The 288,358-nt window shown below is 40.6% G+C and overlaps 1 protein-coding gene across 1 annotated transcript; it reads left to right on the top strand.

The window, feature by feature from the left end:
• The first annotated feature begins 57,023 nt into the window (after window positions 1-57,023).
• On the top strand, window positions 57,024-231,105 carry F13A1 (coagulation factor XIII A chain). The gene is made up of 15 exons (XM_036446533.2): window positions 57,024-57,255; window positions 59,183-59,329; window positions 74,878-75,066; window positions 113,879-114,130; window positions 129,893-130,011; window positions 132,600-132,707; window positions 163,476-163,650; window positions 166,542-166,680; window positions 187,691-187,794; window positions 189,306-189,394; window positions 194,924-195,077; window positions 204,400-204,687; window positions 210,549-210,709; window positions 223,362-223,498; window positions 229,272-231,105. Exons 2-15 carry the CDS (start codon window positions 59,200-59,202, stop codon window positions 229,417-229,419), a joined length of 2,193 nt encoding a protein of 730 aa, XP_036302426.1. The 5' UTR covers window positions 57,024-57,255; window positions 59,183-59,199; the 3' UTR covers window positions 229,420-231,105.
• Window positions 231,106-288,358: the final 57,253 nt, after the last annotated feature.

The raw sequence follows: 288,358 nt of genomic DNA, 5'->3' as shown, positions 1-288,358 counted from the left end.
GCCAAGGACAGAGTCTATGGGACACAGCCTAGAATTGTACTCCATCCACCTGGTCTTACAAAAACATCAGCACCTTCACTAAAGACTGTGAGAGGCAACTGAGTCTTACTAAAACCTGAAACCTGGTGTTTCGGGGAAGCAAAACCATATACAGTGCCATATCCTAGGCAATTCAGCTGCACAAGGCCTGAGACTCATCTGTTTTGTTCAGCACTAGAGTCCTGGAGTCAATTGGTTCCTGGCAAGTCACAGGTATTCAGTAAGTGTTAGGTAAATCCTTTCTAATAAAAGAGTAATATGCAAACTGACCATCACTCCAAGAAACAAGATGGCTGCCCCATGTTGTCAAAGATGGCTGCCTCCACGTGGACACAAGGTGGCCATCACAAAATGGCTGGCAGGGGAGAACAATTGTGGGCAGTTAAAGGATACCAGGCCAGCAAAGGAGGGCATTGAGGGGGGGGGGGGACCCAGGCCTGCAGAGGAAGGCAGTTGGGGGAACCAGGCCTGTAGGGGAGGGCAGCTGGGGGAGACTATATCTTCAGGGGAGGGCAGTTGTGGGCGATCAGGCCAGCAGGTAGGGCAATTAGGGGTGACCAGGCCAGCAGAGGAGTGCAGTTGGTGGGGAACAGGTCTGCAGGGGAGGGCAGTTTGGGGGTACCAGGCCTGCAGTGAGGGCAGTTGTGAGGGGACCAGACCTATAGGAGAGCGCAGCAAAGTAGAGCTGTATTTCCACAGAGGGCAGTTGTAGGGGACCCAGGCCTGCAGGGGAGACAATTGTGGGGGACCAGGTCTGCAGGATAGGGCAGTTGGGAGGACCAGATCTGCAGGGGAGGGTAGCTGGGGGAGATCAGGCTTGCCGGGGGGGGGGGGGGGGGGGAAGGGGGCAGTTGGGGACAACCAGGCTGGCTAGAGAGGGAAGTTGGGGGGACCAGGCCAGCAGGAAGGTCAGATGGGGAGACCAGGCCAGCAGTAGAGAGCAACTAGGGATAACCAAGCCTGCAGGGGAGGACAATTGGGGGCAACCAGGCTGGCAAGGGAGGGCAGTTAGGGGTCATTATGCCAGCAGAGGAGGGCAGTTAGGGGTGACAGGCCAGCAGGGGAGGGCAGTTAGGGTCAATTGGGCTGGCAGGGGAGCAGTTAGGCATTGATCAAGCTGGAAATGGATTGGGTAGGAGGTGGTCAGGATGGCAGGAAGAAGCAGTTAAGGGCAATCAGGCAGGCAGGCAGGTAGGCAAGCGGTTGGGTGCCAGAAGTCCAAGGTGCAGGCTGGGCTTAGGGACACTCCCCCTTGCGTGAATTTTGTGACCAGGCCTCTAGTATACCATAAAATTCAACCAAAAGTAAAATTTGTTTTAAGTGTGCCTTGCATCTAGATCAGTGCTTTTTTCTTCCCCCTTAATATATCTTTATTTTTGAGCCCCACAAACACATCTAAGAATTTTATCTTTGTAGTATGGCATTTAGGAAATAAAAACATACTCTTGTTAATGTTTAAGAATCACTATGCTTAGGAAGTTAGAAAACATTTGACATCATTATTTGTATTTTGGCTCAAAATGTATAAAACTTAAGAAGTTACCTCTCCAAAGGCATTTATTTCTATCTAGAGGCCCAATGCATAAAATTCGTGCACTCGGAGGGATGGGGTGGGGAGGGCAGTCCCTCAGCATGGCCTTCGCTCTCTCACAGTTTGGGAACCCTATGATCCATCACCCTATAAAGGGAGGCCCCGCCCACCTGCCGCAGCACCCTTGGCTGGTTAGCCTGGGCCTCCCTCTGAAAGGGCAATTGTGGGGCAATGGCGGGACACCCCTGACCAATTGCACTGCACCCACCTTGGCTGGCCTGGTGCCAGTGCGTGTCATAGTGTGGTCTTCCAGATGGTCGTCTGGATGGTCATTCTACTGTTCGGTCATTTGGTCGATTTGCATATTATGCTTTTATTATTATAGATTATGGAGTGAAACATTCATTGCCCCACTTTGTCAGAGGCACTACTGACTAAATAGGTTTTGAGGGTTTGAGGAACTCTGCCCTTGCCCTGAAGTCATGCTGTCCTGAAGGACTGTCTAAGGTCAAACCCATTTAACCTGTTGCTGATATTTAGAAAGTGTTGAGTGGAAAGGACTGGCTGCCCTCCATGAGCTTTCTTAACAGCTTCTTTCACTCAGACTTCCACAGGGGACACTTTCCCACCACCTCTCTGCCTGGATCACTTGTGTTTAAAGTTAGGTTAGATGCCATCTCTTTAGAAAGGTTTTTGGGAGCCCAATCCCCAAATAGGATTAGCAGCCTGGCCCATGGGTTCTGCCCACTTATTACCACTTATCTGCCTAGGTCCTCACTGTACTTTAAGTTCTTTGTTGGTGGGGCACATGGATCCCCAGAGTACAGCCCTGCTGCAGAAGCTGCCAGACCATCAGCACAGGCGTGTGGGTGGGGGGGAGGGGGGGGCTGTGGAGAAAGCACTGGGATGCCCTGTGCACACGGATGAGGCGCAGGACACTGGTGCCCAGCAGGATGGTATGGAAGGGAAACCTAGATATCTATTTGTTTAATTGTTTGAGAACACCTGTGCACAATGTCAGATGTGATGAGCATTTCTAGACAGCATCTGAAAAGTCGCTAACATCGACACTGACTATAAAATCAGCTGAGCTAGAAGAAAAAAAATGTCCTATTTATTCGACAGTGCAATTAAAGTCATTTGTTTATGAGAACTGACCATTCTGAAGTTCTATGCAGTATTACAACAATCATATATATCCCTTTGCATTCCGAACCATTCTGGACATTGGCTACCAGCTACTTGACGCTACTTTGCAGCGGAAACGTGCATTGAATTAACTCAATCCCCCGTAATCACGAATAAACTGCAATGTCCCCTGAAAGGAGACATCCAAGTGATATGCTAGAATTCCAATGTCCCCTGAGAGGGGACAGCGGAGTGCAAAGGGATATATATATTATTGATTTTTTTACAGAGAGGAAGGAAGAGGGATAGAGAGAAACATCAATGAGAGAGAAGCATCGATCAGCTGCCTCCTGCACACCCCCTACTGGGGATGTGCCCACAACCAAGTACATACCCCTGACTGGGATCCTTGAGTCCACAGGCTGACACTCTATTCACTGAGCAAAACCGGTTTCAGCTACAATCATATATATTATTAGATGTTTTACACTGTTGTAAATTTGGAATTAATGGCAGTAGAATATCCTATGCAAGTCCTTTGTTCTTGTTTGCTCCCAGAAGACATTTATCTATTTGCAACTCAGAAAAATGGACTATGCTAAGGACACAGGAGTGTTTTCATGATTCTCAGGGCCCAGAACTGAAACCATCTCAACCCAAATGGGGTGTAGCAGATTGGGGGAGATTCCTGGAGATGTCTGAACTCTGTTTTAGTGCATAAGGATATATATAGGGGCCCCCAAAAATGTATTCACACACTCTGAATAATTATACAAGCAGTGTATATGAAAAAATATTTCATTTTCAAAATTCAAATGTATGTGTCAGAGGATCTGAAGACATCCAACCTCACAGAATACTCTATGACTACATGTCTTAAGATTGGCGTGATCTCTCTAGGCACAGGAGGGTATATGGAAGGTATGTGTATGGCGGGGTTAGGGGGTGTTGGGGAATTAAATTGATGAAATATTGTTTTGCCTAAATTGGTATAACCTCAGAGGAGCTTGATTAGACTTATAATAATTTAGGTATGACTGTAGCTCAGGAAAATATCCTTCTAGATTTAATGGGCTCCCTTTAAAGGAAATTTATATTCCCTTTCTTGATATTATAAAATGGATAGAAAATGTAATCCCTTTACTATTCCCAAGAACTAGAAAAGGTAACCAGAGTTGTCAGTTCCTAATGCTAGCTGTGCTCCAGAGCCAGTTCCCAAAATATCTGTGCTACCTAAAGCAAGTCCCCACATTTCGCTGGCTTCACTTCTTCATCTATGAAATGGATGGTTGCACAAATGGTCGCTCAGCTCAGACTTTCTAGCTCAAACACTCTACCTTCTAGCTCAAACACTCTGTAGTTCAGTTACTATCCATCTTCTGTGACAGTAAAATTTTACTCCCAGAAGACATTCGGCAAGCCTGGAAATATTTTTGGTTGTCACAACGTGGGGGCAGGGTGTTGCTGTGGGCATCTAGGGGCAGAAGCTAGGGATGCTGCTAAACAGCCTTTGGTGCCCAGGACAGCCTGGCCATTAAAAATTATCCAATTCCAGCCAAAACCGGTTTGGCTCAGTGGATAGAGCATCGGCCTGTGGACTGAAGGGTCCCAGGTTTGATTCCCGTCAAGGGCATGTATCTGGGTTGCAAGCACATCCCCAGTACGGGGTATGCAAGAGGCAGCTGATAGATGTCTCTTTCATCCATGTTTCTAGCTCTCTATCCCTCTCTCTTCCTCTGTGTAAAAAATCAATAAAATATTTTTTTAAATAAATAAATAAAAATTATCCAATTCCAAATGTCAAATGTGGTGAGGTTGTGAAACCCCCTTAAAGGAGGAGAAACTGATGCTCATGAGAGGAAATGACATGGTCTTTTTCTCTGTAAGTGGAGCTGGGAAAGCTGTGCCATGAGCTATGAGGAATCACATGTCATATCAGGGATAACATGTAGATAGGCTTTCCCCCTTGTGGAGTGTACACTATTAAGATGAACTATCATTTCTCAATAGCTTTCATTTAAAGATGCTGAAAGAAACTCAAATTGAATGCACCATCTGGGAACATTGAACTTCATGGCAAAAACAGTGGGCTCAATTCACAGCATCCTTCACACCCACGTGGGGTACGTGTGAGTGTGAAATTCCTATGTACTCCATAGTTATCATGCTTTGCATTTTGAAACACTTTTCTTTAAAGCTCAGAGTGCTACATTTAACTTGATGACACTACTCCTCTGCTTATCTTAGTGTGGTGCATCACATTTTAAGAGAAATTGGAGTATACTTGGTAATGTTCAGTCTATATCTCAAGAGCAGTGGTGGACTTGGGATCACAAGTTGACTCTCTGGTTCTCAGCATTAGGTTCAACCCATTAGCATATTTTGCCCATTGCCAATGTTTCTGCCATATGTAGGTGTTCTGTGTAAGCTGTGACTCTACAGGAGAAGCTACTGTAAGTCCTACTTGTGAGAATTAAATGAGACAATGTATAAGAAAGTATCTCATGTAAAGCAGATGCTCTGAAAATGTTGTATTCGTTGAACGGGCCAAGCTAATGCTGAGTGGCAGCAGTGGGAATATCTAAAAATTAAATGTCACCTCCATGCTGCTCCTTCTCCTCAGCCCATTGAAGCAGGTGGTGATGGAAACTCAAATAGGTCTGTTCTGACCCAGTCTGGATGTGCTCCTTGTTTGGATAATGGGGGAGTAACACAAGTGGCACAAAAACTGCCTGTTTCAATACTGTGACCACAAGGACTAATTGCTGTACTAAAAAGAACATAATTTATTCAGACTCCCAGGGTCAATGGACACATTCAGTTTTCTCACACACAGTTTAGTTCTCTTCCTCCCTCTGGGTGAGCATTCAAACAGGCACTGGTTAGAGAAAGCTCCAAATGACTGCAAGTTCTCCCTCCTCAGCTTGGGATACTCCTTCTGTGAGGGAGGGCCCCACAGGCTGCTTCCAGCAAGTCACCTTGTCTAATCACCTCTAGCCTATCTTCTATATCCCTATACCAATACAGTGTGTTTTTGTTTGTTTTGTTTTGTTTTTCAAATTCAAAGTATGTATACTATAAGTAGAAAAAATCCTAAGAGGCTATGTGAAAATCCACTTCTGTTAGTTCTGGATAACTGAAGGAAACAAGATTTCCAAGGGGTTAGAAAGAAAGAGAAGAGAAAGCAACTAGCATACAATTTAAAAGCAGACATTGTTTTTTCCTATAAGGATGGACCTCAGTTTGGTCCCGGATGGACGATTCAGCTGTTCTGCTGGCAGCATTTTTGCAGGAAAGACTTGTGTGATTGGATTTATTTAGGGAAGAACACTCAGTGTTTCAGAGAGTAAAGCTGTTTCTAAAGTGCCTATGGCATTGCCCCTCTTAAAGACAGACTTTAATGGATTGCTCTAATACTAACACCAACTCAGTGTCAATGTATACTCTTCTATAAAACTTTTACTACCATGTAGCTATGGCCTGTGTGGCTTAATTGGTTGGAGCATTGTCCCATACACCAAAAGGTCCTGGGTTCAATTCCCAGTCAGGGAACACACCCAGTTTTAGGTTTTGATTCTTGGACTGATGTTTCTCTCTCACATTGATAGTTTTTTCTCTCTCCCTCTCTCTCCCTCTCTCTTTACAGTGTAATCAAGTAAAAACTAACAAACATATCCTTGGATGAGGATTTTAAAAAAAATTTTTTTAATCTACCATATAATGCTAGCCACCTACTAAGGTGCTAGTATAAGTAAAAGTTCTTAAAGGACTTGACCTGAACAGCCTTCAGGGTGTGGCAGGGAGACTAGACTGAGTTTAAGGAATGTTTATACTGCACTCAGACATGACTGAATGTGTTTGGGAGTCCGGTGGATTGTGGTCTACAGTGATCTACTTAAATAAAGGGGACATTGATCTGGATTATTTGTTTTGGTTGTAAATTTGAGAAATTAAATTTTTTAAAGGGGATGGGAAGAGAATGTGATGACTGTTACAATTATTATGAGCTTAGGCTTGACTGGATCAACTGCTCAAACAATGCCAGCAGGAATTTCCATGTCTTAACTGAGGGTTGTCTGTTGGCTTCATTCTTTGACACCAAGTTGATGGCAAGGTGGCTATCAGTCATGTTCACAATTCTACCAGCTTTATACCTTGTGGAAAGAAATGGAAGAAGAACTCACTTTTCACCCATCAATTGAACTAGTTTTGGGGTTGGATTTCTTTTGTTTGGTTCTCATCTCTCTCATTTTATTCCCTTGAAACTATTCTCAAAATCACCAGACTAGGATAACCATACAGCTCAGTTTTCCTGAGTTGCTTCATATTTATATTTGTTGTCTGGGCACAAATATTAATAACACTCTGTTGTTGTCATCCTCTAGGATGGCCCCCAATTATTCTGGCCTTCAGTTGTTCACACCCTCTCCCCCTCATCCTCTAGGATGGCCCCCAATTATCCTGGCCTTCAGTTGTTCACACCCTCTCCCCTGAGTAGAGCTGGCATGTATAACCATTTCAGCATGCTGTGAGGGAAGTGCTGAGGCTTCCATCAACAACAAGCCATGAGGTGAGCCACCTGAGAAGCAGAGCTTATAGTCCCAGTCAAGCCTCCGGTGACTGTGGTCCTTGCTGATATTTGACTGCCATCTCATGAGAGGTCCTGAACCAGCACTGTCCTGCAGAGCCATTCTCAAATTTTAGTCCCACATAAACTGTATGAGATAAAGAACGTCTGTTGCTATGTTAAATCATTAAGTTTGGGGGTAATTTCTTATATAGTAATAGGTACTAATACACATCTCTTTCATTCTCAAAAATTTGGAAAATAAAGCATTCATTCTATCAATAACCTTCATATTTTCAGCCAATCCTTAGACTCATCTTACTCAATGTGTCCACAGAATTTGGTGCAATTGATCTCTCCCTCTTCTTTGATATGATTTCCTCACTGGGTCTTCAGGGTATCACTCCCACTGGCTGCTTCTGCTCAACCTCTTGCCATACTTTCATCCTTTCCTTGGTTCTGAATGTTTCAGGTCGCCAGGATCCTTTAGAAAAGGTCCTCAGATCTTTTATTTACTAACTAGAGACCTGGTGGATGGATTCATGCACCAGTGGGGTCCGTGAGCCTGGCCTGTGGGGAATCCAGCCAAAACAGGCTCTTTGATATCCCCTGAGGGGGTCCCAGATTGCAAGAGGGTGGTTCTTAGGTGACACACCCCAGAATCAGGCTCCCTCCTCTCTGGTTCTGGGTACTTCACCCAGGAACTGCAGCTGCCAAGTCACCTCAGCTTGGCAGTTCCTGTGTTGAGCATCTGCCGCCTGATGGTCATTGCACATCATAGCTACTGGTCAAATGGTTGGACAGTCACTAAGGCATATAGATATAGATATAGATATAGATATAGATATAGATATAGATATAGATATATAGATATAGATGTTTAGTACCTAGTTGATCTCCTTTAGTCCCATTGATTTATATAATGAAGATCTCTCATTTTAAATCACCAGTTCAGACTCTTTTTTGCACTCTAATCTAATAGAATCAGCTGCCTCATCATACTCTTCACCAAATGGGTATCTTGAAATCAACACATTCATGGTTTTGATTTTACCCCACCAACCTGATTCCCCCTTGGACTTTTCCACCCCAATTAAAGACAACTAACTCTATTCCTCATTTTACTGAGATAAATAAAAAAAGAAAAACACAACCTGGAGTAATTCTTTCTTCTCTTCCCTTCCACTTCATATCCAATATGACAGCAATTCTCAGCCCAGAACATTCTTCAAACCCACTGCTGTTATCCTCATCCCAGTTATCATCTTTCACATGTATTGTTTCAATAGCCCTAAAATCATCTCCCTACTTTCCTTCTTGGCTCTCCTCAGTCTATTCCTTTGCATCCAAACCAGAGTGTGCTAATTCTGAAACCTGAAGCAGATTGTGTCACTCATCTACTTGATCCTCACAATGCCTTCTTATCCAACTCAGAAGAAAATACAAAGTCCTTTCCTAGACCTGTAAAGCTCTATGTGAAAAGAGAACTCTATGGGATCTGACTCCTCTGCTCCCTGGTCTCATTTCCACCTCATTCACTGCTGTAATCACACCTGCTTCCTTTTGGGTTGCTGGAGATGTTGGCTGCAATCCTGTTATCTCAAGGCTTTCCCACTTGTTGGCCCCTTTGCCTGGGGTGCTCTGCACATGGCCACCTTCTTCTGTCTCAGCTCAAAGGTCACATTGCCAGAGTGGCCCTTGCTGACCACTCTTTATAAAGCAGTATTCCCAACATTACTATCTGTCTGTTTATATTATTTTGTTTTTACTCTAAACACTGGTTACCATCACCTGATAGAGTTATAAAATATCAAAAACATGGGTGAGGGCAACTTCTGCCACAGTGGGACATAATGCCCTGGCTTCAGCATCCTCAGCCCATGCAGACCTCGGTGTGCTGCCAGCCTTGGGGCAGTTTACAACTCAGAAGCTAGAGGTACTAGCCAGACTATTGGTTGCTCTCAGCCTTAAAATTTTACTTTATTCATTTATCTGCTGTTGCCATTCCTGGTCTTGATGTCAATAGAAATAGGACTGTCCCACATTCTTTCTTTAAACACTGAAGTTTTCTGGTGTCCCCTGGGTTACTTGTTAACTCATGCTACAGGAAATCTGGAAACTGAAGATATGACCAAATAATTAAGTCCCAACGCTCTCAAATAAGCCCCTTCCCTTTTACCTTATTTCCTTCTAACTCTTTATTATCTACCATGTGCCAAGCACTATGTGGTTCACTGGGACCAGAGTGATAAAATATATCAAATTTGTTTAACTTTTTGAATTGTTGTTAACCTCACTGTAAGATATTTTTTCGTTAACTTTTTTTTTTTTTAAGCAAGAGTGGAAAGGATTGGGGGGAGAAGGGGGTGAGAGAAACATTGATGTTAGACACACTGATTGGTTGTCTTCCAGATGTGTCCCAACTAGGGCTGGGGTGGAACTTGAAACCCAGGCACATGCCCTAGACCAGGAATTAAACCCTTAACATAGGGACAGATACTCTAATCACCGAGCAACAATTGCCAGAGTGTTTAGCATTTTTTTAAATAAGAATTGACAAAAGGTGAACAATGATCCTTAAAAAAATACAAATTACTATTTCAGTTTAGACTCTGAAAATTTCTTGCTTTTATCCTATATATTGAAGGCTGGGTCTTGTGATTAAGGAAGATATATGAATGTCTAGGGAATAAGGTTTTTAAAGGGCTTGCCATCCAGATGTTAGATAAAAGAGACTATGACTCCTTCAACCAGGAAGCTGGACTTTTTTAGGCCCATCCAAGTCATAGTGCCTTTGAGGTTTGTTTGTTAGCATTCAAAACTTGGTATGTGTCATTGCATGTAAATATTATGCAACTATTTGAAAATGAACACCAGATTGAAAGACATAATAACAGTGTATTATACACTGGTCTCCGCCTTATGAGTAGAGGTTACCAGAGACCACACTGAGTGAACGACAGCCCATGGACCAGACTGTACATATGACTGTGCTAAATTCTGCTGCTATTTTCAGAATTTGCTGCTTTTCAAAAACATTCCTTGAGGCCAACCAGGCAGCCATACTTTCCTAATCTATTTTCTGCAGTTGTTCATTTACTGTTCTTTTCTCTTTACTGGCTGTTGCTTGATGTGGTATTTCTGTGCATCCTTATTAAGGCTTTCTGTGCCCACATTTTCTACTCTAAATCTGCATGTTTGGAGACCATTTTATATAACTTACATGCTTTTGATATTTTCTGGGTTCACTACAGACTCAGTAAATAATATTCAGTGACTTTAAGCCAATGTGTTTTCAATGAATTTCTAAGCTTCCTGCTTAGAACATCCTCACTCTGCTTACAAATATTTTTTTAATTTCTGGTCTATTTGCAGATGCAGATGCAGTTCTATACAAAGATGTAAGAGCATGCTAAGTTTAGGACTTTTTAAAATAAAGTCCCATCACTGCTGCATTCAAAAGAGGTATGGAAATATATAGGTAAAACAACATATGTTGACATAAATTGGGTAAAAAATACAAACTCTTCAGCAACCTGATTTTTTTTTCTTCTCTCTCTCAGAAACACAATTTGGATACATAGAGCTCTACTTTCCCCATTTTAATAATTGCATGGCTTTCCACTGTATGAGTGTGCTATAATTTATTTTAATAAGAGCCCATTAACTGACATTTGAGTTGTTTTCTCTTTTTTATAATTTACTAGAGGCCTGGTGCATGAAATTTGTGCATGGGGGTGTGGGTCCTTCAGCCCAGACTGTACCCTCTTCAATCTGGGACACCTCTAGGGATGTCTGACTGACCAGGTAGGATCAGGCCTAAACAGGCAGTCGATATCCCTTTCACAATCCAGGGCTGATATCCCTTTCACAATCCAGGGCTGCTGGCTTCCAACTGCTCACCTGCCTGCCTTCATGATTGCCTTTTATTGCTTCTGCCTGCCAGCCTGATCATCCACTAACCACTCCCCTGACAGCCTGATTGATGCTTAACTGCTCCCCTGTCAGCCTTATTGCCCCTAAATGCCCTCCACTGCATGCCTGGTCACCCCTAACTGCCCTCCTCTGCCAGCCTGGTCACCCTTAACTACCCTCCCCTGCAGGCTTGATTGCTCCCAACTGCCCTCCCTTGCAGGCCTGCTCCCTCCCAACTTCCCTACCCTGCTGGCTATCTTGTGATGGCCATTTTTTAAAAAAAATATATATATATTTTATATATATATATATATATATATATATATATATATATATATATATATATATATATATTTACAGAGAGGAAGGGAGAGGGATAGAGAGTTAGAAACATCAATGAGAGAGAAACATCAATCAGCTGCCTCCTGAGCACCCCCTACTGGGGATGTTCTTGCAATCAAGGTACATTCCCTTGACCAGAATGGAACCTGGGACCTTTTAGTCCACAGATCAACTCTCTATCCTCTGAGAAAAACTCATTTTGGCACGTGGCAGCCATCATGTGTCTACATGGGGGTAGTCACCTTTGACCACATGGGAGCAACCATCTTGTGTGTTGAATGATGGTCAATTTGCTTATTATTCTTTTATTAGATAGGATAGAGGCCTGGTGCACAGGTGGAGGCCAGATATTGTAGTTTGTCCTGAAGGGTGTCCCAGATCAGGGTGGGAGTTCCCTTGGGGAATAGGGCAGCCTGAGTGAGGAGCCTGTGGTGGTTTGCAGGCTGGCCATGACCCCAGTGACCCAAGTGGAGGCCCTGATATCTGGGATTTATTTATCTTCTATAATTGAAACTTTGTAGCCTTAAGCAGAGGCCAAGGCGGGCCAGGGCTGTAAGAGCTTGGCTTCCTTCATCACTGGGGACAACTCAAACCTTCTGCTCTCTCCAGCTCCATGGCTGCTGCCATTTTTGTTGGGATTTATTTGTCTTCTATAATTGAAACTTTGTAATCTTAAGTGGAGGCCAAGGCAGACCATGGAAGGTGGAAAGCTTGGCTTCTTCCTCCATTGCCAGGGAAACCCAAGCCATACTGTCTCTCCGAGGTTGCAGTCATCTTGGTTGGGTTAATTTGCATACTCACTTCTGATTGGCTGGTGGGCATGGCTTATGGGTATAAAGTAAAATAGAAGACAGAGAGGTTTGTTTGTTAGCATTCAAAACTTGGTATGTGTCATTATACAGAGGTATGGCCAATTTGCATATTAATATTTTATTAGATAGGATAGATAATGATACAAGTAACATCCTGATCCTGAGACATCTTTGCATACCTGAACAGATATGCCTATAAAATAAATTCCTAGCAGGGTAATTTTGGGCTCAAAGGCAACATACATTAAAGCTGATATTGCTAGAAATAATTCCTTTCTGTATTCTTACCAACTCTGGGTATTAGCATTTTTGAAATTAATATTTTACTTATAGTTCAAATTATATTTGTCTCAGGTACAAAATATAGTGATTAGATATTTATATACCTTATGAAGCGATCACCACAATAAGTCTAGTACTCATTTGACACCATACAGAATTATTATATTATTGGCTATATCCTACTCTATTCTTAGGTATCAGCATTTTTATCTCTTTCAATTTTATGTGCCAAAAACCATATCAATGTTTAAACGTGCATTTATTTGATTCTTAAAGAGTCTGAATATCTTGTATACTAAATAGCATAATTTACTCGCCATTTTTCTTTCATTTAAAAACTGCCTATTCATGAGCTTTGCTCCTCTTCTCATTCACTTATTTGAGTTCCTTATATATTATAGTATAGAGAGAAACTCTACTTTGCCTCATGGTTGCAACTGTTTTCATATTGATCAATTTTTTTTATAGTGAAGTATTTTTCTATTTTACTTTATTATTATAATCATCCTTAATTGGCTTTCTGAGAAACCCTGTAAATTTTGTAATAAAATTATGGTAAAGACATTTATTTTAATCTATAATAATAAAAGCCTAATATGCTAATTAGATCAAATGAACTTTTGGATAACCTTCCAGATGACCTTCTGGACGACCAAGCTATGACACCCTCTGGTGTCAGGCCAGCCAATGTACTTGCGATGCAATTGGTCAGTGTCCAGCCATCACCCCATGATTGCCCTGCAGAGAGAGGCCCAGGCCACTCACCAGTGGGCTGCGGCTGCTGGGCCGGGCCTCTTTCTATGAGGGAAGCCTGGGTCCTGGGTGCCAGAGGGAAGCTGGTGCTGGCAGCTGGGGGAAGAAAGGCCTACCCTTGCATGAATTTCATGCATCTTAATGCATTGGGCCTTTAGTATTATTATAAAGACAAGCAGGAACCATTGTTTAAATTTGCAAAGGCTATGGAAATGCCTGTAAGAATAAAACTTTACATATTCCCAGAAGATTCTGGAAGCCTGGAAATTCTCCAAGGCCAAGAGTCCTGCACTTTTAATGGACATTTCAGAAATAGAGAGAGACCTGTCTGCCTCACTCAGAATGTGCCATCATCAGCTCCAGCAAGACTGGGATCATAGAAAGAACCTGGGCATTCAGTCATTCTGGCTCATTCATCAATCATGTGGCCTGGTCTTCCAGAGCCACTTTTTCATCTACCAAGTGCACATGATTGTACCTGGGGTGTAGTATAAGCCTACTGTGATTATTAAATTAGATACAACATGCAAAGTACCTATGCAGAGTGGATGCTCCAGAAATATTCATGTTCCCAACACCAGGAGTTAAAGAAAAATTAAACCTGTAATTTCTCAGCTGTGATAGGAACATTTAAAATGTAAGATCACCAACAAGTCAAATGTAGAGGTGCAGCATATTTGAAAAAACAACAACAACCTGCCAGATTCCTTTTCAATTGCCAAAACTTCTCACACACACATATATCAAGATCTACTTGATTTTCTGGAATGAGGTCGAAGTGATATTCAGGGGTCCTCAAACTTTTTAAAGTGGGGGCCAGATCACGGTCCCTCAGAGAGCTGGAGGGCCGGACTATATGAACTACTAATTCCTACTGTAACACCTCGGCTGCGCTCACTGCCCAAAAAACCTGGCAGGCCGGATCAGACTCCTCTGCGGGCTGCATGTGGCCCGCGGGCCGTAGTTTGAAGACACCTGTGTGGTAACGTGCCTCTGTGCATCGTAACTAGTTAGTGCTGTTGCAGACAGTGCTGTGGACTAGGAAAAGCACATGCGGCACAGTGATTAGGGTCCATACACCATGTGAGTGAAAAAAGTCCAGGAAGTGGGTCAGTGGATCCGATAGGTCCTTTGTAGGTTCACTTTTTCCATAAGTCTCTTCTTTTTTCGGCAACAGTCTAAGGGGGAAGGAAAGCAGTCCCTGTTATGTTGATAGTATGTCTTGATAGCATATGGTCAAGATGGCACTTCTACCTGTGGTTTTCCTCCCTCAAAAGCATATCTCTTGTCTAATCCATGACAAAAGCATCAGGCAAATCCCAACTTAAATCTATAGCTGTCTGGTCAGTGCTCCTCAAACTGTCAAGATCACCAAACTAAGGAAAGTCTGAGAAATGCCGTAGCCAGAGGAGCATCAGGAGACAGGAGGACTAAAGGTACATGGAGTCCTGGATGGGATCCTAGGACAAAAAAAAAAAATAGATCTTAGGAAAAAACCAAGAAAGTTCAAATAAAATATGAACTTTAATGAATAACAGTGTATCAATACTGATTCATTAATTGTAGCATGTGTATCATACTAATGTAAAATGTTCATAATAGGGGAACCAAGTATATGGGAATTCTCTGTATTGCTTTCACAATTTTTCTGTAGATATAAAGTTGTTCTAAAATAATAAGTTTATTTTTTAAAAGACTCCCTAGATTACCATTTATTCTATTTAGACATAGTACCCTAAAAAACAAAAATAAAACTTATCCAAAATGCCAAAAAGTTTAAATTCCCAGTTCACACATCAACATTTAATTTTCTCCAAATGTGCCTCAGTACTCTCTCCATCTGGATTATCCACTGCTTTTTTGGGATACTGTTAATGGGGGACACCAGGATATTCAACAAACACTGATACAATGCGGTGAATAAGTCTTCATTAGTGAATTCTGAAGAAACTAGAGTTCTTGCCATCAAATAAATCTATCCTGCAAGAAGCCAGCCTCTGGACAGCGATGGGGACAACCCAGATGGCCAGCCTGCACGTGTGCGTGCGGTCAGCTCTACTCAGATTCCCCTTCACACATGGCAAAAAATCAGTCCAGGACATAGACTGCAAGATTCAAAAATCACAGTTGTGTTTTAAAAATGGACATCACAACCCTACTCTCCTTGTCTGAAAATTTGTTTGGGTATTAAATATAACCAATGAGTTCAGGCAGAAATAACTGAACATTTTAAAACAAGCAAGCAGACAAACAAAAGCACATTATCTCCCAGTCTCTCAGCTAAATAGAGTGCTAGGAATTTGCCAGCATTTTATTTAAATTAATGAACCAAATGATTTATCTGACTGAGTAAATGATGAATATAAATTTACATATTCACATGAATGCATATTCCCAGCCAATTTGGCATGTTATCCACCTATACACCCCAGAGTACTGTACAGTTTGCAAGGCATGTGGAATATAGAAGAATATCAAGTTCATGCCTCATGAGAGTGTGTGCATGCTGGTGGATGTATGGATGTGTTGGTGTGATGTTGGTTAATAAGGTTGAGCCAGACGAAGGAAGGGACAGGAATACCTTGTATTTAGTGGTCTTTCCAAATCAATTTTAAATGAAATTGTTGCTTAGTGTTTTCTTTACTGTAAATAGTGAAAATAGTGGGGGTGATGGTGGAGTGCTGACTGTTCAGGTCCTGAGGATAGTAACAGAAGGAGCCCAGCAGGCCTGCCCACTCCTGTAGTTAATTAAAGTATTTTCACATTCTCCAGGGTGTAATGCACTCTGGGCACCAAGAGTCATGTGCAGTCTAATGATCACACATTCAAATAAAGACAGTGGGGGGCCACCAGGGAACAGATCGCTTCCCCCACCTCATTAAGGCTGCAATGCTTTGCAAATGTTTGAGATGCTCCATTTCTTATGAATAATAAATATTAGCCAGGCTCCCCATTGCTTAGTGGCTCAAGGTACCAAGACCCTGACCTGCTCAGCTGAGACCTGCAGGAGGCAGGAAGTGGGGCTGACATTTGCAGCTCAGAGCTGTCTCCATTGCATTCTCTAAGTGATTCCTGCCAAGGCAGATTGCCCCGACTTACTACACCTACTACATCCCTGTGCCCAAACTGCACTTGATTCTTATTTGTTGGCCCTAACAAGTCTGCAGATGAAAGGTGAAGAGCTTCACAAAGCTCACTGTGAGTTGTCAGGAAATGTGTCCTGAGGATCTCAAAGCCTCAGGGAAAAAATACATCTTAAATACTGAGCAGCCTTTCAAATGGTTAAATTGCATATAAGTCTTCCTAATACTTATAATTTCAGTTGAAAGAAAGCAGGGGCAATTTTACTTTATGGAGATATATAATTTAAAAAAATCAATGTAGGAACCAGATAACAAAAATAATGCCAAAATTTTGACACTTTTGGGTGTTTTATCAATAGGAGAGTTTACTCCTATTTCAGTTAGGATAAAACAAACAAAAACATAAATTAAGAAAATAACAATTTATATTTTATTGTGTTGTGAACAAAAGGGACCACATGCTAACCTGACAAGCTCAGAGGAGGCCTGCATGGTGGTCTTACAAACTCAGAGACCTAAAGTAACCACAAATGATGGTATAAAATTAAACTTTAAAAGCAGTTATGGTGGGCACTTAGTCCTGGGCTGGTATCTTCACTGACAAGGTCAACCTTTACCTTAACTGAGCCAATCTGTCTTTTTGCATCTATAATAACATACCCTTAAAATGTCTGAGTAACTTGTAACTTCCCCTTTTCTGGACCCCCTGGAGCGCAACTTAATGTGCTGGACTCCAGGACAGATACCACAAATTCCTTCATTATCATGTTAATTGTTCCTGCACCCACCTAAGTATGTGTACATCATTTTACTTTTTATCCAATCCCAGGGGTTTCCCCACTTTGCTTTCTCTCACCTCTCTATCACAAATTGATTTCATGTAACCCACCTACGTCGCTTCTGTCCCTTCCTTTGATTGCAATGTATAACTACAGATGTAATCAGCCATTCTCCGGAGTTTTATCTCAATCTGCTGAAGTTCTGCTTCCCAGCATTGTAGACAGTTTGGCTCAAATAAAATCACAAAAATTATTTACAGGTTTGAATGTTTTTATGTTAACATTACATTTCCCAAAGTGCTATTATGTATGTAAACCCCATTTAATCCTCACAACATCCTATAATCATAGACGGTTATTAGTTCTAATTGCATTGTGGATGAAAGAGTTCATATATTACACCTACAAGTGCAGGGGAGGCCTGCATGGCGGGCACTACAAACAAAGACTGAAAGTAACCAATAGGATGGTCTCAACATAAAAATTCCTAACTAAAAGCCTATTACTGCAGCTAGTCACCTTCTTAAGCCTGTAGCTTCCCTGACAAAGGTCAAGCATTTCCTCAAATGAGCTTGTTTATTGTTTTATGGCATCTAAAATAACGTAACTTTGAGATGTCAGAGTAATCCCCTTTCCAGACCCCGAAGGCCACAACCGCTGCACCAGGGGACAAGCCCAGAGAACCACCTCAATCTTATCTTGTTCTGAGCACACTGTCTCTATGTGCTACAAACGTTCATTATTATCTACCCTGTACTCACTGATGTAAAAGAAGGATGTGTCCCTCTTTTATTCTTTCTCCAATCCCAGAGATTTCCCTGTGTTGCTTTCTGCTGCCTCCCTAATCTACCACCTGTGGCTTTCATGTAATCCCCTTACAGCTCCTCCTTTGATTATTATATACAAAATAAATTGTAAAGATGCCTTTCTTGAGAACATTTTCTCAATTTATTGGGATTTTGCTTCCTGGAAATTGTTGTCATTTTGGCATAAAAAAACCTCATAATACAAACTGGTGCAGCCACTGTGGAGAAAAGTATGGGGTTTCCTCAAAAAACTCTAAATGGAGCTCCCATTTTACCAGTGACTCCACTTCTAAGAATATATTCCAAGAGACCAGAACACCAATCAGAAAGGATATATGCACCCCTATGTTCATAGCGGCACAATTCACCATAGCTAAGATTTGGAAACAGCCTAAGTGCACATCAGCTGATGAGTGGATTAAAAAACTGTGGTACATCTACACAATGGAATACTAGGCTGAGGCAGGCGGGGGGGGGGGGGGGGGGGGGGGCGGAGGAAGAAAAGAAATTCTTACCATTTGCAACAGCATGGATGGAACTGGAGAGCACTGTGCAAAGCAAAATAAGCCAGTCAAAGTGAGATAAATATCACATGATCTCACTTATTTATGGAATATAATGAACAACATAAACTAGTGAACAAAAACAGATCTAGAGACAGAGAAGCATTGATCAGACTGTCAAAATTCAGAGAGAAGGTAGGGGGAGGATGGGGATAATGAGGAGAGATCAACCAAAGGACTTGTGTGCATGCATATAAGCCCAACAAATGGACACAGAAACCAGGGAGGTGAGGGCTTGAGTGGGGGCGCGGTGGGGATGGGGAGGGTGAATGGGGGTATAAGGACACATATGTAATACCTTAATCTAAAAAAAACACAAAAAACACATTGAAATTCATTCACTAAAAATAAATTAGACATCTCTAAAAAAACAACTCATAAAAATTTTCCACAGATTTGGAGGTTTTATTAGGTCGACAGTATAAACAATAAAATTGAGGCTCAGAAGGTTAAAGAACTGGCCCCAAGTCACAGAGTTTATGCAGGTTACCCTCAAATTCAGATCTTCTGACTCTAAGAATGTTTGACATGATAACTGTGCTTCACGCTGGGTAGAGAGTTGCATGTTTCAGCCTTTCGCTTCAGTGAATATCCACCCTCCATGTAGCGAGGGCAGGGATGCACTGAGGTCACTGCCCTACCAACGAACAAGTACAATATTTTTTGCATCTGCTTTGCCCAGATGAGTATTACACCGTATATGTAAATAACTGTCTTCTACCTGTGGTATGTAAAAGCATAACTTTTTTTTTTTCTCACACATATTGTAAACTGCCCCTTGTGAAATAGCTTGGCAGCTCTCAGCTAAAAGTTTAAGTTAGCAAAATACCAAATTTTGCTGAGCCATTCACTTACCAATAGCTTCAATTGAATTAATTAATAAAGTTGAGGTGTCATAGTGATATTACAATCCTTAATATATGGAAGATACATCAGATATTCACAATCAAGAAAATGTAAATCGGTGGGAGAGGAAAAAAGATTCTTATATTCTAGCTCCTCCCCAAACTGGTTTGGTTGATTATTGTGATCACTATATTTTGTATTTGTAAAATTTTGTTGTGAGTGCAAAAAATAACTTTTATGGTTGGCAATGTCATTTAAGCTTCACAAAAACAATAATGAGTAGGAGATAATATCCTCAATTAAGGATGAAGAAGCTGGGTCATAGTTCACACTTAAAAAAAATCTCTCTTTCTCCCTTCCTTGTACGTGAACTGCTGTGTCCAGGGGCACACACAGTGGCAGAGGAATGGCTTTTAATTCAGCACTTCTGACTCCCAGTCTCACCCATTTTTACCAACACAATCTTCTCATTCATGGCTGGGCAGAGACTCCCCCAAATAGCTTCCCACCCTAATTGCACAAAACATTAGTTTATAATACTCATTTGGACAAAGCAGATGAAAAAATGATGTACTTGTTCATTGGTAGGGCAGTAACCTCAGTGCATCCCTGCTCTCACTACCCCTTGTTTGAGTTGCCATAGAAAATATAGAATGCCCAGCTAAATCTAAATAAGTTTTTATGTATAAGTATGCCCCATGCCATATTTGGGATATACTTACACAAAACAATTATTTGTTGTTTATCTGAATTTTATTTTTATTTATTTATTTATTTTTTAGAGAGAGGGAAAGACAGAAATATTGATGTGAGAGAAACACTTTGATTGATTGCCTCCTGCATGCTCCCTGGTCAAGGCCTGGGCCAGGGAGGAGCCTGAAACTACAGTATATGTCCTTGACTGGAATTGAACCCAGAACCTTTTCGGTCTGCAGGCTGATGCTCTATCCACTGAGCCAAACTGGCTAGGGCAGTGGCTGGCAAACTGTGGCTTGTAAGCCACATGTGGCTCATGAGCCTCCGTTTGTGGCTCTGTTGTCTAATGAGTTTGAAGACCACTGGGCTAGGGTGTTTATATGAATTTCAAATTTAACTGGCTTTCCTATACTTTCATTTGCCAAATTGGGCAATCCTACTCCATGGGGGCCTGGGCTCTGCCTGCCCCCTGGGCTACTTGGGACACTGGTGTCCATTCTCCTTATATCTTTCAGGAAAATGGTGGGCAGGACATCACAGGACAATGCCTCTTCTGGGGTCTGTCACAGGCACCATGTGAATGAAGAAAGGGATTTCAGCACAGGCCACCTAATTCCGACATTGGCATTTTGCTTCATGAGGCCTCCTCAGGGAAGCAAGGTGGTGAGGGCACTGGCACTGAACTCCTGTCTCCAGTTTCAAAATCTTATTCTACTCAGATCATAATGTCCTTAAGACACTGTTTAAACAACTGCTATTGCTATGGAAAAATACTTTAACCCTTGGGTATCTGATTGCCTTCTGTATTCAAATAATGACTTCCTCCAAACAATGTTAAGGCATAAACAGCTTCAATGTAGAACTTAATACATGAGTAGAATTTCCTAAAAATGAGAATAAAATAAAAGCAGGTAAAAATAACACAAAAGGTCAGTGATGATCAGTAATAACCAGTTAACAATAAGATTACTAAGTTGAAGGTCTAGTGTTTCATAATAGGCAATTAAAGACACACTTACACTTATAATAGATTTTTTGTCCTTTGCACAATTTTAAACTAGATTTAGACTATCTTTTTATTGGAGGTAAATATGTAAACAGCTTAAATGAAAACCTTGCAAAAGCAGATTTCCTTACTGTTAGCACTCTTTAGTATGAATTGTACCACAGCTAGCATTTGTTGCCAGTGCTAACAAATTTATCATCTATAACTCCTTATACAATGCCTAAGACTTTGTAAAACTGAATTTGAATGGTCAGAAGGTATGGATGAATATAACCCCAAATCACTTTAGAGAGTTTGTAGCCTGGAAAAATACCCATGTAAAAATGTGAATACTACCTAGCCGCTCAACGAGGTGAGATTAAATCCTCCTCACAGGTCCATTTCCAGTGAGAGCCAGGAGAGAGGGTGAGCACACACGCTGGGGGAGCCGAACCGGAACACAAAGGCTGTGCAGTCAGAGGGCCTGCTGGGCACAGCTCCACTGCATGCTGCTCGGCTGACCTTGATCCTGTTGCCTGACCTGCCATCTCCAGGTTCCTCCTCTAAGTGGAGATAAGAAACACATTTGCAGTTTTGAAGTTATTGTGAAGAAGAAATGAATTATCATTTACAAAGGGCTTAAGAGTGTCTTGCACATATAACTGATATGCAAATGTACCTAAAGATTGGTATATATGTATTTGTTAATTAAATAAAGATGTACATATATATGTGTCTATATTTTTTTCAAATTAATGTTTTTTAATGAAACCTGGTTGCATTAAAAGCCAAGGTCCTGTTTATAAGCACTAGGGGTGATCTCAGAGCAACCAGGACTCATAATCAGAGTTTTGCTGGGAGATGTACAAGCGATTGCTCTGACTCCTGCAAAACCCAGGCACCAGCACCAATACCTGCCTACCCACAGCGGGAATCAGCAGCTTGAGGTTGTCCTAAATGTAGGTAGATGGCTTTCTCTGCAAACCTCTTATCAATGATGGCAGAACAGTGCTAACAGTTCCCTCCCACATGCGTAGCTGACTTCTTTAAAGTGAGCTTCGGGGGATGGTTTTGAATCTGTCAGTTAGCCAGACCGAGCACTTAGCATTTAGGTATCAACGCGCCTCTGGTTAGCTGCTTGCCCTCAGCTGGTGGGCTGAAGTTCTAGGCAGGGCTGAGGAAGCCCTACACTGCACCAGGTGTCCTGGATTCTCACACCTCCAGCCTCTGCCCACTGTACAGGCCTCTGCCTCTGTCCCCCTGCCTCTCTGCCTCTCTTGAGCATGAGTGGGCTTTGGTGTACTCCTCATTTCCCCTTCTCTCCCAGGTGGATGGCCTACCCTCTTCCCCCTTGCTGTTCCCAACCCTGCACCTGCTCCCCTGTGAGAACAACTTCAGGAATTTGCTTTGCAGGATTTCACTTTCTTGTTAGGGACTTGATTGTGCTCCTCTGCCAGGGAAATGCTTGCTGACAGCATTTGGGGAAATCCCCTGGGTTACAGCCACCTCTGCACCCATTTTCTTAGGACAGATGGTATTTTGTGACAGCTGACAGATTTACCAAGACCTTCTGATTCTAGAAAAAAAGATTCAAGTGAAGACAGAAAGCTTCCTAGGGAGGGGAACATCACAGGTTTCAGTTCTCCCTTCATTCAACTGCAGATTGCCTGTGCTCACTGCTAGCCGCCCCTCCCGGGCCCCATCCGCTTTTGCACACATGCCCTGGGGGAAAGGTCTGTGCAAAAAGGTCAATGGCGTTATTTTATTGGCAGTAATTTTCTATCATCATGGTTACTGTACACTTCCACTTCGGCCACCTGATTTGCTGCTTTCAAGATGGATCCCAGCAGTTTTTACCTTGTGGAAATGAGTGGCCCACTTCGTCTCCATTTTAGTGTGTGTGTGTGTGTGTGTGGTGTGTGTGTGTGTGTGTGTATGTGTGTGTGTGTGTGTGTGTGTGTGTGTGTTGTGTGTTTTGCCCCCAAGGGACAAGATATTTAGATATTTGCCCCAAATAGCTTTCAGTTTTCAGCCTATCTAAAGCAGTATATTAGCGATCACAGTCATCTCTTATCTATTCTTCCAGGATAATCTGACTGTAACCCTATTATTACAGGGTTCAGGGACCAGGTTACATTGCCTCTTCTCTCTTAAGCCCTATATAATTAGACCAGAGGTGGACTGTCCTAAGGTGTTTTTATGCATGCCATAGAGAACTTCAGTCCTGTCACAAACGTCTGAGTGGGACCAAGCAGATGGGCCTGGGGTATCAGGAGCACTGGCAACAGCAGGGCCTGCCAGGTAATGTGCCCTTGGGGCCTGGGAATGCGGTTTGGAAGCATGTGTGGAGCAGATCAGTGGAGAAAACTGCTGAGACGGGAACAGAGGAAAACATAGGTGAAAGAGAGCATGTGGCCCTGAGAGACCATGGAGGGAAGAGGTCAGTCTCTGATGTTTCCCTTCCAGGCAGCATGAGGCCTGGGCATAGTGTCATTCCCATCTATGCGATCCTCTGATAGAGCCTTAACATAAGTGTTCCTTTTATGTGAGCAGATGTCTTTTTACAATTAATGTTCCCAGGACCATGTTCTCTATGACTAACAGCACTAGTTTATTCTACTATCTACCCTCTCCCTGTTCTTGTGTAATAGAACCCTGATTCTTAACTAGCCCACTGATACTTAGCATATAGACTGACTTTCCCATTTTCCCTTGTAGCTACCAGTGGTCAGGTGATTCTGCACTGGAAAAACAAAGGCATCTTCTATAATAAAAGCCTAATATGCAAATCTATCAACAGCAGAACAACAGTTGCTATGATGTGCACTAACCACCAGGGGGCAGACACTCAATGCAGGAGCTGCCCCCTGATGGTCAGTGTGCTCCCACAGGGGAAGCACCAATCAGCCTGAAGCCGGGCTCACAATTGGCAAGTGCAGCACTGGTGGTGGGAACCTCTCCTGCCTCTGCAGCAGCATTAAGGAACCCGGGGAGTGGGCCTAAGCCTGCAGGCAGACATCCCCCAAGGGTCCTGGTCTGAGAGACAGCACAGGCCAGGCTGAGGGATACCCCCCCCGCCCCGCCCAGTGCATGAATGTCATGCACCAGACCTCTAGTTCTATTACATAACCACACCACAGTGCAAATCCTAAAATCTGGAAACTAATATTAATACAATTCTATCATCTAATGTACAAACCTTATTGCACTTCTGCCAATTGTCTCAATAACATGTTTTACAACAAAAGAAAATCCAGAATTAATCATTATATACAAGTCTGTCCGGTTAGTCTCCACTGTTATTATAATTATTATTAGTAGTAGTAGTAGTACTTTAGTCTGGAATGCTTGTCCTCAGGCTTTGTTTGATTTTTGTGACACATTTTTACAGATGGGGCCAGGTGCTTTATAGAATGTCTTTCCATTTGAGTATGTGTTTGTTTGATGTTTCCTCACTGTGAGGTCCAGGCTGTGCATTTTGGCAGCAATACTTTTAAAGTGCTGTTGTGTTCTGGCACCACCTATCAGGAGGCATAGGGTTTGGATTTACTTCATTACTGGACTTATGGGCTCTTGGTTAAGGAGGTGTCTGCCAGATGTCTCCACTATAAAGTCACTATTTGTCCATGTTTGTTGTGTTAGAGCTGCTGCGCATGGGGGGCTTGTCTGTGCAGCTGTCCCTTGTTTGATGACCGACAGATAATAACGAAATGGACATGCAAGGATAGTTTGCTCCCTAAGGCTCAGTAAGATCATTTTGATGAGATGGTTGAGCAAACATTTAAAGACCTTGCTACCTTGTGAAATATACCTTCTTAATGCAATGCTGGCAAGAAATAAAATAAGAAAAAGCCAACAGACTCTCACTAAACAGTAATTTATTTTTACAGAAACTACTATGAGATAACTGTATACTAAATGAATGCAACATACACATGCCAAAATAGAAGAGAAGCAATTATGAGAGGATGCTTCAATAATCCACAAGATCAAAATTACTAATATGGACTATACGCACTTTTTTAGTTTACAGGGTTTTTCAACCATCCAGGCGGCACTTGATGGGAATTTACTTGGAGTACATGTGGCAGCAGAAATACTTGAGAATTAGTACTATGTTCAGTAATGAATTATTACTTTTAAAGTTTTGAGCCTATCGCATCTGATCCTTTAAAGACCCAAATCCCATAAGGATGAAAAAAACCCATATTTATTAAACTCTTGATTCCTAAAAAAATGAGTAACTTTTGTGTTTAAAACAAGCAGCACCCAGCCATAGATGGGAGGGTGGACAGAGTGTCTGCCTATAGACTGAAGGATCCTGGGTTCGATTCCTGCAAGGGTGTGTACCTCGGTTGTGGCTCGATCTCATGTGAGAGAAATACATGAATGTTTTCCTCTCTGTCTCTCCCTCTCTCTTCTACTCTCTCTAAAAAAAAAGAAATGGAAAAAATATCCTCAGGTGAGGATTAAGAAAAAATAAAAATGAAAAAATAAAGATCAGCAGCCATGTAGAAAGCAATGTCCAGAGGTATTTTGAAGTCTTTATGTAAGTCAAGCAGAGATAGAATCCAATGAGAGATATTACTCCACCCATAATCCATCTGGTTTGAGTCCTGTGGTAGAGCATGAGGTGCAATAATGACAGCATCTGGCAATCCTGTCCAGCAGGCCTCCTCCAGCATTGCACTGCACAGCACCGTTAGTCGTGGGCATCAATGTTTACAGTAGCCAGTTACTGGGAGATGAGAAGTTAACTGTTCAGTAAATATGAAATTCACAAATTTCATAAACCTAACTGATGCAAATGCAAAAAAGTGCATCGTTAGAAACAATGAAGTGGTGTAACCCCAATGTAGCAATAACTGGGCAAGAACAGTGACTGTTTGCACACACTTTGGGTTAGAATGAAGTAAGTTTTGAGCCATTTTGAAAATATATTTATCTACCACCATCAAAAATGTATTTCCTTGGAGTGATTTTACCAAGTTAATATAGACTCTTGGTCAGTATCTTTGGAAAAATATGCTACGCTGTCCAATGTATTCTTTATTCCTTTACAGTCCTTTCAACCTCAGAACCATTTTTTAACTTACCACTCTCCAAACAGGGCCAGGGATCAAGTTGTAACCGAGATATGCGCCCTTGACCGGAAACAAATCCAGGACCTTTCAGTCTGCCAGCCGATGCTTATCCACTGAACAATTATTTTTTATAGTTATTGAATGGAAAATGCAGCCTAAGGCTTAATTAGATACTCTCATACACTGCTGATCAAGGTCAGATTTATTACAAACATTTTTAGATGACTACTTAAAAATATGAAATAATAGCTTTCAAAATTTTCATGTTTATTGATGCTACATTACTCAAACTCTGTTCTAAGAAAAGGATTCTAATCATTATTGCTACTATTCAACATTGTTCTGGAAATACAATACAAAAAAAATGAGTTTTAAATACTTGGAAAAAGAGAACTTTGGGTTTTTTTTTGTTTGTTTGTTTGTTTGTTCTTTTGGCAGATGGTAAGGCAGTATATTTTTGAAATATAAGAAAACTAATTGAAAAATAATTTGAACTAATGAAAGGACTAGCAGAGTGATCACTTATTAGAACAATTTCCAAAGAAATAATATATTTTTATAACCAATAACCAATTGACCTTATAAAGAGAAATAATAATTTATGATAAGAATAAAGACTATGAAACCTGAGAAATAAAGTTTATAAGAAATTAAAACAGAAAGATAGATCATTTTTATTTAAGGGAAGACTCAGTATTTTAAATATAGCTATTATTTCAAAATCAATATATAAACAATGCAATTTCAATTAACATAACACCAGGACATTGCGTGGAAATTGGTGTTATCTGGGAGAATTATCTGGGAGAGTAAAAGGGCAAAAATAGCTATGATGATTTTAAAAGAATAGAGCAAGTGCAATGAGAACTCTGTGTGTGTGTGTGTGTGTGTGTGTGTGTGTGGTGTATACTAGTATATACAGTATTCTATAGTAATTGAACTGCAGTTGTGTCATGAGATGATATTAATAGATCAATGGAAAAGAACATTGGATAGAGTCACAGTCTTGTGTCTATATGGAAATTTGATGTATGAGAACAGTGTCACTTTAAATCAGCAGGCTGAGAACAAATTCAACAAATTATATTAAAATACTTGGCTATCCATTTGATAAAAAATAAAAATAAAAATTCTATCTCACAACATATCCAAAGTAAACTTCAGATTCAAATTCCTAAATGTTAAAAACAATATTATAAATTTTTAGAGGATTTTTTTGTTGGTAATTGAAGTAGAGGTCTTTAAAAGAAAACATGAATGATTTGCAGACATGAACTCATAAAAATTAATATCTCGTCTATTAAAAAGACATTTAACAGTTAACGACAAATTAGAATTACATTAAAATATTTGCAACATTAAAGAAATGAATAACTACAATAAATAAAGAGTTTCACTAATTCATAAGTAAAACAAAAATAACCAATAATACAAGGACAAAAAATATAAAAATATAATTCACAGAGATCCAATTCTTTAATTAAACACATTAAAATTTGCTTAGCTTCATTAGTGTTAAGGGAAATTAAAACAATGAGATTTGATTTTTTATAAAAGTAAATATGATTAAAAATCAAGTTACATTTGATAATATGTTCTGATGAAACTGGGGAAACCCATATCCTCTTACAACGTGGGATGCAATGTAAACCAGTGTGGCTATTTTCATGGAAATTTTGGCAATATCTATTAAAATGTGAAATATCCATTTTCTGTGTCCCTGCAGTTTCTTTTTTTAGTATCTCTACCAGAAAAATTTTACTTTGTGAGGTAATTTTAATCACTCAACAATTGTTGTTTATGTAGGGAGATTCATTCTAGTTTTAGAAACATGAGTGTACAAAAACAAACTTCTCTATTACAAAGCTCCTGAGCCCTTAATTTCTATAAATGCAATAAAACAATACAGTTGATTTAAATTTAGCTGGAGGGTAAACAAATTGAAGTGGAGCTCAGGTGAAGGGAAAAAAGTGGGAGAGGTCAGGCCAGCTGATCTCTCTGGTCTGAGGAGGAAGGACTTGTTTCCCACCGCTGGTTTTGCTTTTTGCATCCTTCTTTCTCTTTCTGCAGGAAAGGTAAGCTTCAGAACCAAGGCCAGGCATAGTTTGGGAGAGAGGGGATAAGGAGCAGACTACTTCCAGTTTATGCTTTAGGATGATGCGTAAACAAAACCTTTGCCAGGTTTTGAGGCTCAGTTGTTAATTTGCTTTGTTCCCTAAGATAAAAATATACAATAGGGATTAGGAACCCAAGTCTCAGCTACACAGAATATGTGTGTTTTCATAGATTATTATGGCATGATGACTGACTAAACCCTGGAATATTTGGTACTGACTATTCTTGTGCAGAGGTGTGAAAGCCAACAAGCCAACAGGCTCAGTCAGATGTTCAAGCAAATGTCTACTTTAAACCTTAGTTTTCAGGTCTAGGAGTAATAGGGGCTTAACTACATGATCTGTGAAGTCTTCAATTCTAAATATTACAAATCCAGTTTTTACATGAAACAGATAAGAACACAGTAGATAAACTGATACATTCAGTGGTTTAAATTTTATCAATTTCTGGAATGGTTCTTTCTACAGTTATAAATTCCCTACCTTAAGATTCAGCTTTATTCTTCACAAGGATGAGTAGAAACTTCTATATAAAGAAGCCAACCCACCGAAACCGGTTTGGCTCAGTGGATGGAGCATCGGTCTGCGAACTGAAAGGTCCCAGGTTCGATTCCGGTCAAGGGCATGTACATTGGTTGCGGGCACATCCCCAGTAGGGAATGTGCAAGAGGCAGCTGGTCAAAGTTTCTCTTTCATCGATGTTTATTTCTCTATCCCACTCCCTTCCTCTCTGTAAAAATCAATAAAATATATTTTTTTAAAAAGAAGTCAACCTACTTAAATTCAAGGAAAATTAATTTTGTGTTAATTACAATTCTTGAAGACTTTTGCCAGTGCCCCGCTGCCCCCCAAAGGAAAACCAATAAAACGCTTATGAAGTAATTTGTGAGCTGCTATTGTCTGATGTAACATTGTTGCCTATTGAAACCCTATAGCTGGAGACAACTGGTTATACCTTTAGTTATGGTCATCTATTTCTGACCATTAAAGTATGTTATGCCAGACTTTTAAATACTGTGAATAATGAAATTTCATGATCCCTTCTGAAGATGGTCTTTTTTTTTTTTTTTTTTTTTTTTTTTTTTTTGCAAAAATGCTTTATCCTTAAACCTCTAAACAGCATATCAGTGAAATCATGTGAAGCACAAGCATGAGTTAGTCATGTCTAAGCTGGTCTACAGCTAACTCAGAACATACATTTCCTTTTTCTGTTAAGTCCATTTCAAGTAGCCATCCGCGCTGAGTTAAAGAGGATGATTTCATTAAATACTACTATTTTGTTTTTATATGAACTGTATAATAATAAAATATGTAATTTTATTAACTGAAGACTTTTCTTGGAGCTCAAATTTGATTCATCCAAGAAGTGCAAGTCACCTAAGTCATCTAAGAAATCTTTCACATGTCAATCTGATTTGTATGACTCACATATCTGCATAATAGCTGACAGAGTTGTAAAGGCTCATGCTTTTGTGATCAAATTAATTTATCAATGTCCTTAGTTTTAGAAAACATAGAGCTATGAGAGATTATTATGATTATTATATTATTATTTTTTTAGTTTTTAACTTGTTTTAGTTGGGGGGGGGGGGTCCCTATAAACTCAGGATTCCCGTAAACTTCCGCTCAGACTCTATTTATTTTGCTTTAGGATGTAATAATATTGTTTCAGCTTATAAATTCTAAAGAAGTGAGTAAGTGACTGATTAATATTAGATTCTTTACATAATTCAAAGAAGTCGTTTAAAGCAAAAGGTTAAGGAATTCCTCTTTTCATAATAAACAAAGAGTTTATGTAGATTAATTAATTCTTCCTCAAAATATAAAATAACTCCCTGAAGTTCCTGAAGAATGACTACACTCAGAAACCAAAGGAGAGGCCATGCTTGGAAAAAGGAAATAGCAGGGGGTCAGTTTCCTGTTTTTTTCAACTAAGGGCAGGTCATAGTGACCTGCAAGGCAACCCACACAGATAGGAACCAGCCATTTTGTGATTGAGAAATCAGAACACAGACTTTGGTTCCACCACAGCAACTGGAGCATGATGGGAAGAATCTTGGAAAGGAGTGAGAACATTAGAGGGAAGTTCCAATTTCTGCAAACAAAATTTACTCAAATCTTTGGCTGGCTCATGAAGCATACATGCATGGGGTAGATTCCTATCAGCTACTCTAAAGCTAAAATAAAGAAACAGAGATTTCAGCCACTGCCCACCTCGAGGAGACAGAATTTGGACTTCGAGTTCAGTCAAGTTAACTGATCGCTAAGACAGACAGACAAATCAAGACTATTTGCAAGAACATAACACAAGTCATGGACTCTACAATATATTATTTCTAATGTAATGGTGCAATCCAGGGTTACTACAAATAAAAAGAAACAGGAAAACATTGCCCATATTCCAAGGAAAGAAATTACTGGAGATTAACTTTGAAACAATCTAGATATTGAAATTACCAGACAAGTATTCTTTAGTAGTTATTATAAGCATGCTCAAAACTGTTAAAAAAAAAAAAAAAAAAGTATAGTGATAATGAATAAACATATAGCAAAATTCTATTGATATATAAGGACATATAAGAAAGTTTAATTGAGAAAAAAAGCTATAAAAACAATTTACTTGGTCTCTCTCTCTCTCTCTCTCTCTCTCCCTCTCTCTCTCTATTTCTCTCTTCTTTTCTCTCTCTCCCTCCCTCTTTAAAATCTATAAAAACCATATCCTTGGGTAAAGGTTAAACATAAATAAATAAATAAATAAATAAATAAATAAATAAATAAATTACTAGCTTAAGTCCAAATATCTTTAAAAACACATTACAGAGTAAAGAAATTAACTAGGAAAGTTTGGTTTGTTAGTGAAATTCTATAATATCTAAAGTAGCCTCAGAATTTGAAAAATGGAAGGGACTTTTAAAGTCTGAAGCCAGTGAGGATGTTGAGATCAGTGATGGTTTTATACCCAATAAATACCCAATTCTTTTTCCCAGTTATATAGTCTTGAAAGTTAATCTCTTATCATTTGGAAAACAGGTTTTTAAGAGCACCAAATGAGGAATTTGGGCACTTATCACAGTATTTGGCTCAACTGTCCACAAAGTTAATACCCATCCCTAGTGATCTGATCAAGGGCATATAGCCAGTTAGATATGGATCTACCTCCAATTGATCTTGGACTCTACTCTTCAGTGTTTTTTCTCTCCACGTTTTTCACTCTTAAAAATGATTTTGTTCTTGAGGTCTGGGAACATACTGCATCCAGAAAACTCAAAGTAGACACCACTTCAATTTCTTTGGAATCCAGAAATGGCTTCTTGAAGAAACTACTCTCCAACTTGAGACTACATTTTAATTATAATTTTGATTTAATTAGGATATCCTTCATTGTATCTCATCTAACTGTTTGAAAATATGTTTGTAAGATCAACAGGAGGCATTAAATGGAAGTTACATCAAGGTACAGAAAAGAGTACTAAAGAACTATAGTGTCATCTCTTCCCACCTGTGTGTTCCAGTAATACAACTTTATTTTTCTGGCCTAGATTTTCTCACCAGAAAAAAAACGTATGAGTCCCTATTTCTCTATTTTATAGAATTCATGTGAAAGATAAGTGGAATAATCAATGTAATAGGGCTCTGTATATAATAAAGTACTATTTAAGTGAGATTTTATATTACACATTTATCAAAATTTTTCAAAAATTTACAGCACAAATCAGAGACTGTTTAGTATTGGAACTACATTTGTTAGCAATGTGCTTCTTCCATGTGAGCACTCTCAGCATCTTTGGTTTATGTAACGATCAATCATAAATGTGGCACCAGATGTTCCTTGGTCCCTGAGTTCTGGGAATCATGTCAGAAAATGTCCGAGGTAACCACTGAGAGGCATACAGAGTGACCCAATAAAGCTCTTGGATCTAAAACTCATAGCAACTAAGACAGATGGTTTTAACTGTTTAGTGTTTAATTTATAAGTCAGTTGATATTTAACCCAATGTGCTTATTTACAAAAGTTTCAATTAAGACATAATACTCTACAAATAAGTATAAAAAAAGCCTAAATGGTAATTATCTAAACTTACATCAACAAAAATAACATGTGGTATTAATTTAATTGAGATTTGTTCTATACTGTCCTCTTTTTCCTTTGAAAAGTATAGTTGAATATAGAATAAACTAATTTCCTTATTTGTTTGCAAAGTACAGATGAGGCTCTATGCTACAATAATTTTACAAGTTATGTAATGTCCAAAGGAGAAGCAAAATAAGGGTTGATGACTAAGGACAGATGTGACATTATATTTATCATTACTGAAAAAAAATTTCAGTTTGTCAAAACACTTATCTCCTGTACAACTCAAAATTGCTTCAAGATAGAGCTAATTTCAAAATTGACACTATTGTCTCAAAGCTTTATTATGTTGTAAGTTATATGTTCTTTCCAGTTAGCCATCCTCAAATGAAATTCAGGATGGCTATCTTTCTTTACTGACCCACTGAAATAGGACACACCTTTAATTTTTCCTCCCACCAAGGGTGAAGGTTTGCTGTAAGTCCCCATATCTCATTCTCAGCCCTCCCTTTGATGTGACATGGCTGGGAAAGACATGGGCAATAGCCTGGAACTATGGAATAGAAGTTCTTATGCTACATCATTTTTAAAAATTAATTTTTCTTATGTTAATAAAAATGTGGTTAAATATATATGCCTGCCTATGTCAGTAAGTGGAAGGAGAACAATATGCTCAACACATGATTGACTGCTCTCTGCATTGGGCAAACAGATCAGGAATGTGCCATCAATCTATTTGGAGTCACAGACTTTCCAGAAAAATGCACAAATATGCAAGATTTTTCATTCCATTTATGAATCCACCAGATAACAATTGACCTCAGAGTAAGAAACCTTAAAGTGCAAGAAAGGAAATAGCTTTTCTTGTTGTTGTTTTTTTTTTTAAAGGTCCTTTATGTTCTCCTCTGAGTAAAGGATCAATTTTGCATTAGTGTCTGATGGATGGGTGCTTGTCCAGAAGCAGTGGGTCCCAAATGCTATTCAAGGAGGATATCATTTTCCATATTCCTCAATGCATGAGGAAAAATGAGCAAAGACAGAGGGTGTATGTGTGGTAGAGTAGGATTTTTCACTCCCTCATCTTTCTTTAAAAAAAAAAAAAAATATATATATATATATTATTGATTTTTTACAGAGAGTAAGGGAGAAAGATAGTTAGAAACATCAATGAGAGATAACATCGATCATCTGCCTCCTGCACCCCCCCTCCCCACTGGGATGTGCCTGCAATCAAGGTACATGCCCTTGACCGGAATGGAACCTGGGACCCTTCAGTCCACTGGCTGACGCTCTATCCATTGAGTCAAACTGGTTAGGGTTCTCTCTTTCTTTACTTCTTTTTCCTTTGGGGAAGGCAGTGTTTTATTATTAAAGTAATACCCAAAGCTGTTCCATAAAATGTGGTTAATATTAGCAAAAAGGGCTGATTTTGATATGTTTTGCCTGTAGATGCTCCACTTGGAGGAATCTCAAAGACCTCAGGCCCCCTTCCTCAAGCACAGTAAAGACAGGACTTCCTGTATCTTGGTTGGAGCCAGGAGCAATGCTCAGAACCTCGGGGACCTAGTGAAGCTCACATAGAATAGAGCTGGGACCCTGAGAGTGAACAGAAGATGGGAAATGCTGAAAGGTGTGGGGGAGGATGAGGCAAGAGTGAAGGGGAAATTACATCAGAGAGAGAGAAGGAAACACAAAGAGAATTCTTTCTGGGCTGATTAGTAACTTGAAAGGAATAGCAAGAATAAGTTTTGCACCATTATAATGACTCTCTGTATATGTGATTATCGTACAGTAAGAGATTTATTTTAGGTAATGAACTGAAATAACACGCCATTCCAAACACTGCATTGTTGGCGAAACACTGGAAATTCATTGCTTGAGAAAACTGACCTTTATTCAAATAGATTCATGCTTCCTTCATTGCAAAAGTGTTTTTATGAAAAAAAAAACACCAAATACAAAAACAAACAAACAAACAAAAAAAAACAACAGGCAGCTGACCTACACAGTACAAACAATTTGTAACTGGTCCCTGGACCACAATTTGAGTAACTCTGAGCTGGAAAACATCTAAAGTAGTTGAAATTACAAATAGAGGATTTGGGCTCTGAAATCAGGCAAGTCTAGATTTGAATCATGAGTATGCTCCAGAGCAAGTTACTTAATTTCTCACTCATTTGATCAGTGGGATCTGATTGGGCTGTGAACATTCAGAAGGTCACTTTCCATAGTGTGTTTTGGCAAGTTATAAGACCTCAATAAATGTTAGCTGTCAATATTATTTTATCTTATTAATTAATTACACATTATTAAGTTGCCTACTTTCTACTGGGTCCTTGTAAGTATTAGGGGTGCAAAGATGAATGAAATGCAGTTTTTCCACTTAACAATCATAGCTCATGTTCTTTCCACTTCGAGATTCTAGACCAAGTGACTATTGCAGGTGTATCACTTTTATTGCTTCCTTCACAGCCTGCTGAGTGAGTGCAGAGGAAAGATTAGCATGAATGAGTACTTCAAGTACAAGGAAATAAAAACTTCAAAAATTTTTGTATGCAAGAAGCAGAAGAACCAACTCCAACTGGCTGAAACAATAAGAAATGTGTTGGCTTATCTAACTGCAAGTCCAGAGTAGGGTCAGCTTCAGAGCTGACTTAATCCTATGGTTCTGGATCCATTTCCCCCCAAAAGTTCTTCGACTCAGCCTTTCTCAAAATGCTGGTTTCACATCTAGAGTGGTAGAGAGAGTGATAACATTTCAGATTCTACATCCTGTACCGTCCCAGTCTAGAGAAAGAGAATAGTTCACTCAAAAAATATTCCAAGAATCCTTCCAATTCACTATTCACAACCTGAGTTGCAGTCCCATTTCCAAACTAATCACAAACAAAACTGGTTTCTCCTAAGGAATTCCGTTAAGGAATTCTTAAAGAAATGAATAGCTGCACATAAACATAATAAAGGTAAGATTGTAAAAATCAGTTAAAAATAATCTATTGAAATTTTTCTATCTATAGAAAAGGAACTCAACACAAGAAATAAATTAAGTAAATTGTCCAAGGTAGCTAAGCCAAAGTTGGTAGAGTTGTGATTCTAACTTGGGCATTGTTATTTAAAATATAATATATTGTATTTTCAACACCAGCCTATTTTCTTTATCTTACCTAATAAAAACAAAAACAAAGCACATAATTCTGATTGTTTTTCCATCCCTTAGGGATTCTAGCAGCTGGTGAGAACCATAGCTCATACTGAGGAGAAAGGTAAATGCAGTTTCTGTGATATAACTTGTTTACAATACCCTTTAGTTTCTTTTGAGAATATAGATTACCTTTCAACATTCTGGTCTTGTGTAGTTATTTTGTCCTATATCAGTAAAATTTTTAAAGGGCATCCAGTGCTCAGAAAAGAACTATCGTACTTGGGAGCCAAGTTGTATTAATTTGTGATGACTGTTGTTATGTATCGTAGCCTGTATCTTATCGAGCCAAGCTTTTTTGTGGATAGCTTCCTGAGGTTTCATTGTTTACTTGTGCATACTTTCAAAATTATTAGGGAGACATTTCTTATTTGGAGCTATTGCATTATTGCTTAATGCATTATTTCATTGTATTTAGAGTGGGTCCCAGAATAACTTTTACATATTGAAGGCCTTATACTTAATTATTCTAAAAATTAACCACATCACTACAGTGAACATTTATTGGCTCATGTATCTGAAAAAGTTTTGGGGGAGGAAGAGATTAGTTTGGGAAGCCTCACTGGTATTCTGTTTTAGGCCAGCAACTGAACCATTAATGTAAATCTTTAATGTCAAATCCTTAATATAAAAAATCAGTCACTGAGTCATCAAATCAGGCACTTTCATGTGGCCTGTGATCACTCCATTTCTTCTGTTCTGTAATAGGTTTAAGGGGGATTTTAGTGTTACCATACACAGACATATGTGAAACTGCTAATACCTTTTGATATTGGGTCTTGATTGTTTCTCAAATCCCACTAAGAGGTCTTGTTTTCATAGAAAAATCATTCTGATATTTTAATAAAGTGTATAGCTTGTGCATATTTAAACCATATAACCTAAATTTATTATCTTTTTGTTTTTTTTCCCAATGAGTATTGTACCATTTCTAAATATTTAATGAAGGCAATAAAGTACATTAGCCCTCCACACTACAGTGACCCATGGATTTACTCCCAGTTGGAAGCACTTCTGTTTGAGGACTATTAAAATCAGTGACCTTTTGGATGTCAATTTGTTTCTCCAGCTATCCCACAGGAAGATGTGAGAAATTGCACTGGTGCTATTAAGCCATGCTTTCCTACTTTTGAGTGAAAATATGTGTATTCCTATATTGAGCTTCTTTGGCAACTTCTCATGCATGTTCTCTCTCTTCACTTGAGTGAAGATAGCTCACAAGTGAGAAGTGTGAGGATGAAGCCTAAGGTCTGTGATTCATTCCAGCTTCTCTTTTGAGTGTATGGTTTCTCAGAGTCTCTTCTAATGTTCTAGTCTCTTTACTATCTCAAATGAGACTAGCTAAATTTTTTCTAGATAGGTAATGTCAATTTGGGTATAATGTTATGACTTATTTAAAAATGTGATTTATTTCTCTGAATTGTCATCAGTTTTGTCATATGGGGAGTTAGACCAGGATAGCCTGTATTAATGACAGTCTATAAAATAATGTTGTATACTTACTTGTCAATAATTAGAGATTAAAAGGAACAGAAGTATTCCTAATAATTTCCAAGATTATATCACCTATTTCATTAAAGGGCATTTGAACCAAGTGGGTCATTAATTCTGGGCTTTGTTGTAAGTCGTTATTTTATGAATTATTTTTGAGTTTTGTATCTTTGAATGGGTAGAAGGGAAGAATGACTACCAAAGTATCAGTCGGAATTGGCTGCATATTTTAAAAATACATTTTATTGATTTTTTTTTTACAGAGAGGAAGGGAGAGGAATAAAGAGTTAAAACATCTATGGGAGAAAAACATTGATCAGCTGCCTCCTGCACACCTTCTACTGGGGATGTGCCCGAAACCAAGGTACACACTCTTGACCTGAATCGAATCTGGGATCCTTCAGTTTTCAGGCTGACGCTCTATCCACTGAGCCAAACCAGTTAGGGCATTGTCTGTGTATTATCCTTCCTGAACTTAACACTAATTTTGGTACATAACACACAAAACATCCATTTTATATTGTTTTACTTTAAGTATTTTAAAAGTATGCTTCTTGTTCTGGTTATTTCTTGTCATATGCTTCAAAGACTAATGATTTGTCACCTTATATACCTTAAATTTACACAATGTTTTATGTCAACTATGTCTCAGGAAAGATGGAAAGAAAAAAAAAGAAAAAAAGAAAAAAAAAGACTGATAGCTTACTCTTTGGACCAGAAACCCTAGTTCTGAAAATTTGGTACCTCCTGGTTCTAACCCATGTGTATACTTTCTTCCTTTCTCTGTCTAGTACTTGAGTTTGAGTATCTCATCTGGGTCACTCCCTTAGCCTCCACATCTCATGTCAAGCTCAAAAGATAACCTTTCTAAATTCTATCTCCTGATCCTCCTGAGGTATTTTAGGTTCTATAAAGCATCATTCATACAGAAATTGTGTTGACCCATCTTGTCTTCTTTCCCTTCATTATGATTTCTTTGAAGCCTGGGATCATGTCTTGCCCTAAGAATGGAATCTATTGTACTATAACTCAGTGCATACAATAGTGGCTCAGGCATTGGACCAGCTCAAAGACGTGCTTTATTTGACTTCAGGCATGTTTTATTTTTTTTTAATATATTTTTATTGATTTCAGAGAAAAAGGGAGAGGGAGAGGCAGAGAAAGACACATCAATGATGAAATAGAATGATTGATTGGCTCCTGCGTGCCCCATACTGGGGATCAAGCCTGCAACCCGGGCATATGCCCTTGACTGGAATTGAGCCCTGTCCACTGAACCAAACTGGCTAGGGCCACAAGGCATGTTTTAGAAAAACCTGCGTGCATCCAGGCAGGGAATGGATTCTCGAGCTTTGAGCATGATTCCTGACACTCCAGTAGTCTTAAATTGTGCTCCATTTACATTACCTGCTTGTCCCTGAAGGACTAGAGATTGATATTGTGAAGCTTGGATTTTTACCAGGCTTCTTTCAAGAAAAATTATCCTTCCATCTTTTCTAACTTGAGGCTTTCCTGGTTATATGATATCAACTCTGCTTATATAGTTGATATGGCATTACTTTATTCTTGGTGCTAACACAAAGGCAAACAAACATCAGTGGCTGGATGTAACAACCCCTGTGTCATCCTGTGTATATTATCAGCTCTAATTCACTAATGTCTGTGCATGAAGAATTACTATTTGTGACTCCAGGCTGATTTTAGGTGACAAAGGCAACAGCAGTCCTGTGTGGCATCAATGCTCTTCCCAACCTTTAAGATCAATGTTATTGCCTGTTCTTTGGTTATTTTGTTGTGTGTGTTAGGAATATACCTGGTTGCAAGTGATAAAAAAAATAATAGTGCTTTAAACCAGACACCTGTTTATTTAACTTTCACCTAAGGACTGGCATAGGAGCGCCACAGCCATCAGGAGCCCAGGCGCTTTCTAAGTTAGTGCCATTCTTTTTTTTTTTTTTTTTTAATATATTTTATTGATTTTTACAGAGAGAAAGGGAGAGAGATAGAGAGTTAGAAACATCGATGAGAGAGAGTCATCGATCAGCTGCCTCTTGCACACCCCCTACTGGGTATGTGCCCCCAACCAAGGTACATGCCCTTGACCGGAATCGAACCCGGGACCCTTCAGTCCCCAAGCCGACACTCTATCCATTGAGCCAAACCGGTCCCGGCAGATAGTGCCATTCTTAAGGCTCAGAAAGGCTGTTCAGGTCCAGCCCTCAGTGCACATTCCAGGCAGCTGGAAGGAAAGTGCAGCAAGAAAGAGCACACCCCCACTCTTACCAGAAATTTCACATACATCTTCATTTGTTCCTCATGGTCCAGAGTTCTGTCACCTGGACACAAGTAGCTACCAGAGAAGTTGTGAAATAAGATTCCTCTGCCAGAAAAGTGCTCAGCTAAAAAATTGAGGGTTCAATTACTATAGAAAAAAAAAGGAAAAATAAATATTGAGGTGTAGCTAAGAATCTATACATCAATATACATGTCAGAATGATTATTTTTATTTATTGTGCAACAAACACAGATATATTGTCCCCCCCCTAGAAAATATACATATATCCAAACATATTCAACATCTCTGAAATCAAAGCTGAAAAAGGCCTAGACTCCAGATGTATTATTTATTTCCTATGAACTGTTTAAATGCTAAAATATTTTACAATACATTAAGTACCTATGGCCATTTTAGTTTACTGGATCAATGTAATATGTGATCAAGTTACTTGTTGAATTTTTCCATGAGAAATAAATTTAAGTGCAATAAACAAACAATTCAGTAAAAAAGAGAAAGGAAGCCCTAACACATGAGCTTCATTTAGAGAATTTAATTCACTAGACTTCCTGGAAACCACAGCAGGAGGAGTTTCAGAGAGCAAACAAAAATGAGGCAAACAGGAGCTGGTCTAGAAACCTGAAGGAAGGACATCTCTGCTGGAAGATTGGCAGCCTAACTCTGTGGCCGAAGGTATTCCTGCAAAGCCTCCGCATCCTGTCTAGGGAGCACTGCTGCGGAGCCTTTGTAAGTGCTTGCCAGGAAAAGAGAGGACCTCGCTCAGTTGCTTGGAGCCTGTAGGCCTGTAGGAAGTTAGCTTTGCAATAGGACCCCTCCGGCAGAGTTTCCATTTCCCTCTATCAGCAGAGGTACCGGGCTGTAGCTGTATCATCCAACAAGAATCCACAGGACTCCCTTCTATCCGGGGACTTGGGAGCTTCTGCAGAGATCACTTAGTTAAGTTGTCCTTTCACGTGAGGTTGGGAGAAAAGTGACCCTTAGTCCTTGTGGGCTCCCTAGCAGCTCTGACATCTCTGCAGGAATCCAAGACTTGGCTTATACATTGTCAGTAGCAATGCAGCCCAAGAACTGGGCTTTATTTAGGGGCCACTGGGCCAATGTCTTCTCCAGGAGTTTACTCTTTATCGATCTGAGGGATTATAGAACAAACAGAACGTAGAAGGGGATCAGGAGTTCTCAGAAAAAAAGAAAGGGACACTCACAAAGTCACCCATTAAGTGGACTGAGGCTATAAGCCCCAGAAAAAATAAAATAAATGGACTGTCAAGAGTAAAAAATATATATTAAAAATAATAAAATAAAAGGAGAGATGACATCAGGACAAGCTCAAAAAACCCTACATTATCCACCTCTTTCTAAAACAAAAATGAAAGACTGAATGTGCAAAATGGACAATGGTCAGACCTTATATAAAAATGGCTCTGTAGCAACCTGCTTGGGAAAGCAGCCCTTATCCACAATAACCAGTCCAGGAAGCCTCCTGCTCTAAGCCGGAACTTCCAGGAGGCCAAAACTGCTATCTCAAGTAACAATCCAGAAAGCCAAACAGGGACTGCTATAACCACTGGGTCCCACAAGTCAGGAAGCATCTCTAATTTTTGTTACCAGTTCCAATTTAGGACTAACCAGAGAAAGCAGAATATATACCCCTAACCAACTGCATGGTGTGCCTACATCTAGTTGGCCCGCGTACAGCCCCCTCATGCCAACAGCCTCCAGTCAGGCAGCCTGAAGCCATTCCTTTTTGTTACTATAAAACTTTCCTGTTCCTGTCTCCCAGTGAGTCTGCCAGAACACAAGTGCTGGCAGCTGACTCCCTTGCCCGAGCAGGTCAAAATAAATGTGCTTTACCTGATCTCATTTGATCACATCACCATTTATTTCCACAGAAACTATGTACCCTGAACACCAATCATCAGCTCTCAGGACAAACTCCACATTGAGTCACCATCTTTACTATCATGAAATCCCCATTTATAGTCCTCTTCCAGAAAGCCTTTCCCTCTCTTCTCACCCATCCCATATCAAAGCCCTGCCTCCTCCAGAGCCCAGCCCAGGCTAGTGGTAACTACAGTGACCCTTGAACAACTAGGTTAAGGGCACCGACCTCGGTATAACTATTGATTATTGATTCCCCCAAAACTTAATTACTAATAGGTTACTGTTGACCAGAAGCCTTACCAATTACATGTTATACACTGAGAGGCCAGATTATTATGATCTCTGAACACATAAAAATCTGGCCACTCAGTATATATATATGGTTCGGTGTATGAATTCGTGCATGGGTGGGGGTCCGGCTAGCCTGGCCACGGGGAGAGAACACGAGCAGTTGGCTATGGCCAGGGGGAGAGAACATGGCCTGCCTGCTGGTCGAACTCCTGTTCCAGGGGAAAATTTGCATATTAGCCTTTATTATATAGGATATACACTGAGTGGCCAGATTATTATGCATTCAGAGATCATAATAATCTGGCCACTCAGTATATGTATTACATATTGTATTCTACAGTAAAGTAAGCTAGGGAAAAAGAAATATTAAGAAAGCCATAAGGAAAATATCATGCATTTACAATACTGTATGTATTTATTTATTTTAAATCTGAAAATAAATGGATTCATTCAGTTCAAACCTGTGTTGTTTAAGGGTGAATTGTAGTCTGATAGATACCTTTGGCCCACTGATCACCTCCTGCAGGACCTGTCATTCGATATCTCCACTGTGCACCTGGGGACTCGGGTTATTTGGTCCTGTGTTATTGGTTGTCTTAATCTCTAATTTAAATGTGTTTGACTGTCTTTCCCAGAAACCCCTGCAAATTCCTAAGGGATCTCCCACAGCAGTGCTATTCAAAGGGGGTCCACAGACAGCAACCCCTTGGAACTTTTTAAAAATACAAATTGATTGGACCATGGCCCAGACCTTTGTGAACCGAACTCTCTGGGTGATTCCATGCCCAGCACAGCGACAAGACACTGCCCCGTGGCCTCTGGCACTGTTCTCGGGCTGGAGGGAGGAAGCGTTCAATGAGCTCTTGCAGAATTAAATTGATTGCTCCTCTTTGAATGAAGCAAAGCTTCAAGTAAAAGCACTGCCTTCTGCCTTCGAGGACTGAACAAATGTGATTGAACAATACGTCTTTGCTCTGAGAACACAAGGGAAAACGTTAAAAGGCAGCTCCTCCCCGCACATTCTGTCTTCACACACTTGAGAGACTTCAAGGAGCAGAGGCTTTTATAGTCTGTGACGAGTGAGTTAAATACTAGCCAATTCAGACTTCACAACAGTGCCAATGCTGACTACTGACTACGAGATGGAAAGTCTTACAGAAGAAAGGAGGCTAATGACCATGGAGAGTCCTGATTCTTAACCAGGGCTGGATCAAAAGCCTGACACTCAAGTGAATGAAGTCCCCATTCCTTCTAGCTGTCACTGCACCAGAGGGAGTGTCATCAAGCCAAAGCTGCCAAAAATGAAGTCTTTTCCCCCAAACATAGTGACTTCTGCAAAATCTAGACTCTGTAAACAGTTGAAACCAGCTGGAGAAATCTAGAAAGTGAGCTTGTGTTTGGGGGATGGGGGGTCTTGCCCTCCTTCTGCACGGGTGTGTAGCTGCAATCACTACTGAGGAAATGAGCTGCAGTAGGCAGATCCTATGCACCACTGTCAGCTTCACTTTAAGGAAGTAAGGCCAAAAGAACAGATTTTTTTTTCTTTCTTTCTTATTTTTTAGAAAGCATATGAGGTTGGCAAGAAAAAGAACATCTGAAACTAGAAGGGTTGTAGCCTTGGTCTTGTGTGTGGAGTCCTGGCGACCAGCCCCTCCAGGCCCTGTCATTTTTATATCACACTTTTCTAAGTTGTCTGTGGGGTTCTTTGGTAATGGGGGCTACAAAGGGGGCCCAGGGACAGGCTATAAGAGCCACCTGCTGCCCACAAGAGGATGCTCCTTGGACCCACAGGCCCCGTGTCACACCAAAGCAGGGAAACATGCCTCATAGGAAGAGCAGGCTTCTGCTTAGACAGGGCTGACTTCGGCTGTGAATGAGAGAATAGAGTCGGGGGGGGGGGGTGTTATTGGCAGTGCTCTGTATGCTGTGCCACCAGCGTGAAAAACTAATAATAAAAAGCAAATATATAAATAGGTCAATAATTCCTCCATCTACATCATAAAGGAAAAATATGATTAAAATGCCCAGGGAAGACAAGAGCCTGCCTGCAGATGGGAAGGCTGCTAAGTACATCAAAGCCACCTTACAATGTGGTTATCATGGAACCGTCTGAGCAATTAGACATGACAGTGCAGAATAAAGAACTAAAAGCCAATTACAGGTCCCCTGGAGAGAGTTCATAAAAATTTTATACCAGGTAAATCAGAAATCATCTACACTGCAGCTGGCAAACTCATGTGATGCGCTTTAACCACCAAGGCCCAGCACCAAAGAGTCTTTTCTGTTATCCTCTGTTAGACTGGAGAGTTCTTCTGTCGTATTTCTTGCCTGTGTTTAAAGGCATTTTTGGATTAAAGAAGTAGTGGGAAGTGAGGGATGGAGTGACCGTGGTCATTGGCTGGTATATTCAGAATAACTGGGTGGTTTTCACCTGCTCTGGGTAACCAAGGAGCCCACAATACAATGAGCAAAATTCCTTAAATCCAAGCCATCAGCAATTTCCTTAAGGGGTGGGAGTATCAGGATGGATGTGTTCAGGACAATAATATATGTTGCTCTTTCTCTTCACAGATAAGCTTAAGGATAACCTCTCTTGCTCCCTGCTGAACGTCCTGCAGCACCTGACCCATGCAACTGACCAGGAGTGCAGTGAACCAATGGCGAGCAGCCTGGCAGAGAGAGGCCCCTGGGGACCAGCAGGTCACTCCCTGCCTTTGGCTTCTGAGTGTGATCCTGATGGGCGAATGGTACTGGGCACAGCCCTGCCTTATAGAGTTTGCTATTGGCTCCTTCTGAGCTTCAAGTTCAATGGGAAATTCCCACAATCAATCATCATCAATCTCCTACAGCACCTAGCAGAATCCCTAGCTCAGATTCTCTGAGCAGTGACATAGGAGCAGTGCTCCTTTTATGTGGCTCTCAGATTTGGAAAACAAAGTTTACAGTGAGTGGCTGACCGTTCAAGGCAAGAAAAAATAAAATAAAATTCAGCTCTCCATACATAAAGACTTTCACTGAAAGTCTTTACTTCCTATTTTTGTCAGCAACTGACATTACTTTCATTGATCAGAGGTAGTCTATTGACTTTAATTTATTAATTATTCAACATATATTTTGAACATAGATGTCAGATTATTTCCTTATAAAAGATATCTATCTGGTAGCAATAAAAAAATACTTTGGAATTTTATGAAATTACTCAAACAGACTTATGATTAAATTTCACAAAGGCTAACTTTTAATATAGTTTTCCCCTCTGGACTGTATGCTTTAAAGATAAATATAATTTCTTATTTATTGCTCAGTTCTCCAATAATAGGTATTTGATAAATATTTGTTGGATTAATGTGTCTCAGTTATTTTTTGCTGTATAGCAAACTATCCCAAAGCTTAATGGATTAAAATAACAGCCATTTTATTTAATTGTTCAAAATTTTATGACTTTGGCAGGACTCAAGTGGGCAGTTTGTCTCTGCTCCATGTGGCATGAGCTGGAGCATCTTGACAGGGCGGGGCATCCACTTCCAGGTGGCTCAATCACATGGGCAGCAAGTTGGCATGAACAGGCAAAGTCTGGGCTCAGGATGCTGGAACAGCTGGGCTCCTCTCTCCACGTAGTCAGGGTGTCTCCACGTGATCCCTCCACAAGGTAGCTGACCTCCATGAGGAGAGCTAGACTTTTTGATGCTGGTATATGTCCCAAAAGCACAAAGTGGAAGCCGTTAGGACTGCCTAAGGGTTAGGCTGAGCACTGGCACAGTGTCACTTGCACTGCACTCCGTTGATGAAAGCCCAGTTCACTCTGAGAGGGGACTGCACAAGGGCAGGAATACTCAGAGACATGGTAATTGAGGCCATACTTGCAACCTAGCTATTTCAAAAATAAATGGATAAATAAACACAATCCTTAAAGAATACTTCAGGTTTGAGAGAGGGAATGTTTTAGAACAAGTGGAAGAAAGTTCCACATAAAACCATATATATCTAAATATATATATATTAGAGATATTAGAGGCCCAGTGCATGAAATTGTGCAAGACCCAGAATCCTGCTGCTGCCACAGGACCCATCAATGCACCTCTTGGTGACTGGTTGTTTGGTCATTCCAATGTTATGGCATTATGGCAAATATATATATCATAATGCAATGGTTCCTTAGAAAGCTGCATACAAAATGAAAATATAATAGAGAAATGCATTGGTGCATTGACACATTTTAGACCAAGTCAATTTCTATAAAGTGTAATGTTACTTATACAACATTATTGGTTCTATTTCCCCCTCTGAAAATCTTATTAATGGGCTCCAAGGGGAATACTTTGTAAAGTATATGATTGTGTAACCACTATGTTGTACACCTGAAACTAATACAAAATAATATTAAGTATAAATTATGATAGAAAAAAATTAATAAAATTGTTTGAATAATCGAGGATAATGTCCTATAATAAGCTATGGCTATTAGAGAAGTTCTTTGTGGAATTAATGCTAGACTATTATCACACATAGAATATAGGAAATGGGGGGCTCATAATCAGCATTTATTGTCCAAGTTTTCAAGACCCCTAATATTCTAAAATATCTGGATTCAAGGCCCCTAATATTCTAAAATATCTGGATTTATTAAACATGAACTGGGAAGTGTGTGTGTGTGTGTGTGTGTGTGTGTGTGTGTGTGTGAACTGTTTTTATTTAAGTTGTGGGAACTATTCTCAGTGGATCACGACATATGTCCAAACCATATAGCTAATATTTCCAGTGCTACTTTAGCAGCTTACAGTGCCCACTGTGACAGGAAACATGCACTAACAAGAGCACATGCTCAGGAAGGGCTCTGACATATTTCTCGGCAAACCTTCCACAAAAATTGCCAAGTGAGCATCAAAGAAAAGAGAACTTGACCTTTCTTTGACTACATTTTAGTGACCATACATTTGATTATGCAATGGCCTTGGCTTGCTTTGGAAGTTCAAAGGCCATAATCTAAGAAGGCCTGCAGAACACCCAGTCCTTCCATTTCCAGACTGGCTGCACTAGAAGTTTTTTTTCCTGTTTCTAGGTTTTGTGTCTTGTCTCTGCTCTTGCTCCCCTTCAGAACAGTCCTGCAGGCCTGGTTCGAGGGCTTTTCCTCACCAGCAGGAAGGTGCTGTGCAACCCCCAGAGGGAGCAGCTGGTGACTGCCATAAACTGGGGTGACCTACCAAGGCATCCTGGGCCTCGCTGGAAGAGACGGTGAGATGCCAGGCAGGCTGCCCTTTTACCCACCTGGACGTGGGCTTCCAAAGAGAGCCTGGGACCATACAAAACCTGATCTGTTCACTAGACATATGTCATTTAAAATGTTTTGGATCCACTCCCCTGATAGTTTCTTTGTGTTAGAATGTTTTTCATTGGCTTCTGTTCGAAAGAGATGCATAGGTATCCTCACGTATATAGGCGCAACCAGCCAGTTATAGATCTAATTCTACATCCACAAGAGTGAATGGCAGATGAAATCACTGAAGAGCTTCTGGACTGAAAACTAGGACAATAAGTGCTGATTATGAGCCCCCCAAATATATGAAATTATTAGCAAGTTACACGTTCGCTTCCCAGATAGTGAGAAAGTATGAATAGTATCAATCCTCCTGAACGAGCTGAGGTTGCTCAGTTTAACTTCCCACTATTGGTAATGTTTAGTATTAGCTTTGCACACTGTGTTGTTTAATATTCTCTTCTTTGCTCTTCATAACCTGTGTGGCCCACTCTGCAGGTCAGGAAACTGGGGTGCAGAGACATTAAGTGATTTGCTCAAGGTCACTTAGGCAGCACGTGAGGAAGCTGCCATATTACCCTTGGGGACACTGCAAGCTCCTACTGAAGTTACACCTGCACATGCACACACAAGTGCACACCTGAACACACATGTGCATACCTGCACACACACAGGTGGTTGGCAGTCTTGCAACTTGAATGAAGTAAGCATTGCTTGTAGTGCATCTTTAGAAGATGCACATGTTATATGCAATTCTTTCGTGGGCATAGACATTCAGTTTTGCAAGATCAAGAAATGCTGGAGCCTTGGGGGAGTTTTCACCAAGTCTGGAAATCACATGTAAAGGTCCAAGAAGGATTTATAAAGCACCAGCAATGGTTTCCCATTGCTACTATTTTTTCCAGTTAGGAAATCTGTGGCATTACTTTTAGGTTTCACTTCTTAGATCATTTTGTTCATAGGCATTGCTATGTTACCATTTTAATTGCTTTCCCCCTCATATTGCTTTGTTATCACTGATTGCTTTTTCTTCTGAAAAATGAGATAAGTGGGATAGGTGGATGTGATACTCACTCAGTAGAGTCTGGGCCACAGCAGAGTAAGAAATGAAATCAAATAAACCCAGCAGGCCTTGCCACGCTTCTGTGCTGCAAGACCTCATGGGGCTGCTTAGAGCGTCAAAAGGACATATCTCCCCCTTTGGATATCTTTAATCAACTCACATTTTATAAGAAATTTACTTTAAACTTAAAAGTCTTCATCACTAAGAGGACCATTTCTAGTGGACCTTTGTCATTTTATGAAGTCTTTAAAACCAGTCCAGCCAGACTCAGGAAGTGCTTGAAGCCCATGGAGAGTGTTTTCTGGAGCTAAACCTTGTGGCTGAGATGCCAAGATGAGATGTCCCCTTGTGAGTTCTTCAAGCCTTCCTACTTCCCTGCAAACACACTCACCTCACACACTCGGGCACACAGAAGGGCACACACTCATGTATAGATACACACTCATAAATACAATCAGATATACATAATCACATGCACAATGTACCCCATACAGGCACACACTCACTAATACTCATAGACACATACTCCAGAGACAAACACACTCACAAATACAGCCAGACCTACACACTCATATAGACAACGTTCTTCCATGGAGGTGTACACACTTAAATTCTCTTACACATTCACACATATGCAGGTGTTTAGTGGGCATAGACCAGGCGTCCTCAAACTTTTTAAAGTGGGGGCCAGATCACGGTCCCTCAGAGAGCTGGAGGGCCGGACTATATGAACTACTAATTCCTACTGTAACACCTCGGCTGCGCTCACTGCCCAAAAAACCTGGCGGGCCGGATCAGACTCCTCTGCGGGCCGCATGTGGCCCACCGGCCGTAGTTTGAAGACGCCTGGCATAGACTTTCAGTTTTGCAAGATCAAGAAATGCTAGAGAGCTTGCACAAGTGTGTGTGTGTATTTAACACTACTGAATTGACACTTAAACATGGTTAAGATGGTAAATGTATATTAAGTGCATTTTACCACAATCACAAAAAAACAATATTAATGGTGATATTCACTATAAGCATGCGAGTGCATCAGTTAAATCACTCACATTGAGGAGAAAACAGCCTTCCTGCACCTGTCCTTTTGGAGGACCGGCATGAGGCGAGACAGCCAGCAATGCTGCTTCTCCAGAAGGAGAGGGGTGATGGCAGGTGATGGCAGGGCACTGGCAAGAGGCAGCCATGCCCGGGGAGCTGAAACAAGCAGAGGCGCCTGCCATCTGGAGCTGTCACTAGCACGGATTACATCTCTCCTAACAGGAGAAGATGGAGGAAAGGCCCTCTTCTAGACCCCCAGTTTCATTGCATGGCGGCGGTCCTGGTGCTTTATAAATTCCTTCCTGGGCTTTGTGTGTCATTGCCAGACTTCGTGAGAACTCCCCTGAGGCTTTTCTGAAGATGTGAAGGAGGCAGAGGGCCACCGTCCTTCACCAGCTGCTCTCTTCTGCAGCCGGAATGTGATGATAAACATTGTGCCCGGCTCTCTCCCATCCTCAACCTACCCCACCTCCTTCTGGAGTGGAAAGTTTTCCCCAAAGTCCTAAGGCTCAAGGGTGAGGAGGAGAAGGGCTTCGCAAGAGATGTACTTTGGTCATTTATGTTGGAGGGTTTGGTACCTGCGTGCCAGGCCAATTGTTATTTATATCCACTCAACCTCCTTCTGCATCTACATCCACAACCAACAAAACCTTGGTGGAAAAACACAGCAGGAGCCAGACACAACTGAGGTTTTGTTTGTTTTCTTTTTTTGTTGTTGTTTGGGATGTGAAATTTTGCATGTAAATCAAATAGTTTGCTGGAAAAGTCATCCTCTGCGCAAATACCGTCTGCTTCCTGAATATTGGCAGGAAGGAGACAGTGCTTTGTCTAGAAGAGGACCCATACCTTAGCACTAACAGCTCACAATTAAAGTCAGAGTAAAGCAACTTAGGTTCCTCTTCCTACGTGCTTTCTGTCACATATTACTCCTAAAGGTTGCTAGGCGATTCTGACAGGAGCCAGGCCTCCTGAGTGCTGCTTAGCCATTCTTGCCCTGACCCTGAGCAGGCGATGATGTGTAAATTGCTGCTTTCTTCAAGTTTCAATCCACAGGACATTGGGATTATTGCCCCGCTGGTTGCAGAAAAGTGAGAAGGTGAGCAAGGGCTATGCACTCAGAGAGAACACACATCTCCTCAGAGGTTCCATGCTGGGTCTGTGAGGCAGAGAAAGTGAGGGAAGGAGCTGCATGAAGCCAGGGACCTTCCACTGAAGTGTCCTTTTGTTCCTGGACATTGCTGTGGCCCAAAAGCATGTCTGGAAGGGAGTGTGAAGGACTGGCAGGACTATGAGGAAAGATCCATTGTTTGAGGCGCCAGACCTGGAGTGCTTGCTCTGCTCTACTGTCAGGGGTCGGGGTGAGGAGAGTGTGCAGAAAGGAGTCAGCCCAGCAGGCATGGCCCTGCTCCCCTCCTTGCAAGGCTGACTCTTGGCTGGTATCTGGGAACCTGGGTTTCAGGAGTCGTCCCTCTGATCCCTAACTGATAGCATGGCTCACTGCACCTACCCTGTTTCCCCGAAAATAAGACAGTGTCTTATAATAATTTTTGCTCCCAAAGATGCGCTAGGTCTTATTTTCAGGGAATGTCTTATTTTTCCATGAAGAAGAATACAGTACACAATTATTGTTAAATGGAAATAAAGGAAATTTATTACCTGTATATGGTACGGTAGTACAGTAGTTGTCAACACAAACCAGACAAACTGTGAATACTACAGTATCAAGAATTGACTCATTTATTCAATGACAATCATATCATCATCTTCTGGAACATCATCATAACAATCCAATTTCCTGGTGAATTTCTTGTGACTTCATTTCTTTCAGAATCAGTGGACCAAATCTCTCATGTTTAGCCCGGGGAGGGCCTTATTTTCAGGGGGATGCCTTATATTTCACTTGGAAGGAAACCTGTAAGTATCGATAGGTCTTTTTTTTGGAGGATGTCTTCTTTTTGGGGAAACACGGTACACAGTTTGCACAGACAGTGTGGCTTATGGTGAACACTGGCCACCTGCTTCTCTCCAGAGAGTGTGGTGTTTGGCATGTGCTTGTGATACCAACCTCAAATGAAATCCTAGGCTCTGTGTCTCTAACGATTTCCCTGGTAAACAACATTTCACACATGTCACACCTCCTTGCTGGGGCAGTTAAGCATGTCCTGTGTGATTCCAACGGGAAAGGACTCTTGAAAACGTGTGCCTGGCTTCCTCCTGTCTGTCCCTTGTGCTTTTTCCCTTTGCTGACTTTGATTTGTATCTTTTCACTGTAATAAATCACAGCTGAAAGGATGACAGCCTGTTGGATCCCCCTTGTGAATCTTGAATGTGGGGGTGGGTTAGGGACACCCCCCTCCAACATAGGTGTGGTGGTGCCAGCTGTGCAGGCTGTGTTTCCCAACTCCATTGTCAGCTGACCTCAGACAAGCATAGCAAATGCAAGACAGTGGAGGGGGAGACAAGCGGGATCATTCTTCCCTCCTTTTGACCTCAGACAGTGATTCATGCACTAACTGAATCTCAGATGATCCCATCCTTGCCACATAACCCTAGCCCCATGCTGTGATGACACTGAATACCCTGTGCTGCTGCTGATGGCTGAGCTGACTCAGCTTCCTTTGTTTGGCTTGTCTCTTCATCACCCATGTAACCAAACTCCTGTGTGAAATTCCTCTTTCCTCAGAAAGATACCTAAAATGTTTTTTATTTTCCTGGTAGGACCCCATCTGCTATATTTCTTAAATACCTACATTGTGCCACCTCTGTGCCAGGCAAGGGATGTTCAGAGATAAAAGATACTACAGACCTTAGTGCTTCTGCAAAAGTATTTCCTGGCTCAGCCCAAGGTTCATCGTACGGTCAGCAAATTTTGTTCTGATTTCTAAGTCACAGGACTGTGAAGAAGGTTTCTGTAATGGCAGGTGGTCTTCAAGCACATGCTAGGGCTTAGCACACTCAGACTCTGACTGACACTATTTGTTAGGCACAGGAAAGCCTTTGCACTTTTAAGGCTCCTGGGTTGGTAGTTTGGAAGAGTTAGGAAGTTAACCAGCATGTGTCACAATAATCTGTAAGTCTTGGGCCAAAAGTGACACTAAGGTGGAGGCTATGAGGGTGACAAGCCACAATGCTCAACATGGCCAAGAATCCCAGGGGGACCTGGCAGCTGAGCAACCTAATCTGGAGGGTGTGAGGCTGACCGCCCTTCCCAACCCCATGTGGACCAGAGTAGGCAGGATCCAGCACGTACAAGCTGACATTTGCCAGAACTACCAAGTGTGGTGATACTTTCCCCGGGGCCTTTTTCTTCTACACTGCAAAGAATATGGGAAGGATGGGCTCTAGGTAACGGAATGGCCTGCAGTATCTCCTTGGGGCACTTTGGTTGGATTCTCTACTCTCTAGCCTAGTGCAGGGGCAGCCCAGGAAACAAAAAATGCCCCTGCATGTGAGGAGCACATTGCCAGGCAAGCTGTTTGCAGGGCAGCTGAGCAATTTAAGTTGAGGTCTGGAGGATGAATAAAAAAAACAGTGTCCTAGTGAGAGGAGGAGAGGGAAGAGGGCACAAGGTAAGTGCATTGCAGCTGGAGCATAGAATCGGGTGAACACAAAGATCATACACCATGACCAAGTAGGATTTATTCCAGGAATACAAGGATGGTACAATATCAGCAAATCAATAAATGTGATACATCATAAACAAATTGAAAGATAAAAATCATATAGTCATATCAATTGATGCAGAAAAAGCATTTGATAAAATCCAACACCCTTTCCTGATAAAAACTCTTAACAAGGTGGGAGTACAAGGATCATACCTCAACATAATAAAAGCTATATATGGTAAACCCACAGCCAACATTATACTCAATGGGCAAAAACTAAAACCATTCCCTCTAAGAACAGGAACAAGACAAGGATGCCCACTCTCACCCCTCCTGTTTGACATAGTACTGGAAGTACTAGCCATTGCAATTAGACAAGAGGAGGAAATAAAAGGCATCTAAATTGGAAAAGAAGAAGTAAAGTTATCCTTACTTGCAGATGACATGATATTGTACATAAAAAACCCAAAAGACTCCATTAAAAAACTAATTGACTTAATAAATGAATTTGGCAATGTAGCAGGATACAAAATTAACGCCAAGAAATCCATGGCATTTCTATACACTAACAATGAAACTACAGAAACAGACTAAAACAGCAATTCCATTTACCATCGCACCAAAAAAATTAAGATACCTAGGAATAAATTTAACTAAGGAAGTAAAGGACCTATATGCGGAAAACTACACGACACTGAAAAAGAGATAGAGGAAGATGTAAAGAGATGGAAGAACATACCATGTTCATGGATTGGTAGAATCAACATCATCAAAATGTCCATACTTCCTAAAGCAATCTATAGATTCAATGCACTCCCCATTAAAATACCAACGGCATATTTCACTGACCTAGAAAGAGCTCTCCAAAAGTTCATTTGGAACAATAAAAGACCCCGAATAGCCACAGCAATCCTGAGAAAGAAGAGTAAAGTAGGAGGGATCTCAATACCAGACTTCAAACTGTATTACAAAGCCACTGTTCTCAAAACAGCCTGGTACTGGCACAAGAACAGACATATAGATCAATGGAATCGAATTGAGAACCCAGATATCAACCCAAATCACTATGCTCAATTAATATTTGACAAAGGAGGCACGAATATACAATGGAGTCAAGACAGTTTCTTCAATAAATGGTGTTGGGAAAATTAGACAGACACATGCAAAAGAATGAAACTAGATCACCAACTTACATCATAAACAAACTCAAAATGGATACAGGACTTAAACATCAGACGGGAAACCATAAAAATGCTAGAAGCATCCACAGGCAGCAAAATCTCAGAGGTATGCCAAAAGAACTTCTTCACTGATACTGCCCTAGGGCAATGGAAGCTAAAGAGAAAATAAACAAATGGAACTACATCAAAATAAAAAGCTTTTTTACAGCAAAAGAAACCATCAACAAAACAACAAGAAAGCCCACGGTGTGGGAGAACATATTTGCAAATAATACCACTGATAAAGGTTTAATCTCCAACATCTACAGACAGCTTATACAACTAAATAAAAGGAAGATGAATGATCCAATTAAGAAATGGGCAATGGACCTAAACAGAATATTTTCAAAAGAAGACAGAAGGAAGGCCAAAGGCACATGAAAACATGCTCAAAGTCACTAATTATCCAAGAGATGCAAATCAAAACAACAATGCGGTACCATCTCACACCTGTCAGAATGGCCAACATCAACAAATCAACAAATGACAAGTGTTGGCAAGGTTGTGGAGAAAAAGGAACCCTCGTGCACTGCTGGTGGGAATGCAGACTGGTGCAACTACTGTGGAGAACAGTGTGGAGTTTCCTCAAAAAACTGAAAATGGAACTCCCATTTGACCCAATAATCCCACTCCTAGGAATATATCCCAAGAAACTAGAAACACCAATCAGAAAGGATATATGCACCCTTATGTTCATAGCAGCACAATCTACAACAGCCAGAATTTGGAAACAGCCTAGGTGCCCGTCAGCAGATGATTGGATCCAAAAACAATGGTACATCTACACAATGGAATACTATGCTGCCATAAAAAAGAAGGAATTCTCATCATTTGCAGCAACCTGGATGGAATTGGAGAACATCATGCTGAGTGAAATAAGCCAATCAATGAAAGAGAAACACCACATGACCTCCCTCATTTATGAATAATAAAGAACATTATAAACTGATAAACCAAAAGATAGATACAGAGACAGTAAAGCAACAAGCAGACTGTCAAATTACAGTGGGGAGGGGGGGGGAAATCTGGGGGAGATAATAGATCAACCGAAGGACTTGTATACATGCATATAAGTACAACCAATGGACATAAAACTCTGGGGAGGGAGGGTATGTATGGGAGGGAAGGAGGGGGGTAAAAAAAATCAATAAAATATATTAAAATTAAAAAATATAATAAAATTTAAAAAAAAGAAAAAAAATCGGGTGAACAGAGTGCAGGTGGGGATGGGGGGGAGGGGTGCCAGAGAGAGAGAGAGAGAGATGGGGCTGAAGAATAAAGCAAGGTCTAGACTGTGTGGGACTTGTCAGCTGATGCTTGGGATTTTTAGTAAAAGTAAAGAGAAATAGCAACAGAAAGGCTTTGTTCAAAGTACTTGATTTCAGATTTGAGTTCCACAAAGCTCATTCTGACTGCCTAGTGGCAAATTGATTGTAAGGGGTGAATGGATATATTCAAGAGATGTTTAAGAAGTAGAGTAGGAAATATTTGTTGACGGTTTGGAGTTGGGTGTTGATTGGGCAAGAAGGGAGTGTCAACAATGATGCTACGTGTTTGGCTGGGCAAATGGCTGCAGGTGGTGGCATCCACTGAGATAGGGGACTCCTGGGATGAGCCAGGTTTGCAGAGAAATGACATCTCATTTTAGATATGATGAATGTGAGTTATCACTGTGACATGCCAAGTAAAGATGGCTGGTGGGCAGTTTGGCATTTTGTAAAAAAAAATAAAAAAAATAAATAAAAAAAAATCATGGCTAAAGACCTAGATTTAGGTGTCAGGATACAGAAGGAAATTGAAGACATGGGAGTTGCTGAGAGGACCAGGGAGCTTGCGCAGCGCTGAGGACACCCCAGGGAGTGCAGCGTCTCTGACAAGGGAGAAGACCGACAAGGCGAGAGTGGGCAGCAGAGTTCAGTGCTCTTGAAGGTTAAGGAAATGATAGCGACTCCTGTCCTTTGGACTTAGTGGAGGCCATTGGTGATCTTTAACTACAGCTTCAGTAGAATGATGGGGCAGGAGCAGGGACAGAAGCTTACTATGAAGAGGAGGAGAGAGGAGCAGTGATAGCTGGGTGGATGTGGATGAAGAAGGGTTTCAAAAATACAGTAGTCTTGACATGAAGCTGTGTATGTGGTGCGGGGAAGCAGCTGCTGGAGGGCAGGAGCGAACGCTGCAGGAGGGAGAATGGCTGTACAGGACAGTAAGGCCTGGGGAGGAGGGGGCCTGGAGCACAGGCTAGGAAGCAAGCACACCTGGCCATGGAAAAGGGCATGGGAATCTATCCCACTTTAATAACAAGAAAGAGGGGAGCTGAAACCGGTTTGGCTCAGTGGATAGAGCAGAGCGTTGGCCTGCGGACTGAAGGGTCCCGGGTTCGATTCTGGTCAAGGGCATGTACCTGGGTTGTGGGTACATCCCCAGTGGGGGGCATGCAAGAGGCAGCTGATCAATGATTCTCTCTCATCGATGTTTCTAACTCTCTATCCCTCTCTCTTCCTCTCTGTAAAAAAATCAATAAAATATATTTAAAAAGAAAAAAAAAAAAGAAAGAGGGGAAATATGTATGAAGTTGCAGGTAAGCTCATAGATTTGGCAGCAGAAAATTGAGAGAATGCCTAACCAATGGCAACTTTTCTTTTCTCTCTCTATGAAAGTAGACTAAGGTCAGGGGATAAAAATTTGGAAGCAGTATAAAGGAGGTTAGAAATAACCATGACGTAAAATAGGAATATTTAGAGATACAAAGACTCAGAAAAAAATATGGAAAATTTTAAGAGAAAATTTATTTTTCCCCCAATTATTTGAAGATAAATCAAAGTGGTTTTCAAAAAAAAATGTTATTTTTAATTTTTGTGGTGTTCTTAAAAGTATTTGCTCACTTTCCCTCTGGCTGGGCATGCCCTCCCCTCAGGAAGTGTGTGGTTTGGTGGTGGCTGTGTCTCCGTGGATGGTGCAAGAATACAGGCCGTGTCCCTCAGCTTTATTTACACAAGAAGGGCCTGGGCTCTTGCTTTATGCATGGTCACAGCTGTGTGTGACCTGTCTACTGAACTGCAGACCCTCCTGTCTGCCAAGCCCCAACTGCCTGGATGGCAAAATCCAGACCCTTCTCTAAGGCTGACCTCAGGGAAGGGGGCGGGGTCATCCTGGCACTGCAGGGTCATTAGCTGGTCCTCCTGGCCACCAAGTGAGGAGGGGGAGGCACACCTGGAGGTGGGCATGGTGGGCAGAAGCGGGCTGGGAAACTGGGAGGAAGGGGGTTATGGGAGGGAGAAGGGGTGCCTGCAGGAACAGAGCAGAATAGCAGAGTAAATAGAAAGTTCTGAAGCCTGCTCACTTGCTCCAGCTGTCAAGAAGGGGAGGAGAAACCCTGTGGGACTGGGGAGAAGGGAGGGAGCTGTTAGGAAGTTATTTAAGAGCCAACTTTCTTGTTTCTTCCTGCGTCCTTTTGAGGAAGTACCCTAGAGACCCAAAGAGCCAGCCTGTGCTAGGACACCTCAGGAGGGGACCACAGGTAAGCAGCCAGCCTTCTGGCCAGCATAGGCTTAACCCCACACCCAGAGCCTCCCCAGGGCCCACTGTGTCCACCCCCTGAAGCTGGGTTCCTCAGGGGACTGCTGGGACTGCCAGGGGCTGGGGTCAGAGGCAGCCCCACTTGAGCCATTGCCCGTCCTTGGCCCCTAGCTCCACACCTACCTGGCCTCTCTTCTGAGCAGGACTTCTCTCAGGTACCCCATGAAGCTTTCTTGAAGGCATTGCTTGCTAAGAAGGCCACCCAATGGTAATGGGGGGGTTGGGGTCCTCCTCAGGGGAGCAGACTAAGAAGAAGGGACACAAGGGTTGGAGGGAGAGGAAGGAGGGCTGCATCGCCTTGTGGGAGTTGAACTTGAACACCTTCCCCTCCCCCAGACCCGGGAGAAGGGGTGCCTGTGACCACCTGCACAGGCGCTCAGGTCTCTGCTTTAAGGGTGCTCTCTCAGCTGGTAACCGCATAGTTGCATAGTTCTGTGCTGTGCTCCCCTAAACCCCCTCCCTCAGGGGCCCACAGCCTCCCTTTGCTATTTCCCACCTGAGGTCTGCTGTTTCCTGCCTTCTCTCCCCTTCCTTCCTTGTCTCCCTCCTTCACTAGAAACTGCCTGTAAATATGCCTGCAGATGTTTGTGGGCGCCTGTGCCCACCTTATACTTCCAAACAGTCCTGTCTCCTTCCAAGACCAAGCACCTTAGAAGTGATTCTCTTGTTTTCAACTGTGTTGCCTTTGCTCAACAGGTTCTGGAAAGGTCTCCTCTAGCTGCCTCTATAACAGTGGCTCCTCGTCTTTTAAGGGCGTGCCTGTTTTTTCAAAATAGCCAAATCACCAGGAGTCGTGACTGGGTAATCCAGGTGATCCAGGGACGCTTCACTGGCGCCAGAAACAAGGTCCCCCTTCATTTGCTCAGTTGATCAACAAGTACTTTTTGGGCACTGACAGTAAGGTGTGGCATTCACCCTGGCTCCCTGCCTGCCCATATTCCAACGGAAAGGAAGCAGGTTGGAGCGAGGGCAGTGCCCGCACCACTGAGTATACTAGAGAATGGGCCATTTATAGCCCTATCTAAGATTGCAATGTGCCTAGCTCTCTCTTGCCCAAACTCTCCATCCCCCATATTCTATTCCTTGTGATCCTGGAGCTAAAGCAGGTACCACCTTCTCGCACCCTGCCCATCCATCAGAGGTCTGCTGTTTTTGCAGGAAATAGCAACTGGAGTTTGTTAGCCCCCGAGGGAAGGGGGCTTGGGGGAGCACAGCACAGATCTATGCAGCTATGCAGTGACCAGAGGAGAGAGAACCCCTAAAGCAGAGACCTTACTTCCAAATTTTTTGTGCTGGACCCTAACTGCCACTAGACCAAAAGCTTCCCAAGGCAAGAATATTTCTGTCTTATTCTGAGATATCCCAAGTGCCCAGACTACAGGGGCCCTCAGTAAATATGGATTGAATTAAATTGCAAACATGAATGCTTGGGAAGATGCCACTTACTTGCACACAGTTGTCTGAATTTATTCTTCATAGACTATATGAAGGCAGGCACGTGTACATGCACAAGACAGTAAACATTTCTTACAAACATTTCTTACATTTCTTACAAAATATGGCTTTAGGGGCAAGAGGAAAAACCCTTGCTCCCCAAGTCTGTTACATTTTTTTTTTCTTTCTTCACATCAGTTCCCTTGCTTCTGCTTTCCATATGCTTTGACAAATCTCCCCAAGATCCTCGGGGAACTCTACTCCATCGTTAGACTACCCATCACTGCCACTTCTCAGTTTTTATTTATGTGAAACCCAAAATGTGCTGCTCAAGTGCTATCACACAGTTATGTGTCTGCGTCTCTATTTTTAATCCTTGTGTCAAATGTAACTGGCTTCGCAATCCTTTCCCATGTGTCCTTTTCCCCACCAAGGACTCAAGAAACTGAAGATGACGGAGACCCCCAGGCCCGCCTTTGGAGGCAGGAGAGCTATCCCCCTCAACAACTCCAACGCTGAAGAGAACAACCCCCCCACTGTGGAGCTGCAGGGCCTGGTGCCCCGAGGCGTCAACCTGAAAGGTACAGGCCCCTCTGGCCCAGGCACAGCCGCTGGCCCTCCCCGCATAGGCACTGGCTCAGCCTCTGTCTCCCACAGAGCATCTGTTTAAAAAAAAAAAAAAAAAAAAAAAAAGGCCTCCAAAATTCTCCTTTACATGGTCAAATCAATGAAAACATAATTCTTGCCCCAATTCTGCCACTTAATAGCTTTGTAAGCTCAGGGTCTGGGAAGCAAGGGCACTGGCTTAGTAGTGGTCTCTTCCAGCCCCACCACTCTGTGTTTAAGAATGTTCTCTGGCTGGAAGTTTCCACTCCAAATATTGTTGCTGTTTTGATTATCTGGCTTGCACCACCTTCCTTCTCCTCCTCCCTCCTCCCTCCTCCAGCCACTGCTGTGAATTTCAGAGCTGGTGAGAGAGCCAGCCTGACAGTAATGGAGATGGAAGCCCTCTATTTCTCTGCAGAGCAGCCTGAAGGGCAGGCGAGGCAAGCTGCCTTCCCTGCTCTGGCCCCACTGATCCTCAGGGACCTGCTCTGGGAGCAGCAGCCAGCAGCTGACCTCCCCTCAGCCCTGTCAGCTGTGACAGGGCCCAGGTGCCACTGGGGGCTTGGTGGTACAGACATCATTCTCTTGGGCCAGGCAGGGACATTCAGACTCTTGTTACTGAATGGCATCTGGCAGGGAGCACTTTTTGTCAGTAGCACACATGTACCAAGACTCACTATTGCTCCTGAGGGTTCCACCTGAAGCGTAAGCACCCACTTGCTGGGGTAGGCACCATGGCCACCCGTGCCTGTGTGGTTAAGCCGCCTCCTCAGAAAAAGCCCAGTGGTTGAAAGCAAAGGAAAGCACAGTGGTCATTCCCACAGTTCTGAAGGTCAGACACCACCGGATGGGTAGAGGGCTCTGTCTGCGCCACCCTCAAGTCCAGACGATTTGATATCCAACCATGAAAACAGAGAGATATTCAGTACCATCCTTCCTTTTCTTTCTTTCTTTCTTTCTTTCTTTCTTTCTTTCTTTCTTTCTTTCTTTCTTTCTTTCTTTAATGCAAATAAGTTGGGAAATGTGCTGATGTCAAATTATCAAGCAGGTTACCTTGATGGATACAGTTTTCTAGCAAAATTCCCTTCTGGCAGAGAAGCCCGTGGGCCACAGGGCAGGGTGCTGGAGGAAGTGGCAGAGAACTTGGGGGTGGGGGGGCTCAGACCCATCGCTGAGGACTGTGAGCCTGCACAGAGGCAGTAAGGGAGGTTCCTGTTCCACAGCTGCCCTCACTGCCCTGGGACTCAGGACAAAGTCAGGTAGGTGCCCAACCCATGTTCCCATCAGCAAATGGAAGCAACTTCACAGTTGTCTTGAGGATCAAATGTCCATTCCCTGTGGGAGTCCCTGGCCCACCGCACTTGCCCAATAAGTGCTCACTGATTTGGAATGTCAGTCATTACACCCTGCACGGTTCCTAGGGGGGATATGTACAGTCTACTCTCCTGTATATCTGAAATCTGAACACTATGCTGTTGTCAGTGAGAAATCAAAACTGCCAGAGAACTTGAGTGCAGAGGTCAATTTTAAAAGAACCTGGTTTTATTGTTTTTTATTTATTTATTTTCATAGGCAGATGTGAGAATTATTTTGAACTAAATTATTTTGAAAAACAAACAAACATGTCCTTATTTGCTTGGTAGTCATATGTCCACAATCAAGTGACATTCTGGGATAGTTTTACAGACCCTGGCATAGGAGTGTGAGTTCCCAACGACTGTTTGTAAAATGAACAGTCCATGGCTTGAGAATTGAATGACTCATCAACCCTGGAGTCATTATGACCCTATTATTAGTAACAACTTCCAGATTTCATAAACATGCACCCATTTACTATTTTTCACACAGAGCAGCTAAGTGCTACATGCTATGAGTATAGTGTCTTTGAACCCACAAAACAGAATACTAAGTCCCAGATAAATAAGACAGAAAAAAAATAACAGCAGGTAACTGACCAGGTAACTCTATCTCGTAGGTTATCTTTTGCATATTTCTGCTTAACTATGCTAAAAGGGTTTTCTGGCACTAGATTTATCCATTTCTCCCCATGTGTCTAAATGCCTTGTGTTAAAATGCCATCTCCTTGCAGTTCACCCAGTGGCCACTAGTGGCTCCAAGAGGACTTGTATCTCCCTGACTCCCTGTATGACCATGACTTTGGCTCCAGGCACACAAAGCCCTAAATCAGACTCTCTCTCCTCATTTATTTCAATGGAAACTTTTCTCTAAAGTGTCCCTTCAGCAAGCTGCTCTTGTATAATTGACTGAGAAAGGCAGACAAGCAAGAGGAGAAAGGGCGGGGTGGGGGAGGGGAGAGGAGATGGCAGATTTTTTAATAATCCTATGGCAGTCAATGTATAAAATATATACTGAGTGGGTATAATATCTTTAATTCACAGCTTGCATAATTATTTGGCTAAGAATTATTTTAGCCTAAAACTCAAATGTATAAACTTGAGTAAGGCTCCTCCCATACAATAGCACAATATTTACGAAAAATTGAAATATTTGAGGTGACAATGGAACCTTGGAACTGGGATCAGCCAGGGTGTTTGATGTCCTTTGTGTTTCTAAGGCTCCTTAATGCCCCCCTTTGAACTCAGTTATAGCTGAGAAAAGTATGTGAAAATCTCCTTAGATTGTTGGAATTTGCATCTATTCCTAATAGACTGATCTGTATGCACTGCTGGTGTTTCTGAAAAACCACTTCATAACCTTCTTGTCTCAAAGGTTATTTTAGCAGGAGATATAATGTTCAGGATCACAACCTTATATGCTTGGGCTGGTTTGACTCTGTATTATTAACAATAGGTGATCATTTGCAGGAGTAAACATAACACTAATTTGGCAGGTTTAATGCACTGAATTCAAACTGGAAAGCAAGTCTAGATCTATTTTTAAAAATCAAATGCAGGCAGAATCTAAGTATTTATTAGCTTAATGAGGTCTTGCGTCTTTCTGAGCATTTCTTCCCTCCCCACCACTTCAAGCCAGAACTAAATCAACTAGTTAACTGGTTAATTATCAATCTGCCCTTTGTGCAGAGTAAACCTCTCTGGATTCAGGGTTACTGAAAGAACAAGAAAGGCACTCACAGTATGATTAAGAAATGATGCATAGAAGCAGTTCATCCTTTCATTTGTTTGAGAAAAACCACGTAGTGATGACCACTTCTGTGTCAGGAGCTAAGCCACACTCTCTGGGGAGACAAAGATGAGTAAAACAGTCCCTATTCTCAAGCATCTCTCCACCTAGTAGATGGAGCAAATTAAAAGAATGACTACTAGTGTCAGTGGAGAGGAAAAGAGTGTGAGAGAGATGAATAGGAGTGTTCTAGGTAGACAAGTGCATGGCATCCTATTTATAGCAGAGGGAACAATATTTGTCAAGTAATGAGGACAAGAGAGGGAAGATGAGCCCAGGACAAATAGGCAGGCATCACACCGTGACGGGCTTGGAAGCCCTTATTTTCCTCCTGCTTGCAAAGATTCCAAACAGCAGAATGGCATAATCAGAATTATGTTGTATAAAGGGAAATCTCATGGTGAGGAGAAACTAGACAGGGGATACATTTAGAAGCTGTTGAGATACTTTGGGGCACAAAGAAATTGACTAGAGGGCTCTTAGCCCTGGAGAAGATGTTGTCCTCATTTCTCTTATTCTGGCTTCCTCTAAGCAGCTGAGCATTTCTTATACATTCTAGGTACAGGACATTTTTAATAGCAACAGTTAAAAAGTTGATTACGAAAATGTTTTAAATCAGTCTGGTTAATGATACTTCAATGACTATCCAAAAGAAATATGAGAGAGAAAAAAAACAACACCCTTTGTTCTGTAGTTTTCACAATAAACAGGCCATCTTCCTCATGCATAGTATATATGCCTATCATTTGGTAATAATATTAAAAAGATTGCATGGAGAATTCAAATCACTAGGGAATTCAGAGGATATGAACCTAAACATTTAACTTATTTCAAGATTCCATCTGTGACAGGTATAATCATTTTTGGAAGAATGTTTGTATAACCAAAGCACAATATAATCCACTTTTTACATATTAGGGAAAGAAAAGGAAGGGGACAAGGAGGCAGCTAGCTCATGGGGAGAGGTTATTTTTTAACAAACCATTTTCTGATGTGTTTAAAATTAGGCTAAATTGTGGTAGGTAGACTTTTTGAAAGCTGTCACTTTGAAAGAGTGAGCTGCCAAGTTTCCAGCTATAATATTTCTCTAAAAAACAAAAAGTGACTTAGCAATGAGTTGCCCCATTTTGCCAGGGACTTGGCTTGGACAGGGAGAAGCAAATTAATTTCCTGTTTGTGGCAAATGGAGCTTGGATGAAGAGATGGCTTTTTTTTTTTTTTGGTTTAAACTACATTTTGTTAAGCAATAAACAAAGCAGAAATCAATATGTCAGCTTAACAAATGTATATCAAGTACCTTCTCCATGGGAAGGGGCAATACTAAGAAAAATGAACAATAGGGAAAAGAAAAAAAAAGAAAACTATGATATTTGCAAACCTGTGCTTGACTTGATCCCTAGATGATTCTCCTGACTCTGGAGTCCAGAGCAATGAAAGAAGTGTTTGACCAGTGGTATTGGGACTTCAGCTCATTCCCCACCATTGGGGCAAACTCTAGGAAGTCTATACCTCTTAGGTCAGGAGATGACTCTGGAAACCTGGCTCCATGTTCTTCTCCTTCTAGAAAATAAACCGTGTGTCATATAAGTCCCACTACAGGCTAGAACATTGTTTCTTTAAACTCTAGACTTAGTGTAGCTTTTAAGCTTTCATAATTTAGTCTTTTATTTCTAAATAAAATGTTTTTCTTAGCTTAAATGATAATAATTTTAAGAGATTATATAGAGAAATTTTATTTACCTGCATTTGATTTTTCCCCCTATTTAAAGTACCAATGTGATTTCCTATGATTTTTTTCCTTTCTTCCTGAAGGTATTGAAAGGAGAAAATTATTTCACTACCTATAGAGAAAAGGAAGTCTGAGTGCTCAGAAAATATTATCTTCTCATTTAGTCCCCACACTACCACTATTCAGATGAGAAAACCGAGACACAAGAAATTTATATAACTTGTTCAAAATCATGAAGATAGTAAATGTCCAGGAAGTCTGGCTCCAGAATCCACACTGTTACCCACTATGCTATTCTGTCTACTAATAATAAAGTAACTACATGATAAAAATTGTTGGTAACTTACTTGTTGCCAAACACTGTGTTAGAGCACTTTACAATATGTTTTTAACTTGATAATTTTTTTATTGTTGACAATATTACAAATGTCCCCCATTTTCCCACTTTGCCCCCCTCCACCCACCAACCCTATGAGATAATTTGTTGCCTTTTTAAATATAAGAAAACTGGGCTCAAAAACATTAAATAACTTTTTTGAGGTTGCACAATTAGTAAATAGTGAAGCATCTCCCAAAACCATGCAAAATACTCCACAAAGTAGTTTCCATAGTTATTTAGATTTGGAAAACATGGTACTTGTAGGACATTTGCAATGTACATTAGTGTGTTAAAATCTTGCAAAAACCCCACAAGAATCCAGCATTTCCCAAACTGCTTTAACAACCATGAACTCTTAATTACCCCAATACCTATCAATATCCCATAGAACTAGCCCTTTCCTGCACTACCGCAGGGATGGACTGAGGCACTAGACATTAACACTAGACATTAACATTCACTAGACTTGGGTGCAGAGCTGGTAAGTCAGGTTTCTGCCTGCAATGAGAACTAGAATCAGTGAGAAGTAGACACCAAAAATATATTTGAATTTTTCTCTCCAGCTTTATGTTTCCATGTAGGCAGAGCTGCCTGAGAAGCCAAGGCAGTAAGCTAACCTGCTCATTCCTCAGGGGTATTTGACCATGGGGATGGGCATGGGAAGAAGTGAGGCAAATCCTGGCAGTACTCCAGGACAGAATAGTACTCTACAGGCAGACTAGACTTGCCCATCCCTCACCTGGAATGCTGCAACAGTCTCCCAGCTGACCTCTGCCTCCAACCTGTCATCATCCAATTCATTTTCCAGTCAGCCACCAGAAGTACTTTAAATGTGTATAATCATGACAGTTTGAAACTTCACATTCTTCCCTGGATCACAATATAATTAAAGTGCAAACCCCTAACGAAGTCTATGAGGCTTGTGGGAGCAGCTCCTGCCTCCTTTGCCATTGTGATCCCACTACCACGCTTCAGACAACCAAGCATCTTTCAAATTGTTAAGTAAACCAAGTGCCCTCTTGTTTCAGTCTTCACTCATTCTCCTCTCTCCCCACCTCTTCCTACCTGCATAACTTGCTCATCTTTCTGACCACTGCTTATACCTCACTTCTTTCAGAAAGCTTCCTTAACCCCCTCTAACCTGGGTTAGCGGCTCTCCTATACATCCTAGAATACACACTCACCCAATATTCTGTACTTGCTTTATCAGAGTATTCATGACATGTATCAGAGCTATCCGTTTACTTTTTAGTGTCTACCACTGTGCTTGTATTATTTAGGTCATGACTTTATATTTGTGTCTTAAATGCCAATATAAAATAGCACACTTATAACACTCCTGAAGGACAGGAAGTTAGAAAGGATATTAAATACATTGAATATATACTTAGGGTCTCATACAATTTTTAAAAAAATATATTTTATTGATTTTTTACAGAGAGGAAGGGAGAGAGATAGAGAGCTAGAAACGTCGATGAGAGAGAAACATTGACCAGCTGCCTCTTGCACACCCCCTACCGGGGATGTGCTTGCAACCAAAGTACATGCCCCTGACCGGAATCGAACCTGGGACCTTTCAGTCTGCAGACCGACGCTCTACCACTGAGCCACACTGGTTTCAGCTCAAATGATTTTTAAAGACTTGGAAGAATTAACCAAATTTAATAGAATGAAATTTAATATTAGTGCATGTAAGGCCTTAAAAGTGTACTAAAAGAGAGGAAACAATTGCAAAAATAGATGTGGCTAAATAGCAATGTATTAAGTAACTTGTAAGAGTCTGAGATGAATTTTAATGCACTACTGGTAAAAATTACATCATAATGTCCTTTTAAGACTTTTGCTTTACCAAATGCTTAATGTTAATTAGCAATATAAGAGTATTCAAAAAACTAGCTTGGCCTGAACTAATAAAAACATACTAATTCTTCTGACATATATAGTAGCCTCACTGTTTTTTATTTAGAAAACTAGAGCTAGAGTAATGTATTATTCAATTTTTAAATGTAATTAAATTTCATTTTTTCCATTATCACTTATGCCCTTTATACCTCTTCCACCTTCCCCCTTCCCCCGCACAATCACCACACTGTTGTTGGTGTCCATGAGTGAAATAAGCAAGTCAGAGAAAGAAAGTACCATATAATTTCACTCATATGTGGAATCTAATGAACAAACTGAACTAATAAGTGAAATAGAGACAGACTCATGGAGAAAGGCTGACAGCTCTGGGGGTAGGGGAAGGCAAGGGTGAGGAGGGATTAAACAATAAAGAAAAAATAGAATATATTTAATTCTAGGGAAAATACCAAAAGAGATAAATTCATAAAATGGGATATATATTCCAGTCAGAGTAATGAGTAAAATATATGGAAATAATTTATAATTTATTAAGGAATAAAGATATGAAGAATGCTCTACTTAGAGGAAACTTTATAGTGGTCTTTAAACTTGGAGTGCCAGATGAAATGAATAAAACATATTCTATATTTATCCAGAAGTCAGAACCAGGATCCATGGTTAAAAACATATAGGGAAGCAAATGTCAGTTCATCCTAAGAGGATTTATCAGATAATTATATTTTTTAAAAAATGAACTGGGGATAGCTATAATATTTTCAACAATAAAGATATTTTTAATGAATTTTTTTCTATGTGAGATGGTAAGTTCCCTGTTCAGATGGAGACTAAAAGCCTAATTATTAGGGCTTTCATGGAGATATTTTATGTAGTATATAGCAGGTTTGCCAGATGGTCTAAAAAGTCCTTTTGCTCTCTGAGATTCTGTGAGGCTAACATATCAATATATTCTTCCCATTGTTGCTGAAGAATAAAGAGCTAATTAAACTCCACTTCTGAGGAATTAGGATATTAAGACTCTTTGAAAAAGAAACATTACTAAAAACACAGTCCAAAAAACAGAGAGCCACGCAAGTTGATTACTAAAGTCCTTTTAAACTGGGACATTTACTTTATCTTAATTAAAGTATAGTTGACATACAATATTATATTAGTTTCAAGATAGTGATTTGACATTTGATATCTTACAAAGTGATCATCACCATAAGTCTAGTAACAATCTAGACTTATAGTCATTATAACATTAATGACTAAATTCTCTATGTATGTTATATCCCCATGACTTATTTATTTTATAACTGGAACTTTGTACCTCTTAATGCCATTCACCTTTTCACAAATACCCACACTTCCCTCTCTGGCAACATCAGTTTGTCTTTGTGACTGTGAGGTTGTTTCTATTTTGCTTTGTTTGTTCATTTGTTTTGGTTTTTTCACTTCACATGTAAGTGAAATTACATTTATATTTACCTTTCTGTCTGACTTATACCAATCACCATAATACCCTCTAGGTCCATTGATGTTGTTACAAATGGCATTATTTTATACTTTTTATGTCTGAGTGATATTCCATTTTATATATTATCACATCTTTATCCACTCATCTATAGATAGACACTTAGGTTGCTCCCATATCTTGGCTATTGTAAATAATTCTGAAATGAACACAGGAGTACATCTACCTTTTCAAATTAGTATTTTTATTTTCTTTGGATAATTGTCAGAAGTGGAATTGCTGGATCATTTTGTAGTTCTATTTTAATTTTTTTGAGGAAACTCCATACTTTTTTCCCTAGTGAATGCACCAGTTTATAATCTCACCAACAGTGTATGTGGGTTCCCTTTTCTTCACATCATCACCATCACTTGCTCCTTGTTGTCTTTTTTATAATAGCCATTCTGACTGTGGGAGGTGATAGCTTATTGTGGTTTGGATTTGCATTTCCCTGATGGTTAGTGATGTCAAGTATCTTTTCTACATATGTCTGTTGGCCATCTGAATGTCTTCTTTGGAAAATTTTTAATTAGATTATTGTTGTTGTTTTATTTTGAGTTGAGTTTTTAAATATATTTTGATACTACCCCCTTATAGAATATATTATTTGTGCATATCTTCTTCCATATATTTATTATTATTATTATTATTATTATTATTATTATTTTAAAGAATGGTTTATTGATTTTTAGAGAGAGAAAGCAAGAGAGAGGGGGAGAGATAGAAACATCTCTGTGAAAGTGAAACCTCAATCTGCTGCCTCCCACAAATCCCCTACCAGGAACGGAGCCGCAATTCTAGCCTCTGCCCTAACTGGGAAGCTGGCAACCTCCTGGTGCAAGGGACCACAACCATCTGAGCCACACCAGCTAGGGTGGTTGTCTTTTTGTTTTGTTGATGTTTCCTTTGATGTGCATAAGTTTTTTAGTTTGATGGAGTCCCTTTTATTTATTTTTGCTTCTGTTGCCCTTGCTTGGGGAGACATATCCTAAAAAAATTATTGCTAAGACTGATGTCAGAGTTGATTGCCTATATTTTCTTCTAGGAATATGGTTTTACATTTAAATCTATAATCCATCTTGTGTTTATTTTTTAATATAATGTAGGAAAATGGTTTGTTGAGCATTTTGGCGTCTATGTTCATGAAGGATATTGGCCTGTAATTCTTTTTCATTGTGTTGTCTTTATCTGGTTTTGGTATTAGGGTGATGCTGGCTTCATAGAAGGAGCTTGGAAGTGTTCCTTCCTCTTAATTTTTTTTTTTTTTTGAATAGTCTGAGGAGGATAATTTTTAGTTCTTTCCTGAATGTTTGGTAAAAGCCCCCGGTGAAGCCATCTGGCTCCGAGCTTTGTTTACTGGAAGCTTTTGATGACTGCTTCAATTTCTCATACTTATTGGCTTGTTGAGATGTTTAGATTCTTCCTGACTGAGTTTTGGAAGGTTGTTTTTTTCTAGTAATATGTCCATTTCCTCCAGGTTGTCCAGTTTGTTGGAATAGAGTTGTTCATAATATTTTTAACAATCCTTTGTATTTCTGTGGAGTCTATTTTTTGGAATATTTCAGAAAACTTTGAGAATACTAACTTGTTAGTAGTTATTAATCTGTTCAGTTTTTCTGTTTCCTCTTGATTCATACTAGGAAGACTGTATATTGATAGAAATTTATCTATTTCTTTTTGGGTTGTTCAGTTTATTGGTGTAAAATTGATCATAGTATCTCTTATGATCTTTTTATTTTCCATTACTGTATTACTACCAATATCTCCCTTTATATTTGTTAATGTTTGCTGTATGTATTTTTGTGTGCATATGTTGGATGCATAGATGTTCACAAGTATTATATTCTCTTGTTGGATTGATCTCTTTATCATTATGTAATGCTCTTTTATGTCTCTTGTTACAATCTTTGTTTTAAAGTCCATTTTGTGTAATGTAAATGTTGCTACCCAAGTTTGCTTTGCATTCCCATGTGCATTAAACATCTTTTTGCATCCCTTCATTGAAAGTTTGTGTCTTTAGATCTGAAATGAATATTTTGAAGGCAGCATGTGTATGAATCTTATTTTTTATCCATTCAGACACTTTATGGTTTTTGATTTGCACATCTTATCCATTGACACTTAAAATACTTATTGATAAGAATATACTTATTGCCATTTTGTTGTTTCCTGCTTCTTTTTGTAGTTCTCCATTCCTTCTTGCTCTCTTCTCTTGTGACTTGATTATATTTTTAGTGTTATGCTTTATTCCACTTTTCTATTTTTGTGTGTCTTTTATAGTTTTTGTTTGTGGTTACCATAATATTTATACATAACAGGTTATATATATAGCTGTCTCTATTAAGTTGATGGTTGCTTGTGTTTAAGTGCATTCTAAAAGTACTACCTTCCTCTCCCCTCCTCCCCCCACAACCTGTCAATTTTATTTTATATTTTTCTTCTTTATTGATTAAGGTATTACCCTTATTAAGGTATGTGCCCTTATCCTCCCATTGCTCTCCCAAGCCCCGCACTCATACCCTCATCACCCTGTTATCTGTGACCATTGGTTAGGCTTATATTCATGCATACAAGTCCTTTGGTGGAGTTCTCCCCTCATTTTTTAATATCACAGTTTGCATCTTTATGTAATGTATTTCTTTTTTTAATTTCTTTATTGATTAAGGTATTACATATGTGTACTCATCCTTCCATTAACTCCCCAACCCCTGTATATGTATTTCTTAATTATTTATTATAGATATAAATGATTTTTGTTGTAACCATTATACTACTAGCTTTATAAGTGATTGTTCCACTACCTTTATATTTTATGTTTTCCTTCACTAGTGAGATTTTTTTCTTTCATATATTTTCTTTTAGTTTTGGCCTTTCTTTTCCAATTAGAAAAGTCACTTTAACATTTCCTGCAATGCCAATTTAGTGGTGATGAACTCCCTTAGCTTTTGCCTATCTGGGAAACTCTCCTTCAATTCTGAATAATAACTTTGCTGATTAGAGTATTTTTGTTTGTAGATTTTCTCCCTTTAATTGCTTTGAATATAATGCCACTTCCTTGTGACCTGAAAATTTTCTGCTTGAAATATCAGCTAATAGTTTCATGGATGTGCCCTTATAGTTAACTAGTTGTTTTATTCTTGCTACTTTTAGGATTCTCTTTTTTTCTTTAACTTCTTACATGTTTAATTATTATGTGTTTGATATCAGTCTCTTTGGATTATATTGTTTAAGACTCTGTGATTCCTGAATTGGATGTCTGTTTCCTTCTCTAAGTTAGGGAAGTTTCCAGCCATTATTTCTTCAAATAGGGTTTCTTTCCCTTTCACTCTCTCTTCGCCTCTGGGATTCCTATAAAGTGAATGTTAGTATGCTTGATGTTGTCCCAGAAGGCCCTTAAACTAGTCACATTTTTTAATATTTTTGTTGTTCAGATTGGGTGATTACCACTACCTTGTATTCCAGATTGCAGATTTGTTCTCTTACATCATCTAATTGCTATTTGATTCCCTCTAGATTATTATTTTTTTATTTCAGTTATTGTATTCCTCAGTTCTAATTAAATTTTCTATATCTTTGTTGAAGTTCTCACTGTGTTAATTCATTCTTCTTCTGTATTTGGTATTTTTAAGATTATTATTTTGAACTCTTTATCTGCCATACAGTATATATCCATCATCATTTAGTTCTTTTTGGAGGGGATTTTGTCATGTGCTTGTTCTTTTGGAACATATTCTTCTGTCTTCTCACTTTGCCCAACTTTCTGTGTTGTTTCTATGTATTTGAAAGATCAGTTATGTCCCTTGCTATTGAAAGAGTGGGCTTTCTAGTATTTAAAAATTATACTCTGGGCTCAGTTGTGCAATACTTCCTGTTCACCAGACCCAAGGTCATTCCCTGTGTCAGTTGGATATACCAGTTTTGATTGAGCCAAAGATGCTGAAGGCATGTTGGTAGGCAGGTACTACTAGTATGTCCCCCAAGCCAAATGCTGTGGAACCCTGTCACAATTGTTTCAGGTATACTGGTGGATGGGATTGGTTGTAGGCCCAGCTGTCAATGAAGCCTAGGCATGACTATTCTGGCTGCCCTGAAGGGCAGGCCTACTCCCTGGCCTGGCTGGCGGTGAGGCCAGGCAATCTCTGTTGTTGTACTAGTGTACAGGTAGACCCCCTACATGGCTAGCCACAATGTCAGCCTCAAATGTATGGACATGTTGATGTGTGGGGGCTAATCATGTGGAGTGAGAGTCACTTTGTAGAGACACTAGTCCTAGATAAAGCTGCCCACAAGATGCTCTGGAATGATGCTAGGTGGCATGGGAAGATTGGGTGGGATAGAATCTCAGGGAAACACTAGAGCAGGGTGAGTAACATTAGGAAAGTTAATGAAGAGTATTGGAAATGGTGCCTGCCAGCTCTAGGCCAGATAAGAGTGTAAAAAAATAAATGGTGTTTATCAGGGCTTTTATCCCCAGAGGAAACTTGAACAGATTACTGCCCCTTCATCACTTGCCCTAAAATTAGTCAACACATCTCCTTCATGTATAATCTAGGAGGTTCTTGAACTGCTGCCTTAGTGCTGGAACTCCGAGAGAGTTTGTGCACAAGCCCTTTAAAAGCAGAATCTTGGTTTCCTAAAGCTCTCCTGGACATAACCCCACTGTTTTCATAGCCAGATGTCATGAGGACTTCTCTTTCTGGTTTAGGTTCCCCCAGGCTGGGGAGCTCAATGTGAGGCTTAGCACCATCACTCAGGGGGGATCTCTATGTTGGTGAAATCCCTGCGATTTGTGGGAAACCACACTGGGGATGTGGGTCATGACTAGATCCTCCTGTCCTTTTTCAATGTGTCTTTTTCTCTAAATCCTTAGTTATAGAAAATCTATTCTGCTGGTTTTAGGTCATTCTCAAAGATGTTTGTTCTACACATAGTTTAGTTTTGGTGTGTCCATGGGAGTAGATGAGATCAAGATTTTCCCACCCCACGATCTTGAACCCCTCCTCTTCAGCTCTTTCTGAAGCTGGATTAACACTGGGGATTGTGACTTTCATAAGGTCAGAGAATTTAGGGGAAAGGCAGCTTGCAGGAGAGAGAATTAAACATCTTTATCTCACAACATAATGGAAATAAATATCTTTCAGGGCCCATGTAGTGTGGCAGGGTTCTGAGGTGAGGTAAAAATAAAACTGCATCTTACACTTTCTGTTTGCTGTAATGTTGCAGTCAGAATAGCCCATTGAGCACCACCCCATGCAAAATGTAAATTAGCTTCATCAGAGCTCATATTCAGTGAGACACAAGTAAGTCTATGACCCCACTATGTGCCAGGCATAGTTCCAGATACATTGCATCATGGTGTCATTGGATCTGCACAGAAATTCTCAAGGTATTAAGATCCCCATTTTAAAGTTGAGAAAAATTCTGCTTCTGAGAGACAATGTTCCTGAACTGTTATTATGATAGCTGAGATTCAAAATTAGGATTGTCTGAATTTTGAATTAATTAGGTTTCAGAAACTCCTTTTGAACTGGAGAGTATCTTAATGAGCCCAGTTTCTTGGTTTCTCCAATGAGAAAAAAAGTGAGAGTGGAGAAAACCAGGTGCCCTAGAGAGGTTCCTATATAAAGGCAAAGGAGGTCATTGGAGTCTTCCAGAGTGATGCCCCAGCACACGCTCAGCAGCTGTGCATTCCGTGCACACACGATGTTCACGACTGTGAGCACAAACCATGCAGCTGGCCGGGTGAGGGGAAGGGAAGGAGGCAAGAGGCCATTGCCTTCCCCACCCAGCCTTAGCTCCCCGGGGCCCCATTAGAACTGCAAATGCATAGACAAAAGTCCAGTCTCTAGACTAGACTTTCTAAACTACAGTTGTAGTTAGCTTCACATTCAGTGATCATTTACAGAGGGAATATCTAATCTTTATCCAGTGCTATCATGTCTCAGATGAAAGGTATTACTGACAGTTATACTCTCAACACTAAGAAATCTGTAGATTTTTGGCATCAGACCAGGGTTTGCTTCCAGATTAGTTGATTAGTAGCTAGGGAAATGTGAGCCTTCTTTCTGAATGTGCAAAGTGGAAGCAATTATAAGCATTTATAAAGTGGAAGCATTTTTTATAGAAATGTTAGTATCTTTTCTCCACACCTGTTGCCTTTGTTTTCTGACTCTGAGGGACAAGATCTACTTTAAGAATTACAAAAGGAGGGCCATTTGACCTTCTTGAAGTAAGAGAAGAATTTGGGGTTAATATTCAACTTTGTCTTTAGAACATTTTTACAGGATTTGTCAGATTAGATTCCTCCCCTTTTAAAGATAAGAAAATTGAGGTAGCTACTCCCTCCTTATCTCTAATTAGTGGCACAGTGTGGCAGTAGTCACCATGAGAAGCTACCTGGTATAAGGAAAACCAGGCAATGTGAAGACTTGGACTTTAATACTAGTTTCTCTGTATCTAGACCTATACAATAGGCACTGTCAACACTGATCTATTATATCTGTTTCAAAGCCAATGCTATATTGTCTGGAATGAGATCAGAGTGTAAAAAAGCTTCTTTATTTTTAAAAATATATTTCATTGATTTTTTTACATAGAGGAAGGAAGAGAGTTAGAGAGTTAGAAACATTGATGAGAGAAACATGCCCTTGACTAAAATCAAACCTGGGGTAATTCAGTCCGCAAGCCAACACTCTATCCACTGAGCCAAACTGGTTAGTGCTGAAAAGCTTTTTAAAAATCCTCTTTGAAAGCAAAAATATCACAAGACATTGACTCTCAAACCTACCAGCCCTCTGTATAGAGTTTTATCCAACAGATCTTCCTGCTTCAATCAAAATGTTCTTGTTCTTGAGGTTTACATCTAAACGAAGTAACAAAATGGTTTCTCTTGTTGTTGTTGTTTTGTTATGCATAGACTACCTTCATGTTACGACTGTTCACCTGTTCAAGGAGAGTTGGGACACCAACAAAGTGGATCACCACACTGACAAGTATAATAACAACAAGCTAATTGTGCGCAGAGGACAATCTTTCTTCATAGAGATCGAATTCAATCGTCCATACGATCCCAGAAAAGATCTCTTCAGGGTGGAATACGTCATTGGTGAGTGCCACGTGCAAACCGTAATCATAATAGTCCATCTGCATTATCATGTCACGATAGTTATGACATTATGAGTCACAAAATATAGGGTGGGAACAGGTTCAGTTGCATTTCTTTTTAGACTCCTACTTTAATAGGTGGCTGAAGTTGAAAGTGTATTCAGCCCCTATGTACCCTATGCTTTAAGATGGGCCTGTACAATACCAAACATCAGTAGTTAGGGCATACTCAGACAAAACTCTGGGTATAAGTAAAAGTAAGTATAATTGGCATAAATGTTAGTTAAATTAATTTTTCCCAAATGATTTTGGCATACTATACTTGCGACTTTTAATTTATGCTCTGCCCTTATGATTTAACTGATCTCATATTCTGAAAATATTTGCAAACCTTAGCATAGAATCTCCATTTAAGCATTTCCCAAAAGTTTGTTCTGCTTAACATAGTGCCATGAAATGGTCCATTAAATGTGGATGGTCAAATAAAGTTCACTAAACACTTTATATCCCAATCTCTTCTTGTAAGTTGCAATACACATTAGCTGTAAAGACTCTGAGAAGTACCATTTAACTCTGTTTGATTTAGTGTTTCTCTAATTAATTTGATCATGAAACCCTTTATTAAATCATAACTGTTAACATTTGACACATTTGATAAATATTTCTCTAGGAATGTAAAAGAGTAGCAAGTAAACACATGCACAGAAAAGCAAGGATGGCTCAATATCAGAAAATCTGTCTATATAATCCTATACAGAAATCAATAAAAAGAAAAATCAGGCAATCAAATAGTCAGTAAAAAAATAAATTATTAAATTCAACAATATTTCTTTAAATCTTTAAATATAACAAAATAGAAGAAATATCCTCAATTATACTAAAGATTATTTACCCAAAACCAACACTTTTGGTATCTTAAGTTAAAACTTAATAATTTTAATAATGATCAGAAATTAGAGTTGCTATCATAATTCCTTTTTTAAAAAGCATTGTTCTAAAGGTGTTGGCTAATGAAGAATATATAAGAAATATCTATTGTACACCCTAGAAAATAAGGAAAAAGTGTGTATTTTATCAATGCAATGTTTGTACATATAGAAAACCAACAGATTAAAGGAAAAAGCACAGAACTAATAAAACTTTGAAATATGTCTAGATAGAAGTCAGTAGCTTTTCTCTATCACTAAAGACCTAGAAATTAAAAAAAAACACAATATTCCATGTATACTAGTAAAAATAAAGTTATGCAATGTAGAAAAAATGTAAAATAAAACCTAAGTAAAGCATCTATAAAATCTTAATAAAAGACACAAGAAACCAATAAAAAGGCAAATATGTTCTTGGATGTGAAGTCTTAGTATATTTTCTTAAATGGTCTCCTAAGATTAAAATATAAATTTAATTCATTTCCAATTAGAGTCCCAATGGAAGGGTATTTTTTAAAATATTTTTTTTCCTGATTTCAGAGAGGAAGGGAGATATATGATATAAACATCAGTGTTGAGGGAGAATCATTGATTGGTTCCTTCTGTAATGCCCCACACTGGGGATCAAGCCCGCAACTTGGGCATGTGCCCAAGTGAGAATTGAACTGTAACCTCCTGGTTCATAGGTCAATGCTCAACCATGATTCATGCTGGCTGGGCTGGAAGGATGGTTTTTTTTTTGTTGTTGTTTGTTTTGGGCTGGATAAAATGACAGTTACTTTGAAAGAATAATTACCTTACAAAAACCAAGGAAATTACATAAAGAAATAATAAGAAAATAGTATTTTCTATCAGATGCAGCTATAAGGGCATATAATAAAAAATTATTTAGTAGAACAGAGAATCCAGAAATAGACTTCAGTATATAAGATTACTAAATATATTTGTTTAAGGGAGTAAGAAAAGTATGTGCATATTTTGTCTTTTTGTTTATTGTTCTTTTAATAAATTAACTGATGAAGAAAGAACTAGTATTTTGTATTTTGACATTTTGGTATACATATGAATGTGTATTTAATATATTAGTATGTAACATATAATATATATGTATATGTGTATTTATTAAATACATACCCTAATACCACAAGTGACCATATATGTAACCAAAATATAAATACATGACCATAAATACCAAAAATAAGGTCAATGGAACAGAAATTTAGAAGAATATTCAAAACATAAATTAGAGATAAAGGATAACATAGATACCAAAAAGCTCTTATAAATTGGCAATATAAAGACAAGCAATAGAAAAATATGTAAAATATATGAAGATGCATTTCACACACACACAAAAAAAAAAAATCCAAATGGCCTATAATCATATTAAAATGTGTTCAAATTCATTAGTACAGAGGGAAAGCAAATCAAAGAACTATCTATCAAACTGGCAACATTTTAGAAAAGGGTATAATATCTGTAATACCTGCTGGTATCTATGAAGAGAAAAGCATACATTACCAATGTAATGTACAATTTCATAACCTTTTAGAAAACAATTTTCCATATATATTAAGACTAATATATATGCCCTTTAACTCAGTAATTCCAGTTTGAGGAACCTATATCAGACATATTAAAAATGCAGTTTATAAAGGTAGGCATTATTTACTGACACATTGTTTATAGTGACAAAAAAACATAAAAATAAATGTCTCAATAAGTAAATGGTTAAAAATATTGTGATGTATTCAAGTAATGGATCGCCATTTTTAAAAAGGAACAAATGAGATCTATGCCTGATAACTCTGAGAGAGATAGTGAGTGAGAAAACAAAATATGGAAGAGTGAGCATAAGATCTGCATGTGTGGCTAACTGTGTGAGTAACTAGATCTGTATAGTATTGAGTGCAGAAACGAATATGAAACACACACTTGAGTTGGACTGGGTTCCTTGGTGGAGGTGTAGCCAAAACAGAGGAAGCAAAATAAAGGGGGTGGGGGGGGGGGGAAGGAAGCCAAGCAAGAAAGTGATAAAAAGAAGCAAGAATGCAATAATTATTTTAAGGCGTCTGTGGAAAATTATTGATCTGTGTGGGAGTATATCTAAAGAAATGAAAATAATTCAATTAAAACTGAAAACCCATTCTTAGAAAAAAAAAATGTGACCTTTACTACCTGAGTGATGTGGTTTTGCTTATTTGCGTTTCCAGTGCAAATGTGTGTTATTAATGTGGGAAAATTGGTTGAAGCCGGAGTAGAAGTGGGAAAGGATAAATGAGACTCCTGAGTCCAAATGAGCAGCATCCGGGTGCTGCTTCGGTTCTGCACAGAATTGCTCATCATCCCAGTGGCGGAGGAAGAGAGGGAAAACTAAATTCCTGTTCCTGTGTCAGGGAAATTGAAATAACTATAATGTAATTACACTTAGGGGACAGACCATTATTGTTATTATTTTTTACAATGGGTACTTTAGTTGATAAAGGAGTTCACAGCTAGTATTTTAAACCAAAAAAAAAAATCTGATAGAAGTTTATTTTTATTTCTTAAGTTTATTTATCTGTCTTTTTTGTGTGTTTGTGCACATGGTTGTTTGGACTAGCTTTGATTAAAATGACCTTGACACATTTATAATGGGATGATCATTTCATAAATGTGAAGAAATACCCAATTGTAATTCTGTCTACAGTTTTGCTCCTACTTCACTGTAATTTTTAATCTCTGTCTTTAGCCCAATTAGGGCAATGAGAACAGGGCAGGAAGCTTTGCCCCTGCATTGGCCTTGTCTGAGGCCTGAGACCTGAAACCTTCTCTCACTGAGCATTCAGACAAGAGGTATAATAGTGGAAGTCTTAAGAAGACTGAGAAGCCTAGGGTCTCAGTTTGGGATCTCAGTAAATGAACCCTCAGAAGGTAGTTTGTGTGGAGAAAGTTTATGGTGAGTGCTCTCAGGATCGGCATCTCTGAGGAAGTCATTGTGGGCCAGAGGGAGGATTTAACTCCATCAACAGAGGCATCCATGGACTGCATGCTGAGTCGTAGGCCTGGGCTGGATCTCCAGCAATGTCCTGTCTTGAGGCAAAGATGTGGGCCTTTCTACTCCAGTATGGAGTGGACATTGGCCACAAGCTACCCACAGAAAGAGGATCATGACCCTCATTGGCTATCTGTGGCTGAGGGCAAACCTCGAAAGCAGCTCCGTGAGAGCTGTGAGCCACCAACTCTCAGCACCAGGGCCATGATGTCTCCCTCCAGCACGGGAGGCAGGGCCTGCACTGCAGCACCCACCACAGGCGCATCCGAAGCCCTCTTTCTACAAGCTATTGCTTTTGCTCCTTTAGTAAAATATGGGGGAAGGGAAACGTAGCAAATTTGTCTTTGAGATAAGAATTTATTTATATATTTAAAAACCCAACATGTGTTTTAAACCCTTTAAACCATAAAATGTACTTTCAGAGGTAAGTTATAGTCTAATATGGATAGCCAATTACAGGCATTATTATTGTAAGTCTCACTGAACGTTGTCTATATATTCTTGGAAATTACCATTTTAAGCAAAATGATGTGTAATGAAACCAAATTTTACCACAGGATAATTGATATCAACAAGAGTTAAGTTCCTATGGCATATTTCTAGTCATAAAAAAAATCACCAAACTTCTAAATAAAGACCCAAAGGACTTATAATATTAAACATTGAAATAAATGTAAACTGTACATACATTTAAGAAAGATGAATAAAAACATGTTATATCATTATTTTCCAACCCACTGATTCCAGTTCAGGGTCATGGTTGTCCAAAGCCTATCCTGGCAGCGCAGAGCATGAGGTGGGGCCAGGGCATGAGGTGGGGCCACCCTGGACAGACACACACACACACACACACACACACACACACACACACACATGCGCTCAGACTAGGACAACATAGACTCACCCATCTATTTGCAGGAAAACCAGAGTCCTTAGAGAAAACCCACACAGATATAAGGGGAACGTGCACCCTCCATAGACAGTGGCTTTTGCTGGGAATTGATTTTTCTCTTTGATGTTATAACAAAATGATATTATCTGAGGACCTGCTATGTACTTGGGAATTTATTTCCAAACTTATTATGGAAACAAGAAAGGAAAATGACAAAATTCCACCTTCTACTATTTAGTGGATGAGAATCAAGCACATTCCTAAAGGCCTTAAGGACAAGTGTGGGAGGTTTTATTCCAATCAGTCTTTTCCACATCTCACATCATTCAGCGGCAGCTCAGCCCAGGCTTCTCGCTTCCACAGGGCTAAGCCCCAAAGAGAACAGTGTTGGACACTCCCTGGGGCTCAGAAGTAATTCTCCTAAAATGCAGAACTTATTTCAGTAGGACTGAATAAAGCCATGGAAACTCAATTTTAAAAGTTACTGTTGTAATGAGAAGAGACAAGCATCGAATATGAACTAAAAATGAAATTAACTGTAAACCTTTTTATACGCAGGAATGCCTCAATTTCAGGAAACCTAGAATGTGAAAACAGTGACTTCAAACAAACAGAAAAGATAATACTGTACAAAAAAATAAGAGAATCTCTTCAATATTTCTATTAGAGTTTACATAGCAAGATTAAATGTATCAACAAAGATCAATATAGGCACTACTCTTAAAATAGCTATGCCATAGAGCAATTCATTATTATATTAAAAATAAAGAATAAATAACTTTACACTTAGTTGTTTTCAGTTCACAATCAGTTTGTTGTTATTGTATTTTTCTCTTTCCCTGTGACTTTAGGTTAGAAGAGTTGGCATGAGTTAGTGCACTGAGGTTTCTCTATGTAGCTGTCCTCAGAACCAAAGTCATGGGATTTATTTATAAGGGACTCTGCCTTCAAATCAAGTTTCTTTCTCTGCTTTTAATTGCTTCATTGCCCCTCTCAGATGGTCCCAGATTAACCCACTGCATGCTGGGTTCTCTGATCAAGAAAGGTGGGCAGGGAGCACGTGCTGCGGATGGCCTGGGGCTTTGAGAACTGCATTCATTAGTTGCTGGCAGAGCCAGCCATCTGTGTGAGGTAGATGAGAGCTGTTAATGAGTTTGAAGAGGTAGGTGTGGATGAAAAATATGCTAGTAGTCTGTGGGGTCTTTTGTCTCTCCAGTTCTGAGCCTGCAGCCCTCACAAATTGTGAAAGGCATGGAGCAGAGCTGTTAATTATAGGTTTTGTTGACCTGTACGTGGAGCTGTGAAAATTTAGGAACAGCTAGTGGTGTTAATTGCTATTACTTTAACATGGCTTCCTATTTCTTTTGATACCCTGTTGAGAGAGGGTCATTGTGAAGAAAAAATGCTCAACTGTATTTCTTCCTAGCTCTCCCCTCAAAATAGTGGATGCCACCCTATCTAGTGAGCCCTCTAACATTAAAGACACAGTCCATGAGCAAGTTTCTTTTGCCGTGGAGTCTAATCACAAGATCCCAAGGGAGTCAAGGCCAGCACGTAGGAGGCTTTCTTTACCTACAACTGCAGGCTTTATATTTTTGTCATGGCAAAAAGAAGAAGGGAAGGATGACATCAACAAAGCCTGCTCCTCTTGTCAGAGCAGAAGCGTTCCCAGAAGCTCTCAGCACGCCATTCATGTCTCATTTGCTACCTTATTTGTAAGAGAAGCATTTCATTTTTCCAGTCTCTTAAGAGAAGAGGGACAGGCAGACCATGGATGCCAGCAGACACCAGTGGTGTGTGCCAGGATGTCTTCCAGCTTTGCCATCCTGTGAGTCAAAAAGTGCAGCCCTTACATATTTGCATTCTGAGGAATGCTGTTCATGAGGGCAGTTGTCATGTGTCCAAGCACTTACAGGACTGTGTCAATCGCACGTGTCCTGCATTATTTACCTCTTAGGCATTGAAATATCCTCAACACTTCAATGTTTTTATTTCCCTTATTACTTGAATAATATTTATCGAAAACTGGGTAGGGAAGTGGATTCTGATAGGTCTTAGGACGGGAGTGACTTGACCATTCTTAGGAAGAGTTCAAGACTGAAGAGGATGTGCTAAAAGGAGTGAGGAAAAGAGCTTGGATGAGGGCAGTAGTACTAGAGTTGGGGAGGATGGGCTGGATATGAGAAATATTTAGGAGGTACAGGGTTGTAGTCTGCATTGAGTGAGAGGAAAGAAAGAGTGGCTGGTTTTTGTGTGACCATGACAATAGTTGCTAGCACTTCCATATGAAAGAAAGATTATAGAGAATTTGGAAGAAAAAAAAAAATGAATGTGAGGAAACATGGCTCCCATTGATAACTTACTCATTGACCCTGTGGACTCCTTTAATTCTTTAACACACCCCTTCCCCACAGGACTCTCGTTATCTCCCTTTTTATCAAATGAGATTAGGGTTGAAGTGGTTAAGTACTTTACCCAAAGTTACACCTAGAAAGTACTGAAGCTGCCATTTGAACTCAGGCATTCTCACCTAATCACAATGCATATGACCTCCACTAATAAAACAGTGGAATGTACAAACTGAAATTTGAGAGACTTGAGGGATTTCCAGGTAAGTTTGTCCAATAGATGGTTGCATAGATAGTAAGTCTGAAGCTGAGGAAAGAGGTTTGGGTTGGATGTGTGAAATGTGAATATCATACACAGAATGGTGGGCAAGATCAAGTAAGAAACAGGCTCAGGCACTGACAGTAGCAGCTGGGTTCAATGCCAGCCTCTTAGGAAAAAATTTTTAAAGGGCCAGTCGAGGAGCCTGAGCCCGTGAAAGAAACAAAAACCACGATCAGATAAATGGAAGAGAAATGAGGGGAGGGCAGTATCACTAAATCCAAAGAGTGAGCAGTTTCATGTAATACTTAAGGAGATCCAGTGAGGAGCTTTCCACTGGATTCAACAGTCAGGGAGACACTGGCTACTTGAGAAGAAGCAAAATTTTAATCGTCTGAAAATAAATGAGATGTGAACAAATGGACATAGCAAACGTGGGTTAATCTTTTTAGAGGACATGAAAAAAGGGAGGGGTGTTTTAGTTTGAGTGCTTGTTTTAGGATTGGGGTACCTGAACATGTAGGTAGTCAGAGAAAAAGGAGCCAGGAGAGGAAGAATCCTGAAGGTTCAGGAGAAACATTGAGTAGCTGAGGAGAATGCTGGAGGAAGTAGAAGCACAGAGTGAGGTGGCAGAAATGTCCTAAGAGGTATTGGGAAAGACTAGGGGGCAGTGTGGCTATGTCAGGTAAAGAGCTAGGAAACTGATCATCATGCCTGATGGCCTCAAGTTTCTCAAAGATATAGGAGGTGAGCAGATGCTGCAAGAGCTTACAAGGTGAAAGAACCATTTCCTATACCCAAGGGCGTCACCCAAGTCCTTTAAGAGTATATGTCCCTATGGATTTTTGGTTCAGAAAGTCCAGTTAAAATTGCCATTTAAGGACATAGTACATTTTTCTGCAGAAAAGTTTCTTGCCCCAAATCATGCAGCTGGTAAGATACGAGGAAACATTTAGCCTATGCTTGTTCCACTATATTATGCTGTGGTTTGATGAGAATAGACTACCTGTGTCATTATTTTGAAGCAACATTTATACAGGCTGTCTTTTAAATGTTTGCTTCTGTGTGTTTTGGCAGTGGGCTCATGTTTAAGTGCCGCTTGAAGTGACTAATAATAGCATCTGAGAAACTAGGGCAGTGTTTCCTACAGTTAAGAGCATGTTATCTGTGAACATCTGAGATGTGAGATGCTCCTTAAAACAAGTTCAGTGGACAAACATTATTGGATATTGCTGTGTTTCATGCCCCTTCACAGAGTCCCAAACTCAATACACATTAGTGTATTAAAATCTCAGAGGAGGCAGAAAGTTAAAAATATATATTCTTTAGCTTAACATTTTCCCACATCACTTTATTATAAACACTACTCTATCATATTTCTATTTTATAACACCCTTTAGTAAAATGCAGAACTCACCCTAGAAAATGCTTAACTACAGTTGCAAATTACCTTTATTCTGTAGAATATGAAGGAGAGTGGGTGACAGAGCCTAAATGGGTTTGTAGTCTATAAGTTATGGTAACTTAATATAATATCCATTTCTTCTTTTTGACAATTAAGATTTTGTGCCAACAGTAAAATAACTCTATAAATCTGGCATTCATATCAAGTAAATTTTATTTTTTAAAAATGATTACTTTACTTTTTTTATATGTATATACTTACTAGACTCCTTATGCATGAAATTCGTGTGCTCGGTTAGGTGGTGGGGGTGGGTGGAGTTGTCCCTCAGCCTGGCCTGTGCCTTCTCACAATTTGGGATCTCTACGACCCATTGCCACAAGGAGGTAGGCCCTGCCCACCTGGTCAGGGCTCCGTAATGGATCACCCTCACAAATGGAGGCCCAGGCTACCCTCTGCAGTGCCGCCACCAGGTAGCCTGGGCCTCCTTCTGATTGATCAAGTGCCCTGCCAGCTGGTGGCCTGGGCCTCCCTCTGCAGGACAATTATGAAGCAATGGCTGGGCCTCCCACCAGTCACATTGCACCCACCTTGGCTTGTCTGGCGCCAGTGGATGTCAGAGCATAGTTGTTGGAAAGGTCATCTGGACCATTGTTCTACTGTTCAGTCAGTCAGTCAGTCAGTATTTGCATAGTACACTTTTATTATTATATATTTTCTAGGTTTTTATTTGGCTTATTTTATGATAGAGCCAATTTATTTTCCTCCTGATATGTTATTGAACACTTTTTATGTGCATAGCACTGTACTGGGATTATAGTAGGAATATATAAATGTTTATCCTCTGCCCTCAAAGAGTCTGGACAGTTCAGCCTGACAGTAGCAGTTGGGTTCAATGCCAGCCTCTTAGAAAAAATACTTGATAAGCACCTTGGAGAAAGACATTGTGAAGCTAGTTTGAGGAGTCTCTATGTACTGGGTCTCAAAGGATGGGTATTTTTCCCAACTGAATAAGAAAAATACATATTCTAGAAAAAAGTGAATTTCAGTGGAGAAAAGGCACTTGGAAACCTATTGATGGTCTTGTACTCCCAGATAAGACATAGATTTTAGACTACTTTATGGAGAAGTTTTAAGTGAAGTCTTTAAAAGATCTATGTTTTTACTCTTTAGATTATTGTTCTATTGTTCAGTGTTTTAATTTGTAAATTCTGTCTAATGTCCTTGTCTGTCATCTGTAAGTGGAAACTTTTGCTGAGGCATCAGCCTAACCTGACTCTGGATACATGTGACTCTTCAAGCAGTTTTCTATGGGATCAACTTCTCCATTATTAAGTATCCACTCAGTAATGCCCACCTCACTCTGGGTCTGAAACCATGGGGGTGAGAGAGAAGATTCCCATCCCTCCCCCTATGGTGACCCCTTAGACTTTATAGTCCACACCAGTGGTGCTGGATAAAGTTCTCCAATGAAAAACTAGCACTAAGTGAGAAAACACTGTCAAAAAGGCAATTAGGAGGCCATTGCTTTCTGTTTCCTCTTTCTGGTCCCAAGCAAAGACAACAATCACCAAACCTCCAAACAAAAATATCCAGTGTCTTCATGCTGACAGCTAAATCAGTCAACTCTGACAACACACAGGCCAAGTTCTGCCAACAATTCTTTGCCCACAGTTCTAGCTAAAGTGGCAGAGATGTTTTTAGTGTCAATGTAGGAGGGATTGGCATCCCTATTCTAGTGCCAGAGACTTACAGGGAGCCCCCTCGGCCCTGCCTTGTGACCCACATCTCATCCTGCTGAGCTTGAGTTTCTAAGCAAAGCTCAGTGTCCTTAGGGTAATAGAGTGGCCAATATGTTTAATAACATCAAGTGCAGTGCATGGAGCACTTGTAAAGGACCATGGAGAATTCCCACACTGATACATGAATTTCCCCTTTTTGCCCCCCTCCATAATTTGCCTTTATCTTCACTCCTCTCTCTGCTTCTATTTTCCTGCTTGTGTCTTATGAGAATTCATAACCATGGCTAATTAGCACCCACATAATTGAAACTGTCCCTCTACTGTACACTCATGGTCTGAACTTAGGGATTAAACAATGTAGGCATTCCCTTCCCTTTCCATATAAGTTCTAAGAAATTCTTGCAGGATGTGAAGTTAGGGGTAGGAAAAGTGGGGGGAAACTTTAATGAAAACTAATGTCACCATTGTTATATCTTGCTCTAAGTCTCCAATCTGTGAAAAGAGAGATGGTGTCCAAATGAAATTAAAACCCACTGAAGAAAGAATAAAAGTGGACTACTTATTCATAATCCATGCCCTCTCATTATGCCATGAGTGTGCTGTGAGGATTGCTGAAGCACTAACTGGAAAGCTCTTGGAACTCCTGGTGATAGTTGCTTGCTGATAAGTTGACCCAATTATTAGTCTTATTTTGAATATTACAACTGTATAGGAAAGCTAAATCCTTATAGTATTCCTTAAGGAGGAATAACCTTCATTACAGCAGTCAGAGCCAGACAGGTACTAGAGGAGCATAAAATAAGCTATAAATAGCTCTACCTCTCTTTTGCTATCCCTTTCTTCTCAACATCTCAGACTTTCTGCTCTTTTCTACCCTTTTTTATAATTTTCTTGTTCTCCATCTCTATTTCTCTCCTGCTCTCATTCTCTCCTGTTCTCTCTATTGTACACAATAAACACTGTCCTATGCATTAATGTTTTATTATTTACCCATTAGTTAGGGAATTTACAGGTGCTTCCTTCAGGATGTGGGTGTAGAAACTTTTGTATCTATTCGCAAGTGTTTCCTCAGTTTTCAGGAGGCTTAGCTAGATGAGCTAAAGGTGCTGGGTTTGGGGCAGCACTCACTCTCAAGGCTCCAGAGCTTTGAGGAACTTGCAGTGATATGGGGGACCCATTCTGACAGGCCCATCCGAGAGGTACTAACTTATAGAATCAGTCTCCAATGGGTGTTTGCTGTGTGACTGCACTTTGGGACAGTGAAATCGGGAGCTCATTGTTTTCTACTTGTGTAGAGATGAGCTGTGGCATCTGGTGTTTCCACATGGCAGAATTGTTCTTCCTAAACCTTCCATTTCCTCATATCTGATTAAAACATGGACCCTAAGAAACTATCCTTTATCAGAAATTGGAATCTCATTAACATGATCAAATGCAATGAAGTTACCATTACTTTTCACATTTTAAAAGGGGATCGATAAATGGTATAGGTCTTTGTGCACATGGGAGTAAAGAGAGACATGAATGATATCTACCCCTTTACTTATTCACCTTCTTTACTTACATGCCTATGGAAGAGTAGAGAGGGGACATATATATAATCTATACTTTTCTGATAATCTGGAGATGATTAGATTCCCATACTTTAGATTGTGAAAGCAAGTATATATTTTAAAAATTAAATGTTTCTGGGGGAGGAATGTGTAGAGTAACAATAAGATGAGTTATAATAAAAAGATTTATTTTCAATCTCATTCATTCATTTACACACCTAGGTTCACCAATCATATATTGATGAACATAAGATTGCCACCTGCCAGATCTGTAGAAGATGGAGAAACAGGGAAGGTGTTTCAGCAACAGCATGTTGAATTCCTTGATTGTAGTTACTCCTTTAAATTAATACATACTTCTGAACCTCCCTTTACAAAGTGAAAATGCTTTGTAAGAATAGATACTATATAGCTGTCTGCTATTTTGAAATTTTCAGAAATTGGCTTTGCATGATAACTAGTTGACATTCTGCAGAGAGCAGTGTCCTAAGAAAATAAGATATTTTAAGAGTCTGTTTTGAGAAAAGATAAAGAACATGGGCAGTCAGGCATGGAAAGATGAAAGAGAGTAAGGTACCATGAGTTAAAAGGGAGTGGAATGAGGCTGCTGAGGGCTGAGTTTGTATTCAAGGAAGAAACAGGAAGCTAAAAGAGGAGAACTGCCTGGGTATAATTGTCCACTGAGTAATTAGGATTGGTTGCTCCCAAAAAATCATGCCTCACTAGATGTTTTAGTGTATGAATGTGCTCTCTGTTAAAGATAAAGCAATCCAAAGCTTGGTGTGTTTCATAGAATCACAGTATCAGAAATGTTTGGGCTAGAAGTAATCACAGCAATCCCTTTTACCACCCATTTTGTTTACAGGTCTGGAAAGTATCCATGCCCAGTAAAATGCTCAAATATATTCATGCACAAGGTCAGCCAAGGGATGGATGAAGATCAGTTGGTCACAGCCAGTGTAATGCTGTAATTTATCCTCCAAACCAGGACACTTTTTGAGAGAAAATAAAGTGCTAATATGTGTCTCTGCTTGCTGGCACACATTTCCTGTGTCCTATATGGACAGCTGTTCCTATTGTTAGTACCATGCCATAGCTCCCTTTTGGCCTCTACATTCCTCTAGCTTTCTAGTAGCTTCCTCTTCAGCTTTGATTTGACAACCATATATGCAAGGTTAGCTAAGTCCTGCATATGCCTTTTTTTTTTCTAGCATCCCATCTATTGTAATGTAAATATCTGTGTTTTCCAATGGTCTTAGGTTCACTAGCAGGGTCGCCTAAGACCGTTGGAAAACACAGATATTTACATTACAACTCATAACAGTAGCAAAATTACAGTTATGAGGTAGCAACAAAAATAATTTTATGGTTCCCACTACATGAAGAACTGTATTAAAGGATTACAGCATTAGAAAGTTTGAGAATCACTGTTCTAGAGGGAACTGGTTTCAGCCAACAGATAGTGGCAAATTCTAGTGTATCCATTCTTACTAACATTTTAATTGATAAGACTAATTGCACTCCTTCCATCTCCATATTTACTCTTTATGAAATTAATTTCCTAACATCTTAAATGGGTAAACTGTCATAGTTGAATTCCATTAATCACATAAGATTTGGAGAAGGATGGGTTCCTGTCTTCACTTCCCATTCAGGGGACTCCATATTTTTCCAAGACCTTTCCAGATGCCTGCCCAGCATCAGGTCACGAATACTAGGAATAACCAATAATCTGGATCTTAATTGTATTGATTCCTCCTTGAGGAGAGAGTTTAAGAATAAAAACTTGGTTAAGCCGAAACCGGTTTGGCTCAGTGGTAGAGCGTTGGTCTGCGGACTCAAAAGTCCCAGGTTCGATTCTGGTCAGGGGCATGTACATTGGTTGCCGGCACATCCCCGGTAGGGGGTGTGCAAGAGGCAGCTGGTCAATGTTTCTCTCTCATCGACGTTTCTAGCTCTCTATCCCTCTCTCCTCCTCTCTGTAAAAAATCAATAAAATATATTTTTTTAAAAAATAAATAAATAAAAATAAAAACTTAGTTAAGGTACTATGTGAGCAGGACAACCTGAAGACCGTGGTAAAAGACAGAGGATGAGGAAGGGAGATGAGAAATTGCTGTGAAGTGAATGTTTGTGTTCCTTCCTCTTCCCATCAAAGTCATATGTTGAAGCTCTACCCTTCAATGTGATGGTATTTAGAGGTGGGGATTTTGGAAGTAATTAGGTTTAGATTGAGTCAAGGGAGTAGTGCCCCATTGAGGGATTCATATACTTTTAAGAAGAAAAAGAGAAACCAGAGAGGACATAGAAAAAAATGGGTCGGCTATTCTTTAGAGCATTATCTCAATCCATTGAGGTTCTGCTTCCCGACATATGTGGACAGTTTAGGTAAAATAAACTCACAAAAAATTCTTAAAAAAAAAAAAAAAAAAAAAAGAAAGAAAGAAAGAAAGAAAGAAAGGAAGGAAGAAGGAAAAGAAAAAAGAAAAGAAAAGAAAAGAAAAGAAAAGAAAAGAAAAGAAAAGAAAAGAAAAGAAAAGAAAAGAAAAGGGTCATCTGAAAGCCAGGAAGAGAAATCTCACCAGGAATCAAGTCTGCCAGTACCTAGTACCTTGATCTTGGACTTCCCAGCCTCCAAAATGAAGAGATGTAAATGTCTGCTATTTAAACAACCCAGTCTATGGCATTTGTTTTAGCAGCATCATACTTCCTGATGTCCAGAGCTAAATGAAGTGTGTGAAGCACTCAACACTGTAATGTTACCTGAGAGAAATATGTGGGCAGGATTTTTTTTTTTAATAAATCAGACATCAACATAATGCTATCAACTCTTCCAAGTATCAAGCTTTCCATTTAAAAATATAACCCAAGAATTAACATTATTTCTAGTCCTATTTCCTTAACTAGGAAAATACAAAGGCAAAATACCTTTTCCTCTCATTCCATAACTGGCTCCCAAAGAGAGAGGCCACATTACCGTGTTTCCCCGAAAATAAGACATCCCCTGAAAATAAGACCTAGCGCATCTTTGGGAGCAAGAATTAATATAAGACACTGTCTTATTTTCTGGGAAACAGGGTAGATGTTCAACATCTCAAAATTAGGTTGACATGTATGTTGTAAATACCCTGGAAAACTAGTGTACCAAATAGACAAGAGCCTTTATTATTTTGAAGCAATTACTTTCACAAAAAGAGACAAAATTTATGATTCTATGACTAAAATGATGGACATGAAGTAGTGAAGACAGCTAGGGTGGTGTTTTTCATGAAACAACTTTTTTATTTGTATAACAAATTTCTAAGTGATGGAAAATGACACACTGTCTCCATTACTTCATTTCCATCATTTCAATCTTTTCTAACTTTCACGTTTGTGAAACAAATTGCTTTAAACATGTGAAAGTCACTTGAGTAGAGTGTTAGTCAGATTTTAAAAATAAAAATGATTCATAAAGACAGCACTTGTGTTTATAACTATCAAGATAAATTAAAAAAAAATCACAGTCTGGATTATTTAGGGCACCTGTACTGGTATAAGATAATCATCTTCAGAAAGTAGAAAGAAGTTTGCTCTCTGCCTTCTTTCCCATAGATTTATCAGGTATGGTAAAGCTGATCTTGTGGGTGCTAAATCATCCCTGTTTCAATGATTTACTAAGTCCCCCTAAAGCATGTCGATTTCTTCTGCCTTGGATTTTGGATTGCATTTGCATTATTATACAATAGGTCCTACTTCTCACCAGTTAGTTCTATATTCTTTTAGTGCTGATGCTTCTTGAGAGGGAGAGCCCTTTTTTGAGATAGGAGGTTCCCCAATACAGGGTAACTGAAGATACCTTTAGGCACATACTTTTGAAGAATTAGTATTGGTGTTCCAATGAGAAAAAGCTCAAAATATATTGCTCATCTTAGGAAATTTGGTTAAGGTACTGTATGGGCAGGACAATGGGAAGGCCCTCGTTAGAGACAGAGGATGAAGAAGAGAGATGAGACATTGCTGTGAACTGAATGATTGTGTCCCTCCCACCTCCCAGCAAAGACCTACATTACTAATAGTTAAAAAAAAAAAAAAAAGAAAAAAAAAGAAAAAAGGAGAACATGAAAAAACAAGATAACTTTACAATCAGTGGCTACACATGTTATTCTGTTGTTGATGTTATCGTTGGAAAGATTTTAAATTTTGAAACAAACTCGACTTTACAGAAAATTCACAAGAGTGCAAATAACTTGTTTTTCTCCCCCCGCCAGAATCATTAGAGAGGGGTCAATGTCCCATCATCCCTGAATACTTTAGTGCAAAGACATTCTTCTATATAACCATCAGAATCAGGATATTAACATTTATATGTTACTAGAAACCTGGTACATGGATTTGTGGGCCTGGGGGCATTGTGCCAAAACCAGCAATCCAATGCTGCCTGCTGCTCCTGCCTGCCTCTCCTGTTCATCATGGCCCCACTGTGCCTGCCCCTGTCTCGAGCCCAGTCAGTCCTGATCGGGAGAGGCTCATGCCACCACAGTGGTGCCCATCAGCTATGAGTCCTGCATCTGCCACCCATCAGTCAGCTCAGCTGAGTGACACTCCTGAATTGTGGAAGTGCACTAACCACCTGGGGGCAGCTCCTGCATTGAGCACTGCCCCCTGGTGGTCAGTGAGCATCATAGGAACCAGTCATTCAGTTGCTTGGGCATAGATATATCTCCAGATCGCATTTGAGTTTCAAAAGTTCTTCCAATATTGTCCTTGATAGCAAGAGAATCCCATGAATCCAGCATCCAGGCGGCATTTTGTTATTATGTCTCATCTTTTTTTTTTTTTCTTTTTTCTTTTTTTTTTGTGTGTGTGTGTGTGTGTTTTCAGTGTGGAGAGTTTAATAGTCTTTTATTTTGGCTTTCATTATTTGACACATGAGAAGTTTATAAGGCAGAATGCCCCTCAGTTTGGGTTTTTCTGTTTCCTCATGATTATAATCAGGTTATGGATCTTCAGCAATAATAACGCAGAAGTGATGATGTGTTCTTCTCATTGAATCATATCTGTTTACACACAATTTTTTACATATTTCATTACTGCTGATGTTAACTTTGATCATTTGATCAAGCAGTGTTACAGGTTGGTGTCTTATTCTCTTTGGGCTGCTATAACAGAATATAATATACTAGGTGCCTTGTAAACAAAAGCACTTCTTTCTCACAGTTCTGTAGGCTCGAAAGTCTAAGATCAAGGTGAGAGCCTATTTTCAGGTTGATAGATGACATAGATATCTGTCTTCTTATTATGTCTGCACATGGCAGAAGGAGTAAGGGAGCAATCTGGAGTCTGTTTTGTTGTAAGGCACTAACTCATTCAAGACCTAATCACATTCCAAAGGCACCACCTCAAAATGCCATTATATTGGAGGGTTATATGAATATAGCAATTGGGATCCCCAGGAAATAAGCTTTGAAATTAGCATGCAAGATGATTAGGGCTAAAACCAGTTTGGCTCAGTGGATAGAGCATCAGCCTGCATACTGGAGGGTCCCGGGTTCAATTCCAGTCAAGGGCATATACCTTGGTTGTGGGCACATCCCCAATGGGAGGTGTGCAGGAGGCAGCTGATCGATATTTCTAATTCTCTATCTCAATTCCTCTCTGTAAAAAATCAATAAAATATATTTTTTTTAAAAGATGATTAGGGATTGCCCTTTGGATAAACCCCTATTGACGAAAGCAAAAGTGACAAGGGGAGAGAGAAGTTGAGCTATGATGAAGTCCCAACAAAGACCACAGAAGGGGCTATGGAGCAGGATTTTCCTGTGTGGGAGCTAAAGGACTGACTTTTGTATTCCCTTGGTGTTCATCCATTGGATGGGAGATGCCCCTAGAAGGTGGAGTCTTGGATGAAGCAGTTTACCTTAGCTAAGGCAATTCCCAAAGCGGGCTGACCCACTAAGGACCATATTCTGACATCACTGCCAGCATCTTGGTGTAAGTTTGTCTTTCTTCCAGGAGGCCTTGTAGCACATCACAGAACCCAACACAGTGATATCTGTCAGGATTCTGCACTGAAGAATTACTCTGTTCCCTTTGTAATTGACAAGTGATTTATTAGAAAGTACCTTGATACTATGAGATTATGTTATTCATCATCAAATTTTTATGATAGGATAATATTGAGTAGATTGATATAAGCATGAATTTGTAATTTTTTCTTTAATTGAATGGCTTACTTAAATCTATTACTATAATTAATTTGATGTTCAAATTGTCCTAGATTTTGCCAGTTGGAAACTCTTCCAATTGGCTTCAGTATATTTATTTCCTTATTTTTCTGGAACAATAAGGTGTTTCAGGCTCATTTTATGTTTTTTCTCACCCCAGTCCTGAAAATGGATTCTCCAAGGAGCTCTGCTCCTTTTTAATAGAAAGTGACATTTAGAAATCAATATCTGGGCTCGAGGTATAGTCATTGCTATTTTTACCTCCTTTCAGTATTGCCAAATCTAATGTAGGTTTATTTTCCTTACCATTGTTTTTGCACCTTCATTTGCCTGTGATGACCCCTGACCAAGACCCCTGAACTTCATAACATTTTTCATCCTTGAAGTTTTTCTTAATTCATACCTGAGGAGATTTGAATGAGTATGAGTATAAGATCTATAGTAACAGCATTCATAAAATAACTTGTAGGAAGTCTTCACAACATGCCAAAATGTGCCTTCTCTTTGGGTTAGTTTTCTATTGCTACAGTAACAAATGATCATAATCTTAATGGCTTAAAACAACAAATATTCATTATTTTGATATTAGACATAATGACAATGACTAGTACAAATATAATGATACCTTAACTGAGCTCCTCATACCTAATCTCCTCCCTCAAGTAGGATCAGTGGAATTCAAATCCTCATTACTAGTATTCCTGGCCTGACACCTTCCCTGGAGTCTGGAAAGGTTTTGGAAGGATATAGGGTCTACTGAATGGGAACCCATATCCCTCTCCAAATTGTATGTGATGAATGGATTTAAACTATAGTAGTCATTCATTTAATGTTAAGGAATTCTTTTTTATAGGGGGTAAATATGGATGTGAGAGAAAGTATAGTTCATCTTATCAGATATTAAAATTTTAGCAATCATGGATTTACTGGATTCTTGTCATTAGCTGCTAATTGAGACTAGTTCCCTTAAAATTAGTTGCCAAATGGCTGTTTTTATGGGTGCAGTGTGGAGATATTGGGTGACCAGAAGCTTCCGGGGAAGGCAGGCCTACAGGAAGTCTCAAAGTAAGGATTATTTGGCCATTCAGAAGGAATGTGAAACTTCAGAGTACATATTTCAAGTCTAGAGTTAAACTTTGGAGTTTAAGAGCAGTGACAGAAGTTTCAGACAAAATTCTCTGTGTCATTTTCCAGAAGATTGGACTTGGGGGTCATTAATGGAAGGAAGAATTAGACCCCTTCAGTCTATAAATAAAGTATTCAGCAATGACCTTTATTAAAAAAAAGATAAAAGAAAAAGAAAGAAAGAAATCAGTAGGTAACAAGTAACTGAAGGGAACAAGGGACGATTGAAATATAAGCCAAGGCCTTGGGGAGATATGATGAACAGTCACCTTCTCCTACAAGATGTCCCTACTCGGGATTCACGGTCCAGCCTAGGATGTGGTCCCTTTATATCCTTATGTTTAAACAAGTTCTTCATATTCACTTATGAAATTGAGGTATGTCACTTATGGAAACCAGGTTTGAATATAGTTCTTTTCACGATGCTTTCAAATCAGGTCATGAAGCAACTATGAACATCCCATAAAATAAAAGGCTAAAATGCAAATCCATTGAATGGCAGAACGACTACTCACTATGACGTATACTGACCACCAGGGGACAGACGCTCAATGCAGGAGCTGCCCTCTAGTGGTCAGTGTGCTCCCACAGGGCGAGTGCCACTCAGCCAGAAGCCAGGCTCACGGCTGGCAAGCACAGCAGTGGTGGCAGGAGCCTCTTTTGCCTCCACAGCAGAGCCTTCACAGTCCACCAGAGCTCCTGGACTGTGAGAGGGTGCAGGCTGGGCTGAGGGACCGCCCCCCCCCAAAGTGCATGAATATTTTTGTATCAGTCCTCTCATCTATAATAAGCAAATTAACATCAATATGTGTATATATATATATATATATATATATATATATATATATATGCTTATAAAATACAATATACATGTCCTTCTTTCTGCCCATCATTCAGATTCTATCTTTGTTATATCTTAGTAAAGTTGTTCTTTTTTCCCTTGAAATATATTTTATAGATTTCATAAAAGAAGGGAGAGGGAGATAACCTTTGTACTTCAAGTGGCCACATTTTTATACCATCCCCTGTGAGCAAGTTTCCCTATTCACAATGTCCAGTTCTCTCCCACTTGCTAACACCAGCTTTTAGAAAAGGTTTCATATCACAGAGTAACAAATTTAAGCAAACATATTTCCTTTTCCAGGGATAAAAGCATTTTTAGCATTATCTCTAATTTGTTCTCTATTGGAGGGATTTTCATGACCAACCATCAAAATGGGAATATTATGGAAATTCAAGAGATATTTATAGCAATCAAATTGCTCTTCTACAGTCTTCAAACAGCAATCAAAGTGGTTTTTAAAATAACTTAATGTAGTTCATGCCTCTTTTCTGGTAATACTTTAATCAATCAGAATAAATTCCAAAATCCTGATAGCTGCCTACAAGGCCTGACTTGATATCCTGGTTCTCCTTGACCTTATCCTTTATTGGTCTCCTTTTAGTTCCCTCTGCTCAGGCACATAGATCTCCTTGAGTATGCCAAGTATTGCCTTCCTCAGGACCTTTGCACTTACTGCAGTGCTCTCCCCTCATCCTCCACCCCCTGTTTACAGGGCTCATTTTCTCACTTCCCTTACATCACTGCTCAAATGTCACTTTAACAGAGTATCCTGCTCTGGCCACTCTCTCACCATGAGCACACCCATCCTCATCAATCTCTGTCCCCTTAAGCTACTTTATTTTTTCATAACACTCAACTCCATTTTGCACAGTATATATGTATTTGCTTAGTAACTGTTTACCTCCACAGAGGTAAACAGATAATATCAGCTCACATTTATGCTCTATGAACATACTGTGCTCTGTGAACATATCTGTGTTGACATTGCTGTGTTCTCAGTATCTAGAACTGTGGCTGGCAGCTACATGTTGCTCAATAATTTTTTTTGTTTCTGTTTTGGGTTACCTTTCTATTTATTTATGTTTTATTAAATTTTTTTTAATGTTGACACTATTGCAGATGACCGCTCTCCTACTGCCCCCTCATGATCCCCTCCACCCAGGTCCCACTTCCCCCTCCCTTGGCCTTCACCACACTATTGTTTGTGTTCATTGGGTATGCAAATATGTTCTTTGGCTAATCCCTTCACTGCCATTATTCAGTCACCACCATCCCCTCCTCTCTGGTACCCACTAGTCTGTTCTGTGTTTCCATATGTCTGGTTCTATCTTGCTCATCAGTTTATTTTGTTTATTAGATTCCACATAAATATCTCTTTCTGACTGGCTTATTTCACTCAGCATAATATTCTCCCAGGTTTATCCATGTTTTCACAAAGGGTAAAAGATCCTTCTTTTTTGCAGCAGCATAATATTCCATTGTGTAAATGTATCACAACTATTTTATCCACTCAGCTGCTATTAGGCACTTGGGCTCTTTCCAGGTCTTGGCTATTCTAAATAATACTGCTATGAACACAAGGGTGCATATATTCTTTATGATTGGTGTTTCTGGCATTTTCGGTGATATTCCCAGCAGTTGCATTTTTTTTTTATTTTTTGAAGAAACTCCATACTGCTTCCCATAGTGGCTGCATCAGTCTGAATTCCCACCAAGGGTATATTAGGGTTCCATTTTCTCTACATCCTAGCCAGCACTCGTTTGTTAATTTATTAATAGTAGCAATTCTAACAGATATGAGGTGATACTTCATTGTAGTTTTAATTTGCATCTCTCTGATGATTAGTGACCTTGAGCATTTTTTCATGTCTATTGGCTATCTGTATGTCCTTTTTGGAGAAGTGTCTATTTAGGTCCTTTGCTCATTCTTTAGTTGTTTGAGTTGTGTAAGTTATTTATATATTTTGGAAGTCAACCCCTTACCAGATATATCATTGTCAAATATGTTCACCCATACAGTGGGTTTTATTTTCCTTTTGTTGATGGTTTCTTTTGTTGTGCAGAAACTTTTTAGTTTGTAATGATCCCATTTGTTTATCTTTTACTAAATTTCCTTTGCCTTTGGAGATATCAGCAAAAATATTGCTTTGAGAAATGTCTGAAATTTTACTGTTTGTGTTTTCTTCTAGAATTTTTGTGGTTGCATGACTTACATTAAGTATTTTATCCATTTTGAGTCTTTCTTGTATATGGTGTAAATTAGTGATCTAGCTTCATTTTTTTGCATGTACCTGTGCAATTTTCCCATCGCCATTCATTGAGTCAGTCTTTACTCCATTGTATGCCATTGCCTTCTTTGTCAAATATTAATTGACCATAAAAGCGTGGATTGATTTTTGGGCTTTCTGTTCTATTCCATTAGTCTATATGCCTATCTTTATGCCAGTTTTGATTATAATTGCACTGTAGTATAATTTGGTATCTGGTATTGTGATCCTTCCAACTTTGCTCTTCTTTCTCATTACTGCAACTATTCAGGGTTTTTTGTTTGTTTATTGTTGTTGTTTCACATAAATTTTTGGAATTTTTTTCTAAATCTCTGAAAGATGCATTGGTATGTTAATAGGAATTGTGTTGAATCTATAGCTTGCTATGGGTAGTATGGACATTTTAATTATGTTGATTCTTCAAATCCATAAACATGGTATGTGCTTCCACTTAATTGTATTTTCCTTAATTTATTTCTTCATGGTCCTATAGTTTACCTCCTTGAATAAAATTTATTCCTAGGTTCTTTATTTTGTTGTTGTTGTAAGAGTAAATAAGGTTGTATTCTTAGTTTCTCTTTCTGAGAGTTCATTATTAGTGGATAAGAATGCCATCAAATTCTGGATATTGATTTTTCTATCCCACAAGTTTGCTGAATTCATTTATTAGGTCTAGGAGGTTTTTTGGTAGAGTCTTTAGCTTTTCTATGTACAATGTCATGTCATCTGACATGATATTGACAGTTTTACATCCTCCTTCCCAATTTGGATGCCTTTATTTATTCTTCTTATCTGCCCACTATTGCTAGAACTTCCAGTACCATGTTGAATAAGAGTGGTGAAAGAGAACATCCATCTTATATCTGATCTTAAGGAAAATGCTTTTAGTTCTTGCCCATTGAATATGATGTTGGCTGTAGATTTGTCATATGATCCCACTATACCCACTTTGCTGAGATTTTTTTTATTATAAATGGGTGCTGGATTTTGTCAAATGCTTTTTCTGATTCTATTGATATGATCATATGATTGTTATCTTTCATTTTGCTTATGTGGTAAATTACGTTTATTAATTTTCAAATATTGAACCATCCTTGCAACCCTAGAATAAATCCCACTTGGTCATGATATATGAATTTTTTTAATGTATTGCTGGATCCTATTTGCTAATATTACATTGAAGATTTTAGCATCTATATGCACCAGGAATATTGGCCTGTACTTCTCTTTATTGATCTTTTGTTTGTTTGTGTCTTTTTTTAGTTTTTATGTCATTTATTTCCACTCTGATCTTCATTATTCCCTTCCTTTTACTTATTCTGGGATTTTCTTGTCTTCTTTCTATTATTTTAGTTGTAAGATTAGGTAGTTTTTAAGAGGTTTTTTTGTTTGTTTGGTTGGTTGGGTTTTTTTTGTGGGGGTGTTGTGTTTTGTTTTTTGTTGGTTGTTTTTTTGTTTGTTTGTTTGTTTTTTGTGGACCTATAATGCCATGAACTTTCTTCTCAGGACTGCTTTCACTGTGCCCCATAGATCTGGGTTGTTGTGTGTTCCTTTTTGTTTGTCTCCTCTAGGTAATTTTTTATTTCTTCCTTGATCTCATATATTTTTACTTTCTAATAACATGTTATTATCCTTTATGTGTTTGAATATCTTTGATCTTTTTATCTTGGTTGATTCCTATGCCATTGGGATCTGAGAAAATGCTTGATATGATTTCAATTTTCTTCAGTTTGTTAAGTCTTATTTTGTGTCCTAATTTGTGGTCTATCTTTTATAATATTCCATCTGCACTTGAGAAGAATGTGTATTCTGCTGCTTTAGGAAGAAATGTTCTATAAATGCCAATTAAATAATCTGATCTAATGTGTTGTTAAAGGTTGCTGCTTTTTTGTTGATTTTTTCATTTGAAGAGTTATCCTTTAATGGCAATGGGGTGTTAAAATCCCCTACTATTACTATTATACATTTCTGTCAATCTCTCTCATAGTGTCCACCAAGAGATTTTTACATATTTAGGTGCTCCTATATTAGGTACATATATGTTAAACATGGTATATCCTCTTGTTGGAATGATCCCTTTAGAATTATGTAGTGAGCTTCTGTGCCTTCTATTATAACCATTGTTTTGAAGTCTATTTTGTCAGATTGCTACCTCCACCCTTTATTTTTTTCGTTTGTTTCCATTTGCATGAAAAACTTTTTTATCCCTTCACTTTCATCCTGTGTGAGTCTTTTGCTCTGAGATGGGTCTCTTGTAGACAGCATATATATTTGTCATATTTTATTATCCATTCATCTACCTATATCTTTTGATAGGAGCATTTAATCCATTTACATGTAAGGTTATTATTGCAATGTATTTTCTTTATGCCTATGCTCCTCTTTGTCTGTCTGTCTCTCTCTTTCTTTATTCTTATTTTATAGCCGTCACTTTAGCAATTATTACAATGATGCTCTGGTGTTAATGAACTTATTTATTCTTCTTTTGTCTGGGAAGCACTTTATTTTGCCTTATATTTTATTTTATTTATTTATTTATTTATTTATTTATTTATTTATTTTTTACAGAGAGGAAGAGAGAGGGATAGAGAGTTAGAAACATCGATGAGAGAGAATCATCGATCGGCTGCCTCTTGCACACCCCCTACTGGGGATGTGCCCACAACCAAGGTACATGCCCTTGACCGGAATCGAACTGGGGACCTTTCAGTCCGCAGGCCGACGCTCTATCCACTGAGCCAAACCAGTTTTGACTTGCCTTATATTTTAAATGATAGCCTTCCTGGATAGATCAGTCTTGGTTGCAGGTACTTGCTTTTCATTACTTTGAATACTTCATGCCATTCTCTTCTGGCCTGAAGTGTTTCTGTTGAGAAATCAGGTGACAACCTTATGGGAACTCCCTTGTAAGCAAGTGACTGTTTTTATCTTGCTTCCTTTAGATTCTTTCTTTGTCTTTAATCTTGACCATTTTCATTATGATGTGTCTTGAGTGGGTTTCTTTGGGTTTAAGACTCTCTGTGCTTCCTGAACTTGTGTGACTTTTCCTTCACCAAGCTAGGCAAGTTATTTGTAATTTCTCAAACAGGTTCTCTTGCTTGTTTTCTTCTCTTTCTGGAACCCCTATGATGATTATATTGTTGTGTTTCATATTGTCTTTAAACTATCCTCCTTTGCTTGTTTTTAATTTTTAATTGATTTTAGAGAAAGAGGAAGGAACAGGGATAGGTAGCCAGAAATATTAATGAGAGAGAAACCTAGATAGGCTGTCTTCTGCATGCCCCCTACTGGGGGTTGAGCCTGCAACCTGGGCATGTGGCCTGGCTGGGAATCAATCTCATGACCTCTTGGTTCATGGGTTGATGCTTAACCCTAGCCCTAACCTTAACTCTCCCATGAACACACAAGTTTAGCAGACATAGACACAAACAGTGAACAGAGTGGTAACTATACACAGACAGTCCAAGACCAGTTACAAATAACATCAGCTATTTTTAGCTTAGAGCTGGGGGGAGATCTGTGGTTGGATTGAGGCTCCCTGAAGTCTGCTCCCACCTATAATCTAGCCCACCTCACCCTGAATCTTCCTCCTAGGCCTTCCAAAGATCTTTAGGATAAACTAAGGCTAGCTTAGCTCTTCCCAGTGGGCCCCCTGCTTAGAGATTACAAAGATACTCACTCAGGGGAAATTAGTCTCTGCTTCAGAGCCAAACTCCTCAGTCTCTACCAGAGACTCTAACTCTACTTCTTCTTCAGGGGACTTGCTGTAAGTTCAGGTTGGGTACAGCCTGCAGTCTCCTCTGCAGGAGCAGGTTCAACTGCCCTGTGCTCAAGGAGATAGATTAAAAGAGTCTCTGATTCAGAATGTTGCCTGCCCAATCTGCAGGAGGGGTAAACACTTCCTCCTGGTTCCAGACAAAAGCCTCTGAGAGTCTCATACTTTGAATGTCCTGGTCTGAGTTCCTGTCTAATCCTGCACAGAACTGCACCCAGTGGGGGTATTTAGGACTTCACAGAGCTGAACCAGTTTCATGTTGTGGATGATGTTTACAGCCTGCAGGAGGTGGGGACTGGTTTTACTTCTTCCAGAGGCTTCCTGGCTGAACACACAGGAAGCTCAGAACAGCCTTCCTGCGGAACAGCCACAGAGTTGCCTTTTGGGGGACAAAATCCAAATATCGCAACTCTGAGTGATATCAGTGCTCTCTTGCCACCAAACCAAGCAGGAGACGGTAGAAAATCAGCCCCTTATAGGACTCTGATCTCTCTCCTCAGCTGGTCTCAGCAAAGTGAGACCAAAATTCCCTGCTCCACCTGGGCCCTGTACTCTTCAGGGTAGTCCAAAAATTCCAGGGCAGATTGAGCAGCTCCACAGGTGGGGGGAGGGATTCCGACCTTGTGTTCCAGGTGGGACAGTCCTTTCTCCTTTCCCCAAGCCAAACAGTTTAATCACTAACTAGGGCTCTGCACATTGCCTTTCAAGAAAGTAGAAGGTCCCTCAATGTCACTGCTAGGTGTGACTGCAGACCATTTCCCTAAGCTCAAACATGACAGTGCAGTCTCTCTAGCAGTTGAAGCCCAGAGCAAACTTACTAAGCTGGGACTGCTAACATCAGGAGTGCTCCTTCACTGGGAAGGTGCAATCCAAGGCTCTCAGGCAGATAGAATCCCCCTGGTTCTGCCCGATGCGGGCTTTCCTTCCCGTCTCTGCAGTTCTGGGTTTGGGATCCCTGCAAGAGGTTGAGAGCTTACACTCCCAGGAAGGAGGGAGGTTTGCAGCATGATATCCGCCAGCCTCTTAACCATCGCACCTGCTCAAGTAGGGCTCTTTCTTTCCTTGACTGCACTCCTCTGACCAGTCCCTATGTGGATTCTTCAGTGCTCCTTACATATTACATTTCTGATAGGCTACACTTCAGCTGGTTTTTAAGTAGATTGCTCTGTAGTTGAGAAGTAAATCCCCCCATGGCTGGGAGCACCTGCATACAGGTGCTCTGCAGCCATCTTCGATTTGGGTTTGGTGCTCAATAATTGCCTGTAGCGCAAACCCAGTCCCTTCTTTACTACTCACGTAGTCATGCTCAGAAATAAAAACAAAATAGGTGTAGTAAGTCTTCTTTGCTGTTGTAACCACAGACAACATATAAAAATGAGAGTAATAATAATTTGTTCAGTTCAGTTCATGACATAGCCTTCAAATATATTATTATTTAATTCTCACCTTTTATAATTGCCATATTACATATGGAAAATAGACTGTTTCATTCGTGTCCCTAATCATGACTGCTGGCCGGAACAGGCTTGGGTTCAAATCATTGTTTGGCAACTTGAGAGCTAAGTAACCTGGAGCCAGTTACTAACTTCTTTGAATCCCAGTGTCCCCAGATATAAAATAAATAAAACTTTTAAAGCCAAAATAGAGTGTTAGTACAATATATGACACGTTGCAGGGTCCAGACAATAACATAAAAAAATTCCTCTAGTTTTATAATCAACAGAAGTTTATTCGAAGGAATTGTTTATGCTGGTGAAAGAACAACTAAGAAGTGACACAGTGTAGCAACCCAGAAATTAGTAACAGAAAAAAACTGCCACCTCACCTGGAATGGGAGGCACATGGAGGAGGAGGGCCCACCAAAACCCAGAAGCCAGCTAAGAGCTGGAGCCACAGCAGCGGTGCACCGAGGAGACCTGGATTTTTTAGGAAGCAGAGAGAGAAGAGGACTCACCTTGGTGTCTCCCCCTACCCCGGCCTCCAAAGCCCATCACTGGCTAAACTAAGTGAAAGCCAGAGAGTAAAGGAGCCTGGGAATGGCGCTTCTTATGGAACTAAAAAGAAGGTTCTGGAAGGTGTGGGCATTGGGCCAGAGAGCAACCAGGCAGTCAGTTGGCACAGTAGACAAACATAGACAGTATAGTTACCAGTCCACAGTGTACAATCTGTAACTCAAGTTAAAATCCTCTAACTCCTGTTCCTCCTTTTCCCTAGAAATTGGATCAGTACAATGAACAAATTCACAATGTAGTGTTATGTTTATAACCAACTTTGTCTAAATGGTAGAGATTTTACATTAATTATTTTTTCTTGAAGACTAAAGATATTCTGTCTTCTCTCAAATGAGGTTACACACACATGTGGTTAAGGGAATTTCCAGAATACCAGCTTCACTGAGTAAATTCGCATAGTGGTTAACCACATCAGTCCCTAATTTTTGCAGCAAACTCTTTAAAACAGCATGCTCATCCAGTCTTTCAGCTTACTAGTAGTCCTGACTCCTAAGGTTAGAAGAGCTTGCTTTTTCTCATGGCTGTATGCCCGACATCTAAAACTGTGCCTGGCAGCTCGTCAGCACACACAACCTCTTTAGTGAAGAATGAACCAAACCTAAGGTTATCTTTGGCTCAGCTCCTCTCACTCAGAGCCAGCATCTCATTTCTGACCCAGCTCTCTGCTTCTACCCTGTATGCCTCCACTTACCGCCCACCAGAGTTAATCATTATCCTTCTGGGGACACTGCATGACTCGCCTGAAAACTTCAGGAGCCTCTGACTGGTTTCCTGACTCTGCTCTTGCCCCCTTCTGATCTCTCTCCTTCCTGCAGCCAGAATGATCTTCTGACGTAAGTGTACATCTCATAGGCCACTGAGAGCGTCTCAGTGGCTCCTGCCTCATTTCCAGCCCCTCCTGGGATGCAGCCGAAGCACTTCTGCACAGCATCAAAGGTCCTGTGGGCTTTCCTGTCCAAGTCAGCTGCTTCTCTTGCCACAAGTGTCCTGAGGGTCTCCTCGCTCCCTTAGGCTCCAGGCTTGCGTTATTCCCTCCGTTAGGAAGGCTCCTCCTCACCTTGTTCACCTTTAAGATCATATTTCAAAGCCACATTCCCTGAGGGGTCTTTCTGACTTTTGTAGGCAGTTTCTGGGTTTCTACTACATCCACCAGTTGAGACAATTTATGTTTCAGAAGCCCCCACCACACCTTACTCCTCTGGCCAATAATCCCAGCTATAGCCTGACATACTGTGAGCACATTTCAAATGTGAGCCAAATTTGTCAGAGGAGCACTACAGTTTTATTTCATAGATGAAGAAACTCTCTTATCTCAGCGCTATTAAAATTGTTATCTCCTGTCCTTTCCTTCCTCTCCATGTTGTTGGCAGCCACCTGAGCTAGGGTCTCGTCTCTTCATACCCAGATTATGGCCTTGGTTGGCCATGTGCTTTTCATGAGGATGGTCAGCATGAAGCAGTCACCTTATGCTTTTTTTCTGAATCATTAAAGAGTCTAGCACAGTGCTGGTTTTATATATGTTCCACAAAATTATACCCTACTCCAAAAAGGTTTTAAGAGAATGAGTAGTCCTTGTCAATTCAGCTTAGTGGATAGAGCATCAGCCCATGAACTGAAGGGTGCTGGGTCCTATTCCAATCAAGGGCACATACCTTGGTTGCAGGCTCAATTCCCAGCCCTGGTTGAGGCATGTGTGGGAGGCAACCAATTGATGTTTCTCTCTGTGTGTCACTCCCCCTCCCTTCCACTCTCTCTAAGAATCAATGGAAAAAATATCCTAGGTGAGAATTAACAAAAAAACAAAACAAAACAAAACATAAAATCCAGAAATTGACACAAGCCATTATGCTCAATTAATATTTGACAAAGGAGGCAAGAGCATACAATGGAGTCAAGACAGTCTCTTCAACAAATGGTGTTGAAAATATTGGATATATACATGCAAAAAAATGAGGTAAGATTGAAAGAAAAGTGAAATAAAATCAAGATAGGCAAGACACCTTAAAAATATCTACTTTCAATTTACTAACTAGCAGGTATTTATTAAGCACCTACTATGTTCCAAGCATCATGCAAGCCACTGGATATACCAAGTGAAAACTCAGTCCCTTCCTCAAGAAGCTTTCTCTTGCAATATCATGGCTGATATGTACACATTGAAATTGGGACTCAAAAAGAACTGTTGGCCAAGAAAGGAACTCACTACAGACTGATTCATTCGCTTCTCAGCATAACCATTATGGCTTGTCTCAGTTTAGGTTCTTACAAGGGTATTTCTTGGATCATATGATCTCACACATCTAGAGGAAATAATGAACAACATAAACTGATGAACAAAAACAGACCCAGAGAAAAAGAAGCACCGATCAGACTCTCAAACCTCAGAGGGAAAGTAGAGGAGGGTGGGGGTAAGGAGAAGAGATCAATCAAAGGACTTGTGTGCATGCATATGGGCCTAGCCAGTGGCCATGGACAACAGTGGGGTGGGGGCATATGTAGGGAGGGTTTTGGGATGGGAATGGGGGGATGAGGACAATTATGTGATACCATAATCAATAAAATTTTTTTAAAAAGAAGCTTTCTCTTTCTTCCCCAGTTTGCTGGAGCCACAGAATAAGAGCACCAAGAAGCTTTCTTTCTTTAGGACACATCATTTATGTTTAGACATATATCTATGTATCTTTGTCTATACATCTACATTATACAAAATAAGGGGTGAAATAGAAAGGGCAGGTTCCTGGAGGTCCTTACTAAATTACTTGCTTAACCATTTTTGTTTCTCTCCTCTTTGTTGCTGTCATCTGAGAATCTGTGCTTTTTTGATTGTTTCTTTTTTTGGTGTTGTTGGTCTTTGTCATTATTAATCTGATGTTTCTAAAAACTATTCAGGGACTTCTTCCATTCTGGTCTCTGCATCTGCATTCCATCTTGGGGCTGGTGAAACAAGGTTGTTTCCCTTCACAAGGCACTGCCTCATGCTTCCAGCTCTGCCCAATGCATCACACTGTCACAGAAACCCTTCCAGGGCCCATTTGGAAATAGATTGATTACTTTGAACATGAATGGTGCATCTTGAGGAAAACAAAAACAAATGAATCAAATGGAAAAATGAATGATCATCATAAAATTTACCTTACCAGCTGGAGACATGACATATTCATGAGTTCCTTGGAGACAATCTTTTTATAAGAATTCACTATTAAAGAAAGTCTGCAGTTAGGTGGAATCAGAGTTCAGATTAAAATTATTTATATCTAAATGGAAAACACCCTCTGAAAGAAAAAATCTAGAAGTAGAATTTTTTATTCTGTGTGAAGGACAATTGGAGTGATGGTGGGCTTGTTGCAGGCGTCTCCTCTAGGGCCTTCTAAAGTCTCTGGTATGTGTTTAATGGGACTGGACATCCACAAAAGGTTCTGTTCAGTCCCATTGACATTTATTGGGCACCCATTTGGTGTAAGGCATTGTGACATCCTGTGGGGGTATAAGGACAAACAAGATAATATCTTTACTTCAATTCACTGAGAAAAATAGATGTCTAAGTAAATAAAGGAAAGGTTTTGTTTGGGGTTTTCTGATAATCAATTAAAACTTGTCACTATCTCTAAGTATAGTAGGGGATCACAGATCATGACCACTTGATTTACAGTTGAGATGCCAATGAGATGAGAGAAATCGGGGTGCCCTGATGTAGGAGCTTCTTCATGTCAGAGCATCAGAAGAAAGTGACTGACAGGTGTGTGTTTGTCAGCTGCTGGGACCTACTTCTCCATGTTGAGTATGTCCTTCTAAATTCTAGACATGAGCAAAGGGAAGTCCGAATCATCCCATTAGCAACAATATTCAGCTGTATTGACCATCCTATATTCTAATTAGTGGCCATCCTGGGAACCTAATCACCACATAAGATGTTGTGTTTTTAATGTGAAAATATTGTAAAGCCATCAACTGAATAAAAAATTAATTTTTAAAATGCAACAGATTCCTCTGTGGTTACTACCTATGTAAAGCTTTGGGTTCTCAGGTATGAAGTGAATGTTTGAGAGTGGATTTTCCTCAAAGTCACACAGAGCTGAGAGTGAGCTGGAGGTAGATTTCTCCTACCAACTTGGAGGAAATGTGAAGAAATCATGAAAAATCTCAGGCCCATTGAGCCAAGTTTGGTATAGAATAAAATCTTAAAGGAATAAAATATTTTCACCATCTTTTGTCTGATTCTAGGCTGGGCAGCGGAGTGGAGGTGGGGGGGGCAGGAAAAGGGGGTAAGGAGCTAAAGTAGTGGTATTTCTCTGTATCCATTTATGTGTAAGGAGAGAGTGCAATTAATGAAAGCATGAGGAAATTCTAATATAGCCAGATTTTACCTTACAAATAAATACTAGTAGTATTTCTGTGGCCTTAAAAATAATTTACAGATTAAAACCAGCATTTAAACTAAAAGTGTATGTTAATTTCTAGATCACTTAGGAAAATGACACCAATTTTAGATAAGTATGAAAAAAAGGCAATTGATAATTATATTTTTTCATGTTTAGTAGTCTATATTATTAAAAATTAAACGAGGGTCTTTGGGAGATATTAAATTTCCTGCTTCTATTTTTTTATCAGATTTTTTAAACACCAAAATTATACAATTTGGGGTTGGAGAAAACAAAACCTCTCTCTAGGCATTATACACCTCAGCAAATGTGTGCACATGGTCACCTGAGTATAGCAGGCTTTGCCCAAGCTGGTTCGGGACAGTTGATAGGCAGTCATGGATGTTGATAGATGGGTGTTTCGGAGTGCAGCCTGATTGTGGTTTCTTAAACATGCCACGTCCTGGGGGTGAGAAGGGCTCTTTAGTGAAATGAAATACTACTCTGTCACCATTTCCTTACTGACAATTCAATCATGGCAAATCCTTCCCCCGTGCTGCCACTGCAATCATTATATTCAGAATTAAACATGGTGTAACAGAGCAGGCGACAATACCCTGAGGTGCTATTGATATGTCAGTTCTCACATCAATAATCAGCTTTCCCATACGGTGAGTATGAAAAGGCCTGCAGATGTGAATTCTTTTTTCTCCCTTTGGAATAAGTGTAATCACCGCCTGTTCCTGATTCGCTTCCATATGCCAGTTTGGTGCCATGTGGCCTGACCTGTCATTGGTGCTGCTCCCCCTTCTCCCTCCAGTCACTAGCATCACTCTAGAAATCTTCCCAGCTCAGCTCCCTTGGAACCCTGAGACCCTCTGTGCAGGTCTGCTTTCTCACCACCAGTCAGTAAGCCCTTGGATCCAAACTTTTTTCTTATGTACACATCTGCTATCCACCATCGTGTATCCTCTCATTCTTCTCTTGCCTCATATCCCTTCAGATTTTCCCACGTTCTTTTCCTCTTGGCTTCCTTCATCTTCCCAATCTCTCCAGCACCCTCCCCCTCACCTTTGTGGAAATAGTTTGATGCTGAGGAGGAGAACAGCTTTCACAGTGCAGAGATCTTGGTCCAAGTCCTGCCTCTACTCTCCCTGTAACATGATGTCCTGCATGTGACAATCTCGTGGAGCTTCAGATTCCCACCTGTGAAAATTCCCACATAGGATTGCTTTAGGGACCCAAGGAAACAAACCTTTATTCGTGTCCCTTTATTTCCATCTCCATGTGAAAGGCCTTGACAGCTTTTACATCAATTAAATTGAATATTTTACCTATGTATAGTAGAACAAGACTGAGGAATTTAACTCACAGGCTTTAAGGAAACTAAATGTTGACCTAATAATAGTGCAGATGTTTGTTGTTGGTTCAAAAACAAATTTTTCTTTGGAAGGAAAAATTAGGTGATGGTATTTTCTTCTGAGTCTTAGTCTTCTGTGTCTATAATAAATCATCCCAGTAAACTGTAAAATTTTCTAAGGCAAAGTGGGCAAAGTTTTATGGTAAGGGCCACATACTAAATATACTAAATACGAATAGGTATAGCAGCCCATATGGTCTCTGTGACAGCTACTCAACTCTGCTGCTGTAGCACAATAATACACAAATGAATGAGCTGACTATGTCCCAATAAAACTTTATTCACACAAACAGGTGGCAAGCTACTTTTGGCCCCTGGACTCTGGTTAACCAGTTCCTGCTCTGGGGCATGAATGGAGTTTACTGATTACAGTGACAATAAATGATTAACAAAGTCAGAAATTATCAGTGAGGTACAGGATTCTTTTGTGATAATTCTGGAATCATTAAGGCTTTTTGGTTAATGAACATCATCGTGTGTGTGTGTGTGTGTGTGTGTGTGTGTACATGGGTGTGTATGTGTGTGTGGCCTGTATAAGTTTTCCTAACAGAAATATTTACTATATATCCCAAAATCTGCTCCAGATTTTGGGATGTATAATAAACAGGCCTTTGAAAGCATATTTGGCATCTATAGATTTGTTGGAAGTTGGTGAACCCATTCTGGCTTTTGGAACTTTTGGAGTAGAGAAATCAGAAAGCCAGAGAGAACAGGGATAACTGCCATTCATTGAGCTGCCATTCTCATCACAAACTATGACCAGAATTCTCCACATTTTAAGTGAAGGTTCAATTGAGAGAGGTTGAGTGCTTAGCCCACACCCACACTTAGGTCATAGGCTGCTTTCCCCGTGGCCACAGCAGTCCCCTCAACAAAAGTGACTGCCTTTCCCTGAGACACCCACCTTTCTCCAGATTTAAAACCAGAGCAGGTAAAATGGTCTCTTCTTCCTTCTATTTTTACTTTTTAGGAGATGTTTCAAACACCAAACAATAAATACATCCTGAGTCACCCCATATAGTGTGCTAGGCATAAAGCTTTCATTATATTATACTAGAGGTCTCGTGTATGAAATTCATGCTCTGGAGGCTGAGTCCCTCAGCCCAGACTGCACCTTCTCCAATCTGGAATCCCTCTCACAATCTGGGACTGCTGGCTCCCAAGTGCTCGCCTGCCTGCCTGCCTGATTGGCCCTAACTGCTTCTTGCCTGCCAGCCTGGTCACCCCCTAACCACTCCCCTGCCAGCCTCATCAATGCCTAACTGCTCCCCTGCCAGTCCAATTGCCCCCAACTTCCCTCCCCTGCCAGCTTGGTTGCTCCCAATGGCCCTCTCCTGCTGGCCTGGTCACCCCTAACTGCTCTCCTCTGCAGGCCTGGTCCCCATCAACTGCCCACCCCTGCTGGCCATCTTGTGACCACATGGGGATGGTGATCTTGTGTGAGGATCTGATGGTCAATTTGCATATTACATCTTTATTATATAGGATTTTATTTTTTAATATATTTTTATTGATTTTAGAAAGAAAGGGGGAGGGGGAGAGAGATAGAAACATCAATGATGAGAAAGAATCATCGATTGGCTGCCTCCTGCATGCCCCAGACTGGGTATGGAGTCTGCAACCCAGGCATGTGCCCTGACCAGGAATCAAACCCAGGATCCTTCAGTCAGCAGACCAATGCTCTATCCACTGAACCATGCCAGTAGGCCTTCCATCATAATATTTTAAAATTTCGTTTCTTTCCATTTCTAGAACTAAACTGCAAAGAGACAAGAAAATGAAAGCTCAGACAATTAAGAAATTTGCCTAAAACATCACCAATAACTAACTGTGAAGAGATAACTTGAACACAGTTCTCACGAACTGCAAAGTGTTCGCTATACATGCAACTGCTGTGGAGCAATGACTAACACAGCAGGCTCTCAAGCCATACTGACTGGGTTCAAATCTCAGTTCCACTACTTACTAGCTGCACCACCTTTAACAGCCCTGTGTTTTAGTTTTCTATTTTATCAAACTAGAATGATATGTCCCCCCACAAATGCAGTTTGTACTAATAATGAAGCAGTAAGGGGCACATAATAAACAGCCTGAGGACTGGCTCTTTCTATGATCACAGCATTCTCTCATTCATGCTGTGTCCCTAGCACTTAGAATAACTCATAGCACATACTGTAGTGGGCAATATTGTTGTTTAAATGAAAATTGTTCAAACAAACTATTCTTTGAATTAGGTCATGTCTGGGTTCAAAGCCAACTTTTTTTTTGTATCGTGTGAATTTGATAGGTCAAATTTAATATGAGTCTTTGAAGTCATCATTTGAAATTTAGTAATGGAAACTAATAATTGTCTTATTTATTTCAATGTTCCCAACAAAAGTGATGTTAATACAAAGGTGATGCTGAGGATCATAGTACACAGCACACGGCACATTCACATATGTTCTAGTTCTTTGCTATTCCCAAAGGAGTGTCCTTATGTAATTCATTATGTAATTCATTCTAAAATTTCCTTCATCCTTTTTTTTTTTTTTTTTTTTTTTTAAGATCTAGGTCTGTCATTATCACATAGATTTTTATCTCTAAAAGTTTATTTGTACTAAATTTGTGTCCTACTTAATACTGTGTATTTTAAATCCAAGCTAGTACTTTGTGACAACAGCTGCTAGGAGCTGCTTAATAAATGAATTATGATCCTATTCAGCTGGCAAGATTGCCTTTGATGCCTGCATTTCAACAATGATGGGGGTCCAGAGGGCAACATTGCCTCCAGCGGGAAGGGGGCCCTCAGCCCCCAGTGGGCCATACACAGAAAGGAGCACACTCAGGAAATATGAGGGCGCAAGTGCATTTGGAACAATCAGCTTTTTCAGGTAGAATTTCATGCAGGCTTCTCAGAAGCTGAGACCTGTAGCCCCAAAGACACCATCTAGACACTGTCGCTTCTTGGAAGAAAACCATTTTTAAAGCTTTATCAGATTTATAATAACATTCATTCTGAGTGATGATTAACTGATATCCCAACACAGCAAAGCACTGGGGTTCTAATCTTTCTCCCTGTCTTATACTGTGTAAATTATTTTCATTAAGATTAAGTATCTCACTAGAGTAACTTATGCAACCACTGCCTCAGCAGGCTCTATCCCAACAGTACATGGATCAAAGAATATTTAAAGACCTCAGCAATTGCAGATGCTAACCCAAAGCATCATTTTTGTTTGTTTTAATGTTGTATCCTCTACATGTTTTGTTTAAAACAAAGTGAATATGTATTGCTCTTGAAGTTTCTTCTGTTTACAATCAAAATGATGTATACACTTAGTCTGATATGTATTTTCTTCAAGTAAAGAAGAATCAAATATGGAATATATTTTGGAATAAGTATAACTGAAAATTTTGCCTCAGTTTAAATTATTGGTGCATTTTCTTACCTTATAAACTAAACTGTAAGTTAAAGAATATTGAATTTCTACATACAATGAGACTTTGATTTTTCAGGAGCCCATTGGTAAAATATTGTTATGAGGTTAACATATGAAATAAGAATTTGGTCCTACATAGAGTAATAAAGATAAATAAGATTTACTCTGAGATAGTTTATATGTAAAGTATGATGATGAGTCTGGAAACATGGTAAAATATAACAACATTTAATATTCTACTGAAATAACAGTTAAAAAGTTGTTATGCATGATAAATTATGTACTATGAATCTTACTTATATTATTTTATTTCATTCTTAGATAGTATTATTACCCTCATTTGCTGATGAAGGGAAAGAATAAAAGAGGGATTTTTAAAGGTCAGGTAATTTGCCAGAGATTGCAAGGCTAGGGAAATTGCAGAGCCAAGATTCAAAACTAGATGATTTGCCTCAGAAGCCTGAATTCTAGCCTATGACACAAGCCTACATCGTTAATAAAACTGGCAATAAACACATGTTTTGGTTGTGTATGAAATGGTTGCATATGACAACCTATACATATAATTCTATTATAGGTAACAAACAATTGCATACAGAATAGAAATAAAAATAAAACATTTGCCTTATGTTCTTAAAAAAGCAATTCTAACTTTTTAGAGGACAGAATTTCAGGGGATGATAACTTCACAGTACTCTATAAACTCCATTTTTGTTTTTGCATTCTAGATTAGTATTTCTGTATCTTATTAATCAACCAATTAAAATTCCTATACAGCCAGGACCGGTTTGGCTCAGTGGATAGAGTGTCGGCCTGCAGACTGAAAGGTCCCGGGTTTAATTCCGGTCAAGGGCATGTACCTTGGTTGCGGGCGGGGTGTGCAAGAGGCAGCTGATCGATGATTCTCTCTCTCGATGTTTCTAACTCTGTATCCCTCTCTCTTCCTCTCTGTGAAAAATCAATAAAATATATATTTTTTAAAAAAAATTCTATACATATTGTTATTTCTTTTTAGCTAGACATGACAAATCTGAGCCTCAAAGAAGTTAAGAAAATGGAGTACCATCATGTAGCTAGTTGGGAGTAGAAATGATATTCAACCCAATTCTTACGACTTCAAGTGTAATACAGCAAATTATTGTCCACCTTCTTCGATAAGGTGGCAGAGGGAGGACAAAATTGGTTTGTGAAATATACTGAGCACTACATTTGTTCTTTCTTCGCATAGGGCGCTACCCTCAGGAGAACAAGGGAACCTACATCCCAGTTCCTGTCGTTCCTGAGCTGCGAAGTGGGAAATGGGGGGCCAAAGTCATCAGCAGAGATGGCAGATCTGTCCGGCTCTCCATCCAGTCTTCCCCTGAGTGCATTGTGGGGAAATTCCGCATGTACGTTGCCGTCTGGACGCCCTATGGTATACTCCGAACCAGCCGCAACCCAGAAACCGACACCTACATTCTCTTCAATCCTTGGTGTGCAGGTAAAGGGCAGACGTCTGTTTTTCTAAAAACAATTCCTATAGTTACGATGTTTCTCTTTTTTGAAATTATAGCAGAGTTATTGTGGAAGACATATTTATTTTCTACATACATTCCCCCCACACACGATTAAAAGATAGAAAAAAAATGAAAATTTTGTCCTTAAAGTATATGAGAACAAAACCTGTATACGTAACATTTATGCTGCTACACATTTATTCCAGGTTAAAAAAAAAAAAAAAAAAAGATTGCCTAAACTGGCAATAAACACATGTTTTGGTTGTGTATGAAATGGCTGCATATGACAACCTATACATATAATTCTATTATAGGTAACAAACAATTGCATACAGAATAGAAATAAAAATAAAAATAAAACAAGTTGCGCAATTAGTTAATTGTTGAATTATATTTTTATGGCATGGTCTTTGTGTTTGTGATTGCTCTGTGAACAAAATAGACTTATGAAACCTGATTTTCAAAACTATTAAAATTCATAATCTGGATTTAGAAAAATACAATAAAATTGTTCCTGTCCATAGTGGAACTAATTTCACTATCTAATTCAAGAATAGAAAGGTCTAGGTGATCCTATAAGTTTGTTTATATGCATAGTGGATGCAAATTTCATAAGCCAAAAATCTGGATGTGTAAACATATAACTTTATTTTAATGGAACACAACTTAATCTTTGCTGCTTTTTTTATTCTTCTTTCTGTCAGCTGCAGTTTAACCTAGTTTTACTTAAAGAAACTGAACCAAGTCCAAGAATTTATCAATTCAGTTTAAAAACTCAGTTCTACACAATATGTTCTCCCCATCCCCATGTCTATCCTTCTGCCTCCACACTGGCATGGACTGATTTTAGTTCCAGAGGCAGCAGCATGGTGGAAAGAAACCACTTTTAGATCTTGAGAAATAAGTAATGAAACATGTAAAATCTGACATAACGTGGGAGACTTCTCACATCATCTGCCCCACATGCATTTCTCTTTAAAATCTTCCAAAATGACTTAAAGGTATTGCTAATTTTGAATGGCTCTTGTTTGTGAGAGGTGCATTTGAATCAGAGTTGATCTGGACATAGACAATAAGTGAAGAACAATGTTTTCTACTTTATGTAACATTAACCTGGATCCTACTGACCTTTTCTTTGAATTATCTATTCCACAAATGTTGGTAGATGGCACTGAGCTAATTCTACTAGTATAATCCCCACCCACCACCCTTATTACCTTGTACCAAATAGCCTATCTGTGTGACAGATGTTCAAGGGTGATGGTAACGTATTAACTGGGCCATGTGCAGTTCAAAGGTGCACTCCTGCTTACAGTCATCTTGTTAACCAGATAGAAAGTGTTCTGCAACTGAGTGAATGCTATGTTACTTACAGGGATGGAAAAGACTGAGGCATAGAGACAAACTAAGATTTTGAAAATATCAAGTTAGGGGTAACTTTAGATACCAAACAGAAACTACATTGGTAGCACTGGAGTGGAGGAGAAGATGGATTGGAGATCTACTTTGGACTTAGAACAGAAAGTGCAGAGAGATTACATGGGAGGTGAAGAAGAGGTGGAGTCAATAATTACTCCATGTAGTCCAGCTGGCATGGCTCAGTGGTTGAGCATTGACCTATGAACCCAGAGATCATGGTTAGATTGCCCATCAGGGCACATGCCCAGGTTGCAGGCTTAATCCCCATTGTTGGGCATGCAGGAGGCAGCTGATCAATGATTCTCTCTCATCTTTGATGTTTCGATCTCTCTCTCTCTCTCCCTCTTCCCTTATCTATGAAATCCATAAAATATATTTAAAACAAAGAATTACTCTATGTATCTGGTTTGACCAACTGGCTTGCCATTTTCAGAGCTGCAATCAGAATAACATTCTGTCACAGAGGCAGTTACATTGGTTTATTCAAGAAGGCAGTAATCAGCTCCTTGGAGAGCTGCTGATGAGTTGAATGATAAGGAAAGACAGTGGTCATGTGTTTGGAAAATATATCAAGAAACTAGAGAACAAAAAAACTAGGGAACAAAAAAAAAAATGTTTTATTAGAGAAAGAAGCCAGAAAAGTGGGCTTGGGCTACAGGTGAGGAACTGGAGATAACAGGCATTGCCATTTCAGTCAGGAGGACTTTCTGTGACACCAAGATGCTGATATGAGCATCAAAGGAGAATTTTTTAAAACAGGAGAGAGTAGGCATAATCTTATGGCGATAGAGACAAGCCTGGAAAAGGGCTCACTGCCAAGAGAGAGGGTAATGGCTCAAATCCTTGGATGCACATTGGAATGACCTGGGCAGCCTCAGTCTCCCATTCAAACATCCTGAGGTAACTTGTCTGGAGTGCAGCATTGGCCTTGGGGACCTTAAAAAGCGTTTCGGGAGATTCTTTGAGCCAAGGTTGAGAAGCCCTGACTTTCCAGAGTGGAATCCTTGAGGGGGATGGATGTAGGGAACAGAGATCTGAAGAGCTTGACAGATGGAGCTGTCCACCCTCCGTTGTGACAGGAATAAAACAGGAGGTGGGCGAAAGCATGGGTTTCTAGAATTAAGGAGGAGGATGACGTTGTTGCCACTTTGTGATTCTCTTTTGCTCAGTGAAGTGTAAAGCAAAGTCATCTGTGGAGAATGAGAAGCAAGGAAAGAGTATTAGAGGCTTAAACATGAGTCGGGAGTGGGAAGTGGTGGGTCCTCTCTGTTCCCCAGAACACAGGGACACTACTGCAATCTCCTCCAGCCCTCGAATCTCTTGGCCTGTGAAAGTCCAAATATTTCTGCAAATCCCTTTATTAAATTAAGGGGTTTCTGTCCTTAATTCCACCTTCACCTCCAGGAATCCTATTTCTCCCAGTGCTGACATAATGATGCCTCAAAAACAACAATGCTCCTCCAAAAAACATTCCACAAAGCATCCAGAATGTCTAGAAATTAGTTGCAATTTGATGTGGAGAGTAAGGGGTGGGAAGATTTACTCTGGTTCTGAAACTTGATACATATCAGAATCACCTGGAGGGCATGTTAAAACTGATTTTTGAGCAGCATCCCAAGGTTGAGCAGATCTGGGTGGGGCTTGAGAATTTGCATTTTTAACCAGTTCCCTGGAGAGCCTAGTGCTTCTAGCCAGAGACCACACTTATAGAACCACTGGCTCATGTAATAACCATCAATCAATAAATACAAAATGCAGGAGAGTATTTTTTTTTTACTCTTAAAATTGTGTCGACTCCTCCCTACACCTAACCCCAAGCTCTCCCTATCTCACTGCCTCTTTGTTTGCCCTTTCTGTTCTTCCTTGTTCTCCGAAAGTCTCTCCCATCCTCTCTTCAAAGAAAACTCTTTGTTTTCTCATGCAGAGCAGTTCAGCAACCTTTTTTATTTTGTTGTTTGTGCTCCTCCAATAGTCAGGTTTTCAGGGACTCCATACTTTTTGAAGACCATTCCATCTTTCCAGAAAAATTCTGGTGTCAGCTTTTAAGATAATAACTTTTTATTTTTTTAATCTATTTTATTGATTTTTTTACAGAGAGGAAGAGAGAGGGATAGAGAGTTAGAAACATCGATGAGAGAGAGAGACATCGATCAGATGTCTCCTGCACCCCTCACTGGGGAAGTGCCTGCAACCAAGGTACATGCCCTTGACCAGAATTGAACCAGGGACCTTTCAGTCTGTAGGCTGATGCTCTATCCACTGAGCCAAACCGGTTTCGGCTAAGATAATAACTTTTTATATTCCAATGTCAATATTCACTGATATCTCCCAGGGAATGTTAATGAAATGGGAGAAAGAAGCCCTCTTCTCATTTAACTTATTGTGTGATTTTCCCAGCCTAATACAAGCTGAGGCATAACCCAAAAAAGGGGATCTGTGTCATGAACCCCAGACACACTCAAATACTTGGTTGCCTGACAAACACCCAGTTTGTGCTTGCATATGCTAATTCATAACAAGGGACTCTTGAAGATATGGTCTGACAATTGGAAAGTAGATAAAAAGAGAGGGGTTTGGCCATTAGCCAGGTGGGAAAGATAACAGAAGAGAAAATCAGAAACTGTCAAAAGAGAGCAACATGAGCATGATGCTGAAAACAGCACACTCGTTGTGGAAGTGGCATCCGAGGTGGCTTAGGACACTGGGTTGAAATTGTAGGGGCATGTACAGTACTTATTAATAAAGGCATGCTCAGCTGTCTTCCAATGGGCCCTTCAGCTTTCTTTGCATTCATAGGTGATCTATTCTTAATCACTAAATCATTAATGGGGATCAATAGCAATCCCACACTAGTGAGGGCAGGAGGAATGCAGGGAGAATTATTGGCTAGATTTTTTAATTTAATAGCACCAAATGGGCTTCAGATCAATTCTAGGAGGGAGCCCTTCTCCAAGAGGTTGGAAAGAGAACTGTACCCACAAAGGTAGCAGGAGTGAGTCGACAGTTTTGTGAATTCTGATTATTCAGAAACTCTGTATTATTGAATGTATTTTACTACTTAAATACACAATGTTCCAGATTGGTAGTTTAGCCTTAATGCCAAAGAGTATGTTCTGAAAGATTTAGTTGACCCATACCTGTGCTCTATTTTTCATCCAGGCCAGTATTTCATTGGTTGAGCATCATTTATTATTATGGAATACTTCTTTTCTTGGTGTCTTGTTTCCTCCCATATTTTCTATCATTGATTTTCTTTATCTCAATCAGCCTTGTATATAGCTCCTAGCACAGTACCTAGGACATGCTTAATGTTTAATGTATATTTGCCTCATTGATTTAATAATTCCAAATAAATGCTTTTTAGGTTCACACCACCTACCATCACAGGTAAGTTGTAAATGTAATCTCACACTGAACCATCTTGAAAAATGTCACACAAAAAAAACTATATAGTGTATGTGGGAGTGTGTTTGTGGGAACATGTGTGTATAGATTTTTCTGTCTCAGCATCTGACACCAAATTAGCACTTGGCATTTCTACCTATGGATTCCATGTGATTATTTTGTAATTTCCTTGAAACCAAGAAATCAATTACATTTAATGTAAATAAATGAATAATTTTCTAAGTATCTGAGTACTTTTAATAGGTAGTAAGTAAATATGACCAGTTTTTATTTTATTATGAAATTCATCCTTATACTATTTTCTTTGTAACTATATATGTCTTTTATATCCTTCAGTACAGAATGGAGTAATCACCAAGACTGATATTTCTCAGGGTAACAATGATCTGAAATTTTTATCTTGGAAACCTTGTACCCAGATCAAAATTCCTACCCTCAGACTAGAGCCATTCATCCATTCAATGTATACATATTGAGAGTATGTCTTCCCCATGCTGCCTCCAGTCCCATGACAACATAATTACCCATGGGTAGTACAACAGTATTATTTATTTACTCACAAATAGGAAAGTTTAATGTTATATTAGACACTGGGCATATGGAAGTGAAATAGACAATAGTTGCCCTCAGAAAGCTTCTATAAAGGTTTCACAAATGGGAAAAGCGCTAAAATAAATCATGGCACAATAAGAACATATAATAAGGGCATCTGGGTTAGTTGGGGAGAGAGGAGACCTCTCCAGCCCCTAGAATAGTGCTTGCATGCAATAGCAATTAAATAGTCATTTTAGTGAATTTTTATGACGTTTTAATAAAGCTTATGTAAAACTTTAAGCCCTTGCTTATTCAAATATTCCACTGAATAAAAGTTCATATATTACTCTTCTCTGTGTCAGACTCATTAGAGGCTTATTCATCATTTTTTCACAATAAGTATCATTCATGGTGGTATTGCAATCCACAGGGACCCTAAACAACATAAAGTAAACATTCTTTTAAATGGCATACAGGTGATCCCAGAATTAAGGTCAAATCAAATTAACCTGCCAATTCATGTGTTTTTACAATTCTTTATATGTGTAATTATTGGTGCCCTGAGTGGGCGTCCATTAAGACTTTCCTGTCCCAGCATTACGAAGAGTTCAGCAATCTGGAGAAAGGAGCTGCATGTAGATTAAGAAAGAGTCCAAGGATGAAAGATAGTTTTGAAAGGCATTGGGGGTCAAAGGAGCTTCAGCTAAAAGAGCTAAAAACTACCTCTTGATTCAGGATCCCTTGCTATTTATTAACATAAATTGTCCTAAGGCAAAGTGGAGATAATACATTTCAAAGGGTAGGGCTTCAAAGGGTAGGGTTTACAGAAGCATTGTCAGATTGGGGAATAGCCTTCAGTTGTTCAGGTGTTTGGCCAACAGGAGGCAATAAGATGCCCTGAGCTGTCTGGCAGAAACAATTCTATTCAGGTTTGGGGGAGATGCATTTTAGCCATTCCAGCAGGTAATTACATTATGTGGCTCAGCCCTTGTTGAGTCCAAGTTTCATCAACCTGTTGATGCAACTTTTGTAATTATGACATGCTGGAATTGGCTCCCGCCATGTAATATTTTTATACTCCTCAAAGAATGCTCCTAGCCAGGAGCTCCCTGCATTGTATGTTTTGGAAATCAGGATCTTTCTCTCATTCAGCTTAGCATGGTGTTAGGCACAGAGTGAATGCTCAAGGAATGTTCACCTAATTGAATTGATGACAGGCAGGGAGAAGATTATTAGCCTCATATTTCAAGAGAAAAAACAGACTTGTAGTGTTATATAAATTTCTCAAGGTCATATAGAAAATTAAGAAACAAACTACGATTGAAATGTGAATTCCTGGTTTGGTAAGGATAAGCTCTTTTTTATTTATTTTTAACCAGAACATTAGTATTCTGTCTTGTGTAATATGATAAACAAGAAGTGAATGCCTGCCAGGAAGCTTCTATAATGTTCGAATCAACATTGGAAAGGCCTGCCATTAAAAATAAAGAAAAATAAATCCAGGTTGATAACTATAAGAGCAAACAAAAGTTTTCTTTTAAAAAAAATGTAAGTGCCAACAAAGGCACAGGCTCCCTTTGGGTTCACATGCTGAGGAAAGAATCTCTGACATTGTTCTCTGTGGAGTTGCTTGATGAATAATTGTCTGCCTTCGGAAGATATTGCAGTATATGGAAAAGTTCTTAAACGGCAAAACAAACAAATCAAACAAACTTCTCAAGCTGATCTGAGCTGTAATGTAATGCAACATATTTGCCTGTGTTTTATGGATTTGTGTCATTTGAGTTAATAGGAACAAAGGCAAGCCTCTAGAATGTATTGAACCATTTTAGAAAGGTAGTGGCTTTGGAACCTTCCAGAAAGAAAGGAAACACAACCAGTGGGTGTGACTCAGTGGTTGAGTATCAGTCTATGAACCAGGAGGTCACAGTTTGATTCCTGGTCAGGGCACATGCCCAAGTTGCAGGCACAATCCCCAATGTGGGGCATGCAGGAGGTGGCTGATCAGTGATTCTCTCTCATCATTGAAGTGTATATCTCACTCTCCTTTTCTCTCTCTGAAATCACACACACACACACACACACACACACACACACTTAAAAAGCACAGATTCTGGAAATGCCATTTCTTATATGCTCTGTAGACAATAATTTATTCCTATCATGCCTACAGAACACAGCCTGCTGGAGTCCCCAGTACTTCTGATTTACTTTGATATGGACAAACATATCATGATGACACCAATCTGGGATCACATTTGCTTTGCAGATGGAGTCGCTCCCTCAAAGAGTGATTGCATTCACCCAGCATAAGTCTTCCCTCTGTCTCTAGTGATGTTCAGCTTTTATATAAAAGGGAGGAGAGTAGAAGCTACTCCTAATACCCTCACTCAAAATTTCTCCCTTCACTAAAATGATGACACATTTTGCCTTTTTTGAAGGGTCCAAACCATCATTCCTTCCAAAGGATGAGATACAAATCCAGACTCGGATGTAAACCATCAGGCAGCCTTTGCAGAGATAACTTGCATAGTGGCATTTCTGGCCACTATAGTTTCCTTTGATCCCTGAGTTCACTCTGCTAGGCTAGACTTCATTTACTTTGAGATGGGACTTACTTTAAATTTAAATGTAAATAAGCAAAAAAAAAAATTTTTTTTCAGCCCAGGTGATGATGACTAACCCTTTCTCCCAAAGACTTTATACAGATATTAAAATCAATAGGCTTAGCATTCATTTTTACATATTTGTTATAAATTCTTACTTTCTCTAGGTGTGGAGGCAAGAGGTAATTTCCAAGGTTACCTGAAATCAATCCTACTGAGTCATAAAATTTTTCAGCCCATAATGCTCTTTTCAAAACTACCTCATATTCCCACCAGAGGAGCAGTAAAATGAATGAGATCATTCTTGTTTACTATTTGCCTCGTTAGTCACCTGGAAGAGTGGATATTTACAAGGAATATTGAAGGTCTGCTCTGTCTGGTGGCAGAGCTGCTAGGCACAGTTGATGGGGGCGCCGTGCCACATTCACCAAAGACGCCAGGCAGGGCCTCTTTTCCTGTTGAGTTTTATGCTGGTGATTGTTTACAAGGGGTCACTGAGGATTAATAAATTGTCCGTAGGTCAAGGTGCTGCCACTCCAACTCCATGAGCTATCTAGACCTAGTTTCTCCTATCAGTTTTCAACCACTGCATTATATATACGCACACGCACATGTACACACACACACACACACACACACACACACACATCTGCCTTCTAACACTTCAAAGTGCTGGATTCTACAACACTGAACTCTTGGTCAGTTTGTTTTTCCTCTTAGTAGTGCCCTCAATTTTACTAAGTGAAAAATAAACTTCCCCCTGGAACTATAAAACCCCACCATGCCTCTAACACTAACGAATTAAAAAACAAAAACAAAAACAAAAAATACACCAAAACAAAAAGCCAACAACAAATGTCTCCAGAGGCAGATGATTAAGTTTTCCTATTTTTGTTAGCCTATCAAACATGGGGGTGGGGGGGAAGTTTGGAGTTTCTATAGTGATGTGTTTGTTTGTTTTTATCCAAGCTTTGGACAACTATATTTTAAAGTGACAGATCTGAGTAAAAACATGAAATAAAGCAGTACTTTCCACTCTCAATCTTCTTTTAAAATCATAAATAAATTTAAAATTAAAATCAAGGCTTTCCATTTGACTTCCTTGCCTTGGTGAGGATTCATGGTTATGCCACCCATTCTCCAGGAAGATTTACCTCTGCTGCTAGAAGGAAAGGAGTTGCCTGGTCCTGAGTTACAGAACTCACTGCGGCTCATAGAGCGCCACCTGAATTTATGACTCCCCATCAACAGTAACCGAAACCCAAAGGCAAATCCTTCATCTTCTTGGACTTGTCTCCCTTACTCTCCAAACTCAAGACATTCATCCCCCTCTCATTTTCTCAGTAGGAGCTCTGTGTTGGGGGGTGGGGATACACTGAACTGATTCCTGGGACTCAAGAGTCATAGTCCACATGTACTAGTAGTCAGAGCCTGGCTTCATGTTTTACTAGCACTGTGGCCTTGGGAAAGTTACTTTTCTCTTCCTCAGTTTCCTCATCTGTAAAATGGGGATTAGATAATATCTTTCTCTCAGGGCTTTTGTGTGTTTCAACAAGTTTATTTGTTTCTGTACTGCACTTAGAAAGTCCTTGGCACATAGCAAATACTGAATACATGCTTTTTCAATAAAAAATTAAATTTTACAGAGCAACCTCCTTCTAGTGGCATGGATGCTACCATAGCATCCATAGGACACTAAAGAAACAAGGCTTAATGCAGCCTATGCTGATAAGAAATGGGCACAGGGAGACTTAAAGAAGGAGGAAAAATTATGATTATACTAGAGGCCCAGTGCATAAAATCTATGCACTCAGCGGGGTCCTTCAGCCTGGCTTGTGCCCTAGTGTGGGAGCCTTGAGGGATGTCCAGTTGATCCCATGGGGAGTGGGCCTAAGCCATCAGTTGGACATTATTAGCACTGTCAGGGAGGCAGGAGAGGCTTCTGCCACAGCTGCTGTGGTCGCCAGCTGTGAATCTGGCTTCTGGCTGAGTGGTGCTCCTCCTGTGGGAGTGCACTGACCACCAGGGGGTAGTTTCTGCATTGAGTGTCTGCCCCCTGGTGGTCAGTGAATGTCATAGTGACCAGTTGTTCCACCATTCAGTCGATTTGCATTACTAGCCTTTTATTACATAGGATGTTGATACTTAATAAGGACATTAATAATAAAAGAGTATGACCAGCCCTAACTGGTTTGGCTCAGTGGCTGGAGCATCAGCTTGTGGACTGAAGGGTCCAAGGTTCTATTCCAGTCAAGCTGGAAGGCATCTGAGAACCAAGATTTGACTATAATTATTGCTAATGTTATTTTCAAATGCAAAAGAAAAAGAAAACTAAACAAATTAAGCCTGATACAATCTTACCAAACACATATTAATTTACAGTTTCAAGATTTTACAAAATACCTGCATTTACACAATAGTCTCCAGACAGCATTTTAAAACAAAAGTTTTAATTTATCCTGATATGCTGTAAGTTAAAAAATTATACTATTTAAGCATTTAGTGTTTTATTTATTAAGTTTGTTTATTCAATAAATTTTTCAAAAGAGCACACATGTAAGATGGTGAGAGGAAGTGTAAGCACACAGATAACTTACAGAAAAGGTGGTGGCTTGGGAGGATCAGCAATCATGTGAACCTCAGCAACCCAAAACTCTCCAATAATAAAAATCAGTCTTCTTAGAGTCAATTATCAAGGATTTTAAAGAAAAACTTCATTTTGTAGTCAAATCCTTTAACACTTTTATTCTGATTTAAAATTAATCCAGCTGTCAGTCTGCAGCTGCAGTACTAAGTATCATATTGTGCATGAAAGTCATTAGAAAAAGAATGTCTTCTTCAGGTTAAAAAACTTTTTTTAAATAAAAGAAGGGAAAGTAGTACTTAAATCTAGGATGATTCGCAAAGAACTATTATATAACAAATGCCTTAAATTTAGTATGCAAGGTTTAAATTTTCATTTCTTTGATTTCATTTATGTATATCTTTTATCCTGAAAATCTTGGTCTTTAATGTCATTAAGCTGGTTGCTTATGTTATATTAGTTTTAAAATATTAATATCAAATTATTACTAACTAGTGGCCTGGTGCATAAAATTTATGCACAGGGGGGGGGGGGTTCCCTCAGCCCAGTCTGCACTCTCTTCAATCAGGAACCCCTTGGGGGATGTCCCTGGGATCAGGCCTAAACCAGCAGACAGACATCCCTCTCACAACCTGGGACCACTGGCTCCTAACCTCTCACCTGCCTGCCTGCTTGATAGCCCCTATTTCTGCCTGCCTACCTGATTGCCCTAACCTCTCTGCCTGCCTGCCTGCCTAATCGCCCCTAACTGTCTCTGCCTGCCTGCCTGATTGCCCCTAACTGCCCTTGCTGGCCTGATCTCACCCCCAACTGCTCTCCCCTGCCAGCGTGATCATTCCTAACTGCCTCTGACTGCCTAATCACCCCTAACTGTCCTCCCCTGCTGGCCAATTTGGTTTTTATTGGTCAGTTTCTATGCCAGTCAGCATCAAAAGCTCCACCTCCTAGGCAGCCATTGGCTCCTCACAGTTCACCCATATTTGGTTCTGATTGGTCAGTTTCTATGCCAGTCAGCATCTCCAGGCCTATCTCTGGGCCTGATCAAAGAGGCAAGGCTGATCAGCAGCCCCCATGGAGGCCCGGAGAGAAACAGAGGCACAGCTGCTGGCAAAGCCCAGAGAGAACGAGAGAGGCAACTGCTGATCAACAGCTGCCAAGGAGGCTGTGGATCAGACGCTGCCTCTCTCTTCGGGCCTCTCTCTGGGCCTAATCTGCAACCCCCTCAGCAGTCAGTGCTGGATCACTGTGCCCACACTGACTGTAGGACTGACTTTCAGTCAGTTGAGCCTTTGGTATTATAGTTTTGGATGTTACAGACCCTTGGTTTTTATATATTAGGATACTATGATTACTAAAACAGCTTGCCCTCTTTTATTTCTTTTGTTTGGTTATTTTACAGTTTTTCTTGTTCTTTTGTTATATTCTACAGGGAGTATACAGTGAAATTGCTCTGTTTTAAAATAACTTGAAGTAATTATCTGTGGTTAAGCCACCAACCTATTACACAGTCATGTTCATGTTTCATTTTAGTGTCATTTATTTAGAAAAGTGCTCATGTCATTCTTTCTTGGTTTCCACCCTTAATGTATATCTAATTTTCTGTAATTTCAAGGAATAACGGAGGTAGATGAGTGCATCAGTTATCTTTACAAAATTATCTCAATTTTTAATTATTTTTATATAATTATATATATTTTATACATAACTTTGTGTTTCACATTTAAGCTTTCACTTGCTGCCTGTGTAGTTCCATTGTCTTCAAACATTTTTCTAAAGAATATTTTAATGTTTATACTATTCTATTTTGTGAACAATTAATTTATTTGGGAGCATTTCAGATTTCCCCCCAATTTTTCACTATTATAAGTAGTGCTCTGATGAACAAACTCTATAAATACATTTTTATGTATTATTTCTAAGGATTAGATAAATTCATTACTCTGAATCAAAGACCACATATATATTTTCGAGGCTAAATTTTAAAAATTTAGAAAAAATAAAACAAAAAAATATTACAATCTCATCAGTAGATTAATGATTCACCACACAATTGGTATTGAGTATTAAGCTTAAATGCATAAATAAATTAATATATATGCATATATTTATTTCCTTTTAAAGTTTTGAGTTCTTCAAATACTGCTTAGTTAAAATTGTTTTTATGAATATATGTCACATTTTTTTTCTGTGAAATGCTTTCCTTTTGCTGACCTATTTTTAAACACTTTAAAATTTGTTGTTAGTCCTCACCCCATGATATTTTTCCACTGATTTTTTTAAATTTTTTAAAAATAAATTTTATTGATTTTTTTACAGAGAGGAAGGGAGAGTGATAGAGAGCTAGAAACGTCAATGAGAGAGAAACATCGACCAGCTGCCTCTTGCACACCCCCTACCGGGCATATGCCCACAACCAAGGTACATGCCCTTGACCGGAATCGAACCTGAGACCTTTCAGTCCGCAGACCGAAGCTCTACCACTGAGCCAAACCGGTTTCGGCTCCACTGATTTTCTAGAGAGAGTGGAAGGAAGGGGGAGAGACAGACAGAAAGAAATAAAGATGAGAAAGAGACATATCGATTGGTTGCCTCCCACACTTGTCCTAACTGGGGCCAGGGATTGAGCCTGCAACTGAGGTGTGTGCCCTTGACTAGAATCAAACCCATGACCCTTCAATCCACTAGTTAATGCTCTGACCACTGAGACAAACCAGCTAGAACAACACTTCATGATTTTTTAATGATTTTTGTATTTGCATCTTTCTCAATCAGCCCATTTATTAACTTATTATAATTTTTTTACATATAAGGGAATTTTACTACCATTTCCTGTTGCTGCAAATGTTTTCTTAATTTGTTATATACTTTAAATTTTACTATATATGAAAATCAAGTTTTATATTTATATTAAATAAAATGCATTAATTTTTCTCTTTGATTTTTTTTCTGTTATTTTTGTTTAGCTAAAACTTTTTCATCTAGAGACTAAATATCCACCTTTGTTTTATTTGAGATTTCTTATGCTTTCTATTTTTAAATTTAGATTTAAATTAATTTTCAGTTTATTTTTATGTACAGAAAATTTACTTTTCCCAAGCAACCAATTTTCTCAGCTGAATTTAATACTCATTCCATTTGATTTGCAATAGTGTCTTTATTATATATTAATTTTACAGATATATATATATATATATATATATATATATATATATATGAAATCTATATTGTAACATTTCTTTCTAGGCTATCCATTTTGACTCATATCTTTTTATACCAATTTAAATGTTTGTAGCTCTATAATCCAGTCTGCCATATAATATCTTAAAGGATAAGTCCATAAACATCTCATATCATAAGGAAAACAGGTTACAAATTTTCCTAAATGACATTTCTCTACCTCAGTTGTCTTATGAGGAAATTTTTATCTCAACAACAAGCATTTGAAACCCAATTGGCTAAAATATTTATTATTACAGTAATCCCAACAATTAAATCACTTTTACAAAAGAATAAAAACAAGAGTAGCCTTTTCTTGTCAAGATGCTTGATAGCATCTGGCGAGTGCCATGTACATGTGAACGGTCAATGCCATCTCTCTTATACCCTCACGTTATTTTCTTTTCAAATGAAAGTCTTCTTTCATGCTTTCCCCAAAAAATACTGACCTCAAACTCAGTTGTCACTTCTTCATGTGTTATCCACTTGGAACAAAGCTGTCATTTCCATTTAGAGTCCTAGATGCTGCTGTTAAAACCATGGCCTGCAGCCTCTAGAATCCAGCAAGGGCATCAGTTTGAGGCATCAAAGCTCACACTTGAAGGGCTCAGGGAAGGTTGACACATGCTTGCCATGTAACTGATTTTTTTAGAAAGATAAGATGACATCAGATGAATAAACTATTGCTACACACTACAAAAGGAATGAATCTCAAAATAATTAGCCTGAGCCTGGCCAGTGTGGCTCAGTGGTTGATTGTCAAACTATGAACCAAGAGGTCACCAGTTGGATTCCGATCAGGGCACATGGCGGTTGTGTGCTCAATCCTCAGTGGGCTTGTGCAAGAGGCTTAGCCAATGGTTATTTTTCTCTCATCGATGTTTCTACTTATCCCTCTTCTTTCCTCTCTCTAAAATCAATAAAAATAATAATAATTAACCTGAGTGAAAGAAGCCAGACCCCTACAAACGTGTATGATTCTACATAAAATTGTAGAAAATGCAAACTATTGTAATTTATAGTGACAAAAAGCAGATTAACAGTTCTCAGTCCAGAAGTTTTTAAATCTTTCCAATGATTCTAATGTGCAGCCAAGATTGATAACTACTGTTCCAGAGAGAGTGATAGAAGCCTTATTCGGGAATGAGGAGGAAAGAACTCTGAAAAGGTGAGAGGGATGGCAGGTATGAGCAGGGCCAGAAAAATGTAATGAACCAGGTCCCCAATCAAAATGCACATTGACTCTCTTCCAAACATGAAAATTTACCAGAGTGTAATTCATACGTGCATGGTTCTGCCTTTGGTAAAGATGCTTTTGCTGCTTCCACACCGGCCCTGGGAAGAAGTTCCAGATTGATAGCCAAGTAGGCAGATGGGTAGCATAGCCTTCCTCAGATCAGAGCCACAGGGAAGAAAAGTCCTTGCAATGGAGGAAGTGACCAGAGATGCTCATTGGGCTTCTCCTTCCCATCACTTCCACAATTATCCATCAGAAGGAAACAACCCCCAGCCTCCCTCTTCCCATCAGTGATGACAGAATCAGGCATGACAGACAATGGGTCTTGTAATATGCCCCAGATTTGTTTTAAAAATCACTTTCAAATAGGTTGTAAAATATTTTTATCTATTATAGTTACAGAATTGTAACTGCATCATAGAATTTTGATTCTGAAACTACGGATGCATCAGAATGCTAATGGTTTAATGAGACTTGTCAATTTCATTGTGCTGCTTGGAAATTAAAGAGCCAGCATTTCTTGACATTTTGCTGACAAATGTCATCATTTACAGACTGACCTTGTCTACTGATTAGGTTCACCATTGCTAAATTACATATTGGCAAAAGGGGTTATCTTTAGTGAAACAAAACAGTTTTATTTTTCATTTAGTTGGTTAAGTTGCAGGTTAGGAGCAAAACAACCTTGAAACATATGACTGCAGCCTGGTTTGGTAATGTTCATTACGTTCGCTTTCTGATGCAGAGGATGCTGTGTACCTGGAAGATGATAGAGAGAGAGAAGAGTATGTCCTGAATGACATCGGGGTTATTTTTTATGGAGACTTCAATAACATCAGGAGTAGAAGCTGGAGCTATGGTCAGGTGAGCCATTTAAAATTTGTCATTGTCAAGGACATTGTGCTTAATATTTTTGTCACAGGTATCACTGCCGGGTGCCATATGTCAATATGAGACAAGCATAATTTCCTGCTTTGCAGGATCTGAGACTCCAAGACAGAGAACCTAGGAGTAGAGACTTAGAAAGGCAATTGCATAATTCATCAGCTGAAATCACATATCTTAGGTTATTGTGGTGTTACAGAGTCTATAGAAAGTGTGGCATTCTAAGGAGAAGTGCTGAGGCATCTTAATGCAGTGACATATCATAGCTCAGACCTGGCCCTGCAACCAGGAGGGGACTGAGCTTCCCTTTCCTTGCAAGGAGTGGTGCCTTGATAATGACACAAAGGGTACCGCAAGGAGTGTGCCCAACTCAAAAAAATAACTTTTTAAAATATTGGTATAAGATATAGCTAAAAGAAACGGGTATTACCATTTAGTCAAAAGGCTTTTATTTAAGGACATTTTTTAAAATATATTTTATTGATTTTTTACAGATAGGAAGAGAGAGGGATAGAGAGTTAGAAACATCGATGAGAGAGAATCATCGATCAGCCACCTCTTGCGCACCCCCTATTGGGGATGTGCCCGCAACCAAGGTACATGCCCTTGACCGGAATCGAATCTGGGACCTTTCAGTCCGCAGGCAGATGCTCTACCACTGAGCCAAAAACAGTTTTGACTATTTAAGGACATTTTAACAGCTGCAACTTCCAAGTGTCGGTCCAGATATAAAATATCTTACATGGATTTCATTTAAAATATTGAATAACTCGCACTGTTTCAGTTTGGTATATTTAACAAAGGAGCAAATTGATATTTTACCATATTTCCAGAAATTAATGCATATCCTGTGATTCAAAAGCAACTTTTCATCAGCAGCATGGGAGGGTGAGTGTGCCCTTTCTCATGGAGTCTTGGCTGAGATGATTGCGATGGGCACCATTCTGGTGCCCAGGGCGGAGAGTTCACGGAGTCTGGTCTCACCAGGTCGCATGACATGTTCTTGGCTTCTTGATGCTTTGCTTTGACTTCCATAGGGGCCCTCCCTTCTTCCCACATCAGCGCTCTAGACTGACCAATGGGACCCAGGTCATCACCAGCTCCTGTCCACTAGGCTTTGTGTCCTGCTCCTTCCCTCTGACTTCTAGGAATCACTGTCCACCTGTATTTCTGACATAGGTCAAACATGGCCTATGTTTTCTTCCCCTGTTTTGGACACCTGCCTGACTCCCTGCTTATAAGCTCTCCCCTGCCCAAGTGGCATACAACTCTTGATTATTGCCTGTTGTCTGGTGCCCTAGCTCTGGGTCCCTATTCTTAACCTCTAGTGTGATTCTCTCTATGTTCCCAGTGTGACAACATAGAGAGATAATAAGAGACAAGCCACCAAAGTAGGAGCAAAGAGGACTGGAAAGGGTTCTCCTCAGCCAGAATCTTTTTGGTAGTCACCCTTGAACACAGCAGCCACTGTCTGTCTCTACTCATTCAGAATTCATTAATTTGGTCCTTCGGTATAAAGATCCAACTAACCCAGTAGTTTGTAGTGATGCAGAGAAACAACCAGTTCTATGACCATTCTTTTACCTCTCCAGTTCTTTGATATTGTGTCCCACAGACACAGTTGAGAGATGCTGCTTAAGAAGCACCAGAATAATGAGTTCTTTTTATCCCTGGAGAACAAGGGCATTACCCATTACTGCATCCATCACATCTGTTTAGGTTACATGCAGAGTTGGTATTTTCACTGGATTTAATAAATTATTACATGGTAATTAGCTATTTAGATGGTGGTTTCTGTCACAAGTGCTTACATGGATAACTATAAGATTACTGTGCTCAGGAAAATCTGTACAGTAAGGTACAATACAGGTGAAATCTTCCCATTTTGTCACTTTGTTACTACTTTGTCTTCATTCCTTTCTTAGAAAATGCTAGTGTTGCAAATGGCTAGCTTCTCCCTCCAAGGAAATTGAACTGCCTATTAGGTTGTTCCCTGATTAATATAATCTACTTTTCTTGCCCTCTCTTTGAATCCACCTTGTCTCCAAAGAGGGAAAACCTTAGACTGACATTCGCTGCCATGCAAGGTATGGTATATCGACCTGAAGTGCCTTCTTGTGATATATCTGAGAGCCATTGATTTTCTGTATGCACAGGGACTCGTGTTACTCTTGAGGTCTCAAGACTTTGGCCTAACTTTGGTAAATAATTTATGCCTTGGCCTTGGGCACTGGAGCCAATATGTTGGAGAGATCTTCTAAATTAACTGGTACAATTTTCTGAAGAACATCAAGTCAGTCCATGATCCTTAAGTACATCAATTCTTCAGTAGTTCTGTTTCTATCTCTAGCTTGCTTTTAAGTTCTTACTTATTTTACTGAGAAATAAAAGAGGATATCTCCTTTATTCCACTTTAGTATGAAATATTAAGTATAAAAGATTATGAGCAATTACTATATAGGAATACACATTTCTAAATATTAGGTTGTGGTTTCATTTTGTCTTTTGCCAGAGAATATCTTGCTTACAGAGTGGAACTGAGTATTTTCTCTTTTTTTTCTAAATAGTTTGAGGATGGCATCCTGGACGCTTGCCTGCACATGATGGACAAAGCACAGATGGACCTTTCAGGCCGAGGGAATCCCATCAAAGTCAGCCGTGTTGGGTCTGCAATGGTGAGCAACCATGACTGATTGCTAAAACCTGTCATTTGCCTCAGTTTAGATGTCAGTTCATTATGAGCTGTTGAAATGGTGACTTAAACTTAGCAAACTTTTATTTGTAATAGCCTAGAATTCTTCGAACTTGTCATGTGCTATAAACAAAATTCTTACCTCAGTACTAAATGTTTCTTTAGCTTCAGACAAATGGTGAAAGATGACATGATACTAAAGACCACTTATTGTTAAGAATCTCTTGCCTAGGGACTAAGGAGTGACCAGGACAAAAGGTCAGTGACTATAATCAACAAGCAAACATCAAGAAGCACACCAAAAAAAAATGTACAAGACACAGCTTCTCTCCATTTTCACATACACAGTAAGAGTCAAAGAATAAATGACTATCTAATCTCAGCTTCTATTACAATCATACCTCACCATATGACTCTATTGTTTACTAGAGGCCCAATGCATGAAATTCATGCAAGAGTAGGCCTTCCTTTCCCCAGCTGCCAGCACTGGCTTCCCTCTGGCACCAGAGGCCCAGGCTTCTCTCTGGCTGCCAGCAGGTACCCAGGACCCAGCTGCTTCATCTGGAAGATGGTCAGGAAGAACATCTGGTCTAATTAGCATATAACTTTTATTATTATAGACTAGAGGTCTGGTACACAAAATTCATGCACTTGAGTAGGAGTTGTCCCTCAGCCCAGCCTGCACCCTCTCCAATCTGGGACCCTTCAGGAATTGGGCCTAAACCAGCTTTCAGACATCCCTCCCACAATCCAGGACTACTGGCTCCCAACTGCTCACCTGCCTGATTGCCCTTAACTGCTTCTTCCTGCCAGCCTGATCAACCCCTAACCACTCCCCTGCCAACCTGGTTGCCCCCAACTGGCCTCCCCTGACAGCCTGGTCTCCCCTAACTGCCCTCCCCTGTAGGCCTGGTCACCCCCAACTGCCCTCCTCTTCTGGCCATCTTGTGGTGGCCACATGGGGTGACCATCTTGTGTGAGGGCGTGATGGTCAATTTGCATATTGCCTCTTTATTAGATAGGATAAAATGTGTTTTGTTTCTACATAGTAATCACATGAGATAAGTAGGGTGGGTATTGCTCATGCCATTTTACAAGTTAGGAAATAGTGTGATGACAGGCTGTCAGTGACAAAGCTCTCCCTGAAATCCAGGTCTGCTGACCCCAAATCTAGAGCTTCTCTGTCTGCTCTCTGTAGGAGATCCAGAAGCACCATTGAAGGTACAGAGATCCTGCACTGCAGCAGCTCTCTGGGAGAGGGAACAATTCCCATGAGTGAGGAGGTGGGGGTCAGGTATGGGAGGCGAACTAGAGCGATGCCAGGTCCTGTGCAATCCTGGACTGGATTGATATACACAGCACCTAGGTCCTTCCCGTGGTGCTAACAGCACATTAAAGCTGATTCATGAGCAGAGTATTCCTGAAGATACACTAAGCCATGTGCTATTTTATTCCACCAAAGACTAAACAAAAATAATTCTTGTATCGCCAATTTGAAGGGTTTTTTTATATATAAAATTCTCTCTTTGGAAAAAATAATGAGTTTTATTTGAGCCCAATAAGATCAATATTGTCCAATCAATCAATAAGAGACTGAGAATGATATGAAATTTAATTTCTGGTTAGCCCATAAGAAGGGTTGTTTTTTATTAATAACTAAGCTACCTGTGAATTTATAAAATAGTGGAGCTTAAAAATAGGAGCTAAAAACTAACTTCTAAAGGCAATTTTGCTTTCTGTTGTTAGTTTACATTGCAAAATGAAAACAGTGGATTCTAAAGAAAGAATTTAGGATTTCTTTGCAAGAAATATTTATAACCACATGCGTTAAACCTGCAGTCAATCACTATTTTTCTTGTTTCTCAGACAAAATTTCCTTTTTTGTTCTCCCTTGAAGTCACTGTGACAGGTTTGCAGTGAGAAGGGAAGCAATGGCTAGAGTGGCTGAAAATAAATGAATTCCCTCGTGAGCATTCTAAAATGGCCTGCTCATCAGCCTAAGCTCCTCACACGCTGTGTGTATCTTCACCAATCCAGAAGCCACTGCCAACCACAGCCAATGCACAAGGGAAGCAAATATAAAGCCGCCAGCCCAACACTTCCCTAATGGCAGCTGGCCAAGTGGAAGCTGTCAAATTTTGAATTAATCACATAATCCTAATACAAATTGCCTTGCATTTTATGAATCATAAAAAGCTATGGAGTTCTAAGTTTGAAATCTATAAACTAATTCCAAGCACTGACAGAACCTATCTGGGGGATGGTTTACTTTGCTTTGCTTGCTTTTTGGAGGGGGACTTTTTAGGTGTTGGGGCCAATATCTTCATTCTTACCAATACCATTGCTTACATACACAAAATACACATTTGATAACTTTCAATCTCCTCTCAACTATTATCTCTTTTCATCTTTAAAAGAGCTTTGTGAATCTTTCCAATATCTCTTCAGTTATAACGATTTTAGAAAATAAATATTGAACTTCCAAAAATCAATTAAAAAGATGACTCTTTAAAATAAAGTCAAGCCCTAACCGGTTTGGCTCAGTGGATAAAGATAAAGTATTGGCCTGTGGACTGAAGGGTCCAAGGTTTGATTCTGGTCAAGGACATGTACTTTGGTTACTGGCACATCCCCAGTAGGGGGTGTGCAGGAGGCAGCTTATTGATGTTTCTCTCTCGTTGATGTTTCTAACTCTCTATCCCTCTCCCTTCCTCTCTGTAAAAAAAAATCAGCCAAAACCAATTTGGCTCAGTGGATAGAGTGTCAGCCTGACTGAAAGGTCCCAGGTTCGATTTCGGTCAAGGGCATGTACCTTGGTTGCAGGCACATCCCCAGTAGGGGGTGTGCAGGAGGCAGCTGATCAATGTCTCTCTCTCATTGGTGTTTCTAACTCTCTATCCATCTCCCTTCCTCTCTGTAAAAAAAATTAATAAAATATATTTCTAAAAATCAATAAAATATATTTTTAAAATAATAAAGTCAACTGTTACCCTGGCAAGTGTGGCTCAGTTGGATGAGCATTAACTTGAAAAGTCACTGGTTCATCTCTGGGTCAGGGCACGTGTCCAGGTTATAGGTTCAATTCTGGGGTCAGGGTGCATACCAGAGGCAGCCAATAGATGTTTCTCTCTCTCACATGTGTCAAACACAAGGCCCGCGGGCCAAATCCGTCCCGCCAGGCCTTGCAATGTGGCCCGCACCGCGCTGTCATCACTGCACTCCGCTGCGTTTCCATCACAATGACAGTTTATGACTGTTCAGTAAACCATTCAGCCCGCAATTTAGGCTGGATTTTAGATTTTGGCCCCTTCTCTGATTGAGTTCGACACCCCTACTCTAGATAGATAGATATAGATAGATATAGATATGTGTGTGTGTGTGTGTGTGTGTGTGTGTGTGTCTATCTCTGTCTCTGTCTCTCTTTTCTTCCCTCCCTCTTTCTCATACTCTCTCAAATCAATAAAAACATATTCTTATAAATAATGAAAAAATAAACTTTTCTAATTACTCAGGCAGTTTCTCTCCTGTTAACAAGTCCTGGAAATCTATCATGAAATTTCTGAGTGAAGTTAAACAATGACTGAGAGAAAAGAAAACAACAAAAAATTCGCAATAAGAGATTTGCTTCAAAATATGAGATGTATTTAGAAAGCACAGAAAGAAAATGTTCTGAAGTTGCCAGTCTAGCCAGACTAAGGCTGACAGGCTCTGTGGCTTCCCAGGGCTGGCCCAGTCCACTGGGAGAACAGAGGCTGTGACAGGGTGTCTGGGGAGTTCTTCTCAAACATCCCCCAGCCTGACCACTGAGGCTGGGAGTGCCTTTTACAGGATACAAGTACTGGAACAGAAAAGCATCATAAGACAGAAATGTTCTGGGGAGGGTAATACCTGACTTCATTCTATGCCTTGATGAAAATGACAGGAGGCAAAAATTTTCTGGGATAAATTGTTATCAGGGAGGAGTAGAGATGAGCAGCCTGGCACCAGCTGGGCACCTGGAAAGGTGAAGCTGGGACAAAAGGCAAGAGCAGAAGCATGGGGCCCCAAAGACAAGTTGCTTAGGATGGTCACTGCAAAGACTAGCACTGAATGTTGGCAAGGAGTTTACAGGAAATAGATGGGTACATGATGCTAAATGAGCACTGATAGTAATCTACGTTGTGAAAACTTCCTAATAATAATAATAATAATCATCTACACTAATAAAAGAGAAAAATGCTAATTGACTGTACCTTTGCTATGCCCATAGCCAATCAGAGCAAGTATGCAAATTAACCAAACAAAGATGGCAGTTACTTTGCATACGTTGAGGGAGGGAAGAGTGAAGACCAAAGACAGCATAGAAGGAAGAGGGAAGGAAAGGGAAGGAAAGCGGAAAGTAAAGCAGCTGCAGAGAGAAAGTGCGGCTTGGGGCAGGGCAGGAGGGGCAGCCAGAGAGGCCACTTTCAGGAATCTTCCTGTAACGGGCTCCTAGTAATAACATAAATCTGGATTTTACGCACACAGTCCCCAGATAAATATCATTATTATCCAGTAGCTACGGCCTTGGTAGTTTTTGTTGTGGGGGAAGTCCTGTGCTCGCAGTGTTTCCCAAACTTTTGACATATGTGTACCCTTCTATAATTTTCATAATGCTGAGTACCCCTCGTACTCATGAGAATGTAGAATTAGGCACATCTAAGCACAGTGCAGTGCACATCCCCACCAAACTCCCAAACTCCAGTGCAACGCGTACCCCCACCAAACTCTTCCTGTACCCCTGGGTGTACGCATACCACACTTTGGGAAACACTGCAAATATCTAGCAGCATCCCTGACTTCTATTAAAGAAATATCAGTAGCATCCCCATAACTTCTGCATTCACAATAAAAAAATGTCTTCAGATGTTACTAAATGCCCCCTTGGGATCAAAATCACCCCCATGAGGGCCATAGCAATAAACCCCTCTGTGGCTCAGTTTCTCTGCTTCTGCAATGGACAAAACTCTCTCTTCTTGACTGCATAGGATATCTGTCTTTCTACCTCACTCAAACCTGTTGGTTTTCATTTTGCCACAGAAAAAAAAAGAGGAGGCAGCATTGATCTGACCTGCCCATGTCAGGGGAGACCTCTCACTTCTGACCAGGCCATCTTCTATGTGACCCAGGGCAAACCACCCAACCTCTCCAGGCCTCACATCCTCTTTAAAATGAAATTTTGTCCCTTGTATTCAAACCATTTGTTATTCCCAGAGGCAGCAAAATATCCTTTTATTCTTCAAAAATGATGCTCTTCTTTCTTCTAGTGTTTCCTCTATAAATTCAGTATCTTATTTAGTTCTTCTTTCAAGTTGCATTACTTCACTTAGATGTGAAAATAGGAAAAACTTATGATAATTTGGATAGCCCTGGGCTATTGGATTCTCCCAGGAGAAAGTCTAAGTGTTTTGTAATCTCATTGTCTGGGTTTGAGATGTTATAACCTTATATAAGCTATCTTTTATGTAGACTTTCCTAAATACCGAGTGGTCTATTTTACCACAGCTACATTGCAGATTGGTCAAAGAGAGAATTTTTTTTTTAAGAAAGAAAATTATAAAAATAAGAAACTTGCCCAGAGTTATACTTTCTCCTTTAAACTACATTGCTTCGCTGCTGCTTTCTTTGCACCTCATATCTGATGTGGCTGTACCCACCAGGACAATTGCCAGGAAATGTACTGAGAAAAAATTTAGAAAGATGCTTTGTGCCATCTGAAATATATTTCGCTCACAGGGCATTAATAAAGCATGCAATCGTTGGCCCTGAGTTACTGTGAAGAAGCCACCATGGACTCTGAGTCCCAGTCAGATGCCAAAACAGCTGTTCCCTGCCATGTTGTGACCAGGACAGCATGGTCCTGGGGAAAGGGAACACAGTGACAGTAGTTGGCATTCCTGCTGCATAGTTGTCTGTCTCTGTCTGTTTCTACCCCTTGACTGACTGGATCTGGCTCAAATGTGGGTACAGTTCTCCAGGGAGGCGCACTGTTGCTTCATATGTGTACTGCTGCTTATCATAAGTTTATCTGCATGAGCAGATACCACTTGCTTATTCACTGTGAAACCTCGAACTTGTCACCTGAGTGCAGGTTTTCTTCTTTGGGTTGAGACTTTATCTATGGAAGAGCTTTGTTCAAATGCAGAGAACATGTAGTTGAGATCTGGATGATGCTCCAGGAGTCTTCTGGTAAAGAACAGGTGCCCTCAGAAATAATTTCACTCAAAGTCACACAGCAAAGAAGTGGCTGAGCTAGAAGTAGATATAGTCCTTGCTCTCAGATCATATTACCTCAGATGTCCATTACCAACATGTTAGTACAAATAGCATGATTACTATATCAAATTAAGTAGCTGTTAACTAAGACAGCAAAAGGAACCAAAGGAATGGGGTTCAGAGATTGGTGAATTTTGAAATAGGGGAGTACTAGTAGGTGAAGAAAGGTGTAAGTCAGAGAATTAATAGCCAGAGGTATTGGGAACTTGGAGGAAAAGGTTCTAAAGAGAATTAGGTACCAAATATGGTTTGATGGGGTTAGTGGTGGTGATGATGATGGTGGTGGTGGTGGTGGTAGTAGTAGTGATGGTGATAATGATGGTAGTGATGGTGGTGGTGGTAGTGGTGGTGATGATGGTGGTGGTGGTGATGGTAGTGGTGGTGATGGTGATGATAGTGGTGGTGGTGGTTGTGATTGCTGTAATTATGTTGATGGTAGAAAAATAATATTAACTCACTCATTTAACAAGTATTTATTGAGACTCTACCAGTCTAGATACTGGGAATAATTGAAAACAAAGCATAGCTTCTTCCTTCACAGAGTTCACAGCCCAATAGAGAAGTCAGGTGAGTAGATATTTTAACACAGAATGGCAAAATCTCTGATGAATAAACACATGGGAAAGCAAATCTCTCAAGCTTTGCTTAGAGTTTTTTCAGAAATAAATACTAGCTTACCAAGAGTTAGGATATTAGCTCATGAGGTAGAAGAGCAGTTGGCAAGGGCCTAAGCAATCATAAACCATGCTATTGCTCATGGGAACTCTTTTTCCATGGTGGAAATTATACCCAAAGATCCAGTCACCAAAAGCACTGAAAGAAAATGTAAGCCAGGGTAATTTTCTCCCCCGGGGCCTTGTTTGATTTAATTAAAATTTTTTTTAAAAAGTGACATTATTGGGAAATTTTTGAAAGAAGGAAAAGAGAGGGAAAAAGGTCAATATAGTTACATATTTTAAAATTCCAGTCCTGATACTGTTGCCAGTTTGAACTTTGCTATTTCCCTTGAGGTTCACACATTTATTTTTAACCCTGGGTCTTTTGCTAATATTGAACCACAATGCCATCATTAATCCCCATTAATACCTGTTCTGACTGTGCCTTTTGGAAACTAACTCAGATCGAACTTTTTTAAACCAATCGATGTTCAGTGTACTCTTGTGTTATAAAAAATCTTCTGGAACTCGAGCTAGTAAATCAAACTGACCACATTGGAGGCAGATCCTGAAGTTTCCTAGGGCCCAGGACAAGATGAATGACCATAGGCCTTTGAGGTAAAAGGTACCTCAGGGCTCACTGTCCAAGCATATGTGATCTCATAGACAAACTAAAAATAAAGTTATTTTTCACTTTGTCCATCTTTATTCCCGTTCTCATTGTCTCCGTATTTAGAAAGTTATTTTTTTCTGGGCCTGAAAAAATCAGTAATGCCTTCACTCCTTTGAAATTTTGCCATGCAGCTCCACAAGACATTTACTACAAAACCATGTTTTTATTTTTATCCAGTTGTTTACCTGGACATATTGTAGGAAGCTTCACATTCAGCAAACCTCTCCCTGCAACACACTATTATGACTATTAATATTGTGTTTGAAAATTCATTGAGCTAGAAATACTCCTTTCAGTATCCCAAGTGAACTTCAGAGTCAGAAATAAATGTATGAGGTCTATTCCTGATCATACAGACCAACCACAGCACAGCTCCCTGACCAGTTTATTTTAGAAAATGAAATAAAAATTTTAAAAGCACTATCTAATGGTCCCTTTGGTTCATAACCAGGTAAAGCCCCCTTCCTTGGAGTCAATTATCCTGAAAAATCAGCTCCCAGGTGCTCAGTGGCCATTGTGGGCAACAATTTCACCCCTTCAGAGCTTTTTCACACTTGCCCATGTGAATCTTAATTTTGGAAAAGTGAAAACTATCACAAAAGCTTGATTATACTATATATTAAGAGAGGAATATGCAAATTCCATAACATAACAACCGTTTAGCAGGCTGCACATGCAGCAGGCTTGGATGGGTGGGCTGCAGCAGCAGGCAGGCATGAGCCTGTGGTGCCTCCTCTGGAGTAGGGGAGCTAATGAAGGACAAGCTCTGGTCCTCCTCCAGCAGCCCTGTCCAGCAGGCAGGGACTGCTGAGACCCAGGCTGGGCCTCTGGCCACAGATACACAGGCTTGCAGAGTCTGACTCTACCAGGCCACCCAGAGGCCAAGTGAAACAGAGAATGGGATGTGGGGGTTCAAGACTCACTCACTTTGGGCTTTGTCCTTCTTGGCCTGCCTGAGGGGCAACTCCTGGGTGAGTGCTGTGGCTTTGGCTAAGCTCCTGGCCAGGAGGTGAGTAGCCCAAGGGGTGCAGAGTGGCACAGAGGTAGGGTGCACCAGAAGGGGCTGGGGCAGGGCAGGGGACTGGTGGGCGGGGATTTGCGTCGCCCACGGAGAGTGAGGTTCTGCAGTGGATTGAGGTGGGAAATAAAAGGGAATGCTGGCATGGAATGATGCCTGGGCAGAAGGGCGAGGACCTGTAGCCCTGAGGCAGGGGATGAGGGGACTGGTGGGCGGGGATTTGCTGCGCCACCTCAGAGGAGAGGCGCTGCACTGCCAGGTACCTCACTGCAGCTGTTTGGTGAAGCTCCCAGCACTAACTGGGCCTTGCTCTGAGGCCTGTTCACTTGAGAGTCAGGGACTCTTGCTCCTGCTGTGGCTCAAAAGCAAGCCTGCGCCCGCCCCACCCCCGGTTCCCACCCCACCACGCCCACGGCGGTGCACACCTGCACAGTGAGTGGAAGCCTACCACCTGCTCCCCAGAAGGGGAGCAATAAAGAATGGGAAGGAAGAGAGGGAGAGGAGAGAATTTGGAGCATCCCTGATGAAGAGGTGCTTGAGATTGAGGCTCAGAAGCCTGAAGGGAGGTTTGTTCTGTTTGACCTGCGGCTGTCCCTTGGAAGGGCTGTGAGGTCTCCCTGCGTGCTGAGTCCACGTCCTCAGCTAACTGGAATTGGCCTCAGTTTCCTGGTCTGTAAAATGGATTAAGCATGTCCCAGTGCCTTCACTGAGCTTTAATGGCCAATTAAGATACTACATAAAGAAAATGGGGGAAGAAGTGAAAAAGAAAAGGAAGGGTGAGCAGCACAAAAGAAAGTCTGGAAGGAACCTGTAAAGCCACTGTCACTTAAATAGGGAATATAATCAACATGTTGTAATGATGGTATGATGCCAGGTGGGTACTGGAAATATCAGGGAACACTTTGTAAAGTGTATGATTCTGTAACTAATATAATACCTGAAATTAATACAAAATAATATTGAATGTAAAGAAATGAAAATAAAAGTGAAATTTTATAAATTTCAAAGTTTAAATAAAGCTGTAAAGAAAGGAAGGGGGAGAATAAAAGTAGTTTATTTTTTCATTTTACCCCTTTATTATCTTTTCAGTACATGAAAAAGACAGTTGTCTTTATATGGTGCTTTTATACTTTCCTAAGTCATTATCTCATTTGATGTTCAGGGCAACTTAAAGACAAGATAATTATTCCCTACACTATTCAAAAAAAGGAAATCTTGGTGTTTTGCCCCAATGTTTCAATCGTCAAGCCCTTGTTGTAAAGCAGGGTTAGTGAAATTTTCTGTGAAGGGGCATATCTATACTAATGAAAGCCTTGGGGGCGATCAGGTCAGCAATGGAGGCAGTTGGGGGTGATCAGACTGGCAGGGGAATAGTTAGGTGTCAATAAGGCTGACAGGGGAGCAGTTAAGGGGCTATCAGGCTGGCAGCAGAAATAGTTAGAGGCAATCAGGCAGACAGGCCCAGATTGTAAGGGGGATGTCCAATGCCTGGTTTAGACCCTATCCCTGTAGCCTAAACCAGCTGTTGGATATCCCCTGAGGGGTCTGAGATTGGAAAGAGTGCAGGCTGGGCTGAGGGACATCCTCCTGTGCAGAAATTTTGTGCACCAGGATACTAGTCCTATATACTAAAAGGCTAATATGCAAATCAACCGAATATCAGAATGATCCATTGCTATGATGCGCACTGACCACCAGGGGGCAGACACTCAATACAAGAGCTGCCCCTTGTAGTCAGTGTGCTCCCACAGGGGGAGCACCACTTAGTCAGAAGCCTTTCTTATTTTAAATTAGAGGCCCAGTGCATGAAATTTGTTCACTCGGGCAGGGGGGTGGTGGAGGGGTCCTCAGACTAGCCTGCACTCTCTCACAGTCTGGGAGCCCCACAATCAATCACCCCACAGAGGGAGGCCCCATCCACCCAGCCAGGACTCTGCAATCAATCGTCCCAAAGAGGGAGGCCCCATCCACTACTGTAGCCCACTGGTCATTGGGCTGGGCTTCCCTCTTTGGGGCATTCGTGGAGCCCCCTTATTAACTGCCCCACTGGCAGATGGCCTGGGCCTCCCTCTATGGACAATCATGGGGCAAAGGCCAGGTTCCCAACCAATCGCTGCACCTGCTTTGGCTGGCCTGGTACCAGTGGGTGTCATAACATGGTCATCCAGATGGTCATTTCTCTGTCTGGCCATTGGATCAATTTGCATATTATGCTTCTATTATTATAGATTATTGTTTTCTCTCTCCATGATTTATGCTCAGGAATATCAGGAATGTTGTTCCTCACTTTGGGATGGTCAAAAAGGATAGAGGCCTCTGATGCTCTTCATAACCTTTTCAGTGGTGACGCAGCTCAATCGGTAGGGGCTCCCAGAGATGGCAACCTAGAGAATCTATCAGTGAAGATTAGTGAAAAATGTTACTGTGGTCCAGCAGAGCAAAATACTAAAATTCCAACTCTAAGAAGACTTTTTTAACCCTTAAAGTTGAAGCTTCAAGATATTCCTAAGCATGGGAATCCAATGATAGATGGAAATACATTCATCAGGACAATCTCTAGGACAATCTCTATGACAATCTTACTCACTACAGATTTTTATTTTCATGTTTGTTTATTTTTTTTTAATTTTGAAATTTAAAAAATATATTGTAAGTCAGTATGAAAATAGAATTTACCTAACAGAAAATTTTCCATAGTCACTTTTGAGAAATTACATTTATTCCATAAATAATCAAAGTGCAGATAAAGAGACCAAGGCCTCAGGAATGTAAATGACTTACACAAGGTCATTGGTAGAACTGGAAATGGACTTCATGTCACATGCCCAGCCCTTTCATTCTCAATGTTCTATTTCCCTGGCTTTTCTCTTTGTCTGTCCTCTCTTCACATTGGATGAGCTCCTTGGATACAAATATAATGTTTTCTACAAACTCTGTCTGATTTAATCCTTCTCTTTCAGAGTGGAAAGCAGGAGGAGGGAACAATGAATTGTTCAGACATCATTTTTCTCTCATGGTAAAAGCCTGCAATGTAATAAAGTTTTCATTTGTGGGCAAACAGCTTGGTTTCTCAATTATTAAGAGTACATTTCTTATGCCTGTTGTCCCCATTTTTTGGGGGGAGAGGAAAAAAACAGACATTTATTACAAACCATCTCTCGAATGTGATCATTATAGTCAATCTAAATGTCTGCTTTCCTGGAATTGCTTCCTGGAATGAGGTTTCAATGCTGCATCTATTTTGAAATTGCATGGCTATTTCTTAAACGTGGGGATGTTTTGAGCACTGAGCAGACATCCCCAGGACAGATGGATAGAAATGCAGCAAAGCCAGCACAGCTCCTTAGGATATGCCCTCACAGTTTTATGCATCTGGGATCCCCTTCTCACCCTCTTTCCTTCCTCTCTCTCCTCCCATATCCTTCTTTCCCCTTCTCTCTCTGCCTTTTTCCACTTTCAAAAAAATGTGGAGACCTGTTCTACACCTACCCTGCACCATGTAGCAGTAGTATAGAAATTTTTTAAAAACAGACATTAGAAAAGCTTAAAATCAATCTCTCTCTCTCTCTCTCTCTCTCTCTCTCTCTCTCTCTCTCTCTCTCTCTCTCTCTCTCTCTCTCTCTCTCTCTCTCTTCTCCACATTCGGTTATTTCTTTCTTGATGGTCAATTAGTAAAATGTGTTTTGGCCAAATAAGGATCCTTAGTTGCTAAGGGAAACAAGTTAATAGTTTCTAGTTGTAATAGTTTCCATGAAATTAACCTAATGACCCACCCGTGGCAGAGCCTGTGTCAAGTGTGTATACTAAAGAACATTTGCACAATAGCTGTCAGCCATTCCAGGAACCAATATAGGTTAGTGTTAATCCATGTTTTTTTTTTAATTGAAGTAAAACTTGCATACAGTGAAAAGTATGGGTATTAAATGCAAAACTCAGGTAGTTTTGACTAATCATCACTCAACTAAAATATAAACATCAGTCCAGAAATTTCCCTGTACTCCACATCCCCATAGGCAAACACTGTTCTGATTTCTTGCAATAGATTAGATTTGCCATCTTAAATTCCCAAGAAGTAGGTACATATATTATTTGGGGCTGGCTTCTTTTACTCAATCAGTTTTTGCATATGTCTTTATTTTTTATTTTTTATTGCTGAGCAATATTTCATTGTATTTTCATATCACAAACTGTTTACCCACTCATCTCCTGATGGATATTTGAATTTTTTTCAATTTAAGGTTATTATAAATAAAGCTATTATGAACATTATTGTACAAGTCTTTTATGTACATATGTTTTCGAATCTCTGGAGTAAGTGGTATGTCTAAATCATAGGGTATGTATTCTTTATAAGAATCTGCCAATGTTCCAAAGTAATTGGACCACTGTGTATGTTTATCTTTATAAGAATCTACCAGTGTCCCAAAGTGATTGGGTCATCTTACATTTCTGGCAGCAATACATTAGAATTTCAGTTTTTTCACCGCTTCATCTATTCTTGGTGTTTTCAGCTTTCTTAATTTTAACCTTTCTACTGGGTGTATAGTAGTATCTCATTAGGATTTTAATTTTTATTTCTCTGATGACTAATGATACTGAGCACCTTTTTATGCATTTATTGACCAATTATACATCTTTTTTTATGTAGTATCATTTCAAGTTTTTGCCCATTTTGTTATTGGATTATTTATGTTTTTATTAATGAGTTGTAGCTGCTTTTTTCTATTCCTAATACAATATATCCTATGTCAGATATGTATTTAAGATATTTTACTCCAGAATATGGCTTGCCACTAAATTTTATTAATATTATATTTAAGGAACAAGATTGTACATTTTATGAAATTCAATTTTTAAATTTTTTTAAAGAATTAGCCCTAGGAAATATGTTATTTCCACAAGATCATGAAGATATTTTTTTTTTTAGAATTAGCCCTATGAAATATGTTATTTCCACAAGATCATGAAGATATTTTCCTACATATATATTTAAAACTTTATAATTTTGGCTTTTATGTTTAGGTCTGTGATCCATCTTGAATTATCAGCCTATGTGGTATGAGATAGGGGTCTAGGTCCCTCTACTTCAGTTTACCCATTTGTTCTAGTACCATTTGTTGAAAAAACTGTTGGAAACTAATTTTTTGAAAAGATTTTCAGGTTGTTTTTTTTTTAAATATATTTTATTGATTTTGTACAGAGAGGAAGGGAGAGAGACAGAGAGTTAGAAACATCGATGAGAGAGAGTCATCGATCAGCTGCCTCTTGCACACCCCCTACTGGGGATATGCCCGCAACCAAGGTACATGCCCTTGACCAGAATCGAATCCGGGACCTTTCAGTCCCCAAGCCGAAGCTCTATCCACTGAGCCAAACCAGTTTCGGCAAGATTTTCAGTTTTTGAAAAGACTGTCAATTACCCCTCTACTTGCCCCACCCCTCATTAAATTGCTTTGGTGGCTTTGTTGAAAATCAAATGAGTATAAAAGTGTGGATCTATTTCTGGCCCTATTCTGTCCAATGGTCTATTTATCTATCCTTATATAGCATAGTGTCTCAATTACTGTAGTGTTATAGTAAATCTTCAAAGCACTTATTCCATAAACTTTGTTCTTCTTTTACAACATTGTTTTGGTTGTTCTAGAACCTTTGCATTTCTCTATAAATTTTACAAACAAATTGAAAGTTGTCAATTTCAACAGAATGTCTGTTGGCATTCTGATGGACTCATTTGTCTTGATTTAGTAAAGAAATATTAAAAGATGGCTTACACCCACCTTCCACTAATACCATTTCTATTCACTCAGCGGAACTTATTTAGTGACCACTCTGTGCTAGCAATGGGAATTCAAAGTCAAAACAGCATGGTACCTTCCTTCCTTGTGGGAATGTACATCTGGTAATGGGAACAAGGGCAATCAATCAATGACACAAAGCAACATACTAAATAAGAGGGCAGTACAAAGCAAAGAATACTACATAAGCACAGAGAAAAGTCATCCAAATGAAAAATATCAGAAAAGATTTCCAGAATGAGATTATCTGAGTTTTAAAAATCAGTAGGTAAAGAAAGGGTTTGAGTATAAATGGCATTCCAGAAAGACAGAATACCCCTTCTTTTAGCACTGAGGTAGAAAGCAGCTTGTGGATAAGCCCACCACTATGAAAAGTGAAGGAGATTGTAGATGGCTTTCCTTTTCTTTGTTATATGTGTTGTAAAAGTCCAAAGAGAATCAAAGATGAGGATCCAGGCAAAGGACAAAAGGAATTTTTGCCACTTTTATTTTTCATGTGTGTGTTTGCTGGGAGGCCCAACCAAGGAATAACCTGTCTAGGAATAGGACATCTTCAGCTCATTTCCCTTCCTATCCTTAGCACATAATTTGGAAAATTGTAGAGAAGTCATAAAAAACATAACTCCAAATTTCCAGACCAATGGACTTTCCAATTTTACTTTTTGGAACTATTTTTTTAAACAAATATCAATTGAACCTGAATATATAGAAGAGAAAAGCAGAGCTGTTGCTATTGAAGAAAGATGGTGCCTAAAGATCCCCCATCCCCATCATTTGGTAATATCCTTCCCTAAACCCAAAACAGTGAGTACTGAGGTTCTTTGTAGAACCTTCCAGTATCATAGCCCAATTTGACATTTTTACGACTTCTACTTACAATTAAGATTGAGCCCTAGCCAGTTTTCTCAGTGGATAGAGCATTGACTGGCCAACTAAAGGGTCCCAGCCTTGATTCCAGTCAAGGGCACATACTTTGGTTGCAGGTTCCCCAGGCCTGGTCGGGGTGCATGCAGGAGGCAACCAATCAATGTGTCTCTCTCACACGAACGTTTTTCTCTGTCTCTCCCTCTCCCGTCCACTCTCTCTAAAGCTCAATGGGAAAATATCCCCAAGTGAAGATTAACAACAAAAGATTGATCATTACCAGATAGCTGGGGCTTGTGGCTCACATATTTGGAAAGGATCTTATTCAAGAAATAACCTTTTTCTTTTCTAAATTTAACTCCACATTCAAAGCTAAATTATGTTACCCAAAATTTTTAACCAACGGTCTTTGAGAAACTATTATAGGTAAGATTAGATATACAATTGTATTCTATAAGAGTTACAGAAATCCTAGCCTTTATGGAAACATAACTTTTAACAGTGAAATTTAGTGGAATACCAGTTTTAACAGCGAAAAGTCATTTTGTTATAATCATATAAAATGTGCACTCAGGATAAGAAAAATGCATTTACCTTTTAAAAGAAGCAGAAAAAAAATAGTACTTTTTCAAAATGTAAGATATGTGCTATAGAAAATTAGAGAATTAAGAAATATCACTTTTTTTCCAGCATCAAGTTAAAATCTGCTCAATCCCTCTTAGCTGACATGGAGAAGTCCAGTATTGGTCATGCTTTAAAGTTTAAGGCCTGCCCTGTCCTTTGAAATGTACAGGGATCCAGGGCTTATTCTGAGCTTAGGGTGAGAATTACTCAATGTGACTCCAATGCCAGAGCCTAAAGGCAGGTGGCTCCACTTCAGAACCAAGCACAGGCTAGCCATCGTATTTAAGGGGCCTCCCCCCAAAGCATGGCATTTCCTGGCTGGTTTCCCCACTGTTCCCCAGTCCCTGCTGGCCCACCTCCTGAATGGTTGGCCTCCCTTGTCAGCCCTCAAAGAGCATTGCCTCTGTCCCTCCTCATATTTGAACAACCCCGGTTTAATCTCTCCCCATGGACCTAAGCCTTGACTTCAGGGAGGCAGTCCACCCCTCTCAGAGCACAAACAAAATTTTATCTATTCTGTCCTCCATGGTAAGTATTTGAGAGAAGTTCTAAACATTTTTAAAAGTAGAAATAAAAAAAATAATTATATATTTTCACTATAAGAATTGAACATAAGTGGTAACATGGTGTTTCTGTTTCTAATCTTTTTATTTTTATGAAAGAAGGCAATTTTCTCTCTAAAAAGAATTTAAACATTCCAGAAACATTTTTAAATGAAAGTTAAAAAAAATTTCTCTCCAAGAAATAGTCATTATTATCATTTTATGTACATTATACCAATTATATATCTAAATTTATTCTTATCCTCACTGAGATTATTTTTCCCCCATTGATTCTGAGACAAAGTGGAAAGGAGGGAGGACTAGGAGAGAGAAAGAGAGAGAAACATGGATGTGAGAGAGACATATTTATTGGTTGCCTCCCACAAACACCCTGACCTGGGCCAAGGATCAAATCCACAATTAAGATATGTACCCTTGCCAAAACCAGTTTGGCTCAGTGGGTAGAGCGTCAGCCTGCGGACTGAAGAGTCTTGGGTTTGATTCTGGTCAAGGGCATGTACCCTGGTTGCTGGCACATCCCCAGTAGGGGATGTGCAAAAGGCAGTTGATCTATGATTCTCTCTCATCGATGTTTCTAACTCTCTATCCCTCTCTCTTCCTCTCTGTATAAAATCAATAAAATATATTAAAAAAAAAGAAAAGATATGTACCCTTGATTGGGAATCAAACTTGTGACCCTTCAGTTCGTAGGCCAATGTTCGATCATTGAGCCAAACCTCAAAGGCAAGGATTAGATAAGATACTTTAAGAGAGAAATATAATTTAAAATCATAAATGGGAATATACTAGAATGCTAGTTTAAATTAAAAGTATCAGGTCTAGTAATAATTAATGTCGTTTTTAAACATTCGTTTAAAATCTTGCTTGGCGTTGACTTGTATTGACATAACCTTCAAACACGTGGTATCTACAGAACGTGTGAAGTGCAATTAACAAGTTTTGCTTGAAAAAGTTTGTGTTTGGTTTGGTTTTTGTTGCAAAACTAGGGCTAAGAAGATGGCGGATGAAGAGCATATTCGGCACTGCATGCTTTACGAGTTCCAATTAGGAAGAAAAGCAAGTGAGGCTGCAAAATACATCTGTAGTGCTCTTGGTCAAGATGCAGTTAGCACCAGAAAATGCCAGCATTGGTTTGAGAAATTTCGCTAGGGAAATTTTTCGTTAGATGACAAGAGTGGTCGAGGCCGTGTGTCCAATTTTGATCAAGAAGCTCTTCAAGCTCTTTTGGTGCAAAATCCTCAAATTACCCAACAAGAGCTTGCGACAATTTTAAATTGTTCACAAAAAACAATTTCCAATCAATTGCGTGCACTTGGCAAAGTCCAAAAGTTTGGAAAATGGGTTCCTCATGAGTTGACCGACAACACTGTAATCAAAGAGTCACAATTTGCAGTTCGCTCCTCTCTCATCAAAACCGTTTGCCGTTTTTAGAGCAAATTGTTACCAGAGATGAAGAATGGGTGCTGTATGTTAATTTGAAAAGGCGGACTCAATGGTTGGACAAAAATGAGGCTCCACAGCCCACGCCAAAACCTGACTTGCATGCGAAAAAAGTGATGTTGTGTGTTTGGTGGAACTTTAAAGGAATTCTTCATTATGAACTTTTACCATCTAACCAAACCATTACAAGTGCAGTGTATAGTGCCCAATTGGAAAGGTTAGCCCAAGCTTTAAGAGAAAAAGAACCCGCGCTGATTAATCGGAAGGGCGTAATTCTTCACCAGGATAACGCACGACCGCATACTGCAAGAATCACTGCTGAAAAACTGCGCCAGTTGGAATGGGAAGTTCTCCCTCAACCTGCATATTCTCCTGATATTGCCCCTTCTGATTACAATTTGTTTCGTTCTTTGCAAAACTTTCTTCTTGGAAAAAAATTTAATAATGAAGAATGCCTCAAAAATGCATTGACTGAATTTTTTGCATCAAAATCACAAGAATTTTACAAGAGGGATTAAAATGCTTCCTGAGCGTTGGGCACAAGTAGTAGAAAACAACGGCAACTATATTGTTGATTAAATTTTGTTGTATTGTTTAAATAAATTCGATTTAAAAAAGTATTAGAAAACGACATTAATTATTACTAGACCTAATATTATACTATTTTTTATGGGTTTTTTTTTTTTTTTTTTTTTTTTTTTTTTAGATACTAGAGGCCCAATGCATGAAATTTGTGCAAGATTAGGCCTTCCCCCAGCTGCTAACACAGGCTTCCCTCTGGCACCTGGGACCCAGGTTTCCCTCTGGCACCTGGGATCCCAGCTTCCTTCACAGCCCCAGCTTCATCCAGAATGTCATCCAGAAGGATGTCCAGAAGGGACTTCCAGTCTAATTTGCATATTGCATTGTTATTATTATAGATTTTTAATATACAATAAAATGTACAAATTAAAATGCATAATTTGATTATTTTGGACTCATGAAACCATCCTCAAAATGAAAATAATGAGCATGTCCATCACTGCCCAGAAGTCTCCTTTGTGATTTCTCCTTTTGATGACTCCTTGCTTTGACTGCCATTCCCAGGTATCAGCACTCTGCTTTCTGTCATTAAACATAGATTTAATTTTCTAGAATTTTACATGAATAAACTAATGAAGTATGTACTCTTCTTTGTCAGCTTCTTTATGCTTCTTTATTCCCTTTTGAGATTCATCTGTGCTATCATTGTGTGCATTAATAGTTTGTTTCATTTTTTCTGAGTAGTGTTGCATTTTGTAGATGAACCACAATTGGTTTATCTATTTATTTGTTGATGGACATTTGAGCTGTTTCCAGTTTTTATTTTTTATTTATTTATTTATTTATTTATATATTTTATTGATTTTTTTTTGCCCCCTTCCCTCCCTCACATCCCCTCCCTCCCCAGAGTTTTGTGTCCATTGGTTGTACTTATATGCATGTATAAAAGTCCTTCGGTTGATCTATTATCTCCCCTCCCCGCTGTAATTTGACAGTCTACTTGTTGATATACTGTCTCTATATCTATCTTTTGGTTCATCAGTTTATAATGTTCTTTATCATCCACAAATGAGTGAGGTCATGTGGTGTTTCTCTTTCATTGATTGGCTTATTTCACTCAGCATGATGTTCTCCAATTCCATCCAGGTTGCTGCAAATGATGAGAATTCCTTCTTTTTTATGGCAGCATAGTATTCCATTGCGTAGATGTACCATTGTTCTTGGATCCAATCATCTGCTGACAGGCACCTAGGCTGTTTCCAAATTCTGGCTATTGTAGATTGTGCTGCTATGAACATAGGGGTGCATATATCCTTTCTGATTGGTGTTTCTAGTTTCTTGGGACATATTCCTAGAAGTGGGATTACTGGGTCAAATGGGAGTTCCATTTTCAGTTTTTTGAGGAAACTCCACACTGTTCTCTACAGTGGTTGCACCAGTCTGCATTCACACCAGCAGTGCAAGAGGGTTCCTTTTTCTCCTCAACCTCACCAACACTTGTCGTTTGTTGACTTGTTGATGTTGGCCATTCTGACTGGTGTGAGATGGTACCACATTGTTGTTTTGATTTGCATCTCTCGGACATTTAGTGATTTTGAGCATGTTTTCATGTGCCTTTTGGCCTTCCTTCTGTCTTCTTTTGAAAATGTTCTATTTAGGTCCATTGCCCATTTTTTAATTGGATTATTCATCTTCCTTTTATTTAGTTGTATACACTGTTTGTAGATGTTGGAGATTAAACCTTTATCAGTGGTATCATTTGCAAATATGTTCTCCCACAGAGTGGGCTTTCTTGTTGTTTTGTTGATGGTTTCTTTTGCTGTAAAAAAGCTTTTTATTTTGATGTAGTCCCATTTGTTTATTTTCCCTTTAGCTTCCATTGCCCTAGGGGTAGTATCAGTGAAGAAGTTCTTTTGGCATATGTCTGAGATTTTGCTGCCTGTGGATGCTTCTAGTATTTTTATGGTTTCCCATCTGATGTTTAAGTCCTGTATCCATTTTGAGTTTATTTTTGTGAATGGTGTAAGTTGGTGATCTAGTTTCATTCTTTTGCATGTGTCTGTCCAATTTTCCCAACACCATTTATTGAAGAAACTGTCTTGACTCCATTGTATATTCGTGCCTCCTTTGTCAAATATTAACTGAGCATAGTGATTTGGGTTGATATCTGGGTTCTCAATTCGATTCCATTGATCTATATGTCTGTTCTTGTGCCAGTACCAGGCTGTTTTGAGGACAGTGGCTTTGTAATATAGTTTGAAGTCTGGTATTGAGATCCCTCCTACTTTACTCTTCTTTCTCAGGATTGCTGTGGGTATTCGGGGTCTTTTATTGTTCCAAATGAACTTTTGGAGAGTTCTTTCTAGGTCGGTGAAATATGTTGTTGGTATTTTAATGGGGAGTGCATTCAACCTATAGATTGCTTTAGGAAGTATGGACATTTTGATGATGTTGAGTCTACCAATCCATTAACATGGTATGTTCTTCCATCTCCTTACATCTTCCTCTATCTCTTTTTTCAGTGTCGTGTAGTTTTCTGCATATAGGTCCTTTATTTTTTTAGTTAAATTTATTCCTAGGTATCTTAATTTTTTTGGTGTGATGGTAAATGAAATTGCTTTTTTAGTCTCTGTTTCTGCAGTTTCACTGTTGGTGTATAGAAATGCCATGGATTTCTTGGCATTAATTTTGTATCCTGCTACATTGCCAAATTCATTTATTAAGTCAATTAGTTTTTTAATGGAGTCTTTTGGTTTTTTTATGTACTATATCATGTCATCTGCAAATAAGGATAACTTTACTTCTTCTTTTCCAATTTGGATGCCTTTTATTTCCTCCTCTTATCTAATTGCAATGGCTAGTACTTCCAGTACTATGTCAAACAGGAGTGGCGAGAGTGGGCATCCCTGTCTTGTTCTTGTTCTTAGAGGGAATGGTTTTAGTTTTTGCCCATTGAGTATAATGTTGGCTGTGGGTTTATCATTTATAGCTTTTATTATGTTGAGGTATGATCCTTGTACTCCCACCTTGTTAAGAGTTTTTATCAGAAAAGGGTGTTGGATTTTATCGAATGATTTTCTGCATCAATTGATATGACTATATGATTTTTATCTTTCAATTTGTTTATGTGATGTAACACGTTTATTGATTTGCGGATATTGTACCATCCTTGCATTCCTGGAATAAATCCTACTAGATTGTGGTGTATGATCTTTGTGATGTTCTTCTGGAGTCAAATTGCTAGAATTTTGTTGAGGATTTTGGCATCTATGTTCATGAGGGATATTGGCCTGTAATTCTCTTTCATTGAGTTGTCTTTATCTGGCTTTGGTATTAGGGTGATGCTGGCTTCATAGAAGGAGTTTGGAAGTGTTCCTTCCTCTTGGATTTTTTGGAATAGTCTGAGAAGGATAGGTTTTAGTTCTTCCTTGAATGTTTGGTAAAACTCTCCTGTGAAGCCATCTGGCCCTGGGCTTTTGTTTGCTGGAAGCTTTTTGATGACTTTTTCAATTTCTTCCCAAGTCACTGGTTTATCGAGATTTTTAGATTCTTCCTGATTGAGTTTTGGAAGTTTGTATTTTCCTAGGAATATGTCCATTTCCTCCAGGTTGTTCAGTTGATTGGAGTAGAGTTGTTCATAGTATTTTGTAACAATCCGTTGTATTTCGGTGGGGTCTGTTGTTATTTCACCTCTTTCATTTCTGATTCTGTTTATTTGGGTCCTCTCTCTTTGTTTCTTGGTTAGCCTGGCTAGAGGTCCATCTATCTTGTTTATCCTTTCAAAGAACCAGCTCTTGGTTTTGTTGATCTTATGTATTGTTTCTTTGGTCTCTATGTCGTTTATCTCTGCTCTGATTTTTGTTATTTCCTTCCTTCTTCTTACACTGGGCTTTTCTTGTTGCTCTTTTTCTAACTCTTTGAGTTGTAGAGTTAGATCATTTGTTACCCTTTTTTCTAGTTTTTTGCAATAGGCTTGTAAGTATATGAACTTCCCTCTCAAAACTGCTTCTGCTGTGTCCCATAGATTTTGGATTGTTGTGTTTTCATTGTCATTTGTTTCCAGGATGTTTTTAATTTCTTCCTTGATTTCTCTGGTAACCCAGTGCTTGTTTAATAGCATGCTGTTTAGTCTCCATGTGTATGATTTGTTTCGATTATTTTTATTGTAGTTAATTTCCACTTTTATGCCATTATGGTCTGAGAAGATGCTTAATATGATTTCTATCTTCTTGAATTTGAAGAGACTTTGCCTATGTCCCAAAATGTGGTCTATCTTTGAGAATGTCCCATGTGCATTTGAGAAGAATGTATATTCTGTGGCTTTGGGGTGGAATGTTCTGAAGATGTCAATTAATTCCATCTGGTCTAGTGAGTCATTTAGGATTGATATTTCTTTGCTGATTTTTTGTTTAGATGATTTGTCGAAGGGTGACAGTGGGGTATTAAAATCTCCTACTATGATTGTATTGCTATTAATCTCTCCCTTAATGTCCTCCAGCAGTTTTTTTTTATGTATTTGGGTGCTCCTGTATTGGGTGCATATATATTTACCAGGGTTATTTCTTCTTGTTTGATTGCTCCCTTTAGTATTATGAAGTGGCCTTCATTATCTCTTGTTATGTCCTTCACTCTGAGATCTAATTTGTCGGATATGAGTATTGCTACCCCAACTTTCTTTTCATTTCCATTTGCCTGGAAAACCTTTTTCCATCCCTTCACCCTCAGTCTGTGTGCATCTCTTTTTCTGAGGTGGGTTTCTTGTAGGCAACAGATGTATGAGTCTTGTTTTCTTATCCAATCTGTTACCCTATGTCTTTTGATTGGAGCATTTAAACCATTTACATTTAATGTTATTAATGATAGGTACTCATTTGACGCCATTTTTATTCCATACCCCTGTGTTCCTTCTTCACTTCCTATTTCTTTATTTTTACAGTAGACCCTTTAGCATTTCTTGCATTGCTGGTTTGGTGGAGATAAATTCCTTTAGTCTTTTTTTGTCAGTGAAGTTCCTGATTTCCCCTTCAATTTTGAATGATAGTCTTGCTGGGTACAGTATTCTTGGATTCAGACCCTTTCTTTGCATGACTTTGTATATTTCATCCCATTCCCTTCTGGCCTGATAAGTTTCTGTTGAGAAATCAGTTGTTAGTCTGATGGGGGTTCCTTTATATGTTACTTTCTGTCTCTCTCTGGCTGCTTTTAAGATTCTTACTTTGTCATTGGTGTTTGCCAATTTAATTATAATATGTCTTGGCGTCGGTCTTCTGGGATCCATTTTGCTTGAGACTCTGGGAGCATCTTGGATTTGTGTGGGTTTTTTCTTCTCTATCTCAGGAAAGTTTTCTGTCATTATTTCTTGAAATACGTTTTCCATGTCTACCTCAGTTTTCTTTCCTTTCGGAACCCCTATTATTCGAATATTGTTTTGTTTTGCATTGTTCCAAAGCTCCCGTAGGCTCTCCTCCTGCTTTTTAATTTTTTTTTCTAGAAGCCGCTCTAATTGGGTATTTTTTTCCATCTTGTCTTCTAGTTCACTGATGCGATCCTCTGCTTCTTCTAGTCTGCTCTTGATGCTTTCTATTGAGTTCTTCATAGTAGCGATGTCATTTTTCATTTCATCTTGAGTCATCTTCATTTCCTCTTGGTTTTTTTTTTTTCATTTCCTCTTGGGTCTTACTCATATTGTCAAATTTGTCTTCCATTCTTTTTAGCCATCTTAAGATCGTTACTCTGAATTCTTGCTCAGGTAGGTTGCTTGCCTCTAACTTGTTTACTTCCTTTTCTGGTGATGCCTGCTTTTCTTTCATTTGTGGGCTGTTTCTTTGTCTCCCCATGGTCTCTCTTCAGGATGTCTCTCTCCTGTGTTGATTTATCTCTCCTTTCCGTGGATGATTGAAGATCTCCCTTGAATCCACGCGTTTGCACCAATTGGGGTGTCTCAGCTGCTCGATGGTCTCCTCTGCGGTGGTTTCTCCAGGCCTCCTGTTCCAGTCTTACCAGCGTAAGGAGATCAGGCTCACAAGCTGGGAACTGTGGCGAAACAGGGACAAGCCGCCATCTTTTCTCTCCCTGTTTCCAGTTTTTAGAATAAAGCTAGGAATATTCATGTATAAATCTTTGTATAAGCATATCCTTTATTTCTTTTAGATAAATACCTAGGAGTATGGTGGCTGAGTCATATGGTCAATGTATGTTTAATTTTTAAAAAATTGCCAAAGTGGTGTACCATTTTACATTCCCATCAGCAGTGTGTAAGAGTCCCTAGTTTTCAATCTTCCCCAACAGACTGTTATGATCAGTCTTTTTTAGACTTTCTAATATGTATATTGTGTTATCCCATGAAAGTTTTCATTTGCATTTCCTTATGACTGACAATGTTAGCATCTTTTGTTGTGCTTGTTATCCATGTATCTTCTTTGATGTATTATCTTTTAAAACAGATTGCCCATCTTTTATAATTTTTTTTTTCATTTTCTTATCATTGAGTTTCAATATTCTGGTTACAAGCCCTTTATCATATATGTGATTTACAAATATTTTTGCCCACTAAACTTATCTTTTCATTTTGATTAACAATGTCTTTCAAAGAGCATAAGTTTTTAATTCAATGAAGTCAAATTTGTTAATATATTCTTTATGGGTTATACTTTTGGTATTATATCTAAGGAATCCTTGACTAACAGAAGGGCACACATTTTTTTCTGATGTTTTCTTCTAAAAGCTTTATAGTTTTAGGTTTTAAATTTAGGTCTATGATTCATTTTGAGATAATTTTTTGTCTATGGTGCAAGGTATAAATCAAAGTTTATATTTGCATATTAATATCTAATTGTTCCAGCAGCATTTCTTGAAAATATTATTATTTGTCCCTGGAATTGCCTTTACAAAGTTGTCAAAAATTAGTTAATTATATTTCTGGAGTTTCTTTCTGTGTTTTCTGTTGTGTTCTATTGTTCTGTTTGTATTTATATCAAACAATGTTGTCCTATTTAATTTAAAATCCTGCACTTAATTGTATTCAAATTCTATTAAATTTTAAGTTTTATTTAATTTTATTAAATTTTACTTTTCACAGAAGAGGAAATTGAATTACCATAGAAGAAATTGTTAGCTTTAAATAAACGTTTCCTCACTACCAGAAATACTATTTTCTAACAGATCCCTCTAAGATTATTAAAAATGTATGAAACCATTAAAAGAATAAAGTAATTATATTTTAAATTATATTTTAATGTTAGATTATATCAGTTAACTAAGAGAGATCAACACATTAAAATATTAGCAATCCTATTCTTTCTTTCCTCCCTCATGTCTAATTTTTCTTAGGATCGTTACTGTTTTTACATTATCAAGTTTTATATTATAGTTCATATTCATTCTATAACTACTTTAATTCCCAAAGGATTTTATACCCAAATGAATTTTCTCACCACAGGATCCCTTTCACTAACACTCATCCCCTCAATACCTTCCCCTCCTCCCCTCTGCTCCCCCCTCCCCCCAACACACAGCGTCTCTGCTTCTGGGTTCTTTGTTTGATCAGCCCTTAATTTTTTTTTATGTCACTTTTCAAGTAGTTTGGTTTTGATGGATGCTATATTTTCTGAGATGCTTCATGTTTGAAATTTGCACTGATTGTCTTTATATTTGCAGAACATCTTAGCTCTGCATAATATTCTTGGGTCAACCTTTCTTCCTCTCAGGACTATTGATTGACTGTGCTTTGATTGACTGTGTTTTGTCATTGAATGGTGCTATGGAGAAGTCTGAAAGCAGCCTAATTTCCTCCCTATTTTCTAATTTGCATTTTCTGTCTGTATTATTTCTTTATCCTTAAGTTAAAAAAGCTTAATTAGTTCAAGTTTCTAGGCAATGAGCATTCTGCATCAAGTTACCCTGAAGCACAGATTTCTCTTTCAATGTATAAATGCAACTCTTTCTCAATTGGTAAAATTTCCTTATATTATGTCATGAATATATCTTCTTTTCATTTGTTGGGTTCTCTGTTTTAAGGATACTAATTATCCTTGTCTTTCATAACTATTAGCTTTTCTCTAAAGAACTTCATCTCTTCATCTTTTTCATTGGTATGTTCTTTATTTCAAGCTTTTCTTTGTTCATTAATTATATTTTTAGTAGCATCTATTCTGTTTCTTATAGTTTGTCTTTTTTTAGTTCCATGATGATGTAATTTGTTCCTTATTTTTTTCCTTTCTGTGATCTCCTAAGAGATTGTGTTCCTTAATTTTGTTTTCATAGAAGTATTATTTTAATATTCTCCCTCTCCCACCCCTCTCTTCTTTCCTCATTGCTTCTTTTCTTTTTATTCATGTTCATCCTAGTATAGTTCTTCTTAATTGGTCTATTTGCTCTAATCTAATGTAGATAATATCTTTACTCTCCCCAATCTATTATTAGTTTGATTTCTCCTCTGCATATCAGCTTGAGGCCAATGTATTTTATTCTCTCTACTGGGAAAGATTGGAGCAGGGAAGGGAGTTTAGGTGCAGAGATGGCCATCTCTTTTAGAATACTCAAGGTCTGCTTTTTGTTTTAAGATTCTTCAAATTTCTCATTCCAGGATCCACTTCACCTGGTTGGAGTCATATCTCACTACCATGGGTGAATAATGCTCAGGCTTTATGTCATTTCTCACTGTCCCATAATCTCTCTTTTAAAAGAGTAGACTTTTTTTTTTTTTTATCAAATTGTCCACAGCATTTGTGTCCACTATTCTTGTCAAAATAAGAAAAAGAACTGCATCTTTATTCAGTTTGTTTCTTTCAAAATTTTTAATTTTAAATGAGAAATCTCAGGATTGTATTGAGTTGACAGTAAGGCTTTTGAAGAGCTGATGCTTAGGGTTAGGGTTAGGGTTAGGGTTAGGGTTAGGGTTAGGGTTAGGGTTAGGAGCTGAGCCATGTTATCTTTATCCTAACTCCATAATCCTCATATTTTCTGGGAACCAGATTTTAAAGTTTATTGAATTACTAGAGGCCCAGTGCATTAGAATTCATGCACTGGAGAGGGGGTCTCTCAGCCTGGCCTGCCCTCTCTCACAGCCCAGGCACTTTTAGGGATGGGAAGTGACCCTGCGAATAGGATGGTGACACCCCCATCACACCTCTGGGGCTGCCACTGCCGACAGTGCAAGCCTCTGCTTGCCTGAGCCTCCAGTGGCACTGGGAGGCTGGGAAGCTGCCATCTGAGGCTTGTCTGTGCCTCAGGTGTTGGCTGGGCTGCAGACATCCGAGGCTTACCTGCACCTCAGGCTGACCCTGGGTGTCTGGGGACTGAGAGGACTGGGGGACTCTGGAAGTAGGTACATGGAGCAGCCAGGGCTTACCTGGCTAAAGGGACTGGGTGCCACTATCTTGTGGCTATGGATGCTGCCATCTTTGAGGGTGTGGCAGTCAATTAGCATATTTCCCCCTTATTGGCTGTGGGTGCCGCCATCTTTGTGAGAGTGTAGTGGTCAATTAACATATTCCCTCTTTATTAGATATGATGTTATACAACTGAGTTGCTAACAATGACTTTTTTGGAAGGGCTGGTATTTCATGTTTTCATCCTGTAGCTATTATGGGAGGACAATTTCATGCAAACCTTACTTAAGTTTAATAATGCTCCCTGTCCAAAGTCCTGGGCTCCTGTTGTCTCCTTGGCCATCTGTGATGCAAGACCGAGACATTTCATTCTGTTACTGGTCTATCTATGAGTTCATGATAGGGTGTTAAAACAGCCCAGTGTGGCATAGAAGTGATGCCTTTGAAGTGTCCCAAACAAAACTTGTTGTATAGGGAGGAAGTTATTACTTTAACCCTTTCCATATGTAACTAAAGACTTACCTGTTTCAGTGTCTGGGCTCTCCAGAAATCAATGTTCTAATAAGAAAACAGTAGCTAATCTGGCCAAATGCTAATAAATGATAGTTGTGATTTATCTAACAACAGGAGAAAAGCTCAGCATTAACAATTAAAAGGTCTGTAGAGGAGCTGACTTTTTTCTTCCTCTTCCTCTTAGCTTATTGAGTTCAGTTAATGGCTTTCTACTTGAAAATCAGTCATGAACCATAGTTTAGTAAGTTTTACCCTGAGATTCATAAGACCACTTCTATTACTCAAGGATAAGATAAGGAAATGGTCATGTGAATTAGAGCTGATCTATCTGTCCACAAAGACCACACTTCATTATTACCCTCTAAGGCACTCTTCAGTCTTTGTTATAATAGATGCAGAATTTTAAATAATCCACTGCAGTGAGAAATGATGCTCATGAATAGAAACAAATGGCTGGTTAACCCCTCCTGCAACTCAGTCATCCCATGGAGTTACAGAATGAAGTCAAAGTTTACAACAAAGGCCTGAGTTTGAAATTAATTGAACAAGGTCTTTCAGAAATCTTCAAAGGATTTCATTTTTTCTACATTAAACAAATTAACTAGGTAGTAACCTTCACTTCAACCTGGTTGTACAGAGTCAAAGGGGGGAAACAGTTTGTCTAACTCAAACTGAATGGGGATCTTCTAGAGAACACTCCCAGAAGAACCCTCTCTGGGAAATGCCACTCAGTGATAGAGTGAATTTCATATTTTAGTGGAGGGTTTGTCATTGAGAGTAGGAGGTATTTGTCTTGTTTTCATCTAGAATTTTCTATTTCATCCAACATTGCCTTTTTACATGATACCCAGGCAGAGCTCCTAATAGGTCCCTGAGACTGCCATGTTGTTTTATGACATCAACCATTTATTGAAACTGTTTCCATTATACAGGTGACCTTTTGTAGCCACCAGCCCCTCAAAACCTAGCTTTCATGTCATTTCCTGTATTCAGCCCACCATCTCCAGCCTAATAAAGCAGATTATACCCTCCTTGGGCCCCCACTCCACCTATACACCTTTCTGTCTTAATACCAGTAACCTTTACCTGCACTGGATTGGTTTCTTATCTATCTCTCCCCAGGGAGAAGGTCTTATTCTTATCCAGTATTGAGTTTATGAGTGATTATTCAACTACTTGAGCACCTGTTCTTTGCCAATACTTGCTAGAAATCAGAAAGACAGATGTTTATCTCTGTTCTCAATTAATGCATGGCCTACTGGGAAAGATAGACTCCTATATAGCTAAACTCAGCAAACCTACTAGGAGTCTGGGCAAGTGCCAATGCTGAGTCATTAGTGGGCAAGATAGTGAATACATAAAAACTCACTACATTTTAATATATCTTCTGAGGTTTTTACAATTCAAACAAATCTGTTTCAATTGCATGTTTCACTTTGCCTACTAATGTCTCCTCAGTCTAGTCTAAACCTATGCTTCCAAAACTAATATAGACACAAATAACCTAGGGATTTTGCCAAAATTCATACTCTGAGTGAGCAGATCCATGGAGGTGCCTGAGATTCTGCATTTCCTGATGTGGATCTGGGACACCCACCCCACACACACACACTCCTCAGGGGGAACCTCGTTCAACTGAAACATTCCTTCTAAGTTTTATCAACGTTGGTATGGGATAGGATCATTCTGCATCTCTGCCCCTCCTACCAGTCTAGATATGGCTTCTTCTTTAATTCCCTTGTTGTAGGACTTCCATCCAGCTCAATTTCAGGTGACTCTAAATGATAGATGTTCTGTAGTTCAGCTATAATTTTGATGAGGTTGTGGAAGGAAGTGAATAGCATGTTTACTTATGCTGCCATCTTGACCAGAAGTCTCTTGTTAACTTTAAATGGTTCCCATGTCAGCATCTGTTTAATTTTTCAATTCATTAGAGTCTGTCACTCATCATCAAAGTAAAAATCCCTTAAACCATGAGACTTTGACCCCTCTAACTATACACCTTTTGCACTTGTCAGTTTTGAATTATCCTTCTATAAAATCCTACTTGATCCCTACTTGAACTGTTTTCTTATGTAAGCTTCTTCCTCTCTCTCTTTCTCACATCACTTTCTAGCACTATTTCAACAAGATCAGATGCCTGATGTGCATCTCCTCCAAAGCACATGGAGAAAACATTACAAGTCTTCCTATCTACTATTCAACACCACCTTACTAAAATGATATGCTGTTTAAGAGGCAGTCTAGTTATTTGGTTTGCCCTTGCACACTTAGTCATTACATCACTCTCCTTGACAAAACAACAGTGGAATAAACAATAGTGAACAGGTTTTTTTTTGTTTTTGTTTTTATCCCGTAGGATATATGGAAGACAATGGAAGACTTATCTTGCCTAATGTCAGAGTCTGGAGAAAACTTTTCTAAATGATCTTTCTTCTCACCACCTGTGGTCTCATTTAGGTTAATTCCAAAGATGATGAAGGTGTACTGGTTGGATCCTGGGACAATGTCTATGCCTATGGTGTGCCCCCATCAGCCTGGACTGGAAGCATTGACATTCTGTTGGAATATCAGAGTTCTCAGAATCCAGTTCGGTATGGTCAGTGCTGGGTTTTTGCTGGTGTCTTTAACACATGTAAGTATCCAACTGAGTAATATGTTTTTAATGTAAAGGAAATTGCACTTCATGGCATTTTATCTATAACCTGGCAAAGAGACTTAGCAATCCCTGTTGGCTCTATAGAATTTATAGGTGACTCTTCTGGGATGCAGTCAATGTGCAATTAAATTATTCTGAGCCATATATGCTCATAGTTTCTCTTTGACTGCAAGTCTTTATAGAAAGAATGATGAACTATTTTATTTCCTACATAATTCATCATTCTACTTCCAGAGAAATGGAAGGTCCCAGGGGATGTGGAGGTAATAATATGGCATCTTCTTTTCAGTAACCCCCCAATGTTTAAAAAATGTTAAATAAGTCAAATTTAAATTTTAAAAAAATAATAGCAAATGCTTACTTGTTATCAAGAAGTTTTATAAATATGCTTAATTGTTTATGGTTTATCACTGAGAGGTTTTGTAAATATATCTATTTAATTTTTAGCCTAATAATGGAAGGGATTGTGGCAGGTGGTCTCATCTCCATTTTTTAATCTCCCTTTTTACACGTGAGTCTCGATGCCCCTGAGCAATTAGGTATCAGAACTTAATGAACAATCATCACTCCCCAGTTTCCTTTCTGGTTTTTAATTCACCCAACATCCAATCCATAGCAGAAAGCAGAATCATTCTCTTCAGCCTTATGCATCATTTTGTGAAATGCAATTTGCCTATCTAGGACCAATGTTAATGTTAATTCAGTGAACACTTTTTAAAAATACATTTATTTTAGTGTGTCTTCATCATTGGTAACGATTTTCATTCACATGCCATTTCTACAGTCTTGGAGAAAACACCAACCACAAATTTCTGCTTATTCATTAGTAAAGAATGTTTTACCAAGCTAGCTTTCTTTTATTATTATTTTTCAGAAAAATCAAGCTGGGCTCAGAAGCTAGAAGCAAAAATAAATCCTTTCTTTTTTTTTTTTTTAATAAATGATTATGAAGCCTATCAGTTGCAACTCAAAGTTGTTATAGTCTTAAGAACTAGCCTGGCCTGTATAGCTTAGTGGCTTGAGCATCATCCCATGGGTCAGGGTAAATGCCTGGATTGCAGTCTCAATATCCAGTAGGAGGCATGCAAAAAGCAGCTAATCAATGATTTTATCTCTTTATCTCTTTTCCTTCCTCTCTAAAATAAATTTTAAAATATTTTTTTTAAAAAGAACTAGACAGTGATCCAAGTGAGGAGAAATCATGAGTTTTGTATTGTTTGTTTGTTTATTTCTTCCCCTTGGCATCAAAATGATTAAGATTATTTCCTTAGCTATTTGAGTATACCCAAAGACTAGAGAAAAATATGTATATTTCCTAAGAGCAATCAAGGTCAATGATGCTGTCTCCTGAAAGGACTGGTCTCTGAAGTTCTAGAGAAAAACATGAGCTTCAAGATAGTAGTTCCCCTCCCTCATGGTTTGCCAGCTAGGACTACAGCACCCACTGGAGGCAGCCACTCTTGTGAAGTGATTCCAGGGAAACAGAAAGGGCCCTCTGCCTCCCCAGGTGCTACTGCCTATAATCTCATTATCCCAGTGTAATTCCTTCAGACTTAGAACCAGATAAAATAGTGAGCACCTTCCATCCATTTATGCCTTTTGTATAAAAGGGTCATCAGCTCTACTCCAGGCTTCCATGGAAAGTTAGAAAAGCCAGAAGCATGATATGCAGAAGCATAGTGGGAATAAACCCAAAGAGGGAAGTTGGAGGGAAGGAAGTCCTAATGCCCCAGTGTCAAACTTCACCTTTCCACACTCCAGTGTGGACTTCCAAGGTTGTTCTATTGAAGGAGGTGGATAACCTTTGGTTAAAAATGCTAAATTATTCTGAGAAAATATAAGGCAAGCCAAGTCATTAATCTTAAATTTGTCAGCAGAATTATTTCTAATGAGCTCTGATGTGTGGTGTCCTGGGAGCCAAGGAGGGCATGTGGATTAAGTTTAATCAATAGGTACATATGGCAAGAGATGCATCCGGGCAATTTGTTATCTAACAATTAAAATGAATCTGTGGTATTACCCCCTACCAAGTGTCACATAGAAATTCCACCTGAGACAGCAAACCCTACTGAGGACCTGCTTCTTATGTTCCTAGCTTCCTAATAGCTATTTTTTAATTTTATTTTCAGAAACATAATCCTTTGCTGGACTAAAATAATACCATTCTGGCAATTGTATGGTTTGCAACAAACAATTGGATGCTGTTACTGGGCTTCTGTTTCAGCTGACTTCATCTGGCCCAACTTCAATTCTGAATGACCCTGCAGCAAGGTTTCTCTCTGCAGCTTTGGTCCTGGCAATAGCCCCTTCTCCAGCATGGAATATTTGAGGACAACATGTGCAAATAGGGTTTTTCATGTTGGTATTAAAATGAAACAGAGTCCAGCCTTGAAATTTCCTGAGTAGAAAGAAACAGTTTGCTCATACAAAGCTCACTTTAGCTTATTTTGCAAGGCTAATATGGCCTTGATCATTTCTTTCTTATGCATATGGAAATCATGGGCAGACCTTGAACTGCTTCCTAAGGTCAATATAAGGTAACCACTGACCAATTCCTTATTTTTTAAGAATATCCTAATATAACCAGTCACTACAAAGAATAAACAGGTGCTGATTCTTCACTATATAAGCTGCTTTATGATAATATATCCTTGCCCCTCCTTCCATGTTTTGTTTTGAGTGTTCCTGGTTAGTGAACTGTCTTTTTGGTATATGCACAATAAACTAATTACTATTTTGGCGATTCATTGGTTTTACTTTTGTTATTTCTGACCTTTGACATTATCAAAGAAACAAGTCTTTATGAGAAAGGATTGCTCCCTTTGTATTTATTAATTTTGGGTGACATGGTTCATTCTTTCCTGCAGTTTTGCGATGCCTTGGGATACCAGCAAGAGTTGTTACCAATTATTTCTCAGCTCATGATAATGATGCCAATTTGCAAATGGACATCTTCCTGGAAGAAGATGGGAATGTGAACTCCAGACTCACCAAGGATTCAGTGTGGTGAGTTTGATTTACAAGGGCATTTGCTGAAATCAAATTAAGGTGACATTCCGCATTTCCCACAAGTCAGACTTGGTCTACTGTTTCTTTCTATTCTATTTAAGGATTGTTCAATACCATAGGCAAAAATGTCTGATTGTCAGAGAGTTTTTCACCTAAAAAATGAGATATGTTACTGAACAGGCAGTTTGACTTCTTAGTAATAAAGATGGGCCAACTCATTATGACAGAAACCACTGATAAAGGCCATTATTTAAATGGCTAGAACATATTATAGCTCTTCTCTACTTTAGTTTATGAACAATATGGTGAATGGCAGAGATATAGAAGCCAAGCATTATCTATGTCAATTCTCTCAGGGCTATATAGTTAAGCTAACATTTATTAAGCAATTACCGTGTACCAGTTTCTGTGTGCATTATCTTATCTAATTCCTATCAAGTCGGTGTTTATTAATATCTCCATTTACAGATGAGGAAACTGAGGCCCAGAGAGGTTAAAGTAATTTACTCAAGGCCAAACATCTTGTTCGCTGAGAATAAAACCCAACTGAACTTTGACCACAATTGTTTTTTGCCTTGGCAATATATGATAGATCTTTGAGTGTAAAAATGTTGTTCTTGATTTGTGACATCATCATTCATTCAGAGATAGAAATAAGAGTCAGGTTGTCATTGTTACCAAATACCAATCACACAGTTCTTTCACTGCCCTGAACAACTGCATCACAGCTAGCTACAGGGAGTTTAACACTGCAAAGAAATTTCCTTTTTCCATGGCACCACTAAGTCTTAAAAATATTCTAGAAAGATGGGGAAAATCCCCCTGGCCAGTGTGGCTCAGTTGGTTGAGCATTGACTGGTGCACCAAAAGATTGCCAGTTCAGTTCCCAGTCAGGGTACATGCTCAGGTTACAGGCTGATCCCTGATCAGGGTGAGTGTGAGAGGTGGTCAATCAATGTTTCTCTCTCACATCCATGTTTATCTCTCCCTCCCTCTCTCCCTCTCTTTAAAACATCAATAATAACATATTTATTTATTTTTAAATTCAAATTTAAAGGGCATTTATGAAGGTCTATATGGGAGGAAATTGCCAGGCATTGAACTAAGCAGGATTTTCAAGCCAAAAATGTGTCTCCTCTGGGTGTTCTTTCAAAGAAATAAAGCTAAAACACTGTCAGTTGTAAAAGCAGCCAAAATGGGATGATAGGAAGTTATAAGATGATTTTAAGAGAAATTAAAAATTAGAAGTGCCTTAACTCCCCCATGTTACAGGGATGGATCACAGTTTTAGGAATAGTATTAACTCTCCAGAACCAGTAAACGCTCTTTTGAGAATGTTGAAAGAAGGAAATAGCTGAACTAGTAGCAAAGTGCCACTATGAATAAAAACCAGCAGTTCATTTGCAGGGAATGAGCTGAGCAATGGTAAGCTGGAGAGTTCAGGCAAGACAAAACCTCACCTCTGCAAACGGAACAGCAATTTAAAGCACCATTTAAGCCCTTGGAATCACAGTATAGCAACCCTGCATGTATATGAAATGAGAAAACCAGACCAAAATAGCCTCCCCAAAAGCCTGTTGTGACAGTTGAAAATGGCAACATGAGAATTATTTGGCCTTCCGCACTGCATGAGCACACACACACACACACACACACACACACACACACACACAGCCTTTGTAGTCAACTGCAGTTCGAAATTATTCTTCCGTATTCCTTGATCCAAATGCCTCCCATCATAAATCCCTAGGAGGCCATAAACAAAACTGATACTAAATTGTGAAGCTGATAGAGCTTGATTTTGGTAACCCTTTCATCTTTCAGCTCCCTCTCCAAATTCCTTCCCCCGTTTCTGCCACCCTTTGCTCCTTCTTCGCCTTCCCCAAATTTCCCATCACCCTGGTCTGGGACCCTTCCTCAGCCTCCACAGCCAGGTTATTGCCCTGGGCTCCTTTCCCCTCCCAACATTTGGTGCTGGCATAGCAGGCTTCTAATATATAATGACTGACCATCTGATTAACTGGATGGCTGACATTAAAACTCAGGGCATACCAGACCATGAAGCACAAGGAAGAAAGGGCGCAGTCAGGTCTATGTCCAGGGCCAGACTCTGCCACTGACTAGCTGTGTGAACCTGAGCTAGACACAACCTCTCTGTGCCTTTCTTTTCTCCTTTGGAAATAAAATTTTCTACTTGACTCAGCACAGAGCCAAGCATAATAGGTGCCTAATGAGTGTTACTTGTTATCACTGCCTTCGTCATTAGGCACACAGCTGGAATTCCTTAGAGGCAATATGTCCCCATCAACTCAAGCACAGTGAAGCATCAGAATAAGAGGAGTGCCAGTGTGCTAAGATGACTGTGCTATTTCTATTACTTTGGGGTATTTTTTTTAAAACAAAAACAGAAATCTGTGCCTCCCCTGTGCAAAACCACTAGTGGAGCCTAGAAGCTACAGATGTTCCGGAACAGAAGCATTTCTAAGCCCTTCATTGATTGAGGGGTCTGTGGGGCTGCCCTGATATATGGCCACAAAGTCTCACTCTGTCATGGGGAGATACTTGTGCGGCCTTGAGAAAAAGGTTTTACTGCTCGGAGCTCTAGCTTCCTTATCAGTAGAATGAGGGTAATCTTGATAGTGACATTTCCTAATGGGGCAGCTGTGACAAATGAGGTAATCCAGGCAAAGTACTTACCACAGTGCTGGGCCAGGACTGCTCACCCAGCGCCTGCTAATGAGATGAGAAACAGGGGCTCCTGAGCTGCAGGGAGCTCACTGGGCAGAGGTTTATGTGGGAGGATTTGTGGGCATCTACTGACCGCCGAGAGACCAGCGCAGCGTGCTGGCAGCACATGGCCTAGGGAATTTTCTTGCATAGCTCTCAGGAGCAATTGGTCTCCTCCAAGGCACCAGACTCACTTCCCTCCACAGGCTCCAGTCAAACCAACTCGCCCCAATGCCCTCTCAGCTTGTTAGGTGGCTCCTGTCCTCCCTGCCCTGCCTCTTTCCTCTCTTCCCAAGAAACCATGAGAATGATTTCGGGTTTCTCTCATTCGTGCCTCCAGCATCTCTTCACCGAGGTCCTGAGGGTACAAACTTTGTGGTGAATGAATGTTTCTGGTTGGGTCTCAAAGCCCAGGGTGTCCTCTTTTCCACAACTCAGCCAGGTCCAGCAAGCCCTGAGCAGAAATAAGCCAGCCCCAGGGCTCAGAGGAGATCACAAGAATGCCTGTGGGGAGGGGGTGTCACGCTCCAAGCAGTCCTAAGCCACGAGAATAAGATGTGGGTTTCACCCATGTCCAGACTCTTCTCCCTTTATCAACACTGGGACTGGATGCTCATTTGCCTGCATTCTGGTTTGCATGGTGGGTTTCCCCTCTGTGGTGCCTCCATCATAGGGGGCAGCAATTTTGTACAGAGAGGGCACCGTGCTGATGCCAACAGGAAAGCGTCAGCTTCTCAGCCATTCAGGAGAGGGAGAGGCTGAGGAAGAGTAATTGTATCTCAAAGTTGCAAATGAAATTCCGAGTAGGCCAATGCAGGTAAGATATCCTGGAAGGAGCAATTTAAGCCGCCTGTCCCCAGTGTGCTGATGGGATTTGAATTATGTGCAGCCTCTGAGGAAGGCATCAGTGAATCACTGTGAACACTTTAATGAAGATGCTTGAGCAACATTGAGCTGCAGTTCACAGTGAATGTGGATATGAGGGCTCATTGAGGAGAGAGAGTATGGACTCAGTCTGATGGGCAATGGAGAAGTCTCTTTTGGCCTTACCTTGGAAAAGGTCAGTTTAGCCACCTCATTACAGGACAATCTCAATGGAAATGGAAGCAATGATAAAAGGGATGGTGGCGCTTGTTAGGGTTGTGAACGGTATTTCAGTGAGAGGCTCCTCTAGTTAATGAAAGCATTGTCCTGGGTGTTGTTGCTAGAGAAACAGAGCAGAGTTGGTCATTCTAGGTGAAAACTGTCCATCTTTTGGCTTGCCCTCACCAGAATGCAATCCCTACCATGGGGAGCAATGTCCCATCTAATTTATTTTTGTTTGTTTTGCCTGCATGTAACAGAGCGCAGGACATAGAATAAGAACTTAATAAATGGAGTTAGTTGAAAATATTTACATGTTTATTTAACTGAATGAGTGTCATTTAATTCATTCAACAAGCATTATTATGTACTATGTCAAATACCTAGATGCGAAGGATTCAGAAAGAAACTAATCAGGCCACTGCCCTTGAGGAGCTCCACCCAGTGTTGGTGGGTGAGATAAGCACATAGAAAACACTCCATAAATTATATAAAGTGGCTGTGATGTGAGCCAGGCGTCATAAGAGGAGGGGGATGGGGCTTCCAACCTGAGCCCAGGGGGGAGGGGGACAAGCTGCTAACATGCTGAGATGAGAAAATCACAGATCAATCAGTTTCAAAGAGCAGGCAGGAAGGAGTGGAGTTTCATACAGAATTAAACTGTATCATCATGACTATAGCTGTTGACTATGAAACTCACTCTATCTCTCATGATCCAGCCCCTTACAGCTCCTTCACAGGCAACATCAAGGATGCCTAGCTCTTCACCTGCCTTTCTGAAGGGGCTAATTCCTCTACCACATGTGTCAAACACAAGGCCCGTGGGCCAAATCCATCCCGCCAGGCCTTGCAATGTGGCCCACACTGCGCTGTCATCACTGCACTCCACTGCGTTTCCATCACAATGACAGTTTATGACTGTTCAGTAAACCATTCGGCCCGCGATTTAGGCTGGATTTTAGATTTTGGCCCCTTTTCTGATTGAGTTCGACACCCCTACCTAGTCCATGTGCTCACAAGGAGTGGGTGAAGTTAGTACTGTTTAGGGGTGGGAATGGGGTGTTATTATCTCTCTACACCCCTTTATCACTGCTTCTTCTTCTCTACCCTCTAGGCGCTGTCCAAGTCTAGGTTCTGGCTCCTCTGAGATAAACCCTCCCAAGAGGGTCTCTTTGCTTTAGAGAGTCTAATAGTCAACAGTTTCAGATTCCCTCTTGGAGCCAAAAGCTTTCTAGACCCTGTGACTCCTTTCTGTCCAGCTGCTAAGCCCCTTCCTGGTGCAGCCCTTTCCATCCTGCTTTGTCTGGAGACCTGCTCATCTGCACAGGGCCGGGCTGTGACCCGCTTACTCACATTTAGCTCCTGCTTTGCAAATTGGCTTTACATCAGCTCTTAGGAAGGGGTGGGGAGGATCAAACATATCACAGAAAATGTTTGTAATTGTTGGCTGGCCTCAATATATCTGGTTCATTAAAAAAAAAAAAAAGTTGCATAGTTCCAACTTCCTTTAATACTTTTTAGAAGAGTATAGCTGCTATTTTGTTTTCTTCACTGCAAATGCAAACATTTCTATGCTGCAATGGGTAGTACTGAATCTGTAAACATAGTTCTAAGCAAAGCAAGCTTTAAAACACCTGGGAGTCAGTCCCATATTCAACACAGCCACCAATTCTAATTCTCGTTGCAGTCTCTGCACTTGGCATGGTGGTTGGCACATTATGGGCATGGGGTGTTTTTTTTTTGAAATTTAGACTAATCTGCCTGGCACATCATTTGTGTGTTCCAACTAGTTGGACTTTCATATTGTTCCATTATCCTAAATTTTAGTCACTGTATGTGAAAATCAGTATCTAAAAATGAGCCCAATTAAAAAAAAATAGAAAAAATCCTACATACAGACCAAACTACTTCAAGATCCTTAAGAGTTTATAAAATTATCCTATGATGCATCTAACTATCAATTTTACATATCTACCAAAGACATTTAATTCATTTTCTAATCAATTTTATTAATTTTAGAGAGAAAGGAGAATAAAAAGAAGGGGGAGAATATTATTTTCAAAGTAGGAGCCCAATGCATGAAGATTCGTGCACAGGGGGTGAGTCCCTCAGCCTGACCTGCACCCTCTCCAGTCTGGGAGCCCTCAGGGAGCCCTAGCCAATCCAGGAGTTTCTGTATTTGAAATCATATGAACAAATTGTCTGAGACCCCAACCCAGTTTGGTTTGTTGTTCACAGAATAATAGAAGCTTTTTTTTTTTTCTTTGCTTCATTGGTGGAGATTTCCTGGAAGTTTTAGGATATCTTCCCTTTAATTTTACCTAGACCTTCTGATTTTACTTATTTTGCTTTCCCACCATCACCCACAGCAACAGTAACTTGCTTTAGGCTCACTTTACTCTAGTGTCTAGGAGATCTGTCTGCCACCAGAACTATGATTCCCAGAATTCCTGGTGTTCTCCACGATATGGGTTTTCCCTTCATTCCTGGTGCTTCCCACACTCTGGGCTTCCGCTTCTGGTCTTAAGGCTGCCACCAGAACTACTCTGTTTCCCCGAAAATAGGCAATGTCTTATAATAATTTTTGCTCCCAAAGATGCAGTAGGTCTTATTTTCAGGGGATGTTTTATTTTTCCACGAAGAAGAATACGGTACACATTTATTGTTAAATGAAAATAAAGGAAATTTATTACCTGTATACAGTACGGTAGTACAGTAGTTGTCAACACAAACCAGACAAACTGTGAGTCCTACAATATCAAGAATTTACTCATTTATTCAATGACAATCATGTCATCATCTTCTGGAACATCATCATAACAATCCAATTCCTAAATTTCTTAGTGAATTTCTTGTGACTCCATTTCTTTCAGAATCAGTGAACCAAATCTCTCATGTTTAGCAATAGCACTGTCTTTAAATGAGTACTTCTGGTCAAGGTAGCCTGCTCATAGTGCATTTGCAATGCAACTGTCAGTGATTTTCTCCCATGAATTCTTCACCCACGTCACAACTTCTTGCAGTTTAGGTTTCACAAAGTTTCCATGCTGATTTCTCTCCATTCTATTTTCAGTATAGTCATTAATTTCCATGCACAAATTGTCTTTGAATGGCTTGTTTATTGCAATATCAAGAGTCTGGAGATAGGCGGTCATTCCTGCAGGAATCATTATCTGATCTATTTTTCTTTCGTAAAGAAATGTCTTCATGTCTTTAGCGCAGTGAATGCTGGCTGCATCCCAGTCTAGCAGACCTCTTTGGCTCCCTCTCATAAAAAGGGGCAGCATTAAATCGACCCACTTCCTTATAACTGCTTGTGTGGCCCCGACCCACTTCCTTATAATTGCTTGTGTGGCCCAGGCTTTTTCAGTTTCAAGAATAAAAACGCCCAAAACCCATTCAATCTTCTTCTTCTTGCCCTTAGAAATGATTAAAGGTGGGATTTTAGTGCCATCCAGAAGAATTGCCAAAATACAGGAAACACATACACTTTCGTAAGCAGTGGAGGGAATGTACACTAAGAAGGCACCCCGCTTTTCAATTGTTGTTTGAGATGATTGGCCCATAAACACTGCAGTTTCATCCATAGTAATCATGTTGGAAAGATTGTATTTAGAGAAGTCAGCATCATCAATAAAGGACTTGAATGCAAGTGCTTGCTTAATAACTTGAGTATCTTCCAACCTAAACAATGTTGTACCAGTAGATCTTAAAGACAGTTCACTTTGCTGAAGGAAATTATCCAGCCAGTGTTGTGATGCTTTGAAGTCTTCAGGGGCTATTTCAAACTGTGGTGCCATTGCAAGGGCAAATTCTTGAATCTGAGCCCTATTCACAACCAAAGCCTTTGCTCTCCTGTCAACAACCCATTCATAGATCAGGTCTTCTAGCTCGGAAAATAATGGTTGCTGACCTGATCCACACTTGTGCATTTTAGCATTTCCCTTGTCCACTTGTTCAATGAGGTTACCATACTCTGCTAGCCATTTTTGGACCAATCAGATACACAACATCTTCTCTTTGCAGAAAGCAGTAAGATTTTGGCCCCAAGAGTCTTTCACGATTCCTTTCTTGTACTCCACAGAGTAGCTATTTCTTTTTGCGCTCATTTCTAGGGGTAAAAAAAAAAGAAATTGGGGTATCAAGGTGGGGGGAGGGAGATCACTTAAAATGACACAGGGGGGACCAGAGAGGGGAATCAAAATGGCACAGGAGAATCAGAGGGGGGATTACCATTTTAGTAACCCCTTTTGATCCTCCTGTGTCATTTTGATTGCCCCCTCTGATCCTCCTGTGTCATTTTAAGTGATCCCCCTTCTCCCACCCCTGTGCCACTGAACACCTTCACCAGACATACCCCTACCCCTTTATCAGACATTTACCCTCTGCGGCCTGCCTGGGGATTGTCACTTGGCTTGCTGGGGCCTGGATCTGGGCTGGAGCAGGGTCTGCCACTGACTGAGAACCTTCAGTCATCATGAGGGCGGCCAGCAGCATCAGGTAGTGTCACCAGAGACAGACCAGCACTCACCACCTTTGCCGTGGTGTCCTGTCCGCTCTAATCCTCCTGTTCTTCTACACACATCTGCAAAAGTCTCCTCCTCACTCCAGCCCCGTGCTCACTGCTCACTCTGACCTCCACTCCGCCTCCACACAGCAGTGACATCAGGACTCTGAGTAATGACACTGGTTGCTAGACGCCATTCGGGGCAGCCCTAGCAACCAGTTTATGGTAAATTAATTTCATTCTGAGACAGAGTCTGAGGAGTCTTATTTTCAAGGGGATGCCTTATATTTCATTCAGAAGGAAACCTGTAAGTAGGTCTTATTTTCGGAGGATATTTTATTTTCGGGGAAACACAGTACTACTCCAAGAATTCCTGGTGTTCTCTGAGATCTGGGTTTTCCCTTCCTGCTCTGTCTCCATCCCTCAGCCTCTTGCTTTGCCAAGTCTTCCAAACCGCCAGCTCTCCCTCTCTGTTCTCTGTCATCCCTTCCATGGGCAGTGATGGTCCAGGGAGCCTGTGAGCATGGCCTGGCTTCACAGTCCTTCCCTCTCAGGCGATGATGGTCCCAGGAGCCTGCCCTTGTTTTCCCAGGCCTGGTGATGGTCCTGGGAGCCTGCAGGCATGGGTGTGCAAATTAAACCACCATCTTTGTTGGGTTAATTTGCATACTCACTCCTGATTGGCTGGTGGGCATCCTGGAGGTACAGTCAATTCGCATCTTCCTCTTTTATTAGTGTAGATAAATCATCTACTTAACCACATTACTGTCAGCCAAATTGTTTTTGAGAATATCACCTGGAGCTAGATTATGAGAGTTGTCTTTAGAAAACTTAGAATATACACTGTGAACCCACACCAGAGACTTGAAGGAAGGATAAAAAGTCATTACCACTTCCAAAGAATCAAAATATTATAGCTTGTCCTTATGAAATCTTTTCTTGGTACCAGATCCTGATCTAAGTGGGTGACATATACTAGCTCATCTAATCTTTTTAATTACCTGTTAAGGCAATTACTGTTATTCTCTCCATTATAGATGAAGAAACTGAGGTATAGAAGCTTAACCTGATTACCAGCCAGAAAGTGTTAAAACCTAAATTACAAACCCAAGATGGCTCACCCTAGAGTCTACTTTTTAAAAAATAATACCTTTGCTGAAACTGGTTTGGCTCAGTGGTTAGAGCGTCGGGCCTGTGGATTGAAAGGTCCCAGGTTTGATTCCAGTTAAGGTTTATGTACCTTGGTTGTGGGCACATCCCCAGTAGAGGATGTGCACGAGGCAGCTGATCGATGATTCTCTCTCATTGATGTTTCTAACTCTCTATCCCTCTCTCTTCTTCTCTGTAAAAAAAATCAATAAAATATATTTTAAAAAATAATACCTTTATTGAAATACAATTCATATATTAATAATTATAAAGTAGTTTTGATGTTTTAATAATATAGAAATTACAATAACCGAGCAAAGAGCTAGAGTAATGGACCAAATTTTTTGTATGTTATTGAAATTAAGTTGCTATTAATCTGAACTAGATTTTTTAAATTATGATGTTAATTGTAATCCTTAGGGAAACTACTAAGAATAAAACTGAAAAACATATAGGAAGAAGAAACAGAAAAAATTAAAATGATACTAGAATATATCTGTTTACACAAAATAGGGAAATAATGGAGGAATAGAGGAATGAAAAAGACATCATAGCAAAATGGCCAGTGAAAATCCTATTTATCAGTGATTACATTAAATGTAATGGATCAGACTTTAAGATTTGTTTTACGGCAAAACATATCATTAATTCTGAAAAAATGTTCCGTTTGCACTTAAGAATAGTGTGCATTTTTCTATATTGGGGTAGTGTATTCTATAGCTGTCCATTATGTTTAGTTATTATATTGTTACTAGGGGCCCAGTGCATGAATTTGTGTACCTTGAAAGGAACTGTGGTAAGAAAGGCTGTGCTGGGCACGGGGGCAGGTCCCTCCCACCACAGCCTCCAGTCCCCTGTCTGCTGGCAGTCCCGCTTCCACTGCTGCTCCCATGTGCCAATGGCATTGGCCCCACTCACGCTCACTAACATCACAGAGTGATTGGGACTAGCGCCAGCAGTGGGTGTGAGCAGCAGCTGCTGCCCCATCACCCCTCAGGATCAGGGGAAGGTGGAGAAGTCCTCAGGGGCTGGAAGCTGCCACTCTCACCCACTTCAGTGCCAAGAAATCAGGATTGGTGCCAGGCACATGTGGTGACTCCGGCACTGGCTGTGGGTGTGAGTGGGGCCATCACCAGCAGTGGGTGCAAGTGGTGGCTGCCAGCCCCAATAGCCCCTCAGGAGCAGAAGGACGATCAGGGCTGGCAGTCGCCCCTCACACCCTCTAAGAGCTCCGAGCAATCAGGGCCAGCATTGAGTGCAAGCGGGGCTGGCACTGGCAGCAGGTGTGAGCACTGGTTGGGACTGCAGCATATGGGAGCAAAGAATTTTCAGTAACCACCAGAGGCTCTCCCCAATAACAGTGACCAGCTCTCTGCCTTGATCTGTCACCCCCATTTACCTGTTCCACCATCCTGCCATGGCTGACTCCCACCATGTTCCACACACACACCCTGGTGGTCAGCACATGTCATAGCAACCAGTTGTTTGGTTGTTCCACCATTCATTTTATTTGCATATTAGGGTTTTATGCATATAGATTGTTTTCTATTTCCTTGCTAATTTTCTACCTGTTTGTTCTATCCATTATTGAAAGTGCAGCATTAAAAAAAAAGAAAGAAAAAAAAGGAAAGTGCAGCATTAAAGTCTCAAACTTGTATTTGTTTAATTGTTTATTTTTAATAAAGTGTAATTGACATATATCACTATATTAGTTTCAGGTGTATAGAAATCCTATATAATAAAAATATGATATGCAAATTAACCCTCACACCCTCACAAGATGGCTATGACCAGGCCAGCACAGGGGTTAGTGAGGAATGACTGAACAACTGAACAGCAGGCTGCGTGGGGCAACCAGGTTGGTGGGGGGGCCATGAGGGATGTGACCAGGCCAGCAGGGGGGCGGTTGGGGGTTACCAGGTTGGCATGCAGAGGCAGTGAAAGGTGATCAGGTCAGCAGGGTGGGGCAATTAGAGGTGACCAGGCAGACAGGCCAGTGAACTATTAGGAGCCAGTGGTCCAGGATTGTGAGAGGGATATCTGACTGTTGCTTTAGGCCCAATTCTCAGGATCAGGCGTAAACGGGCAGTTGGACATCCCCTGAGGGGTATTGGATTGGAGAAAGTGCAGGCTGGGCTGAGGGAACACCCCCATGCACAAATTTTATGCACCAGGCCTCTAGTCCTATATAATAAAAGCCTAATATGCAAATCTACCAAATGAAACAACCAGTCACTGTGATGTGCACTGACCACCAGGGGGCAGACACTCAATGCAAGAGCTGCCCCTAACCTGCAGGCCCCAGGTCTCCCAATGCAGTGCCAATGTGAACCTCCCCCTGCCCTCAATCACCCTACCAGATGCCCCATAGAGGAAGATGACTGGCAGTGGGGGCAGGGGGCGGGCCAGCGGGTGAGCAGGTGGTGTCACCCTCCAATTGCCCCACTGGTTGCCTCCAAAATGGGTGCCAGCAGGGGCCCCCCAATTGCCCTGCCGATTGCCCACAGATGGGCCCTGATTGCCAGCCAGGCCTAGGGACCCTATCCATGCTTGAATTTCATTCACTAGGCCTCTAGTAATTCAATATTTGTATATATTACAAAACGATCACCACAATAAGTCTAGTTACCATCCATCACCATACACAATTATTTATAAACTTAGCCAGAATTTGTTACAGAACGTTTTTTATAGATTAGCATTATCCAAACAAATACTCTGGAAATCCAACCTTTTCTTCACTTTCAGGTAGAATATAAATTACTAATTGCTATTACACTGAGAGTAGTGGAAGAGGGACAGGGTCATATTTTCAAAATGAATCCAGCAGAGGGAACTGCCATTCTGGTAGTATTTCCCAAGAGCATACTCTTAACCACTACAGTGCTTCCAAATTGGGATCTACCATACTCCTTAAAATTTTACATTTTGTAAGAACATTTTGGTGTCATTTATCATCTTCCTAACATATATTCTCTTATTTCTCTACTTCCTAGTACATTATAGGGCATTATATTGATACTTGAGAAATTATGTGTATAGAAAGCTATCTATGGATTTCATTTCTGTATAATAAAGAGGTGTTGCAAAATAATTGTTTTAAAATTAGGAAGGGTTTTTTTGTTTTGTTTTGTTTTGTTTTGTTTTTTTCTGCAGGTTGAAAGTCTGTTCTAGACTCTCCTCCCATTTCTATTACATACCCACATAGTCCCACATCTAGAATATCTCCTAAAAGGGCCTGTAGTCCCTATTCTTCCCAAGTTCCACTTGAGAGTGAACAAAGAGAAAACTTGGGAGGTTAAAAAATTAAAGGTTATTACAAATACCTCTCAGGATATTAGAATGAAAAGAAAGTGGAAGCAAAAAGACAAAACCACATAGAAAATAGTAAAGAATTTCTATGAAAATATTCCAAAAATAGAAATAAGAAAAATATCATGTTTTGGTTAATCATAAATTCTGCCTAAGAAAGTCATCATATAGACCAGTCAAAGTTTACCAGTTTTCAAATAATTAAAACCTAATAAAATATGCACCACCGATGCTTTACTGAATGTAAATTAATTTCTTCTTCTAATGAATAAGACCTCTAGAAAAGCTACATATAAATAAAATCTATCAACCTTAGAATTGTATACTTGTGAACAGTTTATAATGCAAAAAAGTAACTTTGGTAACTACAAAGACTGTTGCTTATATTTTTAAAACATTTTTTTCAATAATTATTTATAAACTTAGCCAAAAAACAGAAAGGTTTTTACAGATTAGCATTATCCAAACAAATACTGTGGAAATCCAACCTTTTCTTCACTTTCAGGTAGAATATAAATTACTAATTGCTATTACACTGAGAGTAGTGAAGAGGGACATGGCCTGATTTTCAAAATGAGTCCAGCATAGTAATAGAACTTCTACTAATTGGCTGCCATCAATCAGACATCCTTAGTGCTGCCATAGAGTCAGGAGAGGCTCCTGCCACCACCACTGCCCTCAGCAGTCGTGAGCCTGGCTTCTGGCTGACAGAGCTCCCCCTGTAGGAGTGCACTGACCACCAGGAGGCAGCTCCTACGTTGAACATCTTCCCCCTGGTGGCAGTTCGCATCATAGCAACCAGTGCTTCTGCTATTTAGTCGATTTGCACATTAGCCTTTTATTATATAGGATACCTCATAGTTTCATTTTAGAAGTTACAGTACATACTTAAGCCTGCCCCCATCTCCAACCCCCTCAAATAGGGTCTCTCCTGCTATATCAGACTGTGCTAAATCTGCTTCTCTTTCCCTGCTGGAGACAATCAAAAGCAAGCACCTTCATATCTTCTCTTTTTTCTTGATAGTCAGTTGGTCCCTATAAGGGGGACTGGCCTGGTCTCCACCTGACTGGGCCTCTGGCCTTGGACTGGCATGACCCCAGAGAGACCCTGAGTGTCCTCCTGGTTCCAGCACTCCGGTAGTCCTGACAGTGGGCAGCTGCACTTGAGGCAGTATGTGCTTCAGCTCTCAGTTCTCAGCAACTCCGAGGCTCTGGCATGCCTCCCTCCCTCTGTGCCATCCCTTTTTGTTGTCTAGCTTCATTACCTTTCCTAAGCGACGAGTTTTTTTTCTGGGTCAAAGCTTTCATTTCCACTTTAGAATGTCTTCTTAGACACACCTCAGAATCCACCAGCTTGTCCCCACTTCTTTCCAACAACTCCGACCGTACCCCAGCCTTGCTGCCATGGATACAGCCAAAGCTTCACAGTTCCAGGATGTGCTGTCGTTTTAGCTGCCACAGCACTGTCTGTGTTAGAAGTATGTCAACAGGTCCAGAGCGGTGGAGCTGTGCTCATTTTCTATGAATATACAAGCAATTTGCAAGTTAGATGAGTGTCTTTCTTCCACCCCTGCCGTTTTTAATATAAAAGAATTCAAACACTTGATTGACATTTGAAGTTGGTCCAAGGTATCTCCTCTAGGACTTTCTCTGGACCTTGTTTGTGCTCTCCCTTGAGCCCTGGCAAAGCTGCAGAAACAAAGTTACAAGCTCATACTTCTTTCTTCCCTTTTAGGGAATCCTTTTCTCTGAAGCCTTTCTGGACAGTTTGTAAATGAGATGACCTAGGGAAGTATTTAAGTAGTTAGCAAAGTGAAAGGCAGTAAAGGACTCTTGGCTTCAATCTTCCATCCTATTTTCTTTGAATTAATAGCACAAGAGTTCTGAAGCCTGTCGTAGTCTCAGCCATGATCTTGTCCACTTCTCCACCCTCCCAGGGCTCTAGCAATCTGGGTGTGACCTTACCCAGCTCTTAGAACCAGAGCAGATTCTGAACTGTACTCCACTTGTTTTAATAGAAAATAGTATTCTTAATGTTTTTATTGAGAGAGGGTAACTAGTACGTATTTATTATAAAAATTTTAAACATTGCAGGAAAATACAACAAAAGTAAGAGTCATATTCTAACTGCTCAACATTATCAACATTTTGGTAAACATTCTTTAAAATGTCTCTGAATATTACATTAATTTTTGTATTGCTACATAACAAATTGCCAAAAACATAGCAGCTTAACACAAATTTATTCTCAATTTCTGTGAGTCAGGAGTTTGGGCACAGGTAAACTGGGTCCTTTGCTCAGGGTCTCAAATGACTGCAAAGTGTTAACTGAGAATGTTGTCCATCTGATATGCAGGGCTCATTTAGATTCATGAAATAACTCAGTTCTTTGCAGCTTTAAAATGTATGTAAGCAGCCTTCCTCTTCAAGGCCAGCAGTCAATGTCTCTGATGCTTTGAATGTCTCTGACTTGTCCTGTCTCTGACCTCCACGCTCATTTAAAGGACTCAGCACCTTGGTAATCTCCCATTTAATTAACTCAAAATCAACATATTAATTACCTGAATTATATCTGAAAAATCTTCTTTGCCATTTAAACTAACATAATTCCAGGAGTGATATCCCATCTTACTCATAGATTTCAAGGGGAGAAAATTACACAAGAATGGGGGTCATTTAAAATTCTGATTTCACACTTGAACATGTACATTGTACATGGTGTGCTGTAGTGTGCTTTTAAAAATTAATATGCCATAGATATATTTTCTTCCTAAAAAACATAAATCTGCATTTGTATGGCTGAATAGTTTCCTATCTCGTGTTTTGGAACATTAATCACGTCTTGGACAGTTGGGCTGTTTCTGATTGTTCCTTATTACAAATAATACAAGGATGAACATTCTTATATACTTCCCATTGCATCCCATGACTATTTCCTGTGTGCAAATTCCAAGGAAAAAGATTTACTGAGTCAAAGGATAAACTTTGACCACAAGGGTCCCCAAGCAGTGCATGGCTGTTTTTCTAGCTGCCTTTGGTGTAGATTCTCAGGGTCCTTTGTACCAAAACTGCCTAACTGAAAGGAGCCCCAGAAATCACTAACTGTCACTACAGGAAGAGTACAGAAAATGACATAAAGCAAAAATGTGTTCTTTAATTGTCATCGCCATCATTATCCACCCCCAAAAAGTTATCTTCAACCTGATTAAATAACAACACTCAATGAAATGGGGACTTTGTTTTAATTTTGACACTGCTACAAAGCAACAAAGAAAATAAATAACTTTGAAGGTTTATGCATTTTTTTAACTTTAAAGGAACACTGCACATTTCAATGGTATTGTGCAAAGTCAGGCTTTAATGAAGCTCTGAGAAAAATATAAAACTTTGAATCTTAAAAACAAATGAAGGTTTAATTACACCTGCATAACCTTATAAGCAACCATGACTTTTTAGTGCCTTTTGGGGGCTGGTTCTGGTGCTGGAAACGTGATGGTGAACAAGACAGAGCCCCAAAGTGAAGCCACACACTCTACACATGCGATGAGACTGCAGGATGAAAACAGAAAGACTACCGAGCAAATAGATAATGAAGCTATTAATAAGAAGCATGTAGATTTCCCAACCTGGAGAGAAGATCAATGAAATTTGGAATTGTCTAATTATCAGCCTCTTTCATGGAGGAGCTTGAAATAGAAAAGCGAGTACGAATGTCCAGGCATACTCAACATCCAGACAAAAGGGAACCCTCATGGCAGGGGTGGTCCAGAACACACTTTCCCTGGCCATTGAGAAACAGAGAACAGCATGCTGGAAGTAAGGCCCATGGCTTCCACAGTGTCATCCCTCCCTCTGCTCACCGCCATTCTGGGAGCCCAACCATTGGTTTTCCAAGCACTGTCTAAGGCCCAGCCCACTGGAACTCGAAGGCACTGGGTGAGGTGGGCAACACATAATTTGTTGTGTTCATCTCGCCCACTCCCTACAAGTTCCCGATCCATTTAGTAAACTCTTCCACCCTACATATACAAATAAGGCCTCAGTCATAGGATAAAGTGGAAGAGATTGCAAATAGGTAGATAGTTATCATAATGAGAGAAAATAAAGCTTTCCCCATCTCCTGCTTATATGAAAAAATATTACCCTCAAATAAAAGTTTTTGTCTAAGATTTTTTACTGCAAATCTTGTTTATCTTGAATAAGGCTGACCCTTGCCCAGGACACAATCATTTAAGTCACGAGGTTCTGGAGTCTCTGCATCTAGGGTGGTGGTGTAAGTTAGGGTTGGCAAGCAACACTCATTGTGTAGGAAGCAAGCTTGTGTCCATGTGGAATTGCAAATGATTTATTGCTTTGCTTTCTGGATCTATCTGCCGATGGTGCAACCTTCAGCATTCAAAAGAAAGGCCAGCAGTCATTGTTTAATATGGTGACCTTTCTCCCAGCTTCAGAGCAAAGATAGAGGCTCTCAAGTAGAGCCAACCTCATGTTCCTACCCCAGAGCCTCTATACCCCACCCTGATCTAGGTCTGCACCTCCCTCCCCTGCAGCCAATACCTCACTCCCCACACCTGTCCAGGGTGCTGCTTTTGATCCCTTGCATCTTCCTTATTGGAGCCTACTTTTTTCCATTTCTTTCTTTCTTTTTTCTATTGCTTTCTTCCTTTCTTTTAGCCATTTCTTTCTTTTCTTCCTTCCTTTTTTTATTTTTTATTTCTTTCTTTCTAATACTCACCCAAGGATATGTTTTTATTGATTTTTAAGAGAGAGTAATGAAGAGAGAGAGAAACATCGATGTGTGAGAGAAATTTCCAATGGTTGCCTCCCCTATGCACTTCAACCAGGAATTGAAGCTGCAACTTAGTTATGTGCCTGCTTAGGAATCGAACCTGAAACATTTTGTTGGAAGAAACTATACTCCAACCAATGAGCCATTAGGCCAATGCTCCTTGTTCTTCTTTTATTCTCACTCCTTCTTGACTGATGTGTTTCTCTACAAGCATGACAATCTCTCCTAATGTAAAAATAATCAAAACAATCTTCCATACATTGCATTCTATATAGCCATTGCCCTATCTTCTCTTCTTCCCTTCACAGTCTATATCACTTTTGGCTGAGAAATCTACACTGCACCACTGCCCTTCCCACTCACTCCTCGTCTGGCTCATTTCCTCACTCTCCTCCATCATCAGTAAAGACACCAGGAGCTTCCTCCTCATCAAATCCTGAGAGCCACATGTGCATATAAAAATTCCTCTTGGGTTTCAGCTCCTGGATTTGCCACAGGTACTCAAATTCATCATACCCTAAACGACCTTGTCACCCATCCAGCACCACTCCCTTCAACACAAACCTCCTTCCCTTCCTCCTTCCTTCAGTCTTGGTAGACAGAACCATCCTACTGCAAATGTGAAAGTCTTCCTCAGCTCCTCTGGTTCCTTCACATCTTTATAAGACATCAGTTGAACCACTCAGTGGCTCCTCTCCCTCTCCACTTGTGAAGACTACTTCTTTAGTGAACATATTTTTGATCCAATGCAACTATTGCACTATTTTGGGGGGGCGGTGTATATGGCTGGGGGCAGGGGAATGATGTAACTTGGCTCAATCTCTCATATTGCCTCTTCACATACCTTTCACAAATACAGAACTGCAAATTTAACTTTCCCAAGAATTTTTATTTAACTTGGGATAAAGGATTTCGCAATCTCATTTTTACCTATAGCATAAGTCAGCATTTAAAAGCATGGACCCTGGAATGTTATTACTAACTAGTGGCCTGGTACACAAAATTTATACAGGGAGCGGGGATGTCCCTAAGCCCTACCTACATCGGGGACTGCTGGTAGTTTGCCATCCCTCTAGCAATCTGGGACCTCTGGCTCCTAACCACTCACCTGCCTGCCTGTCTGATTGCTCCTAACCATTTTGCCTGCTGGTCTGGTGGCACCCAACTGTCCCCTCTCCCCTCCGCTGGCCTGTTCAGCCCCCAATTGTCTTCCCTCCTGGACTAATCACCCCTAACTGCCTCTGCCTCAGCCCCACCACCATGGCTTTGTCCAGAAGTATGTCTGGAAGGTCTCCTAGTCTAATTAACATATTACCCTTTTATTAGTATAGACTAGCTGTGTGTGACCTTGGGAAAGAGTCTTAACCTCTCTGTGCTTCATTTCCTCCCTTGTAAACTGGGGACAATAAATAACAGTGCCCTTCTGATACAGTACTAGGGATATCCGATGTGTCAATACACAGAAAGGTTTTAGAACAGTGTCTGGCACTCAGTGAGTGTCATAGGTATTTGTCAGTGTTGTGATTTCCTGCCCACCTTCATTTGCCATTTCTCTTCTCTCATACACACAAATATGCAAACAAGATTCCCTTCAGCCACAAGGACAGCATACAGTTCCCCAATACACCGTGTTGGCTATGTCATGCCTCCAAAACTTTGTTCTTACTTCTTTTGCTGACCTGCTAACCTTCTGGGGTCAGTTCAAATGTCATTTCTGCTGTAAAGCCTTCCCATATTCCCTAAGAGTTTCCCACAGAGACCAATTGCACCTCAGATGAATTTCCAGTGTAGCATGCATCACATCAATTATTTTTAAATGTCAGAGAGTTACCATTTTTGAGCACTTACCACATGCCAGGCGTAGAGAGCTGTATATGGAGTGCATTGTTTAAGCCTCTCAGAAATCTTATGAAATGTTTGACTAATTAGTTTACTAATACATGTTTTCCTTTTCTCCTAAGTTGTGAGACTACTTACGAGCAAAACCTATGTCTTGATCTTTGTGGATCTCCACTACCTAGCATGGCGCCTGACATATAATGGGTGCATAATTAAATAAACACCTCTGGATTGAGCCAATAAATGTTGAGTTGTTCTCAGAGAGAGATTGAGAGATGCATGAATTACTAGTGTTGTAGGACATTTAGGAAAAGGCTGGATAATATTTGGAGCTGAAATTCATCAGTGCTATAAACAAACACTGCTACAATGACCTCCCCACCATTAACTGTTGTTCCTCTATGAGGATTTTTGTCATGCAGTCGGGTTCATGAGCTCATTTGCTCCTGTATTCTCACATAATTTCAGGTATTTTCAGGGACATAATAATACAATTCATGATGACATTATTTTCCATTCTCTTGCCTCCAGTGTCATATGCAAAGTTGGGAAAAGTTTTGCATGGCCCTTAGTTCATGGGCTGTCCACCTTTGTTTGATAAAGTGTAAAGAGACACTTGCCTTGATAACCTTTCCATCTTATTGAACAGAAAATGGAAATTTGCCACAAATTATAATTATAATTATGAGTTAATGTTATAGTTTCCATAGCAATGATAAAAATAAAGGCATTTTATTGCTTAATTGTTACAAGGAATATACTTTTTATAAATCTAATGTACATAAATATAAAAGAAACTCAAAGATGTATGTATTTTATTTTCAATTAACTTTTCTTTCTTACCCCCTTAGCAGATAGTAAGTTCTGTTTCATTAGGGATCAGAGGAGAGTTAAGATCAAAAGTGCTTAATGCATTGATTAGAATATTTCTGGGTGTCCTTAAAATTGATATTAGCCGGAGAAGAGCTATGTCCAGTTATGTGAGTGCCCTTAGGGATATCCATGAGAATGGATCTGCCTTGCAAACTCAAGTCTAGAACACCAGGACATCTCTCAAAGTCCTGGATTTAGTTTAATCTAGTCAAATATTAGTGGACTAGAGGCCCAGTGCATGAAATTTGTGCATGGATGAAATTTGTGCATGGGGGGGAGGGTCCCCTCAGCCCAGCCTGTACCCTCTCCAATCTGGGACCCCTCAGGTGATGTCCGACTGCCAGCCAAAATCAGCAGTTGGATAGCCCTCTCACAATCCTGGACTGCTGGCTCCTAACTATTCACCAGCCTGCCTGCCTGGTCACCCCTAACTGCTCCCCCCTTGATGGCCTGGTTGCTCCTTACTGCCCCCGCCTGCCAGCCTGTTCACCCCTAACTGTGCCCCTCACAGGCTGGTAGCCCCTAACTGCCCCTACTGCCAGCCTGGTTGCCCCATGCAGCCTATTTGGTTGTCCATCTGGTTGTTTCAATCATGAGGGCCTCTAGCTTTTTATATATAGACAGAGAGAGATAGATAGCATATCCTCAGGATTTAGGGTTACTTTTTTATGTTTTGGACTATTGAGTGTGATGGGAAGTTTAATCTCACTGGAGTGGTGTTTTCCAAGGAACTACCACTGCTGGAATGAAGCCTGGATGACGAGGCCTGATCTTCCTGTTGGATTTGGAGGCTGGCAGGCCGTGGACAGCACCCCCCAGGAAAACAGTGATGGTAACCTGCATCCTCTCTTGAGAGAACTGTTTGACTGCTGATATTCATGTTGCTTTTGTGACTGCACTTGCTGTGTGGGAAACACTCTCAGGGGAAACCCATAGCAGAAGGGTGTTCCCTGTGCTTACAGACAGTACTAGCCACCTGCCAGTCAGGTTTTATTTCAATTCAATGGTTGCCTTTCCCTGAATGACTTCATAGCTTTTAGAAAAAGCATAAAACTTAACATACATGATTCTTCTACTGCTGCTTTGATAAGCAGTTTTGAAGACAGGAGAAAAACATCTGTGTCAGCACTTTAGGCTGTAAAACATACCTTCACCCTCCTTGGTATACAGTGGTAAGAAACAAGGCAGGAGAGAAAATAAAGAATTAAAAACACTAGTGTTTTCCCAGAACCAGTTTATTTTTATATTGTATGATTTCTTTCAAAACTTGAGACTTTGGATATTTGTTGTCTAACTTGCAAATTATGCTAAGCACTGAGTGACAGTATGACCCCCTAGATTTTTATAAACTCAAATCATAAGCCTCCATTAATTTTTAATGTGGTGATAAAAGGTAGTGGCCTGGGTACATTATATTTATTTCCTTAGTTGTTGATATGATATACTGGTGTGTGTGTGCGCGTGTGTATACACGTACACATAAACATTCATCATGCAATTACAAGAGAGTCTTAATGGGTTCTAAAGGAGAAAGTTCAATGATTCCGGGTGTTTTGGATTATACAGGGTGGGGTAAAGGAGGTTTATAGCTGTTGGGATGGAAAATAATACAATAATTAATAAATAATATTAATGCCAGAACACCACCATGTTTTGCACACTCACAACTGTAAATCTACTTTTGCCCACACTATATCTTGATGAGACTTCAGAATGACTAATAGAAAATCTCTTATTAGCTAGAGATCACTGGTTAAAATTTAAAAACTTTGTAAATTTAAATGTAGGCCTGCCTATTGACTTCCTCGGTGGAGTGGCACATTGATCAATGTGTGGCTAGTGTCTGAATTCTCCAGTCAAACTTAACCTTGTTTTTTTTGTCTTTTTCTTTTTTCTTGTCTTTTCTTTTTATTGAATTTATTGTGGGTGACAATGGTTAACAAAATTATACAGACCTCAGGTGCACAAATGTCCAAAACACAAATCAACAACACAGTACTGAGGACATCATCATTCCCAACATTGCAGACACCCACTGTGGAAGCATAAATGTTATGGGAGCCAACAGCATGGCACCTACTCTCGAATGTGTGTTGGTAGGTGGAAGAATAGACATGGGAATGGTGATGCCCTGCATTTTTTTTATGACTTCCAGTTTTGGATTGAGGAGGCATTTCCAATGAAACCATCCTGATTGCACACACTGGTCACCTGCTCTCTGGCACGGGGAGCATCTAGGCTAAATCAATGCCACACTTGCCTCTGCAGAGCCACCTCAGTGTCACACCTGTTCTGTGTCTGGACAGATGTGAAGACTCACACTCTCTCCTCTGTGTGATGCAGGGATGTACCGGTGTGGCCCAGCCTCTGTTCAAGCCATTAAGCATGGCCACGTTTGCTTCCAGTTTGATGCACCCTTCGTTTTTGCAGAGGTAAGTGGGAAGCCAGGGAACGTGCTGCTTTCCCCCTCCACCTCTTAACACCTCAAACAATAGAGCACTGGTATAGTTCCAGTCAGGCTCTTCATTGTACATGCAGTTCTTAGCTAACATTTTCTTTCCTAGATGTTTTGAGATTTTTCCCCTTCTCAAAAGAAATTGCTTTTCTAATCATCATACTCTAGGACTAGAATGAATAACTATTATTAATATGTGAGGCTTATGTCCTTAAGAAACTTGACTCTTTATGGAAGATGGAGTACATAAACACATCAAAGTTAAATAATAAAAGCACAAGAAATGCTATGGAACTTGCCGATGGGTTGTGTAGGTGATAACTGGTCTGCATTTATATATACAGATTCATTAACTGAGAAATATGGGATGAGGACTGAAGTAGGACACCAGAGACCATGTCTAGGATGGGAGAGTGACATAGGGACAGACAGGAAGGACACCTTCGTGATAGCCACCAGAGGAGACATTGGTGGCAGGAGCCCTGGGAGGGGTGTCTGGATGCTCCCTCAGGGGTCAGTGTTGGAGCTGTCTTGAGAGGTGATCAGCAGTTACTCAGGAAAAGAGGCCACGAAAGAAGCCAGAGGAAGGGAAGCATTTCAGACAGAGAGGACGGCCAGTGGCATCCCAATGGTGTGTATCTATGCAACCTCACAAAAAGCGATGCGTCAGCAGGTGTCAGAGATGACAGCTGAAGGAACGTGATGTGAGGAATTTAGGTCCTGAGAAGAGGGCTCTTCATCTTATAAATGAGAGTCTCCTTGGAGAGAACCAGGCAAAAGGCAATCGAGGGCGAAGAAGGAGGCAAGCCTGGAAAATGTTTAGGGAGTACAATAAACGTAAACTTTTGGACAGTGCCATCAGAAATGGGAATCGCACAAAATGAGCAGGGTATCTTCCACCACACCTCCCTTCGCAGTCGCTAGAAGCCGTGGAAAACAGGCGTTGCTGTGTTTGGATTTTATTTCCTCCGTTTTACTTTGGGATTTGAAGATTTATCCAAACTCCCAGCTGCCATCTGAGGGTTTATGCTGCTACAAGAACCTCTTAATAGGAAATCACTCTAAGATTCACAAAGCCTTGTTTCATATTTTCATTGTGCTTCTCTGCTGCAAAGAAGGAGAGAGGAAGGAGCCTCCCTCTAAGAGCAAATTGCCTAATAGCTGTTAATGCAAATGCTCTTGCTATTATTAAATATAGATCGGGCATTATGGATGGCATCGGGGTGTGCAGATTATAATTACTCCTCTCACCGCTGCAGACTCGTCTGACAGAGTGTACGTTTGTTGCTCTGGCACAGGCTGAGCTCCAGGGCTGAGTCATTTATAAGAGCTGTTTGAGCTGTTAACTAGGGTCTGAAGAATCTTTTCTCCAGGGAACCTAAAGTCAGATCCCATGGGGGCGCCTCCATGACTCAGGCTTTGGGCCTTGTCCTCTCTTCCCACTTCCACCTCCTGACTGGGGGAGCTGGCCTCTCCCCACAGGCAGGCCGGCACCCACTGGAGTCTGCCCCTCCTTATCCTCTGGATGCTGACATCCCTGGTCACTCCACACTCACTTCCGGGCTTTTTTGCTCTTCTCCTTTAGTGAAAGCAGAAGGCCAAATAAGAGGGGGCATGAGGGAAAGCATCTTACCTCTGTTCCTTTTCCTCTCCTTCTCCATTTTAGAAATTTATCCTTAGCATTTACAGATTTTTTTCAGGGCTTAAAACTTACTTCTCTCCCCTGCTGCCTTCACCTCAGTGCTGGGGTGAGTTTCTCAGTTCTGAAGGGCCCTCTGCTTTTTCTCTCCCCAAATAGTGGTGTCCTCGGGCCTCCAAAGAGGTAGGGGCGAAGGGAGCAGGACAGTCCTGGGAGTCTGAAGTCGTCTTCTGAATTCCACCGTCACTAAGCTCTCAGGAGCAGTGGCTCCTCTGCTAGCTAAGCTTCCTCTGCTTGGATATGTTACCTCCTTCACATCATCCCACTTATACCCACACACGTGCCTGCACACACATGCATGCACACGTGCACATACATGCGCACACATACACACTTGCCTCCCCTCCCTGGCACTGGGCTGGGTTTGCAGCAGTCATGACGAATCCCTCAGGGCCACAGTAACCAGCTCCTTCCCCAGCGCTAGGCCATCAGACCTCTGTGACAGGCTGTGCAGCTGCCTCTCAGCAGATTCTTTGTTCTCAATCCACAGTTGTTTATTTTGCTACCACTTGTTAGATGCAGCCCATTTTCTGGTATCTTCTCTTCTGATCCAAAATAATTCTTCCATTCATTCAAATAATGTAAACCTTGGAAATTATCTTGGCTTCTCTTTTTAACCTCCCTCAGGCATCTTGCCAGAAATACCTTTAAAAACTGTCATTCATCAACCCTGTCTATGATCCTCATCGTTACCCTCTTAAGCTCTGTACAGTTCTTAGCCCTGGGGAGTGGCCTGCTAATTTATCTCTTTTCACCTCTCTTACCCCCTTTCTTATCTATTCTCCACAAATCAGCCAGAATTATCTTTTAAAATGTAAATAAAAACCTGTCACCACCCTACCTCCAACCATTTAACAGATTCCCATCACCCTTAAAATAAAATTGGACATCAATCTTTACAAGGTTTGGTGTGATCGGGCCTCTGGCTTCCCCTTCACTCTCACCCTTTGCTCATTTCCCTTCAGCCACACTGACCTTCTCACTGTCCTGGAAACATCCAAACATGCTCTTGTTTCAGTCTGGACACACACCATTCCTTTTGGTGTGAAAGCTCTTCCCCTTCTGTATTTAGGGGAATGCTCTGTTCTCTCACTGTATCCTGGTCTCTGTTCCAGTCACCTCCTCAAAGAGGCCCTCACTCACCCCACCCCACCTAAAATATTATACTCTGCTCTGTGCTTTGTTGTCTTTATCCTTCTATCCAGCCTTAGTGTTGATTATTTCTCTCCCTGGCTTCTCATTGCTGAAAGTAAGTTCTGGACATAGTCATGAATAAATACTTGTTGAATGAATGAAGGAGCCAAGCAGGCAAGCAAACAAAATCTGACACTGAGTACTCTGCTAAGAACAGTATCTCACAGAGATCAGGGCCAAATGGCACCCCCAACCGCTAGCAGGAGATGAGGTACACAGGACCTGGCGCATGGCCAGCTGCAGGCTGCAAGAATGGTGAGCACAGGTAGCTTTACAGCAGGTGGGCCAGGAAAGACGGTGGACCAGGCAGGTACCCACTGCCTCCATGTGTCCTCAGAAGACCAGCACTTTCCCTACATAGCTATGTGCCATGCCGTTATCTCCATTTGGGAACCAATGAACTAAGAAAACTGTCCTGAATTCTGAAGAAAGTCTCCATCCTTCGTGGTGGGGAGTGTGGCCTCTGGTAGCTGGACATGTGTTTCCACTCTATGGGCATGAGCAGGAGTCTGCAGAGAGGCCCCTGCTGCCTTCCGCCCCAACCCACCTTTGCTGAGTCCCCGGGGGCCTGAACCTCACTCAGGCTGTGCAGGAAGTGCCTGTGCGTGTGCCTGATCCTGAGGCAGCTCTGAGATGTGTTGAAAATGGTGCCAGATTCCACAGTGGGATGCCAGGCTCTGCATGACCACAGTTTCTTCAAATGTGGAGGAAGGAGTAGGTGACCACTAAGACTCCTTCCATTCTAAAAAATTGGTCTTAAACTGAGGGTTTTCAGAAGTAATACTGATCTACCTACTAGCCCTGTGGAGACAGCGATCTTAAACCCAGAGATTCAGTAATTTGCTCAACGTTACACAGCCTGGGTCCTATATTTCTTCCAGCATCCCCTGTTCTTACTATTCCACTGTAGAAATAGACAGTGAAGACATAGATGGTGAAGACAAAATCTTTAAATATTTTGCTTATCTTGGCTTGGTCATCACTTCAAATGGAGACTGAAGCCAAGAAATCAAGAGAAGGCTAAGACTCAAAGGACAGCAATGAAAGCATTGGGAAGATCATCAAGAACACAGATGTGTCCTTAGACACCAAGGCTAAGACCACCCACACCCTCTTATTCCCAATTACTATGTACAGAGTAAGGCTGGTAGGAAAAAATAATTGTTTATTTAAAATATGATGTTGGAGGATACCCTGGACCACAGAAAATGAACAAATGGGTTCTAGAGCAAAAATGACAAAATCAAAGCTGTCTTACTTCAGGCACATCATGAGAAGGGCAGTTTCTTTTAAAAAGACCATAACTGCCCTAACCAGTTTGGCTCACTGGATAGAGTGTTGGCCTGTGAACTCAAGGGTCCCAGGTTCAATTCTGGTCAAGGGCATGTACCTTGGTTGTGGGCACATCCTGAGTGTCTGTGTGTGTGTGGGGGGGGGGGGGGGGGGGGGTGGGGGGGGGGGGGGGGGGGAGTGTGTGCAGGAGGCAGCTGACTGCTGTTTCTCTCTCATCGGTGTTTCTAACTCTCTATCCCTCTTCCTTCCTCTCTGTAAAAAAAATCAATAAAATATATATTTTTTAAAAACCAATAATGCTGAGTAAAGTAGAAGGCAGTAGAAAAAGAGGGAAAACAAATATGAGATGGGCTGGCTACATAAAAGAGACTGTAGGCATGAGTCTACAGGAGTTGAGAAGGACTGTTGAGGACAGGACATTGTGAACATCACTCACTCACAGAGTCACCAGGAGTCAGAAGTGGCCCAGTGACACGTGACACACACCTGAAGTAGATATCCCAAGGTTGGCTTAGCCGTTTAACAGCATTGTGAAGCCCTTAAATGCTTCTTATCATTTTACTCTACCATCTTTGTATTGTTGGCAATGTTGCTTTTCACTGTCTCAGGATGATTAAAGCAGCTCCAAGTGTCACTTCACTTCACATGAAAACATTCAAAAGCAGAAAGAGTAGGGCGAACTCTCCAAGTACTGCTCTCCTTTTATAAAAAGTCATTCCCAGAAGCCACCCAACTGAGATTCTCATTTTCCTAGAAGTAGGTCACACTGTTACTGCTAGCTTAAAAGAAGTCTGGGAAAGCAAGTAATGGACATGGTACTTTCAGCTCTCTCTTAAGAGGATTTACCAGCAAGAAAAAGGGGAAGAGCTTTTGCCAAGTGGTTCAGTTGGTTGGAGCATTGTCTTCTACATCAAAATGTTTCAGGTTCCATTGTGAGTCAGGGCACATACCTAGGTTGTGGGTTTGATTCCTGGTCTGGGCGTGTATGGGAGTCAATCTCTCTTTCTCTTTCTCTCTCTCTCTCTCATCAATCAATATATCCTCAGAGTATAAAAGAAAAGAAAAAGAGGGAGAAAGAAGTGATTGATGTTTAGACAACTGCGAGTCCCACTTCTAAATATTCTTAATTAAAAATACCTGATTATTAATCTAGACTAGATTCCCATATAGAATAGTTTTTAAGTGAGTTTAGCCCTATGAATCCAGTGTTCTTGAAACATACCAACTCTAGGGGTATTAGATGACTATACCATTGAGAGGTAGAGATTTTGGTAACAAAGACACTTTATGACAGCTAATGCTCTCTTTTCCTGTTTTTAGGTCAACAGTGATCTTGTTTACATTACAGCTAAAAAAGATGGCACTCATGTGGTGGAAGCTGTTGATACCACCCACATTGGGAAATTAATTGTGACCAAACAAATTGGAGGAGATGGCATGAAGGATATTACTGAAAACTACAAATTCCAAGAAGGTAATCCTATATAATAAAGAGGCAATATACAAATTGACCCTCACACCTTTGCACAAGATGGCCACCCCCATATGGTCAAAGATGGCTGTCCCCATGTGGTCCAAGATGGCTTGCAGGGAAAGGCAGTTGGGGGAAACCAGGCTTGCAGTGTAGGGCAGTTGGGGACAACCAGGCCAGCAGGGGAAGGCAGTTGGAGGTAACCGGGCTAGCAGGGAAGGGCAGTTGGGGGTTACCAGGTAAACAGGTGAGAGCAGTTGGGGATGATCGGGTCAGCAGGGGAGCAGTTAGCCATCAATCAGGCTGGCAGGAGAGTGGTTAGGGGCAATCAGGCAGGAAGGCAGGCGAGCAGTTAGGAGCCAGCAGTCTCAGATTGTGAGAGGGATATCTGACTGACAATTTAGGCCCAATCCCACAGGCAGTCGGACATCCGCCAAGTGGTCCCAGGTTGGAGAGGGTGCAGGCTGGGCTGAGGGACACCCCCCAGTGCACAAATTTTGTGCACCAGGCCTCTCATTTACTATAATTGAATGAAAATTTATTTGCCCAAGTCCATTTTGTACTTATTAAGGTCACTATGAGATATGTTCCAGAGAATGCACTGACATTTATAACATATGGTAGTCAGAGCAAAAGCATAAATTCTCAGAAGTGAAAGACACATCACATCCACAATTTTTCATTGTAGCTTCATTAGTATGTTTGCTTTGATTAGAATTCACATGGCTTGTGAAATGATTTAATTTTGTCATATTTACTTTAACAGCATATAGAATATATGAAAGGACAAAAATAATTTTAAATAATTCTATTTTAAAACATTATAATTTTAGTTCAATAACAGAAATTTGAATAACTATTCACATCTGTTTAGTACTTTATACACTTTTCGTACATACATTATTCCATTGAATGATCATGAAATCCCTTGAGGTAAATAATACAATATTAAGAGAACAATGCAATCTTACTAGTCAGGCAATTAAGCTGAAGACCTGTTTAAATCCTATCTAATAAAAGAGTAATATACAAATTGACCATACCTTTGCTACATCCACAAGCCATGCCCACCAGCCAATCAGGAGCAAGTATACAAATTAACCCAATCAAGATGGCTACAGCCACAAAGTGAGCAGGAGGCTTGGGTCTCCCTGGCAATAGAGGAAGCCAAGCTTCCCGCACACCCTGGCTGGCCCTGGACTCCATGCAAGGCTACAAAGTTTCAATTATAGAAGGTAAATAAATCCCAACAAAAATGACTGCAGCTACAGAGTGAGCAGGAGGCTTGGGTTTCCCCAGCAATGGAGGAAGCCAAGCTTTCTGCCCACCCTGACATGCCCTGGTCTCTGTTCAAGGCTTCAAAGTTTCAAGTACAGAAGATAAATAAGTCCCAGAAACCAGGGCCTCCACTTGGGTCACTGGGGGGCATGGCCAACCTAAACACCACCACAGGCTCCTTGCCCAGGCTGCCCCACACCTTAAAGAAACCCCCACTCTGATCCAGGACATCCTTCAGTGCAAACCAGCCAGCCCCCACCCATAAACCAGGCCTCTATCCTATCTAATAAAAGAGTAATATGCAAATTAACCATCACTGCAATACACAAGATGGCTGCCCCCTTGTCAACATAAAATGGCCACCACAAGATGGCCAGCAGGAAAGGGCAGTTGGGAGGGACCAGGCCTGCAAGGGAGGGCAGTTGGGGGCAATCAAACCCGCAGGGGAGGGCAGATAGGGGTTACCAGGCTGACAGAGAAGGGAAATTGGGGGTGAATGGGCCTGCAGGGAAGGGCAGTTGTTGGGGAGGGACCCAGGCCTGCAGGAGAGAGCAGTGGGGGGGACCAGGCCTGCAGAGGAAGGCATTTAGGGGTGATCAGGCCTGCAGGGGAGGGCAGTTGGAGGCAGTCAGGCTGATAGAGGAGCAGTTAGGTATCAATCAGGCTGGCCGGAGAGTGGTTAGGGACTGATCAGACTAGTAGGCAGAATGGTTAGGGGCAATCAGAAAGGCAGGCAGGCAAGCAGTTGGGAGCCAGCAGTCCTGGATTGTGAGAGGGATGTCCAACTGCCCTTTTAGGCCCAATCCTACTGGGATCAGGCCTAAAAGGACTTTCGGGCCTAAACAGGCTGTTGGGATCTCAGATACAAGAGGGTGCAGGCTGGGCTGAGGGACATCCACCCCCATGCACAAATTTCATGCACCGGGCCTCTAGTTATAAAATAATGGCAATGTGGTTTTGTTCACTTTTATTATGCAAAATATTTCATATGTAGCTGTTGAGTTGGTATTGGATGGACTGCCTATTCTGTGCCTGGAATAATGATTGGTGCTTGGATCATTTTAGTGAGCAGCACCCAATTTCTGTTCCTGGCCAAGTGACAGGATCATTATGCAGAGGGGGCTTTGATAAGAAGAAGATGAACACTCAGTCCAACCAGGAGATTCAGAAAAGACAAAACAGGGTGAGAGAAATCACAGACCATAGTTAAAGTGGGCCCACCAAATCATGAAGGTTTAAAGCACCTGGTGTGCTTTGGGTCCTGCAGGCTGAAGACAAAAGTTCCCAAGGTCAGCAGTGGACAGGAAGTGAAGGAACTTGTCTATCTCAATAGGAAATGAGGAGTATATTTCATAGATGATTCATCATTAGAGTTCTTAGGGGTGGCATTTATTTTAATGAAGAGATAAAAATGATGATAATTAGCATATACCTAGATATCCATCAGTATTCCTGAAGTACTATGGAGTGCTGAATTTCTCTTAAATATTTTAGACAGTCTCTGCACTCTTATTTACAAAAGCAGTTTGCACTATAAAGAGGAAGTTTGCTGAACTGAGAATTCTTGTGCATAGTATTAGAAATTCAAAAATTTTGTCATCTAAACTAGTGAATTTTTGCTGTATTTCTAAAATGATTCATTCTTTTGTTCTGTTACATATCCTCCATTGCACAACATAGACCAAAAGATTTTTTTTTTCTTTCTTTTTTTCCCCTAAAATGAGGTGAGGAAATAATAAATTCAAAGACATAGCAATAGAAACAATTTTAAAAAAAATGTTTTTGTGCTTAAAAAAATAAGCATGATAAAACAAAAAATGTCCTCTTATTATGGAGTTATATGTGAAAAGGTTTATAAAGAAAATATAAAAGTCCATTAAAAAGATAAAAGAAACTAGCTGTAATATTCATTAATTCATTCATTCATTCAACAACTGCTAGTAACCATCCCCATATTTTCAACACCCGGTACAAATAGAGACATGCATAGCCTTGCCTTCCCATTTAGCTGGAGAGAGCAACAGGAAGCAAACCCTCACCAAGCTGTGGGATGTGTGCAGAGCAGAGAAGGGAATCGCAAGCCAGGGATTCTGGAGGGTGTTAGTGAGGCTACTGAGATGGAAAGATGAAAATTGGCTAGGTGAAGCATGGGGAAGGAGTTCTTCAGGAAGAGGCAGCTGGCCAAGGATTAGGGATAAACTCTCCTAATGTGGAAGAAATCCTGATCAGACAAGAAAACAAGCAATGAGCCTGCATGGAGCTGTCCAGGCCATCAGCTGTCTTGTCTAACCTCACAGCAGAATGCCATTAGCTGTCAGCAGTGGAGGTGGCAGTGAAGTCCAAATCAAGGTCAGATGTCAAGAAAGGAAGGACCCAAAGGCAGTCTACAAAAAAGGAGTCAGGTCTTGGCCAAGAGTGGACAACAGATTAAAACAAATAAAGTGTGTCAACTCCGAATGAGGAAGACATTTGCAATCTGGGCCAAGAGTTTGACAAGAAGGTAAGGCTCAGACAGGTGGATCATGTGGAGGTCTGGTCTAAACAGAAGTGCCCCTAAATTCCCATAGGATTCCCTTCTCTGTGCTCTGCACACATCCCACAGCTTGGTGAGGATTTGCTTCCTGCTGCTGATGGGTAAGAAACACCCATCAGCTTCTGGATTAGAGTTTAATCCTAAGTAGATGGATAATTGGCTTCTTAATCAAAGATGATGTATGCATTTCAAATTCCAGCTTTGGGAATGACGAAGTGGAGAACTGTTTAGAGGAGGATGCTGAGACTGCTCTCAAATATAGTGGGAAAGAGTGGGTGATTATCACTGTCTGTCATGGGCATCTAGGAAAGATCAGCCAGCATACATGGCTATGTATTTGCCACGCTGGTTCTCATTATTGAATCTTTCATACAATTTCTCTATCCACAGATTCTGAGTGAGGCCACTAAAGTTTGGAGATGAGTAAAAACCTAAAAGAGGAACTATTACCATATTTAAGAATTTGCTATTTTAATTAACTAAATTGTGGATAGATCATTTTTCACTTGGACAAACTAAAGCTTAACATTAATTTTATATCTTTTATACTATAAAACTTTGAAAACCAGAATCCTTAAAACTTCTTCTGGGCAATATATCTTCTTCATGATGGTATCTGGAACTCATTTCCTCATCGCCCCATCAGTGATTCCCTGTCACTTGTATTTTTCTCTCTCCTTTTCTGTTAGCTCTTTTCCATTATCATTTCAGTGTTTAAAGAGTTTACAAAGTCTTTTCCAACAATATATCCCCCACCAAACATGCCCGCACTTTCTTCCTCCTCACCTCCATGGCCAGGTGTCCTGGGAGAGCTGCCTGCACCTGGCAGCCTGCCATGTTCCTTTCCCTTATATTCCTTACCTACCATGCCCTACATTTTGCTACCAACATATCCTTGAACATCTTCTCAGGGTCACTAAAACCCAACCTGACTGCCATGTGGAAGAAACATTTGCAGACCTCAGCTTGCCTGACCTTCCTACACCTTTTCATGCTATTACTTCCAAGTCTGAAATTTGGTTTTCTTTGTTTCTATGATGCAGTGTCTCCTGGTTCCATCCCAACCTGCTTGGTTCTTTGCTCTGTCTCCTGTCCCCCTAACCCAACCTCTGCTTTCCTTACTATCTCCAAAAGTGACTTCATTCTAGGCTTACATCCTTGCTCCTGCCTGGGTTTTTGCTCGTTTCCTTGTATTCTTTCTACAGCTGGTGTTACTTCCACATATACACTGCTCATTCCCAAATCGCTGACCCCAATTTAGACTTCACTTTTCAGCTCCACATTTACCTAAAGTTCCACAGAAACTTGAAATGGAAGCTTCCCAAATGTCACCTCTTCCACTCCCTTCCCCTCCCTAGATCTTCCCCAGTGAAGGAACCACACTCCACCAGGTGCAATAAACCTGAGTGACCCTCTGAAACATCTTCCCTTCCCCGCCCCTCCTGATCTCCATGGCCACTCTGAGAATCAGGTGGTCTCATGTGTGGAGAACTCTTAGCATTGTGCCTGCTACCTAGAAAGTGTTCCATAAAAGTAAGCTTCTGCTACCACTAGTAATTGTATTATCCCTACTATACACTACTATTAGCTTGGGCTATGATGGCTTTTCTCCTGGATACCTACTACAGCTTCCAATTCCCTTTCCTCTTATCCTCTTTCCCTCATTCTAAACCCTGCATTGCTGCCAAAGTGGCATATTTAAAATGTAAACCTGAGCCTGGTTGCCGCACTACTTAAAACCTCTCCCTCTCTTTTGTCATCTCCAGGGTGTTTCAATCAGAGCATGGCCACACCCATGCCATCTTCCTTTTTGTCCCCTCACTGCCCCTGCTAACCACATAGGCAGTTATCATAAGTAGCAGCCAGGTGAGCTGCACAGTTCCTCTAATAAACCAAGCTGCCATTTGCCTCCAGGCCTTTGTTCTCCCTGTGGAGGGGGAAATGCTGAGAAGCCTTCCCTGCCTCCCTGGTTGAATGGTGACCCCTCTTCACTGCCAGACTCCTACAGGAAAGGCTGTGCATCTCACCTGAGCACAACACCTGACATTAGAGCATATAATATCAAATGAGTGGTAACTCAGGTGGCACTTTCACAGGTGAGCCTAATTGAACATCAAATGTCCTACACTGGACTGTTTGGTATCTACATTAATAAAAGAGAAAGGTGCAAATTGACCATACCTTCACGACACCCACCAGCCAATTAGGAATGATTGCAAATTAACCCAACAAAGTATGCAAATTAACCCAACAAAGATGGGTTAATTTGCATATGCAGGCGCTGAGTGGTTGGGGGCAGAGCAGATGCCTGAGTCATCATCATGGCAATGATGCAGGCATTCAACACCACCCCAGCCACTCTGGGCCTCTGGGCAGCATGGAAGGTGAAAAGACTGCCCCAGGCTGGAGCAAAGATGGTGCCAGCAGCTAAGGGAAGAAAGGCCCATTCTTGCACAAATCTTCATGCATCGGGCCTCTAGTCTATATACACTGACCAGATCATTATGATCTCTGAATGCATAATTATCTGACTACTCAGTGCATATTCTATATAATAAAAGGCTAATATGCAAATTGTCCCCTCAACCAGGAGTTCAACCAACAGGCAGGCCGGCCAACTTCCCATGTCCCTTCCCCCTGGCCAGACTGGCCATACCCCACCCAAGCACAAATTCACCAGGCCTCTAATAACTGGCCACTCAGTGTACATAAAAGGTTAATATGCAACGTGTCCCCTTGGGAGTTTGATCAGAAGACCAGGAGTTCAATTGCTCACTATGATGTGTGTTGACCACCAGGAGGTGGTGAGGAATGAAGGAAGGCCCCAGCCAGCAGCCAAAAGGCCCTGATTAGCCCTGATCACTGGCCTGGCCTAGGGACCCTACCCATGCACGAATTTCATGCACTGGGCCTCTAGTCCATTATAAAGATGAAATTTTGGTCTGGATAAAAGCAGAGGGCTTCTCCAAACCTCAGTCTTTTGGAGTCTCTATGCCAGGCTAGGTCCTAGGTCTGGAGGACAAGGAGCTTGTGTTGTAACAGAGGAATAACATCACATAGTGACAAGTACAGGCAAAAGGCAATAAAGCCAGGTGATATGTTAGAGTTGAGAGGACTAGGTACATTTACACAGGAGGAAGGAAGGGAGGGCACTCTGAGAAGGTGACATTTGAGCTAAGATCCAAACAAATGGGAAGAAGGCACTAATTGCATCCCAGTTAACAGACCTTCCTCCTGGAGTTGATGGAGGAGTCTCAGACAATGGAATCTGGCTGTATGCCATTCTCTCCCAGCACTGAATCTGTGGCCTGAATCATATCAGACATCAGAACATTAAGCACAACTGCAGAGTGACTGGGGTTCTGCCTGTGCCAGAGGCCCACAGCTCCTGCCTCCTATCAGGGCCTGTGCTTCCTGTAACAGCCCAGCCTGCTCTGCCTGGCACCCCTGCTCACAGGGGCAGGCTCGTCCCTAGCAGAAGCTAGAGGTCCCTCCATCTATGACATGATACGGAATAAAGTCTCTTATTCTCACAAGTCTCCACTGCCCCCTCCCCTCATCCCAGCCAGCTCAGCTTCTCCCCTCCAAGTAGGCACCTCTCTGACCATGTTCCTGCTACTGCTGCTCGCCCCCTGCATTTCGCCTAAATGCATATTTGGTATCCATCCAAAGCGATAGCCATGAGTGCTCGCTTTCTCGCAGAGCTATCTGCCAGATGCATTCTGCTAAAGTATTTCACTGCACTTTCCTTGTCACAGTCCTCCTTCCCTTTATTACTATCTCCTCCTATTGATCTGCAAACATGTACTCTAGCCAATGCTTGTCTTAGACAAATTGTTTCTGGCATCTCCTGGCAATCTTGACAATCAGAGCAATTGTTAATACACATGCACACACACATACACATTTTTGATTGTTTGCAACACCTGCTGGCATTTTCTTTGTCTTTGCAAAGTACTAGCAGCTGCCAATCAATCCTTATACATATAATACCTCTAATCCACCTAACAACCCTTTGATGTTGGCTTCCCTGTTTTACAAACCAGGAAACTGGTGGTAATAACAGTGCCCCTACCTTTTTACTCTAAGGATTAAATGAGATAGTGTATGGTATGTACTTACCACAACACCCATCACAAGGATAACCTTTTGACCTCTTCATCTCCATTGCTTTTTATTATAAACTAAGTAAAGTGAAAGATAATATCTTAAAATTAACATAAATAAGAGCCAGCATTTTTATTTTGAAGTTATTGTGTGTTACTGTTTTTCTTGCTGGCCAATCCCATGACTACTTTTTAGAAGCCAAAAAATATTTGCCTCTCTTTTTGCCACATGCACTGAAATATATCCAAAGGAATTAGGATGGTAAAGACAATAGCAAATATCTGTCCACACCTCCTCAATCCCTGTCACCCAAAGCCAAGCGTTTGGTTCTGTACTGTACTTGGTAAGGAATGTTAGCCCAGTTTGGACTTGGGAGCAACAGGCTCTCAGGCCTAACTTGTACCTGTACTTCTCACTTTCGCACATGTACAAAGCAAGTTTTCAGTCTCCTCCTCTCCATACCTTCATCCCCATCACCACCACTACATAAGACATATTTCTAAAAACTGCACATGTCTCAAACAGCATCACCATCCCAATAAGCGTTCATCAGAACAATGTGTTCCGTGTCAGATGACTGGGAAATCTTGTTACACAAGTCTCCCTAGGAGGGCACAATCTCAGAACCTTCAATAGGTCATTGAACATGTGACCATCCAGGAGGCACTAGAGAACCCAGTGCTCCCCAAGGGAACTTGGCCTTCAGTCCTTCTGCAGGAAGGCTTGTTAACAGTTTGCTAGATTGGAGCGTGGGGTGCAGTGCACAGTTTGGGAAACAGGGATCTCTGACTCTGCCAAGAATAAATGGCAATGGAGGGCGGAGTGGAGGGCAGGATGAGCTGCCCAGGTCCACCTTAGCAGGAGCAGATGGAGCAGGCCCAAGTGGAAAGAGTGATGAGGAAGATGGGTCTTGTTGGGGAGAGCCATGAATAAGGGGGAAATTCAAATGCAGAAGGTGGGCTGACCAGATGTGACTATTGTCAAAATCTTTGCTTAGAGATCTTCAATTTCTAGCTACGTGGCCAGGAGTTAGGGAGGGAAGCAACTGATACCACAGTTTTGCCTCTTCTACCTTCTGACTCCTGATATAGTGACCCTGCAGAAATGACCATTAGAGCAAGCCCCTTAGCAATCCCTTCTCAGACAGGCCCTGGGATGTTGCCTAACTCTGCAATCCAGGCAGGTCATGACTGGCTGGGACTTGATTTGGCAGAATTTGTAACATCGGAATGATTTGGGCACCTGCCTCAAAGGAAGCGGTGTGGCTCCCAGAGGCAATCCAGCAGGCACAGCACACGGGGCCTGCAGCTCAGGGGGTGCCATACCGCGACCTTCTCTTTGAGGGACTACATTTCTTTTCCCATCATTGTTTTCCCATCATTGTTTTCCCATCTGCATCTTTCCTAGGTCAAAAAGAAGAGAGGCTGGCCCTGGAAACTGCCCTGATGTATGGGGTTAAAAAGGCCCTCAACACGGAAGGCATTATGAAATCGAAATCTGACGTGGACATGGACTTTGAAGTGGAAAACGCTGTGCTGGGAAAGGACTTCAAGGTCACCATCACCTTCCAGAACAACAGCCCGAAAGCTTACACCATCTCAGCCTATCTCTCAGGCAACATCACCTTCTACACTGGCGTCTCCAAGGAGGAATTCAAGAAGGAGACATTTGATGTGGCTCTGGATCCCTTGTCCTGTAAGCTAACCGGGGGGCTGTTCTCTCCAGGACCTGAGACCTGCTTCTCTGTCTGGCTCAGGCCCAACACCCCTAATAACTTTCTACTGAGTGAAGGTTCTTCCCCAGAGTTCAGGGAGACCACATGGGAGAACCAACTTCTTTTAGAGAGGCCTTGCCTTTCATCCTCATGCCTCCTGCACAGAAGCGAACACTGAAATTTTCAAAATCATGAGCCAGCCCCAGGAGTCCTGGAAAGTAAATATAGTGTAACTTCTTGCTACTCAAAGTATTGGCATCCCTGGGGAGCTGGTGAGAAATGCAGATTCTCAGGCCCTCCCAGGCCTGTCAGTGAAGATCTGCATTTTAACAAGATCCCAAGGGCACTGAGTGCACAGAAAAGCTTGTGAAGGACACATCCCAATGTGCAGGCCCCTGCTGGTGTCTCCCTCCCAAAGTTAGGCTTTGGGGGCATGGGGCTGCTCCCGCAGGAATGGTGGGTGTTGCTTTACCATTTAAAAGGCAGGGAGAGCTAAGCTCTGCATAAAGACCATTTTGAAAATGGATCTGTCTGATGCACAACGACAGGAGAGATCCCAACCTGGGGAGAGGAGATAGGAGGCTGGGGTGTGCTGTCCAGGAGCCTCTGAGGGGGGTTGCGCTCTCTACCACTTCTCCCGGGCTTCTCATCCTTGACCCCTCCCAGCATCTCCTTCTGGAATATCTTAAGTGGTATTGGAATGGACATGCTGCACTTTGCACTGAGGGTTTCACTTTCAATCAATTTCATTTCTTGGGGTCCTAGTATTTAGTGGGCACAGCAGTTGGTCACACAATTGGCAAAATTAGTCAATCGGAAGGAACTGGTCTGCAGGCAGAGCACATGGAGTTAGATAGGACAGGTCAGAAAGGACCTGAACACTTACGGGCATCAAGCTTTTGTGGACCAGATGTGTTGACACTAAAAAAGAAAAGAAAAAAAGGGTATATGAATAATAAGTTTTACAGAGCAGAGGACCAAACCACATTTCCAGTGTTTCAAGCTTTCTGCATTTGTTGTCTGTCCCAGGTCACACTAAGTTCAGAAAGATAGTCCCAGAAAAATGAGAAGCTAGTCCCCAAAATCCCAATCCTAAGAAACCTACCCAAACTTGGGGAGGAAGCCAAGCTCCCTCACTTCAGTAATGTGGCTTTAACAATTAGGAAACCCATCAGCATGGTGTTTTCTTTGGAAGCTGGAAGAGTAGCGCTTTTTCTATGCCTGGAGATAGAAAGGGAATCCCTGTAGAAAAGAGCATCGGGGAGGGGAGTGGTAAAGGACTCGGAGCCGAAGAGCCATCTCAGCTGTTCAGTGCAGGCAGAGGCAGTGACCTTTTGAGCCTGAGCCTTGGAGTGAGACAAATCTGGATTGAGGTGTGACTGTCGTCTATTAGCTGTGTGTCCCCAGGCAAGCTACCCTAGTCATCTGAGCTTGCTCTCCCCATCTGTACATAGAAACAATACCACCCACATCACAGGGTTGGGGATTGACTACTCAAGCATTTATCTTGTGCTTACAAATCCAGGTCCTGCTTTATGCTGGAGACATAGCAATGAACAAAACAAGTTCTCACTACCCTCATGGACTTTGTAGTCATCTGTGGTGGGGCAGGGCTCAACAATAAACAATCAAACAAGTGAATATATAATGTGGTTGAACCTGTAATAGGTAAATAGAAAGCAAGCTAAGCAGGAGAAGAAGTGGTGGTAGAGATGAGGTGGTCGGGAAGAAACCATTTAAAAGAAACCTTACAGAAGGGCAAGAGTGAATTTTCTAGTCATAAGCAACCATAAGTGCAAAAGCCCTGAGGCCAGATCATATCTGATGTGTTCAATGAACAGCAAAGAGACCAGAGTCAGGAACAAAAATGGCAAGGTGAGAGTGGTGGGCGAAGGCCAGGAAGAGGTATAGACCCTAGTAAGAATGTTGGCTTTGTTTCCAAGTGAGCTGAAAGAACCATTAGAGGTTTCTGAGCAGAAGTATGGCATGATCTGACTTGGGTTCTGCAAGATCACTCTGGCTGCTGTACTGAGAATAGGCTCTTGGGGGAGTAGGGCTAACACTTAGAGACGTTATTGCAATAGCTTAGTGAGAGATGGCGGGGTAACGAGGGAGGTGGTGAGAACTGGTCAGATGTTCTGAAGGTAGAGCCCACCGGATTGGCTGACAGATTGGGTGTGTGGTGTGAGAGAAGGCGAGTGAGGAGGAAACTAAATGAGATAAATATATTTGAAATGGATCACATATGGTAGGCTCTCAGTAAATGTTAACTTCCAACGTGTTTACATTTTGGGAAACTGAGACTGAAAAGATGAGTTGATGTGTTCAAGGTCATGCACAGTAATTAAAGGCAAAACAGATAACAGAAACCAACTCCAATTTAGGCAGGGACTGTGAGCTAACTTGCCATACCTTGGGCCCTAAGTGGGCCAGTTTCCTTACTTGTGCCCTTGCTACCTGGCATCCAGCTGCTCCTCACTCCCCTAAACAGGGAACTAGGAGCAATCCTTTTCTCACGTCACAAGAGCCCCATCTCTACATCCCCTTCTCCTCTCCGTAATCCAATAAATGATTGAGTTTATTTGAATTAGTGAGCTAGGATGACGTACTACATTAGCCCTCCCAGGCCCAGTCACTGACCAAACCTAGGCCAGGCTTCATATTAACACAGGCCCCACCCTCTCGGCCCACCCCAAGGCTTGTCCTGTAATATTTTGAAGGGAGTTGGAGACTATTTCTTGCTTTGCCCTACAGATGGGGGACATTGACTGCATGCAATAAGCTGCATATTGCAATATAAAATAAATTGCACAATATTGCAAAATATGATTCTAGACTGTGATTTAGAAGGTCAGAGTACATTGCTAGGAGGCTGTATTGCAAAGAAAGTTTCCCAAGTAGAATGGGAGGCATACTTTCCAGATTGATGATTAAAGAAACTGTGTGGGTTAGAGTCAGCTTGGAAGACTTGAATAACTTAAACCTTCCAGTACCTTCAAAGGTGCTATCATTTCCACTTGGCTATATTTAGTTTTCTCTGCTTTTTGGAAAAGAGATGAGGCAGCTCCAGTCTGTGTCTCCCTTGGCTTTCCCCAGACACCGTAAATGATATTGGCAGGATCCCAGCTCCACCGCTCATAGAATGAAAATCTATTCTTCTTTCTCTTGCCACATTTAATAAACTTTATCTAGAACAATTTCTTGTGTGGTGGCAAAACATAGCACTTACATAACATACTATTTCAGGAGCACTGTTCTCTTGGGCTGGAAACACAGCCCAGTTTCCTCGGTGCTATGATTTAGAGAATGTTCTGACCCTGAGATAAAGGGGTCCTAGTGCAGACATTGTAAAGATAACAAGAGCCTCTGCAAAGATTTCTGGAAAGAAGTCAGACATATCCCACCCTCCTAAAGAAACCCAGTGGCCAAACAGCCATATAGAAAGAGCCAAAAGACGCCCATGTTTTATTACTGGTGGTAGATTGAGGCAAAATGCCTGTTCTTCATGGCCTGTCATTTTGCCACTCCATCTGTGCAGATCTGGGGAAGTGAAAAGTAGGCCCCATGTGCTCAACTGAGGTTGCATCTAACTGAGGGGGCAGAGTCTTATTCATCTGGACAATTAATTTCTGGGGGAGCCATGGAAAGGGGAATCTAGGCTCAGGCCCAAAGAAGGCAGCATGATTGGTCATTAAAAAATACAGAATTCAAGGGCCAACATCAAGGCCAGTTCATAAATTCAAAAGGCTGGCTCTGAATGGAACGGGACTGCCCAGGAATCAATCCTAGTCAGTTAACACTTGTATAAGACAGACCAATGCCTTCTAACAACTCTGTGTAGCCCAGGGCAGTTTCTCAGCAGAGGCGCCATGCACATTCCTGACTGTGGATAATGGCCACAGGCGTCCAGTGCATGGCACAATGTATGGCAGAATCCTATCCTCTAGCCACTGGATACCTGCCAGTAGCAGCCAGTTCTGACAACCAAAAATGTCCCAGCCATTGCCAAATATGGCGAAGGGTTGGGGGAACAAAATCGCCCTCAGTTGACAGCCACTGGTCTGGACTCACCAGCCTTTCCAGTTTGCCAGGAATTGATTAAGTTCCAGGGTACAGAACTTTCTATTTTAAAACTGAGACTGTCCTAATTCCACCTTAGCTCTGCCACTTCCGCTGTAAACTCCCCTGGCTCTGGGAGCTTTGCAAACCTGCAAAGCCATCATCTGGGCAGCTTCATCAAGGGCAGACCCTGGCAGCTGGTGGGGTGGGTTGGAGAACCTGCATCTATATCAAGCTCCTGGTGGTGGTGTCTGCTGGCCCACAGACCACACTGGGAGCAGCAGACCTGGGTTGGAAAAGCTATTCTTGCCCCTATGTCAGGGCTGATTCTGTGGTGAGCCCCTTAGGATTGAGGCACTTCTCAGCCCTGGGCTGAACACCAGAGTCCACCTCACTGAGCCTGGGCCCCTAAGATTCTGATTTAATTGATGTGGGGTGGGACCCACCAGGGAAGGTTCTTAAATAGCCCCAGGCGACGGTGATGTGGAGCCAAGACTGGGAACTCTTTGGCCAGAGGGCTGGAGGCGGCCACAGCACCTGCTCCTCTGTGCGGAGCTTCCAAATGGGTGCTGATGCCTCTCACTGTGAGCCAGCCGCCAGGAGGTCTCCCTGTGCTCCAGTGCGGGTCTCCACACAGCCTTCCTTCCTAGCTGCAGGGGGCCACTGCTCAGTATAGAGGGCTGCCCCAAAAACTGCAAACCATGGCAGTTATTTCCTTTAATAACTTTTGCAAGAGGGAGGAATCTTTGGCAAAAGGCAGGCTTTGGGCGGGGAGACAGTGGTGGAGATGTGCAATTCTCTGAACGCCTACAGACTCTGTGCTCTGCGCCTGGGGGTGGAGGCACGAGTCGCCGTTTTCCTGCTGGGCGGCTGGCTGATGATGCCACACCAGCACGTGGCCCTGCCCCAGCAGGTAGCAGCAGCTGCGGCCACTGGGGCCTGAGGCCGGCCTGCAGCAGAACTGCGCTTTGCTCTCTAGAATCCTGGGCTGCGGGAAAGGAGAGATAGAGAAAGTGGGTGATGCAGCCAGAGAACCTCATTTCTGTGGCCAGAGCCACAAGGTAGAGTCCCCATCCCCAGCCTGATGATGAGCAGAGGGAGCCGGACCCCCTCCCCCTCCAGATGTCCTCCTGAAAGCTGACCTCAGTGACGTGAGGAAACAAGCTTTTGGCACAGAGGCCTGCTGAGTGACAAACAGGAGAGGAGGTGGGAGGAAGCTGAATGCCTATGGTGAAAACTGGTTTCAACAGCTTCTTTCTCTTCATGTCAGATGGTAGAGAAAAAGCTGGAAAGAAAACGTGGAGCTACAAAGGGGAAAAGGTTTGGGTGACTGACGGTGTTGCTCCAGCGTGGCCCAAGGCCTGCACGAGATGCTGCTTATTGCACGAGGGGTCGGCACGTGGAATGGTGTCCTTGAACATCACCGCTCCATTCCTGCCACCCTCAGGTTGGCCCTACCCAAACCAAACAGCTGCACTCAAAACCCCCGGGTCCTTGGTTTCAAACATGGCATCGTATTTTACAACAGCAAAAGCACTGTTTGGAAAATCTGGCACATTTTCTCCAGTACGACCTTACTGAATATTAGATTTCCAGAATATTTTTTCTTTACCCAGAGGCGGGAGAGCTTATCCCCGATTGACTCTGTTCCATCTGCCCCTGCCTCACTTTCACTTTGTTCGGTGGGTGCCGTGCTAATGTGGGAAAGATGGGGCACTCGGGGGAAGGAAAGCGGGTCCCATCTCAGGTCCTGACACCCAGCATGTTTGTTTCCCTCTGCCAGTCAAGAAAGAGGAGGTGCTGGTCAGAGCCGGCGAGTACATGGGCCAGCTGCTGGAGCAAGCGTCCCTGCACTTCTTTGTCACAGCTCGAGTCAATGAGACCAGGGATATTCTGGCCAAGCAGAAGTCCACTGTGCTGACCATCCCCAAGATCATCATCAAGGTCAGTGTTAGCATCTCAGACAAGGGAGAAGAGCAAGATGGTTGATTAGTTGTTCAGGCTTACTGTGTTTTACTGTGAGTGAGTGAGTGAGTGAGTGTGTGTGTGTGTGTGTGTGTGTGCTCAAAAAAAAAAAAATGGAGCTAGGATCTTCCTGTTCTTTGAAAGAAGTAAACCACCCTATATATAGATATGCACATGTAACACTTTTCTCTCCTTTCCAGATCTAAATATATAGATCTGGCTGCAGATATAAATATAACCTGTAGGTATGATCACACTTGTGGAGGAAGATAAAGATGTGTAATGGATACATATACTTAGAATTCTCACTGCCTCCTGCATAAAGTGGGTCAGGCACGGCATGAGAAGGAAACCACTTGGATCGTCTCCGCCTGCACTTTGGACAGCGCTGCTGTTCACAGAGATGTAGCTGTAGCCAGAAAGGTCAGCGCAATGGCAATGACTTTTCATCCAGAAAATGCCCTCATGCCTTTTCCCCTAAATAACCCCTCCCCATCACCAGGATAACCACCTTCCTGACTTGTGTGACCACAGGGGTATTTTGTTGCCCACTTGGCTAGTAGTTTTAACATTTTCTCCCCACTGAGCACCAGAAATCCCTGCCCAGGTGGCTGAAAGGAGCTTGATGGAGGAGGGCTGACTATGGCAGCCTGTGTGCTCCTGCGCGTCTCAGGGGCAGAGGCAGCAGCTGAGGCCTTCACACCCTGTGAGCAGGTACCCAGCCCACAGCAGGGTCCTGGGAGTGCCACGCCACCTGCCAGGCCTTCCCAGGCCACTGGAGAACATTGTTCATGAAGTGACTGAGTGATTAGCACAGCTCCTGAGCTGCATTCCTCAAAGTTATAGACAAATCAAAGTTAGACAAAGTTTTCACATTTTTAAATGCCCCTAGAGTTGGGAGATGGGCAATGGGTTAGGAAGGGGGAGTTAGGCCTTGTGTTTTATAAATAACTTTCTGTGGATCATTTGTAAAATGAATCATTGTTGTGTAGCATTCAAAGTGGCAGCTTTTGTTGGGTCTCAAGACATGTGGTTGACAGCTGACCACCATAGTGAGTCACCCCAGGACAAAGCTCATCCAAACACAGACATGTAGTGCCCTCTGAGGACAAGAACCCCAGATCCTGCATATCTAGAAAGGCCTCCATTGTCATCTGTGGTTATTTCACCCCAGTCACCTCCCACAGGCCTTGAGAGGCAAATTAAATGAGGATGTTCAGGGCCTGCAGGTAGAAGATGAAGCAAAGGCAAAATCGGAAAGTGCATTGGCGACCCTCCAGAGGTGCCCTCAATTGGTGAAAGCATGAATCCAATAGTGTGAGGCACTGGGTACCATAAGCAGGGGGCCTTCCCAGCACCCTCAATGGGCAGGCTGCCCCCATGACCTGCTGTCCCTGAGAGACATGGGGCGGTGCCTGCAGGGTCCTCCCAGCTGCACTCGGAGGCATCCCTGACCCTTTCCCATCAGAGCAAGGCCTGCCTGCTCTCCCCAGTTATGCGGCCACAGCCTGTCCCTGGGAAGGGCTGGGAGAGAGCATTCCACCCTGCACAGTGATCAAACCACAGCATGAAACAGAATTTAATGGCACCGCTGATAATGCACTGGATGTATAAAAGGAACTAATAACTTTCATCCCTTAGACGTTATTTGAAGGATTATTTGTTAGTTATCTTCTGGGTTTGCTTAAAGAACAGTTTTGTTCCCCGGGGGCAGAATCAAACACTATCTCCAACAAGCCGAGTGAGCTGGGCTGGGAGGGTGCACTTTTTAAAAAGTTGTGTTTTTGTTTTATTTTTAATTTCCATTAAGGTGTCAGGGATGCTGTTTCTGGAGGAAACTTATTCAGAGGCAAAGCTGTTTGACTGGGACTCAAGCTTGAGAGAAATGGACATTGTGGCTTCTGTCCAGAGCCGAGATTGCTCAGGAGAGGAGGCAGGAGGCAGGAGGCAAGAAGCAGGAGGCAGGGGGCAAGAGGCAGCTTTGCGTGAGCTGCCCCTTAACCACTAACCCCATTAACCGTATTAACCTCAAAACAAACTAAGTCTCAGCAGGAGAAGGGGTGTTCCTGGGTAAAGCACCTTGCACTGTAAAAGCCACCCCAGTGTCCTTGAGCTGTGAGAAGCCTGATTCCAGAAACTAATGGCCTGGAGACCTGGGAGGCAGCCTAGCCTGCTGGACAAATGAAATACAGATGGCAGCCCTCATCCTGCAAGTGACTTAGGGAGGGAAAGACATAGAGGGAAGACAGGAGGGTGGGGGGAGAAGGGGTGGGAAAGGAAGGGAGGAAAAGAGGAAAGGAAAGAGGAAGGAAGATCAGAGGGGAAGGAGGGAGGAGAAAGAAAATGTTACACTGAAGTATTAGGAGACCTTAGGGAGAAAAATCAAATAAACCAAATAAAACAGGAATTGGAGAGGGAGCTAAATGCAACAAAAGAAAAGAAAAAACACACACACAATGGCTCAGAGGAACAGAGTTGTCAGATTGTAGGAAAATGCTAGAACTCTTTTTTTAAATATATATTTTATTGATTTTTTACAGAGAGGAAGAGAGAGGGATAGAGAGGTAGAAACATCGATGAGACAGAATCATCTATCAGCTACCTCCTGCACACCCCATACAGGGGATGTGCCCGCAATCAAGGTACATGCCCTTGACCGGAATCAAACCTGGGACCTTTCAGTCTGCAGGCTGACGCTCTATCCACTGAGCCAAACCAGTTTCAGCAATGCTAGAACTCTTTGTGCATCACTTTGAGTCCGACATGGGCCCCAGCTGACAGAACCTCTCAAGTTCACTGCTATGAATGTACTGGGCACGGCGAAATGACATGTGAGCCAAGGGTTAGGAGGACATGACCTTCCATTCTTAGCTCACAGGCAGCAGGAAGGAAAAGACCAGAACACCGCGATAACAATGATAGCAGCAGGAATTACTGAGCTCTGTATTATTATACTTCTCTAGTATTATCTTATTTAATCCTCAGTACCATTTTATGAGATAGATATTATTATAATCCACACTTTACAGATGAGAAAACTAAGGAGAAGGTCAAAACATGGGCTTTGGGGCCAAACTATGTGCATTCAAAACCTCTTTTCTCAATATAATAAGTGTGTCACCATGGACACATCACTTCTCTTTCTTGGCTTCTGTAAATGAGAGATAATGGCAGTACTTCCTTCATAGAGTTGTGAGTATATAATGAGTTAATGGATACCTAAGTCCACATCAAAGTCAGTGCCAAGTATGTTAGTTGTTGATATTATTGTCATTGTTACTGTTCATAAGCAACTCACCCATGAGCGAGTGCCTGCTAAAGGAAAGAGTGAAGCTCCTAACCCAGGTCTTTTGCAGATAACCACTAGGCTACATTGCTCTCACACTGGAACTTCCACAGAAAGTGGAAGATGGTGACCGCCTTCACAAAGTGTGTTTTTCATGGGAGAGAGACCTCCCAATCATGAGTTTGGGTGAAGTGCGTTATCAAAAATTATGGCTGTAGAGCAATTGATAATCCTCAATGAATGACAGCATTTCAAGCAGTAGCAGTGGATGAAGAGACATCTCCAGATCCTAGGGAAAAACCTAATCAAGGACAAGGAGAGAGGTAGATGGCAGATGTGGGGAGCAACTAGAAGCCTGCTGTGGCCAGAGTCGAGGCTGGAAGCAGGGGACTAGTGGTTATAAATTTAGAACAACAGCTTGGGGCCATTTTAAGGTGAGTCTAAAATTTTCGGATGAGAGCTTTATATTTGAGTTTGTGAACAAAGACTTCAGTGAAGACCCTGGAGCATGAATATAACATTATTGCCCTCCTCCCGAGAGTTGGAACCTCTTTTCTTTCTCTTCCTCAAAGTATTTGCCCAAGTCACCATCTTCTTCTGGGCGTCCCTAGCTCAGCATGGGGCTGCAGTTTCCTGGCAGCAACTTTGCAGCTGTTCTTAACGAGCCCCCTTTTTAAAGCAAATAGAGGCCAACCTGGAACAACATGGAGCCCAAGCAAGGCAGGTGGCCAGTGGACATGTGCTTACATCCTGATGGACCCCATCTTGGATTACATTCTTCCCGCCAACTACCATGCCTGAGTCACAGTGTGTGATCCGCATATGGAAAGTGGAAAATGGCAGGGAGAGACATTCATTAAACTTTAATGAGCATGCATCTCTTTTTCCATGCTATCACAATATTTTGATGAAAAGAAAAGTATATTTTATTAAAATCAACATAGAATTTTTCTCTGCCTTCCCATGTGTTGATGGTTGTAAGATGCTTCAAGTCAGAAAAAGACTCAGGCATTTTGGTTTTTAATGAACATCTATTTTTAGGAGAGGATGGAGGCAGTGACGGAAATTGGGCTCCAGGCTGCAGACTGGTTTGTCTGGAATCTGTGGTGTGTGAAGTGGGAACAGTGTTCTAGCAGGGCTCTCCCTCTGTCAGCAGTGAAGGTTCCACATTTTTTTTCTGCTCTCACCCAAGTCAGCTAGAACAGGAACACCAAGAGGGACACCTGGGCCCCTTTTATAGAAACACAGTAACCTGTAATACTTAGAGATGGCTGCAGTCAGACCACCTGGGTTCACAGTCCTACCTGCTTTGGACTAATTACACAACTACCTCAGAAGTAAAGTGGGTACAATAATAGTGCTGACCTCACTGGGCTTCTGGGAGGGAGCAAAGAAATAATTCACATAAAGAGTTTCGTATGGCACTTTGATCATAGTAAGTACTCAGTGAAGACCAATGTCTATTAACTTCTACCACACACATTCTTCTTCTCCTCTTTTTCTTTACCTTCCTCTTTCCTCTCCCTCCTCCTCCTGCTTCTTCTTTCTCTCCTCCTCCTTCTCCTCCTTGTCCTTTTTCTCTTTCTCTCTCATCTCTCTCTCTCTCTCTGTCATCTCTCTCTCTCTCTTTCATATATATATCTCTCATTATATATATATATATCTCTCTCATGTCTCTCTCATGTCTCTCTCTCTCTCTCTCTCTCTCTCTCTCTCACACACACACACACACACACACACACACATAGACCCTTTCTCTCTGAACTTCAGTGTCCCCTTTTGCAAAATAATTAAACCACTAATATTTATAATGCTATTTATTATAATTATAAAAGACAAAGTTTCTGTGGATTAAAGTCTGTAATGTTTGTAAGAATGCTGAGCCCATGCCAGGACCTGGTAGCTGCTGTTAAAGTTTCCTCCTTCCCTGCCTAGTCCCATCCAAGCCTAGAAATCCTGCAATCACTCCCTGAGAACTGCTTAGAGCAGCATGTGGCCTTCTGGCCTAAAGTGAAGGTCACACTCACCTGGTGGCACTGAATCTGACCTCTGGGTGTCAAGTGTGTGTGTTGCTCCCTATAGACCCTCATGTGTGCGAGCCAGTCTTGAAGAGCCTGGAGCAGGGCTAGGGGAGAGAACAGAGGACCTCCATTCGGGATCTGGGAAATAAACTCTTCCAAGTGCCATTCTAAAACCGCTCAGGTGCCAAGACCTTGGTGGTATTATCCTGTGAAACAAGTCTGCAGGATTGGCAGAACATCACTAAACCCCTGTAGAACTCATCTTCTCATATGCATTAGGAATGATGCTGCCAAGAGAAAAATATAACCCTTTCTATATATATAATTTTTAAAATTATAATTTGAACACACAGGTGCTTTAAAATTTTTTAAATTCTTTTAAACACTTAAAGAACAATTGACTGTTCCCAAGATTTTTAAACATGAGTATTAATGTGCTTCACTGCTCTAGGGCCCCCACAGTGTAGGTGTTGGCCTAGAGTGGCATTGATAAGATTGTCACATGCATTTGCTCTTTACTTCTTTGTTTTGTTGACAAAAACAAATTTCTAGTGTTTATTAATCTTTTAGTTTGTCCATCACTCATCTATTCATTAATTTTTTTTAATTCACTCAACAAATAATTATTTGGTGCTCTCTCTGTAGATAATTATAGAAAATGCTTTTTAAGAATTGTCAGAGAAAACTTGGCATTACGAACATTTTTATTGACTTTTTTTTTTTTTTTGAGAGATTGCTGGTGATTGCATCCAGCAGTGCCAACTCTTGATCAGCTGCAGGAGCGTAGCTGCACTGTTCTCTCAGGGGCTGACCACTTCTGCCACCAGCCTGTGGGGTTCTTCCTGCATGGACAGTGTCTACAGGGCCTGCAGAAGTAGGCAGTTCATACAAGTCCACAAGCAGAATGTCTGCACCACCAGCTCTGACTGGCTAGCCCTCTGTGCTCTGGACTTGCCACAATGAGAATAACTAGCACCCTCCCCAGGGTGCTAGGACCTACCTCTGGGTGGCCCCCCTCCAGGCTTGTGCAGACCCTGCCGAGTCTGAGGGGTGGAGTGGCTATGAGGGCACCAAATCCAGCCCACTCACCACTCACCAAGTCATGCAGAGAGCTGCACCCACCCCAAAAAAGGGGCGCCCTTGCCTACTTGTGCAGCCACACCCCAGTGCTGGCTCCACATCCTGATCTCTTCTGATTGACACACTGCTTGGCTTTTCAACAACTGCTCAATGTTGTGTTCTAACTGGAGCCCAGAGGTGAGGGGTGGAATCCTCCTCCTGCCCAGGAAGCCCCCACTTTCTCCAGAGCAAAGCGAGGCTGGGCTGCTTGCTGAAGTGGGTGCCTGGGCCCTGCTCCTACAATATCCCAACTCATATGCCTTTATCCCACAGAAAGCTTAAACTTGGGGAAGCCATTTGAGTTGTAATAAGTGCTTCCAAAATACTGAGGGACAGTGGATAAATTGTAATTAACTACAGTTTTGTTTTATTCTGTGAAAACCTGAATATTTGAAACTTTCTATCAAGACAGAAAATGAAAAGAGAGACCAGGTTCTAAATAACCCCTGAACCCTGAACCTCCCCCCACCCCATGTCTCCAGCCAAGCACTTTTCTCCCTTCCCACCTCCCGGTGTTCTCCCTGACTGTCACGTGTCCCAGTCACCAGGACACACACCTCCGCCTTGCCCAACCCACGGCCCTGCAGTGCCCCGGGGCTGGGCTTCTCCCTTGCTCTTTAGAAAGTGTTGCTGGAGGCTTCCAGCTTGGCAGGTCTCTTCCCCAAACCTAAGGACCGAATCCACCTCATTCCCACAGGGGATCTCGGGGATAAGGAGGTCCTCACGTCACCCTGCAAGCATGTCTTCCTTTAAACCTCAACAGCATTTAGATCAGTAAATGCTAGCGTGTTTCAGATGCTCTGCCCAATCCTTTCACATTAAAACCCCTCAGTAACCACCTAAGAAACCCAGGCCCAGAGAGCTCAAGCCACTTGGCCCAAGGACACTCCGTGGCAAGCCCCCATCTTCAGACCCTGAGTCCAGCAGGTTTCCCCCAGCTTCCCGCATGGGTGGTCACAGTGGGTCTCAGCCACTGTGGTTGTGCCATCGGTGCTGTCCTACACCGTCTCTGGAGAAAATAAACACAGCTGTCTTAAGCCCCATTAATGCGGAGCTCTGAGCAGATAAAGCCTTATGATCTGGGGCTGTCCCAGGTAGCGTACCCCAACCATGGCTTTCCATGCTCAAGTGCTGACTCTCCACCCACTGTCGGCCATCTGTCACAGAGAAGCGGACAGTGGGGGTGCTCCATCAGCCAGGAGGGCACATCCTAGGCCATGACCATGGGAGCCCTGCAGCCAGAGCGTGCACATCGCTATCTCCCTCCACAGTACAGCTGCAGAACAGCCTGTACTCGAGAATGGAAACGAGTACCTGCTAACGTGGTGCCTAAAACATAATTAGCTCGATGCTTATCTGGTTTGCTATTTTTTAATCTTAGTAAAAAACACACATAAAGTAAAACATTAAGAATAATGACTCTCATCCACCTTATCATATAATCCCACTATGTTTAGGCTACTGGTTATTTTTTTTTTTTAATGACTATCTCCATCTTTACCCTTAATGGAAAATCCTATTATCATCAAGTAATATAATATATCAAGGCCCCAAGGCTATCTTGCCACATTTCACTCTGGCATAGAAATCTAATTCTCTCCCCATAAAGTCAAAAAGAAAAAGTTGGGTAGTATATATGTTTTCAAATTTAGTTCAGGGTCAAGTTATAATCGTTATGTTCAACTGATAGTTTAGTGACAGTATAAGGTAATACAGTCAATGATTTCTCAATGGGCTTCAGAAAATAATGAGCCTATTTCCAGCAAAGAAAAAGTCACTATTTTTGCTTCTCTGCTGTGAAAGATCACAGTGTATGTGGTGTTTAAAGATGAATGCTTTGGAGTCAGAAAGACCTAGATTTATATCTGGGTTCTACCAACTTACATCTATTAACTTATGCATTTTCAGTCTAAGTTTCAGTTTCACACCAGTGGGATGTGTAATGATCATGCCCACTCCCAAGCCCGTAGGGCAGTGGGAAGGACTAAGCAACATAATACAAATAAAATGATGATAAGAATGGCTGCATTACTAAGCGAACAGCATAAAATATAAGTTATCATTAATACTGTGGTTACTACTCAGAGTTAGTTAGGGGTGTTAAGCAATGACTGTTTGCATTTAGGTCTCACTTCCCTACTTCCTGAGTGAACTTGAGCAAGTAACTTGTCTTCTCTGTGTCCCAGTTTCCTCATCTGTGAAATGAAGTCTTATAGTATTTACTCCACACAGTTGTGAGGGTTAAATGAGTTAACAGCATTATTTGATGGGACTTTCTATGATTTTGGTAATATTCTAAATCTGTACTGACCTATATGATAGACACATATACTAAGAGTTACTGAGTACTTGAAATGTGGCTATGCAACTGAGGAGCTGTATTTTTAATTTAATTTAATTCACTTCATTTAAATGTAAATAGCCACATGTGGCTAGTGGCTACCATTTGGACAGTGCAGACTAAAAACATTGCCTAACTGTCTTAACCCATTAGCATTTCAGCAGATGCCGGCATAACTGTTAGCCAGTAGTGACGGTGGGGTGTGTGCTAAAGGCATAGGTTACACACAGGCACTGCTTCTCCTGGCAGTGGCCACAGACTGCGGAAGAGAAGGACGATCATGACTGAAAGCACTGGAAGTAAGGGTGGTGAGGTGAACTCCCAGGTCATATGGATCACATTGCCAACTAAATTCATTCTTTCTCAAACTCTTTCCTTCAACCCCACTTCAGTTCTGAATATAGTTATGTATATTGTAAAGCATATACTCCATGGAAAAGACCTTGTGATTTCCTTAAAGGTACTTTCTTCCCAAAAGTTTGTGTGTGTGCGTATGTGTCAATAACTTTCTTATTTACCAAAGAATCAGTTGTTCGTTATCATGGAATAACATAAAAGATAAGAACTCAGTATGTTAATATTGGTGAATTATATTTATCTTGGAAAAGCATATTTTGTCAATCTTTCAAAACAGAGATACTTTAAATGGAAAAATTTAAAGAATCAAGGACATCAAACGTGAAAAATAATTTAATGACACCAAGTATAACCTATTCTTTATCCTTTTCTCTGGTTCAAGTAATAGCTACCTTTTTCTAAGGTGAATACACATAAAAATGTCTTCTTGATCTAACTCTCTGGATTGCTAAAGGCTCCCTTTACTTGAGGTTTTATGAGAGCAAGGAAATCAGAAACATAATTACGCTGATATAAAATTATTTTTATAGCGCTGAAGAAAAGCAGTGCAGATTCCCTAAAGAATTAGATTTGAACAGACACTTTCAGCCATAGTAGTCATCATTCGAAGCATTTCATAGATACCACAGAGTGGCACACCACTCAAATAAACATACAATATGAAAATACTGTTAATATGTTCGATTTTTCTCAACAGAATGAGGGGAAATATCTCCACTTAAATTCCTAAGCAGGAAATAGTGATGGTAAATGTTGGGTAGGCTTTTATATTTGGTTTGATTTGCGTTTTAAGGCTTATTATCATCTCAGTAGTTAGGCAAAGGAAGTTTAAATTTGGGTACAGATGTCAGGAAAGTGACACTGAGTCTTTGATAATTGCAAAAGAAGCATTCTCCAAACTTGAAGGGCCCTCTTTTTCATCTTCCAACCCCTCCAAGCCCCTTCTCCATGACCAGGAAAGGCTGAGCAGTATTTATATACTCTTGCTGCAGCTAATTATAGAGGTAATCTCTGGAAGCAACCTGATTAGACATGACATGTGAAATTACCTGAGAAGACTTAATATTCTAATCATATTCATATCTAAAGCCTATCCATGAAGGCCCAAATACACAGGCCGACTTTTTAAATACCTGATTTCCTCCATCACAGTCATCAGTGACTAGAAAGACGCACGTGGCCTTCCACAGCCTGGATCTTCCTGTAGCTCTTGTCTCCCAGTATGGAGATGGTTCTCATCCTGGAACCCAAAGCCCCTGAGAGCCATGCAGAGATCACATGGGTCTATCTGCACCCCCTAAAACTACTTGCAGTTGTGCATGTCTCGTATTTGTCACTGTATAAATCTGTGTGGAGGAAGGGTCAGTAGATATTATCAGATGTTTTAAGGGGCTTGTGCTCAGACTTATACAAGTATACAGAAGACAGATGGCTCCAAAATATCCCCTCCCCCAAATTAAAATGATCAGAGCAAAAAATGTTACCAGTAGTGTCTCTGAAGGAGCCCAACTTTCTCAAATTTAGAAAGTAGATGTTATCTTTGGTTTGTATTTTTTTAATGCAAAAAAAATTTTTTTTTTTGTAGACAAATTCTACTGCCTGAGACACAATGTAATTATTTGGGAAGGGCTTAGACCTCTGTAATTTTAAAGTTCCCCAGTGATTCCATTGAGTGTGCCAGGCTGGGGACCACTTACTAAAGTGCTGCACACACTGCCTGGCTCACAAGCCATGCTCGGTGGTGACAGCTATTGTGGTCACCATCATGGTCACCATCTGCTCACCCCTGATTCCTGTGAGCCTGCTCTCCACCCATCCTACCCCGAGAGATGGGGATCCAAATTTAATAAACATGGGGAATCAGCTACAATTTTCATTTTTCTTACACATTTTAAAAATTCCATAGATGTAGGTTTAGTCACAAACTGTATGTTTCAAATTAAAGCCATAAAGTTCTATTCTTGACTATAGAGTCTTTTTCTTTGGGTAATGTTTTTCTCCTTTCATTAGAAAGTCTCATTTCCACATGGCATTTTCTATATTACACATACTGCTTAAAGAAACAAAGTATAATAATGACTAGGTTGTTGTATAGGAAAATGAAATAACCATTAAATTCCTTTTTTTTAAGCAGTCAGCCTAATTGAACAATATTTACTGGGCATTGGCTAGATATTGGAATAGAAACTGGGCTAGAATAAAAGGTGAATAAAATAACTCCCCCCCCCCCCCAGTCTGGCTGGTGTGGTTCAGTGGTTGAGCGTCAACCTATGAACCAAGAGATCATTAGTTCAATTCCCAGTCTGGTCACATGCCCAGGTTGTAGGCTTGATTCCCAGTAGGAGGTGTGCAAGAGATAGCTGATTGATGATGTTTCTCTCTCATCAAAATTTCTATCTCTCTGTCACTCTCCCTTCCTCTCTCTCTAAAAATCAATAAAAACATTAAAAATAATTCCCCCAAGCTTTGCCACTTCTAAAAGCAGAAGCTGTAATGTATGAGCATTTACCATGTGTCATGATGCTTTATATGTACTATAGCATCCTACCCCTTTATTGCAATGAAGGACTTTTATTGTCATCTTGTTCCCAAATTACTTAGTGCTTTACAGATCCATCCACAGGATGCACAACCCCTAAGCAAACAGGCTAATGCTACAGGCACTGAGCCAAGCACGTTTTGTTGGTGTGGGGAAAGCATATAGTTCCGAGGTGTGGCACAGAGTAAACACAACAACTGGTAATAGCATCCCCTTAGATCACCCCATAAAAGTGTCAGTCAGTTCAGAGCCAAGGAAACTGAGTCTCAGGAAGGTTGAGGAAGTCACAAGACCGCACTGTTAGGAAGTGTTGTAGCTGGCATTGAACTCTGGCGCCTCCTGCCAAACAGCTGATCCTGTGGGGATATGGATAAACTCACCCACAATTAGCTTCAGCCTCTCCTGACTCAGATGGTGTAGCTGCAGATGAAGTCTCTTCTGGCTGTTTTAGTGTCCAGCTTTCTCTCTTCAAGTTCAACAGTGAAGACTCCCTCTTTGGACATAGTTCTTTATAGTGTTTCTAATAGTGAAAAGGCACAGGCCCCCTGAAGCATTTTTTCCTCTTGAACTCGGGAATTCCCCAAGTCCTGGCAGGAAACTTGAGCCCTATCCAGAAGCGGAGTTCTCCTGGCCACCCTCATCACGAAATCTGTTACTACACCAAATGCATTTCCACCTCCTGCTGACAAAGAGCAGCCAGTAACCAGGCTGTTAACCTGAGTCCTAATTAGGCTGCTTTTTATAATGAGGAGAAGAGTGTGGTTCTAATTAGTAATTTTCCATCTTTTTCTCGTTAGGTGTCTCCCAGTCAAAGCAATAAGCTGTCTGCTTCACACTGGTCCCTTCCCTTGCCAAAAAATAATCCTACTGCAAAACAGAAGCAACAGTAAAGGTGGTAAAGGACAAGAGAGAGCAGAGAGGTTTTATGTGCTGCTCATGAGCTGTGTTCTCCCCAACTCTTTTCTTAGGTCCGTGGTGCTCAGACGGTTGGTTCTGACATGGTTGTGACAGTTGAGTTCACCAATCCCTTAAAGGAAACTCTGCAAAATGTTTGGATGCGCCTGGAAGGTCCTGGAGTGACAAAACCAATGAGGAAAATGTTCCGGTATGTGCTGAAGGGTTGTGGGAAGGTGATGTGGGGCTGTGGGACATTTAGTTCTCTGTGTCTTTTCCAAACTTACATCTAATTCCCAATGAAAATGTCTCAGAAGCTGCCATTACCTTACTGGTATTTCTGTGGGGCATGAAGTAAAAATAGGGCTGGTTTGATCAAACTTCCTTCATTTAATTCCTAAAACTATCCAAATGAGGTTGGTACAGGAATTATCTTCCACAGGGAGGAGAGAAATTTGAGGCTTTGAGAAGTCAACGATTTATCCCAAGCTTATTAGAGTGACACCAAGATTCGGACTCAGGGTGGCTAATTCCAGAACCAAGTGTCAAGCATGTTTGTGCCTTACCACTTACTTCCTCATGTATCAATTCTACTAATGTATCAAATATTTTACTAATAGCATATATGTCAAATATGCTATTCCCTAAGTGTTCCTTTTCTTGGATTATTTCTTCCCAATTCCACCTCCCAGACTTCACCAGCTCAAGCACTCAGGAGAATAAAAGATGAGTCTGAAGAGTTCTAGACTTTCTTCCTAGTCAGGGAACCAATTACTACCCCAGGCCCGTAATAATAGAAATGAAAGTCTGCTTTATTCCAACCTAGCACCATCAGATTGTGCCCGACAGTTCTCAGCTTCTTTGGCTTTTACGGAAAAGTACTGTCACCCATAGAACAGACCAGAATGCTGAGCTAGCACTAATTGTTAGAAAATAATTGTACCTTTTGATCCTACCAATGATCTGAATTCTGCCATCTGGAGCTATATACAAAATAAGGCCCATCTCTCTTCCATCTGACAACTTGCAAATGTTTGCAAACAACTGTCACAACTTCTTTAAGTCTTCACTATACCTGCCCTGACTTTATTCCTCTCGCCTCTAATATGGTTTTAGCTCTCTCCCTCTCCCATAAACACCACTTTGTCAGTATTCCTCTTAGAGTGTGACACCCAGAATAGATCTCAATCTCTGAGGTTTATTACTTTCATTTCTACAACAAATAAGCCTCTGTCGGCATCAATCAATCTAGAAAATTTCCTGTGGGGTGACCTTCTGAGGTATAGAAAGGGAGGTGGGGGCTTTGGAAACTGCCTGATGACCAGATTCGTTGGAGATTGTCCCAATATCCTTTATAGAAGCGACCCTGTTTGTAATCTGTGGGGCAACTACAAGACCTCCTTCACCCCTTCTGGGGCACCTTTAAAAAGCAATTTGCCCACTAAGGGCCCCTGCTTTTCTTTCAAATTACAGTGCCCACAGCTTCTGCACACCAGAAGGGATGCCTGATGCTGGTGGATGCAATAAACAGCAGATAAAATAACTTGAGTGCTTTAAAAAAAATGCAAGCACAAAATATCACAACCTTCCTGTGCTAATAGGAAGGTTGAAGAAGAAGAAAATTAAATTAAAATCAACCCTAGCTTGAGGGAGAGATCAGCAATAATAGCCCTGCTTTGTCAGAAACCATGGTCTCACTCACTCGTTCTCGCACCTTCCAACTTGAATCAGATGCAAGAATCGCTTGGCAAAGTGAAACTTTTCTTCTTCAACACAACCCCCTGCTGTATTCAATTTTTGCTTCTCAATCAGTAACCCCCCGAGCTTCATCTGAGGGTACTTTTGCACCTTTATTCCTGCTACCTTTACACCTTGGCTGTGCCAAGAATCCCACCTTGATCGAAAGCCAATGCATGAAAGAAACAATCTATATGTTAGAAAAAAGAGTAATGCTCACACAGTACAATGACCCACTACTTGGGATGTATAAGGCTCAAAATAGGTGCATTGATTATTGTTAATATCTGACATTAGGGTGGGTAAAGTATAGTGAATAGGAAATGATGAAAGAGACTAGTCCTTACATGGGCATTAGGCAAATGTCCCACTCATACTCTGCTGCCATAGGTGTTATTATAATTACTTCAATATACTGGTCTATGGCAGGTAGGTGACAGACAGGACACCAGTTCCTCCATCTCTAATGGAAATTCAGATCAGGGAGTGGATTTCTCCAAAGCCAGGAAGCTTTATTTTTTCAGTAATGGTCAAAAATTAGGGAGAAATATATAATCTAGTGTATGCTTGGGACTTTGGAGAGAACACTACTTTATCCATTTCCTCCTGACTCCAGCACACACCTTCACAACCAAGAACTGAGCCAGTGATGCCCACAGCCATATTGCCAGAGTTAGAAACACTCCAGAGTGCCCTCTGCTGCCAAAATCTGGTCTAAGAGTGGCAGGTCTATATAAGGACTTGGGTTCTTGAAAAGGGCAATTCTGTAGAAGCAAAATCCTTCACAAGGTTGAGTTCCTTTCTAGAACACACATCTTGAATAGTAAAGGGAGTCACCACTCCGAGGTCCACCCATACCCTTGCAGGGGTCTTAGTAGGTAGAGTGTATCTTGCTCAAAACATTGTGTCTGGAAAGTAGGAGATGGTAAACCGGGGATTGAAGTAGGAACAAGGAAGGTGCTGTCCTTGACCAGGATATAAGCTAACTCTACTCTGAGAAAGTTTACCTTCCTGCCCTTCCCCCATCTCCTCTCACAGAATCTCAGCTTTCAAGTTTATTCACTTGATATTCCCAGGACATAAAATAATTCATCTTCCAGATTCATTTTTCTTCCTTTAAAAATGATCAGGTTCAGGGAGTTATTTCAAGAGAAAAGCTTCCTAACTTTGTGATTTTGGTTTAAATGTTGAGTTTTTCAAGTAGGATGAAAGTTGAGGGCTAGACCCACCGAGGACAAACCATAAAGAGTTGCAGTTTATTATAATAATAATCCCATTTGCCCTCATGTGTTCAAGATGATAAATGATCAGTATATCCCGATGGCTCAGCACATTACTGAGAACCATTTATCACCACATCTATCCACAGGCAAATAAGATTATCCCAGTATTACTCCACTTACCAACGTGGGGAAAGGATTTATTTCTCTTTTTTTCTGTATCTATTTTTCTGTAGGCAAATGCATACTTAGACATGCATGTGTGTCTTCATGTAGCATATTTGTGTTGTGCTCAGACATGATCAGTGTACACGCGTACATGTATGAGATACAGGTGTGAATATCATCATGTGGGTGAGTTTATGAGTGAGCACAAATAATGTAAAGCTTAGAGACTGCAGTTTTTGTGAGAAGTAGTTACCTGCATTACATGCTGCAGGCCAGATTTTTTAGCAGGACAACTATTTCATGAAGTGTTTCTGATTGATCACTTGGGGAAACCAGAGAAGGGAAAATGAATGGATTGGGGTAAAAATAGCACAATTATTGAGAAATAAATATCTCAAAACATATTCTTATTGAATTAATCTCTGCAATTAAGGATGGATAACTTTTTTTCCACATATAGGCAGGAGGAAACTACTGTCCTAAATTTTTTTGCAGGTGGTCCAGGTAGAGAAAATAGCAGCCACAAAGGTGACTGTGATAATAATAAAAATAACACCACATACCTAACACTTGGCACTTCCCATGCCTTGCCATAGTTCTAAGCTCAGTACAAATATAAACTTTTCACACCCTGTTCTATATTCCATAGTATCCATCTTTTACAGGCGAGGAAACCCAGGCGAGGTCAATGATCTTTAAATCCTGAATCATAAGATCAATTTATTGAGTTCAAAAACTACATATATAGGTTATATGTTTGTCCTTTTCACATACTTTGGCTTTTCTATAATTGATTTAAAGAATTTATATAGTCACATTTATAAAGAAAAAAATTATGAAAAGTGTAAGCAAATACCAAATTAATGGAGATATTTAGACTATCAGTGTAAAGTCAATGCCTAGAGTAGCCCCAAAGAGAGAGGTTCCCAAGGCCTGGATGCCTTTCTCAATGGCCACAGATATGAGAGAGAAAGGGGTTTCTTATTTATAATCTGGATTTCTAGGACTTGGGCCTCTTTTCTTTTTTGTCCCAGAGGATACACCCACAGCCAGTGGAACTATATATTGTTATAGTGACATTTGAGGAAATCTTTGGGTTCAAATTTTACATAAGCATATGTCAAGCACAGGTATGTGGCCCATGTGTCTCCCTTCACTCTGGCTCTATCTAAAGTGATTTAGTGTGGGTCCAACCCTGAGAGCAAATGGGAGACCATATGGCTGAGGCCCTTGGACCATTCCAGACTCTCCTTCACACCCTGAGTCCAAAGCTACAGTATTATCCCCAGATACTTTGGTCCCCCAGGTCCCTCCAAGGTGCTAACAAAGATTCCCTCCTCCAGTCCCTGGCCAGTCTATCTATGGATCTATTCACAAAATTCCTCTACATAATGCATTTCTTATTTCTGAACACAAGTGCCCTTATCATGTCCCCCAGTGTGTGTCTCTTTTTTCATCGTCCCAGACCATCTTTTTTCATCGTCCCAGATCATATGGCCATGGAAACTTCCATAAGGCCCTTTGGATCTAAGTTTCCTCATCGGTAGAAGAGACCATTGAAATAAGTGATTTCTAACTGCTTTCCAATCCTCACATGCTGAGCCTCAGTACCCCCTGGAAATAATAAGATCCCTTATCCCTCTTTTCAATTCATTCCCCTGTTGCTCTCCCAGAAAAGCACTGGCCCAGGGTGCCATGCAAAGCCACCCAGTATGTGCCTTCCCTGAGAGTCAGAGAACAAAGACCAGGAATCCACCAAGAACAGCACTTACTTGAGAAATCAAACTTGTGGAAAAGCAAGTGCAGTGATCAAAATGTCATCTTCTTATAGAGTATAGTATACAGTAGTAGAAAGAGCGTGGATTTGGAAATCAGATAAACCTGGGTTTGAATCTCATCTCTGCCCATTAACAGCTCTGTGGTCTTATAAAAGTTTCTTTGTTTGCTTAATCTTCCATTTTTATTAACTTTAAAATATGTCAAATGGTATCTAGCTCAACCATTTTATATATACATATATATATATATATATATATATATATATATATATATATCCTACTGTAATCTCCTCCTGAAGCTGACATGGGTGATATATGTGATATGCCCCAGAGAAGCTTAAAACCTCCTCCTAAAACCTCCTCCTAACCCTTATCTACCTCAGTTATGCACTGCAGTGGACTTGGCCATGAAGCTTGGGAAGGCCTCAGAGCATGGGCTGCAGAGCAAGAGGAGAATACCAAGACCATCAAAGGCTAGGCTCTCTATCAGCAGGCAACCAATGAGGAGCAGAAAAGTGCATGGGCAGAGGATTCAGTTTAGTGGTTGAAACAGGATTACGAATTACAGAGTATGCAGATACTCCAAGTCATTTGGCAGCAAGCAAGGTTATGATCTTGGGCCTGGGAAAAGGTCTATCCCAAGAAGGCTGGTGAGAACTAATCAGAATGTTGGCACCTCAGCAAAGGCTTCCAAGGAATTCAGATAGGAGTCAAGTCACAGATGGGGCCAAGGCAATTCAGTCACATTGGTAAGGCTACTATGAAGGACTGGGAACAAGTTAGAATTGAGTTAACTCATGGGTGGTAGGGATCAGTCCAGCTCCACCATACACTGCATGGACCACATATACTGAGAGACATGTTGATGCATCCAAGGGGAAAAAAACACGGCCCCAGGGACTGTCACTAGCAGAGCTTCAGTAGGGCCCTCCTTTGGGTTGTAACTAGTAGAACTGCCAGTCTTCTAGCCACCATCAACTGAGAGAAGAGAGCAGGGCTTCTCACTGCTTCCTGATCAAGTTGGGAAACTGGATCTGCCTCTGCGTGAAGTAAAAACTTTCCTGTCTTTTTATTCTTTCAGTGAAATCCGGCCCAACTCCACTGTGCAATGGGAAGAAGTGTGCCGGCCTTGGGTCTCAGGCCGTCGGAAGCTGATGGCCAGCATGACCAGTGACTCCCTAAGACATGTGTATGGCGAGCTGGATTTGCAGATTCAAAGACAGCGTTAGGTGTAAATGCACAGGAGGCTGAGATGGACCCAGGCACTTGGCCTCTTCTAATCTTGGCTAAGGAAATTCTAATGCAAAAATAGTCGGCTCTTGCTTTAACTTAGTTGTGAATACCCAGGCAGGACTGGACAGGGTGCCAGAGTGGGGATGCTATCTATTTCAAAGATAGACTTGTCCAAACTCAGGTTATTCATAGTGGGAGCTCGTTTTTCATCACTCTACCTTCCAAAGGATTCTGAGGATTAGCTTTAATTAAGCCCTAATTAAACTCTCATATCTCATAAGAGTAAAAGTCATCATTTATCATCACAAATGGCTGCAGCTTCAAATATCAGAGGACTTCCCTTAGCAAGGGGATGTGCTAAATACCTGGCCTCATGTAAAACAAGATATCTGGCCCCCATTCATATTTTCATAAGGGTTATATACTCCCCCAAATGGAGGGAAACACATGATTCAACCCTAAAATTATATTTCCCTTTCTTAGAAGCAGGTTCTGCCCTCCGTGTCAGAATATTCTTCCCATGGATTGAGGACAACTTCATTTGTCTTCTTGGCAAAGCTCAGGAAAGGTCTTTCATCTTGCACCTGCAGCAAAGCAACTGCCTGCCAAATTTCACAGATTTGCCTTGTGAGAAGATGTGGCCCCATATTAACAAATTGCATTTGTGAGAAACTTAATCACCTAAGAGGAGCTAAGAAAGCAGGTGCAATGCTCAGATCTATTAAATAATGCAGTTTTATGGTGCATTTTATAGGTGGTGTCACATCATGGCCTGACCAGCAGGAACCAATAGCCCTTTAACACTTTCTGGGCTACATTACAGGCATACCTCAAACCACCACAATGAAGCAGAGTATCCTAATAAAGCAAGTTGCAGTTGTTTTGCTGGTGAAGGGTCTTGCCTTCAATTTATAAAAATTGCAAGGATGCCTGAACTAGAAATTAATGAGTCTAGCTTGCAACAAGAGGAATCAGGAATTAGTCTCTTTAATTAGTAATTATACTTCACCTGTCTCTCTGGGATCATTTTGCATACTGATACATTTTAGAGGCAGAATAAACCCAACAATTTGGAGAAGCAGGCAGATTTAGGGACCAAGCCTGTGGGAGGATGGGCAGCCACTAATCCTCTCGTCCTTCACATCACCCATGTTGAGGCCTCAGCTCATCACTCAGATGCTGAGAGGTAATATGGACTCTGCCTTGCAAACAGCTAGTAGTACTGTAGACCCTATGACAGAGGATGCTGACATCATTTGTAATGTGCTCCAAGGTATTTATTTGCAAAGCTGATGCATGGTCAGAATTACCCACTGATATGCCTAGTGTGTGATTTAGGTTGGTAGATTGTGATTCTTAACAAGCAAACAAAAAAGAGCAGAAGAAACCTGAGGAAGATGCCAGAATGGAATTCTTAGTCTATATAACCACATTTCTAAATCTTTGAGACTGTTTATGAGCTTTTAACACAAAGAGTCCATGAAGGTAACTGGCCCCCTATGGGAACATCACACTAACTCTATTAAGTAATCTCCCAGCATTTGCCAAGCCTTCCAATATCCAATTTTAAAGTTAAAGGCATTCTGTGAGACTGTCAATCTGGCTTAATGTAGTATATTCTTATTAACTGGAATGTAATCAAAGCTTAAAATAAAGTTAACCTGATTGTGTTTGCATCCGCACAAAAGTGAGTGCTTTGAATTTTCAGTATAGCATACTACTACTCAACTGCTCAATAAATCACCCTTCATTAGTAGATCATCCACCTGGACAAAAAGACAAGCATTTCTTCTTTCCAAAAATTGACCATCCATGGTATTGATGTCAACCTAAGTTCTCCTCGCTGCTCTCTCTATCTTTTATCCACATTCACTGGAGGAAGACGTTTACATATTTAGTTCAAAAACCAGCTTCTAGAAACTTTCTCATGAATGATCTCATTAATCATTAGAGTAAATCAGTGGCCAAGCCAGCATAAATATCTATCATAATGAATACTTATCATAATGAACACCTTTTGTGAACTTAAAACAGAGATGGAAAATATATGGCAAATATGCACAGGAAAGCCTACATTCATGGAAGACATCACTCAACAATTGCAGCTCATATTGCACCTCAGAGACATTCTCAATACAGTACTCCAGGAAGCTATTACCAACTAATTTGGAGTTGGCACACAAAACTTACGTGCTATGTCTACTTTAGAGCCAGTCCAACTCTTTTAATAGCTTAGATTCTATGCCATATAATAATACTGTGGCTCTACAAGTTATATATTATCAATAGTAAGCAATGTATCTTAGATAGCAGCAGAGATTCTAAATTATACTTTCTGTCTATACTAATCCTCTGTGCCTTTGAACAAATCCTTATTTATAGCTTCAGTGGCTAAAGAGGGGTAACAATACTTACATTTCCACAAAGTTCTTCTGGTGAGTATATCAAGCAAATTTTAACCACAACACATGCAAAACTATGGGCAGATAGATGATAGAAGATAGATAGATGATAGATAGAAAGACAGATAGATAGATAGATAGATAGATAGATAGATAGATAGATAGATATTGTATGGATATATGTGGGTGTTTTTTAAGTACTTTTGCTTCATCAACCTGTAAAAGGAGTAAATATAATTATTTCCAAACTGTTGATGAACTTAAAAAGGTCTAAGAAGCCATGTGTCATGGCAAATTAAGCTGGGGCAGGAGTATGCAGTGTAATCAACCTCTGGCTTTCTGTACCCTGTTTACATCCCTTGTCTCCCCAGAGTTTTAAGAATGCTGATCTAAAACCAACTTCAAGATTCTTTAAAGAGCTGCAGTATAACAGACAAAAACATGCACAAATTTATAATAGTAATGTGGAGGGAAATAGAGTTTGTGCTAGACTCATTGGCAATTAAAAGTCACAGAATTCTAGGTGTAAGCTTACTTATTAACATCCATCCAATATTATTACAAAGTTAATAAGCAGTCAACCAACCCAACCTTCCACTTTATTCACTTTTTCTACCACTCAGACATCCTCCCAAAATTCAGACAGACAGACTTCCAACCACCTATCCATTCTTTATTCCAACCATCCACCTAACCACCCAACCATTCATTAATAAATGCATGCAAGAATGAATTTTAAAAGTATTTATTGAATATTAGGCATTATACTAGAGCTTAAGGATTCAAAAATGAAAAACTCATGGTCCATACCCAGAAAGCATTCACAAGCCAGAGGAGGAGCCAAATGCATAAATAGAGTACAAAGAGATAGATATACCATATGCCCAGAGTACCATGAAAATAAACAGAAAAAGATGCATGAAAACTGCTCCCCCAACATCTGAAAATATAATGGGAAAATATTTAAATAGACTCTTAAAAAAGAATAGGAGATAAGTTGGAGATCATTTGATAGAAAAGAGCTCATGCAACAGCCTAGAGGAAAGAAAGAACATGACCCTTTTAAAGAATTGAAATTAATTTGGCATGAAGAGGTGGTGAATATCCAGCAAAGGGAGGCAGAGCTTTTCATATTCACCATAATGATGCAAGAAATCATTCATGAGAAAGTATCTGCAAAGATTCTTAGCCATAGAAATGCAGGTTTGCGTCAGAGCTAGAATACTTCCAGGAATTAAAATTTGTTCTTTTGGGTCATGTTGAGGAGGGAGGCTAGTAGAGGCTGCTAATAATACACTGGATGCATAACTAAAAAATATAGGTGGGTCAAGATCCAAAGAGTATGGTGTAGAATTCCTACCTCAGGTCAGTATGGCAGGTATAATATTGGGGTGTGGCTACATTTGGATTCAAACGTGGGAAATGAAATGTAGACAAAGTGGAAAAGGTGGCATGTTGGAAGGTGCTGTCCATTTCAAAAACTGATACAAATGTGTGACAGACAAGTTCCTACAGGCTAAAATTTGGGTAGCCATTTAGACATGACAATTACCATGCACAAGATATGCTAAAGACCCAGAATCTTGTTTTGAGGGGCATCCTCACTTTTGTTTTGAAGGCAAAACTCTCCAACTCAGTACCCAAGAAATCCAACTGATTCTAGAGACACTTCTTTCCATCTTAAGGCAAGGTTTTCCTTCTGTTCTAAGCACCTCAACTCATTTAGACTCAGTTTTACTTCCATAAAACTCTATTAAAAAAAGAACACAGGACAACAATGACAACCTCTTTTGAGTATGTCTGTCAGAAATTACTCTTTAAAAACAAACATAAATAAATGAGAAGTGGGGGAAAGCACCTCAGTTGCAGCAGAAAAACTTACTAGAAAATTGTGCTCACTCCAAAAACAATTGACTTCTTTAAAAAGACGCTTGGTAAGCTTACTGCTGATTCAATTCCTGAACTCCTATTAATTTTCACATTAATTAGCTATTGTTCTAGGACAAGTAATTATCTAAGCAATATTTCACCATCCTGAAACTAATCAAACATAAGGGTCCTAGTGAGTATTTCTATTAGTAAAAGCAAGTGCCTATAACACAGAAAGGATTCTTTCTCTTCTTTCTGATTTGAGCTAGTGGGCAAATATAGCATGTAAAATAATTACAATCAGACTTAGAATTTATCTTAAAGTGATAGAGTATCATCTTGGCCAATGTGGCTCAGTTGGTTGGAATGACATACTATGCACCAAAGGGCTGTGGGTCAGATTCCCAGTCAGGGCACATACTCAGGTTTAGGGTTCAATCCCCAGTTAGGGTGTGTACATGAGGCAACTGATCAATGTTTCTTTCTCACATTCTCTCTCTCACATTGATGTCTCTCTCTTTCTCTCTCTCTCTCTCTCTCTCTCTCTCTCTATCTCTATCTCTCTCTTTCCCCTCTCTCCCCCTCTCCTTCTCTTCCTCTCTAAAATCAATAAAAATTTACCCTTGGGTAAAGATTTTTAAAAAATGCATTCAGGAGATTTCTTTAAAGTCAAAGAGTATCAATAACCATCAGATATCATTACTTCTCTCATTGACAAGTGGGGTGCAACTTCTCTCCCCTATCCGTGATTCTATATGGCTCTATGGTTACATTGGCTGACGGAATGTGGTAGAAACAACAAAATCAGTTCTTAGCCAAGGCCTTAGAATAGGGGTGTCGAACTCAATCAGAGAAGGTGCCAAAATCTAAAATCCAGCCTAAATCGCGGGCCGAATGGTTTACTGAACAGTCATAAACTGTCATTGTGATGGAAACGCAGCAGAGTGCAGTGATGACAGCGCGGTGTGGGCCACATTGCAAGGCCTGGCGGGACGGATTTGGCCCGCGGGCCTTGTGTTTGACACATGTGCCTTAGAAAATGGTAACTTTCACTTGTCTCTTGAAATCATTCTCTATGGAAGTATTGAGTTTCCATGTAAAAGTTCAACTACTTTGACAATGTCATACTGAGAAATCTGCATGTAGATGTTCTTGTCAACCATTCTTGCTGAGTTCAGCCTTCCAGCTACTCCCACAAAGCACCAGACAGACAATGAAGCTATCTTGGCCCTCTAAGACCAGTCCATCTACCAGCTGAATACTATCAAGTGACCTCAGTCAATGTCATTTAGAGCAGAAGACCCACTATGCCAAGTCTTACCCAAATGCTTGACCAATCAAATTATGAGATATGTAAAATGATTATTGTTTTAAGCCACTAGGTTTGATGTCATCTATAAAGAAGTAGAACATAATCAGAGCACTTACTCCAATAATCTCAGAAAGGAGAACAATTTACTGACTAAATACTATTCTTGCTTTAAAGAAATATCAGTGTTTTGATCATCATTTTTCCATTCTGAAAAATGTATAGACATGTAAAGTTTGTTGTTACTTAAGAGTCTCCATAGATTTTAAGAGACCTAACATGTGTACTCCCAAGTCTAATTTAAGTATTGCCAGTGCCTTTAATTCTTCCTCTTAAGCTATGGTTTTTCTGGACACTTCATCACCTTCAGCTCCATCAAGATTTGGCAGATGCCATTAGGGATAGCTTGAAATTGAGAGATAGGGCACAAAAATGAATGATAACATTGCTCTTTCACAAAGACTTAGAAAATAGGGCCACTCCATTGAGAACCTCAAAGAGGTTTCACATCCTCTACCACCCTCACAAAAGCAGCTTTCCTATGAACTGAAATACTAGGAAATAGTTAAATAGTCTGGTCATTAATGTACATTCCATTTTTTTCTCCCTAAACATTTAAAAATGCCTTCATTTGCACAGAAGTCTACACTGCTTTAGCTCTGAGTGAAATACAATAGAACAAAGTAATTTATTTTTATGTTAGTTATACCTAAACCAAAATTCGTGGTTACTACTACAGCTAAGTCCAATAATGGCCTAAAACCAGTTTCTGGTTAAAGGTGACTTGTAAACTAGTCATAGAAGTAGGAAATGTTATCCTTGTGCCACAGCTGATGGCATGACACTAAAACTGTCCTGCCCTCTAGAAATGTGTCCTCTGTACCCACCAGTGGTTATGAGTATCAATTTTCCTGTATAGCCTCTCTTCTACAAGATTATTTGTGCCACAGATGTGCCCCACATTTTTGTGCAGTCTTTCATCAAAGCACCATCCAAAACCCACAGAAAGTCACCTACCCATAGCCCCTGACAGAGGCACGGAGTTAGTCTCTCTGATGTACTCTCATTGCTCTTGCCTGTGCTCAGCAGGATAGCATGGCCCTCAGAAAACAGAATAGCATCTAATTTGCGATTCTATACCTTTTCATCAGATGAGAGATTCCTAAACTAGGTAGACCATGCCCTTATATTATAAATCATGGCATTTAATGTAGATTCTGAAGGTTTTCCTACCTAATAACATAATGATATTTTAACCTTTACTATTTCCAGTGCCAGTTTCTTATGGCTATTACCCATATTTTAAATATGGACACCTGTATCTTTCAGAAACTTTCAAATGACAAGTTCACACCCCCATCAAGACCAAGCCTATTCAGGCTAAAGTGCCCATGGTGTCAACATGCTGCTGCCAAGCTTACTTTTCCATACATTGCTTTTATTATAGATGTAAGGCTGAGCTCATGATTATTATTTTTTTTTCTTGCCTATAACCATGAATTCAAAAAATATGATTCTAATAAAGGAATCTGCCTTTTAAGCTGATCATTAAAAGAGATGCCTGGTATCTTCAGTAATATCCCAATTAGCTACATTTGAGCATACAATTTTAAAAGCCCAGACAGATTAACAAAATGTTATTACTGACATAAAATTGAAAAATAGGTATAATACGATAAAAAAAAAATTCTATGATTAAAAAACAATAGGTTTCAATGATAGATTCGCTATCAATGTTTAGCAAAAAATGAAGGTCATTATCTGGCAAATTTGAGGGGATAAAAAAGCCTGAGCTCATCTAGGAAACCTAAATATTGAGAACATACTATAAAAGAATTCTACTTCCACTATTTTTTTCTTTAATCCTGGGTATCTTCTTTAAAAACCTAGTTTAAAGACAGCTCTTCCAACTAATACTTAATGTGTTGTTCTGTTAGTGCTCAATACACTTCAAATAATAGCAGGTAACAAAGCACTGGCTGTATATGGTTCTTCAAAAATTAATGCATCAGATCAAAACATAAACTCGGAGGATCCAAGATGGCTGCTCAGGTAGACACCTAACCGCAGCAGCACACAACAATTTCAATGGAATACAACTAAAATGTAGAGTGGACATCGCCCAGAGCTACAGGTAGTCGACTGACTGAAAATTCTACAACAAGAAGGAAAGAGAAAACCAGAAGGAAAATCAGAGGAGCTGAAAAAAAGCCTAAGGTAGGAGACATGCTGCGTGCCCGCATGCACGCACCCTGAGACGTCGCAGCCAGAGAGGAGGAGAGGGCTGGGTGCTGCCTGGCGTTCTCTAGCAGGAAGGAAATAAAACCCCCAGCCTGGGCTGAACCCCCGAACCGGCAGTGCTGAGCCCAAGTTATGAGCCAGACCCCGGGGACCCAGGCTCTGGCAGGGGGAGACAGGGCTGTGAGGCGGAATCCCAAGCGAGCAGTGAAAAGCAGGGCCCCCGGAGTCGCACGCACATTGTGCGCAGAGGACTGAATGTTGACTTTGATGCTGGATTACCCTAGCCGGAGGAAACAAAGCCTCCGGCGGCGCTGAGCCTCAGTCTGGACTGCTCTGAACCCCAGTCCTGGACCAGACCCTGGGGACCCAGGCTCGGGCAGGGGGAGACGGGGCTGTGAGGCGGAATCCCAGGGGAGTGGCGAAAAGCGGAGCCCCCAGAGTCGCGCACACTGCGCACAGAAGACAGTCTGTTGACTCTGATCCTGGACTCCCCTAGCGCGAAGGAGAAAAAAAAAAAAAAGCTCCAGACTGGAGTAATGCGACAGGGAGCAGGAGCCCCTGCCGGACACCAGCCAGCCAGGCGCCGGCAGGGAGCCGGGTGACGGGGCCCCCAGGTGGAGGGGTGCTCCTGAGCCATCGACCTCTGAGCGCGGGCAACCGAGTCAAGGCCGGGGGCTGCTTCCTGGGCAGCGCCAACCCCGGCAACAGGCTGGAGCAGCGCGGGAGCCCTCGGAGAACAAAGGGGTGCCACAGGCCAACCTGCTGAGCTCCCAGGACAGGAGGAAGAAACCAAAGTTCTCAATGTGAAGACATCAAGTGAGAGCAAAAGATAGTAAAATTACTTAAGAAAGAATACAAAGAAGATCTTGAAAATTCAAAGACTAAGTCAGAACTCAACTCACCAGCCAACATTGCAACATAAATGCGTTTAAAAAAAAAAAAAAAAAAAAAAAAAGGACAGAATGTTGGAACAGTGGCGGCCAGGCCTAGAGTGCCCAGGCACAAAGCAATGGCAACCGGGCCCGGAGCAGCAACGGCCAGGCCCCAGAGCAGCAGCAGCCAGAACCAGAGCAACAACAGCCAGCACTGGAGCAGCCAGACCTGGGGCAGTGGCAGCCAGGCCTGAGGCGGAGGCAGCCAAGCCCAGGGAGGCCAGTCCAGGAACACCCAGACCCAGAGTGGCCGGGCACGAAGAAGCCGGGCCCAGAGCAGCTGGGTTGGGAGCAGCCAGGTCCAGAACAGCAGTAGCCAAGCCCAGAGCATCCAGGCTGTGAGTGGCCAGACTCGGAGCAGCCGGGCCCGGGGCAGCCGGGCCCAGAGCAGCCGGGTCTGGTGCGGCCAGGCCCGGAGCAACGGCTGCCAGGCTGGGAGCGGCCAGGCCCAGAGCAGCCGGGTCTTGTGCAGCCAGGCCCAAAGCAGCGGCTGCCAGGCTGGGAGCGGCCAGGCCCGGAGCAGCGGTTGCCAGGCTGGGAGCAGCCAGGCTCGGAGCAGCGGCTGCCAGGCTGGGAGCGGCCAGGCCCGGAGCAGCAGCTGCCAGGCTGGGAGCGGCCAGGCCCGGAGCAGCCGGGTTGGGTGCAGCCAGGCCCAGAGCAGCGGCTGCCAGGCTGGGAGCGGCCAGGCCCGGAGCAGCCAGGTCTTGTGCAGCCAGGCCCGGAGCAGCGGCTGCCAGGCTGGGAGCAGCCAGGCTCGGAGCAGCGGCTGCCAGGCTGGGAGCGGCCAGGCCCGGAGCAGCAGCTGCCAGGCTGGGAGCGGCCAGGCCCGAAGCAGCCAGGTCGGGTGCGGCCAGGCCCGGAGCAGCAGCAGCCAGGTCCAAAGCAACTAGGTCGGGAGCGGCAGTGACCAGACCCGGAACAGCTGGTTGTGCAACGAACCAGAGCAACAGAGGCCAGGCCCAGAACAGCTCACTCTTCGCCTGCCCCTGCCCCACGGCTGCCTCTCAGACATGGCTGGAAACTTTTGTGGGAACTTGAGGGTCTGCTGAATCAAGTGATGAAGGCTTAGATCTGGATGTGTTGAGTTAGTATAGGGCTGGGGTGTTGATCTGTGAGTGCCTTGGGTGGGGCCTAGATGAGGCTGGTTAACCTATTTGGAAATGTCTTTTGTGTGAAATGTATCATTGGGCATGTGGTGGTATTCTTGATATGAGAAAATGCTAAGTAACTGATTTACTATCTGAAAAGGGATTTACTATCGGGAAAGGGAGGGAGGAAGAGACTGAACATAAACTGCACCTATGGATGAGGACAATGGGGAATGGGAAGGGGGCGGAGGGTGGGGTGGGAACCTGGTGGAGGGGGGAAGAAATGAGGAATCTTTGTAACAATATGAACAATAAAGATTGATTTAAAAAAAATTAATGCATCAGATAATTATGTATCCAAAAGCTACCTAAGCTATTACGATTTATTATCATTATTATTACTAATATAAAATTCTATTAAAATTCCATGGCATACTTGGTCTTTTGCTGAATTGAGAAGGAACAAAAAGTCCATCCAAAGTAGTGAAATAATAGATTGGTCTTGGGCACTGCAAGAAAAAGTATAATTGATAAAACCCCTTTCAAAAACTATTTGGTGGCAACTACTAATCTGAATTTATGTAGTGACCCAGTAATTCAACTCCTAGGTATAGTTCTAACAGAAATATTTACATATATTCACCAAAAAATAAGAGTGTTCAAAAATGTACATAGCATTCAAAATAATCGCCCCCAAAAGTTAGAAATCCAGACATGGCTTACCTGGGTGCTCTGGCTCAAAATTTTTCACAAGGCTGAGATCAAGGTTAGCAGGGTGGTGGTCTCATCTGAAGGTTCAAGAGAGACTTTGCTTTGCAGTTTATTCCTGGGCTCCTTACAGACTGGTGAACTGAGGGCTTCTGTTCCTTTTTGGCTGTTGACTGGAGGCCTCTCTCCATTCCTTATCATGCTGGCTTTCCCATAGGGCCACTCACTACTTGACACCTGACATCCATCACAGTGAGAAAGCAAGAGAGCAAAATAGGGCAAGCAAGACAGAAGCCAAAATCATTTTGTAACCTAAACTCAGAATGAAACCTATCATTTTTGTCATATTCTGTTAAAAGTGAGTCACTGGGTCCAGCCCACAGTCAAGGGGAGAGGATTACACAGGGCATAAACATTAGGAGGTAGAGATCATTTGGGGTGATCTTAATTATACCTCAATTTATGGGAGAAAATATTCTTAGAATTGCCAAAGTAAAGGCACTGGATCTTGCTACACAGATATTTTATTTCATAGTGATCTTCCATGGCCTGAGTACTTATCCTTCAATATCTATTGAGTTCTAATTAGTTTTCTTGGAGGTTCTTTCTCCTTAACAGAAGTCATGAAGCTTTAAATTTCACTCTTGACAGAACACCATCTGACTAGACCCAAATAAGCCTCTTTAACCAGCTAGTCTACTTTTCTGGATGCTAGGTAGAGAAGAGTTGCTGTTTTCACTACAGCATCACATTTTAGACAGAGCTTAGGAAAGAACTTGAAAAATCAATGTTCTTCACCATTAATATTTGGGTTCCTTCAACTGGAACTCATCTCATTGTATATGAAAACCAGTAAATACAACAGAAATTATATGTCAGACCATATGTTAACATGTGGGAAAATAATACCCTTTAAGATTAAAGTTGATTATTGCTGGGGCTGACCAGCAGCCCCTGAATGACAGATGAACAGATTACTCCGACACAGTTTCACTATGAGGGAGAGAGCTAAGGGACAGCCTGGCTGAAGAAGCCAGACAGCCTCAGTTGCCTTCCTTGTTATGTTTTTATTGAAATTTTTCTCTTTAAATACATTAAGTGGGGTGAGTAATCTTTGGAGGACACGTGTTTACATTATCCTCTACCCAAGAGCATCCAGGGATTAAGCATAAGGATTCCATTAAATACCCAAGGATCTGCACATGCACAGACTTTTTTGGAAAGGTCAAGGAATAATTAGGGGTGCTGCTTTCAACGCTCTTCTAAATCTCCCCTAAATTGGGATTATGATAAACAGGGCAGGCAGCCTTCCACACACTTTCCTTTTCTCAGAATGTCCTCCTCACAAGCTTTCCAATCAAGTCTTATGCTTCCCCACAGATTATCTCTTTCCATCTCTGTTGTGCTTTGGCATGACTTACCTAACAATTTCTGCCAAATGTTGAAAGAAGTTGTAGTTATCTGACTGACCCATCACGATGATTTTCTTTGCCAAAAAATGACTAACAGTCCCAAGTGACTAAAATAGATTCCATTTAGGCAAGCATCCACTTTTCAACTCAGAAGAGAAACTCTGTGGTTCTGGTGCATGCATCACTGTGTACCTGGTACAGAGTAGCCTGTCAATAAGCATTTGGTAGATGAATGAATGAAAAGAATGGAATAGGGATGGAGTATTATTCTCCCTGTACTCCATCATTCAGGCTGCCCCTTGTCATTTTGGTCACTGCCATTCAGGCATTTTCCATATCACTAAAATCTCAAAGTCCTTTGTCCCCAGGCAGTTTGTTTCCTCTTTACCATTCCGCCTTCCAGAATTGACCTAAGCATCAAAGCTCAAATAATATCAAAAGAAAATGAGTCAAGATGAGATGAGAATCAGAACTTAGCTGTTGAGCACAGCTTATATTAACATAGATAGACAGTGGTCTATCTGGTCCTCCCTGGAAATGAAATATTTGGAATCATTCTAATCTGAATTCCTCCAACCAAGTTTTCCCAGAAACATAGCTCCCATTTTTTCAAGCACCCTCAAAACAATAATCAGAGTCCAAAATAGCCCTTTTCCCTCCTCATGCTACTGCCAAAATGATTTTAAACAATTCTGCAGAAAACATCAGTCACTATAAGCTTCTTCTGTTGCTAAGATTGGAGTTCAGGATGAGGGTGGTTTTAGGAAATCTACAGATGAAGCTGATACCGTAGAAGAAATAAGTTGAGCTTTTATTTTATATCTAAAAACTAGACACCATGTATTAACCTTCCAACAAATACTTCTCACAAATTTCTCACCAGAAACCAAACAACTATTTAAGGCAGTGAGCACCAAATTGGAGATGTCCAAGTGGCCTTGGCACTCAACCCATTCATTTCAAATGGATTGTTGAGGATTGCTAAACTAAGCAAAAGAATAATAAGATGATTTCTAAAGACACTTACAATTTCAAGAATCTATTATTACAAGATTCTGTATTTGATATAATATAATACCTAGTATTTCCCCACCAACACTGAGCTGAAATACTCACTGTGTCATTCATAGATTGTGTTTGTAGTGTATGTAAATAAGAATTTTATTACCATAACCTTAACCCATAACGTAAGCCTCATAAGTATGCCTTTCTAGCCAACTGTTTTTATCAGATAAAGACAATATTTGCTTTGAGTGCCAAATGTGAAAGACTTATGATTTATTAGTTGGATTCCAGGCTTTTTCCACAGCACCTGAGTCCCAATTTTTAATGACAATTGCATCCCTATTAACAACCCATGCAGGGAAAACAATGGCCTGGGAGCAATGAGATGTTAAAGTCTATGTAACTAATAATAACCCTGGCTGCAAAAATGACATAATTATATTAGCAGGTTGGAATATTTAAAGTTTTAAGAAACACAGCCTACATATTAGAGGCATGCATTCATTGGAAAATACATGGCACCCTGTGTTGCATAGACTTATTCCTAGTTAACTACCACCCAGAATATGGATAAGCTTTCAGATAGCTAGAATGAGAAGACAGGTCTGAGGGGAAATGCTGTCAGGAGCAATTCAGCTGAAGCCCATGTGATGAGATGAAGGCTTATCCTCCAACAAAGTTAGCTGGAAGAGGGACTCCTCCTTTAACATAGGAAGTGTTAGGAACACCCAGGTAGAAAGGGTAGGCCAAAGTGGTAGGCCAAAGTGAATACAATGAAGGACCTAGGCCCAACGGGGTCACTATAAAATAGGAAGACAGGGCATCCAAGGTAGCAAATTGTCCCCTACTTTAACAACTCATATCCGCTTAATATTACCCTACCTTCTCCCCCACCGCTCCTCTTCAGAATTTACCAATTCTCTGGTACTTAGGTCGTGGTCCTTAGGAACCATATTTCTCTTACTTTATCCACCAGGGGGCGATAAAAAGTCTTCTGTGCAACAGAGCTGAGCTAGCTGATACTCTGAAGGTTCAATCCCCATAGTCTATAACCCTACTGAAAGTCATAGAAAATGAGATTGTGTGTTTTATAAAGAATAAGGCGTTATAATATATAATTATTAGTTTCTGTGTCCTTCATCTTAACAGAAGGGAAGAAACAACAGTTCTGGGCAGAAAGAATGATGTTCAAACTCCATTCTTGTGTCTGTCCTTTCATCTTCCCTGGAGTAATTTTCTGGAAAAGAAAAAGCCTGTAATTCCAGATATACAGATGTCTCATTTAGAATTAAATAGATGTCTATTATTTCCAAATTCTTGGGGATTTAAAGTATGAGAACTATACTCACGGGAAAATATGAATTAAAAGAAATGATGCTATGAAAAAAAAAGAAAATTCCTTGTCTTAAAAGACTAGTGCTGACACCATATCCCCAAATGTAAATGCATTGGCACTGAGTCCTAAGAAAGGGTGGGAGGGATTTCACAGGAAACTGACTGGAAACTGACACACCATGACTCAGGGCTGCCTCTTTTCATAGACTTCATCTCAGACTCACTATAGCTCTACCCTCACTTCTCCTGGCCCTCAGGGAAGGTTCTCAGAATTTTTACCTCCCCTTCACACCCTTTCTCTACTTTGGCTCATTGCATATGCATGTGAAAAAAATTAGATTGTGGAATTCTAGGAAAGTATAATAAAGATGCAGGACCTCACTGTGACTAATTCTTAAATGAATCCACATTAAAATGTGGTCATTTCTGAGTACTATCAACCAGAGAGCTCAATAAAAGAATTCTAGATTTACATATTAAGGAAGCTTAGGATAGAGACAATAGCCTTTGTCTCTATGCAGTCACTCTTAGCAGGACCTAATTTCATTGACTTTTATGATAATGCCTCTTAAATCTGTTAACTTTAATTGCTTCTTATGTATAAAGAGAAAAGAAAGATATGGAAAAGACTAGTGAAACACTATTTAGAAGTTAAATGATAAAGGTATGATTCTGCACAGGAAACCTTGGTGGGTGCCTTCTGAAATCTAACCGCAAAGTCCCCAACTCTGGATTCTCCTCATACAGTCCACTCTGTCCTCCTTCTGTCAGAGACCACGGTGAGTGGCTGTACCAAAATTTTGTGCATTAGCCTTTTAAGTTGATACCTGCATTTTTAGCTGTCTCTCCCTGGAAGACAGCAACTCCATTGCTTTTCACAGCCAGATGTATGTGGGCACCTTTCTTAGTTCTAATGCTCTAAGCTGAGTAGCCCAGCTTGAGGTTTAATCCTCAGAGTTCTCAGTGGGAAACCCCACAGTTGAGATATCCCTCTGGAACTTCAGCTGCTTGGCAATCCCTTTTGCACCTCTGCACTTCCTACCAGTCTCTATGTGGTCTCACCTTTCCATCACTGGTTATCAGGGTTATCTCCAGCAAATCTTCAGTTGATTATTCAGGATGTTTTTTCTTTATTTTAGTAGTAATTCCAGTTTGGTCCTGGGAGAGTGTCAGTGTAGCTTCTACTTACTCTGCCACCAATTTGGAACTCTCAAAAAGAAGTTATTTTAACTAATCAGTTAAATTAGTAGTTTTCTTTCTGTCACGCTTTCCTTTGTTCAGGTGACATTAGACTTTCCACAGGCATTTTGAGGGCCTAGATTAAAAAGAATAGATTAAGAATAGATCCACTTTGTAGTTAGTTCCATACACTCATGTGTCCTTGACTGTAGTGAAGTTATTGATAGTTCTCTCAATGTAATAACAACTTTCAGGAACCATCTCTTATTCACAAATGTAAAGTGAACTCTACCTTGGTATAAATGTGACCAAGGTGGTCCTCAGAAGTATGTGGGAGAAATGAGATTTAAAATATAGAGAGCTTCCAGCTAGTCTGTGTAACCTTGTAAACTATGGATTCAATTATTATTGATGCCAAGTCAAAATGAAAGAGCTCTTCTGTCAGCTATATACTAAAAAATACAGCATGAATAATTCTAAACACAACATATGTCTGACTTTATGTGAGTAATGTAAAATAGAATTGTGAAAATTCTTAACTCTATAGCACACAAACAATTACATCAACATCTATACTCACATGTTTTGTATTAGGTCTAGTAATAATTAATGTCGTTTTCTAATATTAATATTTTTTAAAATCGAATTTATTTAAACAATACAACAAAATTTAATCAACAATATAGTTGCCGTTGTTTTCTACTACTTGTGCCCAACGCTCAGGAAGCATTTTAATCCCTCTGTTGTAAAATTCTTGTGATTTTGATGCAAAAAATTCGGTCAATGCATTTTTGAGGCATTCTTCATTATTAAATTTTTTTCCAAGAAGAAAGTTTTGCAAAGAACGAAACAAATGGTAATCGGAAGGGGCAATATCAGGAGAATATGCAGGTTGAGGGAGAACTTCCCATTCCAACTGGCGCAGTTTTTCAGCAGTGATTCTTGCAGTATGCAGTCGTGCGTTATCCTGATGAAGAATTACGCCCTTCCGATTAATCAGCGCGGGTTCTTTTTCTCTTAAAGCTTGGGCTAACCTTTCCAATTGGGCACTATACACTGCACTTGTAATGGTTTGGGTAGATGGTAAAAGTTCATAATGAAGAATTCCTTTAAAATTCCACCAAACACACAACATCACTTTTTTCGCATGCAAGTCAGGTTTTGGCGTGGGCTGCGGAGCCTCATTTTTGTCCAACCATTGAGGCCGCCTTTTCAAATTAACATACAGCACCCATTTTTCATCTCCAGTAACAATTTGCTCTAAAAACGGCAAACGATTTTGACGAGAGAGGAGCGAACTGCAAATTGTGACTCTTTGATTACGGTTGTTGTCGGTCAACTCATGAGGAACCCATTTTCCAAACTTTTGGACTTTGCCAAGTGCACGCAATTGATTGGAAATTGTTTTTTGTGAACAATTTAAAGTTGTCGCAAGCTCTTGTTGGGTAATTTGAGGATTTTGCACCAAAAGAGCTTGAAGAGCTTCTTGATCAAAATTGGACACACGGCCTCGACCACTCTTGTCATCTAACGAAAAATTTCCCTCGCGAAATTTCTCAAACCAACGCTGGCATTTTCTGGTGCTAACTGCATCTTGACCAAGAGCACTACAGATGTTTTTTGCAGCCTCACTTGCTTTTCTTCCTAATTGGAACTCGTAAAGCATGCAGTGCCGAATATGCTCTTCATCCGCCATCTTCTGAGCCCTAGTTTTGCAACAAAAACCAAACCAAACACAAACTTTTTCAAGCAAAACTTGTTAATTGCACTTCACACGTTCTGTAGATACCACGTGTTTGAAGGTTATGTCAAGACAAGTCAACCCCAAGCAAGATTAAACGAATGTTTAAAAACGACATTAATTATTACTAGACCCGATACCTCCAAATATCAGATTACATGTAAAGTACTAAGATCATTTTCCAGAGCTCTCATAGGACTAAGGGATAGCTGAAAACCAACAGCCTTCAATAGAGATTTCAGAAAGAGAGTGCCTTAGAAATATGCTAATCTAGTCCTGAAGTAAAGGCTACTCTTGACTTCCCCTATTATAACTTAAAATTAGGCTTAAAAGGTTGGAGTTGATCCTCAAGGATATTAAATGCATGTAATAACAAATATTAATACTCTATTGACTTGAACAAAATACAGAAACTCAAAAAACAGTTTCTATAAAAATGTAGCCATAATAAAATTAAAATGTATTAGACAACCAAGGAAACAGTAAAATGGTAGTAACCATAACCAGGTGAAAAATAAGTCAATATAAACAAACCCAGAAATAACAGAAGTGATTATAATAATCAATAAACTAATAACCACAAAACCATTATAATCCTTAAAATATATATATATACATACATGATAGAATTTCTAGAAAATTATACACATAATAAAAGGAAAAAATAGAAATCTTAATAGAGTATTGGAAAATATTTAAAAATAACTACATGGAAATTCTAGCATTAAAAAATCTTTAATTATAAAGAAATAAAGTTAACTGGATTTTTTTGACAGTAGATTAAATAATTGAAGACAGGCAATAAAAACTATTCAAAAAATACAATAGTACACAAAGGGGGGAGGGAGCTAAAAATTGAATAGAGCCTCAATGACATATGGAACAATGTCAAATGATCTACAATATATATAATTTGAGTACTAGAAAAAGAGCCAGAGTGGGGAGGAGAGAGAAAACAGAATATGAATATCCTATCTAATAAAAGAGTAATATGCAAATTAACCATCAATCTGCTACATCCACAAGCCACACTCACTAGCCAATCAGGAGTGAGTATGCAAATCACCCCAACCAAGATAGCTGCATCTGCAGAGTGAGCAGGAGACTTAGGTTTCCCTGGCAATGAAGGAAGCCAAGCTTTCTGCACACCCTGGCTAGCCCAGGCCTCCACTCAAGGCTACAAAGTTTCAATTATAGAAGATAAATAAATCCCAATAAAAATGGCTGTGGCCACAGAGCAAGCAGGAGGCTTGGCTCTGCTGTAGACTATAAATTTTCAGTGATAAAAGATAAATAAATCCCAGATCCAGGGGCTCTGCTTGGATTGTCAGGAGGTGTAGCTGGCCTGCAAACCACCACAGGCCCCTCACCCAGGCTGTCCCATGCCCCAAGGGAATCCTCACCCTGATCCGGGACACCCTTCAGGGCAAACCATCTGGCACCCATCTGTGCACCAGGCCTCTATCCTATCTAATAGAAGAGCAATATGCAAATTGACCATCACTCCAACACACAAGATGGCTGCTCCCATGTAGTCAAAGATTGCTGCCCCCAGGTGGACACAAGATGCCCGCCACAAGATGGCCAACAGGGGAGGACAGGTGGGAGGCACCAGGCCTGCAAGGGAGGACAGTTGTGGGTGATCAGGCCAGCAAGGGAGGGCAGTTGGAAGGGATGAGGTCTACAAGGGAGGGCAGTTGTAGGCAATCAAGCCTGCAAGGGAGAACAGTTAGAGGTGACCAGGCCAGCAGAGGAGGGACGTTGAGGGCAACCGGGCCTGCAAGGAAGGGCAGTTAGTGGCAAACAGGCTGGCAGGGGAGCAATTAGGCATCAATCAGGCTGGCAGGGGAGTGGTTAGAGGGTGATAAGGCTAGCAGGCAGAAGTGGTTAAGAGCAATCAGAAAGGCAGGCATGCAAGCAGTTGGGAACCAGCAGTTCTGGATTGTGAGAAGGATGTCCAACTACCCGTTTAGGCCTCATTAGGCCTAAACAGGCAGTCAGATATCCCTTGAGGAGTCACAGATTAGAGAGGGTACAGGCTGGGCCAAGGGACACACACCCCTGTGCACAAATTTCATGCATCAAGCCTCTAGTGAGTTAATAATTTGATTTTTTTAAATGAGTTTCTCTGGGCTTCCAAGACACATTATATACAAAGGTGGCTTAAAAAAAAAAAAAAAAACTTAACTTAGCAAAACAGCAATGAAAAGAACTTTCTGGAACCTGATAAAATTCACATTTAACCTAATCCTTTATGGTGAAACACTGAACTTTCCCCTGTTATAATTGGGAACAATGTACATATATTCTCTTACCACTTCCAATCAACAATAGGAATGGAGGTCCTATTCAGGACCAAAAAAAAAAAAAAAAAAAAGGAATAACAAAGCAGACATAAGAATTAATAAAAATGTCTTTATTTACAGATGACATGATTTCTACCTACAAAATCCCAGAAAATCAAGACAGACTATATGATGCCAATTAAATGAAATACAAGAACAAGCAAAGCTAATCTATATTGATAAAATTCATGAAATGTATTGCATTCTGTGGGTACAGATGTGGGCCAGGATGGACTTTGAAGGGACTTGAAAGATTTTTCTGAGATGATGAAATATTCTGCATCTTGATAGGGGTGGGTATTACTCAGGCATATGGTTCTTTCTCTAACCTCAGGTAATTTTCTCACAGACATACATAAACCAATTATCTGCTGAACACTGAAGAACAAGATTCTTGAGTAAGACATCACTGCACAAATGGCTTAGATATTTTTTGGCTAATCTATATAAAACAAACAATAAGACAAAAAGTGTATGTTTGTATATTTTATGCAATTTGGAAGGATAGAATGAAAATATTCAATAAGAATAGCAGGTCTAATACCAATTTACTATTTCTTCTGATCCAAGTGTGAGGGGATAAAAAGAATCTAGGATTAAAATCAAGTTTCATCTCTTAGCAGGCTCTAATCATGTACCAGATGGGAATATTTACAATATACCCACTGGTAGCTGGTTTCAGACCACATCAGAAAATGACCTGATAAACTACACAAGTGGCATACCAAAGGCAGGTCTCAGCAGACACCAGAACCATCTGGGGCAAATTTTGCTTCCAGGTTAAACCCCCACGTGACATCTCCATACAGTGTAGGTGAGGTCAATCTTCACGGTGAACAAACCTGAAGATCAACCTCACACACAGATGAGCCAACAGCAATCAAGATTCTACTACAACAGGAGGATTTACATAACCCATACAAAGCACACTCTTGGAGCACCCAGCTGAAGTGAAAAAATGAATTATACCACTGAGCCACAAAGGACATCTATTATATAAGGCCACTCTCCCATGGCTAGGAGACATAGTAGATCTACCTAATATACATAAACAAGTATAGAGAGGCAGCCAAAATGTGGAGACAAAGAAACATGTCCCAAATGAAAAAATGGGGGGGAACCTTCTGATAAAGAACTAAATGAAATAGAGACAAGCAATCTAGCAGATACAGAGTTTAAAACAATGGCAATAAGGATGTTCAAATAACATAGGGAAATAATTGGTAAACTCAGTAAGAACTTCGACAGAGAGAGTAAGCATAAGAAATTATATAGAAACTATGAAAAAGTACCAGTCATAAATGAAGAATATAACATCTGAAATAAAAAAATATATCAGAAAGAATATTAGATGAAGCAGAGGATCAAATAAGTGCTTTGGAAGACAATGTATCAGAAAGCATACGATCAGAGAAGAAAGGGAGATTTTTTAAAATGAGGATAGCTTAAGACCTCTGGGACAATGTTTGCATCATGGAGTAGCAGGGGGGAAAGAAAGAGAACAAGGGATTAAGAGCCTATTTGAAGAAATAATGACTGAAAACCTTCCTGCTTGGTGAAGAAAAATAACACACAGTCCAGGAAGCAGAGAGCCCCAAACAAGGTGAACCAAAAGAGATCAACACCAAGACATATCATAATTAAAATGGCAAAGATTAAAGACAAAAAAAGAATCTAAAAGCAGCAAGAGAATGAAAGTTACCTACAAGGAAGCTCCCAAAAGACTTTCAGCTAATTTTTTCAACAAAAACATTTCATGCAAGAAGTAATTGGCCTAATATATTCAAAGTTATAAAAGGCAAGGACCTATAACCAACACCATTCTACTCAGTAAGACTATCATTTAGAAACTGAAGGAGTAAAGAGCTTCCTAGAAAAGAAAAAGCTTAGAGTTCATCACCAGTAAACTTTTATTACAAGTAATGTTAAAGGGTCTTCTTTAAGAAAGAGAAATTTTAAAAGAGGAATATAACTATAAATAACAAAATTGCAATAAATACATACCTATCAATAATCACTTTACTAGTAAGTGTAAATGGATTAAATGTTCCAATTATAAGATATAGGAAGATGAATGGATAAGAAAATAAGATCTAGGTATATTTACTGTCTGTAAAAAACCCACCTCAGATCAAAAGATTCACATAGACTGAAAGTAAAGAGATGGAAAAGGATATTTCATGAAAATGGAAACAAATAAAAAAACTGAAGAAGCAACACAAAGCAACATCAGACAAAATGGACTTTAAAAGAAAGGCTATAATAAAAGATAAAGAACAAAATTACATAATAAAATGAAAGAGAAGTAACAACAGACACCACAGAAATACAAAGAATTATAAGAAAATACTACAGATAATTATATGTCAACAAAGTAAGCAATCTGGAAGAAATCAATAAAATCAATCTTAGAAACATACAATTTTAAAAGACCAAATCAAGAAGAAACAAAAAATCTGAACAGACCAACTACAACCAACAAAATCAAGGCAGCCATGAAAAAAAACTCCTAACAAACAAAAGTTCTGGTCCAAATGGCTTCACAGGGGAATTTTACAAACATTAAAAGAACTAACACCTGTCCCTCTCAAAGTATTCCAAAAAATTCAAGAAGAGGTAAGACTCTCAAAGCTATTTTTTGAGGCCAGCATGATCCTAATTCCAAAACCAAGTAAAAACACTGCAAAGAAAGAAAATTATAGTCCAATATCCCTGATGATCATAGATGCAAAAATTCTCAACAAAATATTACCTAATCAAATTTAGCAATACCTTTAAAAAATTATACACCATGATCAAGTGCTATTTATTTTCTGGAATGCAAGGATGGTTCAATATGTACACATCAATTAATATGATATACCACATAAACAAAATGAAGGATAAAAATTATATGATCATATCAATAGACATAGAAAAAGTATTTGACAAAATCCAACACCCATTTATGATAAAAACTTATAGCACAGTGGAAACAGAAGGAACATACTTTAACATAATAAAGGCCATATATAACAAACCCACAGCTAACATTATACTCAAGACAGGGTTCCACTCTCACCGCTCTTAATCAACACAGTACTGGAAGTTCTATCATAGCACTCAGACATGAAAATAAATAAATAAATAAAAGACATCCAAGTTGGAAAAAAAAAAAAGGTAAAACTGTCATTATTTTCAGGTGGCATGATACAATAAAGAAAGAAGCCTAAAAATTTCACACAAGAAAACCACTAGATCTGATAAACAAATTCAATAAGTTAGCAGAATACAAAATAAATATTAAAAAATCAGTTGCATTTTTAAACACCAATAATGAACTATCAGAAGGAGAAACTAAGAAAACAATCCCATTTATATAAAATGAAAGAGAGTGCATAAAAAAATACTTAGGAATAAATCTAACCAAGGAGGTAAAGGCTTATACTTGAAAAATTATAAGACATTGAAGAAGATACAAATAATTGAAAGAATATACAGTGTTCATAGATAAAAAGAATTAACATTACTAAGATGTCCATACTACCCAAAGAATCTACAGATTCAACACAACTTTTATCAAAATGCAAATGCTATTTTTTACAGAATTAGAAGAAATAATCTAAAATTTTATATGAAGCCACAAAAGACCCCAAATAACCACAGCAATCTTGAGAAAGATCAAAGTTGAAGATATCACACTACCTGATATTAAGCTATACCACAAACCTATAGTAATCAAGATGGTACTGGCATAAAAGCAGACACATAGATCAGTGGAACAGAATAGAGAGTCCAGAATAAATTAATACCTGTATGACAAAGGAGACAAGAATATGCAATGTGGTAAAGAGAGTCTACTCAATAAATGATGCTGGGAAAATTTGGCAGTACATGCAAAAATATGAAACTAGACCTTCTCACACCATATACAAAAATAAACTCAAAATGCATTAAAGACTTAAATAGAAGACCTGAATCCATAAAATCCCAGAAGAAAACATAGGCAGTAAAACTCTCTGACATTGCTGTTAGCAATATCTTTTCTGATATATCTTTGCAGGCAAAGGAAACTAAAGAAAAAAAAACAAATGGGACGAAATACATCAAACTGGAAAGATTTTGGGCAGCAAAGGAAACCATCAACAAAACTCAAAAACAACCTACTAAATGGGAAAAGAAATTTGCCAAAGATGCTTTGATGAGGGCTTAATACACAACATCTATAAAAAAAAAAATTCTTATAACACCAAAATAAACAAGCAATACAATGAAAAAAATCGGCAGAGGATCTGAATAGACATTTCTCCAAAGTGGACATACAGATGGTCAATAGACATATGAAGAGATGGTCAACATCACTGATCATCAGAGAAATACAAATTTAAAAATAAAATATCTCATACTTGTTAGAATGGCTATCATCAATACACATCAAAAAACAAGTATTGTGAGCATGTAGAGAAAAAGAAACCCTTGTGCATTATTGGAGGGACTAAAAATTGGTATAACCAACATGGAAAATATAATCTTTAGGTGTATCACAAACATAAAAATAGAACTACCTATGACCCAGAAATCCACTTCTGCATTTTTATCTGAAGAATTCCTCAATAATAATTTGAAAATATATATGCACCTTTATGTTCATTTCAGCATTATTTATAATAGCCATGATATGAAGTGCCCATCAATAGATAATTGAACGAAGAAGATGTGGAACATATATAAGGGAATACTCATACACAAAAAAGAATAAAATCTTACCATTTGTGTCAAAATGGATGGACTAGAGGGTATTGTGCTAAGTGAAGTAAGTCAGTCATAGAAAAGCAAATACTATATGATTTCACATACATGTGGAATCTAAAGAACAAACTAAATTAATAAACAACAGAAACAGACTCATAGCTACAAAGAACAAACTGATGACTGCTAAATGGGATGTGGGTGGTTTTGGGACCTGAGTGAAAAAGTTTAAAGGATTAAGAAGGACAAATTGCTACAGCTTCTACATCAGCATGTGCTGCTTCACCCTGTGCTTTTATGTTGTGGAAACGTCTTCTTTCCTTAAAGCTCATGAACCAACCTCTGCTGGCCTCCGACTTTTCTTGGGCAGTTTCCGCACCTCCCTCAGTCTTCAGAATTGAAGAGAGTTAGGGACCTGCTCTGAATTAGGCTTCGGTGTAAGGAAATGTCATGGCTGCTTCAGTCTTCTGTCAAGACCACTAAAACTTTCTCCGTATCAGCACTGTTAGGGCTATTTTGCTTCTTATCATTCGTGTGTTCATTGGAGTAGCATTTTTCATTTCCTCCCAGAACTTTTTCTTTGCATTCACAACTTGACTAAATGGTGCAGGAGTCCTAGCTTTGGGCCTGTCTCAGCTTTCAACATTCCTGCCTCATTAAGCTGAATCATTTTTGATGTTTTTACTTAAAATGAGAGATAGACACTTTTTTTTTTTTACATTAACATGTAGAGATCATTTCAGAAGTATTAACTGACCTAATTTCAATACTTACTAGTGTGTCTCAAGGAACAGGGAGGCCTGAGCAGAAGGAGAGAGGTGGAGGAATGGCTGGTTCATGGAGCAGTGAGAACACACAGGCCTATCAAGTTTACCATCTTACAAGGGCATGCCAAAGCAATTAAAAATAGTAATATCAATGATTTCTGTTCATAGATCCCCATAGCAAGTATAACAATAATGATAAAGTTTGAAATACTATGAGAATTGCCAAAACATGACAGAGACATGAGCAGACGCTGTTAGAAAATGGCACCAATGGATTTGCTTGATGCAGGAATGCCACACACCTTCAGTTTGTTAAAAGAAAAAAAATTTGAAGTGCCAAATAGTAAGGCACAGTAAAGTATGCTTATAATAAGGAAATCTGAACACACCAATGATCAGTAGATTGAATCAGTACTCAGAAACTTTCCAACTAAAGTCTAAAGGCTAAGCAGAGAAAGAAAACATTAAGAATTATTTTCCTTCGCCCTCCTTTCCTCTCTTTCCTGCATACATGTTCACCTAAACTGGTGGTACTTTTGTCTTTGGACATGACCAATGTTTGTGATGAAGGAATGATTCAGTAACGTGGGGGGACTCTTGCTAACCTTCTATAGATCGCTAAGTCGGGAGAAAAGAAGTTTCCTAAAAAGGACCAAAGGGAGTTAGAAAAGGTGAATTATAAAATGGGAGAGGTGTTTCCCAGAAGGGTGGAGAAGGGTGAAAGGAAATTCTTTTACTCCATTCCATTAGAAAGTTGACCCTAGAAACATTGGGCTTTGTGAGAACATTAATCCATTAGCGACATGGCAGAAAAAGATAGAAAAATGCTGGAAGGCATTTAACCTCAACATTATGACTGTGAAGAGCCCTTCATGATTGGATGATGTCTGGAAACTTGGGGAATTAAAGCGCTGAGAATGCCCTCATAGTTCCATCACTGTGATTTGATACAAAATGATTAAGGGTAAATGCAGGCAAGGGTCTTTAGGAGAGAAACAGTTCATTTACTGCCGGTAACTTTACCCACATAGGAGACTGTGTACTTATGGCTGTTGGATCATCATAGTATTTCCTGCAAAGTATAGTGACTGCTCAGTAGAAAAGCTTTGAAAAAAAGTCCCCAAACCCTTCTCGTTTTTATTGGCCATGGAGTACACGTCTATGACTGCTGGGGCTTAAGCGGGACATCACAGCAACCACAGTTCAAAAATCTACCACGAATGGATTACCGGAATTGGCCCCATGTTAAATAAGTTAGATACTGTCATGAGGCCATTAAGAAAATGCAGAAAACACTCTCATCCCTACCTAATTGTTTCACACAGTGTGATCAGGGTTTGAGGGGGAAATGCTCAAATTAGAAGTAAAGACTCTCTTTTTGTGGATTCTATCCAAAGTTGGCCGGGGGGCGGGGGGAAAGGGAACGTGGGGTGGCAGAAGTCATTCTGAGTGCCCAAAGGGGGGAGCTTGCAGAGCTGGCTACACCATCAGAGCCCTTCATATACAGTGGGTGGTCGTTTTATCCCGTGAACATTACACACTGTCGGAATCGTTTTATACATTTTTCAGTTGTAAAAAAAAGTCCTTTTTGACTCATAGAATGGCTCCAAATATTTCCAGAATCTCCAAATATTCCCAGTACTTCAAATCAGGAATAATTAATATAAAATTTGAAAGTTTAGTATTTATTGCAATCTCTACAATACTCTAGGTTTGAGTCTTTGGGGGAAGAGGGGACAGCATGATTTTATGGCAAAAGAAAAAGTCAGCTATATTTTAAGGCTCTTTGCCTCAATGTGTCAACTTCTCCCCATTTCTCTCTCAAAGTATTCATTGGTGTGCTTGAGGGTAAGAAGTAACTTTATACCCAAATGCAGCCAGGACTGACCATTTCCATTTTGTGATGAACTCTCAAGAAGTCTCTACTCATCCCCCCCATTGGCCTTTCTTTTGCCACAAAGTGTGCTAAGTAGTTAGCCTTTCATTTTACTCTGATTTTACTCCTACTATCTCCCCTTTGGACACTGTAGATTGAGACTTTTCCTCTAATGTGTTTGTTAAAAGCAAAGCAACCATCTCAATCACCCAAACATTACATTTATTATTTGTATCCGAAAAGACAGCTGTTACAAAAAGCAAACTTGTCAGCCAAGGATCCAGCCTGTGATGCTATTGGTGGGTTGACAGATCTAGTCACACAGTCTACCTGTAGTAGTTTCACCATTGTTGAGCGAACTCAGAGCATCATGTTCTGATGGTGAATGGGCATACTAATTTGTGTTCATATCTCTCAAAAACCCTAACAATATACATGATTGAGCCAGTTTTATGGTTTCTCACTCAAAATGATCTCTGACATTTATGCATTGGATGGTTCAGGCATGTGACAAAAGTTTTCCTCCTATTATTTACAAGATAGTAGGGGCTGGGAATATAAACAATTTTTGGTTAGTCCAGAAATCTCTACTGTAGTCATTGCTCTTCCCATATGGAGTAGTGTCATTTCTGTTGGAGGGAAGTAGAGTCAGTCACAATGCCATATTGTCCAAAGGTTGAGAGGGTCTAGAGCAGCACTGTCCAATAGAAATGTAATTCAAGCTACACATTTAGTTGTAAAATCTCTAGTAGTCACATTTAAAAACAAGTAAAAAGGAACAGGTAAAAATAATTATCTTACAAATAAAAGGATGTTTAAAATCTCCTTGATACTAACAAAATGTCAAAATCACAATTTAGGAGATTGTAATGACCAAAATGCCCTTGGCCAAATAAGCCCAAGGACATTAAATACAGAGAGAGCCACTAAAATTAGGTCTGGCTTGCTATCCTGTGAATTTCTACAGGGCTGTATAGTCCTCTTGAGTTCCCAGTGCAACAGGCCAAGGCTCAGGAAGGTCCACAAATGTATATGCACGACTCACAGGTCTCAAAAATAAAGGCCCGCCCCCACCACATTCTGACATTCCTGGTCTGCAGGGCAGAGCTGAATAAGCAGTTGGCCTGCTGGCTAGAAAGCTCTGGGGACTGTGTCCAATAAGAGGCAGAAAAGCAAGCACTGCCCAACTTCCCCAGCCATGGCCCGCCTTACTGGAAGAATGGAGCTCTGAGAGGTTCATTTCCCTTTTGCTCTTCCACTAAGACCCGTATGGTTTTCTAATGGCATTTTAAGCTAGCCCTTAATGAAGGTAATGTAGTTTGGGAAAAAGCAAAAAGGCCCAATTATAAGAATCAATATATTGTGTGAGGGGGAACAAAAGCCTCAATTAAATATGAGGCAGGGCTTCAATTCCAGCCAGAAGCAGGCCAACAAGCAAAGCGAAACCATCACATGAGATGGATGTGAGAGAGAGGAGCGCTTCTCTGAGCCCAGTATCCTCGTTCCTCGCGCAGCAAGAAATGCCCCAGCCTCTCTGGACAATTAGATAGCTGAGTAACCCCAGGCCTGCACTCAGCAGGCCCTTAGTAAATATTTGTTGAATTAATTCATGAACAAATGAATATATCGATTAGTTGGTGAATAGCCCTGCCCTCCCTTATCTATTTCATTTAGATCAGTACTTTCAAAGGGTGGTCCCCTGACCAGAGGTATCAGCTTCATCTGGGCACTTGTCCATAAGCAAATGCTCCCTCCCCAAAACCAACAGACCAGCAAAATCAGTGATCTGAGGAGGGCCCTGCAATATAAGTTGTACCAAGCTCTGCAGGAAGTTCTGACCTGTCTGAGAACCTCCACTTCAGGCAAAGCCTCGGGTTTCAACAAGGAAACCTACCACTCAGAAACCTCACATCTTAACACTACAGGGATGAAAAGCTGAATCTGACTTGTCCCCTGCCCTTGAGGAGTCTTTGTCATTGAACCAGTGGCATGTACAGGGTTCAACCTGTGGACAAAAAGAGCCACATACTAACCTGACAAGCTCAGGGGAGGCCTGCGTGGCAGTCTTGCAAACTCAGAGACCTAAAATAACCACAAAAGATGGTTTGAAAATTAAATATTTAACTACAAACAGGTTATAGTGTGTAGTCATGTCCAAGGCCATTATTTTTCCTGACCATTTGCCTTTTTGCCTCTAAGATAACATATCTGTGAGGCATCTAGGTAATTTGTAACTTCCCTTTTTTCTGGAGCTCCTGGGGCACAACCAATTGTGGTGGGTGCCAGGAGAGATGCCTCAAATTCTTTCATTGTCATGTTAATTGTTCCTGTACCTACCTAAGCATGTGTCCATCATTTTACTTTTTAACCATTCCCAGGGGTTTCTAACAGCTTTGCTTTATCCCTCCTCCTTAATCCAAATCACAACTGGCTTCCTCCATAATTTCCAAATTTATATTTCTTGTCTTGTGTAATTAGTTTGTGTGTCAGCCCTTTCTCCAAGTCTTTTAACCTGAGGCCACTCGGGCTGTGGCTTCACAAAGGAGAGGCAGAAATAATAAGGATCTTATTTGACTTGTTGTGGGGTCGAACCTGAGTTCAAAATAAGACCACCAGAGGCTGATGACTGGTTTTAAAAAAGCAGGCAAAGATTTATTGAACTGGCCAGGATGGCCGCAAGAGCACCACACACAGGTATTAGGTCTAGTAATAATTAACGTCGTTTTCTAATACTTTTTTAAATCGAATTTATTTAAACAATACAACAAAATTTAATCAACAATATAGTTGCCATTGTTTTCTACTACTTGTGCGCAATGCTCAGGAAGCATTTTAATCCCTCTGTTGTAAAATTCTTGTGATTTTGATGCAAAAAATTCGGTCAATGCATTTTTGAGGCATTCTTCATTATTAAATTTTTTTCCAAGAAGAAAGTTTTGCAAAGAACGAAACAAATGGTAATCGGAAGGGGCAATATCAGGAGAATATGCAGGTTGAGGGAGAACTTCCCATTCCAACTGGCGCAGTTTTTCAGCAGTGATTCTTGCAGTATGTGGTCGTGCGTTATTGTGGTGAAGAATTACGCCCTTCCGATTAATCAGCGCGGGTTCTTTTTCTCTTAAAGCTTGGGCTAACCTTTCCAATTGGGCACTATACACTGCACTTGTAATGGTTTGGGTAGATGGTAAAAGTTCATAATGAAGAATTCCTTTAAAATTCCACCAAACACACAACATCACTTTTTTCGCATGCAAGTCAGGTTTTGGCGTGGGCTGCGGAGCCTCATTTTTGTCCAACCATTGAGGCCGCCTTTTCAAATTAACATACAGCACCCATTTTTCATCTCCAGTAACAATTTGCTCTAAAAACGGCAAACGATTTTGACGAGAGAGGAGCGAACTGCAAATTGTGACTCTTTGATTACGGTTGTTGTCGGTCAACTCATGAGGAACCCATTTTCCAAACTTTTGGACTTTGCCAAGTGCACGCAATTGATTGGAAATTGTTTTTTGTGCACAATTTAAAGTTGTCGCAAGCTCTTGTTGGGTAATTTGAGGATTTTGCACCAAAAGAGCTTGAAGAGCTTCTTGATCAAAATTGGACACACGGCCTCGACCACTCTTGTCATCTAACGAAAAATTTCCCTCGCGAAATTTCTCAAACCAACGCTGGCATTTTCTGGTGCTAACTGCATCTTGACCAAGAGCACTACAGATGTTTTTTGCAGCCTCACTTGCTTTTCTTCCTAATTGGAACTCGTAAAGCATGCAGTGCCGAATATGCTCTTCATCCGCCATCTTCTGAGCCCTAGTTTTGCAACAAAAACCAAACCAAACACAAACTTTTTCAAGCAAAACTTGTGAATTGCACTTCACACGTTCTGTAGATACCACGTGTTTGAAGGTTATGTCAAGACAAGTCAACGCCAAGCAAGAGTTTAAATGAATATTTTAAAACGACATTAATTATTACTAGACTCGATAGATCCACACAACTACACCATTCCAGGTGTAGGCAGTCCTTCTAAAAGTCTAAACCACAAAAAATTTCCTTTGTTCTAAATTCTAAATTCTAAAAACTGAGAACAGCCCGCAGGGTCGTTCCCAGCCACAACCTGCTGGACGTTGGAATGTGGCCCTATCTTGCGATAGCAGAGAGTACAGAAGCAGAGCTGAGCAGTGTTAATCTCTAAAGGTTATCTACAGTTTCTACTCCTGAAGCTACTGAGTCTTTGGGAATCAATCTCTTATAGTTCTGGTCCACAGGCACAGGAAAATTGCCTTAGCCTTTGGAAGCTTCGTCAACTACCCTATGTTTAAGCAAGTAAGTGAGTGCCAAAGTCAAAATAGCAGGGTTAAAAATTCAAACAGCAGTTTTTTACCTAAGTATGATTGCTATCATATTTCAGAATGGGAGGAAGCTATTGGGCACCCTTGAAAGGGTTCCAGCTTCAACCTCCTGTATGTGGGCACTGCCTGGAAACTTGGGACTTTTCATCCAGCCTCTGGTATCTGTTAGGACCCCTCCTTTGGGGTCATCTTCACTATTGCAGGCAATTCTTTTGGGTGAAAATAATAGAATTGACCCTAGATTGGCTTCCTCTACTTAGTCCCCATGCAAAGCTTACACCTTAAGCCCACCATCTCTGGGAATGATGCTCACATCCAAACTAGTCATCTTTCTTCATTCCCCAGGTTGGCAGGCTGAGTTCCGCACAGCCTTCTACCTCCCAGGGGTAGGAAAAGTCAGCAATCTCTGGGTCTTCCATACCCCAGGAGACAAAGGTCGCTCTTGCTCCTCTTGAAGCCCCTCTTATGTAGCTTGAGAGAAGGGAAATGCCACAACCTTCCAACTCTCCCTAAGAGAATCCTGCTTCTAAGTTCTAACATCTTTCCCTAAATTCTTAGCTTTCAGTTATATCGCCTAGAAACTAAGCGATGAGTGAACAGTCACAGAACTCATTTTCAAAAATCTCCTTGGACAAACTCACACAGAGTGTCTCATGCCTCACTTTAGAATGTGTGTTTGGCTGGCATCAAGGCCTATGGGACCTGCGAAATTAAGACTCTTCTATTTTGATATCCTTTTTATACTACACATATACCATAAATAACTAATATTAATATGGTGCTTCCCAGTTAATAAAGTGCAGCCGGCTGTGATAAGATATGTAATGGTTTTGTTGGAAAACAATAAAATTTATAAGAAACAAAAAGATTGGTTTTGAGTTTAGAAATTTAAAAGAGAAAACAATCACTTTCACCTATGGGACCAAGTAGCCACAAGTGGCTACTCATAGCAATATGGGTAGTAAAGCTCACTGCTGAAACCTTTAACAAATCACCTTCAAGACAGCTCACTTGGGCAGGTCACTGCTGTTACACAACCTCCCAGCTCACCCTGCCCTTCCCAGCTTCTCTGATAACTCTGTTCCCACCATTCCACTTTCTTTAATGACTCTCATAACTCTATTTACCCAGCGTCCTGTTTGAGGCCCTCTTAAAGCAGACACCAACTGCCAAACCATCCTTCCAGGCATCTGTACTGACAGTTAGGCTGTACTCTCTTTTGACTATGTTTTAATGCTATTACAGTCTGAGTTTTCACCGCAGAGAGCAGAGAGTGGAGCGATTTGTGAGCAATGATGTCACACCAGGTTCTGGACTGGGAGCCGACTCCACCTGTCCCTAAGGCACTCTGCCCCACTCTGGCCTCCATGCCCTCACTAACCCCAGATCCGGCCACAGAGCACAGCTCATTGCCTCATGTTGATAAAATTCAAATGAAATTTCTGACTCAACCAGAATTCAGAACTATTCTTGACCTGGTTCTATGGAACCTGAAGTTCATCTGCCCATCTGCACATCAGGTGTCCCCCATGTAACCCATATCTAATATGCCATGGTTGTGGTCTACTGTCAAGCAGGCATCAGCAGAAGCACAGCTTCTAGACTTAACCAGAGACTTCAAATATTGATAAAGTTTGCCCCTCACTGCCTAGGCCCTGGCCAGAAAACATTAACTATTCAAGAAAATGCATAAAGCTAATTGCTAAACAGCACTCCAGAGCTGAGCTCTCCATAAGGGGTAAGTGATGGAGCATGTGAATAACTTTACTGCACAAGCAACACTGCCTGCAGTTATATAAGCACACCTCGGAGATACTGCAAGTTCAGTTTCAGACCACCACAACAAAGCGAATATCACAATAACGTGATTCGCACAAAATTTTGGATGTAATTTTTTTTTGCACACAGAAGTTGTATTTACACTATACCATAGTTTATTAAGTGTGCAATAGCATTATGTCTAAAATGCATATACTTTAGTAAAAATTACTTTCCTGCTAAAAGATGCTAACTTCATCTGAGCCTTCAACAAGTTTGCTGGTGGAGAGTATTCCTGGCAATTTATTTTAAAATGCAATCTCTGTGAAATACAATAAAGCACAATCAAATGAGGTATACCTACATAGTTAATGCTCTCCATAATGCTTATAAATGGGTTGGATACATGTCCTGCCTGCCTTTTTCACCACCCACTCAATACTTCTCTATAATTGTTTTGAATGCCTGGGATTTTAAAAAAAATAGTTTATTGATTTTTAGCAAGAGAGGAGGGGAGAGAGAGAGAGAGAAATATCAGTATGAGAGTGTAACATCAATCAGCTGCTCCCTACTGGGGGTCAAGCCATGTGGCCTATGCCAACTGTGTGTAATTTTAAATGCTTTTAAAAATATATAATTTTACTGACTTCAGAGAGGAAGAGAGAAGGAGAGAGAAATAAAAACATCTAGGATGAGAATCATTGATCTCCTGCCTCCTGCATGCCCCAAACTGGAGATCAAGTCTGCAACCCGGGCATGTGCCCTAATCAGGAATCAAACAGTGACCTCCTGGTTCATAGTCAATGTTCAATCACTGAGCAACACCAGCTGGGAGGCCTTTGCCAATTGAATGAGCCCGCCTCTTGAACAGGGAGCTCATGATGTAGGAAATCAGGGACCGACCCAGAAGCCTGGGAGCATTGGTGACAAGCAGTGTTCCAGAGGCTAAAGGAAGCAGAATCCAGTGTCAGTCACTCACAGTGTCCAGGGCTCAGAGGCAGTGCCCTGGTGAGGGGCAGTGCTCCAGGGTGGGAACCTTTAAGCCTAGTTCTCTGTAACTTCAGAGTTATATTTAACTTTCTCTACTCTCTTACCCAAACATCCATTCAATTATCAAGTGATGTTGATTTTTCTGTGATTATGCCTTTTTCATCTATCTTTTCTTATTTTTCATGGGGCCATTCCCTATGCTTCTAATTTAATTTAACTTGATTTATGTTATGTTAATGCAGCAAGCAGTAGTCTAACTAGACTCCCTGCTTTCCAGTTTTCTACCTTTCGTTTCCAACACCTGTCACTTAAAATGTCCATAACACTATTTTGGTTGGGTTAGCCGTGCTCAAAAGCTATGTAGAGCTAACTGCAAAGTAAGTCCCAAAGAGTTTATTGTAACCCAGAAGTCAACTGGCCTTATCCAACTTGGGTTCTTCCTTTTACACAAAATTAGACTTTCCCAACATCAAACTAAATTAAGAGCTTTTCTTTGGATATATACCCAAAAAAGGGATTACTGGATTAAATGGTAACTCTATTCTCAATTTTTTTTTAAGGAACCTCCATGTTTTTCAGAGTGGCTGTATCACTTTACAGCCCCACCAACACTGCACCAGGGTTTCTTTTCTTCACACTAATTCCAACACTAATTTCTTATCTTTTTACTAATAACCATTCTAACAGGTATGAGGTGATATCTTATTGTGGTTTTGATTTGCATTTCCTTAATGAGTAGTGGAGTTGAACACTTTTTCAAGGAAAATATATATCCCTATTCATAGTAATTCTCTACAGTACTATTCACAATAGCCAAGCTATTGGGAAAAACCCAAGGGTCTATCAGTGAATACATGAATAAAGAATGTTTATGGCCCTAACCAGTTTGGCTTAGTAGATAGAGCATTGGCCTGCAGACAAAAGGGTCCCAGGTTTGATTCCAGTCAAGGGCATGTACCTTGGTTGCGGGCACATACCCAGTAGGGAGTGTGAAAGAGGCAGCTGATCGATGTTTCCCTCTCATTGATATTTCTAACTCTCTATCCCTCTCCCTTCCTCTCTGTAAAAAAAGAGAAAAAAATCAATTTTATATATTTTAAAGAATGTTTATGGAATTCAATGCGATACTGACCATTAAAAAGATGAAATATTTCCATTTGTTACAACATGAATGGATCTTGAGAGTATCTTGCTAAGCAAAAGAAGACAGTCAGAAAGGGACAACTATATAATTTCACTTATATGTGGAATATAAAACAAAAAATTAACAAACCAAAATAAAAAACCTAGTAGATACAAACAACTTTACTAGGAAGGGAAAGCTGTAAAGTAGGGGAGGCTTAAAATAAGTAAAGTGGATAAAAAATATTATGATAGATGGAAACTAGACTATTGGTACCCAATAGAGTACATAGATATCCTAAATAATAAAAGACCAGTGACCATAGAACAACCAGAACGGCCACTCAACCAGTCACTATGAGGTGCACTGACCACTTCTCAGTTCCTCCCCCAGTCGTCAGGCTCCCAATGCCAGATGGGGAACAAGGAACTGGGGTGGGTGGGGGAGGCAGGCCTGGCGAACAGGCAGAATGGGCCAACCTCTTGGTCCCTCCCCCAAGCCCATCGGCTCTGATCACCGCCAATGGCAAGCAGGGAACCAGGGTGGCTGGCGGTGAAGTGAGTGGCACCAGGCCAAGGGCCCTGTGCCACTGGTCACCCCACACACAGAGGGTGACCAGTGGCAGGGGTGGAGCCAACGAGTAGATGTGAATGGCTGACCTCTTGGCCCCTCCACTGGCCATCAGACTCCCATCGCTGGATGGCAAACAGAGAACTAGGATGGGTGGCAGCAGGGGGCAAGGCCAGCGACCAGCAGCCAGGGAAGATGGTCCTGATTGCAGGCTAGGCCTAAGGATTGCATCCATGCATGATTTCATGCACTGGGCCTCTAGTCTATATATATAATAGCCTAAGGAACCAAACAACCAAACGACCGGTCAACCAATTGACTGGTTGCTATGACATGCACTGACCACTAGGGGGTAGATGCTCAATGCAGAAGCTGCTCCTAGTAGTCAGTGCACTCCACAGCAGGAGTGCCACTCAGCTGACCTTTCCATTCCAGTGGCCCACCAGCCCAGCAGCAGATACTCATTCCCTAAATAGTCCTGCAGGTCCAATCTCAGAGAACAGGCCAAGCACCAACAGACCAGTGCCACTGGCATGATTCTGACAGCGCTGCCAGCCTCCTGGAAGTCAGTCTCAGGCACCACAGCTGCTTCCCCTCCCTAGAGGCTCCACAAAAAAGAAACAATATAAAAGCGGCAGCCAGGTGGCTCCCAGCAACTGGTGCGAACTTAAGCAGGATGGGCATCCCACCACCAGCCTGGAAGGCTGATTGTATCCTGCCCCCTCTCCCTTGGGACAGGCACCAGGGTGTCACAGAAGCAGGTCCCCAAAGAATGACCGCCTGCCTAGGTGGGAGGACGGGCTGAGGTGAGAAGATCCAGAGACAGGAAGGAGTAGGGAGCAGGCAGCAAGCAGATCTCACACAAATCCCAGTTGCTTTGTGGTAATTGCCATGCCTGGAGTATTGTGTAAACCCTAGAGAGAAATGTATATGTCATTTAAGCTTTTATCTCTTAAAAATGGGATTTTAAAATGGCAGCCCCATTTAACATACTGAATGTAAGGCCTCATATTTCTTATGAAGGGATGTGACCTAACATGGCAGTCATGGCAGGATTAATGATATATCACTTAAATTGACACCATGTAGTCAAAAAACAGGACTTTGTCTAAGTAAACAGGTAAATTCCTATTTAAAATTCCCTATATAGGACACCTGTAATAATCTGAACAATAAAGATTTATTTTAAAGAAATAATAAATAAATAAATAAATAAATAAATAAATAAATAAAATTTTAAAAAATAAAATTCCCTATATGGTCTTAACTAGTTTGGCTCAGTGGCTAGAGTGTCAGCCTACTGACTGAAAGGTTGATTCCAGTCAAGGACGTGTACTTTGATTGTGGGCACACACCATACTGTCTCTCTCTCATCAATGTTTCTAACTCTCTATCCTTCTCCCTTCATCTCTGTAAAAAATCAATAAAATATTTTTTAAATCCCCTATATGAAAGTAAAAACAGGGAAACTGTTGCCTTTCTGGAAAGATGTACATATCCTTTTGGAAAATGAATTAAGAAACAGCTTTGCTTTAATTGTCATGATTTCCTTGTGACAATTTTCTTACTTTTCTGGGAGGAGACCAGAGTTACAATTTTGGTCACATTTTTAGATTAATGTGATTCTCCCCCTTCTTCTCCCCCCAGCCATATATTTCTGTTGTAAATATAACATTGATCTAGTTTTGCATTCTTTTTTATGCTAATATTTCTTTACAGGTATTTTTTTTTTTTTTTTTTTTTTTTTTTTTTTTGGTGGGAGGGCACAAAAGCCTTCTTTGAAGAGCTTTGTAGTTACTGAAGGGTGTCAGAAGCAGTGTTGATTGATCTGTTTGGTTTGACACTGAACTCTCAGAAAAACTATCAGACATTACTGAAGACACGGAATGCTGTTAGGTACCTCCATGCTGCCAAGGCCAAGTTCCTTTATGTAATGGATTGAACTGGCAGTGGGACTTCCTGGATTGGAGAGAGTGCAGGCCCGGCTGAGGGAATGGGCTCAATGGGTCATCTGGATGCCATGGGCCAGGGTGCAGTGTGGGCATAGTGCATCCGGCCTCTAGTTTACATATAATGTTATTAACCAATGGTGCCTCAAAACAAAAAAGAGCTTAGCTCTTCTTTGTGTTTCCCCAAATAAACCAAACATTCCAAAGTGTTGGTGATTCCATAGGGGACGTGAAACAGAAGTTTACATTGCATACCCCAAACAAACATGGTAGAGATCTGTATTAGATATCTCTGTTTCCTAATTCTTTTTTTTTTCTCTTCAATCCTCACCTGAGGATATTTTCTATTGATTTTAGAGACAGGAATGGAGAGGAGAGAGAGAGAGAGAGAGAGAGAGAGAGAGAGAGAGAGAGAGAGAGAGAGAGAGAGTTAGAGAGAGAGAGAGAGAATGAGGAATGAGAGAGAAATACAAAACATCAATTGGTTGCCTCCCATTTACACCCCAATTGGGACTGAACTTGCAACCTAGGTATGTGCCTTAACAGGGAGTAGAACTCGCAACTTTTTATGGCATATGGAAAGATGCTCAACCAACTGAGCCATCCATCCAGGCTCCTAAGTCCTTTCTTGACCATGGACACAGACACAACTGCTTTTCTCTCCATTCGCTGTTTATCTCTGTGTCTGATTGCTCATCAGCAGGACGAAAATAACACAATCCACCTCAATAGGTCATTGTGTGGATTAAATGGGTAGGTAATAATAGATGTGAAGCCCTTGTGCTTGTGCCGGGCCTGAGACTGCACACGTGTTTGCTGTTATTGCTCATGAACTTCCCAGTTATGTGAGCCGAACTTCCTATCTTTGCTGAGACAAATTTGAGTTGGGTTCCTATCCACTTGCCATAAAAGGCCTGATCATAAAGGACATAAAAAACACAATTATATGAAGTATGTATTATTTTCCTCATTTTTATAGGGCATTAGTGAAGCCAGCAATATTCTTTAGCAGTCTTGTATTCATATTTGGCCTGCAGTGACATTTTAACCATGGGGAAAATGCCTATTTTATGGTTATCATAAATGTTTTGCACCTTAGATTTTCTAAAAGTCTCCCCAAAATAGTGTAATTTTCCAAACATCTGGCTCACATATTTTTTTCATAAATAATTTTTAACTATGAAATATTTTAAGAACATAGAAAAATGCTAAAAATAACAAACATCTTTGGTTTATTCCTAAAATGCATACAGTTTATTTTTCTTGATAGGTCTTTAACTCACCAGGATTTTGTTTGGGGAGGTGTGTTTTTTGTAAAATAGGGGTTTGTAGTTACTGAAGGGTGTCAGAAGCAGTGTTGATTGATCTATTTGGGGTAGAGATATAGTTGCATCTTTTTCCATATAAATAACCCATTGTAGCTTTATCATACATTAATGAATTCATTTTCCCCAATAATTTGCAACGCCATCCTTGTCATTAAGTCATCAGATATTTGTATGCCAGTTTCTAGATTTCTTTTTCTGGTGCATTATCTGTCTATGTGAAGCCATCCCCCATTGTCATCCATTTTCATTATTATCTACTAGAGGTCCAGTGCATGAATTTGTGCATGGGTAGGGTCCCTCAGCCTGTCCAGTGATCGGGGCCAATTGGGGCCATCTCACACAGTCCCAATCAGGGCCAATGGGAGCCAGCCAGCCAGGGAGACTGTGGGAGGGCTCTGGGGCATGTCCAGCCCGTTTCAGCCAGTCGCAATAGACCGGACTCCAGCAACAAGCTAACCTATTGGTTGGAGTGTCTGGCCCTTGGTGGTCAGTGCATTTCATAGCAAATGGATGAGTGGTCGACCAAACACAGTCAACCAATTGGTTGGACACCTAGCATGTTAGGCATATTATATATATATATATATAATGAATATTAGTGGCCCTACACAAGAATCCATGCAACAGTAGTTTGCCAGTAGCTTGCTGCCAATCTCCAATAGTTCTCTGCCCACTGACCTGCTCTCCTGTAGCTCCCCCCCCTCATAGCTTACTGCCCTGCCCCTTCCTGTAGCTTTCTGCCACCCACTTGTAGCCAGTATCTCACTGCAGCCCTCCTGTAGCTCTCCACTTGCTGCCCCACCATCCTGTAGCTTCCTCTGCCCCCCCACCTCAATAGCTCGTTACCCTTGCCCCACTTATAGCTCTTCGCCGACTGCTTGCAGCTGCCCCACCCTTCTGCTAATCCATGATCCGTGTGCTATATGGTTGGTCGTTATGCTTCACAGCATATGCTTCATGCATATTACATCTTTATTATATAGGATATACTAGATGCCCAATGTACAAAATTCATGCAAGGGGCTCAGCTTTCACAGCTGCGGCAGCTGCCTTGGTCCTTGCAGCTCCAGCTTCGACCAGAAGGTCCTCCAGAAGGACATCCTAAAGGTCATCCAGCTGTCCCATCTAATTAGCATGTTACGCTTTTATTATTATAGATAGACTAGAGGCCCAGTGCACAAAATTTGTGCACCGGGGGGGGGGGGGGTAGGGGGGATGTCCCTCAGCCCAGCCTGCACCCTCTCCAATCTGAGACACCTCGGGGGATGTTAAATGGGCAGTCGGACATCCCTCTCACAATCCAGGACTGCTGGCTCACAGCTGCTCACCTGCCTGCTTACCTTCCTCCTTCCTAACCGCTTCTGCCTGCCAGCCTGATCACCTCCTAACCACTCCCATGCTAGTCTAATTAATGTCTAACTGCTCCCTTGCCAGCTACTTTGCCCCCAATGCCCTCCTCTGCCGGCCTAGTCACCCCTAACTGCCCTTCCTTGCAGGCCTGGTGCCTCCCAACTGCCCTCCACTGCTGGCCATCTTGTGATAGCCATCTTGTGTCCACCTGGGGGCAGGATCTTTGACCACATGGAGGCAGCAATCTTGTGTGTTGGAGTGATGGTCAATCTGCATATTATTCTTTTATTAGATAGGATTGAGGCCTGGTGCATGGGTGGGGGCCAGCTGGTTTTCCCTGAAGGGTGTCCTGGATCAGGGTGGGGTTCCCTTGGGGTGTGGGGTGGCCTAAGCTAGGGGCCTGTGGTGGTTTGCAGGCCAGCCATATACCCCCTGGTGACTTTAGCAGAGGTATCTAGGATTTATTTACCTTCTACAATTGAAACTTTGTAGCATGGAGCAGAACCAAGTTTTCTGCTCACTGAGGTGCAGCCATTTCTGTTGGGGTTTATTGACCTTCTATAATTGAAATTTTGTATCCTTGAGTGGAGGCCTAGGCCAGCCAGGAGAAGTGGAAAGCTTGGCTTCTTTCATTGCCGGGGGCAACCCTAGCCTGCTCACTCCAGCTTGGTGGCTGCCATCATTTTTCTTGGGATTTATCTTCTATTAATATAATTAAACTTTGTATCCCTGAGTGGAGGCCTAGATCAGCCAGGGTGTGTGGAAAGCTTAGCTTCCTCTATTGAGGGGGAAACCCAAGCCTCTCAACTGCCCTCTTTGGCTGCAGCCATCTTGGTTTGAGTTAATTTGCATACTCACTCTGATTGGCTGGTGGGTGTGGCTTGAGTAGAGTGATAGTTTATTTGCATATTACTCTTTTATAAGGTAGGTTAAGGTGGTTTTTCTCTGCACCTCCCTTTATCTTTTTCAGCTCATGTTGCTTCTGCTTTCACTTTTACTGCTTATGCTACTGTTTTCCAAAAAAATGTTTTTACTGTTTTTGGCCCTTCACTGTTTCATGAATTTTAGGATAAACATATGAGCTTCATCCAAGAATGTGGCATGATTCAACATTTATTTAGATCATCCTATATATCACACAGTAAAACTTTTTCATTTTTTCCATGAAGGTGTCATGTTTTTAGAACGATATTCCTGGTAGCTTTATAGTTTGGGATAACATTAAAATGTTAAAAAAAAATTGCATTGTCCATCATTTGGTACTGCTGTTTAAGAATGCTATTATTTTTCCTACATAACAACTTTGCAAAATATTCTTAATAGTTCCCACAGTTTACCTGTAGAGTTTCTTGCATTTTCCATATAGACATTCATGTCATCTTTTATAAAAATATCAGTTTTTTCTTCCTTTACAGTTCTTGAATGTTTATGCTGGTGTCTGGCCTGTTGCTCTAGTAAGGACCTTTAGTCACTATTTAGTAGATGCAGTGGCAGCACACATCCACATCTTGTCACCAACTAATTCTAATGAATCCTCTGAAGGAAGTTATCTTCTAGTCCTAGCATATTAAAAGTTTTGATCTTGGATGGCTGTTGAATTTTAACAAATATTTTTTCTACATATTTTGAAATAATCAATAGTTTCTTCTTTAATCCGTTCATGTGATTTACTATCATTTATGTTAAATTAGAGGCCCGTGCATGAAATTCATGCAAATGAGGGGTGTCCCTCAGCCCAGCCTGCACCCTCTCCAATGTGGGACCTCTCTGGGGTTGTTCAACTGCTGGTTTAGGCCTGATCCTGATGTTTGGACAACCCTCTAACAACCTGGGACTACTGGCTCCCACTGCTTGCCTGCCTACCAGCCTGATCACCCCCTAACCACTCCCCTACCAGCCTGATCGATGCCTAACTGCTCCCTTGCTGGCCCAATTGCTCCCAACTGCAGGCCTGAAATCCCTCAATTGCCCCCCTCTGTAGGCCTGATCCCCCCAAAACTTCCCTCCCCTGCCAGCCCAGTTGCCCCTAACTGCCTTTCCCTACAGGCCTGGTCACCCCAACTGCCCTACCCTGCAGGCCTGGTTCCCCACAACTTCCCTCTCCAGCAGGCCTGGTCACCCTTAACTGCCCTCCCCTGCTGGCCTGGTCACCCCTAACTGCCCTCCTCTGCTAGCCTGATAACCCACAACTATCCTCCCCTGCTGACCATCTTGTAGCAGCCATATTTGACCACATGGGGGCCATCATCTTGTGTGAGGATGTGAGGGTAAATTTGCATATTACCTCTTTATTATATAGGATCATTAAAATTAGAATATTTGTCCATTCCTTATTTGCAGTGCTAATATTTTACTTAGGGTATTCACTTATCCTATATAATAAAAAGATAATGTGCAAATTGACTGTCACTCCAACACACAAAATGGCCGCCCCCATGTGAACACAAGATGGCTGCAACAAGATGACTGGCAGGGAAGGGCAGTGGAGAGGGTCCAGGCCTGCAAGGGAGGGCATTTAGGGGTGACTGGACCAGCAGGGGAGGGCAGTTGGAGGCGATCAGACCTGCAAGGAGGACAGTTCGGGGCAACAAGGCTGGTAGGTGAGGGCAGTTAGTGGTGACCAGGCAGGCAGGGGAGGGCAGTTAAGGGCAATTGGGCTAGCAGGGGAGCAGTTAGGTGTCGATCAGGGTGGGAGGGACATGGTTAGGGGGTGATCAGCCTGACAGGCAGAAATGTTTAGGGGCAATCAGGAAGACAGGTAGGTTAGCGGTTGGGAGCCAGCCATCCTGGATTGTGGGAAGGATCCCAGATTGGAGAGGTTGCAGGTTGGGCCGAGGGCCACACACACACACCCCACCCCATGCACTAATTTCATGCACCGGTTCTCTAGTTTATATAATAAAAGCCTAAGCAACCCTTACAGCAGAATGACTGGTCACTATGATGTGCACTGACCACCAGGGGGAAGATGCTCAATGCAGGGGCTGCCCATGATGGTCAGTGTGCTCCCACAGGGGGAGCACCACTCAGCCATTAGCCAGGCTCACAGCTGTCAAGCACAGCAGTGGTTTAGGAGCCTCTCCTGCCTCTGCTGCAGGTAGGAAGTAAGGAGTGAGGGGTCCTGGACTGTGAGACGCAGACATCCCCCAAAGGGTCCCAAACTATGAGAGGAAATAGGTAGAGCTGAGGGGATACCCCCACTGGTGTACGAATTTTGTGCACTGTGCCTCTAGTGTATTAATAGAGTGAGAATATCATATAACTCTCATTTTTTATAATGCCCTTGCCCAATAATTGAAACCAGCCTCATAAAAAAAATTGGAGAGCTTGCCTTCTTTTGTTTTTCCTCTGGAAAACACTGCATAAGAAAAATTATTAGTTCCTCAATATTTGATAGCAATAACTAATGAAATAGTTTGTGCTGGTATTTTTATAAAAACATATATTTATTATTCATTCAATTTTTTTTAAAAGTCATAGGACTGAACTGGCCAGGTGGCTCAGTTGGTTGGAGAGTCACCCAGTACATCAAAAAGGTTGTGGATTTGATCCCAGTCCAAGCAGCAACCAGTCAATGTTTCTCTCTCCCTCTTTGTTTTTTTTTTCTCTCCCTCTCTTTCTCTTTCTTCCCTTCTTTCTATAATCCATAAACATACCCTCAGTGAGGATTTTTTAAAAACTGCATAGACTTGAGTTCGGGGCTGGCTGGGCCGGCGGGCTGGCGGGCTGGTGGTGGTGGCGGCGGCGGCGGCCTCTGGGCAGTACAGGGGGCTCCAGGGCTGAGTCCGTGCGGTTGCCGTTCGCGGAGGCGGCACCATGGGCACGGGGTAGAGGGGCAAGTCCGCTGCCGCCGCCGCCTGGGGTGGTGGGAGAGCTGCTTCGGGGGAGGGGGCGGGTGGGGGAGGGAGGGGGTGGGCGGATGCTCGCCCGCAGCACTTTTCCTAATCTTTTCGGTTGCCTCAGTGGCGGCGACTGGTCGGCGCGGATGTCTCTCATCCCCGGAGCAGCGGTGGCCTCTGCCTAACCCAGAAAGAGGAATGCCAGCTCCTGAGCAGGCCTCACTGGTGGAGGAGGGGCAACCACAGATCCGCCAGGAAGCTGCCTGCATTGGCCCAGGCATGGAACCCGAGACCACAGCCACCACTATTCTAGCTTCTGTGAAGGAGCAGAGATGAAAATGGCTACGATAGAAATGTTTGTTGAGGAGAATCCAAGATGGCTGCTCGGGTAGGCAACTAGCCACAGCCGCACACAACAATTTCAACAAAATACAACTAAAATATAAAATGAACATTACCCAGAACTACAGGAAAGTCGACTGACTGGAAATTCTACAACAAGAAGCAAGGAGAAAACCAGAAGGAAGCGCGGAGGAGCTGGAAAAGCCCAAGGTACAGAGACACGTGGCGCGCGCGGAGAGGACAGAGCTGGAGAGGAGGGAGGCCGAGTGCCTGGCTGGCGGTCCCAAGCGGGAAGGAGAGAAAAGCTCCGACTGTGCTGGGCCCAGCTCCAACTGCTCTGAACCCCAATTCTAGGCCAGACCCCGGGGACCCAGGCTCATCCATAGGGAGCCGGGCTGTAAGGCGGGACTCCGGGGAAGCGGCGAAAGGAGGTCCCGGAGGCACGCACACTGCGCGCAGAGAAGGGCCGGCAGGCTGTGCCGCGGGATTGCCCTGACGGGAAGGAGACAGGGGCTCCAGACTGCTCTGAACGCCACCTCCAATCCCACTACCAACTGAACTGAACCCCAATACCAGACTCATTGGGGGAGAGCATAGACAGTTTGGCAGCAGGCGAAAATCGAGGGCACCTTTCTCTCAGAGGCGCTCGCAACAAGTACTGAAGGACCCTGAGTCTCAGGAGTCGCATAGGGCGGGGCTGACGGAAGCCAAGGCTGTAGGCTCCACCCTGAAACCCCGCCCCATCAGGAAAGCTGCCTGCGAAAATGCCTAAACCAAATAGATCACAAACGAAAGAAATGGAGGACAAAAAGCGACTGGATATAGAGTTCAAAACTACACTTATAAGGTTGTTCAAGAATCTCCTAGAAAAGGCCTATAAAATAAACAAGACCTATGAGGATATGAAAAGGGATCAACTAGAAATAATAAGGGATCAACAAGAAATAAAGAATACATTGTCTGAAATAAAAAATATTTTATGGAGTCCTAAAAACAGAATGGAAGATCGCAAGAATCAAGTCAAAGATTTGGAACATAAAGAGCCAGAAGACACTCCTCCGCAGACGCAAGAAGGCCAGAGAATCCAGAAAGTTGAAGATAATGTAAGAAACCTCTGGGACAACTTCAAGCGAACCAACATCAGAATTATGGGGGTCCCAGAAGATGAGAGAGAGCAAGATATCGAAAACATACTGAAAGAAATAGTGACAGAAAACTTTCCCTACCTGGTGAAAGAATTAGACTTACAAGTCCAGGAAGCGCACAGAACTCCAAACAAAAGGAACCCAAAGAGGACCACACCAAGACAAATCATAATTAAGATTCCAAGAGCAAAAGACAAAGAGAGAATATTAAAAGAAGCAAGAGCAAAGAAGGTAGTTACCTATAAAGGAGCACCTATACGATTGTCAGCTGATTTCTCAACAGAAACCATGCAGGCCAGACAGGAATGGCAAGAAATATTCAAGGTGATGAATAGCAAGAACCTACAGCCAAAGATAATCTATCCAGCAAAGCAATCACTCAAATTCGAAGGTCAGATAAAGAGCTTCACTAATAAAAAAAAAAAAGCTAAAGGAGTTCATCACCACCAAACCAGAATTATATGAATTGCTGAAGGGGGTTCTTTCAGAAGAGAAAGTAAATAAAGATAAAAATTATGAACAACAAATACATAACTATCAACAAGTGAATCTAAAAACCAAGGAAACTAAAAAAAAAAAATCTGAGGAACAATATTAACTGTTGAATATAATAGAATCAGAGGTATGGAAGGGGAGTGAACTGTTTATTCTTGGGGAAAAGGGGAGAGGGGGATGTGGGAAGAGACTGAACATAAACTGTGCACCTATGGATGAGGACATTGGGGGGTGGGGAAAGGGCAGAGGGTGGGGTGAGAAGGGGGGGAAAGGAACATTTGTAATAATATGAACAATAAAAATTTATTTAAAAAAAAAAAACTGCATAGACTTTATGACTTTATGTCTCCTTGAGTAATTTTGGAAAACTATAATTTTGGATATTGTCTATTTCCACTAAGTTTTTTATTTATTGGCATAGATCATCTTATAGTTTTTTAAAAGTCTATATACTCACTATAAAGCTTTTTTATTTATATCATTTTTGTGTCTTCCCTAACCTTAAAACCTTCCATACTTAATTGTTTCTTTTTCCTTCTAAGAAATTATTTCTGGTAGAGTTGGTTTTCTCTATGGTTAATTTTCTATTTCTTTAATTTCTTATCTTTATTTTACTTTATGGATTTATTCTTTGAGTTATATGCTTACCTTTTTTATTTTTTTTAATTAGGTGCATTAGGATATGATTTTTTTTTTCTCTAAACACTAATTATTTTATAGTCTCAAAGTTTCATATGTTGAGATTATACTATCACTTATTTCTAAAGACTTTTAAATTTCCAATCTGACTTCTATTTAAACCAAATTATTTAGAAGTGTGATTTTTATTTTCTAAATGCATAAGATTAGTATCTTCCTTTTACCAAATTCTAATTTTATTGCATTAAGATGACGGAATATTGTTATCAAATATCTGTTTAGCATTTTTGAGACTTGTTTTATAGCTTATTAAATATTCAGTTTATTGTAAATGTGTTTGAAAATAGTGTAACTTCTCTAAATGTTGAATACAAGGTCTGTGTATACAATTCCAAACTTTTTTATGTTTTTTATTGTTTGTGTATTTGATTTGCCAGTTTCTAAAAGAGAACATTAGAATCAGTTTATATGTGAATTTATTTATAACTTCTTACAACTATATCAATATTTGCTTTTTATTTTTGGTGGAATCTTGTTAGTTGCATACAAATTCAGGAATATTCTGCTTTTTGGATATTGTTTCTTTTGTCTTTAAATAATAGCTATTTTTTAATCTCAAATAATGTGTTTTTTGCCTGAAAGTACATTTTCTCTGGCAAAATTGCTGGACTAGCTTTGTTTTGGTTAGCATTTGTTTGACTTTATTCTTTAACATTTATTTATCATCAAGATTTAAGTGTATATATTTTACATACAGTTGATAGCTGGATTTGGTGGCTATTTTCTTAATCTAACCTAAGAATATATTGATTTAATAGATATGTTTTGTCTTTTAGTTCTACATTTTTGTAATTATTACTTAGTTTTAACATATTTTTATTATCTTATTTTGTTTTTTTATTTAAAGATGCATTTTTACTTATTTTTCTTTTCTACTTTTCCTTTTTATTATAAACTAGAGGCCCCCTGTTGGGGGCCGATTGGGCTGGCTGGCAGGGGAAAGAGATGTGGGAGGTTGGCTGGTTGGCCCTGCCCCTGATCCAACTGGAGCCAGCCAGGGGGAGGGGCAGCCCCTTGATCAAGCCTATTGGCCAGTCACAGTGCGCATCATAGCAACTGGTCATTCCAATCATTTTAGTCTTTCAGGTGTTCTGGTCAGTTGGCTTTTATATATATAGATTACATTTTTAATTTCCTATTTTCTCCCTCTGCCTATTTGGAAGTTACATGTTCTATTTCTAATGTTTTAGTGGTCTTATTTTTAATGTGTAATTGTTCAAAAAAGGGAGACTAGAGTTAACATTTCAACTTTCAATACAAATAATGCAATGACTTTAGACCACATTAGCTCTGATTATGATTATCCCCTTCCATTATCTATAGTATTGTTGTTTATCATTTTATTTTCACCTTTTTTTGTGTTCCCCTAGTCATGCTATTATTGTTTCTGTTTTTATTGTCATTGTGGTAGTTTATTTTTAATGCCATGTTTTTCAGTTATTTTAATCATCATAGTCTTATCACTTCTAATTTTGAGATTCAACTTATTTTCCTTGAATTTGTTCATTTTATGGAGGTTCGTGGCTTATAAATCTCTCAGTTTTAGTCTGAAAAATAAGTTCATTTTATTCACACATGTTGGGGGTATAGAATTTTGAGTTATCCATTCTTTTCACATGGCTCTTTGAACTTATTATCCCATTGACTTCAAGCTCCTATTGCTTCTCTTGAAACATCTGTTAACAGTCTGCTATTATTTTTTGAAGGTAACTTTCTCTCCATGGTTGCTTTAATATTTTCTCTTTGATTTCAGTACTATGCAATTTTACTAATATATTTCTAAATGTGAATTCACTTTTATTTCACCTGTATCAGATGAAATTTCTTTAATCTGAAGCTAATTGTTCAATTAGACACAGCATAATTTCTTATTTTATTCTCTATGCCTATAAACTTTGCCCTTATGTCTTTCTTTTTATCTCTTTTTGTTGCATTTTGCATAATTTTTAAAAATATTATGTACTTCGTTAATTCTATCTTCATAATTGTCACAATTGATATTTAACATATACAAAGAGTTTTATATTACATAGCTATCTCTTTCAATTCTAGAACTAAATTCAAGTTCTAGAATTCTTCAAATATGCCTATCTTTTTCTCAGACTCTTGTTTTTTGTTTAGGACACCACTTGTTTTTCTTTATATCTTTTTTTTTTTAATATACAGCCACCCCCCTTTATACATAATTTCTCTTTTCACAGTTTCAGTTATCCATAATCAACAGTGATCTGGAAATATTAAATGGAAAATTCCAAAAATAAGCAATTCATAAGTTTTGAATTGCACACCATTTTGAGCTGCATGATGAAATATTGCACTTTTCTACTCTATCCCACCTGAGACATAAGCCAACCCTTTGTCCAGAATATCCACACTGTGCATACTAGTTAATAGCCTTTTAATCATCAGATCATCACAGTATTGCATTGCTTGTGTTCAAGTAAGACTATTTTACCTAATAATGACCCCGAAGTGCAAGAGTAGTGATACTGGCAATTTGGATATGTCAGAGAAGCTGTAAAGTGAATGTATGTATACAAAAAAAATGCATAGTAATGTAGAATTAATCCTATTTGTGATTTTAGGCACCCACTGGAGGTCTTGGAACATATCTCTCTATGGATAAGAAAGGACTTCTGTACTAATTTGTGTTCTTCCTCAGATAATCTATCATCTTAATTTCTTAAGAATTCTAAATCTGTTGTCTATGTCTGCTGACTCTTGTCCATGGTGAATTATTTCCTCATTAGTTTTGTAATTTTTATGTGGACTCATTTTAATTTGGACTTTTCTCACTGTGGATTATCTTGTGAATGCATCCTTACGGAGTGATTTTGGGTTTAGCTCTGACACAACCCTAGGGATATCAGCAAACCCCTTAGTTTGGCCCAAGATTCTGACTACCAGAGTAGTAAAATTGAAACCCCAAACTTTTGTGAGGTTTAAATTTGGGCTTTAGAAATCTCAGAAGAGACCTGTTTTTTTTCTACTCAGAATCCATTCAATGCAAACAAGCTTTATTTTCCTATTCTAATTCACCCTTTAACTGAGAATGAAGGCCTTCAAAAATTCTAGCATTATATTAGTGCTCCTCAATTCCAAATGTCTGCCTCACAGACCCAAGGCTTCATCATTTGTACCCATATGGGCAACAACACCTGTGCAGCCAGATTAATAAAACCAATATACACTCCCACCCCACCCACAACATCACAAGCATCTGTTCAGATCATATCACTCAGAACTTTTAGTTCTTTCTCTTGTCTTGCACTGGGGCTTTTTTCTTTTTTGATATATTTAAAAGATTAGTTGTTGTATTTTTATCCACTTCTGGGTGTCTGTAACAGAAAACTTTCAGGTTGCCTTAGTTCATCATATTGCCAAAAACAGAAGTTCCTTATACATATATCTTCTTAGAACCAACGATTTCTAAAAATAATATCATGGAAAATTGAAAGTAATCAACAGGGGGAAAAAAAGCTATGTTAACAAATTTTTTCACTCACGGTGCACTACCAATCTTTGCTTAGTTTCAGCAAAGTTGCACACATTTTTGTTAGGAAGCAACAGATACATTCCACACTGATGCCAAATTGTTAAAGAATTTTTAGGCTCTCAATCATTTGAGACAAAATTCTAAGGAAGACATAAACAAAAATACATTAAAAATTATTTTCTCAGCCGAAACCAGTTTGGCTCAGTGGTAGAGCATCGGTCTGTGGACTGAAAGGTCCCGGGTTCGATTCGGGTCAAGAGCATGTACATTGGTTGCGGGCACATCCCCGGTAGGGGGTGTGCAGGAGGCAGCTGGTCAATGTTTCTCTCTCAGTGACGTTTCTAGCTCTCTATCTCTCTCCCTTCCTCTCCATAAAATATCAATAAAATATATTTTTTTAAATTATTTTCTTTGCACCAGTTGTGAATTAGTGGAATAGTGAACCTCTATGAATCTGTTACAGTAATTTCAATAAAGATAGAGAGGTAGAAAGCATGGAGTGTCACCATGATAGGAGGTACAGAGAAGGCTCTCAGTCATTTGGATAGATAAAGTCTTTTTTTTTTATTTTATTCCTTACCAGAAGATATTTTTCCATTGATTTTTATAGAGTAGAAGAGAGAGAAATATCGTTGTGAAAGAAACACATCGATTGGTTGCCTCCTGCATGAGTCGCAACCAGAGCCTTAGCGGGGAAGGAGCCTGCAATCAAGGTATGTGCTCTTGACCACAATGGAACCTGGGACCCTTTGGTCTGCAGGTCAACATTCTACCCACTGAGCCAAACCTGTGAGGCCTGGACAGATAAAGTCTTGATTCTTAATGTTAAAAGACATTCAGTAAAAACAGCAAGACCATATCACTTTTTTAATTCTCTAGATATACACAAAAGTAACAAATTTTTCATAAGGAAAATAAAACAAGCAGAAAGAATATTTTATTCCACTCTGTCAAACCATCTAACTTCAGTTTAATGTCAAGAGAGCCTCAAAGAGATGAGGGGCCCCTTAAGGTAGACCTGTGTGAAGCTTCTAAACAGCATTGTCAATAGAAATAAAATTTGAGCTGCACATGCAAATTTGAATGTTCCAGAAGCCACACTAAAAGAAACAGCTGAAATTAATTTTAACAATATATTTTATTTAATTCAATCAATCTAAAATATTAACATTTTGATATTTAACAAGATAAAAAGTATTAGTGAAATCATTTACATTTCTTTTCTATAGACGCAGTCTATATTTTATACTAATAGCTCATCTCCATTCAGACTAGCCACATTTAAAGTGCTTGATAGCCAAGACAGGTTTGGCTCAATGGATAGAGTGTTGCCTTGGGGACTGAAGGGTCCCGGTTTCAATTCTGGTCAAGGGCATGTACCTTGGTTGCGGGCACATCCCCAGTAAGGGGTGTGCAAGAGGCAGCTGATCGATGACGCTCTCTCATCGATGTTTTTAACTCTTTATCTCTCTCCCTTACTCTCTGTACAAAATCAATAAAATATATTTTTTTAAATTAAAAATTAAAAAAATTTTAAAAAATAAAGTGCTTGATGGTCTCATATGACTAATGGCAACCATATTGACTAGCACAACTCTAAATATCCATTTATAGATATACATTTTTCTAAAATATATTTTTGTGCAAGTGCTCTATCATTATATTACAATTAAGTTTTAGAAGTAAAATTCCTGAACAAGGAGCATACAAATAATATATTTTAGCTTATTGCCTAGTTGGCCTCCAGAAATTTGTGTAATTTAAACTTCCACAGCAGTGACTAATGGTGCCATTTCTCCATGATAGTGTCCTCTGATTGGGAAACAGAACAATATATAACTGAAGTTACTGATAGAAAACAATTTGAATAGCCAGGATATATTTATTATATTTAAAATTAGGTTTTCCTTCTTTAAAAAACTCATACATTCTTTATCAATATCAAAGGAGATATTAATAAGAAGTCATTTATAATCCAACAATCTAGGAATACCTGCTACCAATGTTTAGGTACCTTTTTTTAAGATTTGTGTCTTAACTCTTACATTTAAACAAAAATGCTATTATACCGTTAAAAAACACAAAATTAGCCCATATGGTGTGGCTCAGTGATTCAGCATCAGTTTATGGTATGAACCAGAAGGTCATGGTTTAATTCCAGATCAGGGAGCTGCCCAGGATTACAGGCTCAATCCCCAGTAGGGGTCGTGCAGGAGGCAGCCAATCAATGATTCTCTTTCATCACTGATTTTCTATCTCTCTTCTCCCTTCCTCTCTGAAATAAAAAGTATTTTTTAAATAAAAAACCCCACAAAATTATAAATAAGTAGACACAAAGCAGAAATATGAACAGATTTTTTTAAGTGTAATAGGACACAATGTATAATTCAATGTTTAAAAAATTAAAATCACAACAAAATATACCATTTTATGATAAAGTACAGGCTGCCAGAATGACTCATGAAGGGACTGAAACTAGCATAGATTAATAATATTGGAAATATATTGGGAAAAGACGTATCTCCCCAAAAGGCTCCAGGCTTAGAATGTTTTTCAAGTAAATTTCTCAAATTATTAAGAAACAAAATTCCCAACCTATACAAGCAACTTCTCAGAACCTAGAAAAGGAAGGAGGGGAGAATCCAAATGGTTTCAAAAGCCAGAGACTCAAGAAACTATAGAAAAGTAAACTTTAAATGTGGATTCTATCATTCATATATTCTCCTGACATATGTGCTGTCACTATTATTTATACAAATTATTCATAAAAAAATAAAATAAACATCATAGATTTATTATCTCATAATCCTATTTTAGCTCTTACATTGGGAGTTTTTTTTCTATAGCTGGACCTTCATTCCCGATACAACTGAGATATAAACTTAGCCTTCACTGAGATTCTACTCTTTATAAAATAATATTGTGTTATATGGCACATTGGAGAAAGAAATTGTTAAATTATGGCTGTCATTGAAGAATAAATTGGTTTTAATTTATACTCACCCCCCCCCAAAAAAAAAAAAGTCTATGGCTTCTATGTCATGAATGTACAAATCCAGAATGTGTTTCTCTTTCTTATTTTCAAAAGTTCTGCACATCTAATTAAAATATTCAGTTCCATCTTTCAAGGATGATTAATAAATATTATTGATTTTTTTCTATTTATTTCTCTTTTTTAAATCAATTGTTTCATAAAATTTCTTGTGCACTGTATAATTATTTGCTTTAGTTAAATGATAATTACCTAGAGAACAGATGGTTTGCCTCCTTCCACGATGTCATTTGTCTAACTCAAATATCATTCATACCTAGTCAGTAAAATATGGCATCAGCACTTCACTAGACGAATAACTTTAAAATGTCTAACAGAAAAAGTAAATCTATTTTACTGATATGAAGGTATTAATTAGGCTAGACAAAAATAAAGTCTTTTGCAAAAGATACATTGTCTCTGGGTATTATAAAAGCAAATATTGTAAAAGGAACCAAGATGGTGACATAGGTAATTTACCTATACTTGCTGCCTCTCACAACCACATCAAAACCACAACTAAACAGCAGAACAACTCCCACCCCGAACCACAAGAAAGCTGGCTGAGTGGAAGTGCCACAACTAGAGAGGTGAAGAAATCTCTCTGAGACCGGTAAGAGGTGCGGAGGCACAGAAAGTTTAGCACCTGGATGTGCTGCTCTATAAACTGGGAGAGAGATACAAGATCCTGCTTGCTCTGAACTCCAGTTCCAGGAGAGACTCTGGGGGACCTAGACAAATATGGGGAGAAACTGGATTGTCTGGCATCTGGACAGGAACACAAGGATGGCTTACTCTTAGAGGTGCTCACAGCGATCGTTGTTTTTGCACAGGGGCGTGGGATGTGGAGAACCAGGGACTTCTCCGGTTCAGGGCAACCATTACTGTTTGCTCCACCCTGGTGATACCCAGAGTCCCTGCCCCACCCAATTTACAACCCCACCCAAGCTGTGCACATTGGCTTTTGTCCTTTCACCTAAAACAAACTGCAGCTGGATCAGAGAACACCAGAGATGCCAAAAGAAAGCCCACTATCTGGCAGCAGCAGCCTTGCTTCACAGCTGGGCCTCTTCTGGGCACTTCCAAACCCTATACAAAGAGGAGTAATCTACAGATCTCTCTGTAACTTCTGATGGGTGGTCGCAGAGATTGGCTGACCTTGCAACTCCTTGGAGATCCAAGAGCCAGTGTGCTCAGTGGTCAGAGTGAGACCATACTAAATTACAACTCTTCACATTCATAAGAGACACACTCAAGAAGCAGACTCAGTGAGCACCAAAACCCTACTGAAGTAAGTCCTGCCACAGAAGGGTGTCTCCTGCACAACAGATCTTCCAGTGTAGACACAGTTGGCCATCACAGCCAATTGGCCTGGAAGTTAATTCCTTCTAGTGATACCAACAGCTATCAAGGGTTAACTATAACACTGTGAAAACAGCCCACAAAGGGGTGCACCAAGAGTGTCCATTTCAGGTGACTGGGGGGTTGAGCCACTGGGCCCTAGAGAACATCTACCACACAAGGCCACTCTATCAACTCAAGGAGACTTAGTAGCTGCACATAGAAACAAACACAGGAAGCAGCCAAAATGCAGAGACAAGGAAACAAGTCATAAATGAAAGAAATGGATAAAAAAAAATATTGGATATAGAATTTAAAATCATGGTTATAAGGTTATTCAAGAATCTTCCAGAAATCTCTGAGAAATTTAGTGAGACTCTCAAGGATATGAAGAAGAACCAATCAGAAATTAAGAATAATATACAGAGATCCAACAGAGGATCCCAAGAATCAAGTCAAAGATTAAAAATATGAAGAAGCAAAAAGCACCCAACCAGAAAAGAAAAAAGAATCCAAAAATATGAAGTTAGTGTAAGGAGCCTCTGGGACAACTTCAAGCATTACCAACATCCAAATTATGGGGCTTCCAGGAGAGAGAGGAAGATATTGAAAACATATTTTAAGAAATAATGAAAGAAAACTTTCCCTACTTGATGAAAGAAATAGACTTATAAGTCCAGGAAGCACAGAGAACCCCAAACAAAAGGAATCCAAAGAGGACCACACCAAGACACATCATAATGAAAATGCAAAGGGCAAAAGACAAAGAGAGAATGTTAAAAGCAGCAAGAGAAAAACAGTTAGTTACCTACAAGGGAGTGCCCATACGACTATCAGCTGATTTCTCATCAGGAACTATGCAGGCCAGAAAGGAGTGGCAAGAAATATACAAAGTGATGAATAGCAAGCACCTACAACCAAGATTACACTACCCAGCAAAGCTATCATTCAGAATTGAAGGTGAGATAAAGAGCTTCACAGAGAAGAAAAAAATAAAGAAGTTCATCACCACCAAACCAGTATTATATGACAAGCTGAAGGGTATTCTCCAAGAAGAGGGAGAAAAAGGTAAAAATAAAAAGTATGAACAACACATACATATCTATTATCAGGTGAATCTAAAAATCAAATGAATAAAAAATCTGAAGAACAGAATAATCTGGTGAATATAATAAAATCAGGGGCATAGAAAGGGAGTGGACTGACAATTCTTGGGGGAAAGGGGATCTGGGGGGTGTGGGAAGAGACTGGACAAAAATCGTACACCTATGAACGAGGACAATGGGGCCGGTAAGGGCATGGGGTTTTGTGGGAACTGGGTGAAAGGGAGCTTTAGGAGGAAAAAAAGAGGAACAATTGTAATAATTTGAACAATAAAGATTTATTTAAAAAATAAATAAAATAAAATAAAATAAAAGCAAATATTTTAATCAATTTTACCTACCTCTCAAAAAATATCCTAAATGATTAGATTGCCTTTATTTCAAAAAGCTCTTTATAAAGTCAACATTCTATTTTGAAAATTTTTAAATGATCTTATCTTTTATACATGTTCTATTATATCTAGAGATGACAAGCATTCAGAACAAATTATTATTTTTTACCAGAGGCCCGGTGCACAAATTTTGCATGGGTGGGGTCAGTCTGGCTAAGGGGAAGGGACAACGGAGGTTAGCTGGTTGGCCCCATCCACTGGTCTAATTCTTGGAAGAACTCCCTTTTGAAGGGATAATTTAAATATTAGCCTTTTATTACATAGGATTATTTTTTGACATATAATGTTTCTATTATCACTTTTTAGAATGTTTTGAGACACTGAAATAAAATTTATCTAATTTTGTTTAACCCTACTTAAGACGGAGTCTCTAGGGAAATTCAAAGACAACAGTAGGCACAAAAGCAAGGACACTAGAGGATATTTTAGCCTCTACAGCTGCAACAAATAGATAAACACTGTCTAACTCCTAGAGTAATATGCAAATTGACCATCACTCCAACACACAAGATGGCTGCCCCCATGTGGTCAAAGATGGCTGTCCCCATGTGGACACAAAATGATCACCACAAGATGTCCAGCAGGGGAGGACAGTTGGGAGGAATCATGCCTGCAAGGGAGGGCAGTTGTGGGTGATCAGGCCAGCAGAGGAGGGCAGTTAAGGGTGAACAGGCCTGCAGGGAAGGGCAGTTAGGGGCAATCAGGCTGGCAGGGGAGCAGTTAGACATCAATCAGGCTGGCAGGGGAGTGGTTAGGGGTGATCAGGCTGGCAGGCAGAAACAGTTAGGGGCAATCAGGAAGTCAGGTAGGCAAGCAGTTGGGAGTCAGCAGTCCTGGATTGTGAAAGGGCAATTGGACATCCCTCTAGGGGTCCCAGATTGGAGAGGGTGCAGGCTGGGCTGAGGGACACACCTACTTGTGCACGAATTTTGTGCACTGGGCCTTTAGTCCTATATAAAAAAGAGGTAATATGCAAATTGACCATCACTCCAACACACAAGACAGCCACCTTCATGTAGACACAAGATGGCCACCACAAGATGATTGGCAGGGGAGGGCAGTTGTGGGAAATCATGGCAGCAGGGGAGGGCAATTGGGGGTGATCGGGCCTGCAGGAGAGGGTAGTTAGGAGTGACCAGGCAAACATTGGAGGACAGTTGGGGGTAACCAAGCCTACAGGGGAGGGCAGTTGGGGGTGACCAGGCCTGCAGGGGAGGTGCTGGGAACTAATTCCAGCATGTAATAATTACAAGAGTTTCATCAAACGGTTGGTGAAACTTGGGGGACTCAACATGGTTCTAAGCTACATATGTAGTTTACCTGTTGGAACAGCTAAAGGGAACTTCCCCAAACCTAAACAGGATTATTGTTTGCTGCCAAACAGCTCAAAGCATCTTAATCTGCATCTTATTGCCTCCTGTTGGCCAAACACCTGAATAGCTGTAGGCTATTCCTAAATCTGACAATGCTTCCGTAAGCCCTACCCTTTGAAGTGTATTACCTTTACCTTGCCTTAGGACAAGTTGTGTTAATAAATAGCACAGGGTCCATATACAGGGAGTAGTCTTTTAGCTTCATTAGCTGAAGATCCTCTGACCCCCAATGCCTTTCAAAATTATCTTTCATCTTTGGACTCCTTAACCTGTTAACCGAGAGTGACGTATAAATACGTCAAATGTAAACAATATCGGGTATGGGTATATGTTGTGCCCTGAAACAGGCGGGATGTATATTTCTGAACAACAAAGGTATTAGTCATCCATACATGTCTCCACATGAATTTAAGACACTGAGGGAATCAGTATAATTTCGCTATTGAGAGTGGTGGATGTGTTCTGGGTGAGTAGTGACGGGTAAGTACTTACACTTACCTATCTATTTTCGTATTATATGTTATTTACTTATATTTTTTATATCTCCAACCTTTATATAATAAAAAACATATAAAATTGATCCAATCATCAATTAATTTGTCAAAAAGGTTTAAAAGTTTTTATGTATGTGAACAAGAAATATGTGTAGATGAATCTCTTTTATTATGAAATGGGAATTTATTTTGGAACCAATATATATCTACAAAAAGAGCTAGATTTGGAATGAAGTTGTTTATTTTGAGTGAAAGCCAATCTGGATATGTACAAAATATAATTTTATACACAGGCAAGGACACAAATTATGGTACGAACTACCCACAAGAAAAACAATCAACAAGAATTGTTTTGGAGTTAACACATGACTTACTGAATAAAGGGTATAGGATTTACTTAGATAATTTCTATATGTCAATTCATTTGGCTGAACTCTTGTGTCAAAACAATACAGACATTGTTGGAACAATGAGGGTAAACAGAGTTGGAATCCCCAGTGAAATAAAAACAAAAAAATTACTGAAAAATGAACATATGTAAGAATCAAAAACAAACTTATGGTTTTAAAATGGAAGGATAAAAAAGACGTATTGATGCTCAGTTCTATTCATAATGACGAAAAGACAATGATTGAAAAGAGAGGAAGAAGGCAAGAAAAACTGAATGTTGTCCTGGATTATAACAAGAATATGGGCGGCGTAGATTTGGGAGATGGAGTTATGGTGGCCTACATGGCTGCCTGTAGTAGGGTAAAAAAATTTTATAAAAAAAAATTTCTACTATTAATTGATATGTGCTGCTTCAATGCATATATTGTATACAAAAAAGAT

Source organism: Pipistrellus kuhlii, unplaced genomic scaffold, assembly GCF_014108245.1.
Source record: "Pipistrellus kuhlii isolate mPipKuh1 unplaced genomic scaffold, mPipKuh1.p scaffold_m20_p_2, whole genome shotgun sequence".
Taxonomy (NCBI): domain Eukaryota; kingdom Metazoa; phylum Chordata; class Mammalia; order Chiroptera; family Vespertilionidae; genus Pipistrellus; species Pipistrellus kuhlii.
The sequence above is the reverse complement of the archived record's forward strand: the minus strand, read 5'-3'. Positions and strand labels throughout refer to the sequence as shown.

What these genes read in the sequence shown, in the direction of transcription:
- F13A1 (XM_036446533.2), top strand. Translation starts at nt 59,200, where the DNA reads ATGACGGAGACCCCCAGGCCCGCCTTTGGAGGCAGGAGAGCTATCCCC. An exon ending in CAGGGTGGAATACGTCATTG is followed by an intron (nt 75,067 to 113,878) that starts GTGAGTGCCACG and finishes TTCTTCGCATAG; the next exon opens with GGCGCTACCCTCAGGAGAAC. An exon ending in CCAATGAGGAAAATGTTCCG is followed by an intron (nt 223,499 to 229,271) that starts GTATGTGCTGAA and finishes TTATTCTTTCAG; the next exon opens with TGAAATCCGGCCCAACTCCA.